The 252,784-nt window shown below is 35.2% G+C and overlaps 21 protein-coding genes and 1 long non-coding RNA gene across 25 annotated transcripts; 9 read left to right on the top strand and 13 right to left on the bottom strand.

Moving 5' to 3' along the window:
• The first annotated feature begins 10,163 nt into the window (after positions 1–10,163).
• On the top strand, positions 10,164–13,345 carry LOC136810038 (2',3'-cyclic-nucleotide 3'-phosphodiesterase-like). 2 transcript variants are annotated; one of them, XM_067066607.1, is made up of 5 exons: positions 10,190–10,543; positions 10,752–10,832; positions 10,943–11,138; positions 11,530–11,645; positions 12,151–13,345. In XM_067066607.1, exons 1-5 carry the CDS (start codon positions 10,240–10,242, stop codon positions 13,143–13,145), a joined length of 1,692 nt encoding a protein of 563 aa, XP_066922708.1. In that variant the 5' UTR covers positions 10,190–10,239; the 3' UTR covers positions 13,146–13,345. The 2 variants fall into 2 exon arrangements, with proteins under 2 accessions (XP_066922709.1, XP_066922708.1); XM_067066608.1 differs by lacking the exon at positions 10,752–10,832 and having other exon boundaries at positions 10,164–10,543.
• Positions 13,346–13,414: 69 nt separating this feature from the next.
• LOC136810039 (uncharacterized) lies at positions 13,415–46,990 on the top strand. Its single transcript, XM_067066609.1, has 20 exons — positions 13,415–13,516; positions 13,981–14,104; positions 15,029–15,201; positions 15,610–15,740; positions 16,192–16,244; positions 18,665–18,759; positions 19,992–20,085; positions 20,268–20,391; positions 20,577–20,703; positions 21,100–21,195; positions 21,684–21,853; positions 27,764–27,891; positions 30,441–30,609; positions 30,909–30,991; positions 31,199–31,276; positions 40,719–40,860; positions 41,526–41,572; positions 44,049–44,182; positions 44,821–44,959; positions 45,453–46,990. Exons 1-20 carry the CDS (start codon positions 13,467–13,469, stop codon positions 45,609–45,611), a joined length of 2,316 nt encoding a protein of 771 aa, XP_066922710.1. The 5' UTR covers positions 13,415–13,466; the 3' UTR covers positions 45,612–46,990.
• LOC136810071 (uncharacterized) lies at positions 19,057–19,755 on the bottom strand. The gene has a single exon (XM_067066639.1). It carries the CDS (start codon positions 19,640–19,642, stop codon positions 19,088–19,090), a length of 555 nt encoding a protein of 184 aa, XP_066922740.1. The 5' UTR covers positions 19,643–19,755; the 3' UTR covers positions 19,057–19,087.
• Positions 46,991–56,488: 9,498 nt separating the features above from the next.
• On the top strand, positions 56,489–61,203 carry LOC136810037 (ski oncogene-like). The gene is made up of 4 exons (XM_067066605.1): positions 56,489–57,960; positions 58,204–58,496; positions 58,804–58,873; positions 59,316–61,203. The coding sequence occupies exons 1-3, from the start codon at positions 56,503–56,505 to the stop codon at positions 58,862–58,864; spliced, it is 1,812 nt and encodes a 603-aa protein (XP_066922706.1). The 5' UTR covers positions 56,489–56,502; the 3' UTR covers positions 58,865–58,873; positions 59,316–61,203.
• Positions 61,204–75,252: 14,049 nt separating this feature from the next.
• LOC136810036 (zinc finger MYND domain-containing protein 12-like) lies at positions 75,253–87,189 on the top strand. The gene is made up of 8 exons (XM_067066604.1): positions 75,253–75,381; positions 76,266–76,410; positions 81,302–81,473; positions 84,102–84,271; positions 84,681–84,803; positions 85,338–85,461; positions 85,825–85,970; positions 86,855–87,189. The coding sequence occupies exons 1-8, from the start codon at positions 75,275–75,277 to the stop codon at positions 86,966–86,968; spliced, it is 1,101 nt and encodes a 366-aa protein (XP_066922705.1). The 5' UTR covers positions 75,253–75,274; the 3' UTR covers positions 86,969–87,189.
• A 1,414-nt stretch (positions 87,190–88,603) lies between these two features.
• LOC136810072 (toll-like receptor Tollo) lies at positions 88,604–92,096 on the bottom strand. The gene is made up of 3 exons (XM_067066640.1): positions 92,012–92,096; positions 91,752–91,812; positions 88,604–90,115 (listed from the first exon to the last, which is right to left on the bottom strand). The coding sequence occupies exons 2-3, from the start codon at positions 91,779–91,781 to the stop codon at positions 88,604–88,606; spliced, it is 1,542 nt and encodes a 513-aa protein (XP_066922741.1). The 5' UTR covers positions 91,782–91,812; positions 92,012–92,096.
• A 665-nt stretch (positions 92,097–92,761) lies between these two features.
• Positions 92,762–99,815, bottom strand: LOC136810035 (uncharacterized). The gene is made up of 13 exons (XM_067066603.1): positions 99,608–99,815; positions 99,223–99,331; positions 98,964–99,042; positions 98,496–98,590; positions 98,066–98,251; positions 97,740–97,854; positions 97,377–97,455; positions 97,159–97,218; positions 96,221–96,346; positions 95,564–95,846; positions 95,240–95,324; positions 93,966–94,237; positions 92,762–92,988 (listed from the first exon to the last, which is right to left on the bottom strand). Exons 1-13 carry the CDS (start codon positions 99,763–99,765, stop codon positions 92,788–92,790), a joined length of 1,848 nt encoding a protein of 615 aa, XP_066922704.1. The 5' UTR covers positions 99,766–99,815; the 3' UTR covers positions 92,762–92,787.
• A 662-nt stretch (positions 99,816–100,477) lies between these two features.
• Positions 100,478–103,919, bottom strand: LOC136810032 (uncharacterized). Its single transcript, XM_067066601.1, has 4 exons — positions 103,854–103,919; positions 103,252–103,727; positions 102,913–103,085; positions 100,478–102,777 (listed from the first exon to the last, which is right to left on the bottom strand). Exons 2-4 carry the CDS (start codon positions 103,659–103,661, stop codon positions 100,976–100,978), a joined length of 2,385 nt encoding a protein of 794 aa, XP_066922702.1. The 5' UTR covers positions 103,662–103,727; positions 103,854–103,919; the 3' UTR covers positions 100,478–100,975.
• A 184-nt stretch (positions 103,920–104,103) lies between these two features.
• On the bottom strand, positions 104,104–106,144 carry LOC136810033 (uncharacterized). Its single transcript, XM_067066602.1, has 3 exons — positions 105,933–106,144; positions 105,281–105,819; positions 104,104–105,083 (listed from the first exon to the last, which is right to left on the bottom strand). The coding sequence occupies exons 1-3, from the start codon at positions 106,136–106,138 to the stop codon at positions 104,107–104,109; spliced, it is 1,722 nt and encodes a 573-aa protein (XP_066922703.1). The 5' UTR covers positions 106,139–106,144; the 3' UTR covers positions 104,104–104,106.
• A 16,998-nt stretch (positions 106,145–123,142) lies between these two features.
• Positions 123,143–125,364, bottom strand: LOC136810031 (uncharacterized). Its single transcript, XM_067066600.1, has 2 exons — positions 124,839–125,364; positions 123,143–124,159 (listed from the first exon to the last, which is right to left on the bottom strand). The coding sequence occupies exons 1-2, from the start codon at positions 125,230–125,232 to the stop codon at positions 123,168–123,170; spliced, it is 1,386 nt and encodes a 461-aa protein (XP_066922701.1). The 5' UTR covers positions 125,233–125,364; the 3' UTR covers positions 123,143–123,167.
• A 1,783-nt stretch (positions 125,365–127,147) lies between these two features.
• On the bottom strand, positions 127,148–129,718 carry LOC136810070 (uncharacterized). The gene is made up of 3 exons (XR_010847056.1): positions 129,325–129,718; positions 128,988–129,088; positions 127,148–127,312 (listed from the first exon to the last, which is right to left on the bottom strand). It is a non-coding gene; the product is annotated as an uncharacterized lncRNA (long non-coding RNA).
• A 3,938-nt stretch (positions 129,719–133,656) lies between these two features.
• LOC136810030 (DNA excision repair protein ERCC-8-like) lies at positions 133,657–195,371 on the bottom strand. Of its 2 annotated transcripts, none has more exons than XM_067066599.1 (11): positions 195,174–195,371; positions 194,965–195,060; positions 194,419–194,611; positions 194,163–194,231; positions 193,921–193,987; positions 193,544–193,614; positions 193,210–193,328; positions 192,495–192,686; positions 192,279–192,341; positions 191,859–191,947; positions 133,657–133,734 (listed from the first exon to the last, which is right to left on the bottom strand). In XM_067066599.1, exons 3-10 carry the CDS (start codon positions 194,456–194,458, stop codon positions 191,894–191,896), a joined length of 675 nt encoding a protein of 224 aa, XP_066922700.1. In that variant the 5' UTR covers positions 194,459–194,611; positions 194,965–195,060; positions 195,174–195,371; the 3' UTR covers positions 133,657–133,734; positions 191,859–191,893. The 2 variants fall into 2 exon arrangements, with proteins under 2 accessions (XP_066922700.1, XP_066922699.1); XM_067066598.1 differs by lacking the exon at positions 133,657–133,734 and adding an exon at positions 190,483–190,981.
• On the bottom strand, positions 139,629–145,387 carry LOC136810069 (heat shock protein DDB_G0288861-like). The gene is made up of 3 exons (XM_067066637.1): positions 144,964–145,387; positions 141,808–142,245; positions 139,629–141,395 (listed from the first exon to the last, which is right to left on the bottom strand). The coding sequence occupies exons 1-3, from the start codon at positions 145,330–145,332 to the stop codon at positions 139,731–139,733; spliced, it is 2,472 nt and encodes an 823-aa protein (XP_066922738.1). The 5' UTR covers positions 145,333–145,387; the 3' UTR covers positions 139,629–139,730.
• Positions 148,456–149,596, top strand: LOC136810068 (uncharacterized). Its single transcript, XM_067066636.1, has one exon. The coding sequence runs from the start codon at positions 148,456–148,458 to the stop codon at positions 149,407–149,409; it is 954 nt and encodes a 317-aa protein (XP_066922737.1). The 3' UTR covers positions 149,410–149,596.
• Positions 166,511–187,195, top strand: LOC136810029 (frizzled-5-like). Of its 2 annotated transcripts, none has more exons than XM_067066597.1 (2): positions 166,511–166,534; positions 184,893–187,195. In XM_067066597.1, exon 2 carries the CDS (start codon positions 185,226–185,228, stop codon positions 186,963–186,965), a length of 1,740 nt encoding a protein of 579 aa, XP_066922698.1. In that variant the 5' UTR covers positions 166,511–166,534; positions 184,893–185,225; the 3' UTR covers positions 186,966–187,195. The 2 variants fall into 2 exon arrangements, with proteins under 2 accessions (XP_066922698.1, XP_066922697.1); XM_067066596.1 differs by lacking the exon at positions 166,511–166,534 and adding an exon at positions 170,070–170,267.
• A 281-nt stretch (positions 195,372–195,652) lies between the features above and the next one.
• LOC136810028 (uncharacterized) lies at positions 195,653–200,489 on the bottom strand. Its single transcript, XM_067066595.1, has 2 exons — positions 200,383–200,489; positions 195,653–196,529 (listed from the first exon to the last, which is right to left on the bottom strand). Exon 2 carries the CDS (start codon positions 196,505–196,507, stop codon positions 195,848–195,850), a length of 660 nt encoding a protein of 219 aa, XP_066922696.1. The 5' UTR covers positions 196,508–196,529; positions 200,383–200,489; the 3' UTR covers positions 195,653–195,847.
• A 239-nt stretch (positions 200,490–200,728) lies between these two features.
• LOC136810027 (snRNA-activating protein complex subunit 1-like) lies at positions 200,729–202,090 on the top strand. The gene has a single exon (XM_067066593.1). It carries the CDS (start codon positions 200,888–200,890, stop codon positions 201,863–201,865), a length of 978 nt encoding a protein of 325 aa, XP_066922694.1. The 5' UTR covers positions 200,729–200,887; the 3' UTR covers positions 201,866–202,090.
• Positions 202,091–202,358: 268 nt separating this feature from the next.
• On the top strand, positions 202,359–206,470 carry LOC136810026 (syntaxin-17-like). Its single transcript, XM_067066592.1, has 8 exons — positions 202,359–202,502; positions 203,343–203,473; positions 203,783–203,848; positions 204,296–204,482; positions 204,709–204,881; positions 205,060–205,110; positions 205,371–205,457; positions 205,692–206,470. Exons 1-8 carry the CDS (start codon positions 202,445–202,447, stop codon positions 205,923–205,925), a joined length of 987 nt encoding a protein of 328 aa, XP_066922693.1. The 5' UTR covers positions 202,359–202,444; the 3' UTR covers positions 205,926–206,470.
• A 140-nt stretch (positions 206,471–206,610) lies between these two features.
• Positions 206,611–208,581, top strand: LOC136810025 (ecotropic viral integration site 5 ortholog-like). The gene has a single exon (XM_067066591.1). It carries the CDS (start codon positions 206,690–206,692, stop codon positions 207,281–207,283), a length of 594 nt encoding a protein of 197 aa, XP_066922692.1. The 5' UTR covers positions 206,611–206,689; the 3' UTR covers positions 207,284–208,581.
• Positions 208,582–212,036: 3,455 nt separating this feature from the next.
• On the bottom strand, positions 212,037–213,965 carry LOC136810023 (glycoprotein 3-alpha-L-fucosyltransferase A-like). The gene is made up of 2 exons (XM_067066590.1): positions 213,495–213,965; positions 212,037–212,451 (listed from the first exon to the last, which is right to left on the bottom strand). The coding sequence occupies exons 1-2, from the start codon at positions 213,947–213,949 to the stop codon at positions 212,100–212,102; spliced, it is 807 nt and encodes a 268-aa protein (XP_066922691.1). The 5' UTR covers positions 213,950–213,965; the 3' UTR covers positions 212,037–212,099.
• Positions 213,966–213,980: 15 nt separating this feature from the next.
• Positions 213,981–219,052, bottom strand: LOC136810022 (glycoprotein 3-alpha-L-fucosyltransferase A-like). The gene is made up of 3 exons (XM_067066589.1): positions 217,996–219,052; positions 217,166–217,506; positions 213,981–214,743 (listed from the first exon to the last, which is right to left on the bottom strand). Exons 1-2 carry the CDS (start codon positions 219,039–219,041, stop codon positions 217,176–217,178), a joined length of 1,377 nt encoding a protein of 458 aa, XP_066922690.1. The 5' UTR covers positions 219,042–219,052; the 3' UTR covers positions 213,981–214,743; positions 217,166–217,175.
• Positions 219,053–221,368: 2,316 nt separating this feature from the next.
• Positions 221,369–239,617, bottom strand: LOC136810021 (zinc finger protein 330-like). Its single transcript, XM_067066588.1, has 9 exons — positions 239,436–239,617; positions 238,895–238,914; positions 237,413–237,483; positions 236,950–237,029; positions 236,054–236,180; positions 226,110–226,214; positions 225,599–225,645; positions 224,563–224,680; positions 221,369–221,724 (listed from the first exon to the last, which is right to left on the bottom strand). The coding sequence occupies exons 1-9, from the start codon at positions 239,553–239,555 to the stop codon at positions 221,477–221,479; spliced, it is 936 nt and encodes a 311-aa protein (XP_066922689.1). The 5' UTR covers positions 239,556–239,617; the 3' UTR covers positions 221,369–221,476.
• Positions 239,618–252,784: the final 13,167 nt, after the last annotated feature.

Here is a 252,784-nt window from a genome sequence, read left to right as displayed (position 1 = left end):
TTCTGGAAGTCGCTTCTATAATTATGTAGTCCAGCCATAAAAACAATGATAGTGTACTGTATCAAGCATATTGTAATAATTATGCATGGTTTTATCATTGTTTTTCTGCTGGACTACATAATTATTCAACAGGGTGGCCTCTTTGAAAAAAGGTCTATTGATGAATGACATAATATTGATTGAAACGTGCAGCAGCCCAGAATATCAACCTACCAAATTTTGTCATTCAATTCCATTAATATAATACCAGTTTACAAATAATCATAAACTTCCTTTCTTGAAAACTGTTTTCTTTCTTTACTTGCCTTGCTACTTTCTGTATATAAATACTTACTTTCATTGTACTTTTACCACCTTTTCTCCTGCTTTTTGCATTTTGGCTGCCGATTTGCCGCCATCTTTTTTGAAAAATAAAACATCTGAAGGAGTACGGCGCCGAAAATCATATAAGAAGGAGAGTCTCTGAAGTCCTCTAAAAGCAAGTACGGAGAAGTGCACGATTCTCGGAAAATGAAAAAGGGTCTGGGAACAAATCATGCCAACATGAAGAAGACCCTAGAGCTACCTGAAAGGTATCTTTATTTAGTTCCTAGTCAGTATTATTTACATAAGTGGCTTTCAACTTTTCTTACATGGCTTCTTAGTCTTAATGCTGGGAAAATGATGAAACTTTCAGGGGTGGAGATCACTTCTTAAAGGAACGAGTAGGTAAGTGGTCGTTTGATTACTTAAATCATTATTAATTACTTTGCTAATCGAATATATTACCATCTATTTTATAATATTATTTTCAAAGATGCATACTTATTGCTTGACGATATTAGCATGCTTCTCTTTGCTAATAAGTCTCTTGAATAGACCTTTTTTCAAAGAGGCCACCCTGTTGTTGAATAATCATGTAGTCCAGTAGAAAAACAATGATAAAACCATGCATAATTATTACAATATGCATGATACAGTAATTATGCATGGCTCTATCATTGTTTTAATAAACCTTTTCGCCTTTCCTTTCCGTTGGAAAGTATATGCATGATACAGTAATTATGCATGGCTCTATCATTGTTTTAATAAACCTTTTCGCCTTTCCTTTCCGTTGGAAAGTATGCAAAACATATGCAAGTTTACACAAAGATTAAAAAGACAACAAAGCATCTTATGAATAAATATTATAATCATTAGAGCAATAAATGATGGAATTTTTTAATCGAAAAAGAAATATTTAGAGAATAACAAAAGCCTTTTAGAAATTTGTTCTTAAAGACATAGCATATTTTGTTTTTAGTCGCGCGGCTGAGGTCGAAAAAAGTGGCTAGAAAATGATTTTCGTGATACACCTCTTAGATTCCACTTTTTTCGATGGAAACTCTCGAATTAGTATATGTAGATTCCAAAATCAAAAAGTTTCCACGATATTATCGTGCAAGTAACGAGTAAATGGCGATTTTTTGCGTTTCCAGGCAAAATTGCAAGGCTTGGAAATTCATGATTTTTGGGGGGTCTTCAAATTAAAAAAAGACCTATATCACATGATAGAGCTCTTCAAACTGAGCAAAAAAGTGTATTACACCAAAGTCCCAACTTCTCTAGATCAAAAGTTATGGGCCTATTTGTGGTCAAAAAGGTGTTTAATTTTGCATAAATTAATGCAGATTGTGGGGAAATTCCCTGTTTTCCATCAGTTTTTTACCACAACTTTTGATCTAGAGAAGTTGGGACTTTGGTGTAATACACTTTTTTGCTCAGTTTGAAGAGCTCTATCATGTGGTATAGGTCTTTTTTTAATTTGAAGACCCCCCAAAAATCATGAATTTCCAGGCCCCTTCCAGGCCTTGCAATTTTGCCTGGAAACGCAAAAAATCGCCAATTACTCGTTACTTGCACGATAATATCATGGAAACTTTTTGATTTTGTAATCTACACATACTAATTCGCGAGTTTCCGTTGTTTTTTTTTGAATCTAAAATATGTATCACGAAATGAAACGTTTTTCGACCTCAGCCGCGCGACTATTTCATGCCATTAAAAAACTCCACAAAGACGGAGTACACACATCAAACTTTCAAAACACGCAAACTGAAAGCAGTAATTATGACGTCACACATCATCAATGTTTTGATTTGATCATTTGGCGGCTCTATTCCCAGGAGAATAATTTACCGTCAGCCGAATAAGGATTATTTTTTACCTTCGCAGGTGATTTTTCAGTTTGAGTTTATGTCTAAATGTTATGGTCTTTTGAAGTGCTTGTTCTAAGAGATGAGTGAATATAATTGTTTTTAGTTTCCAAGAGAAGCAAATTTAATCTTTCTTCTACAAGCAGTTACATCAAAATGCCTCGAAAATGTCAATATGAAAATTGCGTAATCAGAGAACGTATGTCTCGCTCATTATAAAAAGGCCGAGACAAACTTTCAATAATTGGATTGTAACATCGAGTTAAGTCTCTTTTCTTAAGTCACCAGGGGGTGAATAAAACAGACCTTAATACATTTATCATTCGTTTCAACTTGACAATTTGTTTTAAACTCAGCCTCCTAAATATTTGGGGTAGGTAAAATATGTACAAAGAAATTCATACTTTTCCAACCCGGCCAATCTTTAAAAAAGAAGCGAACAATAAAATGTAATTACCCTTTCCAAATAAACCTCTTCGGTGGCGAGCGTAGTCTACTCTGACGTAATTGTAAAATTTATGTAATGGGAGTTTGACATAGTAATGTAATGTTGTTTGGGGAATTATGAAGTTCTCTGGGATTCCGATTGCATTTATTCAGGTTGATTTTTTATGACTTCTAATAGTACTTTTTCTAACGAGTTTGATTACTCTGTTCTCACACTTATGTCTTTTTTTTTCGCGTCCTTTTCCGTGATTACTTTTATTTATATTTTTAAAGACAGGTAAGAAGGCATATTGATGTAACTGACAAGATTACACTTTAATATAATGCCAATAATGCATGTAAGTTTTATATTAATACTTTCTTTTTGCATATGTTTTGCATACTTTCTAAGGGAATTTCACCACGGCAATTCGGCCACCATAATTTTTGCATACAATTCAATATGGCGGATGGAAAGGCGAAAAGGTCTATGGCTGGACTACATAATTATTCAACAGGACGTCCGGAGGGGGGGGCACTGACCTTGACGACCGACAGGGACGTGCCGCTGGAGTTTCCAAAGTCGATATTATCAGAAATGAAATTTGATGAAAAATAGACCCTGTCAGAAGAAAAATTCGATGAAAAACCTACCCTGTCAGATTCTACTGTGAAAACCTATACCCTGTCAGATTCTACCCTGAAAAAACTACCCTGTCAGATTCTATGTTAAAAACCTACTCTTTATACACGTTTTTCGCGTTTTTCGTAAAGTATAACGTGATATCAACATTTCCAGGCTAAAAAACTACAGCATTGCATAAACATTAAACCTCAATACCTGGAAAAACCGACCAAAAGAATCGCCGACGAGAGTTATGAAATTACAAAGTAAACATATCTTTAATATTATTCAAAATCATCACTCTCTACTTCCACAAAATGTGTTTCAAAGCTAGAAAGAACAAATAGAACGCTAAAGTTTCAAAAAACGTAATAATGAACGTAGATAAATTTCAGATATCCGTTTCCAGGATTACCGTAGGATCACATAAGATTCCGATTCCCACTCTAGCATTACTGGCGCTTTTCCGGGATCATTCCGCTAGTTTTCCCGGGCATACCGGCAGAAAAAAGCGAATTAATCCAAGCTGGCAAATCATAAAACGCAAAAAAGAAGTAATGTTTTGATTATTTTTATAATCGGCCAACTTGTTTCATTGTTTTCAACTAATCGGAACTAACTATCATCTGTTTTCAAGTGGCAAGTGGAATGTTATAGCAGGAATCGGAATCTTATGTGATCCTACGGTAAGGTTCTCAAAATCAGAACTGATGAAGTCTAGGACTATTTTGCAAGTATAAGCTTTAAAACGACGCTTTTACAAAGAGGACGAGAGGATGTCAATGAGACTAATACAGAAGAGTCGAGAGTATTGTTCTGTTCTACAGCTAAGCCTACAGCAGAATGTCTCGATATGGGAAGAAACAAAACATAACAGTTGAAATAAAAAATCTGAATCAAAATATGGAAACAATGTTGTTAGTACCACTATTCAGCTGAACACATTTATTCTAAATAGTTCAATAGAGGTATCTTTGAAATTAGCCTCGATCCCTTTAAGAGGGCGCAATGACGGGCGTGTGGTGTGAGACAACAGCAGCAAAGCGCCTGTGTTGGCTGTGCGATAAGTATTTGCAAAAAGCTGGTTGCCCTTCGCAGGGGTCTGCTCACCGCCGCGTCAAAACGATTTGCAAAAGAACTCTACATGCAAAAACGGCAAAAACAGACCCTGTCAGACACACATCATGAAATTGCGCCCCTGTCAGGTGCCCCCCCCCCGGAGGACGTCCTCTTTGAAAAAAGGTCTATTCTCAACAAGGCAATAAAAGTGTGTTTTCAGCAATGATGTATTTATGTTATATATTCACAAGAGCAACTATGAAATCAAAAACTACCGTGAGAGCGGGTAACCTGCATCAGTGGAGATTAACATACATAGCCCTCAAATGAATGACCTGGCTGGTCATTAAAATAAACTATATTTAGCTCCGCTCACAGTTCTACTCTACCATTTTTGTTTTGATTTAACTTTGTATTTTAATGACCAGACAGGTCATTCATTTGAGGGCTATGCATGTTAGCCTCCACTGATGCAAGTTACCCACTCTCACGGTATCTCTCCTAAGAAAGCCAAAATTCTCATGTTTTATAAAAAGTCCTTTAAAAAAAATCTAATTGGAAGCATCATGACAGACAGTCAGGCTAGCTCTAAAGCTCTAAAATAGCATCTACTAACATGAAAACCACCAGACGTTACTAATCGATAAAATTGATTATCGATTAAAATTGATAGCTAATCCAGGCCATAGTTTAGAAAGGCAGGGCAGCGTCCGTTGTTGGGCAGGGCACAGAGACTGACGCGTTTGTAACTTTTATGACATGTTCAAACTGAATGAAGAAAAAAAATACAATGTTTTAGTCTCAAAGAAAATTAAGTAAAATGACAAATTTTAGTCTGAGAAAAAATTGAAAAAAGTGACAAAAGTTGATCATCCGAAAATTGAGAAAAATTGACAAATCTTAATCTCAAAAAATTGAAAAAAAATGATGAATCTCACATACTGTAAGATTGACAAAAACTGACCAAAAGTGAGTGGAAAAATTGGCTAGAAATTTCTCCGTAAAAATGTAAAAAAAATATTCATTTCAAAAATTTCATAACCTAATCTTAACCTAGGGAGACACGATGCCTGAGCCCAGATGGCTGGTGAAACACGAAAGAATGAACGAGTGAGAAACGAGAAGGAAACCTACCAGGTAGCCAGTAAATGATAGCTGTGTATTGAGTGCCCAAAAAATGACAAAAATGACGATTTGTCAAATCAAAGTTAAAAATTGAATTCCATGACTTAAAAAAAATTCTCTTGCTTTGAACCTCACATCTCTCTTAGTAAGGAACAAGTGAGTTCCTTGAAAAAAGTGTCTCGATTTTGATAAAAAACTGACAAAAATTGAACAGAAGATTACATAATGAAACAATAGAAAAATAATGACAACGCACGCATTGAACATAAAATTAAGATGCGTAAAAAAATTAATTGAAAACAGAAGCTAATAAACGCAAAACACTGAAGTGACACTGAAACCATGGAAACAGAAGACTGTGAAATGAGACGCTGTGGCTAGGAACTGAGAAATTTTTTGGTTTTATTGAAATTTTACTAAAAGTACATCAGAGCCACCAAGCTCGCATTACATCCGTTGGTGGCCAAAAAGGGCATAAAAAATAGACTGTAATCGATAATTAATCGATTGATTTTAAAAATATCGATTAAAAACGATAATTGATAAATAATCGGTGCCTAAAAGATTGTGAGTGTCGATTATATTGATCAGATATAAGATATCGATTTCGAGTTTCATCGATATTATCGATCAAAAATCGATAGGGTCAAGGTATCGATTATATCGATATTAATCGGTATTATCAATTATTAACAATGTAATCGATATTATCGATAAAAAATCTATGGTGATAATTTAATTGAGTGCTAAGAAATTGTGAGCATCGATTAGCTATTGATTATCGTTTTTAATCGATATTTAATCAATCGATTAATTATCGATTAGCTATCAATTTTAATTGATAATCAATTTTATCGATTAGTAACGTCTGGAAACCAAAATATGATTACGCACAGAGCGAGCGTTAGCAAGCGGAGTGCGACTCTTTTGGCCAACGCATGCGCGTATGCAAAATTTACAAAATTTCAATGATATGCGGGTACTAAAAATGGAAATTCAGTTGTTTTTTTCACGATTTTTTTCGTCTAGCCGCTATTCCGCTATGTTTAGCCTCTGGAATGTTTTAGCTTTGAAAATTTCGTGAAAATTAGCGTTTTTAAGAAGAAGTCGTTGCAGTGTCAATCTTTCGCAAATTTAAAAACCCACTTTCCCTTGGAAAAAGTTGACGTTTTTTGTTTTTTTGGTACCCTTGGGGCATAAGGTACCTGTTGACCGCAAAAGTTTCAAAATTCGCGAATTGACCGTTGACAACATTAGGGGTAAAGGGACCCACTGACGTCACGGGTTTGGGAAAAATTTAAAATGCAATATCTCGAGTTTGAAGAAGAGTGGAGAGGTCGTTGACCCCTCATTTTATCGGGAATTTTATGGGGAATGAAATGAGAGGGTTTATGAGACTTGAAAAGGAATTTCAAATTTGGCTGAATTTTTAGCCATTTTCAGTTGATGACGTCATCAAAATAGAAAACATGCGATATCTCGATTGTGAATAAGAGTTGAGAGGTCGTTGACCCCTCATTAGATCGAGAACATTATGGGGAATGAGATGGAAAGGTTTATAAGGCTTGAATAGGACTTTAAAATTTGACTGAATCTTTAGCCATTTTCAGTTGATGACGTCATCAAAACAAAAAAATGCGATAACTCGAGATTGGAAAGGAATGGGGAGGTCGTTGACCCCTCATTCTATCGGGAATTTTATGGGGAATAAGATGGAATTGGAAAGGAGTTTGGAAATGGCTAACCCCTCTTTGGATCAGAAAATTTATTGAGAATGCAATGAGAGAGGGGTGTTATGAGGCCTTAGGACGACTTTAAATAAAACTTGGTTAACATTTGGGTAAGCAGCATGAGAAAATCAAAACAAAACAGCCGAAAAGAACTGAAATCTCGGAATAAATTATGGAAAAACGTTAAAAAAACTATTTTTTGATGAGCTCTTACTCCATTCTTTCCAAAAAGTTAGTGAAATTAAAACTGATGAAATATATAGAAATTATTACAAAACTACTTGACACACACGTGACACGACCCAAAGCAAATAAATTCAGCTTTCGGCACTTTCGTTTGTTTCGTGAAAACCAAACAGTTCTTTTTATCAATCAATGTATGCATAAAAACTTGAAATTCTTTAATACTTGTCAAGAATATTTTCCAAAACAAAACGAGGGAAATTGTTTACTGTAATGTACCTTATTGGTATATATTTTCGCGTGTTACAAATTTTCGCGGGTACTTAATTTCGCGAGTTTTTTGGTCAATTTTCGCGAAATTTAATACTGTTTAAATTTTTCAAAATTACAAAATCAGGAAATTAAATACAGGCAAAAAAATTTTTCTTAGTATTTTGTTAGTATTTTTACATCAAAAACGTTGTGTTTCAAGCAAAATCAGTCTTTTTCTTCCTTTTTTCCCACTTTCTGAAAATACCTAGTTTAGTGAATCGCGAAATTTAATACACGCGAAAATTTTCCAGAAGTCGGCAATCGCGAAATTTAATACACGCGAAACACGTTTTTTCGAAAAAATTTTGCGATTCGCGAAAATTTGTAACACGCGAAAATATATACCAATAAGGTATAATAATTTCACATCTCTGAAAAAGCTGCTGCATTTATTTTGAAGCTTCTGGATCGACAAAATTTTTCTTCATTTTGATGTGCATAATTTCGGCGGGAACTTCGGTCAAATGTTTTTGTTCGAATCTAAAATTCGAATCTAACAAGATTTTCGAACAAAAGCATTCGAAATTATAGAGACCCGGAAGTTATTTTTCATTTTTTAACTTTGGAATTGTTGCTTTCTTTAGTTTTCCGAGTTATTTTTTATTTTCTAACTCGGTAAATTGTGCTTCCTTTAACTATCCGATTTATTTTTCTTTTTTTAACTCGGGAATTTTTGCTTCCTTTAACTTTCTGTAAATAGATTAAATCTATTAAATTTTACGTTTAATAAAAAGGCTCGCCTCACTCGTAAAATATTTCTCATTACTTATTGAGTCTTCATTGGTTTGGTAATCATCGATAGAATCTAACGGATCAATTAGAAATCGATTTCATTTCAGTAAAGTTAAGAATTTATTTTTCGGTGACGACATTTAGGGCCAAAATGACGTCCTCATCACAAGATTCACAGTATTTTGAGTTTTGATCCGTTTTAAGTTGTAATTTTTAGATTTATGGAATTTTGGATTTTCGGAATTTCTTTGGGGTTTGGGATTTTTTCGGAAAAAGAGTACGATATTCTTTTGAGCAGCGGATTGATAGCCTTCACCTCTTTTTACATAACTAGTGTGGGCTTGAGCGTTGAGGCGTCTCTATAGAATCCTTTCGCTTTGCGAACACAAGACTCGTTCTCCGTGCGTAACCCCTTTTACGATTATCGATTATCGATTATCAATTAGCTATCAATTTTAATCGATAATCAATTTTATCGATTAGTAACGTCTGGAAACCAGGATATGATTTTTCAATGGGAATCAAAAAGTGCACTTACAAACATCAAGTTGTTAGATCTAACAAAATTAATAACTGCACTGTCATCATTGACAAAAAACAAACAATTTTCTGTCAAGAGCCTTTATTGCAACAACTTCCATAAAAATTATCTATCACAGCTAAGTCTACCATTTTAGCGCGATCCGAGGATTGAGCCGGAAACGCTCGCAGAACGCTCGCAGAACGCCCGCAGAACGCCCGCGAGCTCCCATGCGGGTGAAAAACTTCAATCTGTCAATTATTTTCTCAAGCGAAGAGTACACGAAGCAATTCTAGCAATTTTTGGACTCCGTACCCAATGCAACGTGCAAGTACTGTTAATAAGAATGTTAATAAGTTCATTTGAGGTAAGTCAGCCAAAATTTGAGAAATGTTTGGAAATGAAATGCACAATATTCACAAAATAATTTCAAGCAGTTTGACTAAATATAGAAAATGAAAAATAGGGGTGTCTTTTAAAACACACTCAATTTCCTAATTTATTGGATATAAATAAATTAGCCGATATAAATTAACCGATGTCCGTCCGTTCTTCCGTCCGTCCGTCTGTTACCAGCTTTTCTCAGGATTGGCTCATTAGTTTTTTCTGATTTTTTGCTCAAAGATGCGTATTAACAATGTCCAAAACATGGCCGGGTCCAATTTTTGAGAAGCCGGAACTATTTAAAAATCACCGGAACAACCTATTTTCACCGGAAAGATAGTATTTCTTGAATTTCTCTAGCTGTACTTTATATTTTTTATGAGATTTTGCACACTGATGCAAAATGACAATACCCAAAATGTGACGGAGCCCGATTTTCAAAAAATATGCTGGAAAAACCGTTTTTTTGGCATTTTCTTGAGATTTTATCCTTAGTTTTTTCTGATTTTTTTCAAAGCTCAAAACATGACCGAGTTCAATTTTTGAGAAAATTTTTTTTCTGACCAAAAATGCCGGAAATCTCTGTTTTTGCAGATTTTCATTGAATTTTTTCGATTTATATCTTTGTTTTTTTCAAAAACATTATTTATAAGAATGTCCACAATTAAGCATGGTTCAATTTTCAATGAAACTGATTTTGGTACAGGTACTTTCTAAAAATTGCCGGGTTTCTTGAATTTCTTGAGTTTGTATTATTCTGCATTTTAATACTATTGTTGTCATTTTTCAATTGTCTTATTACATTAATCTTCAGGTAGGTCCATTCAGCATGTAGATTGTTTTATCTTATGACATTCAATTTTGTTTTAAAGAATAATCTCAAAGACAATAGGTTAATATTAGCATGTGTGGTTTTTATTTGTTCCCGTTTTTTTTTTTTTTAACTCAAGAAATGAGCTAGCAAAAAATATGTTTCAAGGCCAAAGGAGTAATGGAAGAGGAAGGGACCAAACAAGGGGTAGAGAGAGAAGTAGGGGAAAGGGCCGAGGTCATGTTGGTAGAGTTTCAAGCAGGCAGCAAGGTTCAGATGTTGGTAGAGGATCAAACACTAAGGAGAGTATGAAGCCAGCTGCTCAAAGAAGAAACAGTAAACCCTCTGTGAAAAGCAGACAGAAGGAAAGCCATACCAAAGAAGATCATCAACAGAATCAAAGTTGTGAGTCTAAACAATCAAACAAGTTTCGGTCAAGAAAACAAAAAGAGTCACAGCCTGGTAAGGCCTGTAAATTCGTATAATTTAACATAATAAGGACGCCTTTGTTTTTTTAATGGTCCTGTCATAATAGTTGCATTTCCAAGATATTTTTATTTTATACAATAATATAATTTCCTTGATTACATTGTATTGCCTAGAGATTGAGTAAGTTTGGAAAAAGTGTCATAATTATAAATTAAATCTCAATCTTTCAATTTTCTTTTAGAAAAGACTACTGGGTCAATTGCTATGAAAAAAGATTATCATAAATCTGGATCAGTTGCTGGCCAGTCTTCAGGAAAAGCAGGTTATTTATGTTTAAAATCAAATCCAAAAAAAGAGATTCTGACTTGTCATATATTTCCTTAAAATGAGAAATTGTTTTTGTAAATGCCTTCAAAATTTTCTTCTTTCTAGATTGCATTTTGTCTAACAGTTTTGGATGTGAAAACATCAATTGGTCAAGCAAAGAACTGATCAAATTCTGTGAAAAGAATTTTGTTATGTTTATCATGCGTGGAGTTCCTGGTTCAGGAAAAAGTACATTGGCTCAAAAAGTGAAATCATTTTATGGTGGAAGAGATGCTATCATTTGCTCAGCCGATGATTATAGGTAAGACACCGTAAGGTTGTATGGGATCAGGTGACTTCAATGCCTACTTTAATCTGCAATTATAGCATTTTTATTTTCCCATTGAGCATTTGAGTTAATTTAGAATGAAAGTAGAGAATTTATAAAACTCAGTATCAAACTACAAAACTAAAAATTTGTAAGATGTGGGAAAATATTTTTGAAAATAAAATTGAAATTAAATAATTTAGTCTTAGAACACGATTGCCGTTGAAAAAAGAAATGTTTTATACCAAAGTCAAGGTTATATCCAGTCTTTTGGAAACGTTTTAGGCGCTGTTCACTGTTTCTTGTTGATGTGTCACTGCACAATGTTGAACTTATTTTTATATTAAGGAGTTGAGAATATAGGTTTCGCACTTTCCTTTTACAGGTACAATAGAAAAGGCGAATACATATTTAGTGTGGATCAACTTTACAAAACACATTTACAATGCCAAAACAAAGCTGAAACCTACTGTAGCAAACAGATTCATGTGATCATTATAGGTAAGTTATTAATAGTGGCTGCAAAGTTTGGTACTATATATTGACGATGTGACTTGTTGATATACTTGATCTTTTCAGTTACCGATATTTTGAAAAGCAATAGCAAGTGTAAGTAACTGAAAATTAGTTGTCTTTGCTTTTTCACTTGTTACTCTTTATTAATTTATGATTATATACCTTATTGGAACTAATTTTCGCGGGAACTAATTTTTGCGGTCAAAAAAAAATATCCGGAAAATTGCATTTCGCGGGTTTTAATTTTCGTGGTTTTTTCCATTCTGGAATTTTCGCGGGTTTTAGTTTTCGCGGTTTTGCCCTTTTTTGGACAAATTTCTTTCATTTTCCTAGGGATTTTTCAAATTTTTCGATAAAATTGGAAAAAATTGTTATTCGCGGGAATTAATTTTCGCGGTTTTCAGCTCTCAAAATTTTTCGCTAAAATTAAAACCCGCGAAAATTAGTTCCAATAAGGTATCAAAATGCGTCTCTCATTCTTCTTTTTCAGATAACACAAACATACATTCAAAGGACTGCAATCCCTATTTAACCATGGCAAAGAAATACAATTATTTTGTTATTTTCTTAAAAATGAAAGCTCAAGGTGTTGATCATCATGTTCAGTATAACACACATCAAGTTCCACGTGACACTATTGCCAAAATGATACTAAGTTATGGATCTAATCCGTTACCCTACTATTTCAACTGGGCTGTTCCTAATTCTGAGGGAGTGCGCCTGAGAAATGTTACACAAAGACTAATTCAGAGTTGTATGAAAGCAGATAGCCATTTTAGTAACTTTTTAACAAATGAAATGAAAACTTCATCACAGAATCTTTTCAAGACATTTCATTTACAAAATGCCTCAAGTCATCATTACCATGCTACAGTTGCTTATACCAACCAGTATAATGTACCAACTAAAATCAGTGATAAATATACAAAGTCTGCTACAGTGAAAAATGCTCTTGGTAGCGTCACCTTCCTTCAAATAGCTGGTGTATACATCACACCAAAGTGTATAGCCGCTAGGTTGCTATTGACTGAAGAACAGAAGAAACTATGGGGTAGAAATGATTCTTTAAACCGTGGTGAAATCAACCCTATCGCTTTTGAATCAAATAAAGTTATGGAGGGCTCTTTAGAGAAAATGCTTTGTGACTTACATCTTAATAACAAACACATGAATGAGGATACAGTAACTTTTCAAGTACCTCCTGGATGTACAGAACCTAGTCATAGTCTTGGTTGCACAGCTCACATTACTTTAGGGACGAGGGGTAACAACAAACCTGTGATTGCAAAAGATACCTTATACCAGATTGTTCATTTAGAAGCATACACTCTACCAAAAAGTGAAACATTAACCTCAGGGAATCTTGCAATTCGTTGCTATGGGGATGATAAATGGGTTATCTATTTTCGACATCCGTTTATAGCGCAAGCATTGTTTTGTGGACACTATGATTTGATGAAAAATACAGGGTGTCCCAAAAAGTAGTTTTTTTTAGGTTTTATCCATTCTTTTTTACTTTTTTTGTACAGAAAGTATGGTTTTAATATTTATATTTGGAATTATTTTTGTAGATAGCTGAAATTGAACATTATTTGGTTTTATCTTTTAACTAACTTTTTTATTCATTTGTTTGTTAGTAAAGCCCTTAACATTTTAATATTAATAAAAACACTAAAGCATCCAAATCGAGATAAATTAGTCTTCTTGTATTGATAAATAGCAAGTACAAAGGGAAATTTTTGTTTTTTTAAGATAAAAAATGTGAAAAATAAATCAAGTAGAATATATAACACACAATTGCACAAAATGGCAACGCCTGGATATTTTGAAAAGAAAAGTGATGTAGCTGAATTGAGGTAAGAACATTTTATCTTTTTTAAACATATGATTATCCTCATACTGCGGTCAAATTGTATCACTATTTTAAGATACCATAGATGGATATCTATTTTCTAGTCTGTTTAACTCTATATATGACTATACATATCTATCCGTAGACACGAGTTTCGTCCTTCCCAGGACTCATCAGTGCGGTTTAGGGTGCTCAGAAAACTAAGTGTTGAGGTTCGCATAATCGCTTGTGGTGAACGAAGAAGCAGAGTATGCTCCTCAACAGAGTCTATAGAGTGCTCAAAGAACCGAAGTTCTGAGCGCAATACATCTATCCGCAGACACGTGTTTCGTCCTTCCCAGGACTCGTATGACTGTAATATGACTATATATCAATTTACAAATTATCTTCTGGGAAATTCATTGGTCTCTAGTTGGGCTTAATTGGCCAAAAAATAGCAGGTTGTGATAGCAATTTTTTATGTTTCAGAACTCGACTTCAAAATGCTATGGCAAAGAAAGATGAAAAGGCGTGTCGATCGGCTATCAAGAAGATTATACAGTACATGACACTCGGAATTGATGTCTCAGAACTTTTCCCGCACGTCATCATGGTAAGAAAAAAGTTTGTTCCATTGTACACACTTGACATCAAAAAATGTCTTTTCTATAATTGTTTTTCTTTAATAACAGAACCCATTTTCTTTAAATTTATTGGTACAGGATTTGTTTATTTGTCAGTCAGTGTCGGTGTCTATCATCGAGTTTGTTAACGCAAGACAAGAATGGCTTTTTATGGTTAGGAACTGCTTTACCTTTCTGAAAGTTGTGTTTTGTGCCCATTTTGGGGGGCACTCATATGATCTGGCCTACGTCATGTGCCGCGCTCATGCAAGGGTCGAATTTTAAAACAAATTCAAAATAATTGTTAAAAAGAAAGGTTTTTACTTCTCGTTTGTTTCTATTGTCTGATAATTACAGCTGACAAGAATAATTTTCTCAGTTTTTCTTTGAAACAGAAAATTTTCCAAGCTTCTTCTTTCACGCAGATTTACAGCTGAGAAATATAGTGCACTGAAGGGTTGGGTAAATCAAGAGAAAATGCACTGAAAGGGTACCTTTTCAGCCATATTGAACTGCACTGTACGTAAGGGTACGATTTTGAAAAGCAGATTTTGCGCGGCACATACCGTCATTTCGAAATATTAGATCTGAAGATGCTCTACCATAGAGTAGGGAGAAAATTTATCAATAAATAAATAAATACATTTTTGTTGTTTCTTGCCTGTGACCCATCCAAATACTCAAGTTTTAAATATTGTGTGTTTATTGATGAAACTTTGAACAAAGGTTCATCTTATGTTGGAAAACATTTGGTAGAAAACCCGTTTCTATATCTTTATGCGATTTGAAGATATAAACCAAAAAATATATGTTGCGTTTTTTTCGGCCCACCCGGTATATAATGTTCCAGAATTTTTAATATGTAATTTTCTATCTTGGACCAGGTTTTATGATTCGTCTCCTTTGTTCTTTAGACGTCAGTAACGAATGATATTGTCCAAAAGAAGTTGGTGTACCTCTACATCTGTTCGTGCGCTGAATCAAATGCTGAGCTTGCATTGCTGACAGTCAATACTTTGGTCAAAGATACTACGGATCATAATCCCATGGTCAGGGGGTTAGCTCTCCGATCTATGTTAAACATGAGGTTTGAACCAAGTTTCAATGTAAAAATTTCTCTGCTGCTCCTTCTCCTCTTTTGGGTTTTGGAAAGAAAAAAAAAAGAGAGTAATTATGGGCTATTCCAGAAAGAAATCACTAACCACTGTGTTAAAAAGGTCTTTTAGAGTGAAATTTCCTTGGATTTTCATCAACTTCCCAGAGACTTACCCTTTAATTTTTGGTTATTTCGATGCACTGGATTATTCCGGTTTTATGTTTTTTTCTGTCATAGCCTGATTTAAAAATTTACTGTCACTTTTGTCTTTTAACTAAACTTGTCAATTATCTTTTCTATGCCCTTTAAAGTATCAAAGAAAGTGAAAATGATGGTGCACAAAAACATCATCAATGATTCTGAAACAAGCCTTTTTTTATTTATTCTTTTCGTGATCAGGTTGCCGATGATCATAGATTATGTTAAAGAACCACTGCTGTCAGCTCTAGAAGATCGAAGCTCTTACGTCAGAAGAAATGCTGTGATTGGTTGTATCAAGTTCAATAAACTTGCTCCTAATCAATTTGAAGGTTACTATTACTATTTCCTAAAATATGAAATAGCAATTTAGAAAATGTAGATAGAGTCGATATTTTACGTGGATAGCCCAGTAATCAGCCCAGGACTTTCAAGTAGTCTTTCGATTGTTTTTACGGGGTCCACAGCAATCTGGCTAGGCAATCTAAGAATTGAACTGAACATAGGAAGAAGTTGGGATTCGAACCGCGTGAATCCCTGGCGTGAGGCGCTGACGACTTGACCGCTCGGCCACAGCTCCTCAAGTATTGATTTCTTATGGCAAGTAAGATTTGTCTGGATTTGCAGAATCTTAGCAGTTATAGGTTTAGTTCTGGTGATTTTTGAAAGTCATTAGAAAAAAAGAGAGATCTCTTCTTAAATGTTTGTTTTGTTGACTGCCTATCTTACCGTTTACTGAGATAATTCTTATAGTATTTCAACCCTCTTCTCTTCTCATATTAGAAATGGGATTGGACGCAAAGTTGATGAACAAGCTAAATGACAACCATTCTCAGGTGAGAATTGCTATGGTCACTTCATCTTTAAGTTTGGAGGACACCATTGTATTCGTATTTAATAGGACCAGGTCTTCTTTAAAATTGTGAATAATCAAAAGTTATGCCATCCAACATAGTGGCAAACGAACTGGAATTCTCTTTATAATTACTGAATTTCATGCTAGCTCGGAAATGTCTTCTATTTCATTATCTACTATTTTGAAAAATATCATTACAATCAAAGACTTTTAGAGGGATGATTAGATTATTTTTGAGTCTGCTAAATGACGTGCCCTACGTGCCCACGTGCCCTCATTTTTTTGACGTGCCTTCGTGCCCTACGTGCCTTACGTGCCCTCGTGCTCGCGTGACTTACGTGCCCAACGTGCCTACGTGCTTGCGTGTCTTGACGTGCTCGCGTACTTACGTGCCTACGTGCCCTTCAAAATTTTACGTGCCCGACGTGCCTACGTGCTTACGTGCTTGCGTGCCCAAAGTTTTGACGTGTCCTCGAATTTTGACGTGCCCTCGAATTTTGACGTGCCCTCAGGTTTTGACGTGCCCTCAAATTTTGACGTGCCCTCAAGTTTTGACGTGCCCTCGAATTTCGACGTGCCCTCGAATTTTGACGTGCCCTACCTTATTGATTCATTATCAGAAGACATTTCGTCCCTCTCCTATGAATTCTTCTGTGAAGTTAAACTGTTCCTCGTTTTACACGCAAAAATCGCAAAATATCGACACAAAAGAGTAAAAATCAAAAATCACCGTATTTACTCATCATCATATTGAGTACACCACACGCTTCACAGCTTTTAATAAGGTTGTCCTTGAGTATATTCGCGAAAGCCATTGTTTTCGAGTGTCCTTTATTTACACATAAGAGTATCATTGATTTACTATTTTCTGCAGACACAGACAATTTGTATAAGAAAAAACTTTTCTTTTTATTCAGCGGATTTAAGATTTTCAGCCACACCGAATTTATGATATTTTACTTAAAATGTTCTCCTTAAAGTTGCGACAACATACGATCTTGCCAAAATGGAAACACCATTTTTTAATACAAATTTCCAAAAAAAATGGCATCGAATTAAAAATGTTTTTATATAGGGAAACAAAAAACTATGACTAACTACTGTCTTTGTGCAAGATTTCAAGTTGTATTTCGATGTGATGCTTAAGATTTGAAGGGATTTCTAATGCCATACCTCTATTAAAATCTTAAAAAATTCCTTCCTATTTCAGAAAGTTCTTATAATCAACACTATATCCTCTAACTTGAAATAAAAAGAGAGCCAGCTGATAAAAAGTAAATAGCACGTGTCTCACATATTTTCTCTTTTTTTCAACCAATCAGAAAAGTTCTTTAATGACATTACTGTTGTTAATTTTGACAATACGTCAAAATTTGAGGGCACGTCGAAATTTGAGGGCACGCCGAAATTTTAGGGCACGTCGAAATTCGAAGGCACGTCAAAATTCGAGGGCACGTCGAAATTCGAGGGCACGTCAAAATTCGAGGGCACGTCAAAATTTGAGGGCACGTCAAAACTTGAGGGCACGTCAAAATTTGAGGGCACGTCAAAATTCGAGGGCACGTCAAAACTTTGGGCACGTAAGCACGTAGGCACGTCGGGCACGTAAAATTTTGGAGAGCACGTCAAGTCACGCGAGCACGTAGGCACGCGAGCACGCGAGCACAAGGGCACGTAAGGCACGTAGGGCACGAAGGCACGTCAAAAAAATGAGGGCACGTGGGCACGTAGGGCACGTCATTTAGCAGACTCATTATTTTTGTATTACACTTTTTTGTATTACAATTTTTTTGCTCAGAGTTTTATGCACTATTTTTCATTTTATTTGAATACAATTCTAAAAATTCTTCAGCTTTCTAGCCGGTCCTAATTCGGGGACCCTCTTTTCAGAAATTCCTAAAATCCTTACGCTGCATCCCACGAAAGATGCTACAGATCCTAAGGATTGTCTCTACTATTATATTTTGATTCGATTAGAGGACGACGAAAACGGATGAGCTATAATTTTTACAGGGACTCAAGGTCCCGAGTACCGGGATGTGAGCGATGACATTTTCAACTTAACTTCTGTTTACACGTCTAAAAGTCGTATATCTCGAGTTAGGTCAGAAATCTAGAGAAATATTCGAATTTCATTTCAGAGAATGTTTTCTTTGTCATTCTACGCCATAGTCCTCGATCTTTGGCGCTTCCAAATCATTTCAGGCATATTCTAGAAAAGAAAAGTCTAGAAAAGCGCACGTATATGAACTCGCTAATGACGACAAAAAGAGGTCATTGCAGAGTTAGTTCGTCAAACGGTGGAATCTATAAACTTTTGGAAATTAATTTCTTTTTTCACAAAACGGAATTTTCTCAAAAAAAATCTCCAAAATTTATAAACATTTATCTCATTTCTAGGTCACAATGAATGCATTTTTAGCTCTAGATGAAGTTCTGCGAGAGACTGGAGGTCTATCATTAACAAAAGACATTGTCCGAAAAATGTTAAGCCGGTATGAATTTTTCGTGATTCTGTTTTTATTTTGTCCAAAAAGCTACAATATTTATTTGAAAGATTATGTTGATGTTAACCGAAAAGTTTGTTTGTAGTAAATGTTCGAAATCAAGAAACCGAAAAGTAATCGAAAATCGAAATCGGAATTCGCAATCGAAAAGTTTGTTTAGTTTTTTTTGAAATTAAGAAATCAAAAAGTAATCGAAAATCGAAAATCGTAATCGAAAAGTCTGTTTAGTTTTTTTCGAAATAAAGGAAATCAAATTTTTTTCGAGACACAAACTTGGAAACAAAATTATTATGTTCTGTTCATTTATTTCATTAATTTAAAAGCAATGTTTAAGGTTTCGTCTTGCTTTGGCAGCAGCCCTTCTTGTTGATCTTGATCGTCTAGATGGTGAAGCCTTTCGTTTTGGTGAAGATTTGCGCTTTGGCGAAGATCTGCGCTTTGGCGAAACAGATCGTCGAGCGGGACTTCTTCTTCGTTTCGGTGAAGCTGAACGGCGTGGGCTGGTTCTGCGTCTTGGTGAAGCGGAACGGCGTGGGCTTGCCTTTCTTTTTGGGCTAGCTCTTCGTCTTGGTGAAGCAGATCGTCTTGGACTAGCCTTGCGTCTTGGCGAAACGGATCGGCGAGATGGACTTCTTCTTCGCTTTGGTGATACTGAGCGTCGAGGGCTAACTTTGCGTCTTGGCGAAACGGATCGTCGAGCTGGGCTAGTTCTTCGTTTAGGTGACACAGATCGTCTGGATGGACTTCTTCTTCGTTTTGGTGAGGCTGCTCTTCGAGGACTTGCTTTACGTTTTGGTGAAGCAGCACGTCTTGATGGGCTCGCTTTTCTTTTTGGTGAAGCGGCACGTTTTGGTCTTCTTGTCATAACCATGTTGTTGATTGTTAATGAGTGAATTAAGTAAAAATTTGGTGTTGATGTGATGTGGTTGTGTTGTAGCAAAGACGTGACCTTCCTCTCCGAGAGATGCCTGTGAAATGAACGTTTTGACCGTTTTGACGTTAAATAAACTTTTAACACTGTAACGTCTTCTGAACCGTAAAACGTTCGATTGACGTCAATTTTGACGTTGGAGCTGCTTCTTTTTTTTAACGTCAAACACGTAATTTTGCCATTTCCATGTGACTTTCAGGTTATGCAATTTTAGAACGTTCCTTGTTTCTGAAGGGATATTCAATGCATGAATTAGATCTTTTATACTTTTGTTTTCTTCTTTTCGCAGGCTACCAGATTTTAACGAATGGAGCCAGTGTATGCTATTGAACCGTTTGGTACGCTATCAACCACAAGACGAAGACGAAATTATCGAGTATTTGGTATGTATCGGGTTCGAATCTTGGCCGCAAATCGAAATTTGAATAACCCCTTTTTCATCTTTCTTAAAGTAACGCCCTAATTCGTATATTTATTATGCTTGTCTAATGAGTTTTCCATGAACGGAGTGTTTTTAAAGAAGGTTTCGTATCTATATTCGCTATTTCTTTTTGCTTTACTTTAGAACTTTCTAGATGATCGTTTGACTCACTCTAACAAAGGGGTTGTGCTGGCCGCCTTAAACCTTTTCTTGCGCTATACGAAAAACGTAGACTATTTGGCGCAAGGTTTCTACGAAAGGATACGGAGTAAGTAGTTTTACGGGATATTAATCATTTTGAAATTTCCAAATCATTTTTGATTGTAGAAAGGTTTACTGCGTCCATGTCCGATTTGCGTGCATAGCCCATGATTCGCCAGTTTTAAAATTGCATAAAATACAACGTCTGATTTCATTGAAAAACTATATATTCTTCCTTCTCCCTTTTTCAAGGTCCAATTCTATCAATTTTGAATTCATCCATACCAGAAGTAGTTTATGTCACACTGAAGAATATATCTATCCTCATCAAAACTAGAGCTCGATTGTTTCACGAAGATTTCAAAATATTCTTCTTAAGGTAATTCGCCGGTTAGATATTTCTGTAAAAAGTAAATAGCATAAGACGACAAGAGTTAAGACGACACTCGGGATCAAGGCGTCTAAATTAATATTTTCTGCAGTGTTTACCCAACTTGCAAATTGCGCACAAGATTTATAATTCTTTTATATTTCTTGAAATTGATAACTTAAAATGCCCAACACTTTCTTGGTACATACGGAAGGTGACGCCTTCAACTTATCTCAAAGTAAGTACGCAAAGGACTTATCTCCCTTTATGCGCCTATCAACAAAAGCATTTCTGCGGGAACCTTTTTACTAAGAATTATTGGCAATAAATATAATATTTTAAACAAAGAAAAGTTAAAGCAGATCGGTAATAATTCATTTGATCGATCCTCTTTCTTTTTCCCAGGACGAATGATCTCAGTTATGTATGCCATCAGAAGTTGGAAATTTTAACCGATATCGTCACAGAAGGAAACTTACAGAATATCATTGAAGAGCTTAGGTATGCTTAGACTGTACCCACCACCCAAACGCTAATGGGTATTTTTTGTACTTCGATAATTCTTGCCACAGTATTTTTAACTTTAATTTAAGTGTGTATTTTCCGCGAAAGGAGTTAATTGCAAGCTAAGGTTTACTTTTTTTACGTTGGATAACCAGCAGAGCGGGGAGGGGTACTTAGGCTAAATTGGGTACGGGGACGTGCTGCTGTTCCTTTTTTAGGCTTTGGTACTTCCACGTCGACCGTCATGCCAGTAGAGTTCTAACCTTCTAGTCTTATTTTAGAATGTTGAACAGCTCGATTTGGAAATGAGCATGCCATTAGCGAAAAAGTAGACCTCAATGTGAATGAAGAATTGAGTTGCTTAATCCCCCCCCACATTTACCTAAGTACACTCGGGGTCAATCTGTTACGTGTACATCACAACCTCCTGGTTCGGGGAATGCATTACTAGTCGGCCACACTTCCTGTGCATGTTTCGTTTTTAGGCAATACGTTCGCCATGACGATTACACCGTATCTTGTCAAGCCATCCAAAGCATTGGTGCTATCGGTTTGAATCATCCGTTCGCTTCGGAGCCGGTCACGTACATTTTGCTTGATCTTCTCAAATCTGAAAACGATGTGATCATAGATAATGCTTTGCAAAGTCTAAAAGGTAAAGTTGATTTTCGAAAGCCACGATTTCCTGAACTGATTTATTAATGTTTGGATTTTTTTAAGTGATCTTTGCACTTGCCAAACGTAGCTTTCTTCTTTTTTGACACTGTTCCTTTCGAAAGCCACGATTGCCTAAACTGGTATAATATGTTTGGATTCTTAAAGTCATCGTTACACTTGTAAAACAACTTCAAGGTTTTTTTTTTGGTCCGGTTCCTCTTTACTTTCGCGGGCAGAAACTTTCGCGGGCAGAAAATTTCCCCTTTTTTTTTGCGATTTTGATCCTTTTTCGCGAAAGTTTCTGCCAGGTAAGGAATTAAACCTGAAAAACGCGAAAGTTTTTTTTTCGCGAAAAATAAACTTTCCTACTCAGTTTTGCATTGTTTGCTAAATGTTTGCGTGCTTTATGAGTTTTTGTTACCAAAAAAGGTAAATCTTATATGAATTCGCGAAAGTTTAGACTAGCAAGCGTCTGTCTTTTCTTGGACACAGGAACGCGGGAATAGTGCTTATAATAAAGAGTTCTTATTAAAAATAGAAATTGCCGCGGGAGAGTGGATTGGAAAGACAGACTAGTTCCAAGTGGTGCAATACGGGATTTTGCTTCAATCTAATCTCAGGCAACGTTCCCTCGAAAAAGAGGGAAGATAAAATGAATGGACACGGCTTATTTTTTCTTCTATTCTCATCGCAATATTTAAGTTTCTCGGAGTTATGGATGAGAAAAAAATTATAAACACAAAAACAGAAAAACGTGGCGAGGACTTCTCCAACTTTTTTGCTAAACTGAGAAGAGAATTTTTTTAATGCTTTTAAATGTTTATAAACACAGAGTTAAACTGTCTTGGCATTATCTATCTGAGATACTTTATTCATACATTGTTTCTGGCTTGGTTGGGACGTTGATTTATTCACAAAAAGAAACAAACTCATATATGGATTATACTTTCACTTTTTCATGTGATTGTTGTGATTGAAAGATTTTTTGATTATGTATGGTTATAAACATTCATGACATGTTTTAACACTGGGATCTTTTAAATTTTGTTGGCTTGATACGCTGGTAAATCTCTAGTACAAGTGCAATATTTACGACATTATGACACAGCTGAGATTCCATGACTATATGCAGGATACTTTTTGCAGGGAATGTTCAATATGTTAATATGCTCACATTCATTGGGTAACAGATCACTGCTTTTTTCTATGGGTATATACAAGTTAAACCTGATAACCTTATCCCAGAGAATGTAACTCCAAAATGGCTACAGAAATCCTCAAAAATTATAATGGAAAGTATGGTATTTATATAACATTTTTGGTGGTGGCAATACTGTGCAATATGTTGTGGAAATGATGAAAAGTGAAGTGGTAATTTGGAATTTAAAAATTGACTGGTTTTTATGCGGAAACAATATTCTGACAAGCTGACCACTGAGACACATCTTGGTTCTATTTGTGAATGAAAATAACAACATTTTACATTGAGATGACTGGTTTCCTGGGCTTTCGGATGCCCGTCGTTTAGCTGGAATTCACTACCTTTGACTCTAAATGTTAGATGTACGAGGATGTTTTGGGTTTTCACTACTGGCAGACTTCCAGGGGGAGCACTTAGGCAAAATTAAGTACGGGGACATGCCGCTGATCAGGGTCCCTTTTTCAGACTCTAGAGATATCTGATAGGGTCCCAAAATTTACCGTGCGATTGGGTAACTTGCATCAGTGGAGGCTAACATGCATAGCCCTCAAATGAAAGACCTGACTGGTCATTAAAATACAACTACGCAGCTCCGCTCGCAGCTCTACTCTACCATTTTTGTTTTGATTTAACTTTGTATTTTGATGACCAGTCAGGTGTTTCATTTGAGGGCTATGCATGTTAGCCTCCACTGATGCAAGTTACCAAATCTCACGGTACTAATTTTCAAGATGTAGACAATTTTTAGGGTGGAAATTTAAAAATATTTGAATTTTTTGTCTACTTTTAAGTCACTTTTGTCAATTTACAGGGTTAAAGTGGGAAAATATTTTGATTTTTTCGATCAAATCATTTTTCGTTCTGAATGGGTCCCAAATTTACCTAACATTCACATCTCACAGGGTCGACTTTTCAAACTCCAGCGTAGCACGTCCCTGTCAGTCACCAAGGTCAGTGCCCCCCGGCAGACTTCTACCTTGTCATTTTGTGTTGTCCCCTGGTGTTGTTGAACAAGTTCAGACTGAAATTTATACGTCAAAGTTTTTCAAACTTACAGTTTGAAAGTTTATGAAAATTTTGATTGGATTTTTGCCAATTAAAAAAAAAATCTACTTGGATTTAGAAGTAATTTTATGTAGATACTATATATATCATTTTTATAGCAAAATTGAAGGTCAATATGAACAAATACATATAAAATGAGTCTGCTAAATGACGTGCCCTACGTGCCCACGTGCCCTAATTTATTTGACGTGCCTTCGTGTCCTACGTGCCTTACGTGCCTTCGTGCTCGCGTGCCTTACGTGCCCAACGTGCCTACGTGCTCGCGTGCCCTCCGAAATTTTACGTGCCCGACGTGCCTACGTGCTTACGTGCTTGCGTGCCCAAAGTTTTGACGTGCCCTCAAGTTTTGACGTGCCCTCAAATTTTGACGTGCCCTCGAATTTTGACGTGCCCTCAAGTTTTGACGTGCCCTCGAATTTCGACGTGCTCTCAAATTTTGACGTGCCCTCAAATTTCGACGTGCCCTCGAATTTTGACGTGCCCTCGAATTTTGACGTGCCCTCGAATTTCGACGTGCCCTAAAATTTCGGCTTGCCCTCAAATTTCGACGTGCCCTCAAATTTTAACGTATTGTCAAAATTAACAACAGTATTTTCACTATGATAAATTATACACTACACTAGGTTGGGGTTTTAAAGTTGGAAGAAAAAAATATGAAGAAGATGTTTTGATGTCTGCTTATAAAAGAATTAGCAAGAAACACTGAAGGAGATGGTTAAGCATTACTTCGAATCAACCAAAGCTAAATAAAGAACTTTTCTGATTGGTTGAAAAAAAGAGAAAATATGTGAGACGCATGCTATTTACTTTTTATCAACTGGCTCTCGTTTTATTTCAAGTTAGGGGATATAGTGTTAATTATAAGAACTTTCTGAAATAGGAAGGAATTTTTTAACATTTTAAGGTATGGCATTAGAAATCCCTTCAAATCTTAAGCATCACATTGAAATACAACTTGAAATTTTGCACAAAGACAGTCTCATAGTTTTTTGTTTCCCTATATAAAAACTTTTTTAATTCGATGCCAAATTTTTTGGAAATTTGTATTAAAAAATGGTGTATGTTGTCTCCACTTTAAGGAGAACATTTTAAGTAAAACATCATAAAGTCAGTGACGCTGATAATCTTAAATCCGCTGACCAAAAAGAAAAGTTTGTGTTTCTTTAAACACCACATTTTCTTAGAGCGCGGTCACACCAAAATATAAGTTTAGCTAATGCTAAAAAGGAATCACCATTTTTGCTTATTTTAAGCGGCGCGTCGGAAAACTTCAATCAGCATTTCTAATAAGTCTAAAAATTTGTGTGGATGAAAATTCATTCATTCGAAATAAAATCTTTCCATTAAATTGTTTTTCTCTTGTGTGTGAATGTAAATGGCGTGTGCAAAAAAAGATGTGCACATCTTTTCAAAATTTTCAATATTTGAAAAGTAAACACAAATCGCCATTTTCAATAGACCTATTTATTTAAACATAAAGGAATCCTTCTTAAACTACGATAAGACTTGCTATCGAGCAAGTCTTATTTTTCGCTTATTAAAACAGGTGATTCCTCGAATTTAGGATTTTTTCTTCCATTTTTTCGAGTGGTCACATTAAAAAATAGATAAAAATATTTGTTGTTATGACAACAGCTATATAAGCGGAGGTAAATCATTTGGTGTGACCGCGCTCTTATACAAATTGTCTGTGTCTGCACTTTTAATTAAAAAGAAAATAGTAAATCAACGATATTCTTATGAGCGCGGTCACACCAAATGATTTACCTCCGCTTATATAGCTGTTGTCATAACAACAAATATTTTAATCTATTTTTTAATGTGACCACTCGAAAAAATGGAAGAAAAAATCCTAAATTCGAGGAATCACCTGTTTTAATAAGCGAAAAATAAGACTTGCTCGATAGCAAGTCTTATCGTAGTTTAAGAAGAATTCCTTTATGTTTAAATAAATAGGTCTATTGAAAATGGCGATTTGTGTTTACTTTTCAAATGTTGAAAATTTTGAAAAGATGTGCACATCTTTTTTGCACACGCCATTTCCATTCACACACAAGAGAAAAACAATTAAATTGAAAGATTTTATTTCGAGTGAATGAATTTTTATCCACACAAATTTTTAGACTTATTAGAAATGCTGATTGAAGTTTTCCGACGCGCCGCTTAAAATAAGCAAAAATGGTGATTCCTTTTTAGCATTAGCTAAACTTATATTTTGGTGTGACCGCGCTCTATTGTGTAAAATCTTATTAAAAGCTGTGAAGCGTGTGGTGTACTCAATATGATGATAAGTAAATACGGTGATTTTTGATTTTTACTCTTTTGTGTCGACTTTTTGCGATTTTTGTGTGCAAAACGAGGAACAGTTTAACTTCACAGAAGAATTCATAGGAGAGGGACGAAATGTCTTCTGATAATGAATCATCAAAGTAGGGCACGTCAAAATTCGAGGGCACGTCGAAATTTTAGGGCACGCCGAAATTTTAGGGCACGTCGAAATTCGAAAGCACGTCAAAATTCGAGGGCACGTCAAAATTCGAGGGCACGTCAAAATTTGAGGGCACGTCAAAATTTGAGAGCACGTCGAAATTCGAGGGCACGTCAAAACTTGAGGGCACGTCAAAATTCGAGGGCACGTCAAAATTTGAGGGCACGTCAAAACTTGAGGGCACGTCAAAACTTTGGGCACGCAAGCACGTAAGCACGTAGGCACGTCGGGCACGTAAAATTTCGGAGGGCACGCGAGCACGTAGGCACGTTGGGCACGTAAGGCACGCGAGCACGAAGGCACGTAAGGCACGTAGGGCACGAGGGCACGTCAAAAAAATGAGGGCACGTGGGCACGTAGGGCACGTCATTTAGCAGACTCATTTTTGATGTCGTTTTTCTGAAAAAATGTTTATCTTTTTCTTTTGAAAAAGATTTTTCCCCTTATATGAATATTTTTGTTTTGAGGTACCTATAGCTGGTAGGTACAGTCCAGTTCACATTCTTTTCATTCAGACAAAAATATCATACTTTTTGTGAATAACTCCTTGTCTTGTTGTTGGTATCTTGTTAGTGCATTTATGCATGATAATTATGGGAGAAAGAACTTTCAATTTTTTCAAAGAAAAAGCTCCTAAATTGACTGATATTCCATTGTACTCACCTTCTTTTATAATATTAAAATCAAAAAATAATCAGGATGTGAAAAAAAAAATAATAATAAAGCATAAAAAGTACCGAGTTTTGTTTACTTTTTTATTCTAATCTGTGAGAGTGAGTGCGCTGTTTTTAGTGAGCACTCCGCCGCGGTATAAAAAGCACTCCACCGTTTATTTAGTAAATAGCGCCATTTGGAACTAGTCGTTGTATTCAGTGAACATATATAGAAATAGATCCCATTGCAAGTTTAATCTGCAGCGAAATACAACGACGTGGTTTACTAGTCTAGCGAAAGTTCTATCTGTGAAATTTCGGCTAAAACCATAATTCGCAAAACTTAAATTCGCTAAATTTCGCGACTTTTTGACTTCGCGAAACTTTCTGCCCGCGAAACTTTCTGCCCTTAAATTAGTTAACTTTGGGATACTCCAACGGGAATTTCAGGTTTTTCGTCCGCGAGGATCTAAAGCAATCAACAATTCTGAACCCTTCTAGAGTTGATGATGAAGTATGCATCTTTGTCAAGTGTGGTTTTACCGGAAGTCAACGAAGCTTGGGAATCGATACAACATTATTCTATCGGAAAAGCAGCTCTGGTATGGATCTATGGAGAATATGGAGAGGTAAAGAACATCTTTTGATATAAGATATGTAGAAATGCTTGCGACTGCTATCAGAGGCGACCTGAAGGCTCCCGTCCCAATCATGAGAGTCTTGTGGGTTCAGCGTTGGTGAACAATCTTACGCGCCTTAGACGAAAAGATAGATGTACTCTGCTAGGTCAAATTGATCATACCTTTGAATGCTCTATGTCGAAACTTAAAATCCTGACCTCGAATTTTAAGGGACCAAACTTTTCGTTCAGGGTAAAAAAAGAATCCTCCAAAAATGCATTCTAAAGTCTATTCACGATAAGTGTGCACTCTTTTTTCATTTACCTATAACTTTTGAAGGAATTCTTCAATCTTTATAAATTTGGTATCATTGGAAAGATATTAGTGAGTGGATCAATTTGAAATAAAAAAATCTTTAAACAAATTCTAAAAATGAAGATGAAAATGAAGAAGAAAAAAATGAAGATCTTGTAGAAAGGTGCTATAGCTATCATTTTCACTGAAGTGAATCCTTGATTATCGAACATCATCACTGTGAAAAAATTTCTCAAAAATAATCATTCAGTCAAAAGATATCAAGCAAAGTTATAAGCTGATTGACGTCTAAAAACGCTGTTTTCTGCTGTTTTCTGCTGTTTTTTGGGGTCAATCACTTATTAACTTTGTATCATATAACTTTATATTGAATAAATATTTTAGTGAAATTTCTTCACAGTGATGATCTCCTAAGATCAAAGAATCTCTCCAGTGAAAATGAAAGTTATAGCACTTCTCTACAAGATCTTCATTTTTTTCTTCTTCATTTTTATCTTCGTTTTTAGGATTTTTTTAAAGACTTTTTTATTTCAAATTGTTCCACTTACTAATATCTTTCCAATGATACCAAACTTATAAAGATTGAAGAATTCCTTCAAAAGTTATAGGTAAAAGAAAAAAGAGTGCACACTTATCGTGAACAGACTTTAGGGGCCAATATTTTTATCAGCATAGAGACATGCAATCGAATCTCGCTTATTCGAACTCGAAAGCGGGAAATATAAATAGTTTGAACTACAGAGAGATCAGGGGGGGGGTCAAGCAGTTGATCCAAAACACTATGCCTGTTTTGACCGTGGTGGTCCATTTTCAAATTTCTATAAATACAGTTAATCCAAGAGTGGATTAACTGCCAAAGGGGTGGTCTCTGAAAAAATTCTGGAAAAAAATTGGACTTTAACTGCTTTATATGTCATTCTGTAAAATTCATTTATTATGATTCGTGCTAGTTTTGCCTCTTCTTCTGTCTTTAAAACGTCAAACTGCATCAAAGTCTTGCTTCTACATCGTTGGGACACTTAAAGGCTGGGTAGGACTGGGCCTGAACCACAAGATCTAACTGACTTTGAATTGTTATAGAGCTAAATCGCGCTACATGATAGTACAGAACTAGTTTGAAACTGTATGGTATCTGTATCCCATCTATAACCTCTATCAATACCTAGACCTCTATTTGATTCTAAAAAAGAGATATTTGAATCTTTTCTGAGGCATACAATAACGTTTGTTATAATTTTGTTTCTTACTGCCTTTTATCATTTTGAATAATATAATTACCTGTTCATACTAGATTTATTTTCTCTAGATTTTATATTTTCATAGTTATTCATACTGATTCATAGAAATATTACTTTCTTGATTATTTCAAAAAGAAATCCATCGAAAATTACTTAGAAAGTCGACCAACATCAATTAAAATAACTTAATGAATGTCAGAATGCTCTGGTAGAATGTTTTAGGGGGTGGTATACAAAGATTGTGATTGAAAAACTGTTAATCCATGGTAGATTAAGTGTCAGGATGGGTGGGTGGTCCTAAAAATCATCCAAAATCATAGTTACTACGGATGATGTTTTGGATCAACTGCTTGACCCCCCCCCCCTGGAGAGATTCGAATTATAGAAAGAATTTTAGGAGAGTTTATTCTTAACTGGGACTGAGACTTTGTTTTCGAGTTATAGAAAGATTCGAATAATGGAAGCTCGAATTAGCGAGGGTCAACAACAGATTTCTATACCGCCCGAAGGGCTAGATGTCGTGCTTAAAGCTTTTCCAAGCAAAAAAAGTGAATATTGCAAAAATATATTGTTGCTATTGTTTTCGAAAATCCGCAAAGCTTCTGATTGGCCAAGCGCTGGAATTCTATAGTAATGTCACATGACCTTGGTACGATTTCCTACCGAAATACCTTTCAGCCAAAGCACGCAATCTAGCGAGATGAATAAAGCCAGATCGAATGACGATTTTAAATGGAGGGTACGAGGAAGCCCTCGTGAAAAATTATATTTTAAAAAGATTTTTTGTACAAGAACGGTTTAGAGGCCCTTGTGCCTCAACTGTAATCACCTTACAAATTGTAAAGTAGCGTTGACTTTTATTAGCCTTTGTTGCTACCTGTTCGTAATAAACTATTACACATACATACATACATAGCCCTTTGGGCTTTATAGATCTGTGGAGTCAAATGTATTCAAGTGTTTGAGAACAAATATAAATTTCACTTTTTCCTTGTTTATTTCCAGGACATTCCATCGAGTCCTTACAAATTAGAGGAACTCGTCGATAACATACAAGACATCGATTCAATATCGGTCAAGCTCAACCTTTTGACTGGCATGTTGAAGCTGTTCTTTAAAAGACCACCTGAATGTCAAAAAACGTTGGGCAAGCTATTCAAGTACTTTTGTGGAGGTAAGAAAAGGGTGAATTTAAATTCTCAATCAAACGTTAAACTTCCAGACTTAGCGATACGCGGCTTTTGTACAGGCCAGCCGGGAACAGAGCAAACATACCCGCGTAGAATTATCAGCTTTGTTTCTAAAACAAATTTTTCTTCAGTTTTTTCGGCGCAAGTCTTCCTTGGTTTTGGCGTAGCCTTTTGAGAAGTACCGTGGCGTTAAACGAAGGCTACAGCTACAGAAAAACTGCCCACTGTCAGCAACTAGTTACTTCGATATTTAATCTTATTTCCGTGTTGTCTGTGTTTCCAGGTGACGAGGACAGCGAGACAAACATGGATATTCGAGACCGAGCATTGTTTTACTACAGACTTCTTCAGAATGATATACAAAAGGTTGGTAGAAGTTGATTCAAATTTCATTCTTCATAAAGTTAAGTACGTGCAAAATGTTTGAAAGAATTTTGATCTGGAGAACATATTCTTGAATCTCTGGAGAACATATTCTTGTGTCTAGAACCAATGATATTTTATCTCACGAATTGGTGATTTTTGCGAAGAACCGCGGAAAACGAAAATAAGATAATTCTTTCTTTTTTACAGGCAAAAGAAATAGTGTTTTCTAAAGAGGATATTGAGCAAGCTAGGATGTCAAATTTCATTGGAACACTCTCTGATGATGTAAGTTTAACATAATATGCTTTTGGAAAAATTTAAATAACAAACTTGTTATTGTTCCATACGGGAAAATTGGAACTCTCGAAATCTGTGAATAGTAAACATAAGAATGTATGTTACCAAAAATTAAATTTAAATTTTAAATCTTTCCTGAAAACTATATAGGTCTTGACTTCGTTTGATAGAAATGTGTACGTTAGAAATTGAAAAATAAGGGCGTTTTTCAAAACATACTCGCTATGGGTGTGCAACCTAAGTCGTCTATCTTTGGCCCGACGGAAGGCAATTTCGCCAGACAGATGGGTCGATATTCTAAGTGCCCTATATTTCCATGGATCAGTAGTTATAGTCCCTTAACACTCACGGGATGTAGTAGACTATGCTATAGTCTAAGACGAGTTTCATCTAAGAGGAACAAACGTGAAGACGGGATTTTTTTACGGGAGTAGCTGTTGTTTTAGACTATATCAATTCGGTAGAAAAGCGGAAAGTTTGGATTTTGGTTAGCGGTGTGATCGGCCGGCCCGGTTCGAACAAATGTAAACAAACAGTCGGGTCTGGCCGGTTATTGCCGCCACCAATTCTTGCTGCTAATACAGATGGACCCGACTGGAAAATGATTCCAAAACATAGCGACAGAAAGTTAATCTGTAGGTGTGGAAATTATTTGTGCAATTTAGCATTTTTTGAGTCTAGCCTATTAGTTAGTACTTTATTTTGTAACTTCTTTGCAACAAGGTGTTTTATGTAAATGGTTTGTTTTGAATTTATTTTTAACAAGCAGAACTCAGATTCAAACAAGTATATATCATATTTTTTTCAAGAAAGCTATAAAAGAGAGAAGAAGAGGTAAAGCATTTTTCTCTTTTATTTTTATTTTGAAAGACTCATCTTTTCGTAATACAAACTTGCATCTACCAGGTTTATCTACAGTGTATGTGGTATATGTTTTGTCTAATTGCTCTAGGAAAATTTTATGAAGAGTTATATTTTTCAAATCACAAACAGCTTTTTGGCCCAGCAGCGCAGCGTAGTGGGCCTTTCATCTGCACAGTGCCCGTACGTTTGTTAGTTACGCAAAGCAATTAGGCGGTGTTCCGCGAGAGTACATATATTTTCCAGGCTAAACTCAGCGCTATAATGTAAAGGGATCGACAGGGATCGTCATAGTCAATGTTGTCTGTCGGCTAGCATACAATTATCTATCCTTTAGCAAAGCCGAGCAAAGCCATATGTTGATATATGGCTGAAGACCGTATCTTGTTATTGTCTGTATTTCGTATAGTCTACCACCTACATAGACTATCTTCAACTCAACGTGGAGTGTCCAACGTGGGCTCTTTTTCTCTCAAACAGTCAAAGACTGAGAAGTAGGTAAAGAGGATAAATCAAGATTTTGCTGTCACTGACTGCTGCTGCCATTTATAAAGGTAAATCTCTATTGTGTGCTCCAGTAGTATCATAAGAATATTGGCCTTTTGCAACAAGACACTCTGGGAAATACAAAAAATCTGCAAGGTTAATTCTCAAATTAAGGGCTAGTTGAAAACAGCTATTCTATCTATTATTTCCGTTTGCCAATAATAGGGTCGGTCGGTTGATACTCGAAACCAGATTGAGCCAGATCGAACGCAAGCGAACGATTAAAATTAGATTGTTGAACGCAATCGAATCTCAATCGAATATTAGGCCGATGGAATTTAATGTTATGTTTACCGTAAGCCGCCCGCATGTCAAAAGAACTGCCGCGCCAAGTTGCCATTATTTTGTTATTTTGGCGCTTCATCAAGATTTTGAAAGATCAAAACAAACGGTCCGGCAAATATCCGTTTAAAAACGAACCCGTACGACCCTACCATCATCTACCCCAGTATGGATTTCATGTAACTAACGCCGAAGTTCTTCGGCGTACAACTGAAACGTTTTTGGCGTATTGGCGTAAGGGTACTTACAAAGATTGTTTGATTTTCAGTTGGCGTAAAGTAATAATTCCAGCTCGGCGTGAATGACTCAATAATCCATCGATTTTTAGCTTCCGTTTGGCTAAATTTGCTTTCGCTCGCGTCAATTTATTAATTATGTTGGCGCATGCGCCTCTTTTCCCATCTTGCACCCTTATTGAAAAATTGAATGTTTGTACAAAAGAAATTTTGCTTGGCGTGAGGCTTGCTGCACGGAAAAATATCTTCGGCGCGAGATTTCGTGGAATCCATACTGGCATCTACCAAAAGTGCGCTTCTTTGATTTTTATAATTATGGAGATAATTTTTTTGCTCGCAACTTATTGAGAATTATCTCCCTAAAATAATGAATAATGAATAATGAAAACTTGGCTGCATCGAATTCTGAAGATCGTCATTACGATAAACATATCATTAAATTCCATCAGCCTTGTTCGATTGAGATTCGATTGGGTTTGATTGCATTCGATTCAATGACTCGAACAAAAATCTCAATCAAACGAATCAAATATTACCTAGAATTCGGTCGTTGGATTGAGATTCGATTGCGTTCGACAATCGAATTTCAATAGACCTTTTCGCCTTTGCGTCCGCCATATTGAATTGTATGCAAAAATACAGGAACGAAAATGCCGTGGTTGGATTTAGTTGGAATGTATGCAAAACATATGCAAGTTTACACAAAGATTAAAAAGACAACAAAGCATCTTATAAATAAATATTATAATCATTAGAACAATAAAAGATGGAATTTCTTAATCCAAAAGGAAATATTTACAGAACAACAAAAGCCTTTTAGGAATTTGTTCTTAAAGACATTGCATATTCTGTTTTCATGCCATTAAGAAATTCCACGAAGACGGAGTACACACATCAAACTTTCAAAACACGGAAACTGAAAGCAGTAATTATGACGTCACACTTTATCAATGTTTTGATTTGATCATTTGGCGGCTCTATTCCCAGGAGAATAATTTGCCGTCAGCCGAATAAGGATTGTTTTTTAGCTTCGCGGGTGATTTTTCAGTTTGAGATTCTGTCTAATGTTATGGTCTTTTGAAGTGCTTGTTCTAAGAGATGAGTGAATATAATTGTTTTTAGTTTTCAAGAGAAGCAAATTTAATCTTTCTTCTACAAGATTACACTTTAATATAATGCCAATTATGCATGTAAGTTTTTATTTAATACTTTCTTTTTGCATATGTTTTGCATACTTTCTAAGGGAATTTCACCACGGCAATTCGGCAACCATAATTTTTGCATACAATTCAATATGGCGGACGCAAAGGCGAAAAGGTCTATTCCGTTTGATTGAGATCGTCTGGTCGAAATGGAGAAAAAATTTTTACTTGAGGTAGCAAAAACTTGAAATTCACCAATTTCAGTTCTAACCAAAATTGATTCTTGCCGTCAATCATTAAAAAAAGGTAATAGAAAGGGAAGATTTGCCTGGCCATCCGCCAAAATAAGTTCTTGTCAAAATTTAAAATATATTCATTCACCAAAATTCGTTCTCACAAAGATAAAAATTTTTGCTGACTTTAGTTGTTTGCCAAATTAAGTTTTTGCCAAAAAATGTTCCCTTAAAGGTATTACTCCAGGCCATGCCTAATGATTGTACTTTTTGTTAATAAGAATCATATTTGTTTTTCTTTTTGAACAGTTTTGGACAATCATCCATATACATCAAGACTGTTATCGTACATCATATCCAGACTGATTGGTTCCCACTGATTGATTGATACCCAAATCTTAAGGTGCGTTTGAATTTGATTTTCTTCAGGATTTATCATTGAAAGGCTTAAGAACCTAATGACCTAAGTGAAAATCAAGTTGTGTATTACCATTTACTGCAAAATCTTTGTGAGGTAGGGGGAAGTGTGGTAAAGAGAAGCCCATTGTTGGTTATAGTCTAGAGAAGGATTTCTTTTTTTGATTCGTAATTTTTTGTCCTTTTTGTTTGAAACTTTTAAAGGGATACTCTTAGGTGCCAAATAAACGGGGGGGGGGGTTCGAATAAACGGGGGGGTTGGAAAAAATTTTCAAATCAAATAAACGGGGAGGACCTAATTACCGGGGGGTTGGAAAATGGAGTTTTAAAAACCCTAAAAAGGGTCAAAATAGACTAAATTTAGGCTTTTTAGAGTAAAACAAGAAACTTTCCTTTTGGGAGCTGGGAATTTTTTCAAAAATTAATAAACGGGGGGGTCCTAATAACGTCCAGGGGGGTTGGAAAAAAATCAAAAAATTAACAAGCGGGGGGGCCCGTTTATTTGGCACCTAAGAGTAACCAGATAAAATATGAAAATTGGCTAAAAGATTCTTTCCACGGTCCTTAGTAAGCCCTCCAAATATTTTTGAGAAATAACATTCCAGATTCAAGATATGACAATTAGAAATCTCAGTTTTTCGTACCTCACACGTACCTCACGTTGAAATTCTATTGTTTTCCAGTAGAAATTAAAAATTAAAAACCTAAATATTTCGACTTTGAAAAACAATTAGCCTGTAAAATTTGGAGGTTTTGCTAAGGACTATGGAAGGAATCTTTGGGCTGAATTTTATTTTTCATCTGGTTATCTCTTTAAGGTAGCTGCCCTGGAAATGAGATTTTCACTTGTATTTGTAAAACATCATGATCAGATTTCATCTCGGGTTCTTTATGTTGTGCGAAAAAATTGTGACCTACAAATGCTTGCACGCCTCAATTTTCAACAAAAAGCAAGTGTCTTCCTAACGGGTGGACATAATTATGAAAGTCTTCCAAAACTTGGAACAAGCTTACGCTGCACTTGAGCTTTACGATTTATGAACATGGTAGTATACTCCAGTTGAAAGCGACTGTTTGCGTAATTTCGTTTTTGTTTTTATTTTTCAGGGTTCATCATTCAGTGTATAGCTACTCTGGTCAATCTGGATTTACATTAGATAGCTTGGTTATACAAAGCTAACTTGGATTTACACAGTTAACTCAGATTTAAAGGATTCCCCTCGATTCCCCTCGATTCACTTGGCTCACCAGAATACACTTGGAATACTTTGTTTTACTCAGTTTATTTGTTTTTACACGGCTCAATTGATACTACTCGGCTCACTTGATATTACTCGGCTCACTTGATATTACTCGGCTCACTTGATATTACTCGGCTCACTTGATATTACTCGGCTCACTTGATATTACTCGGCTCACTTGATATTACTCGGCTCACTTGATATTACTCGGCTCACTTGATATTACTCGGCTCACTTGATATTACTCGGCTAACTTGATAATACTCGGCTCACTTGATACTACTCAGCTCACTTGATACTACTCAGCTAACTTGATATTATTCGGCTAACTTGATATTACTCGGCTAACTTGATATTACTCAGCTAACTTGACACTACTCAGCTAACTTGATATTACTCGACTAACTTGATAGCACTCGGCTCACTTGATTCAATTAACTTGTGTTTCATTTGGGTAACTCAGATTCCAGAGGCTAACCCGGAATTTTTTTTTTGACATTTCATTGTTTACCACTTACTTGCTCAGCTTTTTTAACTTATTAAAAAACAATAGGCTATTAAAATAAATATACATTATATTTGAAACTGACGTATTTATCATTTTTTTACATTCTCCTTTTCAAAACATGATATCAATCGAAGCATCCCATAGTTCAATCGGCAACTTTAACGGGACAAGGCAATATGATCTCCGCTCAATTTATCGTCATTTAGTAGTCAACTCTTCTATTTCAAGCAAAACTTCAAAACTTTCTTTGTCTGTGGTCATGGTAGAACTCTCCATATCAGACAACTTGTGAAATAGTGACGGGAGATTTTTTACTATCTTTACAAAGTGACAATCAATTTTGCAAACGAAGGGTACAATTTTTCCTTCAAAAAAAGGTGGGGGGGGGTGGGGTGAAATAGTGAAGGGAGATTTTTTTAGTACCATTAAAAAGTGACAATGTCTAGATATATTACATGTTAAAAACTGATATTGATATTTACATATTCAGGAACTCTTGCTCGTCCAGTTGTTTGATCATCGATCCCTACAATGTGAAAAAAAAAAACAGTAGACTCCCGGTTATTCGAAGTCGAAGCTCCAAGGGGATAAGAATTTACTTCGAATAACTGAAAAATTCGTTTTAAGATTAATAAATCAATTCGTTTTAATCAATCTACTGTAGCAAGTATCCTTGTATTTTGTCTCTATTACAGATTTTTTAAGCTGGGCCTTCACGCCCTTGGGCGCCTTGTTTACAAATTAATGCATTATTTTTCTTTATGATTTTTTTTTTAATTTTCATAAAAGGCATAATTGTTGGTTTTGATTTTTTGTCTACAGATATAGTTTAGGCAAGCCAATATAATTTGTGGTTTTTTTACAGACTGCAAGCTTTAGGTAAATTAAATTTTAGGTTCGGTCGTGGTGTGCCTGTAAAACAACAAATCAAATTGGTCCCACCTTATAGTCTACCAAAACCAAGTCCAACACAGGAAAAATTCAATATAAATCATTGCATGACTTTTTAGTGAATTCACGGTGAAAAGCCGCAATTAATAATTCAAGATGAAAAGGTGAAATTTCACTGTGAATTGTCAAATTGCAGCTTTTCACTGTGAATTCACTAAAAAGTCAAGGTGAATTTTATTAATTTTTTTCCTGTGCCAAGTTGTCATATATACTGATATAATTTCGATAGCTATTAAAAATATGAAAGTTTCAAAATAATTTTGGTAGTTTCAAAATAGTGAAAAATTATACAAGTAGGTGCTAAAACTTTTTATTTTTAGAAAGGTGTATATAAACCTTTCCAATGATGTTGACACCAACTTGAATTTTTTGACAAAAAAGCAACCATTCCTAGCAAGATGGCCATTAAGAAAGACTTTTGTTTATTTATCTTCTTATGAACTGCTATATGCCTGTATGTTAATAGTTGCTATTTTGCCCTTCTGTATTCAATATAAAAAAAATTGAAAGGTATTTTTCAAGGGCAAATTTGTCATGCCAAAATCAATGTATGAAATTTCCTTCATATTTTTGGTTATCTTTTTTAAAATTTTGTATAAATCAATTCATTTTTACGTGGGATATTATGGATTGTCACTTGGATGATTTAAAAGGATATTTGAGTAAAGAATTTTAAAACGTGGTTTTATTTTGACTAGGTATTTTTTGCAAAACATCCGGTTCAGTCAAAAACGCCTTCTCGCCCTCAGGTCTAAAATTGAAAATTTGAACCACAGATTTTTTGGGAAATTTTTCCTTACAAATACATTTCAATCATCACAGTGACCCTATATTTCAAATCTAAAGTAGTTTTGATCATTGGTTCAGAAATTATGATAAATTTTTAGTTTTTTACAAAATTTGTGTTTTCGCAGGATATGGTTGTAAAATTTTAGATGAAATTTGTAAACTACAGTGAGATCGGGGTAACTTAATACATCAGTGGAGGCTAACATGCATAACCCTTAAATGAGTGACCTGGCTGGTCATTAAAATACAAAGTTAAATCAAAATAAAAAATTATAGAGTAGAGGTGCGAGCGGAGCTGCGTAGTTCATTTGTTTTGAAATTTTGCTGCTTTGATTGGCCAGTCATTTAATGGCTATGCAAGTTACCAGACTTCACGGTATACAGTATCATAGGAAAAAATCAAAAAAAATTACCTTGACCTTTTAGATGAATTGGCGGTGAAAAACTGTTAATCTTTCAATAATGACATGGTGATTAGCTGAAATTTCACCGTAAATTTATTAAAAGATTGCAGGTTTTCACCTTGAATACCCTACGGTCAGGAGAAATTTTTATATCTTGCATTCTGTGTATATTCTGATTGGGTAGCCGATATAATTTTGCATTTCTCCAGAAGAATGTGGAAATTTGAAGTGAAAAAAGATTCTTTTCGATACGATTTTTTCTGATGATGTAATGTTAGAAATGTGTCCTAAAAAAATTTTGGTTCAAATTTTACATAGACCTCTGAAGGCTTGAAAAGCTGTTTTTGAACGAACCAGCTGCTTGCTAAAAATATAGTCAAAAAGAAACTTTTTGTTCAGATATTTGAAGATGCTTGAGTACTGCTCTTGTATCATAGGTGTCCTTGTTCAGATGTTGTGGAAAGTGTTGTTCAGATATCGTGGAAGGTAATTCCTTCAGTCATAATGGAAAGTGTTGATCAGCTACCGTGGAAAATGTTGTTTAGATATCGCAGAAAGTCTCGGTGGAAGGTGTCGGTCTGATATCGTGAAAGGTGTTGGTTGAATTTTGTAGAAATGCATTGGTTGAAATATGCTAGATAACCATGGTTTTTAAAATATTGCTGGTACCACTACTTTCACTCAAGTGCCAAGCTGAAAAATTGACTATCAAAAAATATAAAAAGATAGCTAAACATCAAACTCAATCAAGCCCAACAAAAAAATAAACAGGAAGTAAAATCTGTTAAAATTTAGACTATCTTAGAAAAAACTTTACAGAAATTGAAGATTTTTTGCGCGCACAAAATCATTACTTGACAGAACAGGAAAAAGTCAATATTTCAGTCTCAACTGACACTGATTCCTGCTACCATAAAAGAAACTACGAAATCCAGTGAATATAAACCTTACCTTTAGATGCTACATCAGGTGTCAGGCATCAAGTTGAATAAAATTTCCAAAAAATCAAAGTTAGAATTTGTTTGTGGGCCTTGAGGAAAACAATCCCTCTTCTAATTAATATTGTCATAAAAGCTAAAGATGAATGCGTTTATGTAAGGTCTTTTCTTCAGCCTCCAAATTATCCTACAAGAACATTCTTCTTCACCAGACCCAGAACCATCATGCTCAATGAAAACAACCATTTTTTGGATAAAGTTCACTTCCTACTTGCATCCTTCCTTCCCTTCGATTTTGTGTTGTTTTGATTTTCTCTACCAAGTTCGTCTATAAATCTGCAGGGATTTTCCGCAAAATTCACCGACCCTTCTCCAAGGTCGGTAAGGGCAAAGATAAAATCAAGAAAAGCGCCAAATTGATATCGTCCGTAAACACAGACTCTATCCGCCGCGAAACATATTACGTTTTATAATATACAAATTATGTTTTATCATAATAATATATTATACGGGCGATAGCATCGTCTAGGGATGTAGTGGTTTCAATACCGCTATCGATTATAGGGTACCAATTAAAACATTCCGATCGAAAGATTTTGGTTGATCGGGACCGAAACTGTCTCCAGGGTCCATAAGCTCCAGTGAATACAACGCCAGTTATTAAGAGCCGGAGTTGTTGAGAGTCTTTTCCGGTAAGCTTAAGAAACGGGCTCATCAAACAAGAAATTTGACTTCTACCTGACATGCAATAGTGATGTTCTACTTATATAAAAAAACATCAAAGTAAATAAAAAAACCTGTGTGTAGTATCATTAATGACTAAATTGGATTTGATTTAATTTTTCACTCGCCTTGTTTTGAAGTATTGTATTTCGTTTCCAGGATTTTCGTTTCCAAGAGTTCAATACTTTATCCATCATCTACGGACAACCTTCCTCCACCTTCATCATGTCTTCAAATCAACTTGGACAACCCATCCTTGGTAAAAATGATAATGATGATGATGAGCTACCCCATAAAAGAGGTATTTGTTGATAATTGCTCCATAGCTATCTTTTTTGCGGTAACTTGTTTTTTTTTGCATAAGATGTGGAAGGGGTCTAAAATAGATAGTAATGAAAATAGGCGAATGGTTTGAAAGTTTAAAAGGGTTTTTATGCAGAAGAAAACGTGTGAAAGAAGGAACTTAGAAAATATTTTCTCAAGAATTAACCACCTGTTGCAGTTACGTTCTTGTGAAAGTTTATAAATTAAGATTACACAGCTTTTTAATTTTTTAGTTACATCTGATGATTGCTTAGAGCATGAAACTCCGAGTTATGGATTTTTAAAATTTTTTGGTTTTGAAATATATTTTTGATTAAAGAAGCTCTACTCCTGGTTGGTTTTATCGAGCACTCTTTGAATATGATTTCACCTTATTTGATTGATAAATTAAGATTACAAAAAGCTGTTTGGCTTCGAAAGTGAATCCACATTATATAACTTCACCTTCACCGTCACCCTGACGTCAATTATTTTGACGAAGACTTTACAGTGGACAGTATATTTTTGTAAACTTGAAACGAATTTTTAGTATATAGAATTTTTGACTGAAGATCGTAACGAAAAGTTGCGTGAAACTTTGAGTATCAAGCAATATTAATCTCGACTTCAATTTATTGTGTAACTTCACCCTCCATGTTTTAGAAAAACATCAAAGTACGCCAGAGAAAGTACCCGTTGGAAACATATTAGTAAGTATTTAATTTTTGGACCTACCTACGGTGGAGGTTCTATAAATTAACCCATGTCCGTCCGTTCGTCCGTCCGTCCGTCCGTCTGTTACCAGCTTTTCTCAGGATTGGCTCATTAGTTTTTTCTGATTTTTTGCACAATGATGCAAAATGGCAATGCCCAGAACGTGACGGAGCCCGATTTTTGAGAAAAAATTTTTTTGGGCAAATTTGGGCCAAAAACTACCTAAAAATAGGGTTTTTTGGACTTTGTGCAAAATCCTGTCATTACTTTTTTCTGATTTTTTGTACAAAGATGGAGGGCAAGATTCTCTAAAGAATGGTTGAAGTGGTTTTTCTCGGAAAATTCTTATTCGCCTTAAAAAACGGATTTTCCGTATTTTGGGAGAATTCCCTTTAACCAAATAAGAAAATATAGCTTTTCTCAATGTTGACTCATTATTTTTTTCTGATTTTTTGCACAATGATGCAAAATGGCAATGCCTAAAATGTGTCGGAGCCCGATTTTCGAAAAAAATATATTTGGGCAAATTTGGGCCAAAAACTCCCTAAAAACAGGGTTTTTTGGACTTTGTGCAAAATCCTGTCATTACTTTTTTCTGATTTTTTGTACAAAGATGGAGGGCAAGATTCTCTAAAGAATGGCTAAAGTGGTTTTTCCTGAAAAATTCTTATTCGCCTTAAAAGACGGATTTTCGTATTTTGGGGAAATTCCCTTTAATCAAATAAGAAAATATAGCTTTGACTCATAATTTTTTTCTGATTTTTTGCACAATGATGCAAAATGGCAATGCCCAAAATGTGACGGAGCCAGATTTTTAAGGAAAATTTTGTTGGGCAAATTTGGACCAAAAACAGCTTGAAAGGTTTTTTGGGCCTGAATGGTAGTCTGAATCGCAGACCTCTACAAAACCGCAGGTAGTATAGGTCTGCTTAATGATCTACCAACCGCTTTCCGGTTCGCAAAGGAAATCTTGGCGAGTAATTTGATTGACATTGATGTGCGCGCAAAAACGATCGTTTCGAACGTTTTCAATGGAATGTTTACATTTGAAATTCGAATCCCGGACCAGAAAAAAGATAAAAAAACAATCTGATGCGCGCATTATGTACAGTCTGTAGATTTATTTTTGACTTTTGCTTTTATAAGATATCTGGTCTGTAAATTTATCAAAACTTTTCCATCAGCTCTTCGGTCGAAGCTCAAAAAATACAAATATGAACACAGAAAGAAAACAACCAGTGCCAGAAACACTCCAATCTCTTCAAAGAATTGAAGCTAAGTACCTGAAAAGATACAAAGGCCACACAGTATTCAAAAGTGAAATGCCAAAGCTGAAGAAAAGTTCTTTGTTTGTTTTAACATTTAAAGGCCCTTGTTGAAGTAACAACAACACTCCCTTTTGTAGAATCATAAGAAGTAATGTCAGAAATATTCAATATGACCCCCAAAATGTACTGTATATACATAACTAGAGTACCTTGAAATAATCTGCAACATATCTGTAGAACTGACAAAACAATTATCTGGAGCCAAAGTGATCAACGAATCCAGTGTGGTAAAAAATTATACACTCATGCAAGTCCAAATTAAAGCATCAAAATATAGTTTTATGAAGCAAAATTTTGTTGGTGCACACAGAAGATACATCAGGGCACTTAAATTCAATAAATCTAATTTCTCATCTTTTACAAAATCTCCACATTAAACAAGAAAGGAGGAAGAAAAACAAGCAAACTTCCTTCCGCCTACTTTTTTTTCAAAATCCAAATATATTTTCCAATCTATGATTTGGTGCCTCACAGAAAATTTAAACATTACGTAATGTTATATTTGTAGACACTCGCCAGCTAAAAATGTCTTTAGCCGTATATCGGCTAAAGGCGGCAAATCTCTGGACAAAGGAAATATAGCTTATTAAGCATCCTCTATAAGGAGCACGAATCCGTTAGTGGATGCCAGCAGCCTACCTGAATGGTTAAAGTGATTTTCGTATTTGGGGAAATTCCTTTTTACCATTTTACATTATTCAACACACAAGCTTTATTTTTCCATTCTGAATTTTTGTACAATTATTGTCACTTTTTTCTTATTTTCATCTGATGTTAATCATTAGGTAGGTCCATTCAGCATGTTGCTTGTTTCTAATTAATCGTCGATCCTACGCTATAAATCTTCGTGAGTAAAAAATTAATCCGTCGAGCGATTATTTGGTCACTTTTCACCGATGAATTTTCTACCAATAATAAATATTCGAAAAAATAATGTGAGAGGGGTTACGCGAGTAAGGCCCGGAAAAGATTATCATGGCTATCCATGATGAAGTGCATTCTTCTTCCAAATGAGCCAAAAAAAATTCTACTCCACAAATTATTTTCAAGGGTTCTACGGGATGGCTCCTTACTTTAAATACAATGATTTCCTCTCGCAATCCTTTCCTTCATTTCCTAAACAGTTGTTGTTTGCTTTATATAGGACTTTATAGACGAACCGTCATCGATTGGTCATGAAAATAGCTCCGGTGAAACAGGAGCATCCATACAATTGGATCCTCGTGTGAATCTTGAAGCTGACCAGTTCAAAAGCAGTTGGTTTTCCGCACCATTCGCGTAAGTTATGATGTCTCGAGTTCAATATTTTTTCGGGAAAATCATTTTCATACAACACCCACTACTCACAGACCCACTGGGACCCCTTCCCACTGTAAAGCTTTGTCAAAATATCGTCCCAAATAAACCAATCCTCAATGCAAAATATTGTGCTTTTTCCCCATCCTCACTGAATTTTCTGACTCTAAAACAAAAGAATTGAAATTCCAAGCCCGAGAAAATATGGGAATATCAATCCCCATCGAGTTTCGGTCCGTTGTTTTTATCCCCACTGGCTGAAATATCCTACCGGGTCTGTGAGAAGGGGTGTTATACAAGGCTTAAAAGCGATTTCTAGTTTCAGTAATCCGGTCTACTTTCCTTTATACATAGTTTCTCTTTTTGACAGGGATACAGGCTGAAGAGGAATATTTTTTTAAACTCCTTGCTAAGTATTTCGGGTTTGTAGAAAAGTGTTTCTCGCTGGATTTGAGTATATACATTAAATTGGGTAAATATCAGAAATATCAGAAATATCAGAAATATCAGAAGGATGCCATATTTTTTTAAAACTACAAAAAAAATTTCGATTAACCTAACACTGTCTGCAGAGTTTTAAAGCTATTAGTTCTTTGTGTCAACTATCAATTTCTTTGTAGAAAATCACTGGAACAAGAGCTTACAGTGGAACCAGAACACCAGGAAATTCTGAGCATCATGCAAAATAAAAACATCAAGTTAAGAGCAGCCAATCAACCAAACGCTTCACCCTGGAAATTCTTCTTTTACGCGAAACAGGTAATTTACCTTTTCATAAATTACGTCACGATCACTTGCCTCGTATTCAAACAATTACTATGGTAATTATGTCCCTTGAGACATTGAGTGATTTTTTTATAAATAGAAATTAGTTTTAATAAAATCCACTGGTAGTTAATCACCATGGCAATAATTCAAAACGAGGCAAGTGATGTTCGTAACGTAATTTATGAAAAGGTCTATTGAATTTGTTTTAATATTTTCCTGAAATTGGATTTTACGTTTTCTACATTGGGAGCTACATTTAGATACTCTGTAGCCAGCCCGGAAGCCATTCTCTACGTAAAGTAAGATTTTGTCAATAAATTTTCTTTCGCCAGTGACGGAGGAGGTCAATTGCCTCGTTGAAGATTCTCCTGGAAGACCATACCATATCATGTCTGTAATTCCGTCCGATATTTTCGTAACATTTCGCGGACGATGAAATGATCAGTTCCTTTTCAAACAACAAACCCCTCGCTTTCTCTTCCAGGTCAACGAGGAGACGCTCTTCTTGATCGAGTTGGTAATTCAACGATCTCCGAAGACGTTGGCCAAAATACAAATCAAAACAACACAATCTACAGATCGTCTGGAAACTTTTGTTGAATATATTAGAAATTTATTTATCGGTTACATAGCTTTAACGTGATTCACGCAGAAATGAAATAAGACGTATAGTTATGAGGATAAAAGTAATTTGATAAGGATCTCCCTGAAGGAAATTTTTCGACTTTTCATCGAGCAACAAAATTTTATCTTGACCTTTTTTCAACTTTCATTTGGGCACGAAAACTTGATTCTATAATTGTATAGTCGAGAAAAGTGTTTATAATGTCTTTACTCTTGGGTACCTAATAAACGGGGGCTTTGGAATAAGCTGGGTGGGTGGTACCCGAGAGTAGGTGAAGAAGTTTTCCCCGACTAAATTACAGAGCCGACCGACTTATTTTTCCCCCATAATTAATGTCATTATATAGTCAGAGTCTTAGAGGCAACGGCATAAAGTCTTGGGTCTTGGGCCTTTGCAAAGGGGATGTTGTCGGGACCAAATGATGAATAGGCTCCAATGTTTGACGTCAATTCTTTCAGAGGCAGGCTAGAAATATAAAAATTCACAAGAAAAGCCAAAAATATTCACCAAATAAAACATTTACGTAGCTTTTTTGTTTATTTGCTTAACAAGCTTTTGGTTATTCGAGTAACTCTGATTTTTCATTTAAGCACTTGAATCTTTTTCGGTTGCCTAAAGGTTGAATATGTCTTGGTGCTTTGTCTAGAATGTCTGCATTGAATTCTAGTTGCATTTCAAAGCTGCTTATTTATCATTGGAGTGATCTAACTTTACAAGGTGACGGGTTTATGAACTTCAAGTCCGATTTTTGTAATGGTTCTTATAAAAGAGATGTTCTTAAGTTTAAATTACACCGTGTGAAAATGGTGGCCGGTGTGTAGAGAAAGGAATCAAACACCAATTAAAAGACGCCAAAATTTTGTATGAGTTGCATATTTAGGACGTCTGTTGTTTAAAAATCATTCACAAAAGATGTACGCATGTGCTGCTTGAAAATTTGTTCGCCTTTTGTTTTTTTTATGTTTACCAAAGAATACAATGACGTCATAAATTTCGAAACTTATTTCAAGGAGATTTTTTTTGCAATAAACACACATGTGAGTGTCCTTTCCAATTCACTCGTGTGCTGGAGTTGCTTGTGGATGGTTGGATTTGTGTGTGAGCTTTTGATTGCAGTTTTAGTCAGTTCAGATTTAGTGAGTTTAAATTTCTGTGATAATTGATCTCTACCTAATGTAGCGTTTTCATGGATTAGAGTTTGTTCATGAGAAAATATTGTTTTTTTTCGATTTTTTCACAAATTCCTTTCTTTAGAACTGATTATAATTTGTACATAAATTTTCGAATACATAGAAATTTAACGAATGTAGCATTTTTTCCAATTTTAATATAAATTTTTAAGTAAACTTATTTTGACGATTTTTCATGAAATAAACATAAAATATAAGTCAAAATCGAAACTCTACAATATCTTTAAAATTTTTTTCACAAATATGATCAAGGTCAAATCAAGCAAGCTATTCGCAAAAGGCAAGTAGCTAAAAGCTATGTATGTTTTTTATAAGAACATGCTATATTCTCAACTTCAGCTAAGCTATTATCTGATACTGTCGTCTGTCTGTCTGTCTGTCTGTATGCTGTTCTAAAACTTTATGGCAGACTGGAGGCTTCGAATATATGGTCGGGTTTTGCTGAAATTTTGCATACTTGATCCTTGGGACAATATCTGGGGGTATCAACTTTGTCCCTGTGTATGTATTCCAGGCTTTATTTACGTTATTGATATAGACACCAGAGAAGACCCTGGTGTTGACTGATGCTAGTTCCCTTCTCAGAGGGGGTATAATCTAATCTAGCCCTATCAGTAAGCATCAAAAAGCTGATAATAGGAAGGGAACGAGGTTGTCTGGGGGTGTCTTTTTAAATTTTTATATTTTCAAGGGCTTGGTCACGAGTTTTTCGCCAAAACGAGACTAAAACTTTGAGGCAGCCTGGAGACGTCAAAAATTGGTCGGATATGGCTGAAACTTAGTACAATTGTTCTTTGTGTGAATATCTGGAGGTGTATAAAGTTGATATTGGACCAGACAAGTCCACTGAAAACTTACTAAATAAATCACAAAACATCAAAAGATTGGAAATATTTGGCGAAAATTAAACAGTCCGCCCTTTATCTATTTACAAAAATATCACGACGTTATGTTTTTACGGAAACACACTCCCCAGTTTTTGCCTCGGCAAGTTGGTTTTCGAAAATTTTCCACTACTGACATAAACCGAGGTGCTTCAAATTCAAATTCAAATTCAAAACTTATTTATTCGCCTGCATGTCATTAAAAATTTACATATTTAAGTTTGTATAAATTAGGGGAGGGGAGGCAGGCCAGGAGTCCATCCAATAGACGTTTCCGTCTAATCATATGGAATGGCTACCTGGACGCAGATTTTTTTTCTGTGGGGTTGATATAACTATTAGAGTAACAATATTCCAAATAACAAAGTAAAAAAAAAAAAAAAAAAAAAAAAAAAAAAAAAACTCAACGTAACTATCGACAAAAAAAAATATAGTTATATAAGTAATCTTTTGTTTTAATAAATCAAATTAGAGTATTTCTATATCTATATGGACTTTCATTTTTCTGTTATGCAAGAGGTCAATTTTGAAGGAACTCGCTTATCTTTTTTTTGATCATATATCCAGATAATGGTTGTAGATCGATTTTAGTATGTAATATTAGCTGGTTCCAGTTTAAAAGAGATTGGTACTTAATCGATTTCAATCCATAGTTTAATGTTTTGGCTTCTGGGCGCTCCAAAAGTTTCAGTTCGTTATTTCTAGTAAGATAATTATGAGACAGAGTTTTGAAGTTTAAAATGTTCGTAACAGCTTCAGGAGAAAGATTAGTGAGAGTTTGATGTACGAGTCGGATATTGAACTTTGTTACGGTATGTGGCAAAGTTGGAATATCCAGGTTAATGAAAAGAGGAGCAGATTCTGCATTAAAATCTGAAAAAGTCAAGATGCGCACGCATCTTTTTTGAAGTTTGCCTATTCTAGAGTTTTGAGTGAGACTTTGCCCCCATACGATTATTGCGTATGACAAATGAGAGTGAAAAATAGCATAGTATAAAGTTTTAAGAATGGTCTGTGGAACAAAGTGACGCAGTTTGGATAAAATGCCATTTGACCTTCTAAGTTTTGCGGATAAATGATCAAAATGGAAATTCCACGCTAGACATTCATCGAGAAAAAGACCAAGATATTTGACACATTTCGAAAATTTCAAGACATGCCCATCAAGATTGAGATTCATTGTATATGGTACAGGTTTATTTTTACTTCTAAACAGGATAACCTCAGTTTTTGTAGTATTAAGAGAGATTTTGTTGGCACGAAGCCAAGAGGAGAGTCTGATTAAGTCAGAATTCACTTTCGTCTCAAGTGAATTTAGATTCGAATCGGAAGAGAGAAGACAGGTGTCGTCAGCAAAGAGGTTTGTTTCGCTATTCAGAATGGCTTCAGGAATGTCATTTATATATATTAGAAAAAGTAGAGGCCCTAGGACAGAGCCCTGGGGGACTCCGTGTCTGATAGATCGTTTTGAGGAATCATGCCCAGAAATTGAAACATATTGTTTCCTCTCAGTCAGGTAAGATCGAAACCAGAGGTTCGCAACGCCACGTATGCCATAGTGATGAAGTTTTGATAGAAGAATTTCATGATCTACTGTATCGAAAGCTTTTTGAAGATCAATGAATACCCCGCAAGAATACAACCCTTTGTCAATATTTGACCGAATTTTTTCTGTTAGATTTATTAATGCGTGAGAAGTAGAGTGTTTATTACGGAATCCAAATTGGTTTTTGAAGATGCTGTTGTTAATGTTAAGAAAATTTACAACTCTGAATTTAATTAATTTTTCAAAAATTTTATCAATATTAGAGAGGAGCGAAATTGGTCTAAAGTTGTTAGGATCGTATGGGGAACCTTTATTTTTATACACGGGTATTACTTTTGCTACTTTAAGAGTTGTTATGAACTTGCCTGTCTGTATTGATAAATTGAAAATTTTAGCAAGGAGTTGAGCTACCTCACCAAGAACCGATTTTAAGATTTTTGGTGGAATGCTGAATGGTCCATTTGCCTTAGGTTTAAGAGCATTGATAATTTTTACGATTTCCTCAGCTTGTATCTCCTCGAAAAACAGAGAATTTATTGGTGAATTTACAAGAGTTTGATGAAAGTTCGCTTCCTCATTATTAACATTTATAGTTTGACGTATTTTATCGGCTATTGAAGTAAAATATTTATTCAATTCCTCGCTTGTTACTTTAGGATCAGATGTTACTTGTCCGTCAATATTTAGAGATATTCTGTAGAATAAAGTGCGTTCTCTCGTGAATTTTTCGAGTTTTTCGTCGCCAATCCTGAAATTTCGACTGATATTTGCTAAATTCAGTCTTCCGGACTAAAAAAGACTAAAACAACTCAATTTTCCATCTCATCCTGGCAGCACAATTTTCCATCTCCTGGGAGTACTGCTCTTTATTTAATCAAGAAAGTTTTTTGGTTTAATATTTCACCTACGTTGGAGATCAGTGTCTGGCTCTCTCCTTTTTCCAAACATTTCCCGTGCATATTTATGTTGCAAAATGTTGCACTGCTCTCTCTGGTTGATATTTCACCTACGTTGGAGATTAGTGTCTGGCGCTCTCCTCCTTTTTTCAAACCTTTCCCGCGCATATTTATGTTGCAAATGTTGAGTTTTTTTCAGGGGGTTTGTTTGTTTGTTTTCTTTAGAATATTATCCCAGATAATTGACTAGACTAAAATATGCTCAAAGGCATTGCTAAACAATGCACTTCGTTCCTAAAGTGGTTTTACACAAGTTTTTACATTCCCAAGAAATTATTTGCTTTATGGAAAAACGATTCAATTGTAAACCCCCGGAAATTGAGTTTGTTTACTTTCGAACGTGAGAAAAAAAGTGACAAAGGAGGCGGGCAATTCTTTTTTTCAAATTATAAACATTTTGACTTCGAGGTGTCTGCAGTCTGGCAGGACGTTCCATGCTGATTTTTTGTACTTGCAATGAAAGTTGGTTGATTTTGATATCCTCATCTGGCCATTTGATGAAAGTCGTAAGAATTTGTTTTATGTTAATCTTCAACAAGAGGGGTTTAAAATTTTTTGATAAAATGGGAGGCGTATTATTCTGTTATTGGAAAGAGTATGACTGTATTTTTTAATGTTTGGGGTTACTGACCTAGGTTGGTGGAGTGACCTAGATGAGGGCTAAGACCCCTGAGGACGTGGTTTCTCTATCAATACATTTCCTAATTGAATTGATTGATTCCTAATTGATTCCTAATTGATATTTCACGTTGAATAATCAAAAAATCTTGCCGACTCGGCCGACGGCCGACTCCAGCATCAAAACAATGACTAGAAAGAATCTAGCTTGTACATAACTTACTTACTTTTTGATACTTTTTGAAGGCTTCTTTGTTCGTCTCAACAATCATCCAATTTGAGAAATCCGATGATGGACCATGGCTTTGATGCTATTTGAATCAGCTCTCCTAAGAGGAAAGTAATTCGGCCGCAGTGGCTCGTCCGGTAGTGAATTGAGAAAATGGTCCAATTGATGTTTAAAATTAGTTTTGGAGCAGTTTTTGAGGTTACGGATGGATTGTGGGAGGGCATTAAGTAGTCTGGAACCTTCTTCTGACAGGGAGTCTCTCCATATGTTTTTTGCCTTATGTTCACCTCTTTTAGATAACATTTTCTACCCAGTCTCTGGTTATCGTAACTAAAGATGCCACCTTTGTTTTCAGCATAGTTAAAATTTGGTACAAGCTGTTCTAGGATGCTCCAGGTGTAGACAATCCTGTATCTTTCTCTGCGCCGCTCTAGGCTGTATAGTTTAAGTTCTTTGAGCTTCTCCCAATAGTTGAGATGTTGAAGTGTAGGGATTCCATTCAGATAAGATTTTTGAAGTGACTCCAGTTGTTGGATCAGATATCTTTTTGAAGGTGACCACAGCTGGGAGCATAGTCTATGTGTGGTAGTACCAGTGACTTCCAAAGAGTTAGCATTACTTGACAATCTCTTGTTTTGATATGAACGTTCGATGGATCCAAGCAATTATACTTTTGACTTTCTCGATCTGGTTTGTGATGTGTTTGCTGTATGTCAAACCCAAGTGCTGTTTCTTGAGTTGGTTTGAAGGGTTTAAATTTAGGAAGTCATCGTGTTTACAAACCGCTGCCTGTTTATTGCATTGATATTATACCTAGCTCTTCATAAAGGTTCGACAATGAGGGACTGCTAATTTATTTTCAAAATTGAATATTCCGTAAATCTTGATTCAAGTTTCCACTTTTTTGTTTGTTTTTCTTCAAATGATGAACTTTTCTAAAAGGCTTTTTTTCTTATTTCTCTAAGGGGAGACCAATTTAATTTGTTGTTCTACGGGTCCGACCGACCCTATTTTTGCTAAAATCAAGAAAATAATAATATTGAATTTCCACTATGATATTTTACACTCTAGTTACTCTCGGATACCTAATAGCCGGGGGGATTGGAATAAGCGGGGGGTTGGAAAAAATCTCAAAACTTAATAAGCGGGGGGGTTGGAATAAAAATGTCCTGGGTCGAAAAATTAAATAGCCGGGGGGGGCGGCTAGGTACCCGAGAGTATTTGTAAGAATCAAATTTGAATAAAGCTGAAAATTAATTCAAGAAGTTGAAATTAGAGAATCAAACATTCCATGCACTAAAATCTTATTATGGTCTTCATCGAAGATAAAAAATAGTGAATTCTTGAGCCAGACAATTTTTGGAAAATATTTTCGGTACCTTACCAACCCTGATAAATGAAGAATTTATTCTTATTTTACCGACCGACCGACCCATATTTTTCTAACGATCTGCCCGTAGAACAACAAATTAAATTGGTCTCGCCCAATAGGGAAAATAATTAAGATATTAGGAGAGCAGTTAAGAACAATTTGGAGTTAAAAAAGTGCCAAAAAATTTAAACTTTTGATTAATCTATAAACAACATTTTGGGATCTTTTAGAAAGAAATTCTTGCGTGATTTTCCAAGTGATTTATGCATGATGTTTTCATAATAATGAGACGCGAATTTTATTCAATGGAGACATAACGCTTTTTTTATAGGAACATTCATTATGAAACTGGCCCAAAAATTAAGAATATCTTACAAGTATCACCATCATCAAATTTAGAAGCCGGAAAATGATCAAAAACACCATATTTTTGCTTGAGCATGTTATTTTTAGGTTGGGTTGGGACCCTAGCTTAGGAATATTGTTAAGAATACTGTATCTATGATCAAATACTTAGCCTAAATCAAACATGGAATATGCATACCTGAAGCTAAAAATTTGGAATTTTTGTGAAGGCTTTTAGCATTGCTGGGGATATTTGACAATCCATATTGGGTAGTTGTTCTAAAAGTGGCATTCTTAGTCTCAATTTCCAAATCCCATGATGGTATTCTGTATTCCTCATTTTTGTCTAATTTCATTATGAATATCCTTATAAAAGAAAAAGTGTGTATTAAAAAGAAACGTGTTCACGTCCAAACTTTTTTCACCTTTTGGTGATTTTTGTATCTTTTTAAAGAAATTGGGTGCCTATTTATAGTCTGCTGCTAAGCCTTTGAAATGTTTGCTTGTTCTTAATATTTTAGCCATCGAAGCATTTTGTTCTTATTTGTTCTTATGTGTTCACTTTTATCTTATAAGAACCAGTAAAATATTTCTGAGGCTCGGCTGTTCTTTTTTTCTGGCACTTTGAGCCTCAAATTTTTCTTATGCTGTTCTTATTATAGGGTGTAAATTGAGGTATTTTAGGCATTATACTCAATTTTTACTACTTTAACCCCTAAATTGCTTGAAATTGAGTAATTTCAGGCTTAGCACTGTTCTTAAATTGTTCTTATTTTTTGGTGATTTTGAGCCTCATTGTTCTTATAAAATTGTTCTAATATAAAAAAGTGTAGTGAGCATGTCTTGTCATCATTATTCGTGTTTTCTTCTGTCACGGGGAGGGGGCTACCTTACATAATAATTGGTCTCCTCAAGCCTTGGGCCTTTCCTGAGAATTACGAAGCTCTTTTGCACATTACATATTTGCCAAGAAACTGTTTTTGTAGACGGATTTCCTAAGAGAATGGGAAGGCTAGACAGACTGCTGCTCTAGACAATAAATAAGAAACACGTTTTTGTAAAGAATTGCTCCTGTAAAAGACTTTATAATACGTCTCCGTATTGAACTCTTCTCTCATCTTTTTTTCCACTTACTCGGTGGCGCCAAATATATCTACTCTAGACCAGAAGTCTAGTCGTTTAAATAAGTCTCAAATTGCAACCGTATTTATTTTATAATTTGCTCTCACTGCGTTTTCAATTTGAAGTAATTAGTTGTCGCGAACAGAAATTTTGTAACTGATAATTTTTTGTGTTCCTTTTTTCACTCTTTGGTTTGTTTGAAATTAATTATGTTTTTCTCTCTCTTTTTTTTCCTCATTGAAAAAAGATATTTCGACGACTACAAATTCCAATCGGTCTTCGTCAATCTTATCTTTATTTTTTTTCTTCATTGTTGAAAAGTCTGTTATTTCAGACATCTGGTTTTATGATCAAAGGGTCCTAACAACACGTCTCTAGCCCGCTAATCTTCTAACGCATGCGCACAAGGTTTGATTATAAAGCTCTATCATAAAAAATTAAAATTTAGATTTTTGATGTACTTCTCTCGTTTTTTGACAATTACAGAAAAAAGCCAACTTTACGAGGTTCAAAAACCGACACGCAAATCGTATTGTAAATTAGGAACGAAACGTTGGTTGATGGTATGAAAATTTTACTGTAGCGGGCGCTCTATGTGTACATTCACTCACGAGGGGAAAAAGCCTGTAGACATCACTCACATATTTGTCTAGACTCGAAACACCTATTCTGATCTTTCTCTTTGTGTACCTCCCCGCATGTATATTTATGGAAGTTTCGCCAATTTTACCAATTTTTTCCCTTTCTCTCTATATTTCTCTTGAGTTGAACAGTTTTCTTTTTAAACAAGTATTCCGACTCAGTGTGGCATAGGACAGTTATAAACTCCTCTTTATTTTCTCTGTTTTGAAAGTTTTTCATTATAATGTACTCCGTTTACTTCTCATGTATGAATGGACAGAGTAAGAATGTTTGGGATCAAATTTGGAGATCGTTCATATAAGAACAAACTATATAAGAACATAAAGCTTCGATGGCCAAATTGTTAAGAACAAGTTAAGAACATTTGACGGCTTTGTGAACTGCAAAACACCCGTTTTTTTAGGAAAATGGGTAAAATCATGGGCCCCGACGAGCCATTTTAAGTGAGGGGGCCAACACTTTGGGAAAATATGTCGCCCACCATGATTGGGCGACGAAGAAAATCTTTTACTTTTTACACCCTCAAAACACCTTAAAACGATATCTAATTGGGGAGAACAACAGTTTTTGTGGTTTGATTTGGTCTCAAACCAGCTTAAAATAGTAACTCTTAAAAACGTATGACATGGACTACCAAAAAGTGGGGGTCCATGAAGATTATAGTCGAAAAATGATTTGTAATGTCGACCATTTCTGTTTGGTTGGATTTCTTTCGTTAACAAAAGTCGGGATTCATTATTTTATGTGAATTGTCGCGTTTTTATTGCCTTACTATGTCCATGACTAGCCGCTGGTGATTCGTGGTGGCTTCATAAAAGAATTTCAACTTGAGAAGAAAAAACTTTAAAATTCGTAGAGCGGCTACTTTAATCTTTTATTTGGAGAGCGCCAAACTTAATTATTGCCAGACTAAGAGTCTGCTCTTACTGGCGTCTACTGAAGTGTATTCAAATCAAACATTTAGAAAATGTCTCCACTGTGATATAATCGGGGAAACTTTTTTCAAACGTGTTTTTATTTGTTCAATATAAATTCTTTAAGATCCCTCTATCAAAAGCAAAACTGGCTTTTGTTTTATTTTATGTCATATTTTCTGGTCCAATGAAAAGCGTCTGTTTTTTTTTGTTTTAGAAAAATATTTTACGCCTGCTTGATTACGATGTCTGTCGTTTTCAGGGGGTCCTGTTGATTGGTTTATTTCGAAATAAACGCTATATTTTGTGTTTTATTTTATGTTGAATTTATAGTTTACAAAGTTTTTAAGAAAGTCTGTTCTTATTACAAAGAAGTATACCATTTCTTTCTGGTTTCAAGTGAAAATTTTACATTCAAAATTCTTTATAAAATGTGTTAGCGACCCCCGGCTGTAATTTCAAGTGTTGTCTTGTAGACTTTTTTTGGTGCAGACATGCAGGACAGAGAATTGATGTTGACAGTATTGTAAAGGAACATACGCACTCATGGTTTTTTAGTTTTAGTGAATTTGTTCAAAAAACATGAAAAGTCGCTCGTTCATGTACGAATGTTTGTAACTTTTTTTTTCAACAAAAATATTTTACTATTCATCATGTAATATTTATATACCACAAATAGAGAGAGAAAAGGAAGAGAGGTGAAATGGTTATATAGACATTCAGTCTGCCATATTAGTTGTGAAAAAAAATCTGTTTGTCTCGGTTCATTGCGTTGGTTGCCGCCGTATAGTCTGGAATACGTCTGTATTCAGATTTTTGTTTGAAAGGGTTATAAGTTGGACTTTGATTTCTGGAAAGTGTTTCTGTCGATGCTACGTTTAGGTTATGACAAATCTAGTTATAGCTATAGTCGAATGTTATTTTTTCTTTCTTTCTCAAGACTATCTTCGAGTGTGTTATTGAGAAATATTTGGGTTCAGTTCAATCAGAAAAAAAAATTCAGTAATGGGTGTATACTTACAAACAGTTTTGAATTGAGAACGTTTATAACTTAATTCGAATTTGTTTTCTTTTTAGAGAAAAACGTAAAAATGTTCAAACCACCCAAAAAAGAAAAGGATCCTATCTTGGATTTAATATTACAGAAGTATATTCAAATTTCAAGAGATTCCATTCATGGACCTGTTGCTTTAAAAACGGACAAAAAGTTGGTTTCGATAAATAAAGCAAGTGAAAATAAGAAAATAATTTTTGATAAAATTCCAGATGAGGCAAAGCTTGAGTCTGCCAACCTTGATGGTCACAATGTGTCCTGCTTTACTGTTGGGGGCGAAAAAAGATTGTGCTTCACTGAGATAGTACATACTATCTTGAAAGAGGTCAATGTACAAGAAATCTTCAAAAAGCGAGACAGTTTGTTGATATTTACATCAAAATGTACACAGAAGCAGCTCGATGAACTGAAATACATGGAAGTATTACCCTGGACAACTACATCGTCAAATCTCATTACAGTGAGCGATGCCTTTCGACTTATTGGAGTTCTTCAAAGTAATCTTGCCCCTAAAGCAGATCCTGTGAAAAGGACTGCGCTTAGTTTTGAGGTGTACCATGAATGTTTTGGTGGTTGTATCGGACTTATTGAGCCAGAGTTATACACAAGTTTGAGTGCACCGTGTATCAGATGCACCGAATGTAATGGTCTTTTTTCAATACAGAAATTTGTTTCACATAACCATTCAAATTATGATGAAGTACACACGTGTCACTGGGGTTTTGACTCATCAAATTGGCGTTCTTACATTATGCCAGTAGAGCAAAACCCTACACGAGAACTTGTGAATTTATGGATGTCTGTGAAAAATAAATTCAACAGACCAGATCTGCATTATCAAACCATGGAAAAATCAGATAATAAACGCCAAGATGCAGATTTCATGGCCTATATTAATTCACCAGCAGACAACAAAAAGGCAATGGTCTCTCCAATAGAAAATCTACGAAACAGGGAGGCTGCATCAGCATTTAGGCCTTGGTCACCTTCACCGAATTCGTCAAAATATCCCAACAGCTCACATAGCAAATTCCAATTCCCTGTACCCCAAAAACCGTCCAACAGGTGTGACAGTCACGAAAACTTGCCGCTATCTCCTGTTTATATGAACTGTAAGCAATGTAAAACTGCTGCCGATGCATGCAACCGTGGTGGCAGTAGAAATGACAATGAACAGAACTGTAACTGTAAGGACTGTACGCGCAATAAAGACTCTGTAGAAGGCTCAATACAAATGATACTCCAAGATTTTACAAATAAAGATAACAGGCTGACTACTGACCCTAAAGATTTAGCAAAAGTATTAGCGAATGAACTTAAAAAACTGTCATTAAATAACGAGGAAAAAGTAAAGGAGATAGCAATAAGCAACCAAAGACTTCAAACTGAATTACAACTCGTCAAGATAGAATCTTCCAAGAAGCTTTCTGAAGCTAAAGATACAAAAATGCACATAGAACAAGAACTTGAGTTGTTGCATAGAGAACGGCATAAGGTATAATATCCTATAATGTGTTGTTCATTCTACTTTATTCATTCTTTTGATTTTTCACCTGCATCCTAGTGAATTCAATTCAATTCTCTGCACAAATTTTTGGTTGGCTCTAGTAATGAGAGTTTCCAATTATTATTCCATGATTATTTCTTGAACCATATATGCTTGAACTGAACCCAATTCTAAAGCCTGTAAGACCATTATTGCCATTGTAATATTTTCTTATGTGATTTTTCTCTACAGGAGATGGAAGTTTTCTCTCAATTAAAACACAACCTTGAACAAGATATATCGAATCAAAAGAAAACTGGCAATCCACACGAAATGGAAACATTGTATAAAGAGTTAACACTTGCCAAAACACATTTGCAACAGGCTGAAATCGATCGAGAAAATCTACGCAAACAACTAGAATGGTTCATGAAGAATAGGAAGAATGTCATGACCGATAACTGGACCCCGTTCCCAACAATGGCGCGCCAGTTTAGCGATTCTGAAGAAGAAGCAGAAGACTGTCGAGAGAAATCATCAAACGAGTATGTTTTTTTCCTCTCCAACTACTTCTTTAGAATCATTTTCTTGTTTTGTACCAGTTCTTCATCCCAAATCTTTTGAATTGTACAATATTAGGTTCATTGCCAATTAAGATAACAATGTACCAGTGTTTGTGAACAGGCTTGTCGAAACATTTTAGGTTCATTGCCAATGAAAAAGTATTAATAGGGTAGGTTCCTGTATCATTTGTAAGATCTGGAGAGACCTGGTAGATCTGGGTAGGTTGCAGTAACATTTTTTTATATTGTGCAATTATATTTTCAATTACTTTATTTTTTCCTGTTCTAGGGGACCATCCAGTAAATTGATGAGGCTGTCCGAAGAATCAGATATCGAAGTGGAAAATTAGGGAGGAAAGGTAAGTTTGAGTAAACTTTCTTTGTCAAATGGATTTTTGCTCTCTTCTCGTATTACAACTCATATAGTGTTGAATTAGTAATGGACTGCGAGAAAACTTAAACGCTCAGCGCGTTCACAAAATGGTATTGACCTTTCAACGTGACAAAACAAAAGTAAAGAGAGGGAGAGCAAAAAAGTAATCTCTTCTTTGGAAATTGATGTTTTTAGAACATTACCTTCATGAAGATTATTTTTTAATATTTGACAGTCATTTTGTAAACTATATACCCTGTTAAAAATGAAAATACTTTAGTGTAGCTTCACTAGATTTACTGTGAAAATTGACACATTCTTCTAATATCTTTGTTTTAAAATATTCTTTTTTGGAGTTTTGGAAAAACTCGATATTCCTCACAATGTGCTTTATGATGTCAATATAATTTGTTTTTCTTTTTTTTCAGATCTTGTATCGTTACTGTTCCGTTCAGAAAGAGTTCTTTGGTTTTATATAATCGATTTGTTCTATTGGGTCATCAATATAGTACGTACGCAAAAAATTTCCAAATATTTGATACCCCATCCCCTCTTGTACGGAGAGAACAATAGAAATGACGTCATTTAAACAATAGACATACGCTTTTGATAAGTCCCCCTCTCCCCCTTCACTGTGTAGGTACTATATTGATAGCCCGTATGTTGTAATGTAATTTTTGGATGTTGTTTACATTTTGTTTCTCCCTCGGTATTTTTAACAACCTTTTTTTTCTTCTGGGCGTCTCAATTTACAGTTATAGAGAGAAAGAGACGATCTAAAAGAAGTATTTTTTTATCAACCGATAAAAAAGGTCTACTTTGATGTATTAGTACAAAAACTCGGTTCAAATCAGCTGGAGTCTATGAAATCTCCTTGGAAACTTTGTTCTTGCATTAAAAATAAATCACTAAAAAGTTTTTCAACATTACTAAAAAAAGAGGAGCTTTTGAACCGGTTTTTTTTCTTTCTTTTCTCTTAAAACTCGAGATTTAAGGATTTGTGTGATAGCTCCTACTGTGCAAGAGAATTTGATCAAAAGAAAACTCTATCTACTGTTTTTTTCTCGTTCTCCTATATCTTTCAATAGAGCTAACTTTGTCATTATTCTTTGACATAGATTCAGTATTATTCCTTGACATACATAAATCCTTTCTATAGACCTTCAGCCCAATAAACACCAGTTTTCATATTATCGCTTCTTTTTATCACTCCATAATTTTTTTCTTCTTAGCTTTATTTTTTGTGTCTACTAATTTTTTTTACGTTTTTTTTATTTTTGTTCGCGAAAAAAGTGAAATTTTTTATGTTCATATTTTCTATAGAGACGTAAAATGAGATTTATTTTGAAAGCTTTTGAAAAATATGTATATCTATTAGTATATATATAGCTGGCTCTATTTTTACATAATGTTTAAGGCAGGACGATCCTCTTTTCCAGGCCTTAATTCACATATTTTCTGGCGGCTAACTAAATAGGTATGGACAAAAGCTCGATATACACCTAAATAAATGAAAATCTTGGATACGCCTATTTCAAATTGACTAAAGCACAGATATTTAGAATTACTGAAGGATAGGTTTTATCACACATGAGTGATTTTATCTTGGAGCAAAGAGACACAAGGGATTGAATGTAAAATTTAATCTTGAATTTAATTCAACTATCATCAAAACGTAGGTGATTATGTATTTTATCACCAGGTCTGTCGTCGCGTAGAAAGATGAGGTCTAGTGATAACTGTCTCCCTTTTCACTGTAACATCGCAGCAAGACTGTGAAAGCCTTTTCCCAAGGACGTAATAGAGTATACTGTGCTTTAGAGAATTTCTGTCAACTGTAGCGAAACAGTTGAGGTTTTTTATTTAAGATTTATTTTTTATGTACAAATAACTATATATATTATAAAATTTTTGCATAGACGTATAGGTCCATTCAATATAGACGACGATCTTGAGAAATGCAAAAACAGTGAGCTGGCTGGGAATTTGCATAGTTATACTCCTTTTTGACTTACATTTAAAAGAAACTTAAATTTTGTAAGTAAGAGAATTTTGCATACAAGCTATACGGTATGGTTTGAGTGCCTTTTGAGACCGAATCATTTCGTTAAGTTTAAATCTGTTGAGGTACGTCAAACACGTGAGTGCAGTAAAGCCTTTCGTATTGCCCTCCCCCTTTTTCCTTGTCTTTGAAATTATTTCTCTATCAAAGGGGTATGGGTATGACAACTTTCCAAAACTGTAAATTGATATTATATCTTATACTACTACTGTTGTTAAATACAAAATAAAGAACAATGGATAATTAAATGAAAAGTTAGTTTTTTTTCTAATTTTTACTATTTTATGTGGACTTGGCTTTATTTCGCTAATGAGATTGTCTGTTCAGTCTACTTTTCAATAAGTCATCCGCCATATGATGCTTAGTAATTTACAGACTTTCTTCTGGTCTGTGAATTGTCATTGACATTGCACTTCCAGACGATGTTAACTGAACTTTAAATGCAGTTATTGTTAAATATTGCTTTCGGACTTTAGAAATGGAGAATCGACCCATGGTATTTATTTTGATTAATGAATTTTCATCAAAATATGATTATACTTGGGAAAGTATCCATTTTTCGGACACCAAAGTAGAAAGTTTTGTACAGGGTGTCCGGAAAAAAGTACAATGGGCTCCCCTTCCAGAAAAAATTCGTTCATTGGGGTGGAGGATGAATTGTCAGGGGTCCCAAAAAAGTCATAGCCCAATATTAAAACACGTCTTTGAGTAAAGATATTTTGTATTGCGCGTTATAAACAAAAGAAAGAGAGAGAACATAAAATTTCTACTTTCTTTTTTGGTGTTATACTTTTTTTCCGGACACACTGTATATGAGGCAAGTGAAAACACGTTTTCTATTACCAATGAAATGTATAATGTTCTATTCACCATGCTAATGACAGTGGTAGGCAATTAGCAATAATAAAATTACGTTATTGGCGGTCAATCCGTTTCAGATAGTATCAGTTGGTACAAACCGTCTAACCATTTTATAATCACTCTATTACTGTTCCTTAATTTACTGAAATGGTTTTTGAAAAGTTTATTTTACTCTCCGATCATTTTTTTTATCGATACACTGTTCCCTTTACCTCGTTTCTTTTGGATGCCACTGTACCCTTGGAGAAAAAAATCCAAAGCTGCTGGTCAATTTTTCCAGTGTTCTTAAGAATATGGTTTTTAAGAGAGAAAGGTCATAAAAATCATCATACGTTTTTCTTTTTATTTAAGAACATCCAAAATTTTTGAAGCCTTCGGATGTTCTTAAATTTTTGAGTTTTAAGCCTAAAAGTGTTCTTAGCATGTTTTTATTTTCATCATTTTGTGAGTATTTTTGTCCATTTTCTTAAGAAATTTGGTATTTTAGGGTCTGCAAAGCCTTAAAATGTTCTTAACATTTTTGCCATTGAAGCCTTATGTTCTTATACAATTTGTTCTTATAAAAAATTATCGTATATTGACAGAAGGGTCAAAATTTTAAAGTTATTACTCATCAGAGTCATTAACAAACTCATTAAAAAGATTTTCTTTTTTCTTGATGTTATTTTTAATAGATACCGAAAAGGATACAAATATTTGGCATCCGCATTATGACGGAAAGTTTGATTCCACTAAATTTTTTTTTCTCAAGCACGTACAAACATAGAGTTTCACAATCTGAATACATAAATGGTTAGGAATTATGGGTCACTTTGCCAACATATTCCAAGTGGAGAGGGGCTCAAGGAAGCTGTGGGTTACCGTAAGATATGAGGACGGGTATTAATAAGTGCTTCGTTACATACTTGCCAAAACTAATTTAACGGAAATTTAATTTGCGTTTTAGGTTTAGGACCAACTTAGTTCCCTTGAGGCAATTCATTGACTCAAAATATTTCCAACCCTTTTATTGTGACTGATGAATTTTGAAGATTAATTTTCGATAAAAATCTTAAATCACCCTTAGTAACTAAAGCTAATTTGCTGAAGATATTACCGACCTATTAATCGTCAATAGTTTTGAAGATGAATTCGTTTTTATATAAGCATAAAGGCTAGATAGTTTAGTTTTTCTACAACATATTTTTGAAAGTTCTTTTGCGTATATAGATCCATTGAGGTACTTGGAGTATTCAGTTCAAATTTTCCCGATACAATCCAAACCTTTGTTATTGTCTCTGTTGCCAGCCTAAGATTGTAACACACGTAATCAAAAATAAACATTCCAATAGGAAGTCGGTGGTGAATAAACAAGAAATGTCTCATATAAATCCATAAATCACACATCTATCAAATTTAAATAGGATTTTATATAAAAAGTCTAATATCAATGCCATTCGGCATAACATGAAAAGTTCTAGCCAGTTATAATAAGTAACATCATTAAAGGTTTAGCAGCGGATGTTTGAGACAAAGGAATTGACAAAATGATGGTATAATATACCATTTCCGTTTGGCTGTCATTACGATAGTCTCCTTTTGCCATCAAATGAATAATGATGAATTGATTTGTATTCTTCAGTCCACTATAATGATGGATGAGAAAATTCTTCACAATCTGATGGATTGTACAATAGGCCATATTAGACTTTGCAGTCTGTCTGACTTACCTACATTAGATTTATTTAAGAACAACGTAGAGCCTGGAATGGGGGTAGACAGGAGAACCGTCGTGTGTTTTTTTATATTTGATGTACACAAGACGGGTTCGAGCTGTGAGTCCAATATTGGACTCACATTTTTTACAGTGGGAAATTCGAATTTAGCGCTGTCCTCACTTACTAAAATAAAAACCAAATTTCGAAAGTTGCGCTTTCTCTAAGAAAGTGTGACCAGTAAAAGAATAACAAAATTTGATTGGCTATGTTTTCAACCGTTATTAGGATCTGTGAAATTCAAACTCTCAACCCATACCATGCTATACATTTCGACATCAGTTTATCAAAGAAGAAATCATAGCATGGATTCCCAGGCTAGGAATGGGGGCTGAACAATATGAAATTTCAAGGCTCAAAGTGCCAAAAGAACACAAACACCTCGAAAAATGTTTACTCGCTGGTTCATTATAAAAAATTCGGTCAGATGAAATAGTTTTATTTTGCATGAAAATGTTATTGCACTTTGCTGACATCAAATATTTTGTTTTGAAGATTTATATTAACCGTAGAAAACTATGCTATATATTAATGAAGATGAAATAGCTTTTACTTTCAGGATTTTGAGGCTTAAATTTTGGAGGTTTATTGAGTTTACTTTCTTTGTAAGAACAGTGGAAAGTTCTTAAAAAATTATGGAATAGATTCCTACAGAAGCTTGTTAGCAAATGATCAAGGGGTCCTGACGTTTAAAGAACTTCCATTTTTGCTAGTATACACATTTGTCAGTCGATTAAGGAAATCTTGTTAATATACATTCTTGCTTGTATTAGCAGCTATCGTGTGGGCGTCTATTGTCTAATTTTTTTCTTTTTTAAGCATGTGTCTTAACGTAATTTTAAGTCCAAACTTGTAACTCCCATTTTGATATCCTAATAAGTTGCTATAAGTCATTTTCTTCCATTCCCAATAGTCTTCGGTTATTTCCACTTGTGCCTTTACCATCTTTTCCTAAATTGTAAAAAAAGCATTTTTTTAAATATAAATTCTTATGGACAATGCATATTTTCCAATGCTTATATAAGAATCTCTCCATATTTGATAACACTATTGTCAGTCTAGCTGACAGGCTGATATTTCTTTTGTATTCAAAACATAGACTAAATATAAACAAAGATATTTGGGTTGTCTTTCCTGTAATTTTCATTCAATTTTTATATTTTTTATAAGCAGACTCTCAGATTTGATGATTTGTTTATCTTAGAGACTCTTGGTCCACAGGTACCTACATGGTTTTTATAAAAAAACATCCAAAATTTTTGAAGCTTTCGGCTAAAAATGTTCTTAACATGTTCTTATTTTCACCATTTTGAGAATATTTTTATCGGAGTCTATTCTCCTGAGAAATCGGGTGTTTTGCTTAGCTTGCTCTGAAAATTTGGCCATTGCGTTTTTTTTATAAGAACATCAAAAATTTTTGAAGCCCTCCGATGTTCTTAACTTTTTGAGTTTTAAACCTGAAAATGTTCTTTAAACACGTTCTTATTTTCGTCGCTTTGTAAATATTTTGTCCATTCTTCTAAGAAATCGGGTGTTTTAGAGCCCCCAAAGCGTCAAAATGTTCGTAACTTGTTCTCAATATTTTGTCCATCGAAGCCTGCTCTTATATAGTTTGTTCCTATAAAAAGACGTGTAGCACCTTATGGGGTACAGGAATGTACCATCACCATAAGCTTCCATTTCCCATACATGATTTGACATTTAAATCATTTCAACCTTAATGCGTGTGTTTGGAAGTATTTATCTTCACATTCCTTGCATAAGGCTCTCATTATCATGTCGGTGTCTGATATTCGACTTAGTAAGCGCTTATAAGAAAATGTTCAAACATGACGCTGTCGATTTTGGTTATTTCTCACAAATTCTTATAAATGAAACTTTCCTCTACTTAAAACGCAAGGTTTTAAAATAACATTTCGGAACAATATCAAATTTTTACCACAACTTTAAAAGCCATTGCTTTGTTTACCCCACACATCGTGGCAGAGATGCGGTTTAAGTGGGAACCTAAGGAATGACTCTTTCTGTCATGTCGGTTAGTTTTGTCTGTCTAGAAAATCCATAGAAAAACCACCGAACGTCTACGTTTGTACAATCATATGATAGTGTATTACTTACTCTTATGTTGATTTATAGATATAAAACCCATGGTGCTAAAAGACTGCAGACCGAACCTCCGAACTCTCGGTTTACGTCACAATATTCATACTGAGCTCCTAAAAATTGAAAACTTCCACCTTTAGAGTGCGTGTGTGTGTTTCTTGTTGTTTTTAACCCTTAGAAAGACTTATGAAGCCAAAGAACTGACCCTTGAGGTCCACTCATTCCCAGGATCAAGCCCTATTTCAGTCTCAGTACCCCTCCCCCGGACTAACGTGTCCAGGTCAATTCTGAAATGGAAAGGTTCCATTAGCTTAAGAAATCATAATCAAGATTTTCTAGCCTCGCTGTAGTCTTAAATAGTTTGAAGTTGTTTAAACAAAAGTTGAACTTTGATTTACTTCCAATCCAGACCAATCCAAATATCCTTTAATAAACGTTATAAAATTTCAGGTTTTATCACGTCTTCTAAAAATATTCTCACAGTACTTAATGGCAAATTACGCACTTAACTTAACCAATATTGGTCGAGGTGACTAAGAATTATCGTCATACTCCTGTGAACTTCCTGAGCTTCCCATCTTAACTATTGCAAAAGCCTTTGTTGTCATTTACGTAATTTCTAGTCTAGTAGCCTAGTCTAGACAGAATTTCTAGTGATGCTCTTTATGATCTCCCCTCCTTCTTTCCTTATCCATGCCAATGTTGCTTTCGATGAATTTTTTCTCAATATACTCAAACTTGAACATCTACCCCTGTCGTTCCAGGATTCTTTTTTTACGTTACTGGTGGACCTCAGAGAATATCTGGTTCTGGTGCCATCGCGAAAACCTGGTGATACGCTTGAACTAGTCTTAATCACAGACCTCTATAGATACATTTCCTATAAGAAACTTTTCACTAGAGGATGAGCAGAAGCCTACGCTTGAACGAGGTTTCCCAAACATAAATTTGTAAAATAATTGACTTGCAGGAATGAATTCAATTAAATCCATCTTCTGACCTGCTATCTTAAAGTTGAGGTCAAAGCTCTTGAATTTTTAGAGGGAAGCCGGATTTTTCTTGGTTTTCTATTGTCGGGGGTGCAGGATTTCCGTAAATAAACAATACAACGTAACGGCTTGTTCGGGAGTATGTAATTTGTTCTTTCTTTAATGCTCTTAACTAGGAGTCAAGTTAGAGTGCTTAAAATTCTTTTTCTTGGGCGTTATAAATTCCCCTTACGAATAGAAATATACAGTGGTCGATGGTGGGAGCTTTTGACCTGTGTATCACTTTTTCGAAATTCTCCTCGACGAGGGAGTGTTATTACTATAAATATGAATCAATCCCCAACACGCAAATGCCCTCTTTTGATGTCCTTTGGCCCCGGAAGTTATCTCTTGAAGATAATTACGAAATTTTACGTGATTTTATGTGAAATTTTATTCAGAGCCATTGTGAACTATATTTCTAAAAAGGTTACAGAAACCACAACAATACATTGACCGCCCACACCAAGGCTAATAATAACATCAATGTAACTGAAGAAGTACGGTGCTTAATGTTCACACTAAGGTTAAAGTATTTTTGACATTTGATAGGAAAAAGTCCAAAAGTATCTACAGTTCATGACATAGCTACAGTAGAATTTTCGTCGAATAAGAGAGCGCATCGAATAGTAGAATGTCGTTTATGAGAGTTTCTTGTTGACGGTGACTTTTAATATCATCGAATATTGTAGTGTATCGAATAGTAGAACGTCGAATAAAAGAGCGTCAACTATTTTTCTCTTCCTCACCAATTTCAGTGTTGATGTGGATTCAGAAGAAGTTGCGAGATTCCTCCTTCAAACATTGAAAAATATAGAATTTCGAAACTCTATTCGGATATATCGAGGTCCCATTTTTTATCATGAAAAGTTTCTTGCTTACTCTACTCAAAATTAATGTTGTAGTGCTGCTGAAAAGAACGAACCCGGTTGGGAAGACCTTGAAACACCACCGATATTCGAAATTAACTTTGTTTAATTCATTTTCCCCCAAAAATATTCATTTTTGAATCATTCCTCGAGGACTGCCTTTCAAACACCGGTCTAAAACCAAAAATTATTGACACAGAAATGTTTGTGTGACTCACTAAAAAAAGTAGTTAGTCGGAATATTAACAGACAATACACTTTAAATTCACCATATTATAAATTAACCATTTCCGCTTATTTTAGTGCCAATGAAAAAATTATGTTTTATAGCTGCCCATTAAATATTTCTAATAACCAAGTTCATACCAGTATGTGGTATTGCTAAATTTTCTACATGCCAAAAAAGAGCCGCTGCATCTTTCTCTCAAAATCTTTAAAGTTTAATTGTCCCCTCGTTCAGTGTTTGTGGGCTGTTAATAGGCGTCAGCGATTTCGGTGCGTGGAAAATAATGGAAGAGTATTTTTGAATATGAGGTCATCGTATTGAAATTCATCATAATCACTGACTATTTACCACGCAAGTAAATACAAATAGCCTTAATATCACGGCATCACATGCACTCTCCGCCGGGGGACGTCTCGAATTTATTTAGGAAGGAATCTCGCCTCGTTTTATGTCTAAATGGGGTGTGGTTGGGAAATTTGATGCCATCATTATCCTAGCCTGGAGATCCATGCAATGATATCTTATTCTATATACTGATGACGAAATATATAGCATGGTATGGGCTGAGAGTTTGAATTTCCCAGATCTTAATAACGGTTGAAAACAAATTTTGTTATTCTTTTACTGGTCACACTTTCTTACTGAAAATTTTTGAGGCAGAAATCTGCCTCACAGGTCATACAGGTCTTGTATACATCAGATTATAAAAATACAGGACGGGTCTCAGGGTCCCGAAGTTAAGAAATATAAAAAATCGACTTTTTAAGCGTACGATGATGATTTAGATTTTTTTCGGGAATTAACCCTCTCACTTTTTGTCGATTTTGTCTCCCCTAGAGGATAGCTTTTCTTGCCAAAAATTAATCTCGATCATGGCGGGCGGCTATGTTCACTTTTTCCCGCCTTCAACGCGCCCACTCTGCCTCTACTGCATACCGCCCATACCGCCCACTCAAACCGACAAAACTTGATAAGCCAAATAGTTTGACTCATCGAAGCAAGTAACCAAAATAAACAAATATGGTAGCCGATTTCCCGCGTGTTTTCTTGTGATCTTTTTTTGTGGAAGACGTGGAAGATCAAACACAAATTCTTTGATGAGAAAATGTTTTTTTATGCAGTATTTGGTTCAGGTATTGAAAAAGTAATTGTGTTAAAGGACTTAGCCATTCCGGGTTTGCTTGTTTTTTATTTGACGCTCATGAAAATCTTCAATTTTAGGTCCAACTTTGACAAGCAATTGTTCTTTGTCTAGTTGAGCTATAAAATTAATTATTTTTGGGTAATTTAGAGCTTTCTTTTAGCTTTCCAACCATATATAATATGCAGGTGTAGTATTTCTAGAAAAATTAGATCTGCGGGACACAAAAAATTTCACAACTCATCTTTGATTTCAAAGCGCTGCGGAGGAAAAAATGTTCAGACAGTGAAACTTTCCATATTTATCAGAAAATACCTGAGAAATCCAATGGTGCTACGCTCTGAAATTAATTCTTTCATTAAAGTTATAATTTTTTACTTTTTATACTTTGGCAAGCATTTTCAGCCTGAAAATGAGGACTAGAATTATACAGCCAATTCGATTGACTTCAAAATATGCCAATTTTGCCCTGTTTGCCAATTATTTTGCATTCGATTGACAAAAATTTGGCAAATGTGGCAAAATTTGAGTGCCATAAATGCCAAATAAAAAAGATGTGGTGAATCTGGCATTCTTGGCATTTTTGGAACTTACCTCCATACGTCTCCATACAAAACACTGTTCCCACGAGACCTGTGTTCTTTTCGGCTCCAATTTTGCCACTTTTGCCAAAGTTTTTGAAAAATAGAAGACCTTCCAATGCTAAAGCAAAACAATGCCGATCGGCAATTTCATTGGTTAAAAAATCGTTCGCTTTACAAACGCCGACAGAAAACTGCTGACTAAGCATCACAAAACGGAAATCATAATGGCAGAGTAGCGATGTACAAATTTGCCATGAAGCTGTGATCTTTTGACATTGAAATTGTGGATTTGGCAAACTTGGCGAGTATGGCAAATTTGGAAGTCAATCGAAAGGGCTGATAGAGAATGGTACCACTGAAAAATTTGACCCTTTTTTAGCCTAAAACAGTTATTTATAAGCCATGGGGAATTTTTCCTCTGCAGCGCTTTGATTACAAAGATAGGTAGGTTCAGCAATTTTATCTTCCGCTTTATAACGTTTTTATTGTTTTTTGCAATGCAATGTCTTCTTTTTTTTTCAAATGTCTTTTCATTTCTTCCTTGAAGTGTTAGCAAGCCATTACAAAAAGAATTTGATAAAAGTCTGCAGTCAAAATGAAGATATCTGGAATATCTTGACTCAATACAAAAGCTTGAATTTTCAATTTTTGCAGCATATTTTGGTGTCGCAGGTTATGCCATTTCTGGGCTAAATTGTCAACCTCAAATGTCTAAAAAGGTGCTATTTTAGCGGAACCAAAATCTCAATATCTGCGGAACCGCTTATCATTAGGAGGTGTATGACCCCTCATTTTTTTTCTTTTTTGAAGCTCTACAAGATGAAGGTTTGATTGCCACCAGACTAGTTTCAATTTGACCCTGGAATTTGAATTGAATTGAATTGAATATATTTTCGTTCAAATTCCTTTTTTAAAAACATATTATTCTTATTCATTTTTATATAGGCAAATCAAAGGGATAAGGTCACAGAACACAGTCAAATTTTTGTTTCAATAAAGCCACAATCACAAATAATATGTGTTTTGAGTCAGGTAGTTGCAAAATTGTTGAAATTTTATCCAATCCCATTCTTTCCTACACCCGCCATGTTTACTGTAATCAATCGCACGCTTCATTGTTTTACGGAAGAATTCATAATATGCACCACTGGAGAGTCTTCTGAGAACTTTTAGAATTTTCCAGCCCAATATGTCACTTTATAAAAACAATAGAAAAAGTGACGTTTTGGGTGGAACTTTTTGAAAGTTCTTGGAACCCTCTCTAGTGGTGCATATCATGAAGTCAATTTCAAATTATATAGGTTTGCAGGAATGTGTTATAGTTGTTTGGGAGAATGCAATTTTTTTTGTTTCCTTCAAATTGGCTGGTACTCTGATTGGAGAATTAGAGAGCGCCTACCGCCAAACCGCCCACTGCCCCAATATAATGAACAAATTACGAGCATTTAATTTGCCGTGCGGATGACATCATGCACTCCATTGTGATGCCACAAATTTTTTCTTCTTTATTTTCAAGGAAGGCAAGTGTTGGGGGAAAGTTGATCCTACCAAAGATTTTGCTCAGATAATTGAAAAAGCCGCTATTCATATTTACAAACTTTGAAAGTGCCACAACTTGCTATCGATTGAAATTAACGGTAAATCTTTGATCTTTGACTATTTTTTTCTGTTCAATACAGCAAATTTACAAAAAATTTTAGCTCAAGATTGCACAGTGACTAGCTCAGGAAAAAATTTTTGATTTCCAAGGTTGGAAATTTCAAGTTTTCTTATTTGGAAAAAAGATAAAATCCAATGGAAAATCCAACCTGGAAATGTGGGACATTCTCCAAGGTTGGAAATTTTGCATTTTCCATGGCTTGGGATTTTCAAAAATCCAGGTTGAAAAAAGCCAAAATCCAAATTTAACAAGGTTAGAATTTTTTAAAATTCAGTTGGAAAAAAGCCGAAATCCAAATTTAACAAGGTTGGAATTTTCAAAAACTCAGGTGGAAAAAAGCCAAAATCCAAACTAAACAAGGTTGGAATTTTCGTAAATCCAGGTTGAAAAAAGCCAAAATCCAAATTTAACAAGGTTGGAATTTTTTAAAATTCAGTTGGAGAAAAGCCAAAATCCAAAAAGTGATGGCAGAGATGTGGAAAAAGAGATCTTAAACAAGGTTTTTGTTTTTGTGAACAGTCACTCGCTAGCCTAGGCTCGATGGCTCCCAGTCAATCTCTCGTTATTGTTCGCACAGGATACGTGGTTGATCTTAGATCACTCACACAGCTCAGCAGGGCACTATTTGAAACTATGACACAAGTACCCTATGTGCTTCACTGTGCGAACTCACTGCGATTGACCGAGGCCGCTCCGAAGGGACGCCTCACCTGACGGAAACTTACAGCTTGACTGCTCATATTATAACCTAATATGTAGGTTAGCTTTACATCAAAACAGTTTTGAGCGAAAAATCGCTTGTGGTTTTCTCAAAGGACATGCGCAGAAAATGGTTAAAAAACGTAATTTCCACATGGATTTTTAACGTTTTCCAAACTGTTTGGAGAAACAAAAATTTCCAGCCCAAAAAGTCTACTTTTCCAATCAAAAGAGATTCAATTTCACAAAAATGTAATTTCCACATGGATTTTTAACGTTTTCCAAACTGTTTGGGAGAAACACAAATTTCCAATCCAAAAAGTCTAGTTTTCCAAGAAAGGGTCTCAATCTTAGAAAAATGTGATTTCCACATGGATTTTTAACGTTTTCCAAACCGTTTGGGAGAAACACAAATTTCCGACCCAAAAAATCTAGTTTTTAACCTGAGGTATCAAATTTACAAAAATATGTATTTTCACATCGATTTTCGACCTTTTTTTCAATTCCCAAACTGTTTGGAAAATAAAAATTTCCCAACCAAAAAGTCTAGTTTTCCAACCAGCCTTGGAAAATTGTCATTTCTACATGGGTTTCTTTCACTTGATTTTTCAAGGGCATTGGTTTATTCTACAAAACCTATGTGTAATTTACGTTTTCCAAATCAGCTTAAGGTAATCACTCAAATTTCCAACCCTCAATTATAAAACCAAGATTTCCGACCCAAAAAAGTCTAGTTTTTCAACCCGAGGTATCAAATTTACAAAAATATGTATTTTCACATCGATTTTCGACCTTTTTTTCAATTCCCAAACTGTTTGGAAAATAAAAATTTCCCACCCAAAAAGTCATGTTTTCCAACCAGCCTTGGAAAATTGTCATTTCTACATGGGTTTTATTCACATGATTTTTCAAGGGCATTGGTTTATTCTACAAAACCTATGGGTAATTTACGTTTTCCAAATCAGCTTAAGGTAATCGCTCAAATTGTCAGCCCCCCCTGCTGGTTGGGAGGGGTTACACCCTAAATTTTCCCCAAAAAAGGAGGGGGCTGGAAGTACACCACTTTTTTGGGGGGACCTATGTACTTGGGGGGAGCTAAAATCTCATCATTTAACGTGGGGGCTAAAATAATTCAGATTAGTAGTTGGCTTCAATTACTCAAATTGAAGCTCATGAATCTGAAAATTTCTTGCTTGCAGAGCAATATTTTTATAGAAAGTGTGCAAAAGATTTTATCTTAAGCTTAGAACTGAACGCAATTTACATTGGAAAACCCTTTTTTACTGGATCTATTTTTTAAAAGTGTCTAGGGTCAAAAGTCCTGGGGGCTAACAAAAAATTCATAAATCTTTGGGGGGGGGGGCGTAAAACTCAGGCGGGACCTAATTTTTGCCTGGGACATAACCCCAGGCTGACGCTATGGTTTATTCTCACGAAAAATTCTCAAAAAAAAATGGAAATCTGTAAAACCCCAAAATCTTTTAATAAATACCAATTTTTTGGCATATTATTATCCTTTACTGCCTTTTTAAAGTTGAAGGTCAACTGTCTTAAAGCAGATTTAAAGAATATTTTTCTCTTCTAGTAAGGCAATTTTTATTTGAAAATTCTCTTTTTTACCTAACGATTCGTGAAAGTTTATGCTCATGAAAAACATTTTATCCTCAAATTCTCGAAAGTGAATGTCGCAAATTTCGCGTTTTTTTTACCTCACAAAAATTTCTGCTCGCGAAAGTTTCTTAGCCCAAAGTATACTACGACCTCTTGATAGACCGTCAACAACTCTAACTTGGAACGTGTGGTCAAAAGAAACTCACGGAATTGTTGATTTCTGGACTGTATTTTCACTTACCGTTGAATTTTTTTGACAACAAATTTGTTTTGATACTTCAATCAGGTTTATCAATCAAACTTTATTCGCCACAAATACAACCAAATGCATTCAAAAGCATTTTAGAATAAGTACATACTTTAATGAAGTAATTAGCAATTTAATGCCTCAAACATGCTGCTCCTCTCGGCACCATCTTTTTGTGTGCCTCTCTATTGAGACTTTCTCTCTTGAGACGCAATTGAAGTTACCGTATCCAATACAGATCTCACAGTTTTCTATGTAAGAACAGAATTTATAAAATCTGTGTTGCATTTTACGCTTTTCTCGTTGTGAGACCTGTTCCTTTTGCGAAGTGAAAGCTTGCCTTGTGAGACTAGCATATTCATATTATTTGCAATCTATGATTTGTGGTTATGTTAATCAAATGACTTTGGAGGTTCGGTGAAATGGAGGCCGAATTGCTGTCCCATGTTTTGTTAGATAGTCCCAAGTTAGAGCCATTGACAGTACTAAGATATTTGAGTCGTATTAGGATGCAGTATGTGTTGGGCAGGGCACAGAGACTGATGCGTTTGGAACTTTATGACATGTTCAAACTGAATGAAGAAAAATGTTTTAGTCTAAAAAAAAATTATGAAAAATGAAAAATTTTAGTCTGAGAAAAAATTGAAAAAAGTGACAAAAGTTGATCATCCAAAAATTGAGAAAAATTGACAAATCTTAATCTCAAAAAATTGAAAAAAATGACGAATCTCACATACTGTAAGATTGACAAAAATGGACCAAAAATGAGTGGAAAAATTGGCTAGAAATTTCTCCGTAAAAATGTAAAAAAAACATTCATTTCAAAAATTTCATAACCTAATCTTAACCTATGGAGACACGATGCCTGAGCCCAGGATGGCTGGTGAAAAACACGAAAGAATGAACGAGTGAGAAACGAGAAGGAAACCTACCAGGTAGCCAGTAATGATAGCTGTGTGTTGAGTGCCCAAAAATGACAGAAATGACGATTCTCTATTACTTAGTAAGGAACAAGTGAGCTCCTTGAAAAAAGTGTCTCGATTTTGATAAAAACTGACAAAAATGAACAAAAGATTACATAATGAAACAATAGAAAAATAATGACAACGCACGCATTGAACATAAAATTAATATGCGTAAAAAATTAATTGAAAACAGAAGCTAATGAACGCAAAACACTGAAGTGACACTGTGTGGTTCCAGTAGACCCGTTCTTTACACTGCGATCCCTACACAATGGTCCCATTCCGGCGTTTTTTAATGAGTAGCACCTAATGATAAATCTGCAAATATCATATTTTTGAACACAATTTTAACCACAGTTTTAAAATTTGGATATTTTGACTTTGGAAAAAATGAGGCCAAAATATTTTGAGCTTTTCCTCAGGACAACAGAAAGAGTCCACATGCTAAATATCTCAAACAAACTCAAGTCTCTTTAAAGAACAATGATTACTTATCGCTGTACTTAAAATAACAGAAAAATCTATTGTTTATTCAATCAATATCTTTTATCACAGAATTCCTTAGAAAATAAAAAAAATGTCGATCAATCCTTTGGCTAATCCAAAAGGTGTCAAATTAAATTGTGAGCTGTGCTCCAAACCTGCACTACTTTTTTGCACCAAATGCAGAGTCACTTACTACTGGTAAGCTTTTAAACATTTTCAAACTTTTAATTTTTTCACTAGTTAAGTTATGCTTTTATCTTGGCTTTAAAGAGGTTATTGAGCTATAGTGTGGTCGTGTTACAAAAATACAGGCTGTTTGTAGGAAAAGAATAAGATCTAGCTGAAACTTTCTCCAGACCTTCTCTATAGGACGGTTATGCCTCAGGAAAAATTCCCCTAAAATCTCACTGGTGGAACATCCCTTTTTTGGGCAATTTCTTTTTTCCCCAGGCAAAATCCTGAGGGCGAAATTTTTTGAAAATTTCAAACTCATTTTTAGACATTATCAAATATACCATTCGAAAGCTCTCGAAAAACTATATAGAAGACTTTTAAACGGGTATAGCGGATTTCCTTACCTAACTCGAGATATTTTCTGCGCAAGTTCCACTTCTCGCCTCAATTTGGTTATTTTGGTCTAAAATTGACCATATATATCATCTTCTGCGTGAATTATCTTGACTTAGGTAATGAAATCGACGAAATGTCTCAAAAAAAGGATGTTCCACCAGTGGGATTTTAGGGGAATTTTTCCTGAGGCATAACCATCCTATAGAGAAGGTCTGGAGAAAGTTTCAGCTGGATCTTATTTTTTTCCCTTAAATTATGCTAGACAACCCCACTACTATCTTATAAAATAATCCTATCTTAAAGATTTTTAGATTTTAGTATCGAATTTATTCTCGCAGTTGACGCTCTCAATTTGATTTTCAAGGTCTTTAATCGAATAAGCTGTTTATGAGAGTTTTTTGTCGGCGTTGGTTTTTAAGATTATCGAATAACGGAGTAATCGAATAGTAGAACGTCGAATTAAAGAGCCGTGATTGTAATTATCGATTGGAACTTTATAATTTTGTTTACAGTGACACAGAACACCAGAACATCGACTGGATAGGTATCCACGAGAAGATCTGTGAATTACTTATTCCACTCAAATCACCCATCACGTCCACATGCAACTCTGAAGAAGAACGTGAACAACTAAAGAAATTAAAAGTCAAACGACAGGTACTTTATTTTTTATTTAGACCACGTTCAAACGCTACGGTCCGAAGCCATTCTATTGGTTAAATTCAAGTTTCACGTCATTTTCGACCAATAGAATGGCTTCATTTTGTTTTGAAGTGAAACAGAACCGTTACGTGCGAACATGGTTTTACTCAATAAGCTCTTCTCGAAATACATAAAATAAGTTCATTGCGGGCCTCGCTTTCAAAGTATTGTTAAATGATACTTCACGCCATTAGGCAACATTGGTGTTTGTGCTTTTATATCAAATTGATAATAGTCTTTTGGGAATAAGTATGGAGTTTTTTCCAGAAACGGCCGTTGGTGAAATTAGACAGCTTTGATCATCATCTTGGTTCGAACTTTATATTTAAAAGTATCCCATGCTTTCCATCGAATGCCATAAAACTCAACTAAAGGATCGTTAATACCATTGAAAAAGAATGACCCGCAAGCATAATACCACCACCCCCCTCCGTGCCGTGTGGCACAATATCCATCTTTCCATTGATCCTTATCCAAGTCTCTTGTTGAAAATAACATCCCTTTCGAATGCTCATCAAAGCCGCTTAGTCCATCCATGAATTCCAAATCCAAACCCAATCGATAAAAATATATCTCAGAGGAGACAGAAAAATGCCTATATCGGCCATATTTGATAACACCATCTTGATCTTCAGCCTCAAGAATAATCTGAACGGATTTTTCCCAAGTCAATTTGTGAAGAAACTCATTCCCCAACCAAAATTCTCCACCGTCAATTCGACCAAAACCATTTTTGTATTCTTCCCAATCGCGGTTAAAATCAACAGAATTGTTGAATCGCTTTTGAATAACGATCCAACCACCATCGAAATTGGTCATATCGCAAAACACTTTGACTGATTTCTGATCGATTAAGATTTCATATGTTCCATCCTTGTCATATTCCAGAGCCTTCCAATCTTGACAGTTTGTTGGTTCCGGTTTGTCCAGAATATAAACTGTGCTATTGAGATTTTCCTCGAAATTATGATGATCGTTTTTCGGGGTTTTCTTGCTTTTTGAACACTTGACATAGATACAAGCCTTCATTCCTTTTAATAACATTGATTGTGAAACGCGTGAGTCGTTGGGATAAGAGCTGACATTCCAAGACAGAAGTTTTATTTGTCTCCAAAACTGGCTCAACATTTTTTATGACGGTGTTCTCAAAAACGGTATAATAGTCACTTACTGCGTCACAGTAATGATTTGAAATTACCAAATAAAAAGTCAAAATCATCCAATTTTTCCCAAGCATTTTCTCCATTTTCTCGAATTTGAATGTTTAAGTTTAACAAAATAAGTTTGTTTTCCCCCACAAATTTTAGTAATATTCCTCTTGACAGATAACCAATGTTTTCTTATTATCAATTATTAAAATCAAATGTTTAGCAAGCATTCAAAGAGTGCAAAATACAGTTGCAGTGCTTCATAAATATGTATTTTCCGAAAAATCAAGATGTTAAAAACATAACTAAAAGTTTCGTGCACTTGCGTACAATCATCAGATGTGACTAAAACAGTGTTAAAAAGAAATTTATGGAGAAGAAAAAATTCTGATCATTAAAAAGTGATAAAAAATATTTGATGAAAAGCTAATAAATAATAGTTATCACACGGTACTGAGTACAATATGGGATATATTTTTCGAGTTCAGTATATCCGTCAGAAAACTCAGAACGAGAAATATATATCCAATATTGTACGAGTGAAAGTGTGATAAGATCAAAACACTCTTATTTGAAAACTTTTTTTGTGATTTGAGAGGAAAACGAAAAAATTTCTGGGAATAAAATTCGGGAAAGATACAAAAATACGATCTCTCGTTTACCAGACCCCTTTTTTGAACGCGGTCTTGTATTTGTACGGTACAATATGAAATAAACTTAGTAGTTTTTCTTTTCCGTAAGGCATAGATTACATAATAGACCTTTTCATAAATTATGTTACGAACATCACTTGCCTCGTTTTGAAATTATTGCCATGGTGATTAACTCCCAGCGGATTCTATTAAAACTACTTCCTATTCGGCATACTGGATAAGTGTGACGTGGGGCGGTGGGACGCCCAAGTGGACGCTTGAAGCCACATCTATCATTATTTATTATTGTATTGAACATCAAGAGTAAAAGACAAATGACAAAAAGATCAATTAAGCTTTTTGTAAAGGAGAAGGCGTAGTGGTGTGGTTATCGTGCTTGACTTCTGTCCAGGAGGCCCAAGTTCAATACTCGCCGTGGTACTACAATTCTCTTGGCAAGTGAATTCTCCTTCGCCAGGGTCAACCCATGTCATGTGAGGGGAATTGGGTACCTAACTCTAATACAAGCGTATGGGTAGATATTCCAGACATTGTGGTGTGCTGAGACACTTAGGAGGTTCTACACCTGCGAGGACATCCGTTCTCCCGTGTAGTTCGAACGTCTTGGTATACACCATGGCTCGGCAGCTCGTATCTGCAGGGTCGCAATGTCTGCTTGCTTTGCGATTCCTACTCGATCGTGGGTAAGACTAGCCAGTGCCTTCCCATAAACCAAATTTTTTCTTTGTATAATGGTCAGTTACACTTTGAAGCGTAACAGAAGTTAAATCGCGATAAAAAAGCGGTTTTCGTCTAACAGGCCAGGGTAAGACCCATTTCGATGCATTGGTGGGCATATCTGTATCTATAAAGGAGAACCGCCAGAAGAAAGGTTTTTTCAATTGTTCTGTAAATTACACAATATGCAGCAATACGAGCCAAAAAGAGGAGCCAGAAATTGATTTCACATTTTTGGTGCTTATTCTTGACATATTGCTTTTTGTATCTTTGTAGCTTCGATGAAACATTCAATTATATTGTTCTTCTTTTATAATCCACTATGAGAAAAGTCCAAAAAAATTTTGATCGACCTGCGTATTGTTTATAAGAACTTGACCTGTTCCTCTTCACTCGAATATAAATTATTATAAAAAGAAAACAACAATATTCTTATAAAAGAGCGTCCCGCTTAGCGTCTCGCTTAGCGTCTCGCTTAGCGTCCCATTAGCGTCCCGCTAGAGCGTCCCGACGTCCCACGTCCCACTTATCCAGTATGCCTTCCTATTCATAAAAAAATTATTTAATGTCTCTAGAGACATAATCACCATGATAATTGTTTGAATACGAGGCAAGTGATGTTCATTTTTTTCATCTTGATGAAAAAATTAAAAAAGCCAATCGAGGTATTGGTCTCATCCGGCTTCGCGAATTCCTCCCACGGGACTCACTTCTCACTATTTACAAAGCCCATGTAAGACCACATCTTGATTATGGAGATGTAGTATACGATCGTCCCGGTAATTCCACTTTCTCTGAAAAAATCGAATCAATTCAATACAATGCCTGTCTTGCGATAACAGGATGTTTCAGAGGAACATCTAGAGAAAAAATTTATCTTAAGCTAGGTCTTGAAAGTCTAGAGGACTTAGCCGCAGACTTATTCTCTTCTATAAGATAATTAATGGCTTTGCGCCAACTTATCTTTCTTATCCTTGGTTGATGAAGATGAAGATGAGGATGCTGGTGGAAGACGTAGGATTAGACCTCCTTTTGTGCCACCCTTTTGTCGAACCGAACGATATCGTGCTTCCTTTTTTCCTTTTTGTATCAGTGAGTGGAATAACCTGGACGAGAACATACGAAATCTTCCTTCAATCTCTCTTTTCAAAACCGCGATACTCAGATTCTTAAAACCCAATGCCAATTCGGTTTTCAGACTTGATAACAATAGAGGTGTGGTTCTACTTAACCGTTTAAGGGTCGACTTCAGTCATCTTCGGGAACATAAATTCAAACACAATTTTGCAGACACAGTTGATCCTTTTTGCAACTGTCGAAATAACTCCGATGATAGACATGTAATGTTTGACAGTTTTCTTCAACTTGACATATGCTTGCTACCATTAAACCCAAGAATACTTTCCAGAATACTTCTCTTTGGGGATTCGAATTTTAGTAACAACCTAAATCATGATATAATAAGTATAACCGTAAAAGTTATCCAAGATACCAGTCGATTCGAGGGTCCGTTGTTTCGATTGTTCACAATGCTCATTTAGTTTGTTTTTTGTTTAATTTTGCCTAAGCTTTCTATTGTTTTTTTTTCGTTTTTCTTTTTATAAGGTTCCTCTTTCCTGGCGGTATAATCTAGCGGTTTTTTTGCGGAAGGGCTGGAACCATGTAGGGTTGTATTTTATGTTCGTGTCATTACTTATAAATTAAAAAAAAAAAGTGACGTTCGTGACTTAATTTGATAAAAGGTCTATTTGTTTCCATTTTTGTACCAACCCGTAGTCGTGGTCGATTATTACAAAATCATTAAAATGATATCATAGCGTGCTGGATGATAAATGGTCACAGTACTCGGCAACACCTTACTGTATATTATTCACTATTCACTGGCTGAAAATGGAAGTTTTTTTCTCGTTTAGTTTCCGTATGAAACATGGCGCTGTATTATGAATAAGAGTGGAATCGATTAGAGTCGAGTGTCTTTTTTGAAATTACTTTTGTATAGGCCATTTCACAGTCGCAAAGCGTAATGGGTAATCAGGACCACTGCGCGCTAATGACGACTTACTATTGGTCCAAAGTTTTGATAAATTTTGAAGATTTTTGTGTCTAGCCAACAGAAAGCCGTTAAGGAGGCGCAATCAGTCCTGATTACCCATGATCAATTTCGACTGTGAAATGGCCTATAGGATAACCAGATCAATTAATTTTAATTAAATTCATAACTTGTCATAAAAATCTTTTAGAGGTCTATAGCAGACGTTTAGATTCTTGCAAGCTTACATCACTGTAACAATATTTTTAGCAATAATTCTTTTATCGTTTTTCTTTCAGAAAGATCTGGTCTACCTAACACGGACAGCCGGACAAAAATTACTATTTGAAGGAAAATATGAATACGCAATCCCTGCTGCAATGCAATCCTTAAAAATCTCCATCGAAATTTATGGTTTGAACAGTATCGAATTGGTTTTATCGTATCTCATACTTGGAGAAGCTTGTATAGGTATGAGTTTAAAATTTAATTTAAAAATTAAGAAGAAAACAATTTAAGTTAATTTCATACTCAAAATTTGAAAATTAATATATTATCGACTCGGTGAATTTTGTTTTTTAAGTCTTTCCGTGATAATTTATGTCTCATTCTGATTCCAAAGTTTTGCGAACTACTAAGAAATATTCTTCTACACTGAAAGGATTTAGACTTACCAGTCACTTTTGAACACTTTGAGAACAAACATGCACTGATGTTCTAGTGTAGTGTAAGCAGAGTTTTTTACAGCCAATTGCGGTAAACAAAACCATAGGCAGTGGCGACCTGGCAGGGGGTGCAGGATGTGCAGTGCACCACCCAGAAAGATCTGAAAGGGGCGCCAAAAGAGCTTTTCAAGGGGGCGCCAAAATTTTGTTGCTGTTTAATTGGGTGATTTGGCGCCCTTCAACAAATTTATAGCGCCTTCCATAAGTACAATGTTAATTCTTTTATTTTTCTCTTGCATTCTTTCTCTCAATTTTTTTCAAAACTGCTATCAACATTGAATCGAGAAAAGTCAAAGCAAGAGAAGTGTTGTGTATCCACCAGGGGTTAAAGAGGATTCATAGAATGCACTCCCCTGAGCTTAGGGGGCGGGCTAAACCATTTTTATTTGATTGGGGGCTGTATATTTTAAATTATGTTAAAAATCTATGCTGTGGGGAAGGTTTTATCCCGCTTGAAAAAAATTTTTACCTGCGGCGCAATAAATTTATCGATAATTTGCATGCAAACTTTCTTTGATATTTTTCTTTGTGAAGGTGGGGGCTATGTTTCTAGAATTTAGCCGGGGGCTATTTTCCTTAGCCCCCCCCCCCTGAAAAATGCTGGGGGCTGGAGCCCTCTGCACACTATGCAGGATGCTCACCCCCAAAATGAGAGATTGCCAAAAAGATCGAAACTTTTTGATCCTCGCTGTGGTTTTTGTGGTCTTATGCTGACTAACTTTCCATAGGCGTAGCGAGATACCCTGCAAAATTTATGGATGAGAGCGGTTTTTACGACACTGTAACTATTGTCTTTGTTTTATCAAAAGATAATGAATATGTCATAAACGTCTGCACTCCCTCATAATTTTTTCAGGGTATCTCGCTTCGCCTATGCTTTCTCCTTTTTAGAAGATCTTTTATAAGCTGTTTGACGTTTCTTACACCAAGTTTTTTGACTGCGGCGCCAGAATTAAAAAGAACCCTTATTCCTGCCAACTTTCGAACTTTTGGGTCCTCTTTCAGCCATTGATCTTTAATGGGGAGTAAAGTAAGACCAGCGGCACAAAAGTTTAAAGATTATCAGGTCAATTTTCTGATAAACTTTTAGAAAACAAAAATATAGTCCAAATCGACTTGCTAGGTATAAAATTTCCATTTCAAGTATCAACAGCTCATGTTTTTTATTTGAGGAGCTTTATTTTTGGTGCTAAATCGAGATAAATTGGGGCTTTTTTAGACATTTTAAAAGTTGAAAATTGAAAAATTTTCCTTGTTCAGAAAACTATGACATTTCAAATAATAACAAGGAAATAGATATCAAGTTATCATTACCACCACCTTCGTATAAATAAAAGTTTTTTAACTCAGAGATTCCGGGCGTTATTTTCAACCAGTCACCTGCTCTTACAGTTTAATATTTCCACTTAATGATGGAGGGTGCAAGTAAGGACAAAAATATCAGGGGCGCCAATTTCATAGTTTGTACCACCAAGAAAATTAAGCCAGGTCGCTACTGAATAGGCAGAGGTAGTATGAAAGGCAGACCTATACAAAATCGCGGGTAGTATAGTTATAAAGAGCGCGAATCCGTTAGCCAGTGTGGAAACGATGCAAAGTCCACGCCGAATTGTTATTTGTTTAAACTGAGATCTGTGCCAAAAGAAGTTCTTTATAGGCGGGCGAAATTGCTGGAGGGTTTTCAGCCCTGGCGGGGGGGTTCAGGGGGGAAGCCCCCGAATATCCTGGGAATAACCTTCTCCTGTTTTTGGAGCTCGTGACAACCAGGGTGTGATCCTTCTCAATCGTCTTCGAGTAGGATTTAGTCACCTCAATTAACATAAATTTAGACACGGTTTTCGTGACACCTTAGATCCATTTTGTGCGTGTAGAACAAATTCCATCGAAAACTCTCAACACTTTCTTTTGCACTGCTCTATTTACTCTCAGGCAAGACATCTTTTGTTCAACAAACTTCTGAACCAAGACATAAATATTTATCCACTAAGCCCTCCTAAACTCTTCAACCTTTTGTTGTACGGTGATCCAGAATTACCTTTCAACATAAATAACATAATAATTAATCTTTTCATTGAATTTATTCTCGACTCTGAAAGGTTTAGTGGTGCCTTATTTTAGTTGAATGATCTTCTTACACAGCTCTAATATTTTTTAATATTTGTGTTTATCCTTTTAGTGATGGTTTTCCCTTTAAGTTTTTTTTTTATTCAATAGCTTAGTACCCTTGGCGATATCACTTAGTGCCTTGCGGGGGGAGGAGCTATTTATTTTTTCTGTGTTTGTTTTTGTAAGTAGTATATGTTCGTAAGTGTAATGTAGTTTCTCAAATCATATATATAAAAAAAAAAAAAATTTTTGAATCTTATATTTTCAGGACTTCGAAGGCTAACGCAAGCTGAAGAATATTTATCACAGGCTAAATGGACGGTCACCAAAACACCAGACTGTACGCCTGACATTCTGTCCAAACTACATCGAAATCTTGGTTTACTGCACGCAACGAAACAGGAATACAAAGAAGCTCTGAGGAATTTATCAGAGGATGTAGGTGATAATTATCCGTGGACTTTTTATCCGTATGAATTTCTTTGTGCGTTTAGCTTTCATGAAGAGTCTGGAAAGTCTTACCCTAACTGCCCCAGTGGTATCCTTTATCACGTCATGCTCTTGTCCAAAAAGTCTTTATCGTGATATCAGGGGAACTCCTAGGTCTCTTCAACACATTGATGACCCTGATAACTGAGCTTGCTCTTACTTAAAATCTTTTTTGAAAAACTTTTTCCACTTAAATCAAAATATTGGAGAGAAATGACTGTTAGGTTGTCTGAAATCATATGAACATTTGGTTTGAAAGCCTTTAGTGGAAAAAAACTGGAAAAAATGGTGAAAAAACTGTAAACATTATGATGGTGATGGTGATGATTATTTTTTCTATCCATCTTTTATATTATAGGTCTTTTACGCATCGACTTTCTTCGGAACACACAACATTCGGACGTCCGGCGGTTACTTCCACATGGCAAATGTTTTCTATGCTCAAAACAAATTGGAAGTGGCCTTCTCTTTATATCAACAGGTTTTCCAAATACAATATGAGAAATATTTTACGAGTTCCGAGATTTTTCCGTACAATATTTTCCGAGCCTTTAGGCGAGGAAAATATACGGAAAATCCGGAACGAGTGAAATATTTCCATATTGTACGAGCAAATGTCTGATAACTGGTTTATCGGTGACCCAAAAAATGCACTTTTTGTGTTGGAAAAAAGCGTAGGGCACTTTTGTAGCAAAGTGACGTTAGATTGCTGCTACCGCTACAATGCAACAACATCTTTTCGTCAATTTATATTTTTACATGTAAAGTACAAGATATATTGTACTCTTTTTAACCAATCAGATTGCAGATATTTTTTGGATCGCCTATAAGAAATATGTGTCTGATATGAAATGGGAACAAAATAATGTAAAAATAAAACTTTTAATACAACGCAAAACTATAGCCGCGAATTTTTGTTTTGTCCTTAGAGATTTGAAGAATTTAAATATGAGGAATCTGCTTTCAAGAACTGTTAATTATTTTAAACTATTCTGACTTCTCGCTTTGTTTCTAGATAACAACTATATGGTTTGATCATTTGAGTTTATTAGTCGCCCAACGAACACGCCAACCGCCCCCACCCGTCGGAATCGGACCCGCTCAATATGAAGTTGAACGAAAAGACTATGATAATCTCGGTAAGAAAGATCAAGTATTTACTTTGTAGTATTTTCAATGCCCTGATGAGATCTTTGAGGTCCCCAGATAGCATTATAAATACTCATTTCACTGATGATGGTGTCTGAGCACCATGAAACTCTGAGTCAACTCTTTTCTTGAAATACACATTATTTATATGAAGACGATTTCATATGGGCAAGAAAGAAACACTTTCAGGCTTAAAATCAAGATAATTAAAAATTTGGAGACGATTTTACCTAATAATCAAGAAAAACGAACAACTGAGCCAAAATTCCAATCTGCTAGAACTTTGCTTCATTTCTATTGGCTAGAACCTTATTTTCAATCAACCTTCAATATTTTGTTTTTCTTGTTCATAGACGAAGCGGAAGCAGCAGAAGCTCTCCTCGTGTTGAATTCCATTTTAGAAATGCGAAGTAAACAAACATCACCCTCCCCTCTCATCATGATGGAACTTCTGATGGCGTTGTCTATGTTATATTTTGTGCAAGAAAATTATTATGAGGTAAGGTGGATGAAGTCATTAAAGTGTGAGACAGAAGATTGTTCCCGAAAAATGTCAGTCGGAAAATTAAAGTAATGCCTCGTTTAGATAAAAAATTTCCCTTTTTACCTTAAGGGAAGAAATTTTGGCGGAAATTAAACTTGGTGGATGACCGATAAAATATTTTCAGAAAGAATTTAATTTTGCGGATGGGTTGAAAATTAAATTTTGCGAGAATTTAATTTAGTGGATGAAGGATATTTTTGGCCAAAAAACGCTATTAAATAAGAAAACCCCGTTTTCAGGTCTGAAACATCACATTTGGGGAATGAAAACAATTGGGTTTGGCGCCAAATTTTGTTTCCGCCAAAACTTATCCCCCTAAAGTTATTAAAGTCTGTTCCAAAAAAATTGCCAGTCCGCACATTTTGATACATTGCTATTTGAGGGAGAAAAGATACAATCAAAAGTAATACCTTGTTGAAAAGATAATATTAAGCGAGTTAATTTAAGATTTCAAAATTTTTGGGTTGTACCTTTCGATTCAAGAAAGATATACAAAATCTGACAACATATTTGAAATCAGTGAAGTTTAAATTCAAAATTTTTAATGGATTTGAAAAATCTTCATTTTCGAAATTTTCGAAAGATTTCAAGTATTAAAATCATATTACTTTTAATTATATCTTTTCTCCTTCAAGAGCAATGTGTCAAAATGTGCGGACTACCATTTTTTGGGAATAGATTTTAGGACCATTGTTTTTGCCGACTTAGACATAACTCGAAACTCTACAATTTGAGCCTTAATAACACGAAAATTAGTTCCGCTAAATGCGACAATTTAGTGCCCTCGCATTGCGAAAATTCTAATAATTCATGAGTATTTATTTTATTTTTTTATATAGGCCATGGAATACAGCAAGGATGCAACGACATTTTCAAAGAAGATTTCGAATCTGGAAGAGAGTAAACGAAAGTCATTGGAAGATTTGTACAAAGCCATCGAGACAAGATTGTAAAAAGTAATCAAAATACAAGAATTTTGCTTTTGTATTTTTCTCATATAAGGATAAAATTGCACGACAAAAGAAATTTGTTTTCTATCTTAGCAAATTGAATTTTGAAATTTTGGGTACAATTGCACCAATCTTTTTGCCAATTCCATTCTAAGTTTTTCATTGGAGATAGATAAAATCAAAACTGCAGTAAACAATTTTCATGTGACCAAAGATGTACTAAATTATAAAATTAATAAATTGTAAATAATTAGATAAAGGAGTGAACTATCTTATTTTTTTACTGTAGATTGTAAATATTATGTAAAAATTTAACAATGGATGAAAAATGAAGAAAATATATTATTGTATATTTACATTAAATTTTATAATATCTCACGATTTTAATTTTCGCTAAAAATAACCCGTTATTTCACTCATTGGGCTCTTCCAGAAAATGTCCGTACATTGGGGGTGGAGGATATATTGTCAGGGGGGTAGCGAATAATCATCAAAATTTGCCTTGTCTGGGGGATAAATTTGCTCTGTCCGGGGATAATTTGGGTTGTCCAAGGGGTCAACTGATGCTTGTCCAGGGGTAAAACTCTTTGTCCGGGGGACCAAGAGTCACTTTGTCCGGGGGTAAATCACTGAAAATTTTTATATCCTCCACCCCCCATATTCAATTTTTTTCTGGAAAAGCCCATTATGGGCTATTGGCAGAATTGACAAAATTAGAGTAGATTTTGAACTTTGTCATGATAAGTTTTGGTATTACCAACCAACACCAACCCTTCAAACCTCAATATTATATGGAAAAAGTGCAATCCATTTTCAGAAGGCTGGATCTCTACTGAAACCCTTATTTACCTAAAAGTTTACGGCACGGCAGCTAAGGGCGCGTATAGCTACTTCACCATAGTTTTTTGGGATGAGCTGGAGTTGTTATAAGATACTTCACTAATTGGTCATTTGAAGTAATAGATATGACACGTTCTTTAGAAAAAGTAATGAAATTAACCTAACGACCAACCAAATCACATAAGAGCTTGTAAAAACTCCAGCTTGTCCCAGTTTTTTTAAAGATTTTAAAGTAGTTAAAGCAGCTAGAATACGCAGCTCAAATGCACGTATGTCATCGTTCGAAAATGTCTTCTTTTTCTCTTCTTCTTTTGTAACAAATAATATCAGGGCCTTTTTTAACATCAATTTATATTTTTTCAACCTATATCCATCGATTGAATAGCGCTTCGTCGTGCAAACGTCACACGATTATTACTTCTCTCATTTGACCGAAATTCAATCCCACAATCCTTTTTTGTTTTAATTCAAAAGTCGTGAAATTTATTACTTTTTCTTTGTAATTGAGTGTAATTTGCGTGCAAGCATAATTAACGCAAAGGTTGACGGGATTGAATTTCGGTCAAACAGAAAAATCAATGTCTATTTTTAGATTCGCTACGGTATGCTATTTAAATACTCCTAGACAAACTATCCTACTTCCAGTTTCTGATCAATCAAACTTTCATTCACTATATCAAGTATTTACTATTCTGGCAAGTGAAAGCATCGAAAGAGAACGCCCGATTCAAAATCATTCCAATATCGAATCATCAATTTTGCGATTGTTCCAGGTTTCCAATCAAACCAATATTTGGTTCATCCTTTCAGAAGATCGTCACCTCTGATGAAAAATGGTTTATATTGTTTATGGGGCACCTTAGCACCAAGAGTGATTCTTCGGTAAAGATAAACTCCAAAAATTAATCCAATAACTACTGAAACAAGACTGACAACCACAATCACACCTGTACTTAAGGGTGAGTGTTTCCTCAGAGGCGTCACGCCCGGACGTTGTGTATTACGGGCGGTAGGCGATGACGTTGTTAGGCTACCATTAAAATGAGATTCACATAGTTTCCCAGTAAAATTAGCTGTACAAACACACTTGGATGTTGCAGCCGTACTTACAATACACGAAGCGTTGTTTTGACATTCAAGATTACATCGAGGCAAAGGATCACATCCGCCATCTGGTAGTTTTCCATACCTGCAAACACATTTCGGAGTCGGTTTTTTGGGGAAGACATCAGATTGCACAATGATGCATTTTTCGTGGATTTGACAATCAATGATTTGGCAAGCATCGCATTTGATCTCCAACAAAGTGTCAGTGATGTTGTTTAATTTGTTGAAAAGATTGTCGGTAGTACAGGTTCCCTCAACATACTGATTAACTGTTATGTCCAAAACTTTCCTAAGTTTGCAATCGCACTTCAAGGGATTGTGACCCAAATACAGTTTATAGATATCAGTATCCATGAAAGATTCAAGTGGGATGATATTGATTCTATTATGACTTAAATCAAGTGTTTCTATGAGGCTTTTGGAGATTGCATAATTATGTATTCTTGTGATATTGTTGTGAGATAAGGATAAATAACTCATTTGTCTGAACTCTACGAAAGTCAGGGACCACAGATCTTGGATCTGATTGTGATGAAGATACAAGAAGGAAAGCTGTTTGGAGAAAGTTAATGTTTGAGTATCGAGTCTTGCGATGTGGTTATAGGAAAGATCTAAAATAATGAGCTTGGATAATCCTTCTAGTTGCCAGGAATCTGAAAAATCGAAAAGATTATTGTTTAGGAAGAGTCGTTGGAGATTTTGGAATCCTTGGATGAAAGGTTGATCGTGGAGCGTTGAGATTCGGTTATGGTTAAGATGTAGGATCATCAGAGATGGGATACCGGTTCGAAATCCTGTGGTGTTTAAGAAATCACGACTCGATATGTTATGGAGTTTGTTGTAGCTGAGGTCGAGCTCCAAAAGTTGTGGCATCTGCTCAGTAAGCAATGATGGGGTTGTTGTAAAACTATTTTTGCTCAAGTTCAAGTATAATAGGCTTTGTAGAACCGTTCGGATTGGATTGTTATTAATGATGAATTTAGATAATCTGTTCTTGGATAGGTTTAAGTCTTCGACTTGTGAGATGTTTGAGTAGGTGGATAGGATTCGGTATAGACACGAGTCGTTTATGTTTTTGTTACTGCAGTCTACATTGACTTTGTCACCACTGCTTGTCTCGGTTATTTGGCATCTGGTCTTCATTGAACATGTAGTGTCCGCAAATATTGTCCGAAAATGACCAAGCGACAATAAGACGAGTATCTAAAGTTGAATAAATGAAATATTGATGGTGATTCAAAGGTTTTCAAGTCTATTTTTTTTTCATTTTTCATTTTTCATTTTTCATTATACGCTATCTTATTCCAAGAAACAAATTAAATGGCATTAAAAAAGATTTCTGTTACTGTAAGGGCTTTAGAAAAAAACATATGTTAAGGAGGTCGTACTTTTTGGCACATCCATTTTGGATCCAAATGAAAATAGTTTAATACCCTGGATGCTCCAGTTATTTTGAAGGGATTTTTGTACACCCCTATAGTATAGTATTACACCAAATTTCAGACCTTACCCGATTGGGAAGAAAATTGACTGGATTGAAAATTGGGGATATTTTTTTCTGGAAAGCCCAATTGATCGTTCGAGATGTACTCAGAAGTATCAAAAGTATAACTACGCAGTTCAATCAATTTAAGTAGACTAGCAGTTAACTTATCTGTCATTAATCCAAACCCTGATTTGTCATGTCAAAGAGCATGTTCAAATAGGAGTTACGAAGCGAGGAAATGTTGACGAGTGTGCTTTTTTTATCCCCTTTCCAAAAAAATCTCTGCGTATTTTGTCCCACGTGATAACGTCCCAAATTCGACTGATTGTTGCTTTAAAGGGCGGTCTCCACTTTCCCGCAAAAATGAGCAAAAACCTTTTGTTAAAGGTTTTTGCCTGTAGAAAAGGTTTCATCGTTAAAAAAGTTTCGAGCGAAAGTGGAATTGCTTTACTTTTCAAACGACCTTACAAAAACGTTAAAAAGTTTTCGCTCATTTTGCGCAAAAGTAGACCGGCCTTAATTTTCCGTGGGCTTTATCGGGTAGCTCACTTTGACATTAAGATCTAAACAAATCTTGCGAAATATTTGCATATCGATAAGAGAAGGCGACTGGGTTTGAATTACGAAGTTTGTTTTACATTAATGCCTCCCTGTCACCATAAGTCGTATTTGGATTAGATCAGGAAGATTCAGATAATTTTCATTTGGAGAATCTTGTGAGTTGAGTAAACCGAACTCAGGATTAACTGTTTTTATTGACTTTTGTTACTTTTATTTGGAAATAAGCCAGAAAGCCTTTCCGGTGAAAAGTTTCACGTTACAATGAAAAGAAAGAAAACAAAGACTCATTTCTATCATTGATACATTTTGTATCATCAAAAACTACTTTAGGCGTACAAACTTTTGCGAGTAGAAACTTTCGCGAGATCGAAAAATCGCGAAAATTAACTACAATTACTTTCGCAAATTTGAGGAAAAAATATCGCGAGGATAAACTTTTGTGAATCGTTGGATATAAATGAGAATTTTCGAATGAAAATTTCCCAAAATTTGCGAAAATTACTAAAGTTTCTGCTCGCGAAAATTTGTACGCCTAAAGTAACAGATAGGCAAAGTCAAATTTGAAAAGAAAGCAATTTTTAATGAAAATCAAAATGAAGTTTTATTTGGAGAAATAGAATAAAAAATTAGTAATTTATCAGAAAATTCATAAAAAAGACTTTCTCAAAAAACTATTGGGCAAATCCCACCACCCCTTGCCTCCCGGTAGCAACCAAGCAATGATAAGAATCATAAAGGTTAATTAATATAGATTCTGTCCGTCCACGCCAGAAAAAATTGAATCAAACTTACTGTGAACTCTTTCCAAGACAAAGTGATCATCTTCGTTTCGAGGTTATTGGACGAAAGTGTTCTAAAGTAAAAGTAAATTCAAATTGTTGCTAAAAGTTTGAAATAAGGTTTTCTATTGTGTAGGTAGAATCTTAATTTTGCTGCGAAAGATTTTTTTTCATTTTTCACTTTTACATAAATTTGCTGGAAAACGTAAATTTTGGACAAAAATTAGCTAATTGAAAAATTCTATTAAACCAATAAACAAAAGCATACTGTACCTTCTTTAACTGAAATCGTATTGGCTTTCCAAATTAATTCAACTTATAGTGATCTGGCCAAAGTGTTTTTCCCGTTTTCTGAAACATGAACTTCTAGCTGAAAAAGGAAAAATAGGGATTAACAAACTACTATGGTTCATGCTCATGGTCAAGTGATCAATGAGTCTGATATGCCTAAAATCAATCAAAATGATCCTAATGTTTACTGCGAGAGTTGAAAGATTGCCAAAAGCTGTTACCAAATGTACAACACATGCTTACTGCAACCCATTTACAAAAGTGTGTTTTCTCTAAATTCTGTAAACAAACTAAAGATGCATTTGGCGTAAAGTAAATATTACTTCAATAAACAAACAGGAATGTTTAACAACTAATACTTACTGACAGGGTATAACTTTTCGTGAGATCGTCTCATTAAAGGTTTTCCCCTTCCTGACCCTAATGGAACAGCTATTTAACTGTTTTAAATGATCCTTTGAGGGCTAAATAGTAAATGATTATTCAGTCTCGATGACTCACAAAGAGACTTTCGAAATTCTCAAGATCTCAAAATTAGATTGGACTTGGTTTCATTATTTCTCAATTTCTGGCAAAAAATTCAATGACACTTGACATATTTTTTACAAGAGACAAGAACCAAACAGGAAAAATTGTTAACAAAGTCATCTTAAGAGTTAGAAAAAATTCAAAACAAGTGCGGTAAATCAATGCCATAAGAGTGCTCGAATAGTAAAGAACGGGAGGCCATGTATCAATGTTTTAAAAGTTATCTGCCATTAAAAAAAATTCAACAAATTTTCATTTTTCACGTATAAAAAAGTACAAAATACACCATTAACCACCACACTCAACAAGAAAATCGTCATGAAAACAAATTTCCATGGAAAAGTTTTTGCTGTTTTCTGATCAGTTTCTACAAATTGTGATCCAAGAGAGTCTGTTTGCAGGTTAGATATCGTCTCTCTTTGTTGGGAAACCTGAAAAAATAATGAAATCAATTCTCAACATTCAATTCATAGAAAAGAAAGGATTTTCTCGAGTCACCAATTATCTAATTAATGATTTGCATAAAGAATTGTCTTATTTTTCATCAACTCAGACTGGTATTACTTGAGAGGATTTCCCTTAAGCTTTTCCCAAAGCCAAGTGGGCTTTTCCAGAAAAAAACCGTGCACCCCCTGTTGAGGAGGTCCAACTTTTTGTAATTCAGGCAATTTAGGATCATACCCCTCTTGAATTCCGAATTTTTGCAAATTTTCAAACCTTACCCCCTTGGAACAGAAATTGACCTCCTCAACAGGGGGTGCACGATTTTTTTTCTGGAAAAGCCCAATACTTTCTGATAAATGCTGTTGGGGTCAGCTAATGAACACAAAGAGGTCTTAAGAAACATTACTGTAACATTTTGACCTTTCCTTAGAATGTTGTGATCTTTAAAACTCACTGAAAAGCTTTTTTTCGTGATCAAAGTTCACTTTAGGCGAGGCCAATTTAACTTGTTGTTTTATGGGCCAAGCTACTCAAAAAAGAGGGTCCGTCGGTCGGTTGACCAATAAAATCTCCTAAAAAGGCAGCAAAAACTACTACTACATCTTGACAAAAATGCGAAAAAGAAAATAAAAAGACTTTGTGTATCCATCTATCTATCTATCTATCTATCGAGTTCATGGATAACATGAAAAATTGAACATGAAATTCTCAAAACCTTGGAAAAACTACAAAATTGGGAATTTGTTAAGCAATGAAAATAAAAATATACTGCCAAAATCAATTTAATTTTTATTTCGATTTTTGGAATTTTAGGGTGGGTCGGGCCCGTAAAACAACCGATCAAATTGGTGTCACCTTAAGAGATGTTTGGCCATTTCTAATAGTAAATAGCATCATCTTGTTTAGAAAGTTCTAAATGAGCCTGTGTGAATCATTTCACAGCCCTTCTTCAAGTTAAACTTACCAAGAAGTCGGGATCAGGTCGAAGGGTTTCCCTTTGCGAAACTACTTCGTTTATATTCGAATCATTTGTCACCGGTTGTTCTCGTTTGCAAACTATTTCGTTATTATTTCGTTCCATTTCCGTGGTTTCACTTCGAGATGATCCACTGTATAAAAATGTAGCCGGCCGAATCAATGGTTGTTTGGCCAAGGATGGCATACTTTCAGTACGACGTACTTTGTTGTATTTGAGGGCGGCAACGACGTGGTTGGCGGAGGCGTCTCTCGTTGAAGCTATGGCGGAGAAAACGAAAAAAAAAAACATTTCTTTGTTTTGAAGGAGAATTTGAAAATAAAGCAAAATTAAAATTGAAACCAATGAGTTTGGTAATTGAAAGACAGTCATTCCTAAAATATTGTATCTTTATTTCATCATCACCTTCTTATAGGAAATATTACTACAACAATATCGTTTCCTACCGGCCTAATAAAGGTTTGCCTATGAAGGTAATAAAAATAGATGTCAATGCCTTTTATTCTATTCTGACTTATCATCGGAAGCAAACAGCTGTTTTGCTGCTTTGGGAATAAAATGATTAATTTTGCGTGTACTAGTCGGAATATTTAAGATAATAGAATCTGAATGAAAAGGTATTTCATTTTTAACAAGTATATTGAAAGATACTAGCCTTGTCATGAAAAATCGAGAAAAACTTCATATAATAAGCACAATACCCAAAAGTTTTAGGGGTAGCTGCTCATAAATCCATCGATGGATTTAAAAAAGAATTACATGTTACACGTACGTACGATTAGTATCGTACACGATTAGGAACTTTTTGTCAGAGTATGAAAACCGCTGCCCACTTGGATGTGAAGATTTTAAGATAAGAAACCTTCAAAGAAAACGTGATGAAACTCTCAATGTTCACAAAATTTCGGCCCAAAAATGTATCCTTATGAAATTAATATATTCTATTATCCTTACATCGGTTAAAACTATTTCAAATCATATTTTAACAAGGATTTTCCGCAAAATTAAGTTTTTCAAAATCAACGGAACAGCCTCTTTCTGTTCTTATAAATTTATAAATTGATGTTTCTTGCTTCCAATGATGTGTACATCAAAGGAAATCCGCTTTGAATAGATTTATAAAATATTTGAACGACCATTTAGGTCATTACCGCGACGTTTTCTCTCCATCTACATCTATATTACCTCTAAATTGCCTTCATGGTTTGCCGAAATGAGGAATCTAACGCTCTAAATGAACAGAGAAGTTGTATGATACTTACTTTGAGTGTTATCTCGTTTTCTTCCGATAAACATATCGTTAAGATGTCCTTGTAATAAGTCAGGCGCGTCCTTTCGTTTGTCAACCTATGGCAGCAAAAACAAATTGCCAAAAATGTTAATGAAAATAACTATGATTATAACTTTAACTTTTTTTGGTGAAAACTTTTGATTATTCATTATTTTAAAGGAAACGTTTTGGGAAAAGAATTTCTAAATTAACTCATGGGAATCAATCTTATCGATGCAGATCTTGATTTGGCTGAAATTTTGAACCAATATAATTATCATTTGGAAAGAAAAAGTTCCCACAAAAATGAGCTCACATTATTCGCTTTACTCGATTCACCAACATATGTCATTGTTGGTTGATTTCGTTCGGGTGATGGATCTCTACTTCTTGTCTCGAATATATTTGTTTCCATAACAACATTCCCAACGACTCGATTGTTAGTATGTGGTGTGATAACAGCCCTGCCTCGTTCTGGTGATAAATCGACGCTTTTTGCGTCTGCTGTGTATTCGGAGCCTAAGTCTGATTCGAATGACGTAATAGTTGAATCATCTAAGAAACCACGTGATTTATTCGGTGTTAAACGGTCCAGTTTACTGAAAAGATGAGACAAGTATTTGAAATGCTTCAATAAGGAATAGAAATCCGAGAATATGCTCAATCATCGTATGATGTTATTAGTACAGTCAACTCTCTCGAACCTTTTCTATTCGAATCTTTCTAAAATTCCAACTAAAATATTAATCCTCTCTGAGCTGGGGGATGAAATAATCTCTGTTATTCGAATTTTGCTCTAATTCGAATAAAATTCTTGGCCCCCCACTAGAATATAAGAGGTTCGAATTAGACTGTAGTTCAGGAAAAAAATAACAAAAAAACAGGGCCAAGTCTGAATTTGAAAAGACCTAAGTTTATCTCAAGCAATAATTTTTTCCAAATTTTATTTAGGCGATATAGAATGTAAAAATACCTTTTTCGACCTTTGATATACTTTCTTTCTTTCCATTTTCGATAAATGTATCTGACGCATTGTAAAACAAACGATGCGAGTTCGACGCCTGTTGTCATTTTCAATGTCAATGGTGTTTTGACTGACCTAAATGGAACAGCAAACTTAATGATATTCTTTTATGATATAGAAAAGAGGTGCGCCTTTATGCTGACAAAGCAGAAAAAACAAAAGAATTTCTCGAAATTTGTGCTCGCACGGCACCGAACGGGAGGAAAATTCCGTGTAAGAAAATGGTAGGTAATACTTGAATTGATTAATCTAATAAATAGGTTTGAGTTTATCGACCCAGTGATATTCATATTGGAAGTTTATCGTGGCTTGGATCACGAAATTTACGTTTGGCTAAGTTTTGAGAGATTTTTCTCCCATCATCGGGCAATGTGGATGATGTTTTCTCCACTATTTGTACTAAGACATTCTGAATACCCATATAGATATAGTAGAGGGCATTTTGTAAAATCGCCCGATTGTTTTGGTCAAAATACATTTTAAAGCTAAGGAGAAGGGGAATCAAAATAACTTAGTTTCCAATCGTTCCAAAACGAAACGGTTCCAAAACTAGTGTGAGCGTCAAAATTCGAAGCGTCAAAAAAGAAGACGTTGCAAAGTAAAACAGATTGTCTTGCTCCGAAACGTTCCGAAACTAATATGAACACTCTCGATCCATAACAAAAACCATACCGGAACGATACGAAACCGTAACGTCTGAACATGGTCTAAATGTATGTGAAAAATTCAGTTCACTTTGTTAAAATATTGAAAAAGATACTTCCCCTGAACCATTTTTTCTTTTTTTCAATGAAAAATAATTTATCGGATATCGTTCAGAAAATTAAAGAAGGGAAAGGGTCAAATTGCATTAAAAAAATTAAAAAAAGTAAGACTTGAAAGCATACCTCTTTTTGTATGTGTTGAATAAAAGATTTGACCACAGCACAAAAGATACAGCTTGTAACCTGGACAAGAAGAGAGAATGAAGTTTAAGTTAAAAGAATAAAATTCAAATGCACTCTTTATCTTATTCCAAGGGAGACGGGAATTCTTAAAAGCAATGATTCTATATTCGATTGACAAAAAATTATTTCCCTGCATCATGCTTTACATCAGCACTTACCAGTGAAACCTTGATCGTTTCAAAAACAAAATAATATTGAAAACCAGAGCCGTGCCAGATGTCACCAATAGTAGCATTTCTATAAAAACGAAAAGTAATATTATGCCCCTAATTTTCACATTAAAAAACCCGGCGATTCATAATTACCGTTTCAATATCCAGGACCGAGGTCGTAGAAAGAATATAAGTTATGGTTTAATTTAACTATACCGTTAGGGTAGAATCGACTCCTAGCTGAATTTGACTTTTAAATAATTGACCCGGTGATTTAACAGCGCAACCCAGGCTATAATATACTCCTCGGTTGCATACCAATGTGGAAAAGAAAGTTAAAGTAAGGTTTTTACAAATTTCAAATCATACCTTTCATTTCCATTTCCAAGTTCCATTTATAGATATTCAAAGGTAGAAGTGATAGCAAGAACAAGAGCAATGGTAACAGCTTTCGGTAATTACGTATGATCGTAAATCCGTTTTTCTAAAGCGTACAAAAATAAACCTTTTTACAGAAACTGCATTATTTAGTAAAGCTCCAATAAGGGGTAGGAGTCACGGCGCAGAATAGACATTGTGACTTGACAGACGCGAGCTGCTGTATACCATGACACTTACAAACAGTTGGAGAAAGAAACACAAAATTACCACACAGAAAAATTGGAAAGTTCCACGAAAGTTGTCAGGAGAGATACCTTTCTTTTCAGCTTTCTGAGACGGCTCTTTGGTTTTTGTTTTTCGAATTCTTCGCTGTACATTTCTCTAATCTGAGTGTTCTGTTGGTTGATCTCATCCTTGAAAGACAGTCGACAAATCGCACACAAGCCATATCGTTCATTGAGGTAACCTTCATATTCCATCGCCTCCCACTCAAAAGTTCTCTGAACAGATGGAAAACAAAATTAGAGTTTTTTACTTCTTATTAAATACTAAAAACAATGATAGCTGGATTATAAATGTGATAGTCAAATGGAGGATGTGGGTATGTGTCAACCTTAAGGGCGGCTTTTTGGACCTTTTAAAGTCCATCTACGGGGCTTAAAAAATCATAAAATTTAATTTCAGCACTCTGGTTGTGACAAAAAAAACATAAAAAAAGAAAAAATTCAGATATTTGCGACCTACCTCATCAACTGGTTCAAAAGCTCGTAATTTTTCCATTTTGACTAATTGGTTTCGCTGACACTGATCACACATAATGTTTCGCTGCGTTTGTTTGTCTATAAGGGAACATTCGTATATTTTAACAAAATTATCCTTATGATAATTGCAGGAATAGAGAATAATTAGATTCTATCAAATTTATTATATAATTGAAAATTAAAGAGTAACATTTAAGAGAATAAATTTTATATTTGGCTCTGCGAATACATAGATAATTCTTGGCCATAAAGTTTATTGAATCGATTCTATGTGGACGAGTTATAAATAAAATCATTTAAAATCCCAACCAAATAGAAAGCAAGAGATTTCTCAATTTGACATTTTTCATTGCATCTCCACCGACTGGGGCTCTAAGTATAGTAGGGGCAAAATATGTATAAATTAAATTATAATTAATTAAATTAAATTATAAAATGGCCCATTCCATACCTTTACTGATTTGGCAGAATCTAGGACAGGAATTTGCGGTAGAAAACATATCAGGAATCTCTCTTTTATAATCACCATCCTGTGAAGAACAAACGAACTTTTTCAACTACTTTAAAGGAATCTAACATGATAAAATTGCTATTTTAATAAAAAGTTTAGAAGTGACAAAACTAAAATTGAAATATTTGAAATAAAAAATTCATAGAGCAGTAAAAACTATTTTAAAAAGTGTGATGTTTGGCTTTAAAGAGAAACATACCTCATCGAATCCATTGAATTGTTCACATGAAGAACAAAACCACCAGGACTGATCAGCTTTTGAGATGGAGCTTTTCATACCACAAAACCAACAGTCAACTTTCAGTTTCCTAAAAAGAAATGGCAACAGCACTATAAGTATAGACAAAAACATAAACTGGCCCAATGTAAGATAATAAGAATGTAAGATAAATGAAAAGTAATCTTCCAACGGGCAAACTTTCAAAGATGGCTGAAAATGGTGTATCTTATATAATTTGAATCTGGGCAGGCTTCTAGGGTAATTTTTTACAGAAAAGCAAGAAGTTCTTCCTGGTAAACACAAGAGATTTAAAAAGTTTAAATGTGGCAGAGAGTTCGCTTGAAAGTGAAAAAGATCATCTCACCTTCTCCTCAGGTAAATTAGTATCATTAAAACAAAATATGCTAAAGCCAGACAGTTCCAAAACATTTGCTTTTCAAATAAATCGTTTGTAAACATATCAAGTGGTAACACTCTCTGGATAAGCCCAGTAATCTTTGGAGATAAAGTTTCGATATTCATTTTTGTTGCAAAATCAGGCTAAATAAGAAATTCAAATAATATAGAATAATAGTTGAGCAGTATGATATTTTGCAAAATTTAGACCTAAAGAACGTATGGAAAGTCTTGTGTTTACTTACATTAACTGAAAGGCTAACTTTCCAAAAACTCCTTTTTCAATCAACTGAAGTTCAGTCTAATTTTGCTAGAAAAATAGTCCAGGCAATATGGGGCATGTACCCCCACCTTGGTGGTGAAAAAGGTTTGACACTATTTTTGAGTTCCAACATACCTATATTTTGAGATTCAGGATGGTTTCTGGGCTAACTAGGTGGCAATCTTGCAGGGTAAGGGGTAGAAGGGGGGTAGGTAGAAGAAATTTCGATCAAACCTGACTCCTGGGGTAGGTCACTAATTTGGTTAATTTCTTCAAAACTACTAACGATATTGTAATGAAATTTTATACATAGGTAGCAATGATATCAAATATTATTCCTGAAAATTTTCAGGTCATTTCCATAAAAAATGTGTATTTTACAGACCAGAATGTGAAATTTTCTTCCAAAAATCACCTTTTTTGTCCAAAATGGAGCAAAAAAGTTTTTTTTCAGAATTTTTTCTCTTCGTAAACCGTACCAAAAGTGCTTTTTAATCAAATATAGTGCTCCAGGAGCGATTTGGGAAAGTTTCTTGCATTAGGGAAAATTAGTTGATATTTTACAGACCATTCAATTTCACTGTCATTTTATTATATTTTCAAAAATAATTATACATCTCCTCAGGGCCCTCAGCTAGATGGCTTGCATTTGTCATTAGCCTTCAGAAACCTTCAGATATTTCATATGATGTTGTAAAATATAACTGAAAGCACCTCTACAAGCTTTCAGAATGTCTCAACAACTACTGTCTATTTTACAGACCAGAATGTGCAAAAAGTCCTCCAAATTAGATGTTTTCGTTTTATAAAATAGCCATCTGATAAAATTTATAGTGAATAACATCAAAATGAAAATTTACGTATGCTCTGCAATATAAAAATTAAGGGATGTTTGAGTTTATTGTCCATTTCATTCAAAAATTTCATCGTCCGTGTCACTTTTTACATCACAATCGTCGTCTTCGTCACTTTCGTCGTCATCCGATTCTTCAATATCGCTTTCTTCTTCTCCATACTCCTCTTGTTCTTCACTTTCGCTGTCGCTCTCTCCGTCACTATCATGCTCTGTAGAAATTAGTAAAGTCCTAATGTCATCAGGAAACATCTCTCTAATCCATTCCATGTCCCCATCGATGTCCCAATCACGCCCTCCATTATAGATGTACCGGAAAGCTTCCATATTCTTGCAACATGGTTGGCTCTTTCGAACTGTAGATATAGAGCTGACCTGCAAGGCGGTATCAACGACAAGTCAACAATTACTCCTTTCTTCTGTTTTCTTTCAAATAATTGAAAGCGAGCCTCGTTTACGGTTTTCTTGGTAGATCCATATATCTTGCATATGTAGTTTTCCAACACATCCATGGTTTCGTCAGCTAGGTCCCATCCTTCTCCAAGCTTGGTAAGGGCCTCAATAGCAAGGTTATCGTTTTTTAGGACTTCCCAACAACGTACTTTACTTTTTCTGAAGAAAGATGAGACGTAGTCATTCCCTGTTAACGCATGAAACCCAATTAATGCCTGACGCAGATCTGTTGGCATTCTTATTGAATCAAGCCAAGTCTTTTGACGAGACGGTCCACAGTCAAAGAGGACTCTAGATCTTTCGGCTATTGTACCTAAAGCAATCACAATGATGTCAGTGTCGCCTGACGGGGATCGAATACAAACGCATTCTTTTTTGTCATGGCTGTTGGACAATACACTCAGGGCATGCAGAATGACTTTAGTGTCAGCCTCTTCCTGGTCACTAGCAAGCTCATCAAGAGATATATATTCTGTTTTGGTTAGAACATTGCAGTAACCATCTCCAGACATGACAACTTTATCACACTTTAGGAGTTTCAAACACTCTTCAGCATTGTCTCTGATGTAATCAAATGTCATATCGATTAGTCGTATCTTATTTTCATCATTTTTAAAAAAGTTGTCAATGTCTCTCGGGACTTTTCCTTTTACTGACTTCATCAAAATTCTGTCTGACGACCCTCTCTTTGCGCGTTCCCCAGATTTGATGCTGAAAGATCTGTACGTGTCGGCTACAATATCAATGCGCTCGTACCTCTCGTCGTTGTGGATTGTACTCAGAATTTTTTTGATCCATTCTTCGAACGTCTCTGGGAGGTTTTGCGAGATCACTCGATAGTGGGCAATCATATCGACAATGAGAGTGGTAATCTTTCTTTCTGACAGCGTTTTGTCCTTCGCTTTCAGTTTGTCTTTAGTTTCCATTGTTGCCTTAATGATATCGAGCAAGAGACTTTTCTGGTTTGACCTCTTTGTACCATCGGGAAAAGCTAAACTGAGTGGTACATCATAAAGTGGGTATGATAACGCCTTTTCAAAATCGATTGGTTGCTTCATAATTGATGATAGTGTTAGAAGTTTCCCTAAGATGTTTTGGTTTGCCTTTATGACTTCAGATGAATTGCTTTTCTTTGTCTTTGTTTTTTTTAGCGTTTGGCTAAACAATGTTGGTTTTTGTTTCGGTAGCCTGACATGGATCGATTTTTCATTAGAGTGTAAGCGTTGAGTTTTGAAATCTTTATACAGCTCCTCGCCATTTTTTCTAATATTTAGTAGATCATCTGCATCTCCTTTGAACGGCAAACCAGAACTCAGGTTGTAAACACATTCTTCTTTGTCGGTATCAGCACCAAAAGGATTCAGGAACCTTTCATCCAAAACCCCGGTCACGGCCTGAACGTACTTTTCTGACTTGGCAACTTGAGACTTTCGAAGTGGTTTGTATTGTGTATCTTTTCCATCCAGCCCGCATAGATCTTTAAGTCTTCGCATGACGTCCGCTTGCTTAAGGCGATTAAGGCACCATTTTCGTACGTTCATCTGATCGGACGCAAATCCTTTGACTCCACCTATAATTTTGAACAGGTTTATTTAGTATAAAGCAAAAAAGGTCCCATGTCCTTCAGTATTGCCAACGCAAAAGGTATATTTCGATACTTTTCTAGAATGTTACATTTACAGTTCAAATTCATTTCTATATTCACCTGTAGTTTTGGCATCTCTATTAATTGTCTGCTCCCCTCTCTGATCTGCGGCAGTCATTATGGGGTAGTTACTTTGCGCTTGAACCGATATGCCGTTTATTGATAAATCGTTCTCTGCACCAGGATAGTTTGATTTGAGATTCGTCATATTTTCGTAGTAATAAGCCCCGTACCTGTTGTGTATCAAAGATAAATACAAAAATACAAAATCAGTATAGTATATCATGATGGTAACCTAAACCTTCCTTTTCATAAAAAGAATTGAGCCTATTAGTCATCAATTTGTTGTTAGGCTGATTGTTCATGATACATTTAATGCAAATTTATTGATTATCATACCTTGCGTAGTTCCGTTTGTTTAGAATAAAGTACATCGGCAGGAATTCCTTCCAACAGTGCATGAAAGACTTCCAGTCGTTCTCCTGGATGGCAGTATGGGCCATCGTTTGCGCTCTAATGAGATCGAGGTAGATCATCCAGAATCTTGCTGTGTTTCCGATCGTTCCTGTTGAAACTTCTTTACGATAGGATATATACTTCTTGAAAAAGGTATCTAAGCCTTCGGAAGATTTGTCATCTAGCTTTGACATTTCAAAGTTAACTGCTCTCAAGGCGTGAGGAATGTGAGGACTTTTGTCAAATAGAAAACGTCTGAGCAGTAATCTCTCAAGTGCCTCTGAGAATGCATCGTGAATGACCCATGCACGATTGTAGTGGGATCCTGCCAAAACGCCCTCAAGACTTCCCATACGACAGAGGTCTGATTCAAAAATGACGTCTTTGAAGCCAGTGCCTCTCACGAAGTCACCAAGTATCTTAAAGTGAAATGAAATTCGAAGTGAAACAAGGATAGAAATGTGCGAATGCTCAAAACCTTTAAAATGTTATGACAATACAAGAAAGTTTAATAAATTGAAAATTCATGAATCAAATAATCATACCTGAAAATTTTCTTTCAAGAAGTGGAAACCACCAAGATGAACTAGAATATTTTTGAATAAATCTGGATAAACATTAGATAGCAGTTGATGGCAGCTCCGACATCCATCGTAACATGAACGTATTCATATTCATTGTTGTGCTTAGATTTTGAAGATACTGAAGATATTGTAAGATTGTTCTAAACTCGGTCACTTTGGAATTGATAGGCGGGAGGTATGTCTCAGTGGTCTTGATAGGTTTTTCTTTTGAATTTTACATGTTCTGCTTGAGATTCCAGCCCTTGAATACTGCTATCTGCTGATTAGTGTTACACTGATATCGCAATACGAGCCAAAGGAGGTACTTTTGGTCGAAAGATGAGCTGTCACATAAGTCAGGTTGCTGTTGAAAATTGATCAATGGATATTTTTTCCTTTCGATAGTGATGTTTCCAACATTTAAATCATCAACGAATATCTTACGACTCTTGGGCTTTGGAACAGATAAGGCTGGTGTTTTTCTGACATTGTCTGATGGTTTGATGTTTTGAAAAGCCATCATATGGGTCGTGTGTATGGAACGTTCTCCTATTTCTTTGTCCGTTTTTATATCGAAATTGTCAATCCAATAATGGGCAAACAAAGCTGTGATGGAGCTTGGTTGGTATGGCAACACAGAGGTTGATTTTGCTGCCTCTTGAGCCGCTTCAGCTTGTGCAGTTTCTATGTCGCAAACACTATTGTAGCTTATGGAATGCCCAAGTCGATTAAGAAGATCAATCACCATACGCGATCCGGTTAAATTGTGCAGGCCGAGCCCAAGAAGCAAGTGTTTAGTTTGGAACACTTTCCCTTTCATGCAACAAAATACAATATCCTCTGCAATGGAATGAGTCAGCCGATCGATTGACATTGATCTTGAAGCTCTATTTTTGGACGTAGTCAATATAGTTTTGATGAGTTTTAATAGAATATTCGGTGGTTTGAATGTCTGGCTATTGATAACGTCAGGATCAGGGGGCCATGTAAGCTCTGGTGTATCTTTAAATTTTTGTTGAATAGCTTCTTGGATTATCTCTCCTGCTTTCGAAACGATTCGCTCAGGGTCGTGGTAAAGGCGACTTGTCGACGTCAGCGATTCTGTAGCGACCACTATTTCAGGCTTATTATCTTCAGATGATAGGAAGCATATTTTATCGGAAAATTCTGCTTTAAGACGTTGCTTCAACTTGCTTCGATAGCGGGAGTCACCTTAAAAAAAAAGACAATTGACAATGTCGATCGAACTTTACACAAGGAGTTCTGAGTATTGAAAATATTCTTAAAGGTGTGAGAAATAAATAGAGTCAAAGATACCAGAAAATCTCGTGAAATTTGAAAATAAAGATTCGATTTCAAAATTTTAATATCTTTTCTAGAACTTTCTAGAAAAGTACGCAAATATTTACCTATCCCTAATCCATAAATTTCGTGTAAGGAAGCAATTGATACAGCACGTTGATCACCCAAGATTACATCGGAAACGAACTCCTTTACTTCAGCGAAGTTGGAAGTTTCATATGAGGGACATCCTATTTTTTCCTCGTTGCCATTTGATGTTGAACTGGCTGATGAAGTCGACGATTTGTTTGATTTTGTCGCAACGGTTGTGGGTTTAATATATCTTTTATAACACGAGTTGTGCACTTTGTAGTCCTTGGTAACAAGGTCAACATTTACAATGTCGAAATAGTGCACAGGATCTTTCGACTTTGCTGCGTTCTTGATGGCTGCCTCTGCGACTCTTGTTAGAATTTTGTGTGGTTTAATTCTACTTCCTTTTACTTGAACCCGTTCTTTACCGCATAATTGGCATTCCTTTCCAAAAAGATCAGCAGGTGACACCGATGTATCAGGGCTAGACAATCGACGTCTTTTTCTTTCCACTGGCTCAGCTACATTATCAGTTGTTTCGGAGAATCTTCGGTCACCAAGGACAACGGTAAATCTAACGATAAAAAATGATAGTGAATTCAATTCAATATCGAATTGTACGTTTTAAATTATTATACATATACAAAGGTAAGGACTATTAAATAAAGATCTGAACGAAGGATTTACCTTTTATAGCAAGGGTTAAGATGGATTCCATGTAAATTTTCATCAATCTCGTCTGGAATTTGTCTAATTTGATCTTTATGCTCAAAATCACCTCCAAGCTTCGTTCTTTTCTCCTTTGCCTCCAATATTCTTTCAATGTTCCTCTGCGAGAGTTTCTTAATTGTTGAGTAATTATTTCGGTTTTCATAGTGTATTATGCAGTTCATTATTTATAATTCTAAAAATATAAACAGATCGGAATTCGTAAAGGACAAATCTAATTATCATATAAAGGTTTGTAAACGTTCTGGTCTGTAAATTACACATTAAGTTGGGCCCTTCAAAGCAAACTCAGTAGTTCCCTCATTAGAGTGGCTATTATTTGAGTAATTCTACCAACTTTTATCAGATGGCTATTTTATAAAACGAAAACATCTAATTTGGAGGATTTTTTCCACATTCTGGTCTGTAAAATAGACAATAGTTGTTGAGACATCCTGAAAGCTTGTAGAGATGCTTTCAGTTATATTTTACACTATCAAATGAAATACCTGAAGGCTAAAAATGACAAATGCAAGCCATCTAGCTGAGGGCCCTGAGGAGATGTATAATTATTTTTGAAAATATAATAAAATGACAGTGAAATTGAATGGTCTGTAAAATATCAACTAATTTTCCCTAATGTAAGAAACTTTCCCAAATCGCTCCTGGAGCACTATATTTGATGAAAAAGCACTTTTGGTACGGTTTACGAAGATAAAAAATTCTGAAAAAAAACTTTTTTGCTCCATTTTGGACAAAAAAGGTGATTTTTGGAAGAAAATTTCACATTCTGGTCTGTAAAATACACATTTTTTATGGAAATGACCTGAAAATTTTCAGGAATAATATTTGATATCATTGCTACCTATGTATAAAATTTCATTACAATATCGTTAGTAGTTTTGAAGAAATTAACCAAATTAGTGACCTACCCCAGGAGTCAGGTTTGATCGAAATTTCTTCTACCTACCCCCCTTCTACCCCTTACCCTGCAAGATTGCCACCTAGTTAGCCCAGAAACCATCCTGAATCTCAAAATATAGGTATGTTGGAACTCAAAAATAGTGATAAACCTTTTTCACCACCAAGGTGGGGGTACATGCCCCATATTGCCTGGACTAAAATGGCAGTGGAGAAGTTGTTTGGGAGAATACGAAGGTCTTTTGAAACTTATTACTCCAAAATTAAGACCTATAGGTATGGAAAAGCTTGTGTTTTTACTTACAAAACTAATAGCCTAACTTTACAAAAACTCCTTTTTCAATCAACCGAAGTTCAGTCTAATTTTGCTAGAAAAATGGCAGTGGAGAAGTTGTTTGGGAGAATACGAAGGTCTTTTGAAAACTTATTACTCCAAAATTAAGACCTATAGGTATGGAAAATCTTGTGTTTTTACTTACAAAACTAATAGCCTAACTTTACAAAAACTCCTTTTTCAATCAGCCGAAGTTCAGTCTAATTTTGCTAGAAAAATGGCAGTGGAGAAGTTGTTTGGGAGAATACGAAGGTCTTTTGAAAACTTATTACTCCAGCATGAGTTAATTATAATGATAACGTAATATAATAGTCATTTGAGAGAACACATAGTCTTTTGTTTTTTGAATAACTAATTATATACTCCAGCAATTTAATCTTAATTTTAATAAAGTCATGTAATTGAATTGTCTTTTACAACACAGCTGCTGTCCTAGTTACAAGATAATTCATCTCGTTTGTACTGACTGGAGTAATTTTTTATACTATAGTCTTTTGGGAGAACGCAACAACCTATCGACTCAGTTCTGCATATTAGATTACTCTGGCCATTTGGGCAGGAAATTATATGCTCTGTATTACTGAAATAAAGCCCTAAATACTTTATAGGACGTTGCACGTTATTCTATTGTAAAAATAACAGAGATAATTCCCAAACCTTCACCACACTCCAGCAGCAAAAACTGGCCATCCGAAAAAATTTGTGGGCTGTGCAGGCCACCAAACAAAGAGAACCTAAGACATAAACAACGGGACATTCGGTTTTCAAAACAGCCGAAGCGATCAAAAAGAAACATGGCAAAATAACATTTGTTAACAGACAGACAACGTGCAGTTGACTGAGTTCAGGTGAAAGCGGAATAGAATAGGGATGGCAAAGTTATCACCTGTGCGTTTGCCTGATTATTGTTTAAGTATGTTGTACGAACTGCGCCTTCAGCCCAAGGTAAGTCTCAAAAGTAATGTCAAATCCCCGGACGGGCAACAAGGAAATTTACAGTGTCTAGAACAAAGGCAGGTTCATAGAATTAAACATCTCTCATAGGTAAAACGCAGGCAAATCGACCTTTTGTCCTGATGTATGCCCGCATTCCCTGTGTGTACTGCATTTTCAAATATTCATTGGAATTACGCTCAAAGTTAAGCAAAAATGACAAAATATAACCAATAACCGTCAACAGCTTTAATTTAAGGGGGAATCAACAAAAGAAAATCCTTTTTCTAGGCCGTTAAGACTCTGACCCCCTCCCCCCTTCCTCTTAACGGCCAAAAAATTCTTGAAAAAAAATAAACTTTTAAAGGCCTGAAATTACATTTTCCCTAGATGTTCTTCTGCGGTCTATTTCTTTGCTAAAATTGAAATGCTTCTTTATTTTCACGGGAAGACATGTGGTTTTGAGCCGTGACCTTAGGATTTCACCCGAGGAGAGGCATTAGCGAGTTTATGTATTCGAGATAAATCTAGGGGGACGGTATGAAGCAAAGTTGACATGTCTCCAAAATCACCGTTCACTTTGCTCGACGACGGTAAAAACACCAAGATACTGTCGTCTACTTAGGTGAGCAAAGGCGATATAGAACCGTGTATCAATTATCGACTTTGTTTTGTATCATTTCACTTACCGTCGCCCACTATATCCTCCAATAAATAAACTTGGTAATGTTACCATGAGGGCAGAGGGGAATTGCTAAGTTGGGTCATGTGACAAGTTATATTTCTCGATATACAATTGAAAAGTATGGCGGAAGTGATGGATTGTATGGTTTTTTAGTATTTTTTTAGACTGCGAGAAGCTTCTATTGTAAATGAGATTTTCTTTCTTTTATAAAACTTTTTTTGACCCCTCCCCCCCCCTTATGGCAAATACGCTTCTCTTGATAGGTAGGCTTTCACACCGTAAAAGGGACTAATCTTTGCGACGAGTGTATTTTTAGAAACCAAACTAATTTTATTTGAAAGTCCTTACCTTTGTGAGAAAAATGAGGGGTTAAGTATTCCCAAAGTTATTCCATTTTCAAAACACAAAAAAATCACCTTTTCAAAGAATCGCCTCCTTACAATTTTCCGTCGATATCCGGTGATATCTAGTCTTCCCTGTGACGGGGTGTGGGGAGTTTTGCAGGTGCGGTCTGAAAATCGGCCTGATGACTGTTAAACTTGAGCTCATCACTAATGAGCTGGAAATTATAGCTAAAAACAAATTTCACCACTAGAAAGCTGAAAAAATCCTCAGCTTTCAGATGGTGTATGGCGCTTAAATGAAAAAATCCGCAAACTTGTTAAAAAATCGCAATTTCTTCTATTTTTCAAAATTCCAGACGGCATGTAGATTTTCAAATAAAGCTTATTGTGATAGATTGTAGCCTAATCTTACCCTGGGAGAATTTTCTGGTGCTGTGGTCAGCGCTAAGTCGTGTTTTCACCTTGACGTCGAAAAACATCAATATCTTTGGAAATAAAATAGATACCTGGATGCAGTTTTTTTTACTTGTTTCCCTGATAATTCCTAATTGATTCAAAAAAAAATGAACAAGTGATACTTTTATGGACCTATCTGGTTATGTATTTAACACCATATATAATTGATATCTACGCGAGCGTGACCATTAAACAATCATTCAGAACACAAATAGTGACAATCTATTAAAATTAGTCGTTTGTTTCTTATAAAAAAAACGTTTAGAAACCAAAATTTCATTCTTGAGCCATCTTTTACCTACTTTCATGCAAAAAATCATGATCCAATATTTCACAAAGTCCAAAAAACCCTTTATTAGCTGTTTTTTAGCTGAAATTTACCCAAAAAAATTTTTCTCCAAAAATCGAGCTCCGTCACATTTGAGGGTTTATAGTCATGCATCTTTGTGCAAAAAATCATAAAGAATGAAAGAGCCAATCTCGAGAAAAGCTAATACCTAAGTAATTGATAATGTGCTTATAAAAAAATATCGAATTTGGCCAGTTTTTCTATAAAAACACGCCAAGCAACATAATTCTCAAGCAATTTCATCCATATAAAACCATTTCAAACATCAAAATTTAACCATGTGCTTTTATCGATCTTTCGCAGTTTGCGCCGTGTATAAAGCAGACCAGAAAATATTTGAAACCATATTATACGTATAACGGGTATATTACATATTATAATGTTTGTAATGTTATATGATGGTTACATATAATAAAACACATCGCTCTAAAACTACCTTCTCAGAGAACTCACAAGCTTCTGATTGGTGTAATTTTATATCCAGCCATATTGTTATGATCACATTCGGTATGCTAAATATTTTTGGTGTTTTTCTCTTGTAAGACATGATATTTTGTGATTCTGTCAATATTTTTGTCAACAATTAATAACAATAACAATTGAATGATTAATTAGTTTCATCCTTCTAAAACCACTCTCTTAGGGACCTCACAAGCTTCTGATTGGTGCCATTTTATATCCGTTCACACTATCAACATCACATTCTGTATGATAAATATTTTTCGTGTTTTTGTCTTTTTTTGCATCAGATTTTATGATTCTGTTAATATTTTTGTCAAAAATTGTCATTAAGACATTAAAATAATAACTGAATAATTAATTAGTTCCATTCTTCTAAAACCACTCTCTTAGGGACCTTGCAAGCTTCTGTTTGGTGCCATTTTTTATCCATTCACACCATCCACATCACATTTTGTATAATAAATATTTTTCGTGCTTTTGTCTTGTTAGGCATCATATTTTATGATTTTGTTATTATTTTTGTAAGTAAGTGTCACTATGTCAAAATAGGTTGTTATTCTATTCAATTGTAATTTTATAATATCTAAATAGCATGTATTACTTTTTTGTAATTTAATGCGCTATGTATTGATGTTATGTTATGTATATGTTATGATCTTTTTTTTTCCGGTCTGCACTTTGTTGACCTGTGACCTGTGACCTGCGTTTCGAACAAGCCGCACATATTCTTCAAAAGTAAGCCCTCATGAGCAAAAAAAACATCTATCTCATAAAAAATTGAGTAATTTGACTAAGAACATTGATGTATGCTTATTAAAAGTGATTCTTATAGATAAACATGTGTTTTTTGAGCCACCAAAATTTTTTTGCAAAAATCTGTTTGAGCCATCTGTTACCTATGATGGTACCCTACTTTCATGCAAAAAGTCAGAAAAAATTAATGATCTGATTTTTCACAAAGTCCAAAAAACTCGTTTTTTAGCTGTTTTTTGGCCCAAATTTGCCCAAAAATTTATTTTTTTGAAAATCGGGCTCTGTCACATTCGAAGGTTTATAGTTACACATCTTTGTGCAGAAAATCAGAAAAAACTAATGAGCCAATCTTGAGAAAAGTTGGTAACTAACGAACGAACGAACGGACAGAGGTTAAATTTATAGGACCTCCACCGGGGTAGGTCCAACAGATTTGGATGATTTAAAGGTATATAAGTACTAATGCATTGAAGTTCATTTTTGTAAATTCTTCCTTGTTACGTGCAAAAAATCCCGACAAGTGCGCACCCTACCAAGATGTTAGCAGCGTGTGTGTGATTAAATTGTTGGCTAATTACTTAATACCGTGAGATAGGGTAACATGCATAGCCCTGCTCAAATGACTGACCAATCTAAGCAGCAAAATTTCAAAACAAATGAACTACGCAGCTCCGCTAGCAGCTCTACTCTACCATTTTTGTTTTGATTTAATTTTGTATTTTAATGACCAGCCAGGTCATTCGTTTGAGGGCTATCCATGTTAGCCTCCACTGATGCAAGTTACCCGATCTCACGGTACACCTTTCCCGTAATTTGTATAACTAATACACGCGCACTATTTTGATGCTCTCCACCGTTTGGGCTCTGGAGGTAAACAAACCCGTTTATGCCTGCTTTTTCATTAGGGAAAGTTGTTTTTTTTAGCTTTTCTTAAGTTCTGTCGAAAAAAATTCCCTCAAACAGTTAGTCACACTAGGAAATCAAACTTTCAGAAAAAACAACATCAGTCATCTACAGGATGTATTTGCAACAACAAGGATGAGAGTTACCTGAATCAAGTTCAAGATCCCAAGACAATCAATTAAAACTTGAAAACTTAAAATGAGACAAAATGACAGTGCGAACGTGCAGCAGCCAAATATCAACCAACCAAATTTTGTCATTCAATTCCAGAGACAGCGCTTTGTTTTTTAAGGCCTAGTTTATACGCTAAAGTAAAAATAATTCCGCACATGTAAATGTGTCATTGTTTGTGGTCCGGCAAAATTTCCGGGAAATAGTCTATCCGGCGGTGCGCGGATCTAGGTGGGTTCCACCTCCCCTGTAGATCTTTTTCTTGGGAAGTTAATTTTCAAATTAGTTTTCAAGGTTGGCTTGGCTCAAATTTTTTCATCTATGGCTCAAATTTTAGGGTGCATACCATTTAGCCAAAAACCCAAAAAAGTGAAACAGAGGGTTTAGCGAACGCATTGATTCATTTAAAAGTTTACCTAAACAGACGATCAAAGCCAACAGTCTTTTTTCTGTGTTTTCTTCGTTCGCTAAACTAAGAGTTTAGCAAACAAACTGCACCATTTGATTTTTTGTTTTGCTAAACCATTATTCTAACCAAGCACTACATTTTGTTTACGCTGGTTCACTAAGTGCACGCATGCACATGCCCTAAGCTTTAATGTTTTCTTCCGCTGGGCTACCATTTTGAAATTTGTTGCTGTGACTTTAGGCAAGATCCTAGAAATCGAATTAGCAATGTAACAGCTTCTTTGTTTAGGTAAACAAACCCAAACCGTTTGCAGTTTAGTGAAACAGTTTCAGTTTTTTGGTTTTGAACATTAAAAGGTATGCAACCTTAGGCAATTTCTCAAAGTTTTTGAAAATGTTAATTTCATTAAAAAGCGCTGGGTTATTTTTTCATGAATCCCTTTAGAAGTTTCACGGCACATTTTTTTGCTTGAGAGTCAAGTAAAAGATATAGCGTTTTCGCAGCATTAATCTTTGATACGCATTTTGGCGGGACGCTAGTGTGACTAACTGTCAAATTTCAGTATGTTCAATCTATTCATGATATTATACCACCCTAAAATCTTTTGCCAAAAGAAGATCGCTATCAAAAGTTAGAAGCTAAGTTAGAAGAAAACCCAGTTTTCCTAACCCCTCGCAGGCAAAAATGCGTTCGTTTACCTCCCAAACAATCTTATAGTACACAACGGTGGAGCGCACATTTTCCAGGGCCATTTCTGAGAAGTTTGAATTACGGGAAAGGTGTATTATGGTCCAGTCTTGAAAGGAGAGAAATGTTACGCCGGAGCTGCCAACTTAACTGGGAAAAGTTGAAGGCAGCAGATCTCAAACCTCAAATCTACGCCGGAGATATCCGGCGCACAAGCCGCAATTTCCAGACTGGATTATGGTTACTTCCAGACGGTGTCAATCGAACGAATCGAATGCCGATTCAATTGAACGCAATTGAACACAATCGAATAATTGCAATTCGATTGTCGAACGCAATCGAATCGCAATCGAATATTACTCAGGATTTGCTGTTCCATTGCTTCGATCATGTTCGATTGTATTCGATCATGTTCAATTGTATTCGATTATGTTCGTTTGATTCAATTGTATTAGATTTTATTCGTTTTCGTACGCTCGGCCGCCTACGCTAAATAGCTCTAATAACGGAGTGATCCAAATTAATTTAATTGCAATCAAACTCATGGAACATAATCATAATTGAACGAAATTGAAGATTAATCGAATGTAATTGACAATCAATTGAACCAATTGAACATAGTCAACTATCAATCGAACCAATCTAACCTTACTCGAACGCAATCGAACACAATCGAATATTACCCAGGAATCGGCCGTTCGATTGAGATTCGATTGCGTTCGACAATTGAATCGCAATTATTCGATCGCGTTTGATTACGTTCGATTGCGATTTTTGTTCGAAGTTGCTCGATTGACACCGTCTGGTTACTAACTTTAAATTATGTACTTTTAAAATGCTTTAAATAAAAATACATTTGGTTGTGATATGGGATGGTGAAAGTTTGATTGAACCAGACGTAATTAATCGAACAGTTCGATTACCGAACTAATCGAACTTTTTCGAACTTAATCGAACGACAAAAGTTCGATTAAATTCTTTAATCATACTTTTTAAAAGTCGCTAAAATTGTGAGTATTCGATTAAGTTCGACAAAACATATTAAGTTCGACAAAGTTCGACAACGAGAAATGTTCGACAAATTCGACAAAAAACTCAGTTCGATAAAGTTCGACAACAAGAAAGGTTCGACAAGTTCGACAAAAAACTACGTTCGAAAAAGTTCGACAACAAAAAATGACCTCCTTTGGGTACTACCGTGGACGGCCCCTGGGGGTCCCGGGGGGTCCCCGCTGGTCAGGGAGATGTGAGGGTACACGTCTGCACCGTTGGGGGTTCTTCGAAGTTTCTCAAAGTGTTGTCAAAAGCTGGCAAAAATTGCCAAAAATGCCCTCCTCAATTGAGGCTGCTACACCCCTTTCTCACCAGGAAAAATCGCCGATGAGACCAATTGAGGCCTCTACAGCCCTCCACAGCCCCCATAGCCCTTCGGACCCCTTCGGATACCCTCTGCCTTGCTCTCCCTCAAAGCCAGCACCCTCCATCAGTGCTCCGGAGCCTTTAAAAGGCTTGGAAATGCTTGAAAATTAGTCAAAATTGGAAAATATGACCTCCTTTGGGTACCACCATGGACGGCCCCTGGAGGTCCCGGCCGGGGTTCCAGGGAGTTTGATTGGTGCTCACTGGTCAGGGGGGATGTGATGGTACACGCTTGCACCGGTGGGGGTCCTTCAAAGTTCCTCAAAGCGTCGTCAAAAGTCGGCAAAAATTGGAAAATTGGTCAAAATTGGGAAAAATTACCTCATTTGGGTACCATAGTGGACGGCCCCTGGGGATCCCGGTCGGGGTTCCAGGGAGTTTGATCGGTGACCACTGGTCAGGGGGATGTGAGGGTACACGTCTGCACCAGCGGGGGTGCTTCAAAGTTCTTCAAAGTGTCGTCAAAGGCCGACAAAAAGTGCGATCGGATTACACGCAAGTGGAGCGGCCTTCAGTTGCTTGGTTTTCTCAAATTTTTAATCAATTAAACTTGACAAAGTTCGATTAAGTTAGATTAGTTAGATTAATTTTGATTAATGTAATCGAACTAATCGAACTGTTGAGGTCCCTTTAAAAAAGTTCGATTAAGTTCGATTTCAGTAATCGAACTTAATCGAACTTTGTATTTTGAGAAATTTGTGAGTATTCGATTAAACCAGGCGGTGTCAACCGAACCCTATCGAACCGATTTTTGTTATCGAACCATCAAACTTTATCGAACAAAATCGAACGATAGCTGTTCGATTACCGAACCCGATCGAACAGCTATCGAACTTTACGAAAATTTCTTGATAAGTTCGATTTAGTTCGATGAGTTTTCTTTGTTCGATTGATGTTCGATGAGTTCGATTTAAGTTCGATGTGGTTCGATGGTTGTGTCGGATTGATTCTACTTTTCTTTACCTTTCAGAAAATAAATTACGAGGTTGTTTAATCAAAACACACTGAAACACAGGCACCGAATGCTTCTATGGCCCGCGAGAATGGCCCGTGGGCGGCCGCCAATACGCCCTCTGAATATAAATAAAAAATTGGGCGGCAAGGTATAAATCGATTTAATCGAACCAATCGAACTTCATCGATCCTAATCGAACTGATCGAAGCTCAATCGTATTCATCGAACTGCGATCGAACTATAATCGTATAATCGAACAGTCATCGAACTTTACGAAAGTTTTCCCGGTTCGATAGGTGTTCGATTGGGTTCGGTAATCGAACAGCTATCGTTCGATAGGGTTCGATTAAGTTCGATTAGTTCGATAATCGAACAGTTCGATTGACACCGTCTGGATTAAAGTTCGACAACCGAACTTAGTCGAACATTAATCGGCCAACAAGGTTCGATTAAGTTCGACAAAGTTCGATTAAAAATACCGTTCGATTGGTTCGATTAATTACGTCTGGATTGAAGTATCAAAACAAACTTGTTGTCAATAAGATTTAGATAAACAATAAATGAAAATACAAAATACAGTTCAGAGAAATCCCACACCAAGATTTGACCTTTAATCGTTCCAAATCCAAGTTAAGCCGATTTAAAATTTAGATTTAAAAACGTTCAAAAGCTACACTCCATTTCATGGCAAATTTGAATTTGGACAGCTCCCCTAAGCGTATGAGACATTTTTCAAAAATTAGAGAAAATTTTTTTCAAAAAAGTCTCTCTCTCCCAGACCCCCGCGCTCGATAGGATCGATCATCAGAACGGCTCGATGACGGATCGATATGTGATCGATGGATTACTTATCGACGCCTGGTCTCTCTTCTTAAAAAATAAAAGTCTTAAAAAGGAAAGGGACACTTTTTATTAAATCTGGTCTCTCTAAGCTAAGGGTCGGTTTTCGGAGGTCCTAGGACTAGCTCTGTGATATGTCTAGATTTATTACCATCTTAACAAAACCCTTGCAATCATAGTGACATCAGTGATTAAACATTTTGAGTGCACATGTCTTTTGACCAAAGAGTTTAATCCCCACCACAGACGGAAAAGGATAATTACAAGGTCTCAAAAGAAGGTTGTCTATTGCTCATTCCGACATTTTAAATTTTCCGGGGGTTTTGTTGTTTGGAATTGATTGACTAACAGTTAGGTAGGGTCAGGGTTGCTAGTAACGGCTTGTCACTGTGTCGGGTGCATACTCGGCGCCTTGGGCCCCGCAGGGTTGCTAGTAACGGCTCGAATTTCAGTCAGGTTATAAGTCGATGTCGGAATGAGCAGTAGACAACCTTCTTTTGAGACCTTGTAATTATCCTCTCCCACCACAGACCAATGGCTAAATCTTCATGATGCACCGGCCTTGCAAGTACACCACGCGGGTGCGCGCGGGCAAAATATTGTGCGCGTAGACGGCTGTGCACCCTCCCGGTGGTGCACCCGTGTGTGGGGTCTTCCTGGAGGAATGGCGATCATAACAGTTAGCCTAACTCGTGAGGTCTGTTCACCCATATATACTATATATGTAATTCTATAAATAACCTTGAATTTCGAAAAATCAGCAGCCGTCGTGGCCCGGTGGTATAGACTACGTGTTTCGTAATCGGAAACGGCAATCTCCATTAACCCGACCTCGGCCTCGACCCTGACCCTTGAAAAAGGCCGACCCTCGACCCTTGGAAAAAAGCCGACCCTCGACCAAAATACAATAAAAAGCCGACCCTGGGTAAAACAAAACAGTTTTTTGGCAGTGTTTTTTTTAATATAAAGGTTGAGCAGACAAGCAGGGGGTGGGATGGGATACACACGTTTTTTTATAAGAAGAATAATGAATATTTCAACCTCGTCGCCCCCCCCCCGCCCCGGCCCGGCGGGTCTTATTATCTGCTTTTTGATGTTTTACTGTGAGTGGAAGATAATATAATATCTCTCGTGCATCAACGTAAAACATAAATATTAAGCCTGGGATATATGGATACAAGGCTGATTATACATGTTGGTCAATAATATGATGCCCCCGGGGGGGTCTCTTGTGAAGAATATTCTCATCCTCAGCCCCCCCCCCCACCGACGACTATTCTTGAAGTATTCTTTAAGTGTTCTAATGATCAGTTTTTGGAATATTCAACCAAAAATAACCTTATAAAAGTCGCTAAAGCATTTTTTTACCCAGGGTCGGCTTTTTATTGTATTTTGGTCGAGGGGTCGGCTTTTTTCCAAGGGTCGAGGGTCGGCCTTTTTCAAGGGTCAGGGTCGAGGTCGAGGTCGGGTTAATGGAGATTGCCATCGGAAACATGTAGGTTCGAACCATTGAGTTTCAAGCCGAAGGCTAGAGGTCAATCTCCTTGGTAGGATTTTGAAGCCAACAAATCCTACCAAAGTTGTGCGGCCTTGAGCGACCCGCCTGGTTTTTACACAAATGACAGATTGAAACTAAAATTTAACGCTTCATTTTGAAAAATATATCACTCGAAAACAAAGGAATTGCTAGATTCAATCCGTCATCAAAAATACGGCGCATATTTTAAGGCTTCAATTTTTCTTGCCTGAGAAAGGTTAGAGATTGACCTCTAGCCTTCGGCTTGAAACTCAATGGTTCGAACCCGGGTAAAGTATTGAAAAGTTTCAAAAATTTTTCTAAGTCTCCGTGCTTGTCGGTGCATCATGAAGATTTAGCCGTAGGTCACCACAGCAAAAGCTACCATTTTAGGTAACAGATAAAAATTTGTGCGTTATTTCCTAGTTGCCTTGGCTTGCAAATTTTACATTGGATTTTTAAGGCATTCTTAGAACCTAACTATTTCAGAATATTTTAAGCGGGAAATACTTTCTCACTTTTACCGATACCACCGCCGACGCGTATTTTTTTTCCGTCAGCGGTCTAAACCCAACTTCAGCGGTCGAAACCCAGCTTAGCGGTCGAAGCCCAACCTAACGGCCGAAACCCATTTTACCGGTCGAAACCCATGTTGGAAATGGAAGGGGGATTTTTTAGCGACCGAAACCCAACGCAGGTGAGTAAACAAACTCACAATTGACTGATTCTTTTGTTTTGATAGCCCACGAACGAAACAAGATATCCTAGCGGTCAAAACCCAAGAATTTTCTCTTTTATTTGCTTGAAACACTTTCGCGTATGGAACATTAAACTTGAGAGAAGTTTTGGGTTGATACCATGAGTTTGAGTTTGATTTTTTTACTTGAAACTTGGATAATATATATTATTTAAAAGTAATTAGCAATCTAATTTTATCACCTAGCCTAATTGTCAGAATATTCCTATAGATAAATCCCGACGAAAAAGCTTGAGATTGACTTCTTTCGCTCGTGTGCTATCAAAACAAAAGAATCATTCAACTGTGAGTTTGTTTACTCACCTGCGTTGGGTTTCGGTCGCTAAAAAATCCCCCTTCCATTTCCAACATGGGTTTCGACCGGTAAAATGGGTTTCGGCCGTTAGGTTGGGCTTCGACCGCTAAGCTGGGTTTCGACCGCTGAAGTTGGGTTTAGACCGCTGACGGAAAAAAAATACGCACCGCCGACGAGTATTTTTTTTCCGTCAGCGGTCGCGACCCAACTTCAGCGGTCGAAGCCCATGTTTTAAATGTCTTAAATGGAAAGGGGGGTTTTTAGTTGTCTGTACACAGACCCAGTACAGCTAATTTCAAAATTCATTGCCCCGGTAAATGCAAAGGTCCAAAGATTATGAGAAACCATCAAGGCCTTCACCGCACAAAATAATTCTTGGATGGTCGTCATGGTTACTTTTGTCTGCGTTGATTGCGCGCTGAATAGAATCTCGATTGGTCGGCACAGCGTCGATATATGATTTCGATCTGTGCTTTTCACGGTAGCACATTGTCTGTTTGATAAAAAAATTTCCCATACGGGGAGACCTCTCTCTTCCAAGAAGTATGATTTATAAATAGTAACACAACTCTTATCGTCTCCCCTCTCTCGCCAACACTAGCGAGTTTATGTATTCGAGATAAAACGAGGGGACGGTATTCATGATATGCACCACTGCAATGTCTTCTGACATTACATCACGGAACCAATCGCTCATTGGTTGTAAACACTTACCGTCGCCCTCGGACATCCTCCGATATATAAACTCGGTACTCCATCGCAGCAGTCGGTTTGAAAAATCTCAAATGAGAAAAGACAATGACAACAGACCCTCTAGTTACTTTCAAAAGTTGAGCGTCATTACGGTAATTCAAATTTCTGTCGATTAGCTCCCTAAGATTACAGTACGCAAACTCTAAAATCCGCCTATGCGATGAAAGAGAAAGCACTGAACACCTGTAGGAGAACAACAGCTCACGACAGTAACATGCTTGAAAGAAACTGACGACCTGAATGTTATAAGACAACGCATTTTTTTTCCGTGAGCGGACGCAGACCTGATTTATCGGCATTTATCGGCCGAATACCTGAGTTAAAATTAACTGCCAAAGACCCGATTCAACAAGTGGAATCCCTTTTGTAACGGCCGAAGACCTGGATAAAATGAATTGAGCTGGGGAAGAGGGGGGGTACTTGTGCAAAAGGGGGCACGGGAATGTGTCACTGGTCAGGGTCCCAGGTAGGGTTGCAAAAACACCAAAATAGAAAAATCAGTCTCTTTGGGAATTGGAAAATTTGGGAAAAATATGTAAAATTTCGTGAACATTTTGGAATTCCAGTCTCGTTCAGGGTAACTTTTTGGCAGAATTTTTCAAAAAATGAGTCATGCGTAGGGTCCATTTTTCGTTTTTCGGACCTCAGCGGAACATCCCCGTCGGTCGGCAAGAGGGTAGTACCCCTCTGGGACTATATCTTGCTCCCTCTATAGTCTGTACACAGATCTGATATCTACAGCTAATTCAAAATTCATTGTACTATGAAACGATAAACGCATACACTCTGGTACAGAGTACGCTCAACCTTGTTCCCTGCGTTTTATCAGCTTTTTATGCTTACTGATAGCGCTAGATAATACCCTGGCATTATTCTCTGGCGTCAATCAGTAACGTAAATAAAGCCTGGGATACACGGGGACGAGGTTGAAGTACGCTTTCTAAGGCACATTGGAGTATAGAATATGAACAAGAGAATTCGAAATAACAGTATATTCATAGAAGGACTTGTTTTTTTTTGACTATATCAAAATCGTTATTTTTCACCTCCATCACTAATTGTAAGATAGCCATGAAACTTTTAAAGCTAGAAATACGTCATTTGCAGAGTAGTTTAAGATAAGATTGGTCCTTCCATTTTTGAAGTTTAGAGATGTTTAGCATTAATAGGCTTACTTCAATCATAGAGGTATAAAGAAAACAGGAGTTGAATGTGTCAGTAATTGGTCGTTAAAGTCTTTTGATTTCTTTTATAAAATGTATCAAAAGAAATTCTAAGCTCGCCCGATGAAATAAGACTTTTTAGTAGAACTCAAGTTTGCTCTGAACATTCTAATAATCAGTATTGAAGATTCCAGCCTTTTAATATACGAAAATTAGATAAAACTTCGTCCACGAAACAAATTTATGTTCCATTTCGCTATCCGTTCAATTTTGTTTTGAAAAGATATTTTCTCAAGCCAGAAAATGAAAAGTTCTTTATAAGCACACACGATTTCAGACTCAATTTGTAGACATAAAGTCGCTGGAGAATTTTGGAGGAAAGTATCAAGCAATAGAGTTCACCTGAAAGAAAACATTGATCGAAAAATCTTATCATTTGATGAAGGATTGCCAAGTTTACAGGCCTTTTTTTAGTCCAAATATTTTCTTACACTGATGTCAGAAACAATGAATCTCGTCTCATCTAATTTCTAAAGCTTAAATGAGCCAATAAGATTTAACCTATGGATAAAAGAGCTTATTAAAAATGCACGATATATGAGATTATGAGCATGCATACATCGTAACTTTTTTAATCGTAGGGCGAGCTTGGTTACAATAGCATACTTCTCCTGTCTTTCTTTATACCTCCATGCTTCAATATTGGTCTAAAGTTAGGAGTAGTAAATGATTCGATTTAGTCCCTCCAAGCAAAGATACAAAAAGTCATCTCAATTTTTTAGATGTTGCAGTTCAAATATGAACTTAAAACTTTTGATATGGGTGCTTTTAGGCCTTAAGATTGGGTTTAGCCGAAAAAATTCGGAAATTCAAGAGTATTTGATGATTTGAGGGGTCATTTTCGATTTCTTAGAAAATGACATTTTCTCCATTTAGCTTTATCTACTCTTATAATTTTGGGGGTTTTGCTTGCGGTTTGTCTTTTGAATACACTATAAAACATAAACTCTTCGAAATATAGTCAGGCTGCTGCTGGACCACTTTTGTAAAAACCTTAGTGTGAAGAATCTAAAACCTATTGAAACCTGTTATATATGATTAAAGGGGGTAAAAAAGTTTTACTGGCCATTAGGTTTTCCCAGATTTAGCCTAGACAAAGTTGCAAAGGATTGAAAGTGTGGGAAAATAATAAAATTGTTCTATAAATTAGACAATATGAGCCTGAAGATAAGGAGCCAGAAATTGATTACACATTTTCCGGTGTTTATTTCTGACTCGCACGCATATTGCTTGGTAGCTTTTCGATCAAACATCCAATTTGAATATTATTATTATTCGTTTATCATCCACTATATGATAAAAAAAATCAATATATATATTTTGGCCGAAATCCTGTGTAGGTTGAAAACTGAAGAACAGATCATGTATATGTGTATTGTGAAAGTATTCATTTACTCATATTGAGTTCTTTTTTACTCGTACATAATTATCAGAGAAGCAAAAATACAAAAGCCTTACGAGAGAGCGTCCCACTACAGTCCCACCTGAGCGTCCCACTACCGTCCCACCTTAGCGTCCCACTACCGTCCCACCTTAGCGTCCCACTACCGTCCCACCTTAGCGTCCCACTACCGTCCCACCTTAGCGTCCCACTATCGTCCCACCTTAGCGTCCCACTACCGTCCCACCTTAGCGTCCCACTACCGTCCCACTTTAGCGTCCCACTACCGTCCCACTTTAGCGTCCCACTACCGTCCCACCTTAGCGTCCCACTACCGTCCCACTTTAGCGTCCCACCTTAGCGTCCCACTACCGTCCCACCTTAGCGTCCCACCTGAGCGTCCCACCGTCCCACGTCCCACTTCTCCAGTATGCCGTGCGTGTTCACAAAATTTTGAAAATTGTATTTTAAGCTCTCCCTCTTTTTTCTTTGTCATTACGATTAATTTATACGTTGTAACTACCTTTTGTAATAAGCCTGTGTGATGGAGAACGTTCTTATATTTTAGCGATAACACACACAAACTTTTCTACTCAATCGCATGTTCAAACTGGATACTTTAATTAGGGACACCCTGTATATAATTGGAATACCAAAGTATATTCTATTTATTCAAACTTCTTTTTTTGGCTATGTTTGTCAAACCTGATAAAAATGATACACGCAGTTATAAAATGAATAATTCCCAAGGGAGTTAAAAAATAAGTAGGATATTTATAACATAAGAAACTTGTCCCGAATGCAAAGAGCCGCATCATGGAGCCAAATGTTGAACGAAGGCCGTCAATTAAACAAGAATTCTCCGATGACACAGTGTTGAAGAGAAGGACCTTACCAGATGATTGTATGTGAAAATACATCCAAGCCTTGATGAACAGGTGAGACAGTAAATAAATGGTTTGCATCTTGTAAGAAGAAATGTCCAAAAAGTAAGGCAGTAGTAAATTGGCAAAACTAAATATTGTCAAAGTTAATGCTGTTGCGTAACAAAAATAACTTTTACGAAGTCCTTGGAAAACTTTGTATTTGATGAGCACTGTTATGATGATGTAGATGAGGGTTGAAGCAATGATATTTAGTCGTGATAAAGAGGCAACATTCCAATGGAATTGGGATAACGCGTACATAACTATCAGAGACATCATGGTATTGATTGCGTATCTCATTATACCATAAGATAGACATAATGTTACGATATCTACATTGACCAGTTGTTTCCAATGCATTACCAAGCCACTTTTTGTTCCAGTGCTAATGACGTCTTCTGATTTTGTGGTGTCTGCTAGATCATGTTGTTTTCCAGTACTTTCAACTCTGGGGTCGTCGATATGGTGAGAAAACTTTGCCTTGATTTCTTCTAATTCTTTCGATGTATTACTCAGACAAAACCACATTGCAATGTACAGGAACATCGATATGATGGTAATGAAAATATGAACTGCATTGTATTTATCGATTTTCCAGGAGCCAATTTGGAAATCAATTAGCGTGAAAAGGATTGGTGCACCAGGGCCAATATTAAATCCAATGGAATAACAGATTTCATTCCAACCCAAAACATTGATGAGATCTTTGTCATTGTAACATCGCCTAAACTCACCTGGAGGAAATAAATGTCTCATTTTTACTTTCAGTCCTTTCAGTGCAAAAGAAGACGAATGATTTAGCAAAACGATTTCATTTGTTGAAGTTTCGGGCAAATTCTATTTTCAAGATCCAAACACCTCTTTATCACAGACCAAAGAAGGGGTGCAGGGTATGTGCGGGGGGGGGGAGGTTGAGGGTCAGTTTTTTACCTTCCTATATAAGCCTCACAAAAAATAAAGTCTCTCTAAAGGCCCGGGGGGGGCACTGGGTTTGCGGACTGACGGTATGTGCGGGCCAAAAATTAGCTTTTAAAATTGCACCCTTACAGTGCAGCAAAAATCTGTGAAAATCATACCCTTAGAGTGCATTTCCCCCCAAATTTTCGATCCCTTTCGTGCAAAAAATGATCAAAATTCTAGCATTTTTGGTCAAAATATCTAGATTTTTCAAGAATTTTCTGAAATTTCTACCCTTACAGTGCATCTCTAGTTTTTCCGACCCTTACAGTGCATTTTAAACATATTGGAAAAGGTACCCTTAGGACCCGCACATACCCGTCGGTCCTTTTGCCCAGCTGCCCCCCCCCCGGGTCTAAAGGTCAGGATTTCACCTTACGTTTAGGTCTCACTGAGAGTAAATTATTTTTTAAAGATTAGGAAATTTTTCTCTACTGGTCAATTTTATAAACTTACCTCCGAATGCAACTTGTAGAGACTCGTTTAAACCACATAGAAAACGCCCGATGAAAATGCAAATAACACTAAAAGGTATGGCGTAGATCAAATTCCCAAATATGGTGGCCCATAGATTCACAAAAACCACAAGCCTCAAATTGCGAGTGCGGTCGGTGTATCGTCCAAAGAAAAGACCACCGGTCATTTGCCCGACAGCATTCATCATTTCCGCTATACTGAAAAACATTCTTGTTTCATCGGGATTGAGATGGAATCGATCCTGCAGATAAAATAACATTACAACTGTAACAGCACTCGTTTCCAGGCCATCCAGGAATAGTAGGAAGTATGAGAAAAAAGCATTCCTGTTTCGACGTTTTATCCATTCTTTATATTCTGTACTGCTTTCCATAACCTTCTTCTTCTAATAATTATATTTTCAATTCTGGAAACTCGAAGTAAAGAAATTAGGTGCGTTTTGTATTTCCATTCTCAGCCTGCAAAACCGATCGTAAACTAACGTTTTCTTTACACAATGATAGCTTGTTATAAATACGTGATTTATCTATAATCCGGTCAGTTATTTTTTACAATCTGTAAACTATTTTAACAGTGATAAAAAAAGTTTTGTACTCAAGAAAATTTTTATGGGATTTTTATGGTTTTAACATTTTTTTGTTTTTTAAACCAATAAGAGAGCAGCGTGATCAGTAGAGGTTCGTGGTATTTTTATTAAGAAAGTTTTACTATACTTTTTTATTACCCTTATCCTTTTATTGGATCAGGTAAGGTTTCCGTGAGAGCTGGTTGAATTCTTTATCAGTTTTCGAGCCAGATAAAGAATTCGCCCAACGATGATTTTACTGACCAGATTTATTGAAAAAAGGCACTTAAAACTGTTAAAGAATTCTCCCAAGACTGTTTAACAATTGACCCAAGACTGTTAAAGAATCTGCCTTTCTGATAAAGCATCTGCCCCCAACCTGATAAAGAATGTACTCCCCTCCAGATAAAGAATCTGCCCATCTGTTCAACGATCTGCCCTCCACCAGATTAAGAATTGACCCAAGACTGTTTAACAATTGACCCAAGACTGTTTAACGATTCACTAAAGACTGTTTAGCGATTCACCCAAGACTGTTTAACGATTGACCCGAAACTGTTTAACGATTGACCCAAGACTGTTTAAAGATTGACCCAAGACGGTTTAACGATTCACCCAAGACTGTTTAATAATTGACCCAAGACTGTTTAACGATTCACACCCAAAATACTGTTTAACGATTCACCCGAAACTGTTTAACGATTCATCAGAAACTGTTTAACGATTGAGCCAAGACTGTTTAACGATTCACCCGAAACTGTTTAACGATTGACCCAAGACTGTTTAACGATTAACCCAAGACTGTTAAACGATTCACCCAAGACTGTTTAACGATTGACCCAAGACTGTTTAACGATTCACCTGAAACTGTTTAACGATTCAACCAAGACTGTTTAAAGATTGACCCAAGACTGTTTAACGATTGACCCAAGACTGCTTAACGATTCACCTGAAACTGTTTAACGATTGACCCGAAACTGTTTAACGATTGACCCGAAACTGTTTAACGATTCAACCAAGACTGTTTAACGATTCAACCAAGACTGTTTAACGATTCACCCAAGACTGTTTAACGATTCACCCAAGACTGTTTAACAATTCACCCAGGACTGTTTAACGATTCACCCAAGACTGCTTAACAATTGACCCAAGACTGTTTAACGATTCACCTGAAACTGTGTAACGATTCAACCAAGACTGTAGAGTATCTCGTTACTGAAAATCTCATGCCAACGGATAAAAAATGGCGAAATTAGCGGATTTAAACAATAGAAAAAAGTTAACTCTGAGTTCAAGAATCTCCCCTAAATCAGTTTAACAATGTCCCCTTAACTCGGTTTAACAATGCCCTCTTGACTCAGTTTAACAATGTCCCCCAATGTCCAATGTTAAGGAAATAACCTTTCTAAGGTTCAAAACCACAAGTAAATATCATTTACCCCGTGTATACCTAAAATCTATTCGGAGCTCTGACAATGTTAACCCTTTAAAATCGGAAGACCTGTTTAGTTTATGTGTCCAGAATAATCCAAAATACCAACCATAGACTTTTGGTGATAACTCCTGACCGCTTAATTTAAAGGGGCATATACTGCATGCTTTTAGAAAGAGAATAAAAATAGTCTTCTAATGGTACCAAAACGATTGTCTAACTCTCAAGCTACAAGTATTTAGGCCACTTTGAAGTTTTATGGTTATTTCAATAAGAAGATGGACAAAGATGTTCAACTTTCAACTTTTTTTTCACATGTTGAAAAAGTACTATAAAAATATATATACAAGGGAATAAACAAAATAGCTGGAGCAACATCAAAATCATGTTTGGGGGTAGTCGATATTAATACAAGCGATGATGTTGTCGAATGGCTGGTCAAGTCCGTACCAATCTCTGTAATAAAACAAGACAGTCAATAGTTAACAGTTAATTTATTTAAATTATTTTTGGATAAAATAAAGGCTTTGTATTAGCTTAAGTAACTCCGTCTCATATTGGGCACATATTTCATATTGGTTCTAGGAAAATTGCCCCCGAGAAAATTGCCCCCGGAAAACTGCCCCCGGAAAATTGCCCCCCGGAAAATTGCCCCCTAGGAAAACTCCCCCCTAGGAAAACTGCCCCCGAGAAAATTGCCCCCCAGAAAATTGCCCCCTAGGAAAATTGCCCCCCGGAAAATTGCCCCCCCCGCCATATTTTTTTCCACTTTTTTATAAAATCCAATGAAACTTCAAATGGCCATTGTAGCTGTAAAATTAAGTAGTTTTGAATTACTCTTAGGGTACCTAGTAAACGGGGGTCAGCGGGGTGGATTGGAAAAAAGGCTAAAACAGCATAATCCGTACAAAAAAGTAGTTTCAGATTCCGAAAAATTGATAAGCGGAGGAGGGGTTGGATCAACAATGTCCTGGGTAGAAAATTTTCGAAAAATAGATTATTTTGGTGGGAACTTTTTTTGGGGAATACTGTAATTAATTTTTTAACTGTGGTTGGAATTAATTTTAGCGAATGACAGCGCAAATCTGTTCTATTTCATCTTATTTTGAGCAACTTTGTTGAATTTCAGGGGTTATTTAGCCAAGAAAACTGAAATTTTAATTTTGGTGGGAACTTATTTTGGCGAGTTAGTAAAAATTAGTTCCTTAGCTTAAGATAGCACGGATAGGGCGCTTAGGGTTAAGAAATTGGGAAAAAAAATTTTGAAAGTGATTTTATTACTCGACTATCTTTCTCCACCTCATACAAAACTTGTAAAAGTCGTTTTTGAGGCGTCTTTTTTCTTAAAGAAAAAACTAAAAACTAAAACATGCAAAGCAGATCAATGGTCAGCGTGAGGAATATAGTAAGAATGAAGTTATCCATTCCATATGACCAAGAAATTTTGTAAAACCATAAAGAAAATACTTGAATAGCGAAAGAAATACAGTATAAAACACATTGAAATTGACTATCGTTAAACAGAGAAAACGCTTTCTCTGTATTCCATGGTTAAACCACATTATTCCTTATAAAAAGCGTCAACTTAATGAAAATTACGGCTGCAACCTGCAACCGTTGGACCAAAATATAGCCCCAAAATATTCTAGATCTCTTAATCCGTTAAGACGCGATCACGTAAAATTGCGTAATCCAAAATCTCCCAAATGTTGAAAATTGAGTTAGATTTAGTTTCGAAAAATGGAAAAATAGGGGGCAATTTTCCGGGGGGCAATTTTCCTAGGGGGCAATTTTCTGGGGGGCAATTTTCTGAGGGGCAATTTTCCTAGGGGGCAATTTTCCGGGGGGCCGTTTTCCGGGGGGCAATTTTCTGGGGGGCAGTTTTCCGGGGGGCAGTTTTCTGGGGGGCAATTTTCCTGACACCTTCATATTAGACCAGAGTCGGCATATTGTCTTTTTTTGCTGAGATAAACAAATATTTTGAATTTTCTTGGTTTTCGATCGAAAATTGCTACACATCTGTGTCTATTCAATACAAAATAGCTTGTAATTTAAAAAAGCTGAGTTAGCAAACGAAAACTTTACATAACAAAACAAAATCATTTCTAAAAACTATTAAATTTTTAGTTACCTCCACATGAACTCGTCCATGTAACTTTGAAGATCAACACGCCTGATCCCTTTCATAGCCTTGATTTTCAATTTGAAGCGGTTCCAATATGACTATATATTCTAAAAATATAAGAAGTTTCTAACGAAATAATCTTAACTTGATATTTTTTTTAATACTTTGATTGTCTGATTTAAATAAAGTTATAGCTCCAAAAAGCTGGCCCGTTTTGCCCAATTTTAGCCATTTTTGCCATTTTATCTCTAGCTTGTTGGTCTGTAACTTTTGATCCGTTTAGAAAGATATGAGAAATTTGAAGACATATTTCAAATTCTAAAGAGTAGTAATTATCGCTTACCTGCGTGTGAGCCCCTGTTTGAGGATCTACAAAGTGGTACGTATGGTTAACCGTGTCATGGCCAATGCAATTTGGAACGAATTGTGGGAGATTGATGTATGCCCTCCATTCGTCGCTATGGATAGTGCTGTTGGCATTTAGGACACGATTGATCACCCCAGTCAAAACAGCGCGATTCCTCCTTGGGACAATTTCCATATATCCTTGGCAGGTACAAACCTCGTATCGGCCAAGCTAAAAACCCATACCGGAGCTTGGGCAACGCGTCCTACTCCACCCTAAAAATAAAAATAATACTTGTTTAAAGACTCTCAAAGCGCACACTATTTTATAAGAACGGATAAATTTTGGTCGAGACTCGGCGCTGTTCTTGACTTTTCGAGACTTTAAGAAATCTTCTTAAATTTTCAAATCATCGAGAATAATAAAATTCCAAACAACGTTTTTTAGACATGAATGTTCTAAACTTTGTTCTGATATAAAATTGTTGGATATCCAAATCTTCTGATATCCTTAAAATTTTAAAATTTTATGAACTACACGGGTGTTAAAAAAAACGGAAAACTTTTTGATGTTTTTTTTAAAGAACATTTGTCGTTTTTCTTCATAACTTTTGAACGAATAAAGCAAATTCAAAATATGACACCTCAAAATTTAAGTTAGCCTAACAAATTAAGTCGATAGCATTTGTAATTTTTTCGCAACTTTTCAAACTTGTTCCGTTTTTTTAACACCCGGTACCTTACAGCTCAAAATCAATTGATCAAATTATACCCTTCGTCTGTGATGAAATTTTCGCGGGAACTAATTTTCACAGTCGAAAAAAATATCCGAAAAATTGCATTTCGCGGGTTTTAATTTTCGCGGTTTTGCCCTTTTTTGGACAAATTTCTTTCATTTTCCTAGGGATTTTTCAAATTTTTTGATAAAATTGGAAAAAATTGTATTTCGCAGGAATTAATTTTCGCAGTTTTTAACTCTCGCGATTTTGACGAAAAACCGCGAAAAACGCTAAACCATCAAATCAATTTTTTTCTCCAAAGTGCAATTTACATAATTTACAAAAATCGAAAATGTCCTTTGTTTTTCCAAAAAGCTATTAAAGGTTTTGTTTTTGAATAAGAGTGATATCGTTTGCTTACTCATCAATCAATCAATAGTTCACAAGCCTTTTCACATTGGTTTGACACGGATGTGGAGCAAGATTGGTCAGAAAAAGGAAAACTTATTTTTGCTGATATCAGCACAATATAACAATAGCAAGACACTGTCACGATATGAAACATGTGTCTGATTTAAAACGGAAACACTTATGTAAAAATAAAACCTTAAACTGACAAAGGCTTTAGAAAAATTTCCCTTAGTTTAAAAGGCTTATCTTATCCTAAATATTCCATAAATTACGGTTAAACCATAGTATAAGAAAGCCGCGGCTTTCTTATGGTTAAACGATTATTTGACATATAGAAAATAAATTTCTGAAAATGTGTCAATTTTTGTGACACATTACTGCCAGAAATGTCATCATGCTGACGGTTGTGATTTTTTTAGATGTCAAAGATTATTTCATTTCGGAGCTAAATTTAAGTTAGGAATATATTGGACCAAAAGTCGAGAAAAAGAGAATTGCGACAAAAGTTTGGCATTCAAGCATCACAGAAAAATATTTCCCAGATCTTCACTACTGTAATCTTTGCATTAAGTTATTTTGAAGAGATTTTAATGGCAAACAGTAGATTTTAAAGGAAAAACTTTTTAAGAAATATTTTTTTTAGCAGGAATAAATTTTCACGACAGAATTTTTCGCGGACGAAACAACTTTCGTAAATGTCGTAAAAGTAATGAAATTCTAAATTCATTTTTTAGTAAGTTAACAGTGATAAGCTTGTAACCCAAGTTGCGAGAAATGAATCAAATATTGTGTAAATAAAGCTATTAGATATCGTTTACACTAAAATTTCATATTACACTATATTTTGTTACATAAAAGAATGTATATATACCAACATTAACACAGAGAGTTGTTAAGGCAATGCGTTTTTGTTTTGAGCAAAATGGCGGACACAGACCAACAGGTAAAAGAACATTTTTCATTCATAATATATTAGGCGAAAATAAAAAAATGCAGTGTTTCCGGAATGCGGGTGAAGGAAAAAAGCTTTCATGCGGCCGCCGGAAAAATTTTTTTGTTGCTATTTTTGATAACTTAAGAACAAAACTTGATTTACAAGCGGGAATATCTAACCAAACGACGTTTGATAGCTTGAACGGTCAACTTTATTTTCTTTATAATGAACCATATAGATGAACCCATAGTCTGCGGCCGGGTCAGAAAATTTTTTATTTTCACCCGGCCGGTTTCCGGAAACACTACATTTTTTTATTTTCGCCTTATGTAAAATTAAGCTTGAATCAATCATTTTTACATGCACTGTCGCTGAAATTCCATAAGGTGGATCCTGGCGGGTGCACCATGGTCACTAGCTGATCAAAGTTACGGCGGTATCTTTCAGTGAAAATATTGAGAGAATATTTGCTTAACAGACTGTAGTTAATTGAACAAAATTGTCACTTGATGACCTTGGTGAATCTAATCTCAGGCCCATATGTAAAAAGATCAAAATTTCAATCTCAAAATTTCTAGCGAAAAAGTCCCAAAAAGGGTAACAAATTTAACAAAACTTTGGAGTTTCCCTCAATTTCAGTCCCCTTTAAGGGTCTGGTTTAGTCCCCAGGTCCAAATTCAAAAATAAGGGTGGCATATAAACTCGACATCCCTCAAACATATCACCCCCCGGATGAAAACATTCGACTTTTGTCATAAATAATTATCGTAATTTTGAAAATAAATGAAACTTAATTTAGAATAATTGCTTTTTAATTATCCATATTATAACTACAAATACGTAGATGACAAAATAGTAGACATAAACATTTATAAACAAAAACACAGCCACTTGGCAACGGTAGTAAAATTTAGAAAAAGTGAAAATTTGTTCAATAAACTTGTGGTGATTAAAAAGGTTAAGGTTGGAGATGACTTTACTCCTAAATATTTGAGAGAAGAATAATTTACAACTTTTTCAGGCAGGTAAGGTATTGTGATTTTTTATTTTGAAAAAACTGTTTTGAATTTTTAAGATCAGACAATCGATCCAAACGAACTGAATTTTGAATAAATATATTACCCAAATCTTGTTCCATAGGGCGAGACCAATTTGATTAGTTGTTTTACGGGCCCGACCGACACTGAAATTCCAAAGATCAAAATAAAAATAAAATGAATTTTGGTAGTACGCTTTTATTTTCATTTCTTTAAAGACTCCCAAATTTTTTTATTTAAACTAAAATTTGGTAGTTTTTCGAAGGTTTTGAGATTTTTATGTTCAATTTTTCATTATATCTATGAATTCGAGCTTTTTGTGTATTTTTATTTTCTATTTCGCATTTTTGTCGAGATGTAGTAGTTTTTGCTCCCTTTTTAGGAGATTTTTTAGGTAAATTTCTACTTTTATTTTTATTTTTTCACCGACCGACCAACCCTCTATTTTTGGTAGCTTGGCCCGTAAAACAACAAATTAAATTGACCTCGCCTAATAAAGGAATCAATCAAAGCAGCTAATCCATATATTAAATCCACATATTAAATATTTTTGTGAAAACTTTGGTGATTTCGATTTTAAATAAGTATTTCAAATTTATTTTCTTTTGATCAAATGTTACATTCCTCTAAATATATCGAGAACGGCTGAAAAAGAGTGAATTTAAGCGAAGTACTACTGCACTATAAAATATGAGATAATTTTAAATTGAAAATATTTGCAATGGTAAAGCAATCATTTCATCTATTTTCAGAACAGAAAGTCATACATTTAAAAATCAACATTTTGTTCGATGTTCTCGTTTCAAAGTAATAAATCTTTTTCGATAGTTTTTACTTGAACGTTGTTTGCCACCATACATTGGACATGAAATCTACTCTTGTGTGCTTAATTGTAGGGGGGTGGAATAGGCAAGGGGTGGGTACTCCAGATAAAAATCAACATAATTAAGTGCTATTGACCTGATTTTGCTAAAAATCCCTAGAAAAATGAAGGTTTTTGGCCAATTTTGGCACTTTGTAGCATTAAGGCCATAAAATGGGGGGGGGGTACTAAAAAATGCAAGATCCCCCCCCCCCCCCTACAATCAAGCACACAAGAGTACAACTTTTTTTTTGGTTTTAGTCTTTGGCATCATCAGACACCAGCTCCTCATCGACCTCATCATCAGTGAGTGAACCACCACGCAACGATATGACCGTCATTGGATCTTCCTACCACTATTCATTCGGGGTACCCATCCATACTGGTCCTGACTCCATTAGGCCGTACCGACGCACACGACTCGACGCCACATACACGGGGTTCTCTAAATCACAAACAAATGTTGGTTCCTTAGATACAGGTCACGTGACACATGATTCCCCGATTAACCCGTTTCCTAGAAGACGCTCCGATCGGGTTGGTGGTATCGGATGGGGATTGAGTAAGCCGGGCGCCTATGATGCGGGACTGTTAAAAAGCGGACATCAGATTCAACGAAAACACTTCCGTGACCAGAAAGAGAATGAGTTATCTCGGAGGCCACCTTTTCCTTAATTATGGACCTAAATTGGTTTATGTGGCACGTATGTAAGTCCGTGATGAACACCTACTCAGCTGCAGTTGGAGATTTTTTTTGAGGAAATAATTCAAGACTTTGGGCTAAAGGCTTTACTGTGGAGTGTGGAGAAATTTTGTACTTAGATGATTGATAAAGGCCTTTTCATAAATTACGTCACTTGCCTCGTATTCATACAATTACCATGGTGATCATATCCCTTGAGACAATAAATGATTTCTGAATAGGAAGTGGTTTTAATAAAATCCGCTGGAAGTTAATCTAACCTTGGCAATAACTTCAAAACGAGGCAAGTGATGTTCTTGACGTAATTTATGAAAAGGTCTAATATTGATAGAGGTAGAATGTATTTGTATTTTTTGTGTATTAAAGATTATATTTCTACAGCAAATGCATGCAACTCGACAATTATTCCCGTATAAAAAGTGGACCAAAAATTGTTCCCGTTTGAAAAAATATCCGGAATTTCAACTCATCCTCTTGTTACTGCTCAATAAGTTCCCGTTTTCGATTAAACTGAAATCGCCTTCAAACTTCCTGAAAAAACTCTAATAATTGTTTACTGAGCTAATTTCATGGTGAAGATTTCAAGTCACCTTCTCTCATCCAATTTGAAGTATAAAAAGGTATTTACAAAAAATCTTCCAACTACTAGATGTACTCCCGTGGTTGATGAAAACTAATTCGAATTCCCCTTAAAAATAAAGTTAGAGAGCATCAGCAATACCATCTTCCTAAGGGCCTTTGAAGCGCAAGTTAAACCGGCGTTTGCGACGACGGGAACCGTGTAGTTTAGCTCTAATACAAAAGTTCATTCAACTTTCATACAAAGGTTACAAAGAGGGTCTTCTAAGGCAGGATGTACACTTTTACTCAGCAATAAGGTATCTTTTACATGGAGTACAAATGTTCTAGTGGTGGTACCTACTAATTTCCTAGGAAAAAAGTACTGTGGAGTTTTTATACTGGGGAGTACTTACTTTAAACGGATTAAATTTCGCGAGATTAAATTTCGCGAATTTCGCGAATTTCTGAATTTTTCTGAAAAATCTATAAAAATCGCTCAAAAATACACTCTATTCCACCATCAAACACTCTACCAGCATCCTGATACATCACAAATGACGTCCAACCGACAAAGAAACACACCTAACCTGCTTTGTACCGGCAACGCATGTGCAGATGACAAGAATGAGGACACCCTGGCATGTTCAAAATGCAACAGACTAGTTCACTATCTATGTTCGAGGCTACCAGCGTATATGATAACTGCTTTTAACGACGACCGAAGAATACATTGTAACTTTGTATGTCAGAACTGTGTGTCGGTGTCAAAGGATTTGCTGGCCTTGATCCCTAGATCTCAACCTTCTTTAAAAACAGCGGCAGAGCTATCGAAACTGAAAGAAACAATCAAAGAAAACGAGAATACGATAAAGAAACTAAAGACAAATGAACATCATCTACTCGAAATCGTAGAAAACACAAAAAGAAGAGCTTTCACAACTAAAGAAGAAGTTATCAGATGATCCAGCCTTCCATACTGTAGAATATGTCGAGAATAAGCTCGAAAAGAAGTTAGAAGACTTTCGCACCGAAATACTGTCCACCATTAAGGAGGAGCACAAAAAATCGTACGCTGCAGTCGCTTCTGCTGGAACATCTGCTCCCTCAAATGACAACATAAAAACTGCAGTCAAACAAGTACATGAAGAGGAAGCAGCGGAGGAGAAGATAAATCTAGACGATCGAATAACATTATAATCCATGGTGTCAAAGAATCGACAGAGGATCCTAACAAGGAGGATGAGGATTGGGTGAAAGAACTTATCGAAAATCTTCGTGTGAAAATCAACACCAAACATATGATGAGACTCGGATCTAAAGCTGACGACAAGAGTAGACCAATACTTGTTACCTTTAAGAGCGAAAAAGAAAAAGAAAGCCTATTTGGAAATCTACATGTCTTGAAAGGGAATGCCAAATACAAAGGTGTCAGCATTTGTGAAGATCTAACCCCCACTCAAAGGAAGGACTTCAAAGACCTTCTGCAGGAAGCCAAGGAAAGAAATCAAAGTGAAACAGATGAAGTCTGGCGAGTCCGTGGGTCATCAAAAAACGGCTTCCGCCTCAAGAGGGTAAAGACCAACGGCCCAAATCAACAATAAATTCAACAAAAGAAAAACAAAAAACAAAAAAAACCGTAAAAGAAGTAAGAAGCAAAACCAAAAACATACCAAAAAATCAAAGGACACAACAAGCTAATATCACATCTACCAACAATATTAAAGTTCAAAAAGACATAAGAATTCTCTATGCTAACGCCGATCAATTTACATCTGGAAAATTAATTGAATTACAAACCCATGTACAGAAAGAAAAACCTCATCTGATTGCAATATGTGAAGTGAAAACGAAAGTAGGCCAGCTGAAACATCTACACGAATACGAATTTGGGGAGTACACGCTCGTTAATCAAACAAATGTTGACACTAACAAGGGACGTGGTATCATCATATTATCGCATAACTCCATCAAGCATTTAATTGTCAGGTCTTCAACAGTTGAATTTGAAGAAGCTTGCACTATCGAAGTTCGTCTTGCAGATAAAGATCTGTTGGTGTTTGCTTGTCTTTATCGTAGCCCAACAAAAACCAGATCGTCTGACGAAAACAATGCCAAGCTGAATTCTCTTGTCAAGTCCATCTCCCTGGACAAGAAGTACTCTCATAAAATCCTCATTGGTGATTTTAACTATCCGACAATCAATTGGGAGAATTGGACCACACCCCATAACGAGGAGAGTAAGGAAGAACAATTTCTGGATGCGGTGCGTGATTCTTTCTTACACCAACATGTCGATGAGCCGACAAGATGCCGTGGATCTGATGATCCGTCGACCATCGATTTAATCTTTACAGATGAAAAGAATCAAGTTCGTGATCTACAGTACCTAAGCCCGCTTGGAAGAAGCGACCATAATGTTCTAGCTTTCAACTTCACAGCTTACACTGAGCGCAAATCAAACTCAAAACGTTATGCGTATAACCTGGGAGACTACGCCACCATGAAACAAGAAGCTAGTGTATGGTCTAGAGAGTTTCTTGAAGGCATAGATCAAATGCCAATAGGGGAAACTTGGAATTTATTCAAAAGTAAGCTGTTGGAGCTTAGGAATCTTTATGTGCCATTGAAAGAAATTGATCGTCAGAGTTGGAGAAGAAAAGGATCGATACCAATAGGAAGAGACCTACAGATAGAAGTAAGTGAAAAACGACGACTACACAGGAAATGGGCTAGATCGGTTTGCCCCATTGAAAAAAGACGCAACCGTCAAATCTACATAACAACAAGAAACAGAGTGAATCGCATGATGACAAGAGCTCGTCGAAACTACGAACAAAACATTTGCAACAAAGCCAAGTCCAATCCGAAAGTTTTCTGGTCACACGTGCGAAGTAAGATGAAATCTGCTAGCGGAGTTTCCTCTCTTCTAGAAACACCAAAAGATAAATCATCCCTGCGGCACGAAGATAATGAAAAGGCGAATATTCTCCAAAAACAGTTCTGCAGTGTTTTCACTAATGAACCAGAAGGTGAAGTCCCTGATTTTCCAAGCAGGACCGAGGAAATTATTGACGATATCGTCATAACCAAGGAAATGCTATCTAAGAAAATTAAGGAGCTTGATACCAATAAATCACTCGGTCCCGATGAAATCCACCCGAAAATGCTAAAAGAGCTTGTAGACGAGATCGCAGAACCTCTTTCCCGTATAATGAACAAGACCTTGACTGAAGGAGAATTACCTGAGGATTGGAAACTTGCCCACGTTACTCCTATTTACAAAAACAAAGGTGCTCATAATCTAGCAGTCAACTATAGACCAGTGAGTCTAACATCAGTAGTTTGTAAACTAATGGAGTCAATCTTAAGAGAGCATATCACAAGATACCTTACAAACCTAAAGTTGCTATCCAAAAAGCAATACGGCTTCATCAGCAGACGTTCTACTGTCACTCAACTACTGATGTATATAGACAAATGCTGTGAAAGTATGTCGGAAGGTAAAGTCGTCGACTGCATATATTTCGATTTCGCGAAAGCGTTTGATACCGTGCCCCATCGCCGACTTTGCAAAAAGTTAGAAGGATATGGAATCACCGGAACAACCAAAAATTGGATAACATCTTTTCTCAAGGGACGAAAGCAACTAGTGAAAGTGAACCAATCTCACTCAAAGCTAGACGATGTAATCAGCGGTATACCACAAGGAAGTGTATTAGGACCTCTACTTTTTGTGCTGTATATAAACGATCTTCCTGACAAAGTTGTTTCCGACCTATTACTTTTTGCAGATGACACGAAGATATTCAAAGAGGTCAATTCCATCAATGATTCTCTTGTCATTCAGAAGGATGTAGACACATTGAATGAATGGTCTAAAGATTGGCTCTTAAAGTTCCATCCCGATAAATGTCATGTTTTAACACTTGGCAAACTAGCTAACATAAAGCACGCACATCCTTATTCTCTCGCTGGTAATCAACTGGAGCATGTTTTCGAGGAGAAAGACTTGGGAGTTTTGGTGGATGCTGAGCTGATGTTTGAAGAACATATAGCCAAACAGGTAAACAAAGCGAATTCGACACTTGGTATTATCAGAAGGGGGTTTGATAATCTTACTCCAAAGACCATAACGACACTATACTCCGCCTTTGTGAGGCCGCACCTTGAGTACGCGCAGTCAGTCTGGTCACCCAAACTACGCAAACATGTGAACATGCTCGAGGGAGTCCAAAGACGAGCTTCAAAACTTATCCCAATATATCGACACCTCCCGTACAGTGAAAGGCTAAAAAGGCTTGGATTACCAACCCTCGAATTTCGGAGACAGTTTTGTGATATGGTGCAGGTCTATAAACATCTTTCCTTTTACGACAAAGATACTATACCTTCAAAACTAATCAGCCGTGCACGTCCTAAACGAAGACATTCCAAAGAGCTTTTACCAAACTTTGCTAATGACGGCTTCAATGGACCCCAAACTAAATCGTTTTACTATAGATGTGTGCCAACGTGGAATAAACTACCAAGAGAAGTTGTATCCGCACAATCGATTAAGTCGTTTAAAGAGAAACTGAATGATGCATGGAAAAACCACCCACAAAAATTTGTTACAAGAGGAATGTGAAAGAAGATCGGTTAGAGGCCCATCGTGAGCCTAGCTTGTAAATCTGTATAATAATAATAATAAAAAAAAAATCGCGAAATTTTCTGGATTTAATTTCGCGAGTCAGAGTTTTGAAATATTTCGCGTGGATTTAATTTCGCGAATAAGCCAGAAAACAGCTGAAAATAAACATCTTTTGACATAAATGGAGACTTGGAACTAGTTTCTCCGCCAAAAATACAATTTTAAAAGTTTTGTGGTGGATTTAATTTCGCGAATCAGGAATCTCACGCGTGTTCGCGAGTTTTAATTTCGCGAAAATGGCAAATTCGCGAAATCGCGAAATTTAATCTCGCGAAAATTAATCCGATTAAAGTATTTTCTGTTACACCGACATCAACATCAAGATCATAGATAGTAAGCACACGAAACAATCGAGCCAAGGGCACGAATCAGACACGTGTTTTTAAGTATACTGTCGGTATATCATATTTCAAGAGTATATGAAAAATACAAATGGGAGTTTAGAATTTTTTTTCGTTTTTTTTCGGTGATGATTGGTCGTTTTCGATTATTGGAATCGTCTTGTGAAATGTGTATTGATGAATAAGTTGTCTTCCCGGCGAGTTGATGGTGGTGAAAGATTTTCTTTGATGTGTGGATGCTCGAAAGATGAAGCACAGTCTCCATCAAATCCTGCACCGACCAGCGATCTTTCCATTTTCCTCTTTCCATCGTTCTTTGGCAAACGAATGGGTCTCAAAGACTTCGGAAGCTTCCGTTTCAACTTGGAGAGATCTTTTGCCGCATCGTTCATTTCATTTTCAATGAGCTTCTTTTTGTCTTTATTAGGGAAAGCTTCCTTTTTCAACGATTTAACTTCTGTCTTTAGGAATTTTAGGAGAGACTTTTTGTTCTCAATTTCCTTTTGCAGAACTAAGATATTTTCTTCGGAGAGATTGTCTTGCAAGCTTTGATTTGTTTTGGCTGCTTTTGAAGTGATCTTTTCTTCTTTGACTGCTTGTTTATTGTTGGGGTAAGCAGCAGGCTCTTTGCACGGGATAAATGAGCGGATTTGGTTTGATCCATCATCGATAGTGTAGTGACCATTTCTAGCGGTAACAATGTCAAGATTGGAATTTCGAAATGCACTATTTGGGTTAACTGGGCTGACATGCAATTGTGGTATAATTTGACAGTTAGGAGAGTCCATCCTTTGAGCAAAGGATTGATGAGGTGTATTATTTGTGGTGAAGAATTGTTCTTCAATAGCTTTTACTTCTTCTCCGTGCTGGTGGAAAGGGAAAGAGATTGGAAGAGGTTCTTGTGAGAGATCTTCCATTTCAATGTAATTGTCATATTTCATCTCTTCTCTGTGATCTTGTTCAATATGGTCTGCAGTGACAGGCTCCTCCGAAAGATCTTCCATTTCAATATCATTGGGGTAAGTCGAATCGATCATGAATCGGCTCCCGAAGGATTCGAATCGATCCCATCGTTCCTTAGATGCGAATGGAATATTATCTTCACTTCGATTGAAGTAGTCCACTGCTTGTTGGAAAGTTTGTGGACCGTTATCTGAAGCCGTGAACAGAGAAGGGACATTTGATGTCTTTTGGATGTCTTGCGGCGGCGAGCGGAATGTGTCTTGCGGTGGCGAGTTGAATGGGTTGTTCGGTGGCGAGTTGAATTGGTTGTTTGGTGGCGAGTTGAATTGGTTGTTTGGTGGCGAGTTGAATGGGTTATTTGGTGGCGATTTGAATGGGTTATTTGGTGGCGATTTGAATTGGTTGTTCGGTGGCGAGTTGAATTGGTTGTTTGGTGGCGAGTTGAATTGGTTGTTCGGTGGCGAGTTGAATTGGTTGTTTGGTGGCGAGTTGAATTGGTTGTTTGGTGGCGAGTTGAATGGGTTATTTGGTGGCGATTTGAATTGGTTGTTCGGTGGCGAGTTGAATTGGTTGTTTGGTGGCGAGTTGAATGGTTTGTTTGGTGGCGAGTTGAATGGGTTGTTTGGTGGCGAGTCGAATTGATTGTTCGGTGGAGGGAATGGGTTTCCATTCATTACAATGTTGTATTCGTGTTGAATACGCTCAATCATTACTCTCTTTTTTTCCGCTGTTATAAATGGATTGTTTTCCACCTTAGCACGTTCTTGTTGGAGTTGAAGATATCTTTGGTACAAAGAATGGAATTGTTCTGCAGACATTTCCTCCTCGTCAACTTCCATAGGCTCGACCTAAAGAAGAGAAAGGAAGTATTCGTCATTATTTGCTCAGAGATATTACAGTGTTTTAGGGAAAGACGATGAATACAATGTACTTGGTCACTCACGACAAAGTACAATGAACCTAGAGATTTTTAGAAGAATTTGGCGTACAAAGATACAGATTGAAATTTTGATGATTAAGGAACCTGTAATAGTTGTAGATAACTTAGGGGAACTGTTGTTAAAACTATAACTATATAGCTGTTGGCAGTGCGTATGCTGAGCTTGTTACAACTACCTCCTGTCAACCATTAACCCGAACTGTGGAATACTTGTATGCTTATCTGGTGTCTAAGATTGCGTATAATGAAAAGTGTAGAGATTGTTGTCAGACGATGATCGTCTACGACTTTAACATGATAAAATCTAATGAGCCACATACCTCATTATGTTCATGGTGGTCGATATCCATTGGTTCTTCTTCACACTCGTTTTTTACTTGTTGTTTACCATAGCTCTCGCTTCTAATTGGTTGTTTACCATAGGTTTCGCATCTCATTGACTGTTCACTCAAGTCCTCGCTTACCATTGGCTGTTCACTCAAGTCCTCGCTTTCCATTGGCTGTTCACTGGAGTTCTCGCTTTCCATTGGCTGTTCACTGGAGTTTTTGCTTTCCATTGGCTGTTCACTGAAGTTTTTGCTTGCCATTGGCTGTTCACTGGAGTTCTCGCTTGCCATTGGTTGTTTACTGGAGTTCTCGCTTGCCATTGGCTGTTCACTGGAGTTCTCGCTTGCCATTGGCTGTTCACTGGAGTTTTTGCTTGCCATTGGCTGTCCAATATTATCAATAGCTTGATTTTGTTGTTGCAATTTGGCAAACTATAAAAAAATAGAAATCTCACAATTCTTTCATCGAATCAAACCTGAATATGACCAGTCTTTTTTGTCGGACGATAGGCAAAAACACCGGAGATGAATTTCAAAATCTAAATACTTATTAATTTCTCATAGCGAAAGTATTACGATAGTCTTTCTATGTATGTATGTATGTATCGAGAAAATTTTTGGGGCGCAAATTATGGCGTGGGCGTTTGACTGCGGGCGTACTACGGCCAATATTCTAAAAGTGGACTCACTCACAAAGATAAAAAGTGATAAAAAACAGGGCTTTTCTTAATAAATAAAATATGCTAGTGCAAGAAGTGTAACCAAGCCTTTGTAAACATTTATCGTGAGAACTTTTTAATGGCTGCTTGATTGCACATGTTTTTGAAACTTGCTGCTGCTGTATAAATTTTTATCATGTTTTCTGGTCTTTTGTAGAGTTTTTAAAGAGGTTTAATATTCACAGTATGTTTGTGTATGTTTGTGTAGTTAGTGAATGCACCAATAAATCAATTGATCATGCTCGGTAAGTAGTACAAAAAGAGTTAATTTTCTACAGCAACAACATTATTATACCCTCTCTTCTCTTCTTCACCAAAACTACAAACAGCACAGGTATGATTTTTTTTTCCTTTTTCACCAGATAGTTATATGTTAATATAGTGAAACCAGTTGTGACAAACAGTCAGTTTTACTTTTAGCAAGTATTTTTAAGAAATGGGCCATTCCAGAAAATTTTTGTTACCCCCCGTTCAGACGACGTGCATTTTTTAATTTTTTCTAGCCTTGGAAATAATTTTTCTTTTCCAGTGGTGGTCGGAAATTCCGATAAAAATCTATGTACTTTTGCAAAATCCATTGGAACTTCCACTCTTTTTTGCCTTTTTTAATTTGATTGCCTTGGAAATTCATACATTTTCTTCTCTCACCTTGGAAATTTCGAATTTTTGTGAAAACTTTTGCCCTCTGAAATCCTGTGTCGTCCGCCCCCAGCAATCATTTTTGTATTATCGAAACTACATTGTCATTGTACTGTGATTTACGGTGGGTACGGTGGGGTGTATAGCAGATTTCAAATAGACCTTTTTTCAAAGAGGCCACCCTGTTGAATAATTATGTAGTGCAGCAGAAAAACAATGATAAAACCATCCATAATTATTACAATATGCATGATACAGTAATTATGCATGGCTCTATCATTGTTTTTATGGCTGGACTACATAATTATTCAACAGGACGTCCTCTTTGAAAAAAGGTCTATTAACCTATTTTCACCGCCGTACAAAGTATATTTTAGATTCAGCCCCACCGTACACCACTGCAAAATGTACAGCGGTCCCTCGTTAATGATAACAGTTTTTTATCCGATGAAGTTTGATTGGTGTTCGATGAGTTAATTTAGTAAAAGTTTCAGCTTTTTCTCCCTGATGGGATAAGATATTGGTTCGCTCTTTAAGCTTTAGCGTGGGCGTGTGCTAAATAAGCCGTCGGAAGGTAAAAAGAATGGAAACAAGGTAATAAATCAAACTAATCAAGCTTCAATCAAACTTCACCGATCTTGATACACCTTTTGCTAATTAGGATTTTCATTTTGAATCATGGTACTGTTGTTTGTATAAGGTTCCCATTTCTGCACTAAGAATCTTGTTACTTTTCTGAAATCTTTCCCCTATATTTTTTTCACGGGATAAACGGCAAAACCCAATGGAGGGTTTGTTTAATGGGATGCCATTTAAAGCAGTTATAATGGAGTCAAAGTTTAATCTCAAGGAGTATTATTTCATTAAAGCTTAAAGTTGGCTAGTTTTTACCCTGCCATTTTTTAGTCCAGAAGCTGGAGCTCAACTACTCAACTGCCTTTTGCCTTTAATGGGCTCTTCCAGAAAATGTCTGTACATGGGGGTGGAGGATATAGTGCCTGGGGGGGGGTAGTGAAAAATCTACAAGATTTGCCTTGTTTTGAGGGGGGGGGGGGGGTAAACTTGCTCTCGATAGGGTCAACTGATGCTTGTCCGGGGCGGGGGGGGGGGTTAGACCTGCTGTCCGGGGGATCAAAAGTCACAATGTCCAGGGGGGGGGGTAAATTTCCAAAAAATGTTATATCCTTCACCCCCCCATATTCAATTTTTTTCTGGAAAAGTCAAATGATTTTGATGGTGGTGGGCCATCATTCATATCAGAAAGTAGTATACAACAGATTTTTCTGACTAGCCATTTTTCTCAGTTTTAGATAAATTCTACTGTTTATAGAAAGAAGTTGAATAAAAGTTTTTATCACAAGTTCCTTCAAAGCACAAAATGAGGTTTCTGGCAGTTTCTTCTTCATTTTCAAAAAAATTTAAAATTATTTTTCTCAAGTGTATATTGGTAGTTCTCTGAATTGAAAGATTTTGTTTACGCTTTATAGATTGGAATTCTTTAGTCGCATTTTTTAAGGAATCTTTTTTTTAATGGATTAATATTTTTCATAAAAAAAAAACAGGGTATCTATGAAGTCGTCTTGTTTTTCAAAGACCCCAATTTGGTGCTACAAATGTAGCGGGAAATAAAGCCCAAGTTAAATGACGGTTTAAACCTTTCAAAATCATAAACTACGCCGGAGCCGTGTGAGTCCTACAAACTGCCACTGTGAACTTTCTTAAGTTAAAACTATATCTATGTTCGAAAGCCCCATACTTTAATGAATCGGAAACTAATTATAGCCAAACAAACCTTTTCCTGTTCAGCGTGGAAGTCGTAATGGATTACTGCTTTGCCAGATGCTTTCTGTGGACGAGAAATATCTCGAAGCATCATTTGCATCAGTTGCAATCCACGTTTGATGGTTCGTGTGGTGTAAAGACCACGTTTCTGTGATCTCTTGCAAAACAACTTATAACGTCGTCTTGCAAGAAAAAGTTTCTTGCGGCGGTTGATGTGTTGTTGAACGGTGGCTTTTCTTTCACTGATTCGTACGCCGCCAACACGCAAAGGTGCTTTGAAGAACTTGCGCTTCTTTGTTGCGGAGACTAGAGATTTGTCTTCCGGACCATTGGTTAAGCGCAACCTTCTTTTACGATTTTTGGAGTGATTTATATTCATTATTAACAATTATACTTTGCTATTATACTTTATATAACAATCAAAATCAGGACATACAAAAAGCTGTATGCACTGACCAGGGTTTAAATCCAAAACTGAATCTCTTTAAAATGTTTTTGAAAATGTGAACAGGATATTTTTATTTGACGTCACTTCTTTTTTTGTTTTTAACGTCATTAACGTCCCGTAATTATCAAATCTCTCGTCCGCCTTTACGTTCCGATCCATGCGCGCTGGAAGATTTAGGGAATTTTACATTTTTCTGATTTTTGATATCTTTTGATGACTGATAATACATGGGTTTTGAATTGAATCTTCATTTTATTCTGTGCGAAAATAGAAACCAACAGGGTCGATCGAATAGCAATTTATTTTCTCCATTTGGTTTGTGACTACAAACTTCTAGACTCATTGGGCCCAAAATTGACGACTTCTATCCCTTTCTAAGCCATTTGTTACAATCGTAATTTTAAGTGGATTTTTGAAACCCAAAGAATTCATCACACGCAAGGTACGTATACTTTGAAAGAATTTACATGGTTTTTTTTAATAAGTATAACGCTTGCAAGCATATGAAGGCTCAGATTTGCAGAATTCCTACGCATAACATAAGCATATATGTCAGTCTGGAATATTTTTCAAGTTGAGATTTTTTATCTGTTTAAAAAAGGTTTGGTCGAGGTCAAGTAAAAAAAGACATTCCACGGCTACCTACATTCCATTGCTCCCAAAATCTGAACAAATTTTTACAAAATTTCTGAAATTTCACTAAAAACTTGGCTCGGGGTGAATCAAAGGCATGATTCATAAGCATATAATAAGCATAAGCTATGCCTGGATGCTTTAAGAACTTAAGCATACACGAGCCTGACCAAGGGGCATACATACACTTGCTTATAAAAAAAACAAGTGATACTTTTATGGACCTACCTGGTTATGCATTTAACACATATAATTGATATCTACGTGACGTGACCTAAACAATCATTCAGAACACAAATAGTGACGATCGTTTGTTTCTTATAAAAAAACGTTTAGAAACCAAAATTTCATACTCTTGAAATATTCTTTCATATTCAAGACTTTCTGAGCAAAAAAACATCTATCTCATAAAAAAATTGAGTAATTTGACTAAGAACATTGATGTAGGCTTATTAATAGTGATTCTTATAGATAAACATGCGTTTTTTGAGCCAAAAATTTTTTTTGCAAAAATCTGCTTGAGCCATCTTTTACTTATGATGGTATCCTACTTTCATGCAAAAAATCAGAAAAAAATTAACGATCCAATTTTTCACAAAGTCCAAAAAACCTGTTTTTAGCCGTTTTTTGGCCCAAATTTGCCCAAAAACATTTTTTTCAAAAATCGGGCTCCGTCACATTCAAGGGTTTATAGTTATGCATCTTTGTGCAAAAAATCATAAAGAATGAAAGCGCCAATCTCGAGAAAAGCTAATACCTAAGTAATTGATAATTTGCTTATAAAAAAATAATGAATTTGGCCAGTTTTTCTATAAAAACACGCCAAGCAACCGAAATTTCCTGTCTAAACACACATATTCTTCAAAAGTAAGCCCTCATGAGCAAAAAAAATTAATGATCCATTTTTTCACAAAGTCCAAAAAACCCGTTTTTTAGCCGTTTTTTGGCCCAAATTGGTCCAAAAAAACTTTTTTTCGAAAATCGGGCTCCGTCACATTTTGGCCACTACCATTTTGCACCTTTGTACCAAAAATCAAAAGATTCCTATGATTCAATCCCGAGAAAAGTTGGTAACAGACGAACGGACGGGACGAACTAACGAACGAACGAACACAGGTTCATTTATAGGACCTCCACCCCACCGGGGTAGGTCCAACATGTATATCTTTCAAAAGCTTATAACTACGTAATATAAAAGTCTGTTCGGTTCTGAAAATTTTATTTTGACTTTTTCTATACACCGTCATTGGCCATTTATAAAACTTAAGGGAGAAACCATTGATATTTTCAAATCTTCCATTTCATAGGTGACGGTATTTTCACAAGGACCATCCGCTAACCACGATTTCGATGTTAAATGCGAGGTTTGTATACTTTATTATTATATCTCACTTAAAAGGGTGATGCAAAAGCTAATTTGGTTGATCTACGTGCTCTATGAACAAAAAATAGTCAGAATTTATCTTATTTGTTGGGTAAAATTCACCCCTACCACCTTTTTCTCCCATAAGATAAACGTTATGGCAATGGTATGTTATACAAAAAATTGAGACAAAGTGGGGTATGGTAGAAACATAAACTAAATATTATCCCGTCACAGTCATCTTATCATCATATAAAATCTTAGTATTACCATAAGAAACAAGAAAAACCCCAACAAAGTTAGTCCACCAAATGGATAAGATACTTCATGGCTCGTACCTGTCTAAATGGATTTAGTAAACCATTGCAATTCTTAAATTAAACGTGGGCTCTATTTGTTAGGGACCTGAGAGTAGGCTAGAAAAAGAGCTCTCTTTTATATTCCCTTATTATGACTGAAAGACTGGGGTTGATTAAATGAATACTCTAAACTCAATAATAAATAATAAAGGGTATTTTAAGGGTTTCAATTAATACTTTTTCTTGAGATGCTCATTATGAATCAGCAGGAATGCATTTTTAATGATAAAACGAAAAGAGGGAAGGTTATATTTAAGTTAATACTAGAGGCATATAATGTTAAACGAACTTGTTGACTGTCTGTGGAAAATGCTGCCAAGAGGTTGGTTTCTTGTCACTTCAACAAAATGCAATTAATTTTTTCTCCAAAAAACCTAAGTAATTTTGGAAGACAGTTGTTTTCAAACACTTGAAGTCTTTCTTAGCGAGTGTCCATGTAGAACAAGCGTATGTAGCTATGGGGTAAACAAGGGCATGAAGAAGTCTCGTTTTAAGTTTCATAGGTAAGTTTCTGTTTGACCAAACATTCTTGTTTAAATTTCCGAAGGCTGTGTATGTCAGTGCAAATCGTCTGTCGATATCTTTGGAAGTTCCCGCTGGAATAGCTGATCCTCTTCTTTAGCTGTCTCTCTTCACTAAGATATGATTCCGTAATCATAAATGTAGTAGAGCTGATTCATTCAGGTAAAGTGAAATAAAATGGAGATATTTATTAAAACATTAACTGGCAAAACGATTCCTTTGAGTGTGAATCCAAGAAACGAAGTCGATGACGTCAAAGAAATGATCTTTGAAAAAGAAAGAACTCCAGTGGAAATACAACGATTGGTTTTCGCTGGTAAACAGCTGGAATCTGGTCGAACATTGAGCTATTATGGAATTAAAGATGCATCAACGCTTCATTTGGTTTTACGATTGAGAGGAATGATCTCAAACTTCTCCGAATATGATATAAGTGACCCCCTTATTGCATTTCTGATGAAAGGTGATGTGGACAGTGTTGAAATATCAGAAGAGTTATTGAAAAAGAAAATGCGTGAATGCGAAGGCTATCTTGAAAATTCTACACTGAAGTTTGAGCATACAGGGATTAAGATGCTTGCTTTACGTGAAAAACGAAAATTGATGGGTGTGGCTGATTGTGTATTCTCCTTACAACAAATCCAAGGAAAACCAGGTTCTATACGTCAAGACATCAAAATCCTGTTACCTAACGGTTCACTGCAGAAAATCACAGGTTCAAATACAATAGAAGCAAAATTGAAGTCGCACCATTCAGAACCCCCAGAAGATCTAAAAGTTGTTCTGAGACGAACAGCTCCAACTGATGGCTGTTTACCGTGGCACGTAGATGGGTATTATTCTAGGGCAACCGTTCAGTATACATTGAATGACGACAGGGAATATAAGGGAGGTAGATTATGTTTTTATACTGAGGATCTAGGTTTGTATGTCCCTCGCCGACCGGCCGGTACGTTATCTATCCATACCAAAGAAATGCATGGCGTGTCAAGATTGATCAGCGGCGTACGTTATGTATTGTTCGTGGTCGAACCTACTAATGATTTGGGTGGCACAACAGAAAATATAGTCGATCTAGCTTCAAACAATATGCTACAAAGTATGTTAGCTACAATGGACGACAACATATGAAACAATATACAAGGTACCCTGGGAAGGTACCTCTTCATCAAAGTAAACGAAGGGAAATTGCACTTCTACTAGACGATACACTTCTACTTGAAACTCGCATGAATTTTTTTTATAGCACATATTTTTTATAAAAGCAAGTAGATTTTGTCTCAGCCTCATCTCAGATTGCATTTGTAAAATTTCGGATTTCTTGAATTATTAATAATATCTTTATACAAATCAATTTTCCAATTTCATTTCATCGCATGATTTTGCATCGATTTGTGCCGTCCGTCACAAAACATCTACAACAAGCTACAATTCAAAATAAATTTTAAGCTAATTTGCTACACTATCAGATATCGAATAAATATACTATAACTATAACCCATTTTGGCTGAGTGACTCTAAACTCCCCGACTTTGATTCCTCAAGGCTTTTGTAGATTACAAGTTTTGAAAAAAGACGCTGATCCGTCTCGACATAAAAGGTCAGAGATACCCGGTGTCCCAGAAAAAGGTCCCCCTCTTTAAAGTGAATTTTCTCGAGTTCTATTGACTGTTAAACAATCAATCTTTTGGCCCTGAAAGAAGAAGAATAAACTTGAATTTTGAGGGGCCATTTGTCAAATTTGGTCAACTAAATCAAAGGTTATGGCCCAAATGCTAAAACATTCGGTCAACAATCGAGGAGATCGAGGAGACTCCTTTTTTCTGGGACACCCGGTATATAATCTCCGCACAGGTTCTGATACTTCGCGCATGGCACGTATTCACTCTAAAGACCATGGCTCCGTAAGAAAATATGCACAGGTTGGTGCTTATCTTTTTCATCTTTTCATTTAGATTTGGGATAAATATGAAATGAGCTTTTGAGTGTACTGATTGACTAGAGTAAAACAATCGCATCATTATCAACTGTCAATCATATACAAAACAATACTTTCGGGTAACTAATAGCCGGGGGGGGGGCTAATTAAGTTTTCTTATTCCAACCCCCTCCCGCTTATTGATTTTAGGGAAAATTTTTTGCAAGTTCCCTCTTTTGCCCTAATTCTGTAGTAGCCTCCTTTTCGAAAATTTTCCACCCAGGACATTTTTATTCCAACTCCCCCGCTTATTAAGATTTGAGATTTTTTCCAACCCCCCGGCTATTAGGTACCCAAGAGTACATTAAAAGTTGCTTTCGCTTTCGTTTTCAAACAAGAAGCAACGCAGTTCTGAATGGCTGAACAACCAGGTCAGATCACACATTCGCCATATCCCTTTAGAGCAGAGTGTGGTAAAAACAGAATGAATGATCACCAAAAGATATCAAAATATAAATACACTTAAAGCTTTTTTTTTCATTGCAAAGTTTCAAAAGCCATCTAGGCTCAAATGCTTATAAACCATTATATTTTCTAGCATGGCCATAACTGGTTGGCCTCTCCTGGCGTAACTATCATCATTGAAAGTAAACATTTTAGCATTTCAATTCATGAGAAACATAATTGCGTTGCTGATTTTTGATAAAGGAACTCACATCCTTTGTACCACAAATTTCACGTAAGAGAGCATTACTGATCATCATTCTGAAATCGTTTTCAGCCTCGTTTACATGTTTCATGCCATTATGGATCACGTGTCTAAGGAACATACGATAAGTTGCATAAATACGATTAAATTGGCCCTGTTTTTTTTTCTTTATTGAACCATAAACGCAGAGTATACTACGAACACATACTACAAAACACAACTAAACGTTAATATAGTCCCTCCCTCCGCTAGCAACTTAAGTTATATCGCCGGAGGTAATAGACTAAGAAGAAAGGAAATAGTAAAACGAAATGTGATGTGGAGAGAGAGCTATGATTGTAGTAGACTAAAATAACGCACCACTGAACCTTCCAGATTCATGGATATATTCAACGACAGAAAGGACTATAGTTTAATTTGAAATTGAAGTCAAGCTTTCATCACCGTATAATAAATACCGACAAAAATTAGAAAGGTTTAGTGGGAGAAAAACAATACCTAGTCTTGTAGTTTGTCGAACAGAGATATTGTTTTAACCAGCACATGTGGGAACAAGGATTTTAGATATCGGGTGATATCTTTAAACTTAATTTTTTCTAGGTATAAATTTTTTGAAGGAACCAATCATTTTCCATTGGAAAGAAGAAAAATTAATCTAAATTTTGATGGGTCATTTATTGACTTCGGTTATTACATAGCGGAGCTGGATAAAGGACGAGAATTCCTTAGCGGATAGCTACTTTTACGACAATATATGCCATATCTGTAATTTGCCTTGATTGTTATTCTAACTCATTCAACTTTTTCCGGATGTCTATAAAGCTTGCAAGAGGTTTAAAGCTTAATTTTTCATTGAAAGAAATCAGTTGCAAAAGGAAATTTGATCACCAAAGACCAAAAACAGATTTGGCGACTTTTACGACAATATATGCCATATCTGTAATTTGCCTTGATTGTTATTCTAACTCATTCAACTTTTTCCGGATGTCTATAAAGCTTGCAAGAGGTTTAAAGCTTAATTTTTCATTGAAAGAAATCAGTTGCAAAAGGAAATTTGATCACCAAAGACCAAAAACAGAAATGGCGACTTTTACGACAATATATGCCATATCTGTAATTTGCCTTGATTGTTATTCTAACTCATTCAAAACTTTTTCCGGATGTCTAGAAAGCTTGCAAGAGGCTTAAAGTTTAATTTTTCATTTAAAGAAATCAGTTGCAAAAGAAAGTTTGATCACCAAAGACCAAAAACAGATTTGGCAACTTTTACGACAATATACGCCATATCTGTAATTGCCCTTGATTTTTGTTGTTACTCGTTCAAAACTTATTCCACATGTCTAAAATGCATGCAAGAAGCGTAAAGTTCAATTTTTCATTGAAAGAAATCAGTTGCAAATGGAACTTTGATCACCAAAGACCAAAAACAGAATTGGCGACTTTTACGAAAATATACACCATATCTGTAATTGCCCTTGATTTTTGTTGTTACTCGTTCAAAACTTATTCCACATGTCTAAAATGCATGCAAGAAGCGTAAAGTTCAATTTTTCATTGAAAGAAATCAGTTGCAAATGGAACTTTGATCACCAAAGACCAAAAACAGAATTGGCGACTTTTACGAAAATATACGCCATATCTGTAATTGCCTTGATTTTTATTGTTACTCATTTAAAACTAATTGAGAATATCTCAAATGTTTGCAAAAGAGTTGAAATTGAATTTTCAATTGAAAGAAATCAGTTGTAAAAGGAACTTTCATGACAAATAACCAAAAACAGATCTGGCGACTTTTACGACAATATACGCCATATCTGTAATGTGCCTTGATTTTTGTTCGTTACTCGTTCAAAACTTATTCATAATGTCTAGAATATTTGCAAAAGGGTTGAAGTTTAATTTTTCATATAAAAAATGAAATGCAAAAGGGACTTTGATCACCGAAGATCAAAAACAGAAATGGCGACATTTACGAAAATATACGCCATATCTGTAATTGCCCTTGATTTTTGTTGATACTTGTTCAAAACCTATTGAGAGGGTGTCAAATGTTTGCAAAAGGGTTGAAATTGAATTTTCAATTGAAAGAAATCAGTTGCAAAAGGAACTTTCATGACAAATGACCAAAAACAGACCTGGCGACTTTTACGACAATATACGCCATATCTGTAATTTGCCTTGATTTTTATTCTAACTCATTCAAAACTTTTTCCGGATGTCTAGAAAGCTTGCAAGAGGGTTAAAGTTTAATTTTTCATTTAAAGAAATCAGTTGCAACTGAAACTTTGATCACCAAAGACCAAAAACAGATTTGGCAACTTTTACGAAAATATACGCCATATCTGTAATTTGCTTTGATTTTTGTTGATACTCGTTCAAAACTTATTGAGCGGGTCTCAAATGTTTGCAAAAAGGTTGAAATTGAATTTTCAATTGAAAGAAATCAGTTGCAAAAGGAACTTTCATGACAAATAACCAAAAACAGATTTGGCGACTTTTACGACAATATATGCCATATCTGTAATTTGCATTGATTTTTGTTGATACTCGTTGAAAACTTATTCCTAATGTCTAGAATGCTTGCAAAAGAGTTGAAGTTTAATTTTTCATTGAAAGAAATCAGTTGCAAAAGAAACTTTGATCACCAAAGACCAAAAACAGATTTGGCGACTTTTACGGAAAAAGACACCATATCGTAATTGCCCTTGATTTTTGTTGTTACTCGCTCAAAACTTATTCCAGATGTCTAGAATGCATTCAAGAGGCTTAAAGTTTAATTTTTCATTGATAGAAATCGGTTGCAAAAGGAAATTTGATCACCAAAGACCAAAAACAGATTTGGCAACTTTTACGAAAAAATACGCCATATTTGTAATTTGCCTTGATCTTTGTTGATACTCATTCAAAACTTATTCCTAATGTCTAGAATGCTTGCCAAAGGGTTGAAGTTTAATTTTTCATTGAAATAAATCAGTTGCAAAAGAAAGTTTGATCACCAAAGACCAAAAACAGATTTGGCGACTTTTACGGAAAAAGACTCCATATCTGTAAGTGCCCTTGATTTTTGTTTTTACTCGTTCAAAACTTATTCCTAATGTCGAGAATGCATGCACAGGGCCGGCGAATCGGTTTTAAAAGTGAGGGGGCTAAATGATATAGTGACTAAAGAGGCCCCACCATGGTTGGGGCCGACGGGCCGGAAAATTTTTGAAATTATGGTACTCTACATTAGCTTAGAATCGGCCTAAATTTAATTTTTATGAAGTTATTGGAATGAAAAAATCAAAGAAGTTAGGTGTCTTTTTATACTGATAATCGCCAAAGAATATACTACTATATACAGTTGACGCTCTTTAATTCGACGTTCTACTATTCGATAGGCTCCCTTATTCGATGAAATGTAAAGTCCCTGTCAAAATGAAACCCTCATAAACGACGCTCCCTTATTCGATAAGCTCCCTTATTCGATGAAAATCCAATTCCCCTTGAAGATCGAATTAGAGAGCGTCAACTGTAATAACAAAATGAAACCTATAAGTAAATAAAGCGGGACTTTTACATGTTCAAAATTCGTAAGTAAAATTAGACTTAATGCATGCTTTTAACAGGCAGTAAGCATACAGTAATCAAAGATTAAAATTGTCCAAAGTAATTAAAGCGATTCACTCGAGTCGACACAAACTCTCTACCAACTCTTCATCAAGTTTATCCGTTAGATCTTATGGATGTGGAGCAAAGAAAGATTGTTGTTTTTGAGAAACGTCACCACGTTTCTTCTTTTTCATTTTTTCTTTTTTCTCTCTCACCCTCTCTTTCACTCTCTTTTTTTCTTTTTTTTTGCAAAAAAGTGGGGGGGCTATAGCCCCCCTAGCCCCCCCGGTTTCGCCGGCCCTGATGCAAGAGGTTTAAAGCTTAATTTTTCATTGAAATAAATCAGTTGCAAAAGAAAGTTTGATCACCAAAGACCAAAAACAGATTTGGCGACTTTTACGGAAAAAGACGCCATACTCACGGTTAGTGTAAAACAACGCAGGTCACAGGTCACAGGTCACAGGTCAACAAAGTGCAGACCGGAAAAAAGATAATAAGATCATAACATATACATAACATAACATCAATACATAACGCATTAAATTACAAAAAAGTAATACATGTATTTAGATATTATAAAATGACAATTGAATATGTAGAATAACAACCTAGTAAGTGACACTTAATTACAAAAATAATGACAAAATCATAAAATATGATGCCTAACAAGACAAAAGCACGAAAAATATTTATTATACAAAATGTGATGTGGATGGTGTGAATGGATAAAAGAAGCTTGCAAGGTCCCTAAGAGAGTGGTTTTAGGAGGATGAAACTAATTAATCATTCAATTGTTATTTTAATGACTTAATGACAATTTTTGACAAAAATATTGACAGAACCACAAAACATCATGTCTTACAAGAGAAAAACACCAAAAATATTTAGCATACCGAATGTGATGATAACAATATGGCTGGATATAAAATTACACCAATCAGAAGCTCGTGAGTTCTCTGAGAAGGTAGTTTTATAGCGATGTGTTTTATTATATGTAACCATCATATAACATTACAAACATTACAATATGTAATATACCTGTTATACGTATAATATGGTTTCAAATATTTTCTGGTCTGCGTTATACACGGCGCAAACTGCGAAAGATCGATAAAAGCACATTTGGTTAAATTTTGATGTTTGAAATGGTTTTATATGGATGAAATTGCTTGAGAATTATGTTTTTGATAATTCTTTGTGTTTTCCAAACATTTTCCTCTGCAATGACATTGATTAGAGACAACCTGTCATCACTGACCTGTGACCTGCGACCTGTGACCTGTGACCTGCGTTTTACACTAACCGCCATATATCTGTAACTGCCCTTGATTTATGTTGTTACTTGTTCAAAACCTATTGAGAGGGTGTCAAATGTTTGCAAAAGGGTTGAAATTGAATTTTCAATTGAATGAAATCAGTTGCAAAAGGAACTTTAATGACAAATGATCAAAAACGAGTCTGTTAAATGACGCGCCTTACGCGCCCACGCGCCTTACGCGCCCACGCGCCTTACGCGCCCACGCGCCCACGCGCCTTACGCGCCCACGCGCCTCACGCGCCTGAATTTCGACGCGCCTTTAAGTTTTGACGCACCTTCTTACGCGCCTTATTATCGATGTGCCCTAAATTTTTGACGCGCCTTACTTACTTGCCTTATTACCGACGCGCCCTGAGGTTAAGTATCAGTAGATAACTCAGGACGACGGACGAATTTTTGAAGCCTTCGTTCGCGCTACGGCACTTTTCTACAGGCTAACCCGAAAGCTAGGCAGACATACCCCGGGCAAAAATATCGGATTTGCTCTAGAACGAGAAACTGAACGGAAACGTGTTCTAGAGCAAAACCGATATTTAACCTCGCTATTAGTTCTTTTCAAAGCAAGTAAGGAATTGTGTTTAATGTCAGCATATTTATTTTTCTTATAAGCATCTTCTTTATAAGACACCAATCAATAGCTTTTGATTTGAGGGGATTAGGCTTTCGGTAAGCAGTATTTTCAAAGCAAGTAAGGGACTGTGCTTAACGTGGGCATATTTATTTTTCTTATATAAGCATCGTCTTTATAAGAAACCAATCAATAACTTTTGATTTGAGGGAATTAGGCTTTCGGTAATTAGTTCTTTAGCAAAGCCAGGAAAGAATTGTGCTTAACGTGAGCATATCTATTTTTCTTTTAAGCATCGTCTTTATAAGAAACCAATCAATAACTTTTCATTTAAGGGAATTTGGCTTTCGGTAATAACTTTTTTCATAAATCAAACATAGCATACTTGTTTTTACAAGCATCATTTTCGTAACAAAACTTTCAATTAGTTTCCTTCAATCTGAATCTCCTATAATTCCTAACAATTTTTCTTTAATTATGTGATGCCGAAGCTTTTGTCAAAAATAGTTTACTTCTTTTTGAAGAATGGTAGAATATGTATACATAGGCATTACATTATTATTGGTCAGATAGGGCTGATGCGTAAGCATACTTTTAAAACTATTGATTTAAAGATGCATGGTAAGCAGCATTAACTATCGCTATAAATGCCCCCATAGCCCTGAATTTATGATAATTTAATAAGGAATGCTACTTTTAGCCTGAGTAATCGCCCTACCGTTACACTCTTATTTATTTATAAGCATAACGCTTAAAAGCACAATTTAGCTAAAATTTGGAAAATAATAAGGCATAATCAATTAAGTATGAACTCGCAAGAAAATAACACACTGAGAATTCAACCAGAAAATGAAATATTGATAAAACCATGTGTCATTGAGTCTATAAATAAATTTTTACGAAGTGTTTTTGATAAATATGATAAATGATAAAGAAATAAAATCACTTCTGTCTCATAGAGAATGCTAAAAAATTTGGATTAGAAATCAGAAAAAATGAAATGAACCGCCGTTGTTGTCGTCTTTTTTTCTGAATAATTTTTTGCAGAACATTCGCCTTTCACGTGCCGGGGGGCAATAAAAATCACGTCAAAATTTACAAAAATTTAAGGTAGTAATACTGTAAGGCACGTCAAAAATTTAGGGCGCGTTGATAATAAGGCGCGTAAGAGGGCGCGTAAGGCACGTGGGCGCGTGGGCGCGTCATTTAACAGACTCATCAAAAACTAATTTAGTGGGTCTTCACTTTGTTGACATTCGAATAGAAGTGACGTCAGAAATCCGTTGACACTATAATAGCGAGATTATGTATCTGGCATTCTCTACGGCTACGGTTAAAGCGGCGAGGGAAATGGCGAGTAAGGCAAGTAATGGCGGGTGAAAGCAAGTTCGATATTTTGACGTACGGTATTATGTCGACTTTGCTTATACGGTGTTTTGGTGTTTTTTCCGTACAGAGCAAAGTAGACAACGACATGTCGCCTTTGGTGACGACCCGCATGGGCAGCCCCGCAACCGTAGCCGTAAAAAATCTCCCATACATAATCTCGCTAATAGCTTTATTTTTGTGGATGAATCATGACCATGGGTGAATTAGTCTATACTAGACGGTCTTTTTTAAGCAGGAAACAGAGTGAAAACTCCCGGTTTGGGTACTCGCTATGGATGAGTACAAATGAATTGGTCTCGTTTTCATGTAAAATTCTGACGCTATAACTTTTAATTGCGACATTTCCAAAATATAGTGTAAGCAAGACTTCTTTTCAGTATTAGCTGCTTTATAAAATACTTGGAAATGAAAGAAATTGGTCATCCCTCCAAAAAAAAATTCAAAGCTTACAAGATAAGGAAGTGTGGTTTTCAAATTTTTGTTTGTTTTCATTCTATTGTAAAAACAGAGGCAACAAATTAAGTTGGCAGTCATCACAGTTTAATAGGTTCTTAATGTTTCGTTCGCTCCACCTTCGAACGGAAGTGAGGCTGTCAAATTGCAAATGAGGCTGTCAAAATAAAAAAATTTTAACTATCGGAAGTTTTATGTTAAATTACCTAACTATTGACGAAAAAAGGTTCTTTGTTCTTTTTATATGGTTAAGAAAAGTCAACTCAAAAATCTACAGTCTTTGATAACTCACTTGGACAAAATGAGGAACAAAATGGAAAGGTTTGAATATTATGGTAATGTCTTTTATTCTGTCTGTCCTATACTTTCAAATCTGCATAATGAAATAAGAAGTTTGACTCTAAAGTAAGGTTTGGCGTATACTTTTAAAAGATAAATCAGCAGCCGCTTGTGTACGTGTTTTAGTAGCGGAAGTCCTAAATGCAGTCAGGAAAGAATTTTTAGATGAAAGAAATTAATACACCTTTAAATTGTCTGAAAGCAAACCCAATATCTCAGGAAACTTTAAAAACTATTACCGTAGAGACCTTTACATTTTTGTACAAACAGAGGTTTGACCGGAAGAAGCAGAGTTCAGTTTACGCAATTTATGCGCCTCTTTTTTCATAAACAGACTATCTGATTTTGCATTGGTAGGGCCTTAGAAAAAAATTATTCTAAATAGCAAAGTAAGTCTTTTGATCGGAGTCGGTGGCGACCGGAAGAATCCTCTTTCGATAGCTGTCTATTCGGTTATCTGATATATTGCAATAGCGGATTAGTGGTCGTCCACGCTAAAGCTCTAAAGGAACGGGCCAATTTCCCATCGGAGAGAAATGATAGTCAATTGCTTTATAACGTATTTGGTTTAGTTGGAAGGTACTGGCTAGACAATCCCCGGGAACGAGGGCTGGGATTCAGGTCTCACACTGCAAAATCCTTAATATAATGCGATCTGGTGAAATTCCGTCATCTAAACCTTCAAGATTTTCCCGACCTTCAGAGCTTTACTGTGTCGAAAGAAAAATCCTGCATTGAGTGCCAAATAATCTACTCGGGGCTAGGGGAGGGTGTCACGACTTTTCTCTGGATTACTCAACTTATCCTTGATCCTTCTCTTAATTGCCGAGCATCAAGTAGAGAGGCATCAAGTACCATTTTTGTACTAAATACGAAGTCTTTGGTCGGGGTCGGGGTTGAAACCATGACTTTGCGCATGCAAATAAAGTATATAAGTAATACCATGATTATCTTTATCTTGAAATTGTTACGCCAAGCGGAAGAAGTCACATTTGAATCAAGGAAACCCTAGCAAGGAAACGGAAGCAATCAAAAAAGGAAAAGGAAAATAGATTTTCATTTTTGCAGACCAAGGATGGTATTAAAGTCTATTCACGATAAGTGTGCACTCTTTTTTCATTTACCTATAACTTTTGAAGGAATTCTTCAATCTTTATAAATTTGGTATTGTTGGAAAGATATTAGTGAGTGGAACAATTTGGAATAAAAAAATCCATACCAAAATTCTAAAAATGAAGATGAAAATGAAGAAGAAAAAAATGAAGATCTTGTAGAAAGGTGCTATAACTATCATTTTCACTGAAGTAACTCCTTCATTATCGAACATCATCACTGTGAAAAAATTTCTCAAAAATAATCATTCAGTCAAAAGATATCAAACAACGTTCTAAGCTGATTGACGTCTAAAAACGCTGTTTTCTGCTGTTTTTTGATGTTTTTTGGGGTCAATCACTTATTAACTTTGTATCATAACTTTATATTGAAAATATATTTTAGTGAAATTTTTTCACAGTGATGACCTCCTAAGATCAAAGAATCTCTCCAGTTAAAATGAAAGTTTTAGCACTTCTCTACAAGATCTTCATTTTTTTCTTCTTCATTTTCATCTTCGTTTTTAGAATTTTTTTAAAGACTTTTTTTTTTCAAATTGTTCCACTCACAAATATTTCTCCAACGATACTAAATTTATAAAGATTGAATAATTCCTTCAAAAGTTATAGGTAAAAGAAAAAAGAGTGCACACTTATCGTGAACAGACTTTAAATGTGTTAGTATTTCGAATCAGTAGCCCATATCCGAGTTTTAAGATTAGTACTTTGACATGTTGAACTAAATAAAGCTGACAGAAAACTCAGAGTTCAAAATAAACAAGTCTACTGTTGCGGAAGTAGAGGAATGTGGAGTATGAACATATCAACAAATTGTTAATGTATGCAATATATGGTACAATAATTAAAAATGGTAAAGTCCTTAAAATATTTCTTTTAAAATATAACAAAATTATGGTATGTTGTTTATGTAGAGAAAGAAAAAATAATGGTTTGCAAAAGGTTCAAGCTTTTTAAGAATCTTTCGCCGCCATCCCTTGCTTGACTTAGCCTATAGTAATAAGCTCAATAGTTCCGAAATCTCCGTTTTGCTGTGAATAACGCGTGCTATAGAGCAATCAAGTCGATTTAAGAATGAACGTAAAGGATTACCATACTGGGCAAGTCACTTACTGAGGAGAACCTTTTTTAACAAGGTCAAAGCAATAAAACTCATTAAGGAAACAGCGAGATTGGAATTTTCGACAAATGCATTTTTAAATGGTAAATTCCAGATAATTATGGACGTGAGCAACAGAACAAAGATGTTAGTAAACAAGAGCTGCCATCCTATTTTGAGACGTCGGACAGACAATATCACTGTATCTAAAGCAGATAAGATGGAGTTTTAACAAGATACTTTAATAATTGGTCATTTGAAGTAATAAAAATGACACGTTCTTTAGAAAAAGTATCAAAATTGTTTTATTACTGGTTAACGACCAACCAAATCAAATAAGAGCTTGTAAAAACTCCATTTCGTCCCATCTAAAGATAGGTCTTTAACCCAGTAAGTGCCATTGGTAACGTATGAGATCGCTCGATTTTCTCGATCCTGTTGTGTACCAGTAGGTATGGACTTAGAAGCGCCACGACCTATGTCGCCCTGTTTTTTTAACCCCGCCCGAATAAAAAAAGTTGAGATTGGCATTTTTTCTCAGGGGTGTGTACGCGTATTTGAAATCAATAAATATATATTTGAAAAGTTGTGGAGTGATGGCACTTAATGGGTTAATGCATAGCAATAATTTTCAAATGGATATCTCCAAAAACTCAGCCTCGTGGTGTAGGAGGCATTTTCCACAACTTCGAATAACAAACTTCAGGGGAAAATCATTTACAGGAATCTGATATTGCAATTCTCTGCTATCGTGTCATTTTTCGGTTCTTCCGTAAGTATGAAAACGATACCCTGAGTATCAGAGGTTGAGAATATTTCAACCTCTGAAGACCAATAATAGAAATTATTATGTCAATCTAATCACTGTAGAAAACATCAAAGATAAAGAGCAAATATTACCACATTAATGTCTAGTAGACTGTATTAGTATGCATTAGTATGCTATTTACGAATTCCCCAGAAACCTCCAAGTGTAATTAAAATGAGTTTCTTTCAAAAGAAATCTTCCACATGATCCCCTAATGTATAACAGCAATTACTAAACTTTTAATTACGGAAAAGTCACTTTAATTGAATCGAAATAATAGTCAGACTTTATGTTATGATTCTCTATCACTGACTCTTTTTAAAAAGCATTGATGACATTTTTGAGTTGTGTTTTCAACGACGGGAATAGAAATATCAACTTTGAACTTTATCCAAAATCTTGGATGGTCGTCATGGTTACTTTTCTCTGCGTTGATTGCACGCTGAATAGAATTGGATTGGTTGGCATTGCGTCGATATACGATTTCGACCTGTGCTATTCACGGTATTGAAACGAGGCTGACAGAAACACCCTGTCTCAGTGCCACGGTGAAACATCTTCGGTGGGATGGAAATTTCTCTCTAAATCCCAATGAGGATAAAAACCCTATTTATTAAACCTTATTTTGAAGTGCTATTTTTTCTTGCAATTTCTATTGCGGATACTATCCCAGTGGGATTGAAATTTCAGGGTATTTCTTCCACCAGGGATATTTTTGACCGATCTTTCCACCGGAGTGGGGGCTTTAACTGAGACACAAGGGTAAACAAGAAAATGAATAATTACTTTGTCAATCATGTGGCCCGGGGTTACATGGCCAGTAATACTTGAAAAAAACATAATTCAAAGCAACATACTTAGATTTTCCTTTCGATATTTTGAACTTTTAATCTTGTTCCCTGCTAAGCGTGTTGATGAATGCATGTCATAAAAATGTCGATCGTTTTAGAAAGAGCATCAATCAATACTCACCGCGTGGTGTCCTAAACGTGTCTCTTGTAATCAGAAATAACATGTTTATATCAGTGACCAAAAACACTATTCGAGGGCGTCAAAGTTTAGCTTAAATTCTCAAACTTTAGTTTTTTACAATTCTTGAGGTTGAGTTCAGATTTGACGCACTAAGGTCACCCCTTGTCGTCCAAGCTGGGCAGTAGAAGTATGTAAATTGATGTTTAGATGATGATAAAGCTTTTGCTCTATGTTTATATCTGTCAATCTCCCGCAGCAGTAGTTAATCCTCTCTGTTCAGAAAGTCTGAGAAGGCCTGCCAAACTTTTGTAGATCTCTATTTGTCAAAATGTTGTCTAATTTTAGATAAAGCTTTAATCCATCACTCTGTATGAATCTTAATGAATTTGATTTTGTTTGCATACCACCATACCAAAATTCTTAACTTGTATTTAAATACAAAAGCATTAATTCGTAGTCCAGAATTAGCCTGGCAGATAAGTCAGGGCCTTGGAATGCTTTTTAGACGGAAATATTTTTCTTTTGACCTACGTAATGTATATCACGAAAAACTGAGGAATCTGGAAAGCTCACGAAAATAATTTCAATTTGATAATTGAAAATTTGACTTGCGAAAACTCGAAAACAAAAACTTTTGGCCTGAAAAGTTAACAAGGAAAACAACCTTCTGCTGAAAACAAAATTGTAAAGACCGTAATTTTCCGGTGATGACCAAATTCCGCCCCTAAAAATTAAATGTAGAATGAAAGTGATATTGAAATGCAAGTCCCATAAAAAGTTTATCTGGCACCCGATGTAGAAATTTTCTTCCGACACGCTAAAGCTCTGAAGGTCGGGAAAATTTTCAACATCTGGAAGAAATACATTACGGAATTTCGCCTGACCGCGTAATTTTTTAGAAAAATGGGCCCGAGTGCAATTTGGACAGGGAAGGTGTCATGGCCGACAAAATTTGGGTCAGAAAAAACTTCAAAAGGTTTCACGAAATAAATTCAAATAGAAAACTTTTTGGAGAAGGAATCATGCAAAATATTATCATTCTTTTCACAAGGAGGGCATGTAGAAATACTCAAATAAGTATTTTTCCTTCTTTAAACTGATCACAGAAGCAAAAACAAAATAGAAATAACATTGTACACAAAAAAGCCTGAAAGAAGAGAAAAGTCATAATCAGCATCTATAATAACACTAAAAGAAAAACTAAAGCTTTAGAAAATGAATACTAACCCTCAATGAACACTTTTGTGAAGTTTAATAAAGATTTTATCCAAAAAACTTCAGTTCTGGAACACTGACAGACTGAAGTCGGTTTGTCGGTTGTCGGCCGGTGGACAACAGTTATATTTGGAGGACGGTCTAAGATAGATAACAACATGAAAGTTACTGATAAAAGCCTAAGCCCATAGGAACATACCTGCTTTAGTTTCTTTGGTCTTTGAATGGTATAAAATTTGAGAAAGTGCAGAAAAAATCAGCCATCAAAACAAACAAAAACAAAAGTTATGATTATCAACTTTTCTGTGGTAGAAACACATTTTTTGGGTTGGTGCACATACAGAAATTACACTGGATACTAAAACTAATATTCAGGGAGTGATATGTACAGTTAAACTACAAAAACTCCATCAAAAGAAACAAAAGACAACCATAACAGCACACATTTTTTGAAAATTACATCATGTTTGTAATTTTTGCCGACATACTCATGACGTGGTAACTAACGACAGTGATTTGACGGTCTTTTTGAGGCGCCAGATCTCAAAAAAACAATTTTTGAGCGTTCAGCACGGCCCCAAAAATGAGGGCTAAACTTATGACGGCACATCAATGGATGACTACTATTTCTCTCCGATGGTATATTGGCCCGCTCCTTTAGAGCTTTAGCGTGGGCGGCCGCCAATACGCCATCGGAATATCAGATTACAGATAAATAAAAAGTAGTCGCCATGTTTGTTTAAAATGTTTCCTCGTTAACGCCTATCAGAAGAAAAAGGAAACAACAGGCTAGACAGGATAAGGAACTAGGCTGGACGATGAAAATCCACCTTTTCCTGTTTAAGCCTGAGAGAAATTCTTAATTTTAGGAAAAAATAAAATATTGCTGTTTGCCCTATATATTTTTTGATTTGTGGCGAAATGTTGGTCAAAACTAGAATTCTCTGAATTATCAGGCTAGACAGGAAAAGAAAGTTGTTTGAAGGAGAATCAGAAATAGGTTTCAATATCAAGTCAAAGTGGAACAAGTATATCATTCGAGTTATAGACGAGTGAACATGTCAAAGTGGAACTAGTATATCATTCGAGTTATAGACGAGTGAACATGTCAAAGTGGAACTAGTATATCATTCGAGTTATAGACGAGTGAACATGTCAAAGTGGAACTAGTATATCATTATTCGAGTTATAGACGAGTGAACATGTCAAAGTGGAACTAGTATATCATTCGAGTTATAGACGAGTGAACATGTCAAAGTGGAACTAGTATATCATTATTCGAGTTATAGACGAGTGAACATGTCAAAGTGGAACTAGTATATCATTATTCGAGTTATAAACGAGTGAACATGTTAAAGTAGGTACCGTCAACACCACAGCTTAGCTTTCGCGGAAATTAAACTGTGGAGACAAACTGTAAGATACGCAAGGATAGTGAACACAAAAAAATATAGTTTTCTTCTTTTTTGCTAAAAATTAGCGATTCTGAGGGTGAAAATTAAACATACAGCCAAAGTTGATGATCAAAGGCACTTTTTGGGGCCCTTGACTTTTAAAGCCCTCGAAAAATGAGCCACTTGGGAGAATCAGGAAAAATGGCCCCTCTTCCTCCACGCTATTGACCAGATGAGTATCGGATGTCCTGAGATGAGAATATCCTTTCCGCATATCATTTTAATGGAACCAGTCCGTGAACGTTGTTTTTCATATCAAGAAGCACAGCTTTGACATTGTTAAGGATAGAAATAAATAAACCAACAGAAAGGGCTGTCGAAGATATTGAACGGTGTCTGGTCGCATCAATGGAACGAAATCGGGGTTAATCCGGGTTAGCCGATAAACTAAATTAAACCTGATAAAGCTCAATTAATGGTTGTCTTTCGAAATATAAAACTTAAGGCTTTTTGACAGAAGAAATGTTTACAACGAGGTCAAATAAGTTAAGCCAGAATTGAATTTCGTGGCTACTAAATGATCCTCGAAGAAAAGGTTGCAAAACTAAAGTTAAATGAATTTCAAGTTTTGTGAATCACCAGGTTCTCGATAAAACGAATCAGAAATGCAAACCTTCTAACAAAATCTAGAACTGGGGGTCGTCCTTTAGAATTATTGAATTTTATAAGAAATGGGCATATGAATACCCCTAACGGAGTTTATGAAATTATTAACCGCGATATCAATTATTTAAGATAGAAATTCAATGAGAATTGGCAAAATCTTGAAATATACTCATAGGAATTTCAAAATATTCCAAACGTTAAATGAATTTCAAGTTTTGTGTACGCGAGTTAAAAAGCTCTCGTAGAATACTGCAGTTCTCAGAGACTTAGAAGAAAAGCACAACAGAAATGAAAAGAAACACACTTGCTAAATTCTAAAATTTCTAGCAATATTTCAAGTGGGAATCTTAAAACAAGGAAATTTTACAAAATAAATCAAGAGTTTTTTAGTTCCAAAAATAAAATATCTATTGAAATTGAACTTAGACTGATAAATTATAGATGGACTGAAATATCCATATACATTCATTGCATTTATAGGGAGGGCTTTGCTTAACCAATTTAGTAATTTGATTGTTTTTTAGCCATTTTAGCGTTAGTTACTCATTCAACTCAGCGAGGGGCCTCCTAAAATTTATTTCCTAATTCTTAATAATTCTTAAAAGATTTTAGTTTAATGTATATTTGAAAATTAACTGAATAGATCAGAGAGAAATTGTATATGGCTGGTCAGGCGAGAGGGTTTCACACGCTGTGATAAGGAAAAAGGTAAGGAATTTTAAAAGATATTGGGTCAAAATCGAAAAGGATATTTTAATGATAACATATCAATAAAAATACACCTTGATTTCCTCAAATATAAGGAATGCCCTTAGGATTAAAATTCATTAGTTTAGGAATTTTAAAGAGTTTCTCAAAATTGGGCAAGGAATTCAATTATTGTTGTTTTTTCGTCTCTTAACATAACTAGAAAATAGTCTTGTTTCGTAGTAAGAACCCTTAATGAAAACTGAAATATTATTCATATAGTGGTGACCAAGTAAAAATGGGACTGGAATCCATTTTATAAAGGCGTGTACAAGTTAATCATAATGGTTAACATTTAAAAAAGAAGTTGAAGCAAAACGAGGCAGTCGTTGGAAAACATGCCAACTCAAAGGCGGTCTATCTAAAAAACGATATTATTAAAAAAGTGTTCTCATAGTTCTCGATTAGTCAAGTGTCAAAGTTAGTTATGAAATTGAGCCATTCCTTTTCAATAGCGAAGGGCGTGTTTTCAAACACAGCAGCGATAGTAGGATCACTATACATTTTTCATGAAATTTTGCAAAATGATCTCTAAGAGAAGCGACCAGGCTAAACACAGCAACATTATAGTAAGACTTGCTAAAACGATTTAAAAGACAGGGCGGCCATAAGCAGCGAGAGCTTTATTATCTTCATGGTAGGGTGGTCGCTAGCTTTTTGCGAAACCTCAAATGACGACTCTTTCACGTTTAAGGGCGGTCTTTGATTCTTGTAAGATTCTCAACAAGTAACAGTCCTGATAAGTAGACATGCTGTGCTCTTTTTTACAGTGACGCAAAGACTGGCTTCAAAATCTTTTTATACACTACACATTAAGGAGCTACCATTACTTGTAAAGGACATTATACCGACAGAGTAGTCTTCGTTATCGAACCTCTATGAATCGAAATCTCACAAACAGTCCCTTCAAGTTTTCATAACTCGAAATATCTCACTTCCCAGTGCGTTTTCAAGGATAAGAGAGACTTCAATGTATTACATAGACCAGTCCTCTTTAGTCTGGTCTTTGAATTCTTTCATCACTGGCAGCGTTAAAAGGGCTGCGAGAAGGTATTCAGCATATGCTGTTATTTCCGGCTATTCCGGAAAGTACATTCTTGCCAGCGAGACACAGTTTCCATGGTAACCACAAAGACAAACAAATCTTACAAGTGGGAGGGTCGTATGCCTGGGAAAGTTTAATCTCGTCTTATAAGGTCTATCAACACGATTTGTAATTCCATGCTTACTTAAAGACCCCCTAAAGACATCATGATTTTGTTATATCCGTCTGACATCCCAATATTTAGGGTAGGTTTAAAATTAGCATTAAAAATTGTGCCTTGATTTAGAGGACTGACTTTTGAGAAACTTTAGATTTGGCAAAGATTTAATTTCATACTGTGAAAGCTCATGTCTTAGAAAGAAAATAACGTAAGGATTTTTGCAAAATAGGCAAGCAATATAAACTCTGTAGACGAAAGATGACATGGTGTTAACAGAAACACAGCATGACGCAACTGGGACTGCCATTTTATGTATTTTTCAAAAAAATCTGCATCGAAAGCGAGTCAAACTAAAAAAAGCTTGAATGAATTTTGAAATTTTCCATAAAATCTCAAGATGAGAATGGAAAAACCATTCATTAAATATTCTGAAGTAGCGGGGAGTCAGCATCAACTTGGAATCAACTTGCACGAATTTTCTTAATATAAGTTGGAAGATTCAAGATAGGAATCCAAAGTCGAAATGAAATCCAAGCAGTCTGAAGTTAATAGTCTCCTTAAAAAACTGTTCTTATAAAAAAAGAGCGAGAACGCAAAGGCTTGATGTTGACAAAGAAATGAGGCGGTACTATGCTTATTACACTTACTTAATCATATTTGAGGTGGGTAAATGTTGAGCAATTAACTGACCCTTTTTCTTTGATTCGAAAACACAAGAAACAAAAATCATAATCACTCACAACTAATCATGAACTAATTCGACTAATTAGACCGATTGATAAAGTTTTTCTTTCTTTTTGATGTGGGGGCTAGTTCAACTTAATTTGGATATAAGAATTTTAGTACATATGTAAATAATCTAAATAATTAGTCTTGGCAAAAACACATCGTATTGGAAAATATGATTGCCACAGTGAAAAACAGAGGCATGGATCGACATCTCGAGATAGAGTAACACCTCTCAGCCAAGAAAAACAAGGTTACAGGTTCCCAAATTAACAAAAAATGTGAAAAGGGCATTTTTAAGGTTTCAAACTTCCGATTCCAGAGCTGCTACTGGAAATGTTCTTATAAATAGATACCGCAATCTTGATAAACAACACAAGATTGAGTTCCTTGACAAACCTGATTAACCTTAAGGCACCTCTTTATCAGCTAAGGATTAATATTCATTATGAACAAGTGTTGATTGACAAATTACCTGCTTTGTGTGTCTTCCCTAAAGTGTCAGCGCACGCAGTACACCACAATTTAATAATCATTTATCAAATTAGGCGACGCATGACGGAGAGACCTTGCGATAGATAAAGATCAGCGCCGACTATAAACGTAAACAAGTCTAATATTAGTTTAAAAAGAGGAATTGAAATTAAAGAAGAAATGAAAAAAACTCTTGAAATAGCTCCCGGTTTAGCTCACCCGTTTTGCCTAAGTACCAACTCCCGGGTAATCAACACGCCCATCAATCCTTTGTCATGGGAAGGGCGTTGGACTCGAGTTTAGTAGTAGACAAAATAAATCGTTTTAAGTCACCGTGTATTGGCACAATTATACCAGGAAGCATAATTTGACATCGACGGACTCTTGTAATCTCTCACTTGATCTCCTAGTGACGTTAGATAGTGGTAATTGTGTTAAATTTAAAAGTGAAAAAGATCAAGAAATTAGCACAATGTTTAATCAACGAGTAATCCACAGACGACTGTGATCCCTGAAATGAACAATAAGGGGACCCGAACAAAATACCATGTTAATAAGGGTGAAGATAAGAGTAATTAATCCCATTTTATTTAAATCACATGGCTGACTGTCTTGGTTAAGTTCTTCTTCGTTAATTAACTTTTTTTTCGTCGAATAAAATTGTGGGTCAATAAGGGCAATTTAGGCTCAAAATTGTCAAAAAATAAGCACATCCCGGATAAGCCAAATTAATGTACTTTTTAGCTCAATTTTAGGTTCGAAATCATATTCATATTTTTGTAGCTTGCTGAAAGAAAAATTCACAAATTGTTGGAATGCATTCACATTAATGATTCACCTAGTTATAATGTGTCCTTTTCACAATTTTCTCAGTGTGTTAATAGCAAGTCCTATTTAGAGGAATGAAAAATGCTCCGCCCCATGTAATTTACATGAACAAAGATTCGAGGGCGGAGTTTAAAAACACTTGAAAAAAAGAGAGCTGTGAGAATGCTGTTTTTGTCAAAAAGATTTTTTGTTGTAGTGTGGTGGTAAAGTGATAAAACATTAATTGAATTTGATTGACGTTTTAGTATGCTGTCTTCTTGTTTGTTTCTTGCTTAAGCAGAGTTTATTGTTTAGCCATCAACTATTGTGCTCACTGCAGTGTTCGCTCATTCGTTCGTTCGACTTGAAAACACTTTCATTCAGCTCGTTATAAGATTCTAGAGAAGACGGTTTGGTTCAACAAAAAAGATATCTGATAAAACTTTATTTACTGCTGTTAGCTCTTGGAGAAGTCATCTTTGGTAAGTTTTATTTAGTTTTTTTTTTAATCAAAATACACGTTTTTTTTTTATTAGAGCACCTAAAATTTGGCTGAGCCTGGATGTGCTTATTTTTTAGCAATTTTCAGCCTTAAATGCTCTTAAATGCGTTCTTAATTTTTCAGACTCTAAATCGACAATATCATGCAAAATAAAGAGCATATAAAATTGGTACAATTTGGACAATATTCGACTCTCGATTTTAGAAAATCCATGCCTAAATTTGGTTAAAACTGCTTGAAAAGAGGAAAAAATTGTAGTTTCTTGTCACTTTTTCCAAACTGAGGCTGGGCATGTTCTTACGATGTTCTTAATTTTTCGACGAATTTCAGCCTCAATGTTCTTATAAACTTGGTTCTAATAAAAAAAAATGTGTAGGATTTCAAAATTGTTCCTTTTGGCCACAAAAGTTTAGGAGGCCCTACATACAGATACTACACGTTTTTTTTTACAAGAACATCCAACATTTTTGAAGGCTTCGGATGTTTTTAACTTTTTGAGTTTCAAGCCTAAAAATGTTCTTAAAATGTTCTTCTTTTGACCATTTTGTGAATATTTTTGACTAATTTCCTAAGAAATAGGGCGTTTTAGGGTCCGCAAAGCCTTAAAATTTTCTTAACTTGTTCTTAAGATTTTGGCCAGCGAAGCCTTATGTTCTTATATAGTTTGTTCTCATAAAAAACGTGTAAAGAGCCCGTAAAGAGCAAGGGTATTTACAAACATATTTGGCCTTCAGGAGTATATTGATAATGTATTTTAGACTTTAGGTTATTTGGTGGTCTGTTACAGGATGTTTTAGGGGGCGGATCTTTTTCTATTTTTGCACAAAAGCCAAAATGTGTTTTGATGCTAAACAAATTCGTAGACGCATGTGAAGTAGTTATGAATTGATGGTGCAGTTGTAAGAAACCAAATGTTATACCATTGCATTGCATTAATATAACTTTTGAATTGTGGGTACTTGACAGTCAGAGTTCAAGCTAAAGGGTTTTTTGTGATACTTTGTACATGAAAACAGACTTTGAAAGCTGAAAAAGCTGCAAGAATGTTATATTGCTCTATAAATTGTCAAAAGTGCAGAGATTATTTACTTTAGTAAAACTTGACACAGGAAGGTATAAAGGAAATCTATATTGAAATACTTTCAACAAAATTGCAGCACGTATTTTCTTATGAGTAAATTTCTGACACACATTACTTGTTTTGCTTAAGTAGAGTTAAGTTATCGTTTCCGCAATTCAAAACCGAAATAGCATACCTCAATATTGCTCTACTATAATCAAATACATTCAAGTTATGGAAGTTTGGAAATATTTGGTTTGTAGAGACCACCGAAGTCAAACTTAAGTAGGGTATCATGATCAATCATGAGAAATCGAAAGCTTTCACCGTGATTTTTTTTTGGAGAATCAGATCTACAATCTGTCAAAAATTTACAATGAGAGCTAAAACATTTCTAGTCAATTTCAGCTTTTCGCGGTGAAATAAACCAAGATGTTCCGTGTATTGTTTAAATGCTCAGTTGTGAGTTGATGGATTTTCAAGACCTATTAAATTGATTCAATGTTTTATGGTTCTCATAGTAGCAGAAACTTGTTCATGAATAAGCTTCGTCGTAGTAGAGATGTTTCAGTGTCTCAGTTAAATTGACTTCCTCGAATTAGAGAAAAATTCGGATTATGTATGGAGGATGTTTCATAGTATCCAGTTAGTTCGAATCGAGGGAATACACGTTTTTTTTTTTATAAGGAACACGTTTATAAGGAACTCGAGACTGAAAATGGTTCAAAAAATAAGGAATTGTTAAGGAACTGCTCAGGCTGAGAATAAGTGGATTTAAAAATAATGTACCTTATTGGGACTAATTTGACCCAATTTTGATCTTTCAAGGCGCAAAAAGTTCAAAATTTCCTATGTAGTAAGGAACTCGATAGGAACTTTGGGACTGAAATTCTCTGTAAAAATAAGGAACTCCAGGCTCAGAGCAAAATTAAGGTTCCTTATAAAAAAAAAACGTGTATTCGAATAAGAGGGGGTTCGAATTAGGGAGAGCTGGTGTTGGTTTACGAAACGCCTGATATTTCGGACAGTGAAATTACTATTTGTTTCCGTTTTGTGTATCAAAACACGTTAACAAGCGTCCAAACAACTTATAAACTAAATAATTCTTCACTAATCCAGTGGGCGGAGACTTTCACGAATGAGTGGGCAAATCTAATTTAGAGGCGTGCGCGCAACCTTTTTTTTTTGCAAAGGATTTAGAACAAAGACTGGAATTTTGAACCTAAGAACATTTGGAACAATTTAAGGATGTAGAGAGGTTATCAAGTAATTATTGATTTCAATTGATAAATGCCGGGGGGGGGCAGTCAGGCAATTTGACCGACGGGTATGTGCGGCGGTTAAGGGTATGTTTTTCAAAATATCAGAAATGCACTGTAAGGGTGGACTTTTGATAAATGCACTGTAAGGGTGGAAATTTCAGCAAATCTGGGAAAAATTGCAAATTTTTGCTCGAAAATGTTGATTTTTTTTGCTCTAAAAGAGTTTAAAATTTGAAAAAATGCACTGTAAGGGTATGAATTTCACCGATTTTTTTCTGCACTGTAAGGGTGCGATTCTAAAGGCCAATTTTCCGCCGCACATACCGTCAGTTGGTAAACCCACTGCCCCCCCCCCCCCCCGGGGATAAATGACCTAGCTAAGCATATTGAACAGATCAAAATGGGCGTTAAAAACATTGAAACTTATAAAACTATCCCAAATATTTTTAACGGTCAAACTATAAAAAGAAAATTCTCATAGCTCAATTACGTTTCACCTGATCAACAGCTAACTTGCTAATGATGTCTTAGAAAGTCTGCTACACAGACGTTCTGGTGTGGTTTTAACGGCCCATTACAACTCAAACGTAGTTTGGATTCACGTGAAAAGAAAATTATCCGGTTTAACAGTAAATAAGAAGACCAAGGTCTGATTCTCATTCCTCCAAAAGACACACGCCTATCTTACGAGCCCGTAACAATGGAGGTTGGGGCAGTTCCCTTCCAATAATTTCACATTTTGACGGGACTATCTTATTACAGTCTCCATATTTTGAATACGCACGTAAAATTTTGTTTTGAAATTTGTTCGAGTTTAGGAATTTTCGAGTTATGGAAACTGATAAAAAAACTTGTTCGAGTTAAGAAGACATTTGAGAAACAGAGATTCGAGTTCTGGAGATTCCACTGTACATTCATCTTTTCGACCGTAGCCCCCAATTGCCGCACGTGCATTTTTTTGTCCGCTTTATCCCACTAAAACCGTCCCAGTCCTTTTTTGACACATTTTTCTATTGTCTAAAAATGCGAAAAAAAGGACTGGGACGGTTTCAGTGGGATAAAAATGCCCGCGTGGCAATTGACGGCTACGGTCGAAAAGGTGTATTCATTCGTTAGCTTTTTCTCGAATGAAGGATACAACTTGCTGCTAGATGCATACCTTCTTAAGACTTAGTAGTAATATGACTTTTAATTTGAGAAGTAGAGAGCTTTGAAGTAAGTCTTTTTTTAATAAAAGTAACTAAAAATGTAAAATTTGAAACAAAACAAATAGTAAAATTTGTATAGTTGTTTAAACTTTATTGCAAGCAGCTGATTTAAGTTTTAATTTTTGTCTGTGGACCAATTTCCCTCTTAAATAAACTTTCCACGAAAAGGAAAAATGTCAAACATAGATTAGATAGTCTCGTGGCTTACTGTCGTGGTATTTGTTTGGCTTCAAGCCCTGTTTTAGAAATGGAATTCATTAGCAGAGGGGTATTTGGTAAACAGTACTGGTTAGCGATAAGGTGTTTTGTTTAATTTCAGTCTGAGGTTTTTTCTTACTGTTATGAACTTTACGAAACAAGGCGACACCAGGTAAAACATTAAATTTAATTTCTAAATTGTACAGTTGACTCTCTAATTCGATCTTCATGGGACCAATGTTTCGAATTACAGAGAGTAATTTAAAACACTTTCGAGTTCGAATTACAGAAAAATTCGAATAATAGATGCTCGAATTAGAGGGGGTCGACTGTTCTTCAAAAAAAAGTGTTTTTAAAGAAATTACACATAAAAATACAAACAAAATATTTATATCATGATTGTTTGATGAGGGTGAGGTTTAAAAAGGGGAAACCCAATCAATAATTTAGGTCCTAAACATGAGAAATAAATTGCTTATTCATTTGATCATGGGTTCTTCATATACAATATTCACGAAACTTTGTTCTTCTTTTCAACGTAATTGGACAGTAATTTGGTTCACGTGGAGAAACGGAGACTTATTATAATATTCGATTTATTTGAATCTTTGAATAATATTTTTCATCAAAAATATTGTTCTTATATTCATCACTTTATAAGAACATATTAAGAACAAAATTTTAAAAGTACCTTGAAAATATATTCTTTTAAAGTAAGGCCCATGACATTAAAAAAACTTTGGTTCCCTAATTATTCCTGTCTTCGGGTATTCACAGGGCGGATAAAAAGTTAAGGCTCGAAAAATGACTCAAAAATGTTATTCCCGTACTCTGTTACCCTGGTTGCTTAGACAGAACATATTAAATTCAAATTTGTTAAATAAAGTCCAGCCCCTTTTTCAAACGATTGAAAATAGCTTTAATAGATTGGATTGAGGTTTTTGAACCCAAGTCTGGGTTTTTTATATAAAAGGGGTTCAAGCCTTAGCAATTCAAAGGTTGAAACAGAACGAGAAATAACAAAAGCCTCCTGTAGAGTCAAGGAGGGGCTCTATGATCCTTTTTTAATAGATTACTAATTTTCGACGCGTGTGCATCTGAAAATAACGCCTCTAACTACGATATTTTTTCATCTTTATGGAAATCAAGTCGTCTTTAGTGTTTGCTGAATCGGAATCTGGACGCGAAAATTTCTGACATTCTTGAAGTAATATTTATCTAACGTTGTACAACTTTGGTTATCAATATGTAGGTCAACCAGCAAATTTTGTAATGATTATTAGGCCTGTTCAGAACTTTTTTTGTTATTTCCTGAATTCATTGTAAGCTTTTGAAATTACGAGAAGCAAACTCCAACTTCAACACGACGCTCTTAAGTGTAATTAATTTTGGCGTGTACTTGATTTGGGGATTGATTGATTTGGGGATTGATTGATTTGGGGATTGATTGATTTGGCAAATCTTTGGCGGAGATTTAATTTGGCAGGGATGCGAAGATTCTAAGAATTAGTAACACAAAGATTACTTTATATTTGATCTGGAAAGTCCCAATTTCATATCAATTTTTGAGCTCAAATGATCATATTAATTTTGGCGGTCAATCGATTTTGAAAGGTTTGGTGGGTTCAATTGAACCTAACGTTAGAAGATTTGCAGTTAACACTCTCTATTTCGAAGATGAATTATTCCAATGCTCCTGTAATTCGAATTACTAGTTGTAACTTAAATAATTGGGCTCTTTACGATCGAATTAGAGAGAGAGCCAGCTCGATAGGTGAAATATTTGCGTGTATTTTTAATAGGCCCGATTTTCAAGGATACTCTGTTTTGAAAAGATGGAATGAAATATTTCCTTTCCAATTTAGAAAAACTTGAAGAAAAAAATTCTTAAGAAAAAGGCGTTTTAAAGAGGAGGGGACGGGGATGGATGGATTTATTATGAAAAGAATATTACAATAATTACATTCTAACATTTTAATTTGAAAGTGTTACTTATAAAGTGTTGGCGTTGCCAAAAGAGGGAGGCCACATGGGGCGGGGTTAAGGCGTGGATTTTAAATGCGTTAGAATTACACCTTAAGAAACTTAGCAAAAGGACTTTGCTTTGTTATACTATACTTTAAAGCCAGAAAGAAAATAAGGAGGTTGAGAAATTATTGGCTAAAATAACAAAAGCGAGTCGATATAGTAATGATTTCTGGTTGTTTCTTCTTGGAGATATTGGCTTTCCAATGGTATTACTTTATAGAGAAAGAAAAATATTTTGTACGAAAAGAACAACAAAGCAAAATATAGCACATTTTTAACATGAGAGAACTGGATTTGTTGGGAAAAATTTTTGTTGTTAATTTTTTCGTTCGTTTTACTGAATGTTAAGAAAAAGAACAATTATAGTAAAGGAGGGCAGACTATGGACTTATAAAAATAAGAAAAACAAAATTTTAAAAATGGTAGCTTGTTTGGAATGGCAAGATTGAAAAGGTTTGGCTTAGTAATGAGGGGAGGAGATAACCGAAGCCTCCCTTTTATCACATCTTAAGCTAATTATAAGGAAATTTTTTTGCACACAATCTTTAAAGTGGCTGAAGTGGTTAGACGTTCGGATTATGTGTTTTTGTCTTTATGTTAACTTAATAGTTTGATTTAATATTAAAGGTGATTGAAGGTTGATAAGACACTCATTCTGGTAATGTGTTCAGTATCAGCAAGTTGGCTCACAGATCAAATTATGGAACTTTAGAATATTATTTTTCTTTTAAAGTTGAAGACGTTGAAGACATGTTGTAGATCTTGTTGAAGAGAAAAAGGTCTTTGGGTGAATGCATTACTATACCCAGCTGGCACACAACGTTGTTTTAACGTTCACCTAACGTTATATGGACGTTGTGAACGTTAGATAAACGTCAAAACAACGTCGTGTGCCAGCTGGGAGGGTCAGTAGTCTAAGGGTTGTATTTTATACTAAAAATTTGGATTTTCTGGGTAACACGAACACTCCTTTTAAATGTTTTGCCGCAATCCAAGTTAGGGAGTATAATGCATGTTCAATATGTAATTAACTTTTCTTCTCATAAACTGCAATAATCTGCAACCCAGAAGCACCGCCTTAAGTCCATCCTTAGCGATTTGCAACATAGAAGAGAGTAGTTAGCCTACATCACAAGAGGCTACTGTCTTTTTTGAGGAGAGGGTGGGAATTTCAGCATGGGTATGTTAATAGGGATTAATCCGAGGCTTATTACATTTATTAATCTCTTAAGATTAACACTTTTATTGTTTGTGGTGATGTCTTGATGTGCTACACGTTTTTTTTATAAGAGTATCCAGAATTTTTGAAGCCTTGGGATATTCTTAACTTTTTGAGTTTCAAGCCTAAAAATATTCTTAACATGTTCTCATTTTTAACATTTTTTGAGTCTTTTTGTCTATTTTCCTAAGAAAACAGGTGTTTTAGAGCGCACAAAGCCTAAAAATGTTCTTAACTTGTTCTTAAGATTTTGGCCACCGAAGCCTTGTGTTCTTATATAGTTTATTCTTATAGAAAAAACGTGTCGATGTTAACAAAATTGGTTGTTAGTCAGTCAGCCATCTCTCCGGCTTTTTAAACATATTTACAAGATTTAGACTGAGGATTTTTGTTATTACTAGTCCGGTAATCGAGCTTGTGTATTTGTTGTTTAGATCTTAAATCCGGATAATACTTAAAAAATCATCTAGTGAAATATATAAATTGCCAAAGATTACAGGAATTATACTGTTTTATATAAATTTATGTTGCAAAGCATCAAGGTTAAACTTAAATCGAAAGTGACACCAAATTTTGATCGATTTTAGACGATTCGATAATATAAATAACAGATCCCACTTGTTGCGATAGGCTTATAAAAAGAACAATGTTAAAGTAATTTGCATCCCTTTAATTTTGCTACATTTCCAGACGTATTTAGTCGATAAACCGATAACCGATTTTAATCGATAGGTAATCGATGACTAATCGGTGGTTGGTACATTATTTTGAGTTTTAAGGTCAGGGCTAAAGACCATGCGTTCCCTAAGAAGAAAAAAGTTTAAAAAAGAAAAGGTGATGTACTACGCCTACAAAGTACCATTATACTTTCCTAAGAGAATACAAAAAAATCTGCAATACCACCAAAAAACTTACGTAAAAATACGCACTTTTTTCAAAAATAGACATCTTAATAGATAAATTAATTAGCAATTTCTTTTGTTTAAAATGACAAGAGTGACAATGTGATTAAGAGATGAATTAATACAATCCGCCCTCTTTCCGTTAAGCACTGCCTACTTCTCGTTTTCAAGGATAGCAATTAGAAAAACAATTTGAGATATCTCATAATGAAAAGAAATTGGAATATTGAAATAAATAAGATTCGGAGATCTTGTTTTAAAGAGGGCGTAGTCGAAAACATAAATCAAACTGAATTTAACTAAACTAACAAGAAATAGCTGCACATTTTGGTAAATAAAAGATACTCCTTTACCAGGGCAATATTAAAGAATTGTAACAGAGACAGAAGTAGGACGAACTCAGGATTCTGTAATTAGTTCCGTCTCCTTCTTACAAATGTGTGGTGTCTTTTCCTATGGTTTTCAATATGCATCATTGTAAGAAAACCATAAAGAAAGAATTCTTTCAAGGACTAAAACAGTCTAGCTAAAAGGTATATCAAATCAAAAACCAATTCTGAGGAGCTAAAATGATCAAAATCTTAATCTCCCGGTGATAAAATATTAGGTCATTTATGTTTATTTGTCAGACTAGATACGATGTGTCCGGAACAAAAGACTAGAGCAATTTTTTCCGGACACACTGTATTTGATGGCGTTCCAACTTTCCGGAAACTTTCCTAAAAAAGAATTGATGATGGCGTAATTTGAAAAACGTGACATTCCAATAACAATTGAAGTTACTCCCCTTTTTAAAAAGCCAGTCCTTAAGGCATCACACTACATCCTTTAGTAATTCAAAGTACGTCTCACCCTGCTTACGGAATCCATTATACATACAAAAGACGTCTTTTATTTAACGTCAACGGAAACGAGTTCTTAATGACCTGGTATAGAAAGCGATAATTACGGAAGTTTCTGATATACACAATGCGACTTCTTATAAAGAGAGAAATGGACGTCATTTAGAAATAGTTTAAAGTCTGATGGTCTGTGTTGTGTCCAACAAGTCAAGAGTCATCACTATAATACTGAGGTTAAGCATACAAGGATAATCACGACGACGGACGAAAAATGTAATAGGCTAGTGAAAATACAAAATTTGATTGGTTGAAACTCACTAGCCTGTTAAATGTTCGTTCGTCGTCGTGATTTTACCGATTTACTCAACTTCACTATTGCTTATTCAATTAGTTTCTATTCCTTAAAATTCGTAGAAAACTCATTTGCTTACAATGAAAAATTTACTAAAAGAAGACTGCGATATTTTTGGTGATTTTACGGTGAAAAGATGCAACTATTGAAAAATTTCACCTTGAAGTCTCTTCACTTTGAATTTGGTATTTTTTGGTATAATAAATCAATAGTTAGACGTTCCTGGTAGTTAAGAAGCAAATTGAAATTTTCTTTTTTGCTGCATTGTCGTCAAGTGATGATTCGACAGTCGTAACAGGGTTTTTCAAGTCGTAAAAATACCTAACTATTTTCGCCAATGATTGTGGCTGACTGGACAGAGTGGTTACTCTATTTTTATGACGAACTATTTTGCTATTTTGAAGTTATTTTCTCCATTGTGAAGTGAGTATGCGGTTAACCACCACTGGTTACAGTTTGGTGTATGAAAGTAATGGTAATCAATTCTGTCTGTCTGTACTTTCATGCCAGACGCCTTCTCGCTTGTAACGGTATCTGTCTAGTAGTTAGGTTTAAATTCAAGCAAGACAATTTACAGCTTTGGGGGACATTTTACTTAAATATGAGTCAGTCTTCGGGGTTGTTCATATGGAGGCGGGCTGACCCATCAGCTAGTCGAGGTGGGATGGATATTCGAACGTCACGTTATCCCATTTTAGCCATTTAACTCGTCAAAAATTGTGATATAACGTTCGAAAATCCATCCCAGCACACCTAGCCCTCCTCCATATAAACAGGTGCCCTCACTGCGGCAAAATGACGGTGAAATGAGTAAATATCAATAGTCACGTACGTAAGGAAGTAAGACAATCGAAAACTACTCAATTTATAGGAAATGCAGAGGAAAACATGAAACACCTGCTGAAATCGGTAGCATTCTTTTTTTCTTCAAAAAGACCGTTAATTTAATATTTTCAGAACGCCTTATCATGAGTGTCCGATAGTTTAGTGCGCGTGGTTTATCGGACATGGTTGCCAATGCAAGAGGGTTTAGCGTGTTTGCAAAACAAAAAAAAATTTAAAACACCCTTATTAACTTAAATATCCTGAACAAGCTATTTATGGCCTTAAAGATAAAATTCCTTTAAAACTATGACAAAAGGGTTTTAATAAGTTATATAACAGAACAATAAAAAAAATTAAATCAATCATTAAAAAATAAACAAGGGCGACCAAAAAATTACATAGAATTAGCGAAAAAGGAAAGCATCTACAAGAGTTTCAACAAAAAAAGGTTTTTGTGAGACAACGTTTTAAGCTGGTCAATAAAAGCTGGGTATTAACAGGCAAATTGATTAAACATAATGACCATTTATTAGTTCGAATTATCATTAAGACAAAAGGGGGCTTAAACCAAAAGGTTTCACCGTCATTGGTTGCAGATGAAGAAAAATTCTTGTTTTGCTTATTCACCAGCTATTGTTTTTTATAAGAACTTCATACTTTGAAAGTTTTTCTTATAAATAATTTTAAGCATTCTATACCCCCTTGAAATTATCCATGAAAGATTTTTATTGAGAATCTTTAAGATTGAGTCAAAATAATATCTGAAATTACCATAAAATACCATTTGAGAGAGCCAAAAATTTCTATAATAATTAAACAAAAGTTCTTATAAAACTTTTGGAATGACCTCTAAAACCTTGTATTTAGTCGTTTTAAGTCTTATAGTAGAGCTTCCTTTCGAGTAGTCTCTCCTTTAACGATACTACTAAAGAGAAGTTGATGAGCATAATGATGTTGGATTACACCTAGATTAAACTAAATAATTCGATTATATTACACTCTTTTTGTCATGTTCAAAACATAGTAGAGAGGACCCCTTGCCATTAGGTTATTGTGAGGTGCGTAGAAAAGGATGACAATAGCTCAACATGTGGCTTATTGTAGCATTCCTTTCCTTCTCTTTTTACCTATTTTGATGTAGAACTAGGGTATCTTATTTTTGTGTTTTTAAGGGTATTTTGTCATCATGCAAAGGAAAAATTGTTTTTTTTCTAGTTACAAAATGCTGTGTTTTTTTAATCAACTGTGTTTCATTTTATGGTTAAGAATTTTCATTATGATTTATATTAGAAAGGAGCTTTTTTTTATGAGTGAAAGCAGTGAGATATATGTGTGAGCAGGTAAAAGGGGTTAAGTAGAAGTGGTATAAGGAATGCTGAAATTATATATATGTGTATGATTTTGAAGGATTAGATTTGATTAATGATGTGGAGATTGATCATGAAGGATGGAGAGAAAAAAATGGCTGAAATTTTTTTGAAAGAAGTTCTGTAATGAGCTGTTTTTGTTTTTACTACATGTGGTTACATGGGGGACAGTGCAAGACTGTATTGAAGTCAAATGATGATGATTAAGCCTTAGTAGAGGAGAGATTTGCAGCTCGTTTAAGTCATCTATCAACAGCTTTATTGTTTCTTTTGAAATGTTTTTTTGGGGGGTTTGGGTACATAAATAATACGAAAAAAGGCAACTTTTAAATGGTGAAATTGAAGGTCGTGCATTTCTAGTTTGATTATTAGGATCAAATGAGCGATTTATTGTTACTGGTAGTTGTATTTAGAGATTGTTTTGCTGTTCAATGCTGTTTTTTGGGGTGATTATTTCTAAAGGTATATTACAGGAGGTACAATCATAGCAATATTTAATTGATGTGTTTTTTGTTTGGTAATAAATAAACCACTTTCTTATCTTTTCTTTTTTGGTTTTCACTTTTTAAAAAGACTAAATCATTTTTATTTGATTTTATGCTGATTTTAAAGCAAAACGAGGAATGAAATTAATTAGGACTTTAGAAAAATGGACAACCAAAAAAGACAAAACGAGAAATATATTTTGTGAAATTAGAGGAAAGCTTCAGAGAAAGTAGAATTTTGAAAAATATGGATAAAGTGTGTTGTGGTAGGTCCTCCTTATTAATGACCAGCCATTAAATTGAGTTCCATGTTTTTTCATTATTACTTATATTTGTAACAAAGCTAGACATCAGAGATTGAAGTGATAATGACATGTAATTAGGAGAAAACATTTCATACAAAAAGATGCTATTTAATTTTAATCATATCTAACGAGCGAGTGTAGTTAACAAGCAATGCTTTTTCTGTTGTTGTGCTTCTATAAGTTTTGTATAGAAATTTGTCATTGATCAATTTTTCGAGATAAAGAATCGCGCGCGCGTTATTTGAAAGGAACACACTATGGAATAATTTTTGGTTACACTATTATTATATTGAAGAATAAAGGAAACAGAAAAATGAAGATTGAAATTTTAATTTTGTGCATGTTGCTATGAGGAAATATCGACAGTGATGTTTTGTTTTCGAAGAATATGAGTGATGGCTGTGTGTTGTGAGAGATTGGAAAGAATCAACGAGCGATGATAAATGATGTATCCCAGGTTAAGAGCTTAAAGCGATCTATTTTGCTTGTTTAACCAAGCAAAGTCAAAGACGTACAAATACAGATTCCTTAGCTATGTATACACATGGAAAGGGGGAGGATTTTTCATGTTTAAATATGAACAAGTTTCTCGTGAAATAACTTATTGATTAAAAGGGTTAACACTATCTCGCGAGAATTTTCACTTTGATTTAGGATCATTGTTTGAATAACTGCTTAAGACTTTAACTGGTGATTTTGTTGTAAAATTGAGAGACGCTAATGGCTATGCTAATTTCGAATGTTTACTTTGTTTTCATGTCAGTGTTGACAAGACGATTTTTTGTTTTGGGACTTTTTTTTACCCCTTTTTTACTCGTTTATTAAAAGTGTGGTGAAGTGTTTCATTTTTGAGTCGGATGGGTAGACTTTGTACGTCTGGATGAACTTGTTTACTGTTCAAGAGGCTTATGGTGTTTGAAATGTTTGGCTGTTTAGCATTTTGGTTTGAACGATAAAGAATTAAATTATATGACCCAAATGACAAGTTTTATGATACTCTTTTCATGTTTTCATAAGCCAATACACGGTCGAAATGGATTATGGGTAATCAGGACCAGTGCGGTCTGATAACGACTTTCTGCTGGTGTAAAACTTTTGTGTATATGTAGCCCCAACGGTAAACTGTTACACATTTTTTTAATAAGAACATCCAAAATTTTTTAAGCCTTCAGATGTTCTCAACCTTTTGGGTTTCAAGCCTAAAAATGTTATTATTTTCAGCATTTGTTGAGTATTTTTGTCCATTTTCCTAAGAAAACAGGTGTTTTAGAGCCCACAAAGCCTTATGTTCTTATATAGTTTGTTCTTATAAAAAAAAACGTGTATGATGGCGCAGTCAGTCTTGAATACCTATGAACCATTCTGACCGTGAAATGACCTATGTTCTTCATTTTTGAATTTTTAAAAGGCCATATATATCTCTCTTCCTCAACGTTTGAAATTTTCTTCCCTCTATCAAGAATACTGGTCGTGGAGCGTGAAAAATCTGTAACAATTTCGCTCCTTTTTTTGTTTGAAAATTGGGAAAAGTAGTTAGTTAAAAATATACATAAAAGGAAGAAAATAGTAAAAATGAAAGAGAAATGAGGAAGAAGTGTTCTTTTTCTGGAAGTTGAAAGATAGTTGTGGAAATATTATATTGTTTGGTGAATATTGATCCTGAACTGAAAATAAATCCTAAAATTATGACTATCGTTTACTTATTGTGTGTGTTTGTGTGTACTTGTCGTGAGTTGAACAGGAAAAAGGGGGAAAAGGAGGAAAATGGTACTTTCAAGAGAATTATGGGAAAAAGATTTGTAACAATTTTCCCCAACACAGATGGATTGTGGGAGTTCTGATTAATCATTCGTCCAGGCTTAGTAAGACCTGTGAATCTTTCAGATAACCATAGCTGCTGGGATATAGTTTAATAATGAAGGTCTTTGAGTATGATTGGATTTGATTAAGTTCTTTTTATACAAGGGGTATTAAATTAAGTACATGGACTAAAATAGAGCTTAGAAATAAGGGAAAAATAGAGCCTTTTTTCTACTCTAGTATTCCATTATGTCTGAACTAAAAAGAAGGGAATAAATTTAGCATAAACGACTAAATATATGTATGTTTGAAAGAGAGACCGAGCCAAAATCTTAATAAAATCCTGTTGATAAACGATTTTAAAAGGGGATCAGGGCTAGTAAAAAGAAGGGGATAGAAAAAGTAAAATACAATCCTTTATAGTGTGTTTAAGTAAACACATTTTTCAGTGATGATAAGATAGGGATTCTCTCTTGAGTAAGAGTATAAGGAGCCTTTATATATACTTGTTTCACGATATTTAAAATTTCTTCCACATTCACATACATACATGACAGGGGAAAATATGAGTCTTGTTTTTTGTTATAGATAGTTTAGTATATAATTTGTTTGTCAAATTACTGTGTGTGAGCTTGACACGTCTTTGTTGGTAATATTGACACATTTCGTCAATCAATAAATAAATAGAATTTCCTAAAAGTATAAACTTTGTTTTTTCATTTATTTACCTTCATTCTTTTTATCTCGTTTAGGGGTCAAAGAGAGACATTTGGATGAACAAAGTATAATTACATACAACAACACGTAAAAAGACAACAAGAAGCCCTTCAGTGAGTGATTTATTACAAAACGGAAACAACCCACTCGTCCGAAAAAAACAGAATACGGAATCCCCTATAGGAGCGGAACAAAGACGGATTTTCGATTTCATGGTGTGCATTAGATCCGGAACTAACTGATCATCGAATCCATTAGATAGTCAACAAAATAACCAGACGAATGCTATGCTATAATTGAGATATCTACTTCATACTTACATTACACTGAGGGAGACGCACTTGACCTGCGATCTCTCTAAAATCAAAATGAATACAAATTCAGTATCACAAGTGACTATTTTACTTTTGCTTTGTTGTGGAACATTGGTAGATTCGCTTGGTCGTGGACGAACGCGTCCAAAAGCTAAGAAATGTGAGAAAATTACAATACCCTTGTGCAAAGACGTTGGATATAACGAAACATACATGCCCAATAATTTCGGACAGAGTTCTCAATTCGAGGCTGGGCTAATCATTCATCAGTTTTGGCCGTTGGTTTTAATCAACTGTTCACCGTTACTGAAACATTTCGTGTGCTCGTTATATGCACCTATGTGTGATCCAATATACTTCAAAGAGATTGTACCGTGTCGTTCATTTTGTGAAGACGTTCGCGATTCGTGTACGGCCATTATGAAAAACAACGGTTTTGATTGGCCTTCTCATCTAAAATGCGAACAATTTCCAACACGTAAAGAGAACAGTATTTGCATGAAGCCTAGTAATGCACACGTCAGCAAAAATAATAAAACGACCAACAAACCAACCAGCTCACCAAACTCAAAAACAGTTAAACCTAATACTAATAATCATGGAACGAGTGGTGGCGGAACGAAACAATCGGGCGGACCATACCGCCCACCCACCCATATTAATACGAACGGAGGTGCTAGAGGATGTGGGTGCATGTGTAAAGCACCCTTTGTTTACCCGAACGCCTCAAGCAGAGGAGAACTTCCACCATGCGTGTTACCATGTAAGCAATTCTACTTCAAAGAAGACGAGGCGAATTTCGTTACATTTTGGTTAGGCTTATGGTCTATCATCGCCTTTATTGGAACTCTCATAACAATCGCAACCTTCTTCATCGATCGCTCTCGATTCACACAAGCGGAACGACCCATTGTTTTCATGTCATTCTGTTACTTTCTAGTCGCTTTCGGCTACATTGTACGGTTAATATACGGACATGACGCCATCGCTTGTGACAGTAAAACCGGACTGGCTCGATACGCAGCCACAGGTCCGGCACATTGCACAACTGTATTTTTCATGACTTACTTTTTCGCTAATGTAGCGTGGATCTGGTGGGTTGTACTATCTATGAATTGGTTTTTATCGAGTGGACTCAGATGGCCTAGTAAAGCTATATCGAGTTATTCCCAGTATTTCCATTTTATCGCATGGATTGTACCAACTGTCCAGACAATGGCTATTTTGGCCATGTCCGCAATCGATGGTGACCCGGTCAGTGGTTTATGTTCAGTTGGTAACCATAACAACAATAACTTAACAATTTTTATGATTGCACCACTATTGATCTACACTATGTTGTCGCTTTCGTTTTTCGTAGCAGGAGTGATAGCAATTGTTCAACGTAAGAGACATAATAAGTCCAATAACGGTCAAATAACACCTGAATATTTCGACGAAGAAAGACAAGCATGTAGTTATGTCTCAAAAATTGGGGTATACACTTTTATGGTATTCTTCCCTGCGTTCACACTTATTGGATGTTATTTTTATGAACACAACAATAAGGAAATATGGGAAAAATCAACGAACTGCCCGTGTGTCCGGGATAAAGTAAGCCCGAACTATTATGTGTATTTGTTGAAATATTTCATGTCTCTTGTTATTGGATTGATTTCTGGTTTTTGGGTTTTGGACTCAAGGACAGTCGATTCATGGAAAAGATTTCTGTTGAAATTTGTTAAAGACGATTGTAATGAGAATAATAATTTACTGGCAGCTCAGAAATATAACGGAGCTCCAGTACAGTTATAAATTCAGACATTTCAAAATTTTACTAAAATATATTTTTGTGTTTTTGTGTTGATATTTATATAGATGATAAAAAACTAAAAATTTTCGTTATTGTTATTATTATAATTATTATTCTGTACGAAGTAGTCATTTGAAAATATTGAATTTTTTGAGTTTAAAACAAATAGTTTTTAAATTTATACTGAAAGAAGCTATATAATTTGGTTTTAAGTCACCAAAACAAATTATTATCCTACTCGAAGAAAGCTTGCGTAAAAAAATTGCAGAACTATAGTTGACTGTAAAGAAATATTGAAACGGTATCTTCGCTTTAGTAACCATAGTTCCTTGAATTATCCTCTCCATAATTGAGTCTTGTCTTGTTTTCGTAGGACTGAAAAGAGGCGGTCTTACAAGACCATAATATAATTTTCATGTTTCATTATTAATAATATTTATATGTTGATATTATAAGAAACTTGCTCTGTGAAACATTTTTGCCACCTTTCAAAATCATAGTGGAATAGTACCATCCTTATTATAGCAAGTTCTTTAATTTCAAATTGGTAGTAATTCTGATGCTAAGTTGTTTAGAAGAATGCGATAATGAGATGAATGAGTCGGTCCAATTATGACTTAATTTGTGTTACGTCATTTGAGTATCAACCTGATATCAATTATAGGAACTTTATTAACGACCCCTTTACCTTCTCGTGTGCTTATATGAGAAAAATTTTTGTGTCTTAACATTCGAAATGTATATTGAAAAGTTAAGATTACATTTTACATGACAATTTTATATTAGTAACTTATGGAAAAAGATAGTATTTATGTATTATATATGGCCCCAAACAATTTTTTGTACAACTTTTTTCTCCATTTAAAATTATATTAAATTTATTAAGAAAGACTACTGCAAAATAAAAATAATGTTGATAGCAAAATACGTGACAGATTCGTGTTAGTTCAATGTGGTCTAAAAATGACAACCCTATCATTAAAAAAGCATAACTGTAATTAATGAACAATTTGTTTTAGGAGGGCAGTATACTTAACTTTGAATTACGAAAATAAGCATCCCAAACTAATGAAAATGACAGTTAGAAGCATGATAAAAAATATGGTATAAGATACGTTCTTCGAAGAAATTTCTGTTCAGTGTTTTAATTATTTTAAACTGTTCTCTAAGCCTTTTTCATGGAATCGCCTAACACGATAATGAGACAAGTACGTACCTTCTTAAGAAAAAGGAGACAATATAACTCGGGGCCTGGGCTCGACTATTTTTGAATGGTAACTACGGTTTATTTCTTCATCTTTGTTCATCATTGACATGAACTAAAATTCTATGATGTCATTGGTGTAAAAAACTTGCATTTTGAGCAGTAACCTCCATTTTGAGCCAAATCCAACCATGTGATACGCGAGCACTGAATGAAAAACAAGGATCTAGCCAGTACCTTCCCACTAAGCCAAATTTTTCATTCGTTTTATTCGTTAAAACGCGGTAACAAAGCGGTTTTCGTTTAACAGGCTAGGAAATATCTAGATGGATTTAAAAACCCGGAACAGAAAGATTTCTTATGTAAATCGAAAGATTGAACGTAAAACGCTTCACAAAGAGTAGTGGTAATACCTTATATTAGCGGTGCGGTAAGACAGAGAAAACAACGCTAAGATGAAAATGAAAGGTGATTTCCGACAATCAAGTGAGTAATTAGATCGTCTGTTATCTATATGTATGTTCAAACCGAAGTAAAGTGGTTGTTTCTCTGAAAGTTTTTTAATACGACCGATAAAATACTCCAAGACCCAAACAATCTAGTTTTAGTAACTGAATATTACTTGGCTGGTTGGATTAGCTCGAAAAAAATGGCCTTGAAAAGAAGAATGTGTAAGTGAAAGTATGCAGAAAAGGTTCCTTTTGAGCCTGGTATGAGTTTAAATACAGTAGTTTATCTTTAAATTGTATAATCTCGAGTTCTAGCACTCAAAAAAGGGAATCATTTTTGGTGTCGTAAACTTTCAATTAAAAATCCTGATGTCGGCAAAGAAAGAGCTAAAACGGCCATGTTTTAACGTCTTTTACGGACTCTAATCGTCGAAACCAATCATATAATCTTATTTTCCTCTTTTATCTTCTCAGGTAGGTCTTCGTGCTGTATCTAAAGAAAATAGTTTGGGGTCTTACAAACTTTTTTCGGCCAGTGTGAACATCATGGCGAACCATAAATTATATGTAAACGGTGATTGAAAAAATTCTGATTCAAGTAAGTCTTGACAATCGACTCAATGGATCTTTTAGATATTGCAATGCAATGATTCTTTCTACCTTTATTAAAAGCACATTTTGAAATACGTATTATTGGGATCGAACCCACAACCTTGCGCACCGTAGCTGGATGCTCTACCTTCATGCTACGGTCGCTGATTTTAAGTAAGGCTAAAATTACAATCAAGTCAATGGATCTTTTAGACATTGCAATGCAATGATTCTTTCTACCTTTATTAAAAGCACATTTTGAATTAAGTATTATTTCCATAAAGCAAGTGTTTCGGAAAATTTTAGGAATCGAAGTTTAGAATTTCCCCTTGAAAAACACTGAAGATAATTCAGAATATTGAATGAAACTCAGTAATATCTGTTTATGGAACAAAAATTAAATGTTCTTACTAACACCCAAGGAAGGGCGACTTACTCATTTTTTTAGTTACTTTATAAAAAAAACTTCAAAAAGAAAAGCTGTTAATTATAACAGTGTCTGTACACAAATTTAGACACGTAAAAGAAGTTAAAAATGTTCCACTTAAAATCAACACAGACTCATTAGTAAGATTAACGATGGAAATGCGGTAGCCCATTATGCGGATTATCTTCCATCGCTAATCATTCTTTAACAAAACATACTTTACGTAAACAAACAGGTTTCTTTGAAACACAAAAGGATAAGAACCAACATTACAAACAAACTATCTCAGTTATTGCGTTAGTTTTCGTTTAAGTCTAAAGGGGACCGTTTACTAATTCACAAACAGTTTTTCTTTTGAATGTTTACACTGATTCAGACCGATTAGTAGCCAGTACCTAACTTCATATTGACCGATTAGTAGCCAGTACCTAACTTCATATTGATGAAATTCCAAAAACTTCAAAGTCTGTTTTACTGTGGTTTTACCCTCGTTGAAAATATAATTAAGAGTGGAAATGAAATTGAAACAGAAATAATTCAAAACAGTTTGTTTCAAAACATGAAAAAGAAAAAAAATGAACTTCTTGAAGAACAGTCACATGGTTAGAGCCTTTTTTGTCTCCGCTGTAGATTATTTTGGGACAGACTTTAATGCATTGCTGAAAAATCGAGGTCCGGCACTGACATAAAAAACTAGCGAAGAGAAGGTAAAATTGAAGAGGAACTTTTGACTGAAAATCTTTCCATATATATTATTACAGAAAGAAAACGTAAAAAAATTCAAACATTTCCCAAAAAAATGGAAATTAAATAGGCGTTCCTTCGAAAGTAAGATAAAAAAAGTTGAGTACCATTGATTTCGAAAACGCCTCAAGTTATTTTATTCTACAATAGTATCAGTTTACGAAAACAAATACAACCGGGAAAACGAAAACAAAAACAAATTTCATTACAAATTAAGAAACTTGGCAAATTTTAAGTTCTTAGGGTATGATATAAATTGAAACAGTTCGATCTTTTTGTTTTAGTGTCCAGAGAAGAACCACAGGTGTACAATGCATTTATTATCTTTGAAAACAAAAGAATTGATCTGGTCTATTCTGTTCTCTCATAACTCAATCTAAGGTGAAAAACTTTGACTCTGTTCCCCTGTGAATAGAAAAGTTTCTTGAGTGTTGGAAAAAGCCCCTGGGACATGAAAAAGCTCCGCGAGCATGATATTTTTCCAGTGCCATAAATATTGCGTCGCGTCAGTTAAGTAGCGTAGTAAGTGTTACGTAGTGTGGGGTTACGTAGTTTCGTCATGTACAGTCAAGTATCGTACGTCCAGTCACGTCAAGTCATTATCTAGATAGATAATTGGAATCTCAAAGAAAAGAATCCTTCATGAATTGCAACCTCATAGAAAAAATATCAAACAAGAGCGTTCGGATTAAAAAAATCAGTCAATGAATTGAGACTCTAGGCTTTCACTGCATAGGCTGGAGTGTTTTCCTACCAGGCATTGCAATTTGACTGATTATAAGTGTAGCCTCTCTCAGAATGAATATTAAACACAGGTAAGAAAAATCAAAAGAGAGCACAAGAATAATGTAGGGTGATTACACGTTTTTTTTTTTTTAAGAAACACACTTTTAAGAAACATGAGGCTCAGAATGCCTAAAAACTAAGAAACATCTAAGAAACATGCTGAGGCTCAGAATGAGAAAATAACATTTTTTATTCGTTTTTTTTTTAATAACCTTCCAATCCAGCCTTCCATGAGGCTGATTATGTCAAAAAGTTTAGAAACATGTAAGAAACATTTAAAGCTCAAAAGGCCGATTTCTTAAGAAACATTGAGGCTGCTTGGTAAAACTAGTTTCTTAAAAAAAAAAAAACGTGTAGCTCACTGTTCATCTTTTAAAACTAAGAGATTGGTGAAGACCATGAACAGTGCGATGATGCGATCATGCGTATGTAATAAAGCTTGGGGAGCAATTCATTTTCTTTTTGCTTCGGTCATTGTTGCCGAAAGATTACGCAATTCGAGATTTTTAATGTTTTTGATTTTATTAATATTTATTAGCAGTTTACGGCCACGGCAAACAAGGGGGTAATCTGATCTGCCTCTTGTTGTGGCCTATTGCCAGGGCTATGGAGTACTCTTTTATATAGTTGGAAAAGACTTTTGTTTTTACAATCATGAAGTCAATAGATAACGGAGTAAAAGACATTCACTTACACATAACGTGAGCTTGTTGACCACAATCTATGTCATCAATCATTAACAACATCCCAATCATCTTGGTGGTATTCATTCTGCAATCTCTCCTACACAAAAAAGATTTTGAAAAATGGGTGGTATGCATTCTTCATGCTCTCATACATAAAAATATTAAAGAAACCGCAAACTATCAATCGAATTTGAACTCGAATAGGAACTAAACAAGGTGATAAAAACATTAATACTAAGCATATTAGCCACAAATTGACCATCAGCGAAAATAAAAAGAATGTATAGCAAACAAAAACTGAAATAAACAAAAAACAAGAGCTGGGAAAACTTTGGGACAATGGGACAGTTTTGCTGCCATCAAAGAACCAGAGCCTTTGAAAATACAATCAAGGATATAAACGAAGTTCCTGGTGATGATTGACAAACCTTGTCGTAGTTACGATTATCCCAAATCAGGACCTTTGAATCCAAGCCACAAGTAATCAATTCCTGGACGAAATAAAAAATATAAAAAATAGTATGAAAATTGCGGTTGTAAGAAATTCGTTGAGAAATGAAAGTATTTTGAATAGATCTTATAAAAGTTATATGGTATGAATTCTCTTAAAGACTCTCCATTGCATATCCTGAGAAGAAACTGACCTCAAATGGATCGTTATAACAAACATCAGTTACTGCTTTGAAATGACCATTGAACGTTTTCATGTGTTCACCAGTATAAATATCATATGCTTGCACATTTTGATCATTGGAGGCAAACACAACCTGATTATTGTTCGAAACACAAGTTGATCCTGCTCGGTCATTGTTGGCACTTGAAGCTGCATAGTTGACCTTGAAAATAATAATTAACTAATAATAATTTAACTTCATTAAATGTATTATTAATCCAGCATATGAACCACTGCAATATATTCATTTACAGGTGACTCCCTCTAATTTGATCTTTAAAGGACCAAACATTTTAGTTCGAATTTTAGAAAGATTCGAATAACAGAAGTTCGAATAAGATCGAGTTAACTGTAGCTATTGAAAAATCATAATATCTCGATACAGTGTTGTATATCATTGATGCCATTTACCCTTTTATAGAAAGGCAGCCAGACGGATACCAGAAAGAAGAAGTATGAAGAACTCACAGTATTGCACATCAAGAACATTAAGTTACACTCTGCTAGACAGACAGACAGACAGACAGACAGACAGACAGACAGACAGACAGACAGACAGACAGACAGACAGACAGACAGACAGACAGACAGACAGACAGACAGACAGACAGACAGACAGACAGACAGACAGACAGACAGACAGACAGACAGACAAGCCTTTGTAAAAAAAGGTATAATGACACCACCTTTGCTTGTTTTCCATTATGACATTTCCAAAGAGAAAGTGTTCCATCAGAATTCAGAGAAATCAATCCAAAACCATTTGGCGTGAAACTGATACTATCTACTCCATTCTTCTTGGATTCTAAATTAATCCAGAAAAAAAATGTTATTCATATAAGCAAGGAGAATTCCCATAAGTTCATCAATCACAAAGTCTATTTATGTCTTGATTTATCAATGTACGAAATAGTGTTTTACAGGATCTCATTGCACTTGTTGGAATGATCTTTGTTTTTTTCAATAGACAGAGGGTGTATCTTTCAAACTCGGCAAACAATTATTTAATTCATTTTTAACCTGTAGTCTGCAAGCTTTTGAGTAGATTCTTTGTTTTTCGAACATCCCAGATATTGATTTTTCCATTTGTACTAAAAAGAAATGCAAGTATGCGATGATTGGAACATTCAGATGAAATATAAACTCAATATGGAACTCATTGGATTGGACTGGTTGCAATAAAAAGGCTACAGTCAAGTTTGCTTAGTCACAAGACTGCAATTTGATTGCATTTAATAGTCTTGAATCCTGAAAGAACCATGCTTGATTGATATCCATTCATTGTAATTTTTCGTCCTAAACAACCATCAAATAAACAAAGCTTGAATATAATTAATTGTAAAAAGGGCCTTTTATATGAACTTGGTAAAATCTTCATAAAAGCTTTAAAGTAAAACCTTCCGCTGTATAAGACATGTTCTTTTCTTGGTGACCATTTCACTGCAGTAACAGGGCTGTCATGACCTAAAAAATAATTTTGATTGCTAATTAAATTTTTGAGTTTTTTATCAAATAAGGGACTTTTGATGAAAAATTTCTCATTACCATTGACATCATTTTAGCAATGCTAGAGTTTTTAAACTTTAATTGAGACCAAGAATATAATATGCAAGAATTAAATGATTTCTTTTTTTGCTACCAGTCAGTGTGTGAGTTCTTGATCCAGTTGCCAAATCACAAATAAAAATGCTCTTGTCCAAGCTGCTTGCTATAAGAAAGAAAACAAAAGACTGTTTAAAAATATTTTACAAGTCCATTCGCTTCAAGCAGTACACTCTGTTTTGCCACCATATGGAAATCAACCTCATGGGAACTAACTGTACTGACATTGAGAAAATGGACTTTAAATCTAGAATTGAATATAACTTTAACTTCAACATTGAGTGCTTGTATACCTGCAATGAGAGGGTTTCTTCCGATTTCTTTACCATGCATATCACTTAACTTTGACGTGAAATGAAATTGTTCAGCCACTGAAGTTGATTTGCGTCCCAGACTTTTATTTCATTTTCCGTTTGCATGAAAAACATTCCTGTGTCCAAGGGATACCATTGTAATCGTTGAATACACTTTTCGCCAGTCCTTTTCCTAAAATATAAATCTCAACATTTTAACGTCGAAGCGTTCTTAATTAATGGTCTTCATTATGCAATTTCAGCAACAAGACATTCTTTTGTCGAATAGAACAATCAACTGACATAAGGCACACTGTTTTGTTTTCATGATTCGTTTTAACAACAAAATTGTTTTTGCAAGCTCAGCCTTTTTCGCAGTGATTCGGACCTCAATTTAAATATATTAACCTGACTTGAAAAAATTCTTTCAGTGAACTTTGCCTTACGCTTTTATAAAGACAGAAATTTTTGGATTTACAAGATCTCTATTTAACTGCACAAAGGCCAGAACAGTACAATTCGTGAGAAAAGGACAAACTTTCATACCAGCTTATATCTGCAATTGTAGAAAATCCATTACTTCCAGCTAAAAGGCTTCTATCATGTATGACAATATGACCTTTTGCTGATCCTGAGAGTAGACTTAAAAAAGAAAAGAAATAACTTTAGAGAATGAGACGTGAAAAAAGATTTATGAATTTTTGTAGCATCTATCTGGTAGAAGTGTCACCCCATCATTCAAATGAGTTACTTACTATCTAAATTCCTGTTTCTCTAAAGATAGACATGTAACAGGAGCTACATGATTTTTGCAGACTGACACAGTGCATAATTCTTTTGAAGCAAATAATTTTTTAGTGTTAAAACTTCTCCACTGAGATGATGTTGCGGTGCCAAGCTGGTGCTTTAGAAATTCTTGGAACTGCATAATACATTTTCATTTTCTTTTTATAAAAATACAAAGAAGCTATTTGAAAGATAATGGATATGGATAAAATTAAGTTTACTTGGTACCATTTTAGAAAATAGAAGGGTCAAATCAAGAAATTTGTTAGAAACTTGAAAATGGACCCCGGCTAAAAAGAGCCAAGAAGGTCTCCAGATTTAATAATAGATTCTAATATTCAAATATTATTATTTTTATCGTTGACTAGAAGAAATATTGAAAAGAAATTTCTTTATAAAATATATCTTTTTTGCTATTTTACTTATACATAAAAATATATATGTCCCTGAAAAATATAACCTCTACTAAAAATTGGTTACAAACCACTATAGAAAAACAACTAAAAATGCAAATTATCAAAAAAGTTAATATCACTAGTAAAAATATGAAAGTAATCGTTTAAAAATATATTTCAAACCATAACCAATATAACTGAATATACAAAACTACAATAACAAAACTGTAACAATAACAAAAGTCTTTTTAACATGTTCCGTAGTAGCGATCCCCATAATCGCCAAGACCAGGAACGATAAATTTATTTTCGTTCAATTTTTCATCAACACAGCAAGTGACAACTTTAATTTTAGGGTATGCTTCATACATACTCTGAAGGCCTTCAGGACAGCAAATAAGATTAATAAACATGATTTTCTCCTCAGGAACTCCGGCTTCTAAAAGGACTTTGATTGCTCTTTTGGCACTTCCCCCAGTTGCTAACATGGGGTCAACAAGGATACAAAAACATTGAGAGATATTTTTTGGCAATTTTTTGTAAAATAAAACAGGAGCCTTATCACTCCTGCTTTCATCTCTCTGAATTAAGATTTTACCAATTCCAACTCCAGGACAAATTTGACGAACAGCTTCTTGAAGAATGTCTCCAGAGCGTGGAATGGAAACAACACAAAGGTTTTGACCTTCAATCTCAACAAGACCCTCAGCTGGCCCACAAGGTGTTTCTACCTTTCCCATTTCTACATTTGGAAGTCTTGCAAGAGCTTCTTCAGCCAGGATACGCATCAATCGGTCACCGTAAAAATTGAATTTCTTACATCTGGTATCTTTATTTCTCAGTTTCATTAAAAGAAATTCAACTGCTCTTGATTGAAGAATTTCGACATTTCCTCTGTAACCATTCATTTTGATAAATTTTCCTGATTATCTAAATAAAAATGACAGTTAGAAGAAAAATACTTTTACAATCTTAATCAAGCAAATAGAAATGATCAAACCAAATCAGATGTAACCAATTGATGTCAAACGCAGTATCGACATGATTTGGTGTACCACCCTCACAAAATATTTTTTATGAATATTTACTGTAACTTTTACCAATGATATACTGGTACAATTTTTTTAGGGCATTTGAAGTTTGTTCTTCTATTTTCATCTATTTTATAGAATACAAAATACCAAATACCCTTAATTCTTTAATGAGATACTGGTCTAAACTTTTCCAACAAGTAAATGAATACCAGAAACTTTGCCATTAAATACTTGTGTACCAGTAATTTTCCGTCACGTACCAAAATCCCTCAATAGACCAATAAACCTTTTGTTAGATGTGATGTGGAACAATAAAGAATTCCAACATTACAACAAATAACACACAAATGCATAATTGGTAGACGTGTGTACTAAATATCCTATCATTGTTTTGATGCTGGATTCAGTGGAGTTTTTAAATTTTTTAATCAATTCAGCCTTTGAAAATTCGAAGCACTTTTTCCTGGTCGTTATCGTTATTCAACCAGAAAACTCGATTTTAAATTCGGTTTTAAAACTCAATATTTAAAAAAAACATTTTAGTCATGAAAAGCTGCAAAGATTTAGAGAAAGCTAAGTTTTTTTATTCTTGAAGCATTTCTTTCCATACGTATCATGGTTTGTACATATAATTATTCTATAATTATTCTAATATAGTTTATCAATAACTTTGTTTATGGTAAAAAAAGAACAAGTGATACTTTTATGGACCTACCTGGTTATGCATTTAACACATATATAATTGATATCTACGTGAGCGTGACCATTAAACAATCATTCAGAGCACAAATAGTGACAATCTATCAAAATTAGTCGTTTGTTTCTTATAAAAAAAAAATGTTTAGAAACCAAAATTTCATGCTCTTGAAATATTCATTCATATTCAAGACTTAGTGAGCAAAAAAACATATCTCATCAAAAAATTTAGTAATTTTAAGAACATTGATGTATGCTTATTAATAGTGATTCTTAATGATAAAGATGCGTTTTTTGAGTTGAAACTTTTTTTTTTTTACAAAAATCTGCTTGAGCCATCTTTTACCTACTTTCATGCAAAAAGTCAGAAAAAAACAATAGTCCAAAAAACCCTTTTTTTAGCCGTTTTTAGCTGAAATTTACCCCAACAATTTTTTTCCAAAAATCGAGCTCTGTCACATTCAAGAGTTTATAGTTATTCATCTTTGTGCAAAAAATCATAAAGAATGAAAAAGCCAATCTCGAGATAAGCTGGTAACGAACGAACGAACGAACGAACGAACGAACGAACGAACGAACGAACGAACGAACGAACGAACGAACGAACGAACGAACGAACGAACGAACGAACGAACGAACGAACGAACGAACGAACGAACGAACGAACGAACGAACGAACGAACGAACGACGGTTAATTTATAGGATTTTACAAGGCCAAGATACCGCTGAAGACAATATAGCGTTATCGGTGCTTTAATAATTTTTATGATGTTGTACGGAATTTTAAGTTTGCCTTGAAAAACTGGCTTGGGCGAAGCACGCGTTCATATTTTGAACGCAGAAGTCAGTGAGACTCGGCGAGCATTTGGCCTCTTCTAATTGGCCATAATAGACCATGTGATAAGAAACGAAATTTTTCGTTTGTTTTGAAAACGCTTTTCACTTCTCAACAAAAGACTTTTTGAACATATTTTATTCTGTACTTTTTGCATAAAAAGAAAGATATGTTTTTCTCTCTCCCTCTTTTAATTTGAAAAACCTTTATATAACTGAATGAAAGAGAAGTTGAGTAAATAGGGAGGAGGGTGTATTTATTTAACAAATTCCTTATTTTTATATATATTTTTTTTTATGCAAATGAGTTATGGGAAATCTTTTGTTGAAAAATATGTGTCGAACAAATTATACAAATTTATGTGCATTTACAAAAACGTACCCGGGAAATTTGAAATTTCGTTTTTGTCAGTTGATAAGAAACCGAGTTTACTTGTACTAAGCCAGATATTCAGTCACAACTTACCATCAGATTTTACTAAGTGACTGAATCAATCTGGCTTAGATTTCTAGGCTACCTCGTGGGAAGGTATAGCAGTAATTAAAATGACAAGATGTCGGCATTTGAAAAATTGTTAAATTATTTAATAATCAACTCTTTCCCTTTCTGGGTTCCGTGTCTCTTAACAATGCCTTTAACTTGGGGCAAAAACAGGCGATTTGCCTTTGTAAAGCAAAGAAATTTCCGCCCTAAATTTGAAATGAAAATATTAAGAACAGACAGCGTTTTTAAAGTTCAACAAAGTTCGATTAAAAAAATCGTTCGATCTGTGCATCTAGCGACTTGTAAAATGGTCATGAGTTCTTCATAAAGACGAAAGACATATCTGGACTTATTTCATATTCTCCAGTCTCTTGTTAGTAGTTTTTCTGACTTTCTGGGACTTTGTGAGTTTTTTCTATGTTTCTCAACTGATTGAATGCCTTTACCAAAAGATCCTCACCGATGGGATTCGAACCCACTAAATGCAAAGTTCCGCTGATCAGGAACCCAACGCCTAGATCACTGTGCCACGGATTTTTGCCAGAAGACCGTTTCTAACAGCTATTTATATTGTACAAACTACAGACCATACTATATTAAGAGGAAATAGCAAAAGCGTGCTTGTTTCAAGCTCCAACCCTAACCCTAACTGATAATAACCCAAATCCTAGCCAATTTGATACATAACCACACCCAAACCACACCCATACCCAACCCTATACTAGGTCTCGCCTGTAGGTCCTGACACTACATGTTTTTTTTTTATAAGCATATAAAAATCCGAAAACAGGCTCAGAGATGCTTAGGTCGAAAGCTTAATAAGGCTGAAAAATGCTTGAGGGATGCTTATATCCTAATACTTAATACTGCTTATATACTGCTATACTACTATAATACTGCTTATATCCATACTACAAAGTAGCTTATACTTTTTTCATAGGCTCTATTTCTTTTTTTCTATTTCTATTCAATAATCCAGAGGGTACATACGTACAATTTCCTGAATGTAAAATAAAATGGTAATAAAATAAAATCTATCTAAATATAAAAAATCTAGAATTTAATAAAAAGGCAACCACTTTGGATTAAGAGGTAATTGAATATTGCAGAAAAAAAAACTTAGATTACTGGGATCGAGGTAATGCTTAGTATATGCTTAATTTTCCCCATATCTGAGCCTAGATATGCTTATAAGTGCAATGCTTTATATAAAAAAAAACATGTATTCCCGATGAATGCTGGATTCAAAAAATATATATATTTCTGTCTTTCGTCTTTATGAAGAAGCCATCACCTTGTAAAATTTTCCTGTTTTCTGATTTTCGAAAAAATTAATTCCCGGATTTTCTGATTTTTGGAAAATTTTTTACCTAATTGTCTGAATTTTGAAAAAAAAATTCCCTGATTTTCCGATTTCGGAAAATTGGAAAACAGGGAGGGAGCTACAGCTAAGGTTTTGCTTCAAAATTTTTATTTCATGAAAAATTAATATCTCAAGTTGGCAGGTTTGTATTGATGCCAGCTTGCAAGGAAAGAACCCTTTGGAAATCTTCAATGACCCCTCCTAGGCTAGAAGGGCCTGGAAACTTTCAATGACCCCCTTGCCTTGGAAAATATAAAAAATGAACAAAAACCCTTTGGAAAATTCATGCTCAGACCCCCCTGGAGAAATTCGTCGATACCCCTTAATTTCAATTTAATAATACCCCTTAAAAGGTTTAATTATGTACTTACTCACTTAGTTGGTAAGAAGCAAATAACCAAATATGACAAGCACGTGATAATCTTTGTTTTCCCACACTTAAATCGCCGCCATTTTGATTGTTTTGCTTCTACTGAAACTGAAAGGTCTGGGACCTACTGGCATTCTTGGAATTCTACCTAGGCTTCTTTTTGCAAAGAGGCAAAAAAGACTAGGTCCGGGGTTGCGTGATTCGTAGAAATGGTAGCCTCAATTTGAAAAACAAAAGCAAAAAAATTCTGGTACGTTTGGTGGTCGTCCATGACTTTCACACCACAAAAGAAGGTCTTTTTAAAATCATTTTTGACATTTTCTGGATTCAGGTATGGCATATTTCTTAGCACAGAGTTCGAAGCATTGAAACATGATGTCAACAAGCTGTTTTCAAAGTTTCACGAAAAGCAGAGTGTAAGATTTGATGATTTTTGTGAGGAATGGAAAAAATTGAACTTTAGTGCACTTTTCGGTGCAACTTACAGAAATACTCCTGGTTCAAAAATGAGGATTGCTGAGCGACTTTTTCGTATCGCTAGTGAATTTCTTTCGGAAGACTCTACTTTTTTATATAGAGTTGCTGCTATTTACACGTTTTATGCTGTGTATTTCAAGCAAGTTACTCCTGTGAAAACAAAAATAAGAATGACTCCTGCCATGTGGACCGACCTGATGCAATTCACGGAAGTTTTAAAGAAGCATAGTCACTATGATGTTGTCTATATTATTCATGTTTTACGCAAGAGTAAGGCATTTTGCTTTACAGCGTTTCCCAAAGAACTTTTTTTCGGTAAAATAGAGTTTATGCTCGGTGTTGAAGGCATATCTGGATTTAAGCATTCTCAAGAGCGCAGCGAGTATCTCACAGAGATTCTTGATGATGAAAGGATTGTACCAAAGCTCCAAGCAATCCAGAATGATTATGCTGCTATAAAAGAGAAATTGATTGCAGAATCTCAGGAGAATGAGCGAGAAGATTTATCAAAGGTTCTGTTTTACATTAATCAAGATTTTCCTGAAGACGTTTCTACAATGATTAACTCTTACAAGAGGAAGTATGATGATTCAATGACAACCTATCAATCAAACGACGAGGCAACTCAAAGACCTGTTTTAACACAACTTCGAAAGATAAAAGAAACTACCACTGCTCCTACTACTACTATCATTACTGACAGTGATTCTCAAGCGGAAGATGAAACACGTGCATCCAAGATTTTTAAATTGAAAGAAAAGCTATGGTCTTCCAACATTCAAGTTGACAAAAGTAAAGGCTATGAAATTAAAAAGGAGAAAAAAAAATTGTCAGCATTGGAGGAAAGTATTGCAGAAAAAGAAAGAGAAAAGGAAGATAAGAGACATTATTACAAGAAAAGTGCAATGTTACAAGTTAAATCAAAGGTTCCAGGATCAAAATCGAAAAGCAAACATCCTTATATACGGTTTGAACTTCCCACTCAAGCAGATGTCTATGAACATTAGTTTTCAAGAAAGAATATTTTAATATTGGTATTTTTAACATTTGACAATTGCAAAATATAACCTGGTTTTTATGAACTAAAAGCATATTTAAATATCTTGGATTGATTATAAAAAAATTGTACTCTGTCTTAAATCTCTCATTTTGGATCAAATACAGGACATCACATATTTTGTACATTCTACGGTATCATTATATATACGATGAAAAGGATATGAGGCTGTCTATGTATATGGTGTTGTTTTTTTATATTTCTTAAAAATCTAGTTGCTTGTATAAGTTTGTTGTTTGTGATGTTGTAGTTGATGTTGTGTTGCTTCCAAGGATAAACCAATGGGCGCGGTAAGCGTTTTTACGGCAGGGAACTACCACTGTCAATCTGGTGTGTTGTTTTTCTGATGGTGTTTTTGCAACTGGTGTTCTTTCTTTGAAAATTCAATTTTTATAGAGATTTATGGGGGAGATGTCTGTTTCTGTTCAATTTAAGTTTTTATAAAAATTTGTTTATATAATGTATTTATTTTTCAGAAAAATAAAAAAACCATCAAAATGGTCTTAAGAAAACCAAAACGATAAAACAGATGTGGATTCGCTATCAAAAGATATCTTCAAAGATGGCTTCATTTGATCCAAGAGAATGTACCTTTTTTTTCTGATAACTTATTTATATTCTGAGAATTATGGGTTACAGCCATACTTTAGGCGTACAAACTTTCGCGAGCAGAAACTTTCGCGATTTTCGCGAATTTTGGCCCTTTTCGCAAAAGTAAATGTCTTTTAAAATTCTAGGAAGGGCCATTCGTTTATGCCAAATTCTTCGCCAAATAGAAAATCTGTAAAACTTCAAACTTTGAATAAAATGTAACTTTTATGGCACTTTTTAGCCTGCTAAAAGACTAATAAGTCAAAGGACAAATGTTTCAAGCCAATACTAAAAGTATTCGTCCCTCTAAGCCATTTTTTCATGTGAAAGTACTCAATTTTACGTCTTGATTCGCGAAAGTTAATGCTCGCGAAAAATATTTTTCTGTTAAATTTGCGAAAGTAAATGTCGTGAATTTCGCGATTTTTCGTCCTCGCGAAAGTTTCTGCTTGCGAAAGTTTCTGCTCGCGAAAGTTTGTACGCCTAAAGTAGTCATCTTCAGTACTTCTCAAACTCGCAATAGTATTGTTGAGAGTTTATCTGAACAATTTGAGACAATCCAAGACAATCGTTATGCTCAAAATTTTTACTGTGTTTTTTAATATAGCAATAGAAGATAGGAAAAAAGAATCTTCCATTGTATTAAAATACCAAAATTATATTCAATTCAATTTACTCAATACAAAATCTAACGTGACCAATAGATTAAGTTTGAGTAATTTAATTACAAATATTTTCAGTACTTTTAAAATGATTCAAATAATTACTATGAAACTTTTTAACAAAGTTACTTTTTCAGATTTTAATTTTTGTATAATTTTCATTTCTTATTTTAGTAACCAAGAATAAAGAAGAAACAATCAAGTACCCTTTAAAGAGATTTGAGACAACATTAGGAAAATCATTGCGCATTGTGATTCTCACAAATTTAGACCGTTTGAGAAAACATAGAAGTAATATTGAAAAGGTAGTTCAAATCAAAAATAATAAACCGACACAATAGAGAACACCATGGTTCAAACCCATTCTCATTCGGGGTTATCTTGTTTGAATATATATTGAATACAGTAAAACTTATTAAAAAATTTCTAAAAAATATTCATTTACAAGGCTTATACACGATGTTAACATCACAGTTACGCAATTAAGCATTTTACCTTATTCTAATTTATCCTTTTCAACTTTTAGGCTAGAAATTACAAATATTAGTCCCATTAAAGCATTTATGATTATAATTTAATTGAACTATGAGTAATGCATTATGTTTTTCTGACAGTTTGCCAATGAAAGAAGATGGAAAGATCTCAATATGGAACAAATAAATGCATCCAGGACTGTACAGGTTTATACAGGCCTTTATTTTCACTTTTGTTTTTAGAATTGTTGAAATAAGACTGTGTAGCTAAATCTTTGTTTGCAAGTTACATTTTAAATTTCACTAGACTCAGAGGATGGGAGGTCATCCCATCTAAAAGCTACCATATGTGCAAACAAGGGTCTCAAAATCGAACCTTTACAATGCAGAGAAAATCAAGTCAAATTTGCGTAAGTTTCATAAAAAAATTGACCCTAATAGTGCATTATTTTGAAACTTTCTAAGGCAAAAAATGGTCAGATTGTCAAAATTTTGCCCGAAATACCTTGTTCTTGTCAATTTTTCACACTTACAGGGAAGCCTGAAAAGCTAGGTTGCGACCAGACTAGATTTTATCAAAGTTAATCTTTGCAAAGTGTTAACAAAACAAAACTAAAATGAATCCTAAATAGGCTGTTTTGTCCTTATTTCTAGCAATTGAAAGCTACAATACGTGAATTAGACAAAGTAAAAGACCAATTGGTCGAAACTGATGTTAATGCTTTCAAAAAGCGAATTGAACCAACAAGAAATGAAGCACTTGAGGCTATACAAGAATTCAGTCGGCTTTATGATGTTATTTCAAGACAAGTCCAAGATTCTTTGCTGGAAGCTCAGAATGGTTAGTATTGTTAAAATTTTAAGATATCTTTAAATTGCTTTTTTCCACAGGTTAAACCTGGTTAAACAATACTATTTTCAAATTTTCAAATTCCTGATTTGTCACATTCTATCTAATTAATGAAAAGTTTTCAAAAGTTGATTTTTTGTGATCAAGTCATTTTCGTCGTGCAAAATGACAAATTCCATTGCATTGAGTATTCTCTCTTTCTAATAACTTTTCAAAGCTGAAGGTGATCTCGTTGAAGTGCCATTACAATCACCACCAACATCACGAGGAAATTCACCACAGATCAACACATTTGAAGAAGGATCTCTTATGGGAAATATACAAATAAGAGATAACCAAAGGGAACATGAAGAAATTGCTGTTTGCCAATCATGGGATCATTTGAGAGATGTAGGTCTCCCTTCCCTGATTACCCTTTTGCAATGCCTACAGTAATGGAATATAACTTAATCCACAAGTGGATCTCCTCAAATTGTTTAAGAAATCGGTATTTCAAGGATCCTTTTTTCTGTGATTTAAAGAAAAAGTGAAATGTATATTTATCAATTTTATTAATTTTATCTTGCAGGGATTGGTTGAACTTAACTTACTTGTCAAGGATTTTGCTGTTGTTGTCCATGTAAGAATATGTCAATCTCACTGTAAATAAATATAAAAAAGTGCTCGCCTACTGTAAAATAAATTTCTGTATAGAAAAAATCATGGTGAAAAAAAAATTAACTGAAGTTTTTTTCACCATGTAATATGAAAATCTCACGACAGTAAAAGTATACGATGATTTGTTCATTTGAAAGTATCGAAATCTGTGGAATAATCCAGGATAAAATCATACTTTTGTGCAGTGAGAAGTGATAAATTATTTTATTTATTCAATTGTAGAATCAACAAGAAATGGTGGATAATATTGAAGATAATATTGAAAAAGCCCATGAAAATGTTCGAGAGGGAACTGGGTTTTTGGCACAGGTTTGGATTTTTTAGTTTTATCTCAAAGAAAAGCCATTTTATTATAACATTTCCTAAATTCTACTCCCTTTTTTTAGGCTAATCCTTTATTATCTAGTAAACCCAAATTAAATGTACATACAAAAAGTATTAGTTTAAGTTAAAATTAACATAATTAGGTCTTATATGAAAATATGAAATTTTAACTTGATCGATTGGCTGCAATAATTGATAATCTGATGATTATATTTTCAGGCCAGTAAATATAAAGCCGCTGCAATCCCAGTTGGTGGTGCCATTGTTGGTGGAATCATAGGTGGACCCATCGGTTTAATGGCGGGTTTTAAACTAGCCGGTGTGGCTGCAGCTGTTGGTGGAGGGATAGCTGGATACACAGGTGGAAAATATTTGAAAAACAAACACGATGCCAGAGTTGAAATGGAAATGAGTAATTTGAGTAAGAAAGATGACGATTTTCAAAGAAGGTGATATTCATGTCATTACAATATTTTTCGGGATTATTTTGATTTGTGGTGAGTGATTAAGTCATGAATTGATAGAATGTAATTTTATCACATGGAATGTTATCTTGGAACATATTTTGGAAATTTTTTAAATATTTAAAGTCTTGAAAAGTGTTAATAAATAAAGTTGAAATACAGTATGTTAATTAAAGGATGGTTTTCATCAAGACTATACTATCAAGGCAAAGTTTTATGTTCGTGTAATGAATCCCATCAAATTAAGCCTTTTTATTTGGAAATTTTTCTGTGTACCTTTTTGTACATAATGCACCTCGACTTAAGATCGAGAAATATTAAAGATGAAGTAAATTTTATAAAAATTGAAAGTCTTTTCTTTCATATTTAAATTTTGAAGGAAAGTTTCTCTTTTTTATCATTAATATCATATTGTCTACTATAATCTTTTGAAAGAGGAAGTATTTAGAAGATATTTAAAAAAATTACTTTATGTGTAATTAATATGTACAATAAATATTTTAAAACAAATAAAAACGTAAAATTTAGTATCAATGCTTATGTTCGATTCTTTTTTCTTTAATTTTGAATTTCCCGCAGCTCCTCCTGATTTTGTCAAACTAGCAGTGAACGTAACATTACCACTCTAATATTGTTTTATAAGTTAAACTATACTATCCTTCTATGCATTTTAGATTACAAATAAAATAAATACAAAAACAACAATTATAAAAACAAAGACAATTTTTGATTGTTTGACTTTGGTTAAAGACTATGTATAAGAGCGACTATTTCTGTGCTCTCTCGCCCATCGATCAAGCTCACCTTTTAGAACGGAAAGCAGAACAATGTCTACGTAAGGAGAAACACGAGGATGCCATTGCATATCACCAAGACGCTGCCAGAATATTACAAAACGTTTTAAATCAATATAAATTGAATGATGCTTGTCCGGATGTTTTGATATCTTTACAATGCCAAATAAATCATCACAGGAAACAAGATAAATTAATCATGCTCAGAAAGGAACAAAGAGAAGCCATGCTTCGTCGAAAAGATCTTAAAACTTCAACACACCAAGAACCTTTCCAAGATTTGATTAATTTTTCAACAACTTCGATTGATAGTTACGATTCTACCGATTTGGTCTCGACTAGTAGTCATTCAATGCATAACAATATGTTACAAGAACATTTGGCTAAGCGAGAAGAAGTGATTAAAACTTTGGGTGTATTAGTAAGGCAACAACAACATCAGATATTGGTGTTATCAAGCAAACTGAAAGAGAAAGATGATGAAAATAAACGTTTAAAACAATTACTGGAGATGGGCCAAGAAAACCAAAATGAAGACCTCTTTCAAACTTAATAATCCCTTAAAGGTCTGAGGCCACTTGAAACAATTTTCATCAAATAGAAACATTCGAAAACTGAAACACGCGAAAAGTTTCACTTTGATGAAAAAGTTGCTAGTGGCTCCACCTCAAAAGATGAATTAACAAATCGTAAACAAATCGGTTTCTTAAACAATAATGTTTCTTTCTAGGCAGAAACAGTGGCAGAAAACTTTTGAAACTTTTCATTATAGTGACGTGACGGTCACAAAGATTTTTTTGTTGAGATTTCTCTAGATTTCTCTGAGGTGGTTGGGCCACTTGAAACAAAGTTTGGCGATTGAACTGTAACTTGTTTGTGTTTCATTTTGATGACATTTGTTTCAAGTGGCCCCAGACCATAAGTAAATGAATGAAATGATAAATGATAAAATGCAATGTGATCGGAAAAAGGGAGCAGAATAAGTAAAAGTAAAAAATCTTCACAGTTTGTATAAATTTCTATGACCAGATTACAACTCTATTTTCTTCTTATCTGACGAGAGTGCTCGATGATATCAGAGCTTATTCAAATTAAAAGAAAGAGACTTTGATTTATTGTTTCAGAACTTTAATTATTTATTTATTTAAATTTAATTATTTAGCCGGGCGGCATGAAACTTAAAGTTCCGAAACAATAAATCAAAGTCTCTTTCTTTTAATATGACCAGATTACTAAATTTCTTTCGCAAAAAACAAATTTTAATTACCTTTGGAATTGAATATCTATCGATTCTGTTCATCTTTTTTCTTAGACACACTGTATACACTGCATCCATGGTTTCAGAACTTAATTAACATTGCAAACGATACATTCTTTATTGAACTGATAAAAAACTTTCGTATTTCTTCGTTGTTATTTTCACATATCATTTATTCAGCTCGTTATATTATTGAGTATAATACTAAGTGATTACCTTAAGTGGATAAATTTTCGCGAGACGAGAATTTAGATATTTCGCGTGGATTAAATTTCGCGAATCAAAGGCCTATATAAACTAATTTACCCGTCTTTCAATGCAGGGATTAAATAGTTAATTCCGTTCTTATGGCCTAAATAATTTCGCGTGGACTGATTTTCGCGAATCAAAGGCCTTCAAAGTTTTCGCGTGGACTAAATTTCGCGAAAACGGCCAAAATTCGCAAAAATCGCGAAAATTAATCCACGCGAAAATTGATCCACTTAAGGTATTAACTATAATTATTATCTTATTATATAAGGTTAAGACTTGTTGATATTATATTCCAATCAAAAGATTGATATTTAGTCCTAAAACGGGATTCAAAAACATTACTCCAGTTTTTCACAAATGCTGGGTAAACGCGACACCCTTCTCGAATTATTTTATTATCTTCCCAGGTACACATTTGAAAGTAGAATACACTTTAATGTTGGGGCTTTTAATAGGGTGGGTGTCGATTTACTTTTGTTGGAATTATGGATTTCAGTTTCTCTAAACAGAAAAGTGTTTTTTAACCGTAGCCTAGAGATGACAATCCCCCTTTAAAACTAGAAATTTTGGTGGGGATTTAATTTGGCGTATGGCTGAAAATGTTTTTTCAGAGGGAATTTAATTTGACGGATGAAGGTAATTTTTGGTTTAAAAACCCTATTGAATACTTTAATCGGATTAATTTTCGCGAGATTAAATTTCGCGATTTCGCGAATTTTTGCCATTTTCGCGAAATTAAAACTCGCGAACACGCGTGAGATTCCTGATGCGCGAAATTTAATCCACCACAAAACTTTTAAAATTGTATTTTTGGCGGAGAAACTAGTTCCAAGTCTCCATTTTTGGTAAAAAATGGCTATTTTCAGTTGTTTTCTGGCTTATTCGCGAAATTAAATCCAGAAAATTTCGCGATTTTTTTAGCTCGCGAAATTTAATCTCGCGAAATTTAATCCGGTTAAAGTAAATAAAGCCCTGTTTTAAGGCCTAAAATAGCAAACATTTGGGAGAATGAATACAACAATTTAAATTTGGTGGATGGTGGAAAAATTTATATTTGGCGGGAACTTAATTTGGTAGATTTTAGCTAAATCCGCCAAATTTTCATTCCGCTCAAGATTTCTTCCCTAATTAATTTTGTCAATTCTCTGGTCGAAACATTGCTCAGATGACTAACACTAGTTTAAGGTACCAAAAAAACGTGTACCTTATCGGGGAAAAAAATGTCGGAGGAAAGTGACGAAAATTTTGAGGGGATGATTTTTTAGGGGATATGTTATCACCCGACCAAAACTTTTACCCGATTTTTTTATCCCCGACCAAAACTTTTACCCAATTTTACCCCAATCAAAATTAAAATCTAAATTTTGTACACCTTTATTAACCGAAATTAGTGCTTTGAACATCGAATTATGAGATCTATTTTCAAGCTACCATTTCATTTGGACAACTTAGTTGGGTGAAAGTGACTAAATTGTAAATTTCGTCGGGGAAAAGTGACGAATTTGAAATTTTGGTCAGGGGAAAGTGACGAAAATGCCTCTAGGTGACGAAATTTTTCCCCGACGAAATAAAACTCCGACATTTTTTCCCCCGATAAGGTATTATATTAGCAGAGAAACTAGTAAGAAAAATACACCCTAATAATTAACAACATAAATTTCATTTACAATACTCCCGTCCTCGATCAAATCTTCTTCTTTGAAATAACGATCATAAAACTGACATTCTTTGAATCCGAAATAATCCAGTGAAACCGTTTTGGGTTTGATGATCACCGAGTTACAATAATCATCGTGTTGGCAACTCATAAAACATTCCTCTATGTGTTTGACTGTTTTTCTTTGGTATTCAATATAATTCGAACGCATATTTCGACCAATCAAAATGAACTCGAGTGTAGGTCTTGTCCAGATTACGTCACTGAGAGCCGACAGGGTTGTAGCTAGGAGTAGAAACTTTTCGGATGAGAGCTGAAATGAGAAAAGAAACATTCTTTAACTCTTTATCAAATTTAGTTAAAGCTTTGGAGAAATTCCGGTCATTTCCAGAAATACCTTTTGATATTCCCAAGAATGACCTCGAACCCAGTCCCTTCCCTTAGCTCGCCCTTTTTGTGATTTTGATAGCGATCACAAAAGGTACTAACGTCCATCAGTGACGTCAAAAAGTGAAAAAGTGGTGCAAGTATAGATTAAAGTAAACGAAAAATTTCTAATCTCCACCCTGAAATTGTCAAAAATAACCAAAAGTTGATCCTGCCAGATACACATCTTGAAAATTAATTAGTAAGTTTGGAACCCTATCAGATATCTTCCGAGCCTAAAAGAGGGACCCTAACCAGCGCCACGTCCCAGTACCCTGCCTGGATACCCGACCTTTAAATTAACCCCCACAATCTGGCCCTTTTCAATCAATGAAGGTAATCCTGATTGGCTAAAGTGAATCTTCCAAATCAAATGGGGAAGAAAAGTAAAATTTTGAACTTAGTGGTGGATTCTTTGTTTTCGAGTAGAACGTTTTTTGAATTTCTTTCTCACCTTTCAATGCTACTCTCAAAAACCAATTTTCACCAGCCTACTGTAGATATAAAAAGGGATTATCAGATAAAATTGGCCTTACCATTTCAACGACTCTTGTTTTTGATGTTCTTCTTGCTTATAAAATGCTCTAAATTTGAACTCCAGAACATGAAAAGTGTTACTTTATTCTCACAGTCGGTACCTTTCATGGTCGGTGTAGGATACAAATACAGTATCTATTCCAAAGCTGTGGAATGTTCTTTTGAAAGACTGTTGGAAGTCATTCAGCTCAACCTCTGTTCCATTTGAATTATTCATCACCGATAAATCGGTATTACCAGAAAAAAACGACGGGATTACGGTATTTCATCTACCGGTATCGGTAATTAGGTAATTAGGTTTCCTTTATCGACGGTATTACAGTATTTGACTCAAATCTTTGTCGGTATGACGGTATTTAAGACCCCTGAAACGGGGGGGGGGACGGCTATTAGGTACCCGAGAGTACTTTTATTAACGCTCGAGTCAGAGACAATCGAAACCCCCTGTCAAATTATTTGAGTTGGCTAAGAAAAGGTATTATATTATACACTATCTGTTCGAAGAACTCCATAAATTTCAGTTTCTAAACCCTAAAAATAAATCCCCAACCCAAAAAGCGTTTTTTTTTCTGAAAAAACCATTACATGAAAATTGACAAATTGTCTCGTTCACTTCACAAGTTAAAAAGTTTTTGAAGGGGTATCAACTTTCTAACCTCTAAGAGCTTGTAAAGAAGGGCACTCGATTTTTAAACGCCAAAAAATGGCTTTCAAAATGGGACCCTTACAGTGCAGCCCTTGAGCAAAGAAAAGGTACCCTTACAGTGCATTTTACGGAGCGATTCTGGCCTTTACAGTGTAGTTTCATATCCTGTTTGCTGAAGCCATCTGAAAATGAGCCTGAGATGTTGACATAATTTGCAAAATAAATCAAAATGGGTGCGAGTCAAAACTATAAAGATAAATCAGATTTTTACTCTCAGACTTGCAATTCAGCAGTCCCCAAACATATCCTTGCAGTGTATTTAACTAAAAGAAGACCCTTGTAGTACACTCTATCAAAAGTACACCCTTACAGTGCATTTCCAGGGTCTCGAAAAACCTACCCTTAAGGGTGGCACATGCCGTGGGTCCTGGGATTTGGCCACATTTTGAACATTCGAAATAAATGGCTCCTGGATATGGAACTGAGAACGTTATCATTACCGCAGGATTGACTGGTTTATTGTTTTGTAAAAACTAAACAAATATATCATACGCAAAACGCTAACTTATACATCTAATATCATATAAACTATTTTAGTTTCTTTTTTTCCACGAAAACCACTTATTATTGGTAGGATCATTAGATAAACATTGGTGTTTTGCTGACGTCAGCAATTTATTGATATCATACGAGGCGAACGACAAAGAAGGAGTGGCTTGAACCATTGCACAAAGTCTACAAACAAATTTAGTATTGATGAACTCTCCAGTACCTTTCCAACGAAAATATTCATTATATAAATCGTCATTATTATCTAGTATGTGCATGTATTCGGCGAGTTGTCTTGGCGAGTTGAACTCATCCACATGTATGAAACTATTGGGTGGAGCAACTCGTTTGTAATCATCTGGATGTGCTCCCATTACAATTGGTATGACGTCATGCCTGCAAGATAGAAGGTAAACATGAAAGTTTTGTTTGGGAACCCCTCAGATAAGTTCGGCTGATATTCCAGACACCCAAAGTAAAGGCTGCAAAGTATACGTTTGGGAAAGATTTGAAAAATCAAATTACTTCAAGCTCTTCTAAAAGGAAATTTTAGTAATCTTAATGAAGTTAAGATTTGAAACAACTAAAAGAAGACACCCCCTTCTCACAGACCCACTGGAACCCCTTCCCTCTAGATTGTTTGGCTAGAATATAGTCCACAGTGAAAAATATACTCAAATTTTTGCCCCCGCTGAAAATAATCAGATAAGCAAATCCTCACTGCAATATATTGTGCTATCTTTTCAATCCCCACTGAACTTTCGGGCTCGAAAACAATGGAATTAAAATCCCCAGCCATAAGAAACATGGGAATATCAACCCCTATCGATTTTCAGTCCGTTTTTTTTTTACTCCACTGACTGAAAAGATTCTACCGGTTCTGTGAGAAAAGGGTGTAAGAAGGCAAGAAGGGTAAAAGTGTTCCTTTTGAACGTTTGTTCATTTGACAGTTAGAGTGACTCAAATAGGAGGTGAGAACCTTATCTTTTGGGAGAAACAAATTAATGTGAAGATTTTTAATTTTGACGAATGCCAAGGTATACATCAGTTACACACTTTTATAAGTAACTCCATTTTTCGGATGAGGGCTACTGGGGTTGCTTAGCTCATTTTCTAACCACCAAACTTGATATTATACCATATTTATGCTTATTGGGTTAAGGGCTATCGTTTGTCGTGCTTAGATTATCTAAAAAGCTTTTACTTTACGAGATAGTGAAAAAATGGCTAATTTGAGAGCTCGAGTCTTAGCAACTGGGTTGCTTATTAGAAAATGTGTATTTTCATCTATGCCGAAATTTGTTTTAACCTCCATCAAACCTAAATTCGCTATGTTGCATTCTCGCCCAGAAATGTTTCTTCAAGGTACTAAATTGTTAGTACACAAAAATTCCGAGTGAGGCATGTAAACTAAATTCGCAAATGATCGAGCTACTTACTGTAGGGCATTGCGAAAGAATTTCTCTGTGATATATTCTCTGCAATTGGAATTCTCAAATGCCATGTAAAATTTATAATCTTTTTTGATGACCTCGAAACATTCATCCCTGTTGCATTTCAAATCGCCACAAGCACCGTAAATATCTACCGACGCAAATTTTTTTAGTTCCCAAATATAATCCAATCGGCCATTTTCTGCATCACAGTTTGAAACCACAAAAGCTGCTAATTTAGTTTTTCCTGTCGCATAATTCTTATCAGCCACATAAGGTAAACGTTCAATATGCTCAAAGGGGACAAATTTAGCATATGGTGTTGGAATGGTACTATCAGACCTGTACGTAGCAGTCCAATTTATTTGAACAGGTGTATCAAAGTTTAGGTTATGCACAGGCGACTCAATAGTATGATAAATCCAAATTTGATTCTTTCGATTTCGTGTGTGATCTATCATTTGTTTTGATGGACCATTAAAACATGACGTCAGCATTTTCAGCTTCTGAAACATCATTGGTGAATATACAATCTTTATGATGACATTTATTCGTTACCAGTCCATGTTCGTTCAAATCATTACTTTTAAACATCAAAAGTATCAGTTTTTTTGACGGGTCCGTTCGTTTTATTTTCAAAGAAATTTGCTTTTGAATTCGATCATTATCGAAATCGATTGAACCTTCTCGCGCACGAAAAATGGATCGCAGTAATATCTGGTCTTCACTAAACAAAGAAAAGGGTTCTTTAAATTTACTTAAATCTGGCTGTAGTTCTTTATCGTAACGTAGTCTAGGATCTTTGTAAATAAGCGAAAATATATCTCTCTTGATTGTTTTGATGATTTCGTTTAAGCCTTCCGGTTCAGTGCTCTCTTTCTCTTTTGAAGATGGTAGCCGAGTTGCAAGCTTGATTAAAGATGGTACCTCAGCTCTACCGTCTTTCAAATTAGTAAACTTATCTGCTGGTCTAGCTTCTCCCCATGAAGCCGAATCAAATTTCTTTCTCATTTTCTTTGAGAAGCGTCTACCATGGTCATCATTACAAATTATATTTTGCAGAATGAGATTTCCATTGTTGTTCGGTATGTTCCGTAAATTATACACGATGAAAAACGTGGTTAGGGTAGTGAAGCAAAGGACATAGGTTGTCAAGAGTTTCAAAGCTAAGTTCATGACGTGGTTCAGTTATTGTTAAACGGTGGTTTCGCATGTGATCTTTTGAATGATGCCGTCTAGTGAAATCTTTGTATGTCTAAAAAAGACGAAAAGAAGGAATGATAATTTTCATACAACTTGAATCGTTCTGTAATATTGTTGAACTTGATTATCAAGGGAAAAGTTGAAACGTTGAATCATTTCCGTCCTTTCTCAGCTCGATGGAATATTGAAATCTCAATGAAAAAGCCTTCAGAATCATTCCTTCAAAACTTTGTTATGACTTTCCTTTACAGCAACGAAAAAAACTTGGGGTGAATATATCAAATATAGAACAAAAAATTGCAAAATGAAAACAAGAACATGTCTTCTTTGGTCAAAAGGTCGAAGTTTGCTGATAAAAAGCAAAAAAAAACCCTCTTAAATTTCAGTCTAAGCTTCAAGTTACCATTTCCATTTACAATAAAATATAGCGATGCAATAGAAATCAAAGGGGGTTCAAAAAACCTAAAAATGTTATCATTCGAGTTAAAATTCAGTGGTTTCCCTTTACACTGTTGTACTAGAATAAATGAAATAACAGTTCCCGTTTTCTAGAATGTACTAAATTAGCTACAAGAAAACGAATCTCAGTTGGGGGAAATAAAAAGCACAGTTCTCTCATTAGGAGAAAGAAAATACAGATTTAACATGCTCCTCCTAAGCTTTTCCTTTAAAACAGTCTGCACCAAGTTGGACACTGCAGGACAATGTTTCATTTAGAAAATTAGTCGCCAAGAAGTATAAAAAGAGAAACTACATGAACAATGAATCAATCTCTTTTGAAGACCATAAAAATTAACGTGAAGACTCAACTTCTACTACTTACTCATCGAGTCTCCATAACTCGAACACGTATTAGGAATATAATTTCTTTGAGATATGGAGTGAGGTTTATTAGGCATTGTTGTCGGAAGGGATCACAAAACTTGTTCGAGTTAAGAAGACATTCGAGTTAAAGAGATTCCACAGCATCAAACCAGAAGAACTTAGCTAAACTAAAATTTAGTCAAAACTTACTAAATGAGCATTCACTTCATTAAAAAACTTCACATGAATCAGTATAGCACGAAGTTTGAGTTTTAGAAAATTAGCTTAATTAATAATCGCATCAGCAGTATCTAAGGTGTAATGAAAATCGAATTAATGGCAATTACGAGAGGAATTATAACAAGTTATGCTCGTAAGAGTGGATACCTCAGGCTTGATTTTTATTTTTAAAATTCAAACTTCATGTGCTTGAGAACAAATTGAGAACAACATTTTTTATGAGAACAAATCTCATAAGAACATGAATTCGATTGCCAAAATATCAAGAGCAAGTTAAACATTTTAAGGCTTGGTGGACTCTGAATGCCAAATTTCTAAGGGAATTGCACGAAAATACTTTCAAAATGGTGAATATAAGAACATTTATATTACACACACAAGCTGAAAAATCACAACATAACACACTACCTAAGCATTTAACAACTTCAGCAACTTCACAGTAAAGACGTAATTTTATTTCTTGAGCAAAACATTTCTTTCTCAGCAAGTATCTATACAGAATCCTTCTAATGAGATTTCAAAAGAAAAACACTGTAACACACCTTCAGTATAAAATATTTCAACAATATCGTTTAAAAATAAGCAGGACAGACTCGAAAACCACGGCTTGGGAATACGGTATCAAGGCCAAATTTTTCCACAGATTGTAGAATATTCTAAATCTTTGCGGATTCTAAAGAACGTCCGAAATTTCTGGTTTTTCAAAGTTAGATGGCTTTTCTTTTAGGATGTACTTACCGTACTCAAGCAAAAAAACTTTATTCAAACTTAAGTTATATTCAGAAAGGTCATTTATCCTCTAAGTTCCCAAAGATCTTCGAAGTTGGTACATTATTGTAGAAAGAGTAGTCTAGCATGCTTGACGACTTAACTCAGTAAAAAATAGGAAGTAGAAAACTTGACAGGAGCATCAATTTATTTTAACCATATCCCGACATAAAAATTTCCCGCTTTCAACAAAAACGTTATAAACGACTGGATTCCCAGTCTATAGAAAGAGCACAAACTTTCCGTGATAAAGCAAAATCTCAAAAAGTTTAACGTCTTAAATCCGCTTATACACGTTTTTAATAAGAACATCCAAAATTTTAAAGGCTTCGGATGTTCTTAACTTTTCGAGTTTTAAGCCTAAAAATGTTCTTAACATGTTCTTATTTTCACCATTTTCTTAAGAAATTGGGTATTTTAGGGTCTGCAAAGCCTTAAAATGTTCTTAACAATTTGGTCATGGTGGTCTTGTGTACACACTGTTTGAAAAGATTTAGCAAATCTGCAACAGTTCAATGCTCTTCAAAACAAAATTTCTCACTCAATTTCTTCGTAAAAACAAAATCCTTAAAAAACTTAAGTTGAAAATACGGTAGGAAAAGAAGGTTATAAAGGCTTTGAAGTTTTCTGATGAACAAACGTGAACTATGAAACGAACTTACCAATCCATTTTTATCTCCAAGTGGACCATTTGAATTGATCAGGGCGAACACATTGTTCCTCAGTCCACCATTGGCTTATGTCTCGATACCACATAGGAAAGATAGATGCAATCTGAACCATTGCACAGACTCTACAAACAAATTTAGTATTGATGAACTCTCCAGTACCCTTCCAACGAAAATATTCATTATATAAATCATCATTATTATCTAGTATGTGCATGTATTCGGCGAGTTGTCTTGGCGAGTTGAACTCGTCCACGTGTATGAAACTATTGGGTGGAGCAACTCGCTTGTAATCATCTGGATGTGCTCCCATTACTATTGGTATGACGTCATGCCTGGAAGATTGAAAGTAAAGAAATACTAAGTTAACAAAAATGTCAAAAACGCTTGGAGAAAAAGTTCGAATCAAAAGGGGGGGGGGGTGGAAGGCGCAAGTCAAGAAGTTATTCTGGACATCGCGATGACATGTTTATAGTTTCTCTATAGAAGAGATTCATTTAAATGGAAAATTCCCCAGGAACTTATCAAGAAAGAACGAATGTCAAATTGGTTTTGAAAAAGATTTTGAATTTGAATACTTTCGTGAAAAAGGCCAGTGGGTGGTGTCGATACTTTTATGTCAAAAAGCAGTCATGATTTCGTAAAGTGTTTTTATTGACCCCCTGTTCACAAAAGTTTTAATCTTAAGAAAAAGCAGAGAAGAAAAAGTAAAGCAAAGAAAGCTTTCACATTTTACTTCTAGAACATATTGAAATCTTGTCGAAATTTCGTATGACTCCCAGTTTCTATTTGATGTTGATGAGTTTTGGAGTAAAGATACTTACTGCAAAGCATTGTGGAAGAATTTCTCCGTAATGTAATCCCGACAATTGGAATTTTCGAACGATAAATAAAATTTGTAGTCACTTCTCAAAATTTCTAAACATTTATCACCACCCAAGCCTCGTTTGCATGTCAACGGCCCACAAAACCCATAAATATCAATCTTTATATATTTCTGTAGTTCTTTTACATACGCCATACGGCCGTTAAAACCTCCACAATTCGAGACAAACCAAGCTGCTATTTTAGTTTTCCCAAACGCATAATTTTTATCCGCTTTTAGAGGCATTTCGTTAACATGGTCATGACGAATAAACAGTCCGTAAGGTGTTGGCAAAACACTATCTGAACGAAAAGTGGCAGTCCAATTCACAGACCCTTTATTCCCAGTAATATACGGTATTGTAGCTGGCGATTCTAGTTGGTGATATATCCAAATCTGGTCTGGTTTTTGTACAGGTCTTCGGATGCGTTTAGGAATCTGATGAGAAATGACTGCATCAGCATTACGAAATTGTTTCTTGTCTGAGGTCAGTTGACAATTGTCAACAGGGCATACATTATTATGTATTGCACTAGCTGTTAAATGGTTATCATAGAAATTTACTAATATGAGTTTCGGTTCTGCGTGTTTTAAACGTACATTTAATTGATTTAGGAGACGATTTTTAGAATATGTTTCGACACCATTTTCATCGATTGGAAATAACGTTTGAAGTATATTCTGGTCCTCTGGATCGTAAATAGAAAGTGAACGATCAAACATTGTGCTTTTTGATTGTGTGAAATAATCTATCTCATTCGTGACAACTTTGAGAGATTTAGCAACTTCACGAACACTTTGAAAATCGGACTTTGCGTTTCCAAGATTTTTATCTTTTGAACAGGTGGTACAGTTACAAGAGGGTTGGATCTGAGTCATTGATTGATGCGGGATCTGACGCATGCGCAGATGGTCGATACTGTACCACATGAAAAATGTGGATGTTAGCGCGAATATGATTACGTAAAGAACCATTAATCTCATTCCTCTCTTGTTCGAGATCATAATGAAGAATTATAGCTGGAAAGAAGAAGAGAAGAGATGAGATATACAGTGGATTCTCCATAACTCGAACACTTCGAGTTAAGGAAATTTCCAGTTATTGAGGTTAAGGTTTATATGGCATTATTAACTGAAGGGACCAGAAAACTTGTTTGAGTTAAGGAAACATTCGAGTTATGATGACTACACTGTTTTATCAAAAGGTAAATTCATAGCAGGGAAAAATTGAATCTTATGAATAGCCAGTCATGAAAATGAGACAAGTATAATTTCTGCCCTTCCATTGTAAAAAAATCATCTCGAAACATCAAATCTAAGTTACCAATCAAGAAAAATCGACAGCAGTTTACCTCTCCGTTCTGTTGAAAAGACATCACCAGTCTTTACGTATCCTGTATGAATCAAATGGAAAAATACCTAAAAATTTAAAAAATTAAAAATGTTCAAAGGAAATTGTATTGCAACAGTAGCTTGCATTCAAATCAAATAAAACACATTGAATGCAGACTTTTTAAATCTTCATGAAGTTTATACAATCAGGCAACAGATTTCGTATCGTAGTGTAGTTATGATTTATTAAAAATTTCGCTAAAATTTGATACAAAGAACTTTTAATGAAACAAGCAACATGCTGAATTGACCTACCTGACGATGAGAATCAGATAAGAATAGGACAAATAGCAAGAGAGTAAAAAAGTGTAATGTTCAGCTTGAATAGATTACCGTAAGTATCACAGCTCAAATTAATATCGACCTGTGAAGTATAGTTGAAGTCGTATGACTTATAGTCGTAGATACTGGGGTGAATAAACATTATAGCGTGATTTCCCTGTTGACGATAAAAAGTGAATTTTCCCAAAAAGAAAACCATGTTAGGCACTTCTTAGCCCAAATGTGTCCAAAAAAATTTTTTTTTTTTGAAAATCGGGCTCCATCAGGAATTAATTACTACCATTCTATATCACTACGTAAAAAATAAGAAAAAACTACCAATGCTCAGTTTCCCTAAACTCACATTTTAGGTATTGTCATTTTGCATCAGTGTGCAAAATTTCATTAAAAAAAAAGTACAGATCGAGAAATTCAAGAAATACTGTCTTTCCGGCGAAAAAAGGTTGTTCCGGCGATTTTGAAATAGTTCCGGCTTCAAAAATCAATTTTATTGAAAATTGAAACATGCTTGATGTTGGACATTGCTATTAATAATGTTTTTGAATGAAAAAACAACCAATTGTAAGGAAAAAGTCCAATGAAAATCCAGAAAAACGGCGATTTCCGGCATATTACCGGCATTTTCCTCAAAAAATCGGACTCTGTCATGTTTTGGGCATTGTTAATACGCATCTTTGAACAAAAAAACAGAAAAAACTAATGATAAAATCTCGAGAAAATGCCAAAAAAACAGTTTTTCCGGCATATTTTTTTTTCGAAAATCGGGCTCCATCACATTTTGGGCATTGCCATTTTGCATCATTGTGTCAAAAATCAGAAAAGACTAATGAGCCAATCCTGAGAAATAGTAGAGGGAAATTTGTTCGTTTTTTTTAGGTCGCTCGATTTTTTTAGTCAAAGCACTTGTTATACATTTTTGGAAAGCTAAGGGGTAGGGGAATCAAAATAATTTGGGTGCCATTTTTTTTTCGGACACTTTGGTGTGATTTTCGGACAAATATGACGGTCTCAGGCAAAAATTAAAAGGTCAAAAATTAATATAAATAGAGATCTGTTGTATATTTTTGGAAAGCTCTCAAAAAATTAAGATTAGAGATATATTGCAAGTATAGGTGATTTCTCTACTAACTCGAGATATTAACCCTTAAAAACAGTGTTTTTCAGCCAGAAACAGCTGTTGTGTCCAGTTTTTGCGCTTTTAGACGCTCAATATCTCGAGTTAGGTACTGAAATCGCCTATACTCGCAATATATCTCTAATCTTAATTTTTCGAGAGCTTTTCAAAAATATACAATAAGTCTCTATTTTCTCAAGCTAAAATTTTCATTAATTTTTGACCCTATAATTTTTGCCTGAGACCGTCATATTTGTCCGAAAATCACAACAAAGTGTCCGAAAAAAAATTGGCACCCAAGTTATTTTGATTCCCCTACCACTTAGCTTTCCAAAAATGTATAACAAGTGCTTTGAATAAAAAAATCGAGCGATTTTACAAATTTCACCCTACTAAAAGACGGTAACAGACGGACGGACGGACATCGGTTAATTTATAGGACCTCCGAGGTAGGTCCAGAAAGGATTACTTTTACCTCAATCGACGATAGTTTTTTTTCTCGACAACTTAAAAAAGTCTTTAGATAAGGGAGCAAATAAATTACTTAGCCTTTTGTTCTCATTATGTTTCTGTATCGATTCTTTTAAATTTTGCATAAATAAAATTCTGGATCCAAAAAAATAAAATTCAAAATTTTCAAAAAGAAAATGTATCATATCTCAAGTTTTCCCATTGCCTGCTCAAGTTCATTTTCCTCATCACTTTCACTCTCGTTTTCCAACGAACTTTCGTCTTCCGTAGAATAGTCCTCGTCATCATCGTCGCCGTCATCCGGGTTATATGACACTCCACCAAATCCCGAGAACGACATAGCGGCTGAATTGTCGTACGAATAATAATCGTCACCATAGTCGTCGTCGTATTTGTCCGCCCGTTGCCGCCCATAATCGTGCTGGCGGGCTGAAAGAGAAAATACAGTGCTATAAAAAAACAAAATGGACTTCAAATAAAGGATTGATATCCATAGAGTTTGAAAGATAAAGGCCAGGGCAAACCGATCCAACATTTCATCCAAGTTGCCTCTTTTCTGATGTTGGATGAAATGTTGGACCGGTTTGGGTCAATTCAAATTTTTGGAAAAAAATGCAAATTCAAAAAAATAAGAAACAAGTGATACTTTTATGGACCTACCTGGTTATGCATTTAACACATATATAATTGATATCTACGTGAGCATGAACGTTAAACCATCATTCAGAACACAAATAGTGACGAGTTATTAAAATTAGTCGTTTGTTTCTTATAAAAAAAAAACGTTTAGAAACCAAAATTTCATGCTCTTGAAATATTCTTTCATATTCAAGACTTCGTGAGCATAAAAAGACATCTATCTCATCAAAAAATTGAGTAATTTGGCTAAGAACATTGATGTATGCTTATTAATAGTGATTCTTATAGACAGCTTTTTGAGCTGAGAAGTTTTTTTACAAAAATCTGCTTGACCCATCTTTTACCTACTTTCATGCAAAAAATCAGAAAAAAACAACGATCCAATATTTCAAGATGTCCAAAAAACCCTTTTTTTAGCCGTTTTTTGGCCCAAATTTGCCCAAAAACATTTTTTTTCGAAAATCGGTCTCAGTCACATTCGAGGCTTTATAGTTATGCATCTTTGTGCAAAAAATCATAAAGAATGAAAGAGCCAATCTCGAGAAAAGCTAATACCTAAGTAATTGATAATGTGCTTATAAAAAAATATCGAATTTGGCCAGTTTTTCTATAAAAACAAGCCAACCAACCAAAATTTCATGTCTAAACACACATATGCTTCAAAAGTAAGCCTTCGTGAGCAAAAAAAACATCTATCTCATAAAAAAATTGATCAATTTGACTATGAACATTAATGTATGCTTATTAATAGTGATTCTTATAGATAAACATGCGTTTTTTGAGCCAACAATTTTTTTTTGCAAAAATCTGCTTGAGCCATCTTTTACGTATGATGGTACCCTAATTTCATGCAAAAAATCAGAAAAAATTAATATTCCAATTTTTCACAAAGTCCAAAAAACCCGTTTTTTTGCCGTTTTTTGGCCGAAATTTGCCCAAAAACATTTTTTTTTTCGAAAATTGGGCTCCGTCACATTCGAGGGTTTATATTAGTTATGCATCTTTGTGCAAAAAGTCTTAAAGAATGAAAGAGCCAATCTCGAGAAAAGCTAATACCTAAGTAATTGATAATGTGCTTATAAAAAAATATTGAACTTTGCCAGTTTATCTATAAAAACACGCCAAGCAACCAAAATTTCATGTCTAAACACACATATGCTTCAAAAGTAAGCCCTCGTGAGCAAAAAAAACATCTACCGGGTGACCCACGAAAAAGTTCAGACGTTTCCCGACGTCTTGAGGCCAAACAAATTTCCCAAAGTGCTTGGAGTTTTGATATTTAGAAAGTAGATATCCTAACTTAAAATTTGAGCCATCACTTTTTAAATTTGACCAACTTGTTCTCTACTTATGAGCTTTTAAAGTCAAAATTCACTTTTCGAAAAGTGTAAAAAACACGTAAAAAAGAGGTATTAAATTCATGCAATCAATTAGAAAATCACTTACAAATTGACTTATTTAACGAGTTTTATGACATTAATAATTAATAAAAACACCTTTGAAAGTAGTTTTTGTTTAAAACAAGACTAGTTTTTATAAAAATTGGCGCTTCTCATAGATTTTTTTCAAAAACTGTATATAAAAAACGTCTAAAAATACCAAATTTGATACCCCTTTTTTACGTGTTTTTTACACTTTCCGCAAAGTGAATTTTGACTTTAAAAGCTCATAAGCCTAGAACAAGTTGGTCAAATTTAAAAAGTGATAGCTCAAATTTTAAGTTAAGATATCTACTTTCTAAATATCAAAACTCCAAGCACTTTGGGACATTTTTTCGGCCTCAAGACGTCGGGAAACGTCTGAACTTTTTCGTGGGTCACCCGGTATCTCATAAAGAAATTGAGTAATTTGACTAAGAACATTGATGTATGCTTATTAATAGTGATTCTTATAGATAAACATGCGTTTTTTAAGCCAAATAAATTTTTTTGCAAAAATCTGCTTGAGCCATCTTTTACCTATGATGGTACCCTACTTTCATGCAAAAAATCAGAAAAAATTAATGACCCAATTTTTCACTAAGTCCAAAAACCCGTTTTTTAGCCGTTTTTTGGCCCAAATTTGCCCAAAAATATTTTTTTTCGAAAATCGGGCTCCCCCACATTTTGGCCACCACTGTTTTGCACCTTTGTACCAAAAATCAAATGATTCCTATGATTCAATCTCGAGAAAAGCTGGTAACGAACGGACAGACGGACGAACGGACAGAGGTGAATTTATAGGACCTCCACCCCACCGGGGTAGGTCCAAAAAACCGTGTTGGATGGTGTTGGATCTAGTTTGATCGCCATCAAACATTTCATCCAACATTTGCGGTGAGATCAAAGAAGCTCTCTCATTGAATTGTGTAATTTTTCGTGTTGGATTGGTTTGGTGGTACTTTTTTTCTTTATTTTTTGAATTTTCCATTTTTTTCCAAGTCATGTCGGATGAAATGTTGGATCGGTTTGCCCCGGCCTTGATTTTCGCTTCATCCAACGCAAGTTTTTCCATCCAACATTTCATCCAACATTGGAAAATCATGTTGGATGAAATGTTGGACTGGTTTGCCCTGGCCTTTCGAAATACCCCCTTGCAGATCAGGCTTGAATGAACTAACACGACTTAATTCAAAATCAAAATACTTACTAGACATTGATAGATTTTTGGTTTCTTTCATTTCAAAGCCACATTTTGGACAGGGCGGAAGTTGACCTTTTGTGTATTTGAATCCTTTACGCCACACATGATCATCACAATAACATACCTACAATACGAAATATTTTTAGTGATTTTCATTACGTAATGTTTTCTACACCCCGGTTTTTGCCAGTAACTTGAAACTCTAGCTTAAAATTGCAACTACTGGCGAAAAATGGAGTGTTTCTGAAGGAGACGTTAGGTTATTTGTATCAGGAGTAGTGCAAGACGTTTGATCCGATAGATCATTAGCCTTAGCCCAGAAATCTAGGCTAGTTTGATTCAGTCACTAGGATAAATCTGATAGTAAGTTTGACTGGATAACAGTATTCCAAGGCAAACTTAAAATCCGTAAATATGAAAAAATCTTTAAAGTACTGAAAACGCTACTTTCCATTTAAGGGAGGTGTCCTAGCCTTGTGAATACTGGCTTAGTTAACTAAAGTCTGTCTCGAAATAATTTGCAGTTGAGACAAAAATGGTCTGTAACTTTTGATAGAATTCGAATCAAGTTACGATTTTGTGCTCGTTAAAAAGATATTTGTGAGTGAAATATTGAGAGTCAACCACCAATAAACTTTGTTTGATATCTTTTGATTGAATGAATATTTTTAAATTTTTTTCACAGTTATAATGACCTAAGATTGAAGAACCACTCCTGTGAAAATGGTAATTATACCAAATTTCTACAAGAAGTTGATTTTTTTCTTTTTCATTTTTCATTTTCATTTTTCTTGCTTTTCCCCAAATTTTTTACTTGATAATATTCCACTCACAAATATCTTTTTAACAAGCACAAAATCGCTACTTGATTCAAATTCTATTAAAAGTTACAGACCATTATTGTCTCAGCTGCAAATTATTTTGAGACAGACTTTAGGCTACATTAGCCTTTGAAAGACTGCTTATTCAATTTTCAAGCTAAAGAATTCGACAAAATAAATAACTCGAACGACTTATTTGAAATACTGCGAACATAGCTTACTTTACACCTCAAGCACGAGTGCTGTCCATTTTTATTACACGATGCACCTAAAAGAGGTAAAAACACAACTTGTTAAATCATAAATGAATTCAAACAGACAATATTCAACTTTAGGGGTACTACTACTTCTTTAAGAACAAGTTAGGAACATTTTCAGGCTTGATGGGCTCTAAAGCACTCAATTTTTAATAGAGAGTTGCACAAAATGGTGAAATTAAGAATATTTGAGAACATTTCTAGCTAGGCTTCAAACTCGCAGAAGAACAACCAAAGGTTTAAAATTTCCCTCCTTATAAAAAAGTGTGTGTATTTTTGCGAGGTAATACGGAGGTTCGAAAATCGAAAATCGTCCTTTATAGAGATTAAAATTTAGACATATTATTTACCGTAAAGGAAATTTTCCCTAATATTACATTTTTGTGTGTTTTGAGCCTAAAGCACACCAAAATATTGCAGTAGGGGTTATCAATAAAATTTTGATAAATATAAAATGATAATAAAATATACGTACATTTCAGTGTTTCAGATTCTATGATTTGACATTTGGCCTGGTGTTCGAACTGATCGTCCTCGCATAAGAATTTATCGCAAAATGCACATACAAAAATTCTACCACCTGAAAAAAAGAAAGTCGAAATGACAAAGATAAGCTAACGAATACAATACTAATAATATAGTTTTACAAATTCGCAGGCCACCGTGCGGACACATCGGCCTCTATGAATCGCTCATACATCGCTATACCAAGGAATGCCCAGCTTAAGCATTTGTGATTGCCCTTCTTCTAGTAAGATTCCGCTTGACCTTTCCAATAATGCAAAAGCATTTAAACTCCAGCTAGCCGATTGGCCGGGAAAATAAGCCAAACAGGCATGAAAAGTCAATAAAATTTTGGTCCAAGAAGGACAAAGTTGATCATCTCGGCTGGCTTAAGTTTTTATAATCGATAGAGTTAAGAATTGATAGGGTATTTCATTTTCTTTATATATTGAAGAAGAAGATATTGTTTTGTTTTTGTGTTGTGCTTTCTTTAGATTATTTAGTCCGGTGGCGACTAGACTAGAGTCTACTTCTAGCTGAACTTTGCTTCCTAATAATTTTTGATGACGCTGAATCCAGTGAAGTAGACTAGGAGCATTTGACAAGGTTGCCATTTTGAAAGAAAAAAAATTAAAATCCAAATAACAAAAAAGCTACTTAAAGTTGAAAAATATAATCAAGAATGAGAAACAAACATCAATAACAGATTTTGAATCCCTTATTTTCAAATAAAAACATTGCTTCATTCCATTTTTACCTGGCAAAAACAACGAAAATCTGGCGGACTGTTTTACAGTCCGTCTAAGCAAAAGCATATTACCTATACTACCGAGTCACTTAATCGCGCCATCCAGTCTATAAAAAATTGGTGACGACATGGTCTTTTTTGCTTCAACCTTTACTAGTAGTATATTTGGATTTTTACTTTATTTTCTCATTACATGTGGTCCCTTGAGACTATTCTATGCATAGCATTCATATGTAAGCATATGTGCAGCATTGAACAGGGTTAGATCATTTTTGCCTAGAGACACCTGGAAATCAATTTTCGCAGTTCCTTATTGACAAAAACTGAAGCTGGAAGAGTAGATCCCCAAAATGGGGTCATTTGTCTTATTTGGTCGACTAAGACCTCTTCAGGTCAGGTCCTCATAGGCCCCTCAAGAAGATCCAAGGGTTAAAAATATCAATCAAAATTAAGTTCTCTTCTTGGCATAATTATATGGTTGATTACATTTAGCGGGCGAAAAATCCGTAATAACCCCGCTTTTTTGTAATCGCCCTGATGTAAACAAGAATTTCTATTGGTTGAAAAGTATCGTACGATATCTTCAGAGCATTTTGATTGGTTAACAAAATATCGCACAAAACTTTTAAGCAAATCTAGATAAGAGTGTCAATCAAATGTTTTTCATAGTTTCGAATGTTTTTATAAGTTTCGAAAAAAACAACAAAAAAACAAGCAACATGCTGAATGGACCTACCTAATGATTAACATCAGATGAAAATAAGAAAAAAGTGACAATAATTGTACAAAAATTCAGAATGGAAAAATAAAGCTTGTGTGCTGAATAATGTAAAACGGTAAAAAGGAATTTCCCAAATACGAAAATCACTTAAACCATTCAGGCTCAAAAAACCTTTTAAGCTGTTTTTGGCCCAAATTTGCCCAAAATAATTTTCCTTAAAAATCTGGCTCCGTCACATTTTGGGCATTGCCATTTTGCATCATTGTGCAAAAAAATCAGAAAAAAATATAGGTCAACATTGAGAAAAGCTATATTTTCTTATTTGGTTAAAGGGAATTTCCCCAAAATACGAAAATCCGTTTTTTAAGGCGAATAAGAATTTTCCGGGAAAAAACACTTCAGCCAGTCTTTAGAGTCTCTTGCCCTCCATCTTTGTACAAAAAATCAGAAAAAAGTAATGACAGGATTTTGCAAAAAGTCCAAAAAACCCTATTTTTAGGTAGTTTTTGGCCCAAATTTGCCCAATAAATTTTTTCTCAAAAATCAGGCTCCGTCACGTTCTGGGCATTGCCATTTTGCATCATTGTGCAAAAAATCAGAAAAAACTAATGAGCCAATCCTTAGAAAAGCTGGTAACAGACCTCCAAACCATGTTATTGCTGGTACGAATACGTAAAAAATGGTGTTTAAATTTTCTCTACCTTAAAGGAAGAAATTTTGGCGGGAATTTAATTTGGCGTTTGCTGAAAAATTTGCAAAAAAAAACAACGCAAAAACACCTTAAAAGAGATCATATTTTCAAAAAGTTTAATTTTGGCGGGAACTTAATTCGGCCAAAATTTCTTCCTTTAAGGTACCTACTGTCCTTCTTCAGAGATTTTGGAAAAATTCTTATTTAAGCAAACATTCGATTTCGTAGAGACGACTCATTTGCTTCCATATTGGCGGTAGTTACGTAACTTAGTCAACTTGGAAACCTTCTATAGGGGTGAAGAAAAAAAAAATGATTCAAAAGCTTGCGTGGTTCATAGATTCCGGATAGAAGCTATGTGTATTTCAATTTAACACTCTCACTCACTAATGTAAATTCATTCCAAAGAGGAATAGCGAAGGGGAGAAAGGGGAAAGCAAATAAACTCTTCATACCTTAAATGTATTGTTCCTATTATGCTATTAAAACATGAATATCCATACTAAAGGAAAGACATCCGACCAGATTGTTCACTCATAAGGTACGCAAGAAGTGTTCAAGAAAGATAAACTACGGTAAAACAAGGTGTAGAGAACTTGAATAAGAAGAAAGATGACTGTTACTATATTTGTTTTGGGTCACTTCACATTATCACTTATTGGAGGCACGACAAACTTAATGGCCATATATTGTTTGTACAAAGAAACTGCATCGTTTACAGACTTCGAGGCTGCTAATACTTTCATTCTATCCCTCACTATTTCTGATCTTCTTTTCAGTTTAATAGCTCAGCCTATAGTAGGGATTATTTACGCATTAGAAAGACCGCACCATCTTATACCTCTTTTTCGATACATATATTGTCTCTTGTTCTCCATGTCCCTAGTGAATTTAAATTTGCTTTCACTGGAACGCCTCATCAAGATTACTCACCTCACAAACTGGACCTTGGATGGAGAACAAGAAAATGTGAAAGGAATTTTGATGTGTTGGGTCGTCGAAGGAATCATCCTTTCAACTTCATTTTTTCTTCCTGTGCTTTTTGGTATGTTGATGATCTCACACGTCACGGGAACGCTTGTAGTCTTGATCGTATGTTATGCTATAATCTATCGTCAACAAAGAAGGTCTACTAATCTAGTTGCTTCCTTTCGACCAGGGGCAAACGCAACTGGAGAATCAGCATCTACCGACCATGAACGAACCTCTGACATCACACAAAACAAGATTCGTGAACGAAGGTTAATCAAGAATGTATCCACCCTATTATCGATTCATTTTGTTTTCATAGTAACCACCATCAGCGTTAGTGTGATTGCCATAACAACAATCGAACAACCTGATCAAAGGACGATGGGTTCATTTGCTTTATTAGCTTTAATATCAGGATTGAAACCAACATGTGCCAACCCAATCATTTACGTGTTACGGGTTGAGAAATTTAGAAAGAGACTTCTCAAGATATGTTGTTGCCAAAACCAAAGAGTACAAGTTGAACCAATGAGCGATTCAAGCATTTCAAGCTAATAACAAAAAACAAAACAACAAACCGAAGCGGTATCAAGGCCCAGTGAAATAGCGATCAATCATTGATTTCACGTTATGATTGTTATACAAGTCTTGAAAAGATTGAAAAAATTGTTTGAATTGATTGAAAAGGATTGAAACCTCACGAAAGTTTCTGCTCTCTTAAATTAAAATTGATGAGTAAGCAAACGATATCACTTTTATTTAAAAACAAAACCTTAAAACTAATTAAACAAAGTACTCTTAGGTTCCAAATAAACGGGGGGGCTCGAATAAACGGGGGGGTTGAAAATTTTCTAGATTTTACTAACCGGGGGGACTTAATGCCGGGGGGTTGGAAATTGTACTTCTGAAACCCAAAAATAAGGTAAAAATAGGCTCAAATCACGCTATTTAGAGCAAAATAAGGGACCTTCTCTTTGACAGCTGAAAATATTCTTCGAGATTAATAAACGGGGGGGGGGGTCCTAATAAGGTCCGGGGGGTTGGAAAATTTTCGAAAAATTAACAAGCGGGGGGGGCCCGTTTATTTGGAACCTAAGAGTAAGCATATAAAAATCGCGTAAGAGATACCAACAGTTGAGCTTTAAACAAAAGTTTACTGGTTCTTATAAAAAGAAAATCGTATGGAAAGGTGTCTGTTATAACTAAAGTACAAATTTTGTTATTCTAGAGTTCTCGAAAGAGGAGAAGGAGAAAAAGTGTTGATTTGATTATTGAAACTAAATTTTGTTCGTGATGAAATTTAAAGTTCAAATTACGGGGTAGTAAACATGTACGAAAATAACCTTTTTTTACAGAGCTTCCCCCGAGTATTTTTCCACCCACACAACTCTTATCTCATGAAAAACTCAAAAACACATAATTTCTGCAAAAGATTAAAACTTGAGTGCCTGAAAAAGATTAACAAAAAGGCAACGAGGCAAAAGATCTTTGTTTGTTTCAACTTCTAACAAGTTAACAACAACACTCCCTGGAGCCTAGTAAAACAGTTGTAAGCCCCGATTACGGGGATTGCCGTACTAAACTTTCGCGGGGATTAAATTTCGCGGTTGGGCCTATCGCGAAATTCACAAATTTTTTATTGTTGAAATACACATTATTTGCGCCTCTTTTATGTAAGTAACCATTCAAAAAGTATTTATTTGATATGTTTTTTTTCGCGGATGAGGCCTTTCCAAATTTCCATTGGGACTTAATTTCGCGGATTTTCGCGGATGCCACCCAAATCCGCGAAATTTAGTCCCCGCGAAAGTTTATCCCATTAAAGTACTACGCTGTAAGTTTTATATTGGATGCGCTCTGCTAAGATAGTGGCCTATTCCCCCCCTTTCTGCTGGGGGGGGGGGATTTTTTTCAAAAAAATTTCCAAAATGACAATGGCAACAAAAAAAATGGCAACATGAAAAATGGAAATCCAGGCGGGATTTCAAAAAGATGCAACAAATTTTTTCTGTTGGGGGGAGAACTTTTCAACTTTTTAACAGAAAGTCCTCTGTCCCCTTTTTAGTTTTTTTACATATGCATGTTTTTTCTTCCTCAAATCACGTGACAGATGTTCTCTTTCTTGGATAATTAGCAATTTAACTTTTTCTCTTGTATGAAATGCAAATGTCAAAAGGTGCATAACAATAAATTGCCCGGATCCAGGTCGTGAAAGGGTGGGGTGGGAAAAGGGTTTTTCAGGAGGGGGAATCTGACAAACGGGCAGTCTACAATTTCTGGGGGGAACTGACCCAGGAGGAAACTATTAGTGGCATTTATAGGTTTTATAGGTTTCAGTAAGTACCTCATAACTCATAGTCTCTTGTTATAAGTTTTGATATGTAAATAATTTATATAGACATAATGTCGGAGAAAAAGTAAAAAGTGATTAAAAAGCAGGGTATGAATAATAGGTAACAGACCGGATAGTTCTTGAGAAGAGATGGTGGTCAAGAAAATATCTCAAGATGTCAATGATTTCATTTCACACGTATCTCGTCATTTGAAAATCGGAAAGACCTCAATCAAAAGAAAAGTATCGGCTATTTTGCTACAGTTACACTATTGCTATCACCGTCTTGCCGTACGACAATCCTTCCAAATGGTAAACAAGTTTGCTATGAGCTTTTCCCCTTTTGGAATGTTTTTTTTTGCGTAGACTTTTTCATGTTATATGTGATCATCAGTAATTTTTGTTTCTGAATACATAAAGTAAGAGTCGAAGAATGAGCGCCACTGACATCAAAATTTACTTTTGTTTGACCTGCAAAGCACTTTTCGCCTACTCAACATAATATATTTCGAGACACAAACCAGAGTTTTGCTCAGTTCGTCTTAAGACATGTCAATGGAGTCCATCAAAAGACCATTTATGGAGTTTTAGATCAGATTCTGTGGAGATATGTTTAGATAGATGTGTGGCTAAACCACCTTGCGTGTCAGTCAACTTCAACCCAGACTTAAACATTTGTCAATTGGTTGATTATGATATCAGCGATGGAAAAAATTACACACATAAAACCGATTGGTTACATTTTGACACCGGACGTACCCGACTCACAAGGATTTTGGATTACACACAACAATACTGCCTGACCATCGGGGATGTACCGGACGCGTGCATCCAACCGGGCAGAGATGAGTATCGTATACATTATAAAAACATAAATGATAATCATTGTAAAGGCATTAAATCTCTCTTCGATTTTGACCGGTCGACCGGTATCATTTTACATCATTGTTCCGGTTTGGCTTTGATGATTGGTACGGTAGTCGGAGTGAGCGCAAGAAACGTTTCATACTTTGTTCAAGACAGTCTCTTTGACAGATGGAGGATCACTACAAGTAAGTCTGTGTACGAAAAACAGAGAAGTCGAATTTTTCTCATTATTCCTTTGGGTAGCAGGGAGCACCAACCTCAAATAATTCTGAAGTTAGTATATGGAAAAACTTGTCATCTTGATGAGATGATAATTGCGTTTTTCAGCAATTTAGACACCTTATAATGTGAAAGTTCTTCCAACGGTTCTAGATTAGCACTAATTAGCAAATGATTGGAATCACAGTAAAACAAATCAGATTGATTTTGTGTTCTAAAAGTAGAGGAGTGTTTGGTTTGGTAAAAACAGCTTTACATTTGAAAAGATGACTAATTTTTTCGAAGAGGGCTTACTCCAATAGCTTACACGTATCTTAAACGAATCCTATTCTCACTTTTGGCCCATTTTGACGTTTTTCATCTTGATAAAAACTCTCACATAACATCCTTGCGTAACAGATATCCTTACTCACTGGAAAGTTTGGCTAAAATTTCGTCACCAGTGGGTAAAATACCCTACAATTTCAGCCCGACTAGAAAATTGACTTTGAAATTTGACCCATTTGAGATTCAAAGGAAAAATTTTAACTCCCAAACCATCCCCACTGGATTTTTTGACCTGGAAACAATACAATTTCATATCCTCATTTTCATCCCCACTGTGGAAATTAGTGAGACGAGGGTGCACAACCGTTGAGCCGATATATAGGTTGGGTGGAAGGAAACAGAAACAAATTTCTTGTTTTTTTTATCGTAGTTGGATACCTGAGTTTTCGATATCAAGCTGCATTCCCGGATGGGAACCAATTGGGTCACGATGTACCTCTAAACATTTCAGAAAGTAAAGATATTTCAAAAAGTGAAGGTCGATTCATTTTAAGTGAAGGTAAGCTCATTATATCGTCCTTTGGTGAACGTGGAGGAAAAGGTGGAATAAGGGTGTATTCAAGAGAATCTGCATGAGATCAAAAAGTGAATGAAATTCATGAATTTGGTGAATGAGCAAATAAGTAAATTATTTGCCAAGAATAAATTTTGGGGGATCTGTCATTAACGTTAATATCTTTTATCTTTGATTCACTTTCATTTCAGGTGTTATGCCTGTCCGGTATGAACGCTGGTCATTGCTGACAAGTATAAATGATTTCAGCACATTTGAATCAACGGTTCGAGCTCACATGATGAACAATGACCCAATAAACACGACTCGTCTTTTTGATTTTTGTTTGTACCCTAGCATCGGAGAAGATCTTTACTTTGTTCGAATGACCGCTTTTTTCTCTCCTGATGTCACCGGAAATCATACATTTTGGTTCAAGGGTAAGTGGTGGTCTTTAAAGGGGCACCAAATAAGAAAAAATAACGTGCCTTTATTGGTTTTATCATAACTTAAATAATGAAATTCATGCTCTGTGTCACCATGTCCCTATCAAATTTAATGGGTCAATTTTTAAAGTTTTTGATCAATCTCAGAAAATGAAATGCTTTTTTATAAGTACAATTTTTTATCTAATGGACCAAATTTGATAAATTACCCATCAAAATTTAAGTTAACCCTTCCTCTTAACATTAGGAAGTTTCAATCTTTAAAACTTTTCTTCATCTATAAATCTTTTTCTCTTATGGTTTATGATCTACCATTTATTTAGCATGAGCTATAACAATATTTATACAATGAGGGGATCATAAATCCACCATGAGATTATTTTCCAGAATTGAAAACACCAAATCGGTCAAAAGTTCGCATTTGTCACAAAAAAATATTACACAAAATGAATAGTTTGATTTTAGACTCTTTTCTAATGAAACTAAGATTATGAATTCCCAATTAATAAGCCCCTAGACATTTAAAAATCGTAACATGGCTGATAAGCATGCATAAGCATTACTAGTAAATGACCTGTTTGATGAACTTCATCTTACGTTACAGGCGATGACTGGGCATTGTTATTTATCGGTGAAAGCTCGGACAACACTCAGCTTGTTACATCCTTAAGTCGTTATACATCTGTTTACAAAACGTAAGAATAGGAATAGTCCAGGTTTTAAATATTGAGTGATTGATTTTCTTGGCTTGGTAGCTCAGTCGGTAGAAAATTTGCCTCGTGACTATAAGAGTTGTAGGTTCGATCCCCAACTTCTGCGAATAAGAGAAGTCTGATCTAAGCGGTATAAAGTAACAGGCTCTGTGTTGAGGAAAGTTAGACTGATATAGATTCCTTCAGTCATTCTGAGCTAATTTAAAAATCTTTTTTTTTTAATGATTGAAGGAGGGTGAACAATAATGTCAAGGCTTGAACGTAAGAAATTGGTAAAAATCAGCAATTTGTATATTCAGAGTCTCTATAAGTCTCTATAAATCCATGCTTTTACAAACATATTTTAATTTAAAAAAGGGGGGGGGCTAAATCTTAACTTTAGAAAATTCCCTCCCCAGTTTGCCCCAATTTTGGTCGACCCACCACGCTACTGTTTTTGATCCTGAGGCCTACTGGTTTTACTTATTAAATTTTCAGGAAATATAGCGGGATTATGCATTTGGTGAAAGATCGAATGTACTACATGGAAGTATTATTCTATGACATAGGTGGCAACGACTGGTTGTCTTTAACGATGGTAAGGCCAGGGGATGAAGACAGAATAAATGTATCTTTCGACTACTTATATCCAGGTAAGTTAATAAAGTATAAAAAAGGTAAAAGAGAGGCCGAACAACTAAGTATTTTTTATATAAGTTTGATCCCGCCAAAGGTTTTTAAACAATTCAAACACAGAAGCTTCGTTGTTTTTGTTTTTGTTTTGAGTATTCTTTGCTGGGCTCACAAACAAAGAGCCCTAAAAGTTTAAAACCTAATCTCCATTCGCTGTTCAAAACCTAATTTCCATTCGCTGTTGCTGTAAAAAAGTGTGACTTTGAAAATAATTTATCATTGAATGATCAAAACATAGACGAATCATCCGAGTTTTTTTTGTTGTTTGGACAGTTAATGATTTTCGAGCTCACATCTAGTCTAAAGTATCATTTAGTACAACGGCAAAGAAAAACACATATTCAGGGCATTCTTTGCATTTTTCTTTCTTATTTTCAGCTGACGATTTTTAAACATTATGGAGAAAGATCTACACGAGCAGAGACGTGGCGAAAATATTGATTCTTGCTCTAAACTTTACCAAAATTACTTGTTCAATGACAACAAGTATGTGTGTTTAATGTATTATGTGATAATTATTGGTTTCATAGAATGTCAAAACAATGGTCATAGTTTTATGGTAGTGATGAGGGAAAACCTTTGAGTGTTGTTTCCAGGTTTTGTGGATCTGTATTAGTTGAACAAATGGATTTATGTATGTTATGAAAATAGTGACTGGAAAAAGTTTAAAATATAATTGGCCCCCGTCTTAGAGACGGAAAGAATTTATCATACCTTGGCCTTCCACGCCTCTATCGCATTCTAAACAAATTGCATCAGTCAGCGGGCACACGCATGCGTGCGACTGAAGACATTTCCGTCCATGACATATCCAAGCTTCACAAAAATCACAGATAGCTCCCTAAACAGAAAAGAAACGGTGAGGTTATTTTGGAGTGAAAAATTCTTTTTCTTTAATTCCTTTTTTAACACTTTTAGTAAGAAATTTCCACTGGATGAATTTGAATTAACTTTCCAAAACAACGAGGCTATTTTATGCTGTAAATCAAGGAGTGTTGAGCTATGCAGTGTTGGCAAGAAACATAAAATTACAAAGACAGCCTGGTAAAGGTCAAATTTCCATAGCAGGAGAGCAGAAATGTAGACAAAAAAAATTCAAATTCAAACGTAGCCACTGGAACCTCAGGAAAAAACATTCGTTTTTCTTCATTTTTAATAGAAAGGTTGCGTTCAAATTTTGTTATACTAGTGGATTAATCTTGGTGTGGATTTAAATTAGGCAATTGGCCAAAATGAGATTTTTATTGATGGGGATTTAATTTGTTGAATGATCAGTTTTCTAAAATTTAGCGCAGACTTAATTTGGCAGATGGGAAGGCTTTAGGCTCTGGTAAACTAAAAATTACATAGATGGTATTTTTCTAAAAAATGCATAATAAAAAATGCATAATATAAAATTATCCCCTGCTAAATTGAGGTGGGGTTTAAATTTGCTGATGTTTTGCCAAAATTTGCCAAATCCGCCATAATTTATCCACTGACTTAAAGAAAATTTTGCATTTTTGTGTGAGAAAGCCTTATCCGACTTTCCATCTAAATAAATTTCATGGATGACAGCGGAATCAATGAAATCGCCAAAGCACATTGTGAAATTTTACTGTGATACATACCACCATTTGCATGCCAGTAGTATGTACTCCAGCGTGTTTAACAACACAATCTCCAGACTTCATCATACATTTCTGTTTTCCTATTAAAAACAAAAATATCTAATTAAAAATCTAGGAATTAAAATTATTAGATTATTAAAAAAATGCTTTCTAATATATGAAGTAACTTTCAGTAGAGGAAACAAACAAACAAGATCTCAAAGAAAATTAAAAACAATCTAGATATCACCAAAATCTGAACTTATCTTGAGCTTCAAAGTAGAACTAAATGTTTTCTGTACATTCATTTGGGGATGTGAAAAACTTCTTATTATACTTAGAGAGACAATGTCCTTAAATTCAATCCAATTTTATAATTTCAAAATCTAACTATAAAGAAAGTTTTACTTGAACTGGTTATTATGCTGTATAGAAAAAGGATACATTCATGTCAGACTGAATACTTTTTGACAATAACACGTACCACATTGCCCACAGACAGGAAGTTTTTGGATGTAGTAACAAAAATAGCAGTAAGCTCTGTTCTTTTGCATTCTATAAAATCAAAAGTGATCAAATATAAAGTCTATTTCAAATTACACAACCTCAATAACTTTTGATAAAACTTGAATTAAGTAGCGGTTTTGTGCTCGTTAAAAAGATAATTCGGAGTGGAATATGATCAAAAGAGAAAAAAAAATTAAAAATGGAATAACGAAGATGAAAAATAAAGAAGAAGAAAATCAACTTCTTGTAGAATAATGCTAAGATCTTCATTTTTGTACCAGAAACTCTTCAATCTTAGAATGTCAAAAATGCGCAAAAAGTTTTAAAAATATTCATTCAATCAAAAAATACAGCTTAAAATTTTGCCCTGGTTGACTTAAAAAAGGGCTCTTTTTTGTTGTGTTTTGATGATTTCTGAAGCCAATCATTGATAAATTTTGGAATATATCTTTCAATGGAATAAATTTCTTTGAAAAGTTTTTTCACATTAACGATGTTCTAAGATCAAAGAATCACTCGTGTGAGAAGATAATTATAGCATAATTATTGAAGAAGTTGATTTTCTTCTTCTTCATATTTCACTAGCCTGGGAATCCAAGCTCATAATCTTAGAAAAAACAACAAATACCTCACCTCACAAAGTTTTAAGATTATAAAGCTTGGTGCAGGTAGATTAGTCTGACACAGAAAATGTTATAAACAGTCTGTGTGTGAACCCTTGTTGACAGACTTTCTGAACTTTGGAAACACAGGCAAACACACATAATCAACTTACCATAAAAACTCCTCCACAAGCTCTAAAAGACTTTCAAAACTATACTAAAAAAAACCACATCAAAACATCAGCCACATGTCTTTAGACTTCCAGCCAACAGCCATTTTGTTTCGAAATGAATCTATGTTTTCATTTTCATTTGTTTTCCTTTTTTCTGCAAAGTCAGCTTTTTCCATAAATTATGCGTGCGCATTGAAATTATCAAAATGCGCGCAAAAGTACTGCTAAGTAATACGCCGAAAGGTGGCCAATCAGGCCGAACCTGCATTGCAGGGAAAAATCTCCTTGCAGGCGAGTTACCTGCGCCAAGCGTTAAACAAGCAGCAAAAAAATCATAAACTAGACTTGAACAAAGTTTAACACTTGGATTCCCAGGCTAATTTTTTACCTTCATTTTTCCATTTTTTAAATGTTTTAAATTTTTGATAAAGTTCCACTCCAAATTATCTTTTCAACAAGAACCGCTACTTAATTTAAATTCTATCAAAAGTTATTGAGGTTTGAAAAAAACACTGCCAGCTAATTTGAAATAGACTTTAATTGGTTGTGGATTATCAAGTTATCTAATAAACCAGAGTGGAAATTTCATAACATTTCAAAAGCAAGATTTAGATAATCCTCAATTGTAATATGTTGCAACCAGTCTTTCCATTGATGAAATATCATAATTGCTACCATACATACCTTCCACACTTGTCACATTCCTAAAAAAGAAAATAAAGATCATTGTATGTATGAGCCTGAAGCCTCTATTAGCATGTTAACCAGTATGATTTTATTGTAAATTCTGTGTACCAGCTGTTTCAGAATTATCTTAATATATTTGTTATCTTATTTCATCAGTAAATAGCACTGTCTTAAATTTTTGCTCAACCTTGATAATTCCCAAGCTACAAGAAAGAGTTAAAGTTACAGAAATGACTATCAGCAGTCCTCTTCTATCTTTGTCGCCCTTATTTTGAGATAGAGTAAAAGGAAGGTAGGAACCAGAAATTGAAAACCTCTCTGGCTCTTAAGCTCTTAAGGAAAAGAATAGCATAAATTCAATGAGTGATTCCAACCTTCCAATTATTCTCTTCTCCAAAGACATGACAGATTTAAAAGTTTTAATCATATGTAATGATAGAAGAACATATATGTGCTTGTTTACAATGACATGACATAACAGAACACTCATTAATGAAAAATAAGTTGAAAATTAAATTTGATATCAAAAAAATCTTACCATGATAAAATTACATGGATACTTTGTAATTGAAATAGTTTTACTGCCTGATTGAATATCTTTTTGTCTTTGCTTTTGTTTTTCAGCCTTCTTACGTGCACCTGTTTTCTTCTTAGGCATCTTGAGATTCAAAGTTATGTTCTAATCACTAAAAAATCATGCAGATTTTGCTGAATGCTTAGACCTCCTTGAAACAGCTATTTTTTCATCGTAAAATTTTCATATCTACAATTCTGTGCTTTTGGGGTATTGTGTTTAATAATGGTTATTATCAGTTATTGGGTTTATTGGGTGTTCCCAGAATGTAGAGGCCCCAATTGGGCTACTTATTGGGTACCCCTTTTTGCCCAAAACTTTACAAACTGATGCTTGATTTTTATGTTAACCATATAGGGGAACCACAAAATCGTCAAATAACTGGGGGAAAGCAAAAAAAGGGGGATCAAAAATTTAAAAAAGGGATAAAAAAGAAGAGGGAATAGAGAAAAATTTGGATTTTTAGTAGGGGGAACCAACCCCAGAGGACACTATGATACACTATGATGGGCCATTTGAAGGCATACTGTATTAGAGGGTCAAAATCGAAATTTTTTCCCCTTAGTACAAACCGTGGTTGCACCTCTCAAGTCAGTATATTTTAGGCATCTCCACTTTCCAGTGTCAAGGCAAATTTACTCCAGATTCTAAGGATTAAGCAAAACAAGTTAAGAAAGATAGAGCCCATATCACCAGAGAGCTAAGCCTCATTTAATTGTAAAATTTGAGGTATTTGAAATTAAGGATTTTTGGTGAGAATGGGACCTTATATTACGTCTTATTTTATACGAGAACATCCAAAATTTTTGAAAGCCTTGGGATTTTGTTAAATTTTTGAGTCTTAAGCCTAAAAATGTTCTTAACATGTTCTTATTTTTGACATTTTTGAGTACTTTTGTCCATTTTCTTAAGAAATCGAGTGTGTGTTTTAGAGTCCATAGATAGCCTTAAAATGTTCTTAACTTGTTCTTACTCTGTAGGATTTTAGCAATTGTTCTTATAGTTTGTTCTTATAAAAAACATGTAGTGCTAAACTTATTCCAATATTTAAAAGTTCAACAGAAGTAAGTAAGCCCATCTACTCTACACAAGGCCGAGTTGTTCACTTGGTGCCTATATTGCAAATCCCTAAATTCGATAGTCTGCGATTTTTACAGCTCGAAAACTGTAATAGAGAGCGATTATTTTTGGTGGAAATGAAACTCAAGAATCTTTTCTACCATATTCCTTTTATTTGAAGGTCAAGTTGATTAGATTTTTTGAAAAATTCAATCAAAGTTTGAATCCTTAATCTCTAATTGTGATTCCCTAAATTCCGAATACCTAACCAAGTTATTTCTAAAATCTTACCACTGAAATACAAACTTGAGAATCTTGGATTTCAGGTACACTTTAGCCTATTATAAGTTGGTCTAATGTTGACTCATCCCTCTTCTTATTTTGACACCCATCTTTCAGTTAGCAGAAGTACCTTGATTATAAGCACGTTCACAATAACGACTTTCTTTTTATTACGGAAACTAAACGAGTGAGAACAAGTCATAAAACTACAAGTCAGTGCTCCGTTGCTGTGACGTAGTTTACGAATTGTTAAGATAAAGATAACACTTCATGGCAGATTAAAATGGTGATCAAAAACGAAACCTTCTTCGTTTTTCATTTTTGCATTTATGGGGAAGAATGAAATTTTCAAAAGATGCTTTATTCAATGAGGATTCTCATTTCCGTAAAATCGCGATTCCCCATGGTTGCTAAATGATGGCTATGGGTAATTTCTTTGTTCTTTTGCTATTTTCTTTTGTTCTATGTGAAGTAAAGACGCTTCACAAATCAAAGTACTTCTACTAACTGTCTTTAGCAGCTGGGATTAATAGAAGGTGTGAATCACCCAACTTAAAATAAAGAATAAATAAAATAAAAATAAAATCACTGATTGACGAAACTTTATTTCTTTGCTTTATTTTTATTCATAGTCAGAGAGAGGGCAAGAGAGGGGAAAACATCTACTTCAATCAGTGATTCCAACCTTACTATTTTTCATATCTCTGAAAAGGGTGTCTGAATTAGATGAGGCATGTCAACATTAGACAATTCAATATAGCTAAAGTTTCAACGTGATGATTTCGCCTTCAAGTGGCTTACTTACCCTGAGAAAAAAAACACTTGAAATAATTCAAAAATATAACACCTTAGGGGTCACTCACATATCGATTCTTCCCATGACTAACATCAAATTGACGCTAATTTGAAACCCCCCCCCCACCAAAATTCATTTTTTATGATAGGACTTACTATCTGTGTTTTGTGCCCGTTTTGTGTCTTGTTAATTTCGCCTAGCGAAAGTATTATGAGCATATTTATTTTTCTCATAAGCATGTACTTTATAAGAATCAAATTAATAGCTCTTGATAGACGGTGATCTACCTTAGGTAATCAGTCCTTACAAAGTAAACAAAGGATGGCACGCAATATGACAATATTAATTTTCTTATAAGCATATAATTTATAAGAATCAAATCAATAACTCTTAATAGACGGTGATATACACTTTCGTCTTAAATGGTGACTGAATGAGAACTTTGAATCAAACAGATAACAGACTTGGTATAGTATCCTTTGATGAGGGCGAGGTTTTTAAGCGTGGTGTACGCTTTTGTACTTTAATCGAATTAGCTTTCGCGAGATTAAATTTTGCGATTTCGTGAATTATTGCCATTTTTAATCCACCACAAAATTTTTTTAAAATTGCATTTTAGGCGGAGAAACAGTCCCAAGCCTCAATTTTTCAGCTGTTTTCAGGCTTATTTGCGAAATTAAATCCAGAAAATTTTGCAAGTGTTCTCGCTCGCGAAATTTAATATCGCAAAATTTAATCTCATTAAAGTAGTTGCTTTCTTCACATGGTCGTCCCATGTAAGGTGTTAATAATAAACCCCATTCTCATAGACCCGGTAGAATTATTTCAGTCAGTGGGGGTAAAAATAGCAGAATGAAACTCGATGGGGATCGATATTCCCTTATTTTTTATGACCTGGATTTTTTAAATTCTTTTGTTTTGAAGTCAGAAAATGCAGAAGGGATGGTAAAAATAACCTAATATTTTGCAGTGAGGATTGGTCTATTTGATTATTTTCAGTGGGGACGAAAATTGGGGTATAATTTTCCAGCGGGGACGATATTTTGGCCAATTTTTCCAGTGGGAAGGGTTACCAGTGGGTCTGTGAGAAAGGGGGTGTTAATTAAAAGTGAGGTCAAGCCTTATGAATAACGGACCACGCTCAATTAATATTTCAATGCTCGATTTGAATTCGAATTTAAAGTTGTGACTTTTCTGACCATCTGATTGGTGGTAAAAAAACATTGTTTTTGTCTTTTTGGCGATGAAGATTAGATTCGAGTCTGGTCATTCCTTAATGACGTTTGAACACAAAAAACACAGAAAACACAACATTTGCAAGTCCAATCACAAAAAATGAATTTTTTGCAGCTATTGGATCGAACACACAAAACACAGAAAACACAACATTTGCAAGTCCAATCACAAAAAATGAATTTTTTGCAGCTATTGGATCGATCACAGAAAACACAACATTTGCAAGTCCGATCATAAAAAATAACTTTTTTGCAGCTAATGGATCGAACACACAAAACACTTAAAACACAACATTTGCAAGTCCAATCACAAAAAATGAATTTTTTGCAGCTATTTGATCGAACACACAAAACACAGAAAACACAACATTTGCAAGTCCAATCACAAAAAGTCCTATCTAGTCCTTCGGTGTTCGGGCTCATACTTTATTGGAATAAATTGAACTAGCCTGGATGATCCTTTAGACTGAAGGACATATTCCATCGACCAATCAGATTCATTCTTTACTTTGTTCACCTTAACCCTTTTGAGGGGGCGCCTATTCGAGCCAGGACGGCTAATTGAGCCGGGGCGCTAAGGCGCTAATTAAATTATTTTCAAAATTGCAGTATTTCTTTCATTCCTTCTTTTCATTCATATAGACATTACAATTATACAATCTTATATTATATCAATGTCCTCAGGATCCTCATGGTCTGAATCGATAGTTAGGAAATCAGGTGTCGCTTCGAAAATATCCCCGTCATTGATATCTATCTCACTAAATGGATCAACATCTTTTTTAGTCAAAATCGAGAGCTGGCTTTCCAAAATCTCCTTTCCTTTGTGACATGGCTGACCTTCTTTGAAACAATGTATCTTTTGGTCCTCAGTCCCATCAACTGCAAGGTTGAGTGCACATAATTTGAATGATGTTTTGATTGTTTCTGGGCTGATTTGTTCCCATGCTTTAAGGATCCATTTTACGATAGTACGGTGGGGTGGATTCCTGGCCTTCTGAACCCTAGCCAAGCCCTAAGTAAGTAAGTTTGCGACCGCAGTCGAGGGCGACCCGAAGGCTCCCTTTTCGTATAGCTGTCTACCTGAAGGTAGGGGAGGGTGCCACTCCTTTCCCTGGATTTCTCCACTTACCCTTGATCCGTCTCTTTAGTTGCTGAGCATCAAGCAGAGAGGCACCAAGTACCGTGAGTGGTCCTAAATCCGACAGCCCTGCCTAAATCTGATAGGGTCTTTCAAAGATACAAACTAAAATAAAAACTGTGACACAACGAAGATACCAAAGTGTCAACTAAACTGAGAAATTTGATACACTGAACCAATTGAACCAAATAACAATAATTGCTTTTATACAAATTTGTCCGAATTGTCAACGTTAAACAGGAGCAACGGATTCAAAATAATAGAGGTAATTATTTTTACAACTCACACGTTTTTGATCTCATTAATTGACATCTTCAGATCTTGACATTATAGTCATACTGTTAGATGTTTTGTTTCAAGAGTTCTTGCAATAGTTTATTGTTCAACTTGGAGAGGAAATGTTTGTAAACATAGAATTTTTTTTCATAACAGTTATTTGGGGGGTCAGATTTAGACAGGCAGTGAAAATTCCAAGCACTTTTCTGTGGCCGTTATACGGTCAGAAAACTCAATTTTAAATTGAGTTTTGAAACTCAATATTTGAAGAAAAAAAATTTTTGAGTCATAAAAAGTCGGAAAAATATAGACAGTAAACCTTAGTAAACAATAGTCAAAGTTATTTACTCTATAATCAAAGGTAAGCTCAATTTCTCTCGCATTCTTTATATCTTTCAACAATATAATATTTTTTCTTCTCTCTTTCTGTGTTTTTCTCTCTTGCCATCCTTTTGACGAAATCAACATCAAAGGCTCATTAGAAAAATATCAAAACATTTGTTTTTTTAGGGCCATTCAAAGTGGAGCTGCGGCCCCTATCCATGCATGGTTAAAGTGTATTCTATTATAGTTACTAGTAAATGATAATTTTGTTTATGTTACCAAAGAAAAGTACTTATTTTTGTTGCATTTTAATTCTTGATATCATTAATAAACTCTTAACTAGGAGTCCGTTAGGGGGGGGGTCTCAGATAATAGCAATGGCATGGCTGAAACTCAATTTCTTGATCAAAAACGGCCAGTGGGAAAAGTGCTTGGAATTTTGCCTGGCAGGGCTGTCGGATTTAGGACCACTCACGGTACCATTTTGGGAATCTTTGGTATGACCCGGCTGGGGATTGAACCCACAACTTTGCGCACCGTAGCTGGATGCTCTACCTTTGTGCTACGGTCGCCAAGCCCTAGAACACCCCCAACCACTCATTTTTGCTATGCTTTCACCGCGTTTACCCTGCCAAGCCAAACGGGGTGACTCAAACTTCCTTTCCTGACATGAAAAAAATGAAAAAAAACTTTGTCACTGCAACAGACCACGAAAAAGAGAAATCAAGACTGGTTGTTCCAACAAAAAACTTTTCGACCTACACAACCGAACGAAGAGTAGCAGAGATTCTTTCGAAAGAGATATTGAAAATTAAAACAAAGTACTTGCATTTTGATCTTCAATATGAAGATAATAAAATTTGTAAAACGCCTTATTTATTAAAAAGAGAAAAGTCATAACAAATCAAAATGTGGTTGTGGTTATTTTTTCATTTGTTCTAAATAAGTGCCCCCTTATATTTTATATTGATTTAGATATTTGGTGTGGGACAACTAAAAAACAAGTGTAGATAGCTAAAATTTCGCCTGCAGCGCCATGTTAAACTCTTTTTTCTTATAATTTTTAATACAAATTTCAATGTTTTTGGTTTTAAATGACTGGCAACTGGTGGACTGCTGCTGAAAATAGTGTGGATTCAAAAAATTTCTTGAATAGAGGGATACACGTATAGGGGGGGGGGTGAAAAAAATTAGGGGGGTTCAGACCCCTCTAGGACCCTGCCGACGCACCGGACTGTCCGGTGTATTTGTCCGGTGGCAAAAAGTATCCTTTCGCTACACCGGACACAATAAGTCCGGTGTCAGTACGGTGTTGCATACAGGGAATTTTGGACGCTGGACTTAATTAAAAAATTAAGAAACACCGGACTGGTCATGTCCGGTGTTTTGATTGTCCGGTGGAAAAAATATCCTTCTCCGACACCGGACATCCAACTTTCCGGTGTAGAAATTGTCCGGTGGTAAAAAAAATTCTCATTTTACACTGGACTTTCGCGTGTCCGGTGTTCGTTAAGTCCGGTGCGTTGGCAGGGTCCTACCCCTCTGCACACTATGTTACAGTTTATGGTTTAGCGCCTGCCACACAAGTGTTACGCGTAAGCCAAATCGCGTATTACGATCAACCTCTAAATTGCCGAGTACAGGAGAAAAAAATCGAAATTCAAAATGGCGGCCAAGCCCACGCTGATAACTATCAAAAATCTTCGTTTTTCAATCAGCTATTGCAGCTCAATAAATCAATGAAATAATTGGAAATAAAAAGTAAACAAACCTTGAACCTTTCATGAATCCAAATAAATAAAATTGTTCATCTAAAGTGAAGATTACATTTCAAAATAAAACGATTTCCAAACCAACCTAAAGTCAGTGTCTGCCAACTAAAAATTTCTCTGCGGGGTCACTGGCAAGAAGTTACGACTTCAGACTTTAGATTCGAATTCTTGTATAGGCTGCAACTACACTGCCAAATGATCTGTATTACAAAGACTTCCAAATGGGACCATAAGTTAAGAAAATGAGATCATCTTCTAGCACGAGGGTTTTGTTTTTAAAAACAAACTTCAAAATAAAATTGTTAATGAACTTGTTACTTAAAATATCACTTACTTACATAATTTATTTATGATATAACACCCCTTTCTTAAATAAATGGCCTCTAAATAAAGTCTTTCATGTTTGCCGCAAGAAGGGAAAAAAATTTAATTTGACCCCTGGTTTTTTCTCTCTTTTTCTAGCCATTTTCCGCCTGTTAGTGTAGACACAACTTTAATCCGGGGAAATGAAGCGTTTTCATTGGTCTAAAATCACGGATGGTCACGTGACCAGAATTTTTATCCAGGGAAATGCCGTGGCCGCAATGTTTTGCTTTAGTGAGATATTGACCATTTTGTTGTTTTGGATTATTGAGCGGGCGAAACTTCTGTACAAACCATACTATGGCTTCGTTGGAATACCGATTGAAACACTTGTGAAACAAAAACATGGCGAGAAGTAATATTTGGCATGGAATGAAAAATCGATGTTTCTGAAAAACGTCAACAACCTTAAACCCTCCCACCCATATACATCAATTGACGTTCTTCTAACCTAAAATTGATTTGTGAGTGACCCCTAACCTGATAACAGCTGTTCATAATTTCTTACGTGGACGGTTAACTTCTGAAGGCACTTGAAAATTATACATCTGAGGAAAATAGTCCTCCCACAAAAAATTTTACAACAAGAATCTTGTTGTGCGCCAGAAAGTCAAAAACTGATACGGCGCCCTATTCGTAAAACGACCCTCGACATGGCCCAAGAATTCTCGGGCCAAAACTTTTATTGGAATTTACGTAAAGCCCGAGTATGGCCCGAGCTGGCTCAACAATTCGGGCCGTGTTCGGGCCACACGCGGGCCACACTCGGGCCAATTTTTGAAAACATGATTTAAAAAACAGGCGTGTAATTTCAGGTCTGATTTTCTTTGAGAAAAACTTGGTTTCTCTTAATTATATTAAATATATGAATGTTGTAAATTCATATAAATATTAAATGTCTTATTTGGTATGAAAACATAGTTATAAATATACTTAGGGTGGAAATATTTGCTAGTAAACTGGTCCTGGTTTTAAACTGAAGCGTGTCCACCGGAAGCTTGTAAAGTTTTTTTGAGCGATATAAACAAAACAGACAAATCTTATTTTGTACTATTTTGTTTGACTGGACATGCTGAATCAATTTAACATTTAACGTGGCCCGAACATGGCCTGAATGACTCGGGTCATGTTCGGGCCAAAAGAATTGATAGGGTCTCTCGGCCCGAACATGGCCCGAAGAGGCCCAAGAATTCTCGGGCCATGTCGAGGGTCGTTTCGTAAACACAATCACGTGTCATCCCCAGTCCTTTTAGACGAAACGAACGCGGTCCTTATGATTTTGAGATAGCATACACGTTTTTTTTTATAAGGAACACGTTTATAAGGAACTCGAGGCTGAAAATGGTTCAAAAAATAAGGAATTGTTAAGGAACTGCTCAAAACGTGTATTTGTCAGATTGTATGTTTTCACCCATCCCTTTAGAGCTTCAGCGTGGTGGGCAGAAAACAACCACAATCTGATCTCAGGTTACTCCAGTCTGGAATTCATGCACAGTACGCCGAATATATTCGGCGTGAGAATGTCCTCAATTGGGTGTAACCTTCTTGATCCTCAAAATATCTTCAGCGTGGCTTTTGCATGGATTCCACACGGCAGATTACTGCCCGGCAGTTAGTCACACTAGGAAATTAAGTTTTCAGAAAAAACAACATCAGTCATCTACAGGATACATTTCAACAACAAGGGTGACAGTCAGGAACAGTCGCCTTATTAGGAGACGCCTCCTGATTAGGAGACGTCTCCTGATTAGGAGACATGTAGGTCGCTTGGGGTCGCTTGATTAGGAGACCCGTCTCCTAATTAGGAGACATAAAACTTTTATCTCAATTTTAAGGGCTTTAGGCTTTTCCGCGCATTTTAAAACTAGTTTTAATGGAAAGAGCAGCCTCGAATTGGTAAAGTTTTAAAAAAATTATCAAAATTTCTCTGTGCAATCTATCACAATCCTAATATAAAGCACTACAAGGAAGCCCCTCTTTTCATGTCCGCCATTTTTCTTTTTGAGACGCTTTTGTTCAGAAGACAGATTCTTACCGTGAGAGGTCCTAAAGCCGACAGCCCAGCCTAAAGCCGATGGGGTCTTTCAAAGATACAAACTAAAATAAAAACAAACCTTTCGCTGTGACGCACCGAAGATACCAAAGTGTCAACTAAACTGAGAGATTTGATACATTTAACCAATTGAACCAAATAACAATAATTGCTTCTTATAACAAAACATATTTTTTTATTGCAATATGCACAACGTCATAAATGACGACAGTAGTAAACAGCATCATGAAAAGTAACGAGATGTTTTGATTTTCCAAAGCACACGAAAATATAAAAGAGGTCTGTGTACGAGCGTGTTCATTTTGAAACGTTACGTAATCAAGCCTGGTTTCTATTACTTTACACTGGCACTTGGCTTGATTGCGGGGCCAGGACTTTGTGTAGGGATACATATAGACGACGTATATTACATTATATTATATATTACATGATAAGAATACAAATAGACGACGTATATTACAATTATTATGTATTACATGACACCTTGCTCCTATTCTAGTAAAGATAATATATGTTGTCAAAGAGTACACTTAAATGAAGAGCTGTCCGATTGCGGGCCTTCCGTAAATAAACATCCGGACTTATAGGTGGTAAAGAGGGCGTTGATAGTTGCCGCCTCATTGATTTGATGTTTGTTATTCAAATTAGTGCTACCGAATCCGCCCTTTTTTCAACTTCGCGCCATTTTTACAATTTAGTCTGTTTGTTTCTTGATGGAAACCAGTCCAAGTTGTTTCGTATTTTTCCCGCACAAGTCACTTTTATTACAAAACTGTTATCGTTTTAAACATGAGCAACTGATCCAGAATAAAAGGTAATTATTTTTACAACTCGTACTTTTTAATTACATTAATTGACATCTTGACATTACAGCTATCTTGTTAGATGTTTGTTTCGAGAGTTCTAGCAATAGTTTATTGTTCAACTTGGAGAAGGAATGTTTGTAAACATAGAATTTTTTTTCATAACAGTTATTTGGGGGGTCGGAATTAGGCTGGGCTGTCGGCTTTAGGACCTCTCACGGTACTTCTGATTGGTTCTTATGGATTATTAGAATTGTGATTGATTCCACCGTGGATTTTTCTGAAAATCACCATATGGAATCAATTTTTTGTGCTCTTTCCATTGGGACTGGGAGCAATCAAATCATGCGCAGTTTTCTCGTTCACGAGATAATTACACCCGTCTCCTGATTAGGAGACGTGAACCTCCTGATTAGGAGACAGGTCTCCTAATCAGGAGGCGTCTCCTAATAAGGCGACTGTTCCTGACTGGGTGAGAGTTACCTGAATCAAGTTTGCAAGACAATATTAATTAAGCAGCCAAAATCAACCCACCAAAATTTGTCATTCAATTCCCGAGACAGCGCTTTGATTTTTAAAGGCCTTGTTTATACGCTAAAGTAAAAACAATTCCGCACATGTAAATGGGTCATTGTTGAGGTCCAGCAAAATTTCCTAGAGATCTAGCCTATCCGGCGGTGCGCGGATCTAGGTGGGTTCCGCCTCCCCCGTAGATCTTTTTCTTGGGAAGTTGATCTTCAAATTAGTTTTCAAGGTTGGCTTGGCTCACACTTTTTCATCTATGGCTCAAATTTTAGGCAATTTCTCAAAGTTTTTGAAAATGTTAATTTCATTATTAAAAAGCGCCGGGTTATTTTTTCATAAATCCCTTTAGAAGTTTTGCGGCGCATTTTTTTGCTTGAGAGTCAAGTAAATGATATAGCGCTTTCGCAGCATTAATCTTTGGTACACATTTTGGCAGGACGCTAGTGTGACTAACTGCCCGGTGGCGGTGGTTGAGACTTGCATTTCTGTTCTGAGTCTAGAAGTCTTTCTTGCTTTGGTTTGAACAGGCAAAATGATTGACATTAATGAAAATTAATTAAAGTCAGAAATATAAAATTAAGACTTACAAAGTCATAAGAAACGAGATAGAAAGTGGGAAACAGAAGATAGGAAGCAAGGAAAAAGTGTCACGCTCATCAGCATAATATTGATTTTTGGAAATTCATCGTGCCATTTTGAAGTCGTTGAAACGTATTTGATATAATCATTCTTACCTGAACTATACAACCTATTATCATTGTCTAGTACCGGTGGCATTCGTATGTTAAATAATCCCGCAAGCTGCTCATGAAAGAGGGAATGAGTATAAAGTTAGGTTTTATAAACTTACTATTCACCATACATTTAAACGACATTAGTTATTTCATGACCCAAAGAGAAAGTTGGAATTCCGAGAAAGTCATCATCAAAACACAACACCTATCATGATGGAGAAGTGTGGGGAATCTCCTAAAAACTGTTACAAGAGAAGATACGGTATACTTTCTAGAACCCTAAGGTAAAAAGCGGGCCTTAAAATCTTTAATCTATTTTCCAAAAAAAAGCGTAGAAAACATCTAGAAAAATGTTTTCAAAGTGAAAATTTTTTGAGAGCCACTACCAGGCTAGACTAATGTTAATTTTTCTTTCAGAAAAAAGACTATAATTTGTTTACCTTTATTCCTGCAGCTTCCCAACATCCAAGCTCTCAAACATCACAAGCCAAATGAAATTACTTTCGATTTCCCGTAGAAATTATGCGATGAAAAGTCCGGGGGTCGAAGAATGAAGACTTTTTATTTCCGAACAAGTTATCTTTGCTTATAGTTATAACGAAATATTACTTTTCAATATATTTGCTAAATATAATGTTTGATTACAAAAATACTTTACATTTACACTGTATTTAAAGTTTGAAAAAGTCGATTTTACTATTCTACTTAGCTCTTTGTTTTCATGTCTAACCCCCGTCTCAAAAGAAGTCCCAGAATCCCGAGATTTTTGCAGTCGGGCGTTCAAAACAAAGGCGTTTTTATTTTTCCGCCCACTTACGAATTTTTCTTTATAATAGGCATTTAAGATATCAAATTTAAAAATAATAGTATAAAACCTTATTTTCTACCGTATAGTATTTCTTCTAAAACGAAAAAACAAAATGCACTAGAAAAATAAAGAAATTACGAGTGTTATCAAGCCACCCAAAATGAAATTTCATTCGTCGCGCGTCATCGAATTGTTGTATACGTCACGATCTATTGTCAACCATTGTCCAATCCCGTAAGCGATTGAAGTGCCGTCAGTAATAATGTGAGAAGAGAACAATAACATTATGACATCACACAAATAAATTACGCTGGGAAAGTCCGCGAGGACAACATGCGGTCTTAACATTTTTCCCTCGCAAGTTTGGGGGGAAAACGAAAGTACTCTATATTTTACGTATGGGGAAGTGTAAGAAAGATTTACAAAATAGAAAAGTTTCGTTTTGGGGTAAAGAATCAGTATTGTGAATTTAAGCGAGTTTCTATTTTGCAATTTTTCTACAGAGCCAAATAAAGATTTTTTCTATTGTTCTTGCTCGATTGCCTCTAACGATAAGTTCCGTAGTTATGAGGTTATCGAGACAAAATGTGACAAATTTGCGCGGAAACGAAATTTAACATTAGTCTAGGCTGACTACAGTTACAGTTATACATCAATATGCCAAAAACATTTTAGCAAATCCAGAAGATTTTTCAAATTTTAATTTTTTTTCAAAACCTATCCTATCTTGTAGAGCTTTGAAAAAGAAAGAAAATAAGGGGTCATAGGCCTCCAGAGGATAAGTGGTTGTAAAGATACTAAAATTTTAGTGTCAAAAATTTGTCAAAAAAAAGGTTCAGGAAAATAGCTTGGAAAAATTCGAAAAATGTGTCAAAAAAGAAAAAAAAGAAATTTTCCAGTCATGCTTCTTCAATTTTGCATATCTCTTTTTCTATTGTAGCTAGAGACCTGAAATTTGGAGGCAGAATTCTTTGATGGTGTTAGAATATTATTATACAAAAATAACGGAAGATATATCTTTTTTTGAAAAAAGAAGACATTGCATTGTTTTGTTTTTAATGTAAATAAACCAGCCGAGGCTGGAAGGTCAGCCAATAGAGCTTAGCTAGATAGCTTTAATAAGTTGGTTTACAGATGTAAGA

Source organism: Clytia hemisphaerica, unplaced genomic scaffold (genome assembly GCF_902728285.1).
Source record: "Clytia hemisphaerica strain Z4C2 unplaced genomic scaffold, Clytia hemisphaerica genome assembly, whole genome shotgun sequence".
Classification (NCBI taxonomy): domain Eukaryota; kingdom Metazoa; phylum Cnidaria; class Hydrozoa; order Leptothecata; family Clytiidae; genus Clytia; species Clytia hemisphaerica.
This window is presented reverse-complemented; position numbering and strand designations above follow the sequence as displayed.

Bases quoted from the DNA above. Each gene is read 5' to 3' on its own strand.
- LOC136810025 (XM_067066591.1), top strand. From the start codon at position 206,690: ATGTATAAGAGCGACTATTTCTGTGCTCTCTCGCCCATCGATCAAGCT.
- LOC136810023 (XM_067066590.1), bottom strand. From the start codon at position 213,949: ATGATAGATCACACACGAAATCGAAAGAATCAAATTTGGATTTATCAT. The intron at 212,452-213,494 runs GTAAGTAGCTCG...TCTATCTTGCAG, and splicing joins TTCTTTCGCAATGCCCTACA to GCATGACGTCATACCAATTG.
- LOC136810027 (XM_067066593.1), top strand. From the start codon at position 200,888: ATGAGGATTGCTGAGCGACTTTTTCGTATCGCTAGTGAATTTCTTTCG.
- LOC136810026 (XM_067066592.1), top strand. From the start codon at position 202,445: ATGTGGATTCGCTATCAAAAGATATCTTCAAAGATGGCTTCATTTGAT. The intron at 203,474-203,782 runs GTAGTTCAAATC...TTTTTCTGACAG, and splicing joins ATAGAAGTAATATTGAAAAG to TTTGCCAATGAAAGAAGATG. The intron at 205,111-205,370 runs GTAAGAATATGT...ATTCAATTGTAG, and splicing joins ATTTTGCTGTTGTTGTCCAT to AATCAACAAGAAATGGTGGA.
- LOC136810036 (XM_067066604.1), top strand. From the start codon at position 75,275: ATGTCGATCAATCCTTTGGCTAATCCAAAAGGTGTCAAATTAAATTGT. The intron at 75,382-76,265 runs GTAAGCTTTTAA...TTTTGTTTACAG, and splicing joins TGCAGAGTCACTTACTACTG to TGACACAGAACACCAGAACA. The intron at 85,971-86,854 runs GTAAGGTGGATG...TTTTTTATATAG, and splicing joins TGCAAGAAAATTATTATGAG to GCCATGGAATACAGCAAGGA.
- LOC136810039 (XM_067066609.1), top strand. From the start codon at position 13,467: ATGGCAACGCCTGGATATTTTGAAAAGAAAAGTGATGTAGCTGAATTG. The intron at 18,760-19,991 runs GTATGAATTTTT...TTCTTTTCGCAG, and splicing joins GTCCGAAAAATGTTAAGCCG to GCTACCAGATTTTAACGAAT. The intron at 31,277-40,718 runs GTAAGTTTAACA...TTTCGTTTCCAG, and splicing joins TTGGAACACTCTCTGATGAT to GATTTTCGTTTCCAAGAGTT.
- LOC136810038 (XM_067066607.1), top strand. From the start codon at position 10,240: ATGTTTCAAGGCCAAAGGAGTAATGGAAGAGGAAGGGACCAAACAAGG. The intron at 10,833-10,942 runs GTTATTTATGTT...TCTTCTTTCTAG, and splicing joins CCAGTCTTCAGGAAAAGCAG to ATTGCATTTTGTCTAACAGT. The intron at 11,646-12,150 runs GTAAGTTATTAA...CTTCTTTTTCAG, and splicing joins GATTCATGTGATCATTATAG to ATAACACAAACATACATTCA.
- LOC136810068 (XM_067066636.1), top strand. From the start codon at position 148,456: ATGGAGATATTTATTAAAACATTAACTGGCAAAACGATTCCTTTGAGT.
- LOC136810037 (XM_067066605.1), top strand. From the start codon at position 56,503: ATGTTCAAACCACCCAAAAAAGAAAAGGATCCTATCTTGGATTTAATA. The intron at 57,961-58,203 runs GTATAATATCCT...TTTTCTCTACAG, and splicing joins TGCATAGAGAACGGCATAAG to GAGATGGAAGTTTTCTCTCA. The intron at 58,497-58,803 runs GTATGTTTTTTT...TTCCTGTTCTAG, and splicing joins CGAGAGAAATCATCAAACGA to GGGACCATCCAGTAAATTGA.
- LOC136810031 (XM_067066600.1), bottom strand. From the start codon at position 125,232: ATGGAAAGCAGTACAGAATATAAAGAATGGATAAAACGTCGAAACAGG. The intron at 124,160-124,838 runs GTAAGTTTATAA...TATTTCCTCCAG, and splicing joins TCTACAAGTTGCATTCGGAG to GTGAGTTTAGGCGATGTTAC.
- LOC136810033 (XM_067066602.1), bottom strand. From the start codon at position 106,138: ATGAACTGCATAATACACTATGAAAACCGAAATAATTACTCAACAATT. The intron at 105,820-105,932 runs GTAAATCCTTCG...TTTTATCGTTAG, and splicing joins CTTAACCCTTGCTATAAAAG to ATTTACCGTTGTCCTTGGTG. The intron at 105,084-105,280 runs GTAAATATTTGC...TTTTTTTTTAAG, and splicing joins AATTTATGGATTAGGGATAG to GTGACTCCCGCTATCGAAGC.
- LOC136810022 (XM_067066589.1), bottom strand. From the start codon at position 219,041: ATGATCTCGAACAAGAGAGGAATGAGATTAATGGTTCTTTACGTAATC. The intron at 217,507-217,995 runs GTAAGTATCTTT...TCAATCTTCCAG, and splicing joins TTCTTCCACAATGCTTTGCA to GCATGACGTCATACCAATAG.
- LOC136810032 (XM_067066601.1), bottom strand. From the start codon at position 103,661: ATGGGAAGTCTTGAGGGCGTTTTGGCAGGATCCCACTACAATCGTGCA. The intron at 103,086-103,251 runs GTATGATAATCA...GATACACAACAG, and splicing joins AACAAACGGAACTACGCAAG to GTACGGGGCTTATTACTACG. The intron at 102,778-102,912 runs GTGAATATAGAA...TCAAAATTATAG, and splicing joins TAGAGATGCCAAAACTACAG to GTGGAGTCAAAGGATTTGCG.
- LOC136810071 (XM_067066639.1), bottom strand. From the start codon at position 19,642: ATGGTTATGACAAGAAGACCAAAACGTGCCGCTTCACCAAAAAGAAAA.
- LOC136810029 (XM_067066597.1), top strand. From the start codon at position 185,226: ATGAATACAAATTCAGTATCACAAGTGACTATTTTACTTTTGCTTTGT.
- LOC136810069 (XM_067066637.1), bottom strand. From the start codon at position 145,332: ATGAATATAAATCACTCCAAAAATCGTAAAAGAAGGTTGCGCTTAACC. The intron at 142,246-144,963 runs GTTTGTTTGGCT...ATTTTTTTATAG, and splicing joins TCCACGCTGAACAGGAAAAG to TTTGCCAAATTGCAACAACA. The intron at 141,396-141,807 runs GTATGTGGCTCA...TCTCTTCTTTAG, and splicing joins ACCACCATGAACATAATGAG to GTCGAGCCTATGGAAGTTGA.
- LOC136810030 (XM_067066599.1), bottom strand. From the start codon at position 194,458: ATGCATGGTAAAGAAATCGGAAGAAACCCTCTCATTGCAG. The intron at 192,687-193,209 runs GTGGTGTCATTA...ATTATTTTCAAG, and splicing joins ATAATGGAAAACAAGCAAAG to GTCAACTATGCAGCTTCAAG. The intron at 191,948-192,278 runs GTTTGTCAATCA...TTTTTTGTGTAG, and splicing joins ATAATCGTAACTACGACAAG to GAGAGATTGCAGAATGAATA.
- LOC136810028 (XM_067066595.1), bottom strand. From the start codon at position 196,507: ATGAATGGTTACAGAGGAAATGTCGAAATTCTTCAATCAAGAGCAGTT.
- LOC136810021 (XM_067066588.1), bottom strand. From the start codon at position 239,555: ATGCCTAAGAAGAAAACAGGTGCACGTAAGAAGGCTGAAAAACAAAAG. The intron at 237,484-238,894 runs GTATGTATGGTA...TTGATTTTATAG, and splicing joins GAATGTGACAAGTGTGGAAG to AATGCAAAAGAACAGAGCTT. The intron at 237,030-237,412 runs GTACGTGTTATT...TGTTTTTAATAG, and splicing joins TCCTGTCTGTGGGCAATGTG to GAAAACAGAAATGTATGATG.
- LOC136810072 (XM_067066640.1), bottom strand. From the start codon at position 91,781: ATGATCACTTTGTCTTGGAAAGAGTTCACA. The intron at 90,116-91,751 runs GTAAGTTTGATT...ATTCAACTTTAG, and splicing joins TGTCTTGGAAAGAGTTCACA to ATACTCGTCTTATTGTCGCT.
- LOC136810035 (XM_067066603.1), bottom strand. From the start codon at position 99,765: ATGAATATCGAAACTTTATCTCCAAAGATTACTGGGCTTATCCAGAGA. The intron at 97,855-98,065 runs GTATCTCTCCTG...TGTACGCTTTAG, and splicing joins TCAGAAAGCTGAAAAGAAAG to AAAAACGGATTTACGATCAT. The intron at 94,238-95,239 runs GTAAGTATCATA...TCTCCGCCATAG, and splicing joins AAAACGAGATAACACTCAAA to CTTCAACGAGAGACGCCTCC.